The following is a 282,753-nucleotide window of genomic DNA, read 5'->3' as shown; positions in this document are numbered from 1 at the left end:
GCCTCTGCTAGCAACGTATCCTGAAGGGATATTGTCTCTATCGAGACGCCTTCATGCATATCCGAAATTTTGACTGAGGGTTTTCGGAAACCTCTGGGTTGCACCGCTGGTGCCTTGCCCTTGTCTTTCTGAGAGAATCTTTTACTCATGGTAGTCTGCAATTGGGTTTTTGGAAAAGGATTATATTTGGAATAAATAAAAACTTCTTTTGAAATTCTTCTGTCAATGTCTTTCTGTGATATTCTTTTGAAATATTTTAAAACAAGAAAAGCATTTATAAAATAAACAATATTTATAAAACAAACATTTCTTTGGACACTTTCGTGCTCTTGCTGAGTAGCAACGGTATTAGAGTAGTGATGATGGAATCTGTCAGGATAAGTGATATTCAGAGTATTTCTAAAAGCTAGTATGATTCTATCCATGCATATATTACTATATATCTCTTCGTAAAGTCTTTCATTAATAGGACAATCTATTAGGGGATTAATTTTTTCTATAGGGAGATTAAATCTGTCATTATTCAAGAGATTATTACAATTAATATTAATGTTTAATAAAGAAGAGTCTGTCAAAGATTCTTTTATTAAAATATCTGTTATATGAATATTTAAAAATGCTATAAAGGGTGTACATTTGTCATTTAGTACTTCTATCAGTCTATCAGTATGTCTGTCATTATTATTAAAAGAAATAATAATTTTACCATCTATATTCTGTGTGGGGGCAATAGTCTCAAATTGCCATCTGTCAGTCCATATACTATTAGTCCATGCATATTGATTACAAAAGACTATATTCATATCTCCGTCTTTTATGAATTCTTCTGTAGATTGGACTTTATGTAAGAAAGCAATAGAAAAATAAGAACATATCTCTGTCTCTTTGTCTTGCTTATCTTTCTTTTTGTCATTTTCTATCAATTGATTAACAAGTAGCATTTCTGTCTTTAAAGATGACAAACTTCTTTTAGTTCTATAGATTCCTCTTTCATTGATATCTGTTAAATTAGTAACCTCTTTTGAAGAGTGTATTTCTTTCAGGACAGGTGGCACAATGAATTTAAAGAATATATCTTTTCCTAACACATTAGTTTTAATTTCTTTATCTGTCATTAAAAAAGGATAAATTAAAGCCATAAAAGGAGTTCCTAAAATAATTTTAGAAGGAAAGTCTTTAATTAAAACAAAAGCTGTCTCAAAATATATTCTGTCATGGCATATATGGTCATGAGGTATCTTATAATTGATTATCAGTTTTTCTCTATTGGCCTGAATTAATCTTTCTTGTATACAATTCATATCAACACCTAAATCTGTCAAAGCAATTTCTGTCAAAGAAAACTGTTTAGTAATTTCTATATGCCATTTCTGGAGAATTACTCTGTCAATTAAACTTAAGAAATTATGTCTATCAAATTTATAACTATTGTTTGAAACATTAGTATCTGTAACTTCTTTATCTGTAGGAGGATCAAAGGGGTCTATCATGGAAGTAGAAAATTCTTTTACAATATTATGTTCATTTATGTCTGTCAGATTTTCTTCTTTAATTTCTTTAATTTCCTTTTTTACCATTTCGTCTTCTGTCAGTAGAGCTATTTTTATCTCTACACCATCTTGTTTTAATTTCATTTTTACCTTTTCTTTCTTGTCTTTTTCTTTCTTTCTACAATCCGTAACATGGTGACCATATTTCCTGCACCTAATGCAAGCAATAGGTATTTCTATAGAGTCTTTTAATTTTAATAAATATTCTTTTTTCTCTTTATGGTGATTTGGTAGATTGTCTATTAGTTTTATTATTATGTCTTTTTGTTTTCTCTTTCTTTTATTAATTTTAAGTGGGTTGGTTGATTTTAACTCTTTCTTTACTTGGTCTATTTCTTTTTGACTAACATTAAATATTTCCGTTAATTCTTTTATAATATCTTTCTCAAATTCTAATTTACTAATTTGTTTAATAATTCTATTATGTTTGTCACATTGTTTTTTAGTATGTCCATATTTTTTGCATTTATGACAAATAGTATTATTAACCTGTCTGTCAGTTTTCTCATTATCTGATAACTCTGTAGTATTTAAAACTTTTATGTCTCTTAATCTGTCTGTTTCTAAAGGTAAACTTAAAAGTTCTATCTTTTTAGCCAATTCTATTAAACTGTGGTTTTCAGTTCTGTCAATTATTTTAAGTCTCTCGTCAATTTCTTCTTTAAAACTATTACTCTTTTTGTCTTTTACTTCCATCTTTACTTTCCCTACACTATCACTATTGCCATAATTATTTTGCCTACTATTGTGGACTTTGACTTTTTCTCTTTCATGTCTCATCTTTTCTTCTATTTCTATCTTCCTACGTAGGGATTCTTCACTACTATTTGTTTTTGGTTTTTGCATGTCCTTTACTTTCCCTACATCTTTCCTATTTTGTTTTTCATGCAATTCTTTCAAACTATCATCATTATTTCTAAAACTATCATCTATCACTATTTCTTTTTCTAGCTTTCTACGTATAACACCTTCATCTTTATGTCTTTCAATTCTTCTTCTATCATTTGTCTTTATCACTTTCTCTACATCTTCACTATTCTGTCTTTCAAATATTTCTTTCATCTCTTTTACCATTCCTTTTTTTATTATTTCTTTCTCATTATCTATCAACTTGTCTGTCTCTATTAGGCTTCTTTGTCTATCTATGTCTAGTACTGAACTAGAAATTTCTTTTAGTCTGTCATTTTCTATAGTACTTCTATCTTTTATACGTGTTACTCTTTCCTTAATAGGGCCAATGTCTAATCTGTCAGTTGCTTTTAATGTCTGTAAATTCTTATCAACTTCTTTTGAATTACTATTTATATACCTATTATCTGTCATAGTTTCTGTAAAAGATGATCTTTGATGGGGTCCAAATTCTACTTCTTTTTTAAAATGTGAATTTAAAACTTTCATTCTTTCATAGAGGTCCAAAAAGCTATCATTTTTCTTTTCAACTTTAGTATATATAGCAAATCTATCAATATTTTCCAAGGATTCCAATTTTCTATTAATTCTGTCCAAAAAACTATTATTGTGGTTATTAGTCTGTCGGTTGATTTTATCTTTTGTGAAATTACTCCAATTATTTGTGTTACTATTATAATTATAGTCATCCATATCACTGTCAGAATCAGAATCAGTTTCAAAATCCATATCACTATTAGACCAATTTTCATCTATATCTGTCATGCTATAACCTTCATCATAAACTATATCATCATAGTCCATGTTTCAAATTAGTGTGTGCCTAGCCTAAGTGTGAACAAGCAAACAGATGATGAACTGATAAATGTATTTATTCTCTTTCTAAGCAATTAATAATTACTGGCGGAACTATTACTAACCACTGGTATCCTTGCTATCGGGACCACCTCCTCGGGAAACTCCATTGCGGGACCACCCAAACAACGCCTGTCCGTCGGCTACAACAAAGGGGCTGACCAACGCGAAACTATGGTTTGCCAACGAGTCTCTAGGCTGACCAACGCTAACAAGGAGCAAGTAGTGGCTATGTAGTAATATGAGTTCCTAGTAACTTCTTAATTGCAAAGAAATAAAACTCATACACCTACCATCCATGGCTCTGATACCATTGACTACCCAGGAGTGAGCACAGCAGTAATATAGAAGCATAAACAATGATAAAATAGTTGATAAAGAAGATAATAGCAAAATAGATATAGTCAAAAATAGATTAAAACAGAGTATGGAATATGAAAACTGAAACAAATAAAATCTTACTTGAAAATACTTCTGTCTTTGATTATACTTGAAAACAAACTGTCTTTCTTACAAGCTTTGAAAATAAGAGCTGTCTGAAGAGTTACAAGATTACAAAGTAAAATCTGTAAAGGGTTACAAGATTGTCTGTCTGGAAAGGTAAGGTTACAAGATTACAAAAGAAAATAAAGTACAAAAGTCTTTCAAAGGGAGAGTACAAAAGTCTTTCGGGGAAAGGGAAAGAAAAGCTAAAAGTCTTTCTGAAGATTGGACCTTGGAAATGGACCTTTAAAATTTGGACCTGGAATTTGAACCTTAATTCTGGACCTTTAATTTTGGACCTTGGAATTGGACCTGTAATTTGAACCTGTCTTCTGTCTTCGAAGTCTGTCTATTTATAGATAAAGTGAACCATGGTAAGTCTTCAAAAGTAACCTGAGTTAGGTGAAGTGAACTCAAGTTAATCTGTCGGCAGAATCTTGAACAGTAAAAGTCTGTCTGCATGTGAATAATATTCTGTCAAAATATCTTTGAAAATATCTTTCTGGATCTGTCTGCACCTGTCTGGACTGTAATGGATCTGTCTGGAAGCTATTCATGCATGTCGATGAATAGTGATCTGTCGCTGGTGAATAGTGATCTGTCGCTGTTGTCTGTCGGAAGAGTATTCTGTCTGGAAGAGTATTCTGTCTGTCTGTGCCTTCTATCTATCTGTCTGTCAATCTGTATCCGCGTAGTTATCATAATCTAGCGGATCAGTGTTATCCTCATATTGCTCATGCTCGTGGAGCACTCCATAATCATTACATAGGGCACAGTATGAAATAGGAACGAAAACAGGAACATGATCCTTGGCTGTCATCAATCTGGGGTCTTTAACAATCCTTCTTTTCCCAATGATCCTTCCTGCTGAAGGTTTTGGGCCATACACAGCTATTCTGTCGGTGTAGCCATATAAATGAAAACCTCTATCTAATTCTTTCTGTTCTTCATAAATCTTATTACTCATGAAATTAGACCATTCTTGAGCCAAAGCACCTGGATCATCCAGTGATAAGTAAGTATCTCCTGTATACCAGTTATATTCAAGGATACCACACCAATCATGGATAAGGACTAAAATGTGTGCTGGCTGAGCTTCCATATAATAGCTAGTGTCCTAAACTGGAAGAGTACTCCAGATTTCTATCTTCATATAATTAAGTCCTCCAATCTGTGCTGCTGCTTCTTGGATGACTCTGGGAAATAAACTAATCTGATTTGCCGAAGTAATGGTCAATTTTCTGATAAACCCTGCTTCAAGCATTTCAGATAACCATAAGGGATCACAGATTACTGGATCTTCTGTTTCTGTGTTGATAAGTAATCCCGGGTAGGGATCAAATCTGTCTCCTGTTCTTTCATAAACTCTGTCTGAATTTCCAAAACTGTCATACCATTTAGCCTTATGAGATAACCACATATCACCTGTCATGTCTTCTGTTTTGATAAATGCTGTAGAGACTAATACTTTAAAAAGATGCATCCATCTGTCATAAGAACTTGTTATAGCTTTATGAGTTAAAATATTCTGTTGAATTTCAGGGGGTAAGGTTCTAATAGCAAGTCTCGTTTTTTGCTGAATCTTAGGGTGGAGCTTTGAAAAGCTTGTTCCCATAAGATAGCTTTTTAGAGACTGTAGTTCTGTCTTTGTGGAGCTTGAATCTCCATCCTCCTTGCCAGGGAGTTGACAACCGAGTGCTTCAATAAATGCCCCGGTGCTAACAAGATGTAATTCCAAAGCCTGAAGGGTCATTTGGAATAAGGGTTTCTGTCTGAGGGTGAATGCTGCCTGTAAATTATCAAGAAGTAGTTTAATATGAAGAGGAAGGTCTGTAAATTCTCCATCTTGAAACATAAGATTACTGTCAAGTACTTTTTGCAAAACTACACTTTTATTACCACATGAATACATTGCCTCTGCTAGCAACGTATCCTGAAGGGATATTGTCTCTATCGAGACGCCTTCATGCATATCCGAAATTTTGACTGAGGGCTTTCGGAAACCTCTGGGTTGCACCGCTGGTGCCTTGCCCTTGTCTGTCTGAGAGAATCTTTTACTCATGGTGGTCTGCAATTGGGTTTTTGGAAAAGGATTATATTTGGAATAAATAAAAATTTCTTTTGAAATTATTCTGTCAATGTCTTTCTGTGAAATTCTTTTGAAATATTTTATAAGAAAAGTAATAAAAGCATTTACAAAACAAACAACATTTATAAAACAAACTTTTCTTTGTACACTTTTGTGCTCTTGCTGAGTAGCAATAATATTAGAGTAGTAATGATGGGATCTATCAGGATAAGTGATTTTCAGAATATTTTTAATAGCTAGTATGCATGTACTACTATATATCCCTTCGTAAAGTCTTTCATTACTAGGACAATCTATCAGGGGATTAATTCTGTCTATGGAGAGATTAAATCTGTCATTATTCAAGAGATTACCACAATTAATATTTTCTTTAATGATCAATAAAGAAGAGTCTGTCAAAGCTTCTTTTATTAAAATATCTGTTATATGAATTTTTAAAAATGCTATAAAGGGTGTACATCTGTCATTTAGTACTTCTATCAGTCTATCAATATGTCTGTCATTATTATTAAAAGAAATAATAATTTTACCATCTATATTCTGTGTGGGGGCAATAGTCTCAAATTGCCATCTGTCAGTCCATATACTATTAGTCCATGCATATTGATTACAAAAGACTATATTCATATTTTCGTCTTTTATGCATTCTTCTGTAGATTGGACTTTTTGTAAGAAGGGAGAATAAAAACATATCTCTGTCTCTTTGTCTTGTTTATCTTTCTTTTTGTCATTTTCTATCAATTGATTAACAAATAGCATTTCTGCCAAACTTCTTTCAGTTCTATAGATTTCTCTAACGTTGATATCTGTTAAAATAGTAACCTTTTTGGAAGAGTGTATTTCTGTCAAGACAAGTGGTACAATGAATTTAAAGAATATATCTTTTTCTAACACATTAGTTTTAATTCCTTTATCTGTCATTAAAAAGGGATAAATAAAATTCATAAAAGGAGTTCCTAAAATGATTTTAGAAGGAAAGTCTTTAATTAAAACAAAGGTTGTCTCAAAATATACTCTGTCATGGCATATATGATCATTAGTTATTTTATAATTAATTATCAGTTTTTCTCTATTGGCCTGAATTAATCTTTCAGATGATTTATCATAATACTTTAAGGGTATTAATCTTTCTTGTATATAATTTATATCAACACCTGAATCTGTCAAAGCAATTTCTGTCAAAGAAGACTGTTTAATAATTTCTATATACCATATCTGGAGAATTACTCTGTCAATTAAACTTAAGAAATTCTGTCTATCAAATTTATTACTATTGTTTGAAACATTAATATCTGTAACTTCTTTATCTGTAGGAGGAACAAGGGGGTCTATCATGGAATTAGAAAATTCTTTTACAATATCATGTTTATTTATGTCTGTCAAATTTTCTTCTTTAATTTCTTTAATTTCCTTTTTTACCATTTCTTCTTCTGTCAGTAGAGCTATTGGTTTTATCTCTACACCATCTTGTTTTAATTTTATTTTTACCTTTTCTTTCTTGTCTTTTTCTTTCTTGGCTTTTTCTTCCTTTCTACAATCTGTAACATGGTGACCATATTTCCTGCACCTAATGCAAGCAATAGGTATTTCTATAGAGTCTTTCAATTTTAATAAATATTCTTTCTTGTCTTTATGGTGATTTGGTAGATTTTCTATCAGGTTTATTACTATGTCTTTTTGTTTTCTTTTCCTTTTATTAATCTTAAGTGGGTTGGTTGATTTTAACTCTTTCTTAACTTGATCTATTTCTTTTTGACTAACATTAAATATTTCCATTATTTCATTTATTATATCTTTCTCAAATTCTAATTTACTAATTTGTTTAATAATTCTATTATGTCTGTCACATTGTTTTTTAGTATGTCCATATTTTTTGCATTTATGACAAATAGTATTATTAACATGTCTGTCAGTTTTCTCATTATCTGATAATTCTGTAGTATTTAAAACTGTTATGTCTCTTAATCTGTCTGTTTCTAAAGGTAAACTTAAAAGTTCTATCTTTTTAGCCAATTCTATTAAACTGTGGTTTTCAGTTCTGTCAATTATTTTAAGTCTCTCATCAATTTCTTCTTTAAAGCTATTACTCTTTTTGTCTTTTACTTCCATCTTTACTTTTACTACACTATCATAATTATTTTGCCTACTATTGTTGACTTTTTCTTTTTGTCCTTCATGTCTCATCTTTTCCTCTATTTCTATCTTCCTACGTAGTGTTTCCTTACTACTATTTTCTTTTGGCATGTCTTTCTCTACATCTTTACTATTTTGTCTTTCATGTAATTCTTTCAAACTATCATCATAACTTCTAAAACTATCATCTTTTAAACTATCATCTTTTCTCTCTTTCATTGTCATGTTTCTTTGTTTTACTATGTCTATCACTTTTCCTGCATCTTCTCTATTCTGTCGTTCAAACCTTTCTTTCATCTTTTTTACTATTCCTTTTTTTATTATTTCTTTATTATTATCTATTAGCTTCTCATGTAAAGATTCTTTCTTGTTTGTCTCTATTAGGCTCTTTTGTCTATCTGTGTCTAGTACCGAACTAGAAATTTCTTTTAGTCTGTCATTTTCTATAGTACTTCTATCTTTTATACGTGTTACTCTTTCCTTAATAGGGCCAATTTCTAATCTGTCAGTTGCTTTTAATGTCTGTAAATTCTTATCTATAACTTCTTTTGAATTACTATTATTAAACCAATTATCTGTCATAGTTTCTATAAAAGATGATCTATGATGGGGTCCAAATACTATTTCTTTTTCAAAATGTGAATTTAAAACTTTCATTCTTTCATAGAGGTCCAAAAAGCTATCATTTTTCTTTTCAATTTTAGTATATATAGCAAATCTGTCAATATTTTCCAAGGACTCCAATTTTCTATTAACTCTGTCTAAAAAACTATTATTGTGGTTATTAGTCTGTCGGTTGATTTTATCTCCTGTTAAATTACTCCAATTATTTGTGTTACCATTATAATAATTATCCATTTCACTGTCAGAATCAGTTTCATAATCCATATCACTATTTGACCAATTATCATCTATATCTGTCATGCTATAGCCTTCATCATAAACTATATCATCATAGTCCATGTTTCAATTAGTGTGTGCCTAGCCTAAGTGTGAACAAGCAAACAGATGATGAGCTGATAAATGTATTTATTCTCTTTCTAAGCAATTAATAATTACTGGCGGAACTATTACTAACCACTGGTATCCTTGCTATCGGGACCACCTCCTCGGGAAACTCCATTGCGGGACCACCCAAACACACGCCTGTCCGTCGGCTACAACAAAGGGGCTGACCAACGCGAAACTATGGTTTGCCAACGAGTCTCTAGGCTGACCAACGCTAACAAGGAGCAAGTAGTGGCTGTGTAGTAATATAAGTTCCTAGTAACTTCTTAATTGCAAAGAAAAAAGCTCCCCCTAAAAATATAATATATCTAGTGCTGCCGCTGCATTAATCCTAAGTCATAAGGTAAAAAGTAATATACTAATGACATTGACATATTTCACACACTTTTCTCCTAACTTATTAGTTGACAAGTTCTAATTGATGGAATCAAAAATCACCACTATTTTCATATTTAATCAACCAATTTTTTCTCAAAAAAAAAAAAAATCAACCAATTATAATTTAATTAGCACCACGTTTAAAAGAGTTGATGTAAAAACATTAAGTATGATGAATCATGAACGTAAAACAAATCTGACACGTTTGATTAAGCTCGAGAGAGGCGTGTTTTTTGTGAGGCAAAAAAAAAGTGTTGTGATATGCTTACCAAACGAGGATGCCATTGCCAACAATCTAAATACTTTGTAACCTATCTTGTTCCTACTTCCTACTACTGAGGTTGTAATTTTGTTAAGTTTAAGCTGTTGGGTTACTTGGGTCCTACTCTGTGGTTATATATATATATATATATGATACCTCATTTCTCATTTATGTACGAATAAAAGAAATCTTTAGTTAACGCTAAAAAAACATAAAGGAAAAAAACTAGTAGATTGAACTCATCACTTTCACATGAATTATCTACGCATAATATTTGTAGCTGAGTGATGGACAATGACTCTTACATGAAGTCATCACTTTTTTTTTCTTTATTAGTTAAAACTTATAATAATATAATACTTGAGAGATAGATTTGGTGCACCATGCAATATTGAATCTTGGGTGAGATTGAAAGTTAAAATTCTTTTTTATTGTGGCCCCTTATATAAGAGAATTTTTTAACCTCCAACAGTTTATTTTGTTATATGTCAAATTTTTTACATTTTACCATAGTTGTCAATATCGTATGATACGCGATACTTATCGTACAATACGTATTGTATCGTGTGTAAAAAGTTCTGTATTGTATTAGCGTATCGTAAATGCTCATAAATTGTACGATACAGTGTGCGTATTGTATGAATCGTATCGTATTGTAAAATCGTATGATACATAGACAAATGCTTTAAAATGAGATTTTTTGTTAAAATTTGTACTTTTATTTGAATCTAACAAATTGTTAAACTTGTTTTTAACACAAAATTATTAGTTTACTTAATTTAGCTTACTAAAATAACATATTCATAAGTTTTTTTTTCACTCTCTCCTGCAATTGGACTACACAGTACACACTTACCTTTCACTTTAATATTTAAAATTTTTATTTTTATCGTTATTGTTATAAGTCCAAAAAACTAGAATGCTAAAAAAAAATATAAATAAAATTATTAAAATAAAAACAACAAGAAGAGATAGTAAATGTTAATGACTACCCAGGAGTGAGCACAGCAGTAATATAGAAGCATAAACAATGATAAAATAGTTGATAAAGAAGAAAATAGCAAAATAGATATAGTCAAAATAGATTAAAACAGGGTATGGAATATAAAACTGAAACAAATAAAATCTTACTTGAAAATACTTCTGTCTTTGATTAAACTTGAAAACAAACTGTCTTTCTTACAAGCTTTGAAAATAAGAGCTGTCTGAAGAGTTACAAGATTACAAAATAAAATCTGTAAAGGTTACAAATTGTCTGTTCTGGAAATAAGGTTACAAGATTACAAAAGAAAGTAAAGTACAAAGGTCTTTCTAAGGAGAGTACAAAAAGTCTTTCGGGGGAAAGGGAAAGGAAACTAAGTCTTTCTGGAAGATTGGACCTTGGAATAAGATGAAAACTGACTTAAAACTTGAACCTATTTTGGACCTTGAATGGGCCTTAATTCTTGAACCTGAAATTTGAACCTGTCTTCTGTCTTCGAAGTCTGTCTATTTATAGATAAAGTGAACCATGGTAAGTCTTCAAAAGTAACCTGAGTTAAGTGAAGTGAACTCAAGTTAATCTGTCGGTAGAATCTTGAACAGTAAAAGTCAAAAGTCTATCTTGAATAGTAATAGTCTGTCTGCATGTGAATAATATTCTGTCAAAATATCTTTCAAAATATCTTTCTGGATCTTTCTGTATCTGTCTAGACTGTAATGAATCTTCCTGGAAGCTATTCATGCATGTCGGTGAATAGTGATCTGTCGTTGGTGAATAGTGATCTGTCGCCGGTGAATAGTAATCTGTCGCCGTTGTCTATCGGAAGAGTATTCTGTCTGTCTGTGCCTTCTGTCTATCAATCTGTATCTGCGTAGTTATCATAATCTAGCAGATCGGAGTTGTCCTCATCATGCTCGTGGTACACTCCATAACTATTACATAGGGCACAATATGAAATAAGACGGTAAATAGGACCACGATCCTTTGCTGTCATCAATCTGGGATCTTTAACAATCTTTCTTTGCCCAATAAGCTTTCTTGCTGAAGGTCTTGGACCATATACAGCTATCCTGTTGGTATAGCCATATAAGTGGAAGCCTTCTCTGTCTAATTCTTTCTGTACATCATTAATCTTGTTACTCATGAAATTGGACCATTCTTGAGCCAGAGTACCTGAATCATCAAGTGATAAATAAGTATCTCCTGTATACCAATTATGTTCAGGGATACAACCCTAATCATGGATAAGAACTAAAATGTGGGTTGGTTGAACTTCCATATAATAGCTATTATTCCAGGCTGGAAGAGTACTCCAGATTAGTAATTTCATATAATTAAGTCCTCCAATCTGCATGGCTGCTTTTCGGATGACATTAGGAAATAAACTGATCTGATCTGCAGAAGTTATGGTTAATTTGCTGATAAACCCAGCTTCTAGCATTTCAGATAGCCAAAAAGGATCACAAATTACTGGATCTTCTGTCTCTGTATTGATAAGTAATCCCGGGTAAGGATTGTATCTGTCTCCTAGTCCTTCATAAACTCTGTCTGCATTTCCAAAACTTTCATACCATGTAGCTTTATGAGATAGCCATGTATCGTCTGTCATATCGTCTGTCCTGATAATTGCTGTAGAAACTAATACTGTGAAAAGATGAATCCATCTGTCATAAGAACTTGTTAGGGCTTTATGAGTCAATATTTTCTGTTGAATTTCAGGAAGTAAAGCTGTGATGGCAAGTCTCGTATTTTGCTAAATCTTAGGGTGGAGCCTTGAAAAGCTTGTTCCCATAAGATAGCTTTTTAGAGACTGTGATTCTGTCATTGTGGAGCTTGAATCTCCATCCTCCTTGCCAGGGAGTTGACAACTAAGTGCTTCAATAACTGCACCAGTGTTAACAAGATGTAATTCCAAAGCCTGAAGGGTCATTTGGAATAAGGGTTTCTGTCTGAGGGTAAAGGCTGCCTGTAAATTATCAAGAAGTAGTTTAATATGAAAATGAAGGTCTGTAAATTCTCCGTCTTGAAACATAAATTCACTGTCGGGCACTTTTTGCAAAATTACACTTTTATCACCACATGAATACATTGCCTTTGTTAGCAGTGTATCCTGAAGGGATATTGTCTCTTTCGAGACGCCTTCATGCATTTCCGAAATTTTTACTGAAGGTTTTCGGGTACCTTTGGGTTGCACCGCTGGTGCTTTGCCCTTGTCTTTCTGAGAGAATCTTTTACTCATGGTAGTCTGCAATTGGGTTTTTGGAAAAGGATTATATTTGGAACAAATAAAAACTTCTTTCGAAATTCTTCTGTCAATGTCTTTCTGTGAAATTCTTTTGAAATATTCTATAAGGAAAACAATAAAAACATTTATAAAACAAATAAAATTTATAAAACAAACTTTTCGTTGTTCACTTTTGTGCTCTTTCTGAGTAGCAATAATATTAGAGTAGTCATGATGGGATCTGTCAAGGTAAATGGGATTTAGAATATTCCTTAAATCTAGTATGATTCTGTCCATGCATGTACTACTATATATTTCTTCGTAATGTCTTTCATTAATAGGACAATCTATCAGGGGATTAATTCTGTCTGTTAGGAAATTGAATCTGTCATTATTCAAGAAATTATCACAAATAATATTTTCTTTAATGATTAATAAAGAAGAGTCTGTCAAAGATTCTTTTATTAAAATATCTGTTATATGAATATTTAAAAATGCTATAAAGGGTGTACATTTGTCATTTAGTACTTCTATCAATCTATCAGTATGTCTGTCATTATTATTAAAAGAAATAATAATTTTACCATCTATATTCTGTGTGGGGGCAATAGTCTCAAATTGCCATCTGTCAGTCCATATACTATTAGTCCATGCATATTGATTACAAAAGACTATATTCATATCTTCGTCTTTTATGCATTCGTCTGTAGATTGGACTTTTTGTAAGAAAGGAGAATGAAAACATATCTCTGTCTCTTTGTCTTTCTTTTTGTCATTTTCTGTCAATTGATTAACAAGTAGCATTTCTGTCTGTAAAGATGACAAACTTCTTTCAATTCTATAGATTCCTCTATCGTTGATATCTGTTAAAATAGTAACCTTTTTGGAAAAGTGCATTTCTTTCAATACGTTAGTTTTAATTCCTTTATCTGTCACTAAAAAGGGATAAATTAAATTCATAAAAGAAGTTCCTAGAATAATTTTAGAAGGAAAGTCTTTAATTAAAACAAAAGCTGTCTCAAAATATATTCTGTCACGGCATATATGATCATGAGGTATCTTATAATTGATTATCAGTTTTTCTCTATTGGCCTGAATTAATCTTTCTTGTATACAATTCATATGAACACCTAAATCTGTCAAAGCAATTTCTGTCAAAGAAAATTGTTTAGTAATTTCTATATGCCATTTTTGGAGAATTACTCTGTCAATTAAACTTAAAAAATTCTGTCTATCAAATTTATTACTATTGTTTGAAACATTAATATCTGTAACTTCTTTATCTGTAGGAGGATCAAAGGGGTCTATCATGGAAGTAGAAAATTCTTTTACAATTTTATGTTCGTTTATGTCTGTCAGATTTTCTTCTTTAATTTCTTTAATTTCCTTTTTTACCATTTCGTCTTCTGTCAGTAGAGCTATTTTTATCTTTACACCATCTTGTTTTAATTTCATTTTTACCTTTTCTTTCTTGTCTTTTTCTTTCTTTCTACAATCCGTAACATGGTGACCATATTTCCTGCACCTAATGCAAGCAATAGGTATTTCTATAGAGTCTTTTAATTTTAATAAATATTCTTTTTTCTCTTTATGGTGATTTGGTAGATTGTCTATTAGTTTTATTATTATGTCTTTTTGTTTTCTCTTTCTTTTATTAATTTTAAGTGGGTTGGTTGATTTTAACTCTTTCTTTACTTGGTCTATTTCTTTTTGACTAACATTAAATATTTCCGTTAATTCTTTTATAATATCTTTCTCAAATTCTAATTTACTAATTTGTTTAATAATTCTATTATGTCTGTCACATTGTTTTTTAGTATGTCCATATTTTTTGCATTTATGACAAATAGTATTATTAACCTGTCTGTCAGTTTTCTCATTATCTGATAACTCTGTAGTATTTAAAACTGTTATGTCTCTTAATCTGTCTGTTTCTAAAGGTAAACTTAAAAGTTCTATCTTTTTAGCCAATTCTATTAAACTGTGGTTTTCAGTTCTGTCAATTATTTTAAGTCTCTCATCAATTTCTTCTTTAAAGCTATTACTCTTTTTGTCTTTTACTTCCATCTTTACTTTTACTACACTATCATAATTATTTTGCCTACTATTGTTGACTTTTTCTTTTTGTCCTTCATGTCTCATCTTTTCCTCTATTTCTATCTTCCTACGTAGTGTTTCCTTACTACTATTTTCTTTTGGCATGTCTTTCTCTACATCTTTACTGTTTTGTCTTTCATGTAATTCTTTCAAACTATCATCATAACTTCTAAAACTATCATCTTTTAAACTATCATCTTTCATTGTCATGTTTCTTTGTTTTACTATGTCTATCACTTTTCCTGCATCTTCTCTATTCTGTCGTTCAAACCTTTCTTTCATCTTTTTTACTATTCCTTTTTTTATTATTTCTTTATTATTATCTATTAGCTTCTCATGTATAGATTCTTTCTTGTCTGTCTCTATTAGGCTCTTTTGTCTATCTGTGTCTAGTACCGAACTAGAAATTTCTTTTAGTCTGTCATTTTCTATAGTACTTCTATCTTTTATACGTGTTACTCTTTCCTTAATAGGGCCAATTTCTAATCTGTCAGTTGCTTTTAATGTCTGTAAATTCTTATCTATAACTTCTTTTGAATTACTATTATTAAACCAATTATCTGTCATAGTTTCTATAAAAGATGATCTATGATGGGGTCCAAATTCTATTCTTTTTTAAAATGTGAATTTAAAACTTTCATTCTTTCATAGAGGTCCAAAAAGCTATCATTTTTCTTTTCAACTTTAGTATATATAGCAAATCTGTCAATATTTTCCAAGGACTCCAATTTTCTATTAATTCTGTCTAAAAAACTATTATTGTGTTTATTAGTCTGTCGGTTGATTTTATCTCCTGTTAAATTACTCCAATTATTTGTGTTACCATTATAATTATAATTATCCATTTCACTGTCAGAATCAGTTTCATAATCCATATCACTATTTGACCAATTATCATCTATATCTGTCATGCTATAACCTTCATCATAAACTATATCATCATAGTCCATGTTTCAAATTAGTGTGTGCCTAGCCTAAGTGTGAACAAGCAAACAGATGATGAACTGATAAATGTATTTATTCTCTTTCTAAGCAATTAATAATTACTGGCGGAACTATTACTAACCACTGGTATCCTTGCTATCGGGACCACCTCCTCGGGAAACTCCATTGCGGGACCACCCAAACACACGCCTGTCCGTCGGCTACAACAAAGGGGCTGACCAACGCGAAACTATGGTTTGCCAACGAGTCTCTAGGCTGACCAACGCTAACAAGGAGCAAGTAGTGGCTGTGTAGTAATATAAGTTCCTAGTAACTTCTTAATTGCAAAGAAAAAAGCTCCCCCTAAAAATATAATATATCTAGTGCTGCCGCTGCATTAATCCTAAGTCATAAGGTAAAAAGTAATATACTAATGACATTGACATATTTCACACACTTTTCTCCTAACTTATTAGTTGACAAGTTCTAATTGATGGAATCAAAAATCACCACTATTTTCATATTTAATCAACCAATTTTTTCTCAAAAAAAAAAAAAATCAACCAATTATAATTTAATTAGCACCACGTTTAAAAGAGTTGATGTAAAAACATTAAGTATGATGAATCATGAACGTAAAACAAATCTGACACGTTTGATTAAGCTCGAGAGAGGCGTGTTTTTTGTGAGGCAAAAAAAAAGTGTTGTGATATGCTTACCAAACGAGGATGCCATTGCCAACAATCTAAATACTTTGTAACCTATCTTGTTCCTACTTCCTACTACTGAGGTTGTAATTTTGTTAAGTTTAAGCTGTTGGGTTACTTGGGTCCTACTCTGTGGTTATATATATATATATATATGATACCTCATTTCTCATTTATGTACGAATAAAAGAAATCTTTAGTTAACGCTAAAAAAACATAAAGGAAAAAAACTAGTAGATTGAACTCATCACTTTCACATGAATTATCTACGCATAATATTTGTAGCTGAGTGATGGACAATGACTCTTACATGAAGTCATCACTTTTTTTTTCTTTATTAGTTAAAACTTATAATAATATAATACTTGAGAGATAGATTTGGTGCACCATGCAATATTGAATCTTGGGTGAGATTGAAAGTTAAAATTCTTTTTTATTGTGGCCCCTTATATAAGAGAATTTTTTAACCTCCAACAGTTTATTTTGTTATATGTCAAATTTTTTACATTTTACCATAGTTGTCAATATCGTATGATACGCGATACTTATCGTACAATACGTATTGTATCGTGTGTAAAAAGTTCTGTATTGTATTAGCGTATCGTAAATGCTCATAAATTGTACGATACAGTGTGCGTATTGTATGAATCGTATCGTATTGTAAAATCGTATGATACATAGACAAATGCTTTAAAATGAGATTTTTTGTTAAAATTTGTACTTTTATTTGAATCTAACAAATTGTTAAACTTGTTTTTAACACAAAATTATTAGTTTACTTAATTTAGCTTACTAAAATAACATATTCATAAGTTTTTTTTTCACTCTCTCCTGCAATTGGACTACACAGTACACACTTACCTTTCACTTTAATATTTAAAATTTTTATTTTTATCGTTATTGTTATAAGTCCAAAAAACTAGAATGCTAAAAAAAAATATAAATAAAATTATTAAAATAAAAACAACAAGAAGAGATAGTAAATGTTAATGACTACCCAGGAGTGAGCACAGCAGTAATATAGAAGCATAAACAATGATAAAATAGTTGATAAAGAAGAAAATAGCAAAATAGATATAGTCAAAATAGATTAAAACAGGGTATGGAATATAAAACTGAAACAAATAAAATCTTACTTGAAAATACTTCTGTCTTTGATTAAACTTGAAAACAAACTGTCTTTCTTACAAGCTTTGAAAATAAGAGCTGTCTGAAGAGTTACAAGATTACAAAATAAAATCTGTAAAGGGTTACAAGATTGTCTGTCTGGAAAGGTAAGGTTACAAGATTACAAAAGAAAGTAAAGTACAAAAGTCTTTCTAAAGGGAGAGTACAAAAGTCTTTCGGGGAAAGGGAAAGGAAAGCTAAAGTCTTTCTGAAGATTGGACCTTGGAAATAAGATGGAAAACTTGGACTTAAAACTTGGACCTGTAATTTTGGACCTTGGAATTGGGCCTTAATTCTGGACCTGGAATTTGAACCTGTCTTCTGTCTTCGAAGTCTGTCTATTTATAGATGAAGTGAACCATGGTAAGTCTTCAAAAGTAACCTGAGTTAAGTGAAGTGAACTCAAGTTAATCTGTCGGTAGAATCTTGAACAGTAAAAGTCAAAAGTCTATCTTGAATAGTAATAGTCTGTCTGCATGTGAATAATATTCTGTCAAAATATCTTTCAAAATATCTTTCTGGATCTTTCTGTATCTGTCTAGACTGTAATGAATCTTCCTGGAAGCTATTCATGCATGTCGGTGAATAGTGATCTGTCGTTGGTGAATAGTGATCTGTCGCCGGTGAATAGTAATCTGTCGCCGTTGTCTATCGGAAGAGTATTCTGTCTGTCTGTGCCTTCTGTCTATCAATCTGTATCTGCGTAGTTATCATAATCTAGCAGATCGGAGTTGTCCTCATCATGCTCGTGGTACACTCCATAACTATTACATAGGGCACAATATGAAATAAGACGGTAAATAGGACCACGATCCTTTGCTGTCATCAATCTGGGATCTTTAACAATCTTTCTTTGCCCAATAAGCTTTCTTGCTGAAGGTCTTGGACCATATACAGCTATCCTGTTGGTATAGCCATATAAGTGGAAGCCTTCTCTGTCTAATTCTTTCTGTACATCATTAATCTTGTTACTCATGAAATTGGACCATTCTTGAGCCAGAGTACCTGGATCATCAAGTGATAAATAAGTATCTCCTGTATACCAATTATGTTCAGGGATACAACCCTAATCATGGATAAGAACTAAAATGTGGGTTGGTTGAACTTCCATATAATAGCTATTATTCCAGGCTGGAAGAGTACTCCAGATTAGTAATTTCATATAATTAAGTCCTCCAATCTGCATGGCTGCTTTTCGGATGACATTAGGAAATAAACTGATCTGATCTGCAGAAGTTATGGTTAATTTGCTGATAAACCCAGCTTCTAGCATTTCAGATAGCCAAAAAGGATCACAAATTACTGGATCTTCTGTCTCTGTATTGATAAGTAATCCCGGGTAAGGATTGTATCTGTCTCCTAGTCCTTCATAAACTCTGTCTGCATTTCCAAAACTTTCATACCATGTAGCTTTATGAGATAGCCATGTATCGTCTGTCATATCGTCTGTCCTGATAATTGCTGTAGAAACTAATACTGTGAAAAGATGAATCCATCTGTCATAAGAACTTGTTAGGGCTTTATGAGTCAATATTTTCTGTTGAATTTCAGGAAGTAAAGCTGTGATGGCAAGTCTCGTATTTTGCTAAATCTTAGGGTGGAGCCTTGAAAAGCTTGTTCCCATAAGATAGCTTTTTAGAGACTGTGATTCTGTCATTGTGGAGCTTGAATCTCCATCCTCCTTGCCAGGGAGTTGACAACTAAGTGCTTCAATAACTGCACCAGTGTTAACAAGATGTAATTCCAAAGCCTGAAGGGTCATTTGGAATAAGGGTTTCTGTCTGAGGGTAAAGGCTGCCTGTAAATTATCAAGAAGTAGTTTAATATGAAAATGAAGGTCTGTAAATTCTCCGTCTTGAAACATAAATTCACTGTCGGGCACTTTTTGCAAAATTACACTTTTATCACCACATGAATACATTGCCTTTGTTAGCAGTGTATCCTGAAGGGATATTGTCTCTTTCGAGACGCCTTCATGCATTTCCGAAATTTTTACTGAAGGTTTTCGGGTACCTTTGGGTTGCACCGCTGGTGCTTTGCCCTTGTCTTTCTGAGAGAATCTTTTACTCATGGTAGTCTGCAATTGGGTTTTTGGAAAAGGATTATATTTGGAACAAATAAAAACTTCTTTCGAAATTCTTCTGTCAATGTCTTTCTGTGAAATTCTTTTGAAATATTCTATAAGGAAAACAATAAAAACATTTATAAAACAAATAAAATTTATAAAACAAACTTTTCGTTGTTCACTTTTGTGCTCTTTCTGAGTAGCAATAATATTAGAGTAGTCATGATGGGATCTGTCAAGGTAAATGGGATTTAGAATATTCCTTAAATCTAGTATGATTCTGTCCATGCATGTACTACTATATATTTCTTCGTAATGTCTTTCATTAATAGGACAATCTATCAGGGGATTAATTCTGTCTGTTAGGAAATTGAATCTGTCATTATTCAAGAAATTATCACAAATAATATTTTCTTTAATGATTAATAAAGAAGAGTCTGTCAAAGATTCTTTTATTAAAATATCTGTTATATGAATATTTAAAAATGCTATAAAGGGTGTACATTTGTCATTTAGTACTTCTATCAATCTATCAGTATGTCTGTCATTATTATTAAAAGAAATAATAATTTTACCATCTATATTCTGTGTGGGGGCAATAGTCTCAAATTGCCATCTGTCAGTCCATATACTATTAGTCCATGCATATTGATTACAAAAGACTATATTCATATCTTCGTCTTTTATGCATTCGTCTGTAGATTGGACTTTTTGTAAGAAAGGAGAATGAAAACATATCTCTGTCTCTTTGTCTTTCTTTTTGTCATTTTCTGTCAATTGATTAACAAGTAGCATTTCTGTCTGTAAAGATGACAAACTTCTTTCAATTCTATAGATTCCTCTATCGTTGATATCTGTTAAAATAGTAACCTTTTTGGAAAAGTGCATTTCTTTCAATACGTTAGTTTTAATTCCTTTATCTGTCACTAAAAAGGGATAAATTAAATTCATAAAAGAAGTTCCTAGAATAATTTTAGAAGGAAAGTCTTTAATTAAAACAAAAGCTGTCTCAAAATATATTCTGTCACGGCATATATGATCATGAGGTATCTTATAATTGATTATCAGTTTTTCTCTATTGGCCTGAATTAATCTTTCTTGTATACAATTCATATGAACACCTAAATCTGTCAAAGCAATTTCTGTCAAAGAAAATTGTTTAGTAATTTCTATATGCCATTTTTGGAGAATTACTCTGTCAATTAAACTTAAAAAATTCTGTCTATCAAATTTATTACTATTGTTTGAAACATTAATATCTGTAACTTCTTTATCTGTAGGAGGATCAAAGGGGTCTATCATGGAAGTAGAAAATTCTTTTACAATTTTATGTTCGTTTATGTCTGTCAGATTTTCTTCTTTAATTTCTTTAATTTCCTTTTTTACCATTTCGTCTTCTGTCAGTAGAGCTATTTTTATCTTTACACCATCTTGTTTTAATTTCATTTTTACCTTTTCTTTCTTGTCTTTTTCTTTCTTTCTACAATCCGTAACATGGTGACCATATTTCCTGCACCTAATGCAAGCAATAGGTATTTCTATAGAGTCTTTTAATTTTAATAAATATTCTTTTTTCTCTTTATGGTGATTTGGTAGATTGTCTATTAGTTTTATTATTATGTCTTTTTGTTTTCTCTTTCTTTTATTAATTTTAAGTGGGTTGGTTGATTTTAACTCTTTCTTTACTTGGTCTATTTCTTTTTGACTAACATTAAATATTTCCGTTAATTCTTTTATAATATCTTTCTCAAATTCTAATTTACTAATTTGTTTAATAATTCTATTATGTCTGTCACATTGTTTTTTAGTATGTCCATATTTTTTGCATTTATGACAAATAGTATTATTAACCTGTCTGTCAGTTTTCTCATTATCTGATAACTCTGTAGTATTTAAAACTGTTATGTCTCTTAATCTGTCTGTTTCTAAAGGTAAACTTAAAAGTTCTATCTTTTTAGCCAATTCTATTAAACTGTGGTTTTCAGTTCTGTCAATTATTTTAAGTCTCTCATCAATTTCTTCTTTAAAGCTATTACTCTTTTTGTCTTTTACTTCCATCTTTACTTTTACTACACTATCATAATTATTTTGCCTACTATTGTTGACTTTTTCTTTTTGTCCTTCATGTCTCATCTTTTCCTCTATTTCTATCTTCCTACGTAGTGTTTCCTTACTACTATTTTCTTTTGGCATGTCTTTCTCTACATCTTTACTATTTTGTCTTTCATGTAATTCTTTCAAACTATCATCATAACTTCTAAAACTATCATCTTTTAAACTATCATCTTTTCTCTCTTTCATTGTCATGTTTCTTTGTTTTACTATGTCTATCACTTTTCCTGCATCTTCTCTATTCTGTCGTTCAAACCTTTCTTTCATCTTTTTTACTATTCCTTTTTTTATTATTTCTTTATTATTATCTATTAGCTTCTCATGTAAAGATTCTTTCTTGTTTGTCTCTATTAGGCTCTTTTGTCTATCTGTGTCTAGTACCGAACTAGAAATTTCTTTTAGTCTGTCATTTTCTATAGTACTTCTATCTTTTATACGTGTTACTCTTTCCTTAATAGGGCCAATTTCTAATCTGTCAGTTGCTTTTAATGTCTGTAAATTCTTATCTATAACTTCTTTTGAATTACTATTATTAAACCAATTATCTGTCATAGTTTCTATAAAAGATGATCTATGATGGGGTCCAAATACTATTTCTTTTTCAAAATGTGAATTTAAAACTTTCATTCTTTCATAGAGGTCCAAAAAGCTATCATTTTTCTTTTCAATTTTAGTATATATAGCAAATCTGTCAATATTTTCCAAGGACTCCAATTTTCTATTAACTCTGTCTAAAAAACTATTATTGTGGTTATTAGTCTGTCGGTTGATTTTATCTCCTGTTAAATTACTCCAATTATTTGTGTTACCATTATAATAATTATCCATTTCACTGTCAGAATCAGTTTCATAATCCATATCACTATTTGACCAATTATCATCTATATCTGTCATGCTATAGCCTTCATCATAAACTATATCATCATAGTCCATGTTTCAAATTAGTGTGTGCCTAGCCTAAGTGTGAACAAGCAAACAGATGATGAACTGATAAATGTATTTATTCTCTTTCTAAGCAATTAATAATTACTGGCGGAACTATTACTAACCACTGGTATCCTTGCTATCGGGACCACCTCCTCGGGAAACTCCATTGCGGGACCACCCAAACACACGCCTGTCCGTCGGCTACAACAAAGGGGCTGACCAACGCGAAACTATGGTTTGCCAACGAGTCTCTAGGCTGACCAACGCTAACAAGGAGCAAGTAGTGGCTGTGTAGTAATATAAGTTCCTAGTAACTTCTTAATTGCAAAGAAAAAAGCTCCCCCTAAAAATATAATATATCTAGTGCTGCCGCTGCATTAATCCTAAGTCATAAGGTAAAAAGTAATATACTAATGACATTGACATATTTCACACACTTTTCTCCTAACTTATTAGTTGACAAGTTCTAATTGATGGAATCAAAAATCACCACTATTTTCATATTTAATCAACCAATTTTTTCTCAAAAAAAAAAAAAATCAACCAATTATAATTTAATTAGCACCACGTTTAAAAGAGTTGATGTAAAAACATTAAGTATGATGAATCATGAACGTAAAACAAATCTGACACGTTTGATTAAGCTCGAGAGAGGCGTGTTTTTTGTGAGGCAAAAAAAAAGTGTTGTGATATGCTTACCAAACGAGGATGCCATTGCCAACAATCTAAATACTTTGTAACCTATCTTGTTCCTACTTCCTACTACTGAGGTTGTAATTTTGTTAAGTTTAAGCTGTTGGGTTACTTGGGTCCTACTCTGTGGTTATATATATATATATATATGATACCTCATTTCTCATTTATGTACGAATAAAAGAAATCTTTAGTTAACGCTAAAAAAACATAAAGGAAAAAAACTAGTAGATTGAACTCATCACTTTCACATGAATTATCTACGCATAATATTTGTAGCTGAGTGATGGACAATGACTCTTACATGAAGTCATCACTTTTTTTTTCTTTATTAGTTAAAACTTATAATAATATAATACTTGAGAGATAGATTTGGTGCACCATGCAATATTGAATCTTGGGTGAGATTGAAAGTTAAAATTCTTTTTTATTGTGGCCCCTTATATAAGAGAATTTTTTAACCTCCAACAGTTTATTTTGTTATATGTCAAATTTTTTACATTTTACCATAGTTGTCAATATCGTATGATACGCGATACTTATCGTACAATACGTATTGTATCGTGTGTAAAAAGTTCTGTATTGTATTAGCGTATCGTAAATGCTCATAAATTGTACGATACAGTGTGCGTATTGTATGAATCGTATCGTATTGTAAAATCGTATGATACATAGACAAATGCTTTAAAATGAGATTTTTTGTTAAAATTTGTACTTTTATTTGAATCTAACAAATTGTTAAACTTGTTTTTAACACAAAATTATTAGTTTACTTAATTTAGCTTACTAAAATAACATATTCATAAGTTTTTTTTTCACTCTCTCCTACAATTGGACTACACAGTACACACTTACCTTTCACTTTAATATTTAAAATTTTTATTTTTATCGTTATTGTTATAAGTCCAAAAAACTAGAATGCTAAAAAAAAATATAAATAAAATTATTAAAATAAAAACAACAAGAAGAGATAGTAAATGTTAATGACAAATGACATTGAAGAAAATTTTAATGAAGAAATAAATTTGCAAAATTATAAACATGATGATAGCTGTAAGGACACAATTCTCTGGCGGCCCAATAAGGATGTTGGGCTCGCGCACGGAAGATCCCTCACAATATAATTTGTAGAGAGTGGGCTTGAAAAGCTAGCCGCTGGTCACGGGGCGATGCCGATCCTGGCTTTATAGGAACTCAGGTAGAAAAAGGAGTTGGGCCTGAACATTTAAGCCCTAAGACGTCGCACCCTATGGGATGGGACTCCTCGGAGTTGATCCGAGGACCATTGAGGTCTTACCCCGGTTATTCAACGACGGACTTCTTCAGTGAAGTCCGGTGTTGTTGAGATGTTCTCCCCCCTGTCATCTTTCTTTTTCTTGTGGTGGGATGGGATCCCCTCTAGATTTATTTACTTTCTTCTTTTATACTCGTCTGTGTTCATTGTCCTTCGTCCACGTGTAGGGTCAATCTTTACAAGACTGATATTTGTCCCATCAGTCTAATCCCAGAATTGTTGGGTATGGTTGATAAGGCTGCAGAGTACGGCTCTGTCACGTGTTGGGTCTTATCCGGAAGGGTAGTAAGGATAACTTTCCCAAGATATTTTGGATCTCCTTACAAATTCGTCCCTGTACCAGTTTTATCCCTTCATTTCGGTGGGATTCAGGATCTGCCGAGGACCAAACTGTCCTCGGCTGCCTTCCAAAATTGTTTTGTGCTCTGTACTGTAGAGCTTGGGCCACAGCTCTCCTCGGATTGGGCCTTCGGATTTTCCAGGAGCAATTGGGCTTGGTCCTTAAATTATTGGGCCCCACAATAGCGTTGACTTAGATGGGGTTGATTAGGCAATTTGATGAATATGATGAAAATAAATTATTATTTTTGGGTCATTTGTAATATATTATCACTTTTGAATTTAAGTAATTTGAATGTGTATGTTATGAATACATATTAGTTTGATTTATTTAATTAGCTTGTTAAATATTATTACATAAATAATGAATAAATTAAGTCATTAGTTGAATATATTCAAAATTTATAAGGAATATACCCTTTATATATATATATATATGTAAATTTATAATTTTTTACAAATTTTATTAAGTATTTGTGTATCTTACGATACATAATATAATACGATACATGATATGAAAAAATTAAAAATCGATTCATGATACGATTCACATTTTGACAACTATGCATTTTACAAGTTCGTAAGACTGCACCATACAATTATGAGTAATGTAACATTCATAAAATTTTTTCAACAAATTCTATGTGACAAGTTATTACTAGTTCTAATTTGAGCCTACTATTTATATAATTTTTTTTACCCATCAATAATAATTTACCATTTAAAATTTATTATGAAATTATCATAAAATTGTTGTCAACGTAACATTACTCTACCATTATTATAGGCATCCATATCTATCTACTTTGGACAAAAGTAATGTTATAAAAAAATGTATCCCTATACTTTCTATTTGGTCTGAATATGTGTAAGATGAGTTCACCTTCAAACAATAATGAATACTAATGTTACACACTTTCACACATAGTTTACCATGATAATTATTAGATACTTCCGGAGTACCATAAATGCGTACTTCCTCTTTTTACATAATTATGGGTCTCACTAATTAAATTTATGGTGAGATCCACAATTCACTTGAAAGAGAGACTATGCATTTATAATATTTCCGAAATATTCAATAATTTTTCCGGTTTACCATAACTGTTCTATTATATAAATTCATTATTTTTCCTTACTAATCATAAACATAACATTACTCTACCATTATTATAGGGATCCATATCAATCCCAAAAGTAATGGCATAAAAAACTGCATCCCTATACTTTCTATATGGTCTGATTATGTGCATGATAAGTTCACCTTCAAACAATAATTAATGCAAATGTTACACACTTTCACACACAATTTACCATAACTGTTCTATTACATAAACTCATTATTTTTCTTTATTAATTACAGTCTACCGCCACTGTTACTAAAATTTGCACTAAAGGGTGGGAAAGTGTACCATACCCATCTTGCAAATCCACCTGGCTTAAACTTTGATAAAGCAGTAGAAAGGAAAAAAACTAGTTGAGTTTAGGTTTCTGACCAACTTACGAGAATTAGGGTATTAGGCTGTGAGCCTAGTTTGAGTAGTGAGTACTAATAGTACACACAGAAGTAATTATAAAAGCAAATCCCACTGAAATTCCATTCTCCCGGCCACAAAACCAAACCCTAGTTTTAAAAATTTTTGTTTACCCTTCTTAGCGCCACTAATTTAAAAAAAAATTCCACCCACTGTTTTCCCTTCCCCCCAGTAAACCACTTCTCTTCCCACCCACTATATATACTGAGTTTTTCCCTCACTTTGCTTTTACTCTTCGAAACCCAAACCCCACTTCAATCTATTTTTACTTCCACTACTTCCTGTTTTAATGTTTTTAATTTCTCCGTGTTTGAAATTTTGAAATCCCTCTCTTTTTTACTTTTGCTGTCTCTGATCGATTTCTCTGTGTGTGTGAGTGATGGCGCGTGGTAGAAAGCGTGTTGCTGAGAATGAGAAAGGGGTTGAGCCTGTGAAGAAGAAGCGCGGTAGAGCGAGAAAGGTTGATGATCAGAAAGAGGAAGAGAGAGTGGAAAATCATGGAGTTTTGGCTGATGATGATGATGAGCTGAACAACAAGAAGGGAAACGACGGAGACGATGACGTTTCGGATGTCAGAGAGGGAGAGAAGAAAGGAGAAGGAGAGGCTGTTGTGAATGCGAAACGGCGTCGCGGAAGGAAGCCTAAGGCTGTGGTGGAGGGAGAGGTTTTGGAAAAAGGAAGTCATTCTGTTTTGGCCGATCGGCAGAAGGAGTCGAACGGCGGCGTTTCGTACGGTGCCGGAGAGGAAAGAAAGGAGGAGGAGAAACGGCGTCGCGGTAGGAAACCTAAAGAGGTGGTGGAGAACGGAAAGCCGGATTCCGCCGAGGAAAAGGAAAATCATCCTGTTTTGGCCGATCAGCAGAAGGAAGGAAACGAAGATGAAAAGAAGGAAGAGGTTGTGAATGCAAAACGGCGTCGCGGAAGGAAGCCTAAGGTTGTGGATGAAGGAAAGGAAGAAGTTTTGAAAAATCATGAGGAGCAAAATGGCGAGGAAGAGAAGAAAGAAGAGGTCTTGAATGGTTCTGTTGAGGAGGAGGAAGGGATTGAGGGAGTGAAGAGTAGGTTGAGAAATGGCGGGATTAAGAAGGTTAGTTATGCAGTCGATAATGATGATTCTCCAGTGAAGAGTAAGCGAGGAAGGAAGAAGAAGAAGCGAATGAATGCTAATAAGACTGAAAAAACTGCTGAGGAAAACGATGGGTTGGAAAAGCCGAAGAGGAAGCGTGGCGCGAGGAAAGATTTGGCTGAGGAAGAAGAGAAGGGGAATGAAGAATCTGCTGAATGGAGTGCTGGCTATTCGTTGAGAGCAAAGAGAACTCAAAATCAAAACTCAGAAACTTTTGAAAAGATCAATAAGCATGATCCAAAGGTAACATTCTTTAGTAGTAGTGATTGTTTGATTTGGGTTTGTTTTATTGTGTATTACTGATTTGATTTGTGGTTGTTGTTGAGCAGTGGATTGAAGAGGTGTCTTTGATGTGCCATCAATGTCAGAGGAATGATAAAGGCAGGGTTGTTCGGTGCAAGAAGTGTAAGAGGAAGCGTTATTGTAAACCTTGCTTAGATAATTGGTATGGGTTTCTTTTATTTTCCTTTTGTGTTAAGTTAGTTTCTTTCTATGCCAAGTTGTATTTGACATTTAGTTTTCTGATGACATACTTAGTTTCTTTCTGTTATTTAATTGGTGTTTGTGAAATTATATTGGGAGAATTTCATCACTTAGTCATTACTCTTAACAAATCTAAAAGTGTATTAATGTCAATTCATTAAAAATTTTAATTAACATGACACCCTGTGTACTGTCAAATTCGAAAAATAGAGTCTTAACTCTGAAATGAAGAGAATAAGGTCACTTTCTTTTTAATGATAGATTTCTATAGTTGTAGGATGCCGGTTGCCAATGAGCTCTAGCTCAAATGGTATCTTCTCCTTTGCAAGAGCTAGTTGGAGGATTATGTTGTGGGTTGAACACCTGCTGGGTGTTTGTAACTTGCCCTCCAAATATGGTTGCTGGATGTGAGTTTCTTTCATCCCTTGTGAGTGACATGTTTTTTTGGCTCAATTGAGGCCTAAAAATGCAATTAATAATTGATCTGAAAAGTAAAAGAATATCCGTGGAGTGTGTTGCATAAACTGAGTTGCATGATTTTCACAAACTAGTTGGTCCATAATTCATGGCATGGGCTGTCCATGAAAATAGTGTACTGGTTTTCAAGACTGTTAAAAGATACGGTAGTAAATACCCCCATGAAATGAAAGGCATGCTGTTTAAAAGTACATCAAGATCCAATCAATGGCATTAAGTTGAAAAAATTGATTTTGTCACTGACAAGTGTCTGTGTGTTGTGATGATCAGACTTGTATATTGAGTTAAAACTCCCAAGAATTCTTCTGTAAATCTTAATTACTGCCAAATGAATAACTACCCATGGATGAAGACCTTAGTGAAGTTGGTTTATATAACTCACTGACGTTGTCATTTTAGATTGAATGTCATGACATTCATTTGGTGCTTCTGGAAATTTAATTGGTGGATAGATTGAACCCCCTTGTATAAATTTGTGCTCTCCATAACGTTTGTTTCATGTGTCTTCCCCTGTTACCAGAGTCCAAGTTACGAGAAAAACAATATAAGATTGTTTTGTTTTAATTCTTCTGTTTCTTTGGTTGTCAATTTTTATATAACAAAAGGCCCAATTATAAATTACACCCTCTTAACTTTGATTTATTTTCATTTCAGTTTCTTAAGTTTCGTTTTCCCCCATTTGAATTTTTTCAACAGATTAACTTCCATTTTGTTCTAACGTAGGTCTTCTTTCTGCTTCCATTCATTTTGTCCTGTTAAATTTACAACCATTTTGGAGATTTAAAAAACTATAATTAACGGTGTCTCGGTGAGATTGGATGGAGCTAGATAAAATGACCAAATTGAAAATATTTTATTTTAAAGGGTGTAATTTGTAATGTAGCCAAAAATAAATATTTATTATATGGAAGCTTTGTTATGGAACTATGTTGGAAATAAATATTTATTGGTGCAGTTACTTATGTTTGACTTGGCACTTTGAATTAAAGTGATCTTGATGTATAATTCTCTGCTAGAAAATTTTGCTTTTAATCTTGAAATTAGCTAAACCATTGTAAATTACATGATTTCATGAGGGTTAAATTACAAAATATTAATTTTGAATCTTATATTAACTATAGCGTACATGATTTTCTGAATACTTAAAAGGATGCATCATTACAAGAAAAAACTAATCTAGCATTGCTGTTGAAGAATCCTTATTTATGTTTTTAATAGGTATCATCCAAACTGGTACAAATGTTTTTTTTGATGGATTGCAACCTCGGCCTTTAAGGCTTAAAATATGAGTTAAGGAACATTGCAAAATACTTGAAGCTGTAAAATGAATGTTTAAGCATAGGAGCTTTTGCTTGTTTTATTGCATTTATTGGTTTGGCAAGTTATTTGAAGTATTTGTGTTGTGCTGTGTAGGTATCCTAATATTGAGGAGGATTACATTGCGGAAGCTTGTCCAGTATGCCGTGGAAATTGCAATTGCAAAGCATGCTTGCGTTTGGATGTACCTGTAAAAGTCAGTTTCTCCTTTTCCTACATCTCATGAATAATTGGTATTCCCTTTAACGGCTTTAGATTAGGTATGAGAAGTTTGACAAATTATTTATGCCTTGTTGCAGAATTTGAAGAACTTAGACTTGCATATCAGTGAAGATGAGGAGTTTGAGCACTATAAGTATATGCTACAAGTACTTCTTCCACTTTTGCAACGGATTAGTGAAGAGCAAATGGTTGAGAAGAATTTAGAGGCTAAAAGACAGGGTATTTTCTTTTACTCTGTCAAATGAGCTTAGGAACTCATCTGTGTTTCATCTTTTATTATTTAGTCTTTGACGTGGCAGATTTCTGTATTTAAGTGGATTGGAAGATGTCTCATAATTGCAAAAGGCTAAAAAAATGTTAATTTTACTGCCTGATGTAGTTTTGACTTGTGCAATTGCTGACTGTTATAACCTACAGTTTCCTTTCTTTAAGTCTCCTAAATTTGATTATTTCTCATCGTTACTTCCTAGTTCTCTTAATTTAAAAATATTGTTCAGATGTACTCTTTTGATTTGGTTGTATGGATGTTCATTTGATAGGGTTATTGCTTCCAGACTTAAAGATTGAAAAAGCAGATTGCCCTATTGATGAGCGTGTGTACTGGTAAGGTCTTCTCCTGAAAACACTGTTTCTAATGGTAACATTGTTTCATGAAGGTTTTTATGTTATCTCTTGCTTTTGCAGTGATATCTGCAGAACTTCTATTTTTGATTTTCACCGAAGCTGTCCTAAATGTTCGTTTGATCTATGTCTTACCTGTTGCCGGGAGATTCGTGATGGACATCTGCAGGGAGGTGAGGAGGAAGTGGTTATTGAGTATATTGACCGTGGATTTGACTATTTGCATGGTGGAAAGGGGGAAAAAGTGAAATTACCTACTGAGACTAGCTCAATGGATAATATAAAGTCAAAATCTGAGTGGAAAGCCAATGAAGATTCTACCATACCTTGCCCCCCTGAAGACATGGGTGGTTGCGGTCTTGGTATTCTTGAGTTGAAATGTATGTTCTCACACTCATCAACAGAAAAGAAGAAGAAACCAACAGAAAAGAAGAAGAAGAAACGTGTTTTCTCAGAAATTCCGGTTTCAGAGTTGGTGAGAAGAGCTGAAGAAATTGCCAAAACTTACAACTTAATGGATGTGGCTGCTGCTCATTCACAATTTTGTCCGTGTTTCAATTCAGCAGGTGAAGTGGACTTAAGCAATGATAAGTTACGGAAAGCAGCTTCTCGAGAAGGTTCTGATGACAACTATTTGTATTGCTTGGGGGCCCAAGATATACAACATGAGGATTTGAAGCATTTCCAGTGGCATTGGAGTAGATCTGAGCCTGTGATTGTGAGTGATGTACTTGAATCTGCATCTGGTTTAAGCTGGGAGCCGTTTGTCATGTGGCGTGCAGTCCGTCAATTGAAACATATCAAACATGATAGATTGTTGGAAGTTAAGGCCATTGATTGCTTGGATTGTTGTGAGGTTAGTTTATTTTATCCTTTTCTATTCATGTTAATTATCATTTCCTTTTGGCGTTTAATTGTTAAGCATTAATGTATTGATGTTTGTGCTTAATTTATTCTACTTTATTATTTTTAATGAGATTGTCTTTGAAAATTCTCTAAATGAAAGGTTTTCTTTCTAGGAATTCTCCAATTCTTTTGTTATTTGGAAGATTTATTTTAGTTTTGCACATGGTAATTTGATTTCCAACCTTTTGGTATGTACTAATAATACTTTTTTGATACGGAAGAACCAGTATAGAGTTTAGTATGATTATCTTACTCAATCCAAGTTAGTTAAAAAAGGCAGATACTGCCTTGCAACTTTCCCTTCTAGTTTTTAAGTGTTTTTGGATTTGTTTGTTAAAATTCTCACTTGTCTACTCTGCATAATAGAATGATATGGAAATGGTCCTTGATGATTTTGCTCTGTGATACTAACTATTGTGATGAAATGCAGACTGATGTCAATATCCATGAGTTCTTCACTGGGTATACAGAGGGACGGTATGACCGTTATTCGTGGCCTGTGATACTGAAACTAAAAGATTGGCCTCCATCTACATTATTTGAGGAACGCTTGCCACGTCATGGTGCTGAGTTTATCTGTTGCTTGCCTTTTAAGGAATATACACATCCACGCAAGGGTGTTCTAAACATTGCTGTCCGGTTGCCTGATGAATCTCTCAAGCCCGATATGGGTCCCAAGACGTATATTGCGTACGGAGCTGCACAGGAGCTTGGCCGTGGGGACTCTGTCACCAAACTTCATTGTGACATGTCTGATGCGGTATGTATGGTCTTGTTGTGACTCCTGCTAATCACTTTTTTTTTTTTGCCAATGGAAAAACTTCTGCTTGGTTGAGGTACTGTATGAAAATGCCTATTTGAGTTTGTATAGGTTAAAGTGTGAGGGCCAGATGAGTTGGGTAAGGATTGGAATGTTGTAAACACTGCGTGTCTGTCAATAGCTGCTAATCACACATTTTACAGATTTGAGTCCGACGTCATAATTGACCAAATTTTATGTTGCAAATCATTTAGTCTCTTGATCAAATTTGTTATATAAATTCCAACGAATTTTTCAAGGTTGATTGTGTCAAGTGTTGGATTTTATCTTAGATGTGTATGTCTATGTGTGGTTTAGTTGGAATCTACATCAAGTCCATACCCATTTTAGATAAGCATGATGTTGTCACACCTGGTTTTATTTTCACTCTTTTTGTTACTCTTACTTGAAATGAATAAAAATAATTGCTTTTGGTGCTTTGATTCATCTTGGTCCAATTGTCATAATGCAATTGTCACAAATGAGGGTTCCTGATTTTGAGGGCACGGACTGTCTGTTTTCATTAAAAGTTGATTTAATTTTCTTGGATCATTTAGTCATGTCTTCTACCTGCTCCCTATCCTACTCATCTTGCAATGGTATTGACTAATGTTGAAGTAAAAGGAGAAAATGATAATCTTGCAGCAGTGTGGGGATGATATTCTGTGATCATATTTTGTCTGTCTGATTGCTCTTGTATTTATATTTAACACTTCTCTTGGGATTTTTTTTTTCCTGCAATTTCTTTCCTTTTTTGTCAAATAATTAACTGCTTACGTATATTAATCCACAAATATAGCTGACACTTAACTTCTGTTTGATGATCTAATTTTCTTTATTTTTAATTCACTGAATTAGGTAAATATTTTGACACATACTGCTGAAGTGCCACTTAAAGAGGATAGCCTTGAGAGTATAGAAAAATTGAAAAAGAGGCACTTTGAGCAAGACCAAAGGGAATTATTTGGAGATTTTCAAGCTGTGGATGAAAAGGTTGAGACTAATGTATCTGTTGTTGAGTCTTGCAAAGTTAGTGCTGATGATAAAAATATTAGTAGTGGATCTGGGGATCAAAACACTGGTATAACTGTTGAACGTGCTGATCCTATTGTTGAACTTAATGGTGATTGTGGTGAGTCATGGTTGAATGGGAAGGACTTTTCAAGTGGATCAGAGCTGGAAAAGAATGAAGGGGCAAAAGTGGACCAAGAAAACAGTGGTGGGAGTGATACTACAATTTCTGGAAATAAGTTGGACAGGTTAGAAGCTTCTCAGGGTGGTGCCATCTGGGACATTTTCCGGAGACAAGATGTTCCGAAGCTGCAGGAATATCTTAATAAGCACTTCCGGGAATTTAGGCACATCCATTGTTGTCCATTGCAGCAGGTAATTGTCTCTCAATTTCAATTGGATACTAAATTTTTCTCTTTGTTGCTTAACTATTATCATTATACTTTCTGTTTATAATGGTGGTGATAAATTACTTAAAGAGTACTATATTCTTTTGGTCAATCAATGTGACACTGCTCAATGGAATTGCTAAGTGTCTGGCAAAGTTGTTTTAGCACTTAAGATGCAATGGTTAAGATTTAAACCTAGTCATCTTGAAATGCCTACTGCTCTCCTTTTCAAAACACATATTTATCTTTGCTTTATTCCTAAAAAATCTTTAAAATTTTAAAATTGCTGTAAACTTGTTGTAGAAGAGAACCATGGGAAATCCAAATTGGGTAACAAAATGCAGGATAGAGGCCTGACTGGCTTTGTACCAGCTGGGCAAAGCAAGGTGAATGAAGTAGTCCTTGATTGGAAATGTAGCATATTGAATTCATTAACTGTGGTTTATAATCTGCATAATTGCTGGTGTGTGTTTAATTATATTTTTTTACTCTTGTTAATACTTGGCACATTTCTGTTGTGTTTATCATATCTTTTGGTTGTATAGGTTGTTCACCCTATACACGATCAAACATTTTATCTGACTTTGGAGCACAAAAGAAAGCTCAAGGAGGAATATGGTCAGTTTCTTATATATTAACGGTGATAGTTGGATTGAATGCTGTATTCCTTTTTGTCATAAGTCGACTAACTGTTCTTGGGCATACTTTTATGGTTCTATGCTATAATATAGGAATTGAACCGTGGACATTTGTCCAAAATCTTGGAGATGCTGTCTTCATTCCTGCTGGCTGTCCTCATCAAGTACGAAATTTAAAGGTAAAGTAAATTGCATTTGGTGTTTATTTCACTCCCCCCATGGTTTAGCATATAAAAAAGGGATAGTTTACATATTGGACCAGTGATTTGTTATTCACCTTTCATGAATTCCAAGCTGGCAACAAAGGGTGTATGTTTTCTTAAATACGAGAATTTTTGGAAACAGGTTGGTTTATCAATCATTCTAGTCTTTAGAGGTCCACCCTTCTGCTTTTACGGTTTGACTAGGACGTGGGCAATTAATATTTCACTTATCATTGACATTGTGGCCTTTAAGTACTAGAATGATATCTCCATGTCATGGTTTTATTCATGTCATTTATAAGTTATCCTGTCCTGTAGAGTGTCATTAGTTCATTGGTTATGTGATTATTGAATAGCATATCATTTTTTCTGTTTGGTGGGATAAAAAATATTTAGGTTTCCCTCGTGTGTTTGGTTGGGAGGTTGGAAAAGTGGGGGATGGAAAATTATTTTGTTTGGTTTTGAAAAAAAATGAGAGGATAGAAAATGGAGTTTGCATAAAGTTACTCTCATACCCTTAATTACATAAAAAAATAATTTAATAGTTTATAAGCCAAAAAAAAACCTAATGTTTAGAAAATAAATACTAAACATTAGATTGAAACTGAAAGAAAAAACTAATGTGGAGGGAGGAGAGGAGCAGATGGGTAAATTGCCATCTAAGCCCCTCTCCCTCCCCCATTTTCTCTCCATGTTAGGGAGACAAGAAAACATCCCAAAAATCACCCTGCACCCCCTTCCAGGTCCCAACCAAGCAACCTTACTATTTGAATTACCCCCTCTCTCTATTTTCCATCTCCTCACAAATCACCCCAACCAAACACACACTTAGATCTCTAATTGATGAGCTTATGTGCCTCATGAATTCCATTTTAAATTTGGTGTTGATTGTAATATATGAAATTGATTTCTATTTATAGATTTGTTTCTCTATACATATAAATAATTATATATTTTTAATGAATTTTTTTTTTCTTTTCCATTCAGTCATGCATAAAGGTTGCACTCGATTTTGTCTCACCTGAAAATGTTGGTGAGTGCATCCGTTTGACTGATGAATTCCGTACACTTCCCCAGAATCATAGGGCAAAGGAAGACAAGTTAGAGGTATATAATTGAATTTATCTGTTTGATATGACCATAAATGTTTATAAGATTTTTTTCCCCATGTTAGTAGGATGTTTCCACTTTTGCTTCTTGTACAATGGTTCCAGTGGTGGTTGAGCAGCTCATGAGTAATGCTGTGAACTATGTTGCTGTTCCTTATTATAGTTCTTATTTGTTACGCTTTATACCTTTTCATGCCTGCACCTCAGTGATTTGCTGGTGTCAATGTGATTTTTCTTTGTAGTGGTATTGTCATGGAGCCTGTCATAAATACATGTTTTTAATAAAATATCAAATATGTTTTTGGTAAGTGTTATTTAAAAACATAATTAATATGATTACTGTTGCCAGATCCCTATTGATGCCATTGCAATTTCCCCCTCTTTGCCCAAGCAAAACTTTGCTACCTATATTGGATTCTGCTTTCCCTCATTGTGATCTAACCATTGGTGTATTGCACCAGGAAAACCCACCTTTTGCACTCCACTGCTATTGATTCTACCCGAACTGGTTTACATACAAATGTTTTATGTGCTCAATTCACCGGCACCTACCATATTGCTTTTCTCTTGTGCCCCATGAATATAAATTGTAGGAGAATTGCATGTGTTCAATGCCTAGGACATTGTGGTATGCATGTGGTAATTATAAAATGTGAAATAGTTTTTTTAGACACTGAAGTATAAATCTTGTGTATTGTGGTTTTTGATTGTTGTCTTGCTTGAAGCAGGTGAAGAAAATGACTATTTATGCTATGAGACACGTTGTAGGATGTTTGGAGAAGAAACTAAGGTTAGTCATTCACCATAAATTCTTATATAGTATATAAAAGCAGCGTTTGGATACCGCGTTTCATGCTTTTTCAATATTTGCATTTTCTCCTTCTCCTTTTTTTAATTTTAATTTTTTTTGAATCACGTGGATTCCACTGTGCAGAGACATTGTGCACTGTTTACATACTGTTCATAGGACCTATAATCACTTTATTCAGAAAAAAATATTAAAAATAGGTCTTACGGTATTATTTACACATTTAAAAATTATTTTGCTACAATGTTTTTAGTTTTCAGTAAAATAAGGTCCTGAAATGTCTTTTAGTGGACATCTCTTAAGTTACTGTGTTTGTGAGCCTAATTTTCTTTACGCTTCAACCTATAGCCATCTTCTTTTAACTAACTCTTCTGGTTTCTATCAGCATTACTGACCAGCCATGATTTCATTAATGTGGCCGTACATAGCAATCTTATATACTGCTTTCCATTAATTATTTTTAGCCATTTCTATCATGTTTCTTGGTTTAGTTATGCTCCATTTCAATTCTTCTTATATACTGCTTTCCACTAATTATTTTTAGCATAATTTGTCCTGTGTTTTTAATGCATCTCTCCTTATTTAGGAGCCTATCAATCTCTTTGGGATTTTTTTTTGGATTCATATGTAGTTGGCATTTGGTATCAGACAATTTATCTGCAAATAAATTTGTATTCTAAATTCTTATTTATGCCTCTGTAATACCTTTGTTATCTATTATGACCTTTCTGTATTTCATTCTTGTTCTTCTATCCTTGACGTACAAATAAATATATTTGCATGACATGATATTGTGTCTTACAATAGCTGGGATCATCTTCTTGGTTGATCAACAAATTTTACTGATGAAAACAAGCTTGTCAACTTTCTTCATCTATTTGTATTTGACAAAGAAAGACAAGCTTTTAAATTGTTTTTTCTATAATTAGAACATTATTGCAAAAATGAAGTGAAATGCCACATGTCAATTGTGTTGAAATGGTGCTTGAAAGTATTTCATCATGCCTGTTTTTGGATATCTACTGAAATAGCCAATTGTGTTAATATTTGATTTTCAGGCCCGAGACGACGTCAGTTTCTGTTTCTGAAGATTCAAAGTAGGTTCAACTTCGTTGGTGTATATTTTTGGCTGGTGAAACCGAAGTGTATTGGTGGTTTGTAAATACAGCTGGGTTATCTGTAACACTTTCCAGTATATATTATTTACGTGCTTTTTGTCAAGGCCTCTTGTCCTCTGCACTCCATACCCTAGTTCTTGGAAGGTTATGGAGAATTTTGTTCTAGTCCTACCATCTTTTGGGAATGTGAAGCACGGGAGATTAGTATGTACATGCAAGAACCAGGTGGATACTGACTGCAGGTATTACTCATTATGAATTGTTGTATGAATTATATTATATGGTAAGTATATCATGTTAGTTGGCGGCATGTGTGTTTGAATTTCACTCTCTCTCTCTCTCTCTCTCGTAATTTTGCTTGTTTTTATTTCTAGACTTCTCGAACTGACAGTACCTTAGTAAAAAAAAAGAAACAAAACAAGAAGCCTAATTAATGATACATTTGCCTGACATGAACATGACATAACAGTTACTTTTTAAGTGCTTAAAGCAAATTATTCTAACAATACTTCGTTATTTAATACCCATATCGTAAAAAACCTATATCCTGCTTGCAGTTGGTTATAAATTAGTGCTCTGCAAATGTGGTATAAGATAGCATCAAACTTCAATCTTGAATTTTTGCTTTGTTTGTTTCCCCATCATTTTTAAGCGAGTCAAAACTGTACTTCCAACTCTTATAGTAAGATTGTCAAACGCCATTTGAAGATAGATTTCATTTTATGTGCGTACTCTTATGGGCTTTTGAATTCATGGAACTCGTTATCAAATCATGGATGTTATTTCTTGACTCCGTCTCCACTTGTGGTTTTCCTTTTTTTTCCTTTAGATACCACGTATTAGTTTGAATATTGGAGGCTCATTAATTGAAGTTTACGGTCTGCACAAACAAGGAGAGAGATAGATCCTTTTATCTTGATATAAGTAGAATTTGATTTCAAGTTTCCTATATGCGTCCGGAGAACCGTATTTGTAAACGACACTAACACAGCTATGAGCTATGATTAAATAACTATCATGATGATGAAGTATGCATAATGGCATATATTAGGTGGAATGTCATGATATTGTAGAACTGTCGTTTACTGTAGATATGGGAGGTTGTAACTGAAATAACTATAACCAAGTTGGAGAATCAGATTCTATGATATCATTGGACTGTCTCTAACCTCACCCTAACATTAATTACAACCTTTGGGCATCTTCTCCTAATAATTAATTGATTGTCTTTTTATACTTTGATCAACCAATTTGGTGGAGTTAACAGAAAAACGGAGCCCCATAACCAACACCCAACCACATTATAGAAACTCTCATCCTCTTTTAAAAATAGGGTTTTAACATGGGCATCTTCTTATTTTTCTTCTTCAATTGAGGGCTTTGTCGCATTTTGTGGTGTTGGTTCCATACTTCCATGTATTGATTCTCTCTCTCTCTCCGACTAAATAATATATAGGATCTAACTTAATGATTATGGTTTTCTAATAATGTTAAACAAGGGAAGTTGATGCATGTGACTGTGTACGAGCTGATTAAACCTTCATAAGACATGGAGGACATATGTAAGAATTTAAGTATTATTGTCCATTATAATACATTAACTAACTAACACGTATAAATTGATGGATACATTGTACCTTGAAGAGGAGGGAGAAAAAGAAGGATGTCTGCCTTGTATTCAACCCTTTTCTTATATATTGTAGAACATGCATGCACCTTCTACTGTCTCTAAAAACTTCCGTATGTTAGCTTTCAGGTCTAAAATATGGAAAGGTAATATTCATTGTCTCGACCCTGAGAAAGATAGAACCATTGTAGATTTATTTTTTTTAATAAAATGGCAACAGAGGTTATATGCCCCGGATCGCTTTTTTATAATCAAATTTGGACTTGGAACAAATTACAATAAATTTTACAAATCTCAAATCTCTATTCTTTGCACGAGGATTGCATTTTTAGAAAGAATGGCAGCTTTTTGCAAAAGATTTATCGTAAGTATGTTATACATGTGATAGGGTTATACAACTTAATATATAAAATGAAAGGAATGGATGTATGTGTATCCTTTTGTAAGATGTAAAGCATTTTCCTTTTTTTAATAATTTGATAGTTGGGAAAGGTGAGTTTGAATCTGATGTCTTTGTTGAAAACGTTAGAAAGTGGCAATCAATTGAGTTATAAGGCTCTTGTCATGAGATGTAGAGCATTAAAGTCCAAAAAATGTCTTCTCCCCCCCCCCCCCAATTTTTAACTCTAACAAGACAAGGTTTCAATTAGCTATGTGAGAGAAACATTACATATGCTTGAATATGTAGTACTTTAAAAATCTTACGGATGCTGTACTTGTCAAACTCAATTAGATGTTTTATCAGTTATCACATACAATGTCTTGTCTAAATCCCTATCTTAGAACATGGAGATTAAATGAACCGAAGTTGATGGCACATGGCATAATAATTGGTGCATGACTAAACGAAAACTCAATTTGTGAATGACCATTAGACTGGTCTATTCTCCATTGGTCTTGCTCCAAGGTCGAGAACAAAAATCTATATATATCAAAGAAGTATCCAATGTTTTGGATACATGTAACATCACACTTATAACATGTGAGTTTCATAAGTTCTAACGATTTTATTGGTGAAAAATCTTAGGGGTTAAGTGTCCGTTTGGTTTGCGCGTCCACGTTTACATATTTGGCGGTTTTTTTATTTTTTACTACCAGCACTTAATATTCCCATGAATAGTGTATTTAGGCAGTGTTGAACAGTAGTGAATAGTAATAAACAATAACCAGAAATTATTTTTTTATTGTTTTTAGTTTTCAGCAAAATAAGCAGTATCCAAACGCATACTAAATGTTCGCTCTTATAAAAGCAAAGTGGAAAAATTGTCTATTTCATAACATTTAAAGGGGCAAAAAAAGAACCTTAATTTGTTGGTGGATGTTTTCTATAGTATCAAGTAATGATCCAACGTGGGATATTCCACAATTGGTAGCCCTAATCATGAGTGGCTTGTGCAACACATAAAATGCACTAAGATATACACATATAGTGCTTAAAGTATGCTTATTTAAATATTTAGAACTATCATGTCACAGGATGCTTGGCACAATGACTAATGTTCAGTTCCTTTGAACTGTAATTCGAAAGAGAGAGTTGTTCACAGTCTATGATAACCCACTTCCATAATGAGTTGTGCTCTTAACTTTGACAAAACAAACATGGTTTCGGGTGGAATTTCATTTTTCAAATTTCTAACATTGAAAGACTAGAACAATTGAAATTGTAAGTGGTATCTAGTACTAATTAAGTGTTTCTTTCTAAAAAAAAAAAAAAAAACACTTGGGAGTTTGATTTTGATTTTACATTAAACATGTAAGACTCTAAATTTTCAATTTTAATACCCCAAGTAATGACAAGCTACTTAAGTGCCACTCAGTGACCAATTTGGCATTGAAAGGCGTTCATATAGCCGTATTTTAGTGAAGATAACATCTTAATTAGAGTGTATTTATTTATTAGATTTTAAGATTAAAAAAATGCATGATTATTGAGTTAGCCATTTTTTATACTTTCGCAGTCAAGATATTAGTACTAACTGTTTATGTATAAGGATTTATTTATTTTTTGAGTAAAATGTATAAGGATTTATTTATAGATAGATAGGAATCAAACATAAGTCCCACCCATTTTAAGTTGATTGTTTTTTTTTTTTCATCAGACTAGGACACCAATTTGTTCTTAAAAATAATTCTAATAATTTGCATAAATTTAAGTTATTTTTAATTATCAAAGACTCATAAAGGATTCATATTGTAAACATATGAGACTACAAAGCAAATGAATGTAATTAGAACTTCATAATTAAATTTAAAATTAATGTCAATCTCAAAGTTTATTAGAAATTAAAGATTTTTACAAATATTATCCTTTGTAGTTTGACATGAGTGTCAATTTGGTACTTGGGTTGTTTTATTTGAAAAATGAATCCCTAAATAATAGGTTTGTGACAAATTAGGTTTTTTTTTTAATTTTTAGAATATAATATATCACATGATTTATAAATGGTATATGTCATATCGTCAATAGACTCAATAATTTTGAAATCCCTTTATCATAATATGCACATCATGTGACAAAATATCTTAGGCTTTATCGAAAAATGTTAGCAGTAGATAGGTTGATAATTTGATTTGTAATAAAATCAATGTCCAAGGGTTAATTATTCAAATCGGTAGTCTAAGGACCAAATTGGCACTCATGTCAACATCTAAAAAACAATATTTGTCAAAAAACCTTAACAGTTAACAGTTCATTTGGGAGGAAAAAATGAATGGAATATGACTTCTCCGCGTTATAATTCATACCGACAAGATGCAAATATACATTGCTCATGGGGGTGCTTGCTAGCAAGGCACACAAAATCCTTGACCTAAGAACCTTGCTAAAGTGACTCATAGAGCATGAGAGTGGTGGAGAGAGAGATTTCTTCATTTTACATTAGTTACACAAATAGGGTTTTAATTACATCCCTTTTGTAGCCCACTCCCAATAAGTGATATGGTTGGCCAAGCTTCACCCACATTCTAACAAAAGATAATGTGATTGTGAAATTTAATAATCAATTAGACAACATAGTATTATTTGCAAGATTTTTTTTTTAATTGATAATTTAATTGTTGTGAGGAGAGGGATTTAAACCTTAGGCAGTTTTGTTGGAAATACTAAGATATGCCAATTGAGCGGTAAAATTCTTAGTATTTACAAGATTTATTATATTTGGAGCATTCGCATCAACTTGTGCAAATATTTTTTTGTTTATTTTAGCATAAAACATATTTTTTCTATTTTACATACTCACATTTCAAAATACCTTACATTATACTATATTTCATTAAAACATCAAAATTTTTAATTATTTATCTTTCCTCACATACAACAATCATTTATTTCTTCCTTCATACTTGAGATTTGTAAAAAAAAAAAAAAACATATATATTTACTTACATAATGTGAGTAATTTTTTGGAAGAAAAAAAGAAGAAAAAGTAAACTTATCACATTTTTTATCATACACCTTAACACATTTCATAGTTTCGAGTAAAAAGTAAAAAAAATCTCATAATTTAGGATGATATTCTTATGTGACCATATTGGCATTATGCTGTTGAGTCAAAGTCCAAAGGTGAAATTAACGCAGGACCCACCCAATGGTCACAGCTCTATCTCTCCCTGATTACTAGGGAAAGGACAGGTTCATAATTTTCCTTTGTGCCTCCATTATTGTATTGATGATTGATGAATAGTTCAGCAACTTGGAAGGTGAATGCATTATTGATTTGCTGAATTTTATTACAAAGAACAAAAAGAAGGACGATGATATACAGTGGTTAATTCAGTACTATAGTAATTTTTTTTATTTTCAGACTTCTGTTAAGACTCATAAATGAATTTGAATTATTAACTTGGTGTAAGCGACAATGTTGCGCCTGTGTTGACCACGTGGCAGACAGCATCCGCATCCCTCCAAACGTGGGTCCCAGCCCAAAGTATGAAGCCTTCATATTGGCCCATCCACATGGGTCCACCATCCCCCATTTTATTACCCAATGAATAAATCCTAAGCTTTGACAAAACATTTTTATGTTTATAACTTTATTATATATATATATATATATATATATTTAAACCCAAGTTTTGATTGAGAAGGTTCTAGCTTTATTTAATTTCACTTACAACAAAATATAAAATACAAAATGTACAAGTCGGCTGCATGTGCTGTAACTTTCGGTTTAGTTTCTTTCATATTTATTTTTTGTCACAACTTATATAATCAAGATTATGGTTGATTAATAAATGTTTTCCTATTTCTTGATCTAGTTATTTTTTCACTCAAAGGGTTATCCAAACACTGTTTCTAGTTCATTAAATGTACATACGATTATCGATTGAACCATACTTCATATATAGCCTTTAGTTAGGCATTGTAATGTGTTTATTTGTTAATTTTTGAAGCACGTTTATGGAGTGTATATAGTTAAGTTTAAATCAAAAGCACATGAAAGAGGTACTTGTTTCTTACTTTTAGAAACAAGAAATCTTAAAACCATCCAAAGGAGGAGAAATACAATATGGGTGTTGGAGCACTATCTTGCCAATATTAATATAAGAAAGTTGGATGTATTATATATGCCAACAAAATAGTAGGGAAAAAGAAAAAGAAATTAATCCGGGTACAATCAATCTGAGTATAATCTATTTGATTATTCTCATGCATAAGGACTAAGGAGGTTGGTACAAATATAAAGCCATATAATGTGATTCATTGACTTTGTTAAAAAAAAAAAAATGAAGAAGAGGAGATGCTTCAATCTAGTGCATCGAAATATTAGACGAGACATGTGACTAATACGTGATTAATTTTAGACATAAGTTGTGTTCGTGTCATGTCCAATACTCAAATGCATTGATCAAAAGTCATAGTGCCAAACCCATTAAAAAGAAGAGATTAGGTTAAACCTGGATCATTTTATTGGTATTTTCCCTTTGTTTTGTTTTATTTATTTTATTTTCTAAAGATACTTTTATCCCTATGTATTCAACTAGTGTACGTTTCTTGGTTCACTCTATCCAAGTTCTTAGAATTTATTGGTGAAGGATTAATTGGGATCATCTTCACTGCAGTACTCTTCAAGCCGAATCCTATGTGCTCAGAATATTATTCCCATTACGAAGAAGCTCATCTTTCCCAATTCCTATGTATTCTTTAAGAGTATCCTATGCCCTCCAAATACTATTGCTCTTATCACAAACTAGGTTTTTTTTTTTTTAACTGAATCATTACAAAGTAGTAGTTAATATTGTAGATATAATGATCAACATGTCTATTTAAATGTTCTGTCTCTTTACTATCTAACAATCTCACAATATGGTAATATACCATGCACCTAATTCTCATTCCATCTCAACCAATAAACCAATGCTCATCTAAAACATCGAACACTGCATTTTGGTGAAAATAATGTAACTTCTGTAGATTTACTTGCACTAAAAAAATTAGTAATTTAATGAGGTAGAGGAATTAGGTGAATGATTAGAAACGTAGAATGAAAGTCATCACCAAGTCACTGCTTGCGTACATTGTAGCTATAGCCGACTAGCCGTTGCTTCTTTTAGCTGTTGTCTTCTTTATATATTAGTCTAATATATCTTATTGCTCTCACACACACAGTGCCCAATACAAACGCGGCTAAATATTAAAGCCCTTTGTCTGCGGCCATCGAATCTTTGGAACCACCCTACCCATCTTCTATTCTCTGTATTTTCTTTGATTTTTTAAATATTTGTGTTTATTTGTTTAAATTTTCTTAAACATGTAAATGTAATGCCCACTTTGGTCAACCTGACACCTTGCATGCATCTCTCTTTTCTCTCTCCCACCACTGTTGGGTCAACCTAACACCATTCTTTAATGGAAGAAAATTTCCTGCAACCTGTGTATAGCAGAATATCTTACTACACAGTTGCGTGGCAATTGATTGTTTGCCCACTTCTGTGGTTGCCTGTCCTCTCTTTAGGAAAGCAATAATACTTGAAAATATATGCTCTGGGCTATTTCTGTTAATAACATTTATAACAGTTGTTCTCAGCCAAAAAAAAAAAAAAAAAAAAAAAACATTTCTAACAGTTGTACTGTGATTAAATTATTATTGAGAATTAAAAGAATTTACCACACCGAATAATTAAAAAAGAAAAAGCAAAGTTGGAAGAATTCTATAGGGTGGTAATGTTCACTGAGTGGCATAGCTAGTTAAGTATAATGAAGTCTCATATTAAATACTAATAATTTAAGTTTTTGGATCAAATTCATTAGTTTAAGCTTTTGGATCAAGTGGGTGCCTCTAAATATTATATTGTGCGTTAATCAAGGTTGTGTTAGGGTTTCTACCCCAACAAATAGAATAATCTCTCTTTATTATTCTCATGAATGGAAACTAATTCTAAAAATTAAAGTAAAAATGGTATGATAAATTTAATCACTTCTGTTGTTATATAGTTACTTATATGTTAAACTTGAAGTTATAAATGAGTAGGCTCTAATGTAGTAGGTTTTTTTTAATCCTTAGATCATATATCTTTGTTAGAATTGTTAATGAGATTGATAAAGGGAATGGAGAAAGGAGAGAACAGCGAAAGTTTCTCCTAAGCAGTTAGGACTTTACTATAATGAATACTATGTTACAATAAATGCATTATGAGGTTTTCCTAAATGGATTAATCTTAGGTTAGCCATAGAAGAAGTCCTTTTTTTTTTTTTTTTTTTTTTTTTTTTTTTTTTTTGTGGTTGAGAAACAGGCCTGAGTAGCCAAATTTATTTAATAGCTAAAAAATTAGAAACAAACACCTTATAAATGTTAGTAGGAATAGACTCCATTCAGATTAAAATAGGAAAACAAAATCTTGTTACTCTCTGGGCTAAAACATGTACCAAAACATTGTCTTGCCAAAGTATATGGGAGAAATAATAGTTTTGAAGAGAACTAGTTGAAGACAAAATGTCTTTTATCAGATGGTCACAAGCAGGATGGGAGAAACATCGGTCCCAAATGGTAGAAATGGAGATCTCTGAATCACCCTTGAACATTGAACCATTCAAACCCAATTTCTGAACAAACTGAACAGCCCTTCTTGCCGCAATGGTTTCAAGAGCGACCATAAAAGAGGAGATAGGGATAATCTCATTAGATAAAGCTGCCACCACTTCTCCTAAATAATTACGAACCATGACCCCGATGCTCGTTGCATTTAAATCTTCAAAAACTGCACCAAGTCTAGGTGTGTATAGGTTAGAATGTGCAGGATTAATCTTAGGTTAGCCATAGAAGAAGTCTAGGTGTGTACGGGTTAGAATGTGCAGTTGAAGCGCAAATAATACAAGTTGGACATATTACATTAAATTTGGACTCATTTCTAACCAAGTGAATGCATCCTCTAACAGTAGATTAAGACTATGATAGAAGCTACTGGCCTACAAGCTAGAATGCTCTAAAAAACTCAAATTAATAGAAACATTATTGTGCCGTAAAAAGTCTTCTAAATTTTTATTTTTATTTTTTTTTATAAATGTGCCGTAAATTATAAGTAAAGCAGAACCATTGAAATAAATTAGAGAGAAGAAAGGGTAAATAGGTGTAATAGTTCAGTTTCAGTCGGGTTGAATTGTTTTTTTTTTTTTTTTTTTAATTAATTAGTTAATTAATTTTATTATTTTTTATTTTTTTTTTGCTGAACTGAAATTTTCGGTTTTGCCAAATTTAGCAGCCACATCGAATTGTAGGAGAGGAACACCGAACCGAACTGATTGGATTTCAATTGGTTTAGTTTGGTCGGCTTTAGTTTTTTCTAATTTCTTAGAAACCAAAAAGAACAAAGAAAAGAAAATCTATTTCCCTTTGTTTTTCCACATTTTCTTAGCACCCAAACTCCAAGCACCAAGCAAGTACAACAAAAATATATCATAAAAGAAAATCTATTTCCCTTTGTTTTTCCACATTTTCTTAGCACCCAAACTCCAAGCACCAAGCAAGTACAACAAAAATATATCATGTATTTCAGCAAACAAACAACACAAAAATCAGACAAACATATGTCCTTTATTCAACGGATGCTATGGTAACATGTTACAAGTAGTGACTTGGACAAACAATAATTTGGACATTTATCAGCTTTATTGTCTATTCATTTTTAAAACTAATGCATCATTATATGCTTAAATAGCAAGATATTTGTTACCATTTTCATGTTAATCAACCTTAAATACATATTTCCATAAATGAGTAATAATACTCCTTAAATTGCACTTGTCATTTCAACCATTTTTTATTTGGCTAAAAATATGTGCTTATTAGTTATACACACAAACTACATCCTTAATCCCCCTTAATATATATATATATATATATATATATATATAAAAGGTTGGTTGTAACCTAAGATTATAACCTCACTCAATATTTTTTTATTGGAGGTAAATTATGATAAATTTACCATTAGATTATATTTTCTTATATCCTCTATGCTTGCAAAATTTCTAGAAAATTAAATATCAATAACTATGTTATCAATAAATTTTTTAAATTGCAAGTTTTTGTAGTTTAAAATTATGCACAAAATATAAGCTTATAGATCATATAGTAAATAATATCCGATTGACATAAAATTTGACATTTTTTTTTTTGAGAAAGAAAATTTGACATATGTATTAAGAGCGTAAAGAACATACAATTCAACGGTTAGATTTTCAAAATATGTAATAATGCTAATTTTATTGAGTAAGTTACAACAAATTTTGTAACTAAACTTTGTCCCATCCTTAAATACATTAATTCTTGTTTCTCAAAAAAAAAAAAAAATTTAAATACATTAATTTATTTCCATTTAAAACAATTATTTAATGCATTTTCAACAAAAAAAAAAAAATATATATATATATATATATATCCTTGTATAATTATATATTCTTTGGTCCGTTAACCGTTATAATGCTTTATAAGATGAGACAAACATCATAAACCAAAATTTTATTATCCGTTTGGGGATTTTAAAAGTTTTCCTCTTCCAGAACTCGTCCTTCCATGTTCTATAAAAAGCAAGAAAACAAACTTCTCTCTCTTTTCCAAGCCTTCCAATGAGCAATCTTTCAAGTAAGCCATGATCTCCTTGAAACCACTGGAAAAATAATTTCAAAGGAAATACTATTCAAAGGATGATACTAAAAAAAAAAAAAAAATTGTTTTTAGATAGCCGTGTTTGGAAATACTATTCAAAATGCACCTAATACCAATTTTTGGAAAACCATAAATTTAGATTAATTTATGTCAAAAGAATAAGTAGTCTTTATTTACTAATTACCAATATTAATTTCTTTTATACATACATAATTCGTATGTGGATTCGTTTAGATGACGATGATGGTATTGTGGTTAATATATTTACCCAACAAATTAGTTGCTTTATTAATTTATATAAAAGCAGAGAAAAATTGTATTTGATGTATATAAGATGTTTGATAAAATTGTTGAATTGTTTTTATTCTTTATTTATTCTAGAAATCCGATTACATGAAGAGTGTGATTAGGAGGAAGAGAGATGAGAAGGGTAATGTTGCTGGTGATAGAGTAAGCACAAAAGGAAGACATCAAATTAATCAGCAATTCAAGTTAGATTTAACAAGAAAGAAAGCAAGTCTCCAAGTGATCACATGATATGTGGTTTTCAAGCCCAAGAAAAATTAAAATGCTTCTATAGTTGTTTGGAATAAAAGAATATCAATGTATCTTTTGGGAGATATTTTTGTAATAACTGATTGAGTTGATTCTTTTAACATTCATTTGGTGACCATCAAACTATAAATTATTAATTTTTTTAGAACTCAAAAGTAGAGAAAAAATTGTATGCAACTTATTGCATAGAAAATGATATTTGGATATCCTTCAAAAGTAGTGAAATTGAATTAAGCATGTTTACTAGACTTTGTTTGTTGTTTGATCAAGGACATAAAAGGTGGTAGAGTTGGGAGCGTACGCCAACTCTAAAAATATATAATAGTCATTACTTTGGTTTATATAGATTTTTATAATTTTGGTAGTGTGTATATATATATTTCTCACATCTCGTTTTTTTGTTACATCCATTTGTGATCATGATTGTTAATGATTTCTTTGCAATACATAGTCTTATTAATTTAGTTTTCACTTTAACATTGGTGTGGCGGACAAAACTGGTCCCCAAGGAATCCCACAGATTACAATTGAAATGCCCTAATACACAATCAATTTATAGTTGAACAAGAGGGACTAAACACTCCACATTCAGAAGCTCAAATAGTTGATTTCATTGATAACATACACTACAACTTTTCCTCAAGGATTACCCCTTAGAAATTCTACTATCCCCATGGTATTTAGCATTCCCTTTTTTTTTTCTCTCTCTCTTAGATTGCTCACCCTTACTTTTTTCCTCGAAAAGAAGCTGTCCCTCGCTCTTTGTTTCTCCTCCTCCCTTTATAGGTCTCTTCCTTGCCCTTATTTATACAGCTGTCTTGTTGCCAGCTAAACTCTTAGGGATATTTTTCTTTATTTTATCGATTTCCTCCCCTCCCTTATCCTTGAACTCTAACTCTTGGGGGATGTCTGTATTACTCAGGCTGTCTTATATGTATTTAATATGGCAGAGGTTAGGTAGGAACCTCTTCTTTAATGCGGAGGAAAAAATCTTCAAACTTCTACGTGTTCAAACTTCTTACGTGGTCCTGGGTATCTTCTGGAAACTATACGTGGATCATCCATGCACCTTGCTTCAAATAAGGTTAATTTCTTACATTTTCCATGGGATCCATTTTCCTGTATTGTTTTCCCCGTTTAAGCATGTGAGATGGTTCAGCTTCTTTTCTCTCACAACCCATTGCCCACTGGGTCTTTCTTCTAACATATGAGTTGGACCCAGTTTGTTTCCCGTGGCCCAATTTCCTTTTAGGCATAAGGCCCTAGCCGGGGACTCTTCCACTCCTCACAATTGGTAATTCAAAAATTTATTAAGAAAAATTTTCAAATGATGAAGGATTAAAATCTTTTAAGTTTGAAGACTTGCATTTCTTAATTTTTGGAGAGAGAGAGAGAGATTTCTCCAATATTTGTTCTTAAAAAAAAACTAAAGTTCCATTAATTTCACACACATAAGTAAAGTTTCTTGCATGCATATATTTATTATGAATTCCATTACTCATAAAATACAACTTACTTTGGATATGCATGTGATCAAAGCATATAAAATGCTAATCCATTTTATATATAAATTTTCATATGAAATATTGGAGGAAATTAAAAATATACAAATTAAAGATTATTAATTTTTTGTATATCTCTTCTGCTAAATATATTAGTATACCTCCCTACTCTCTTGCTTCTGTTTGCAGTGTTTGAAAATACTGTCACTGTTAGCGTTAATGTCGTTTTGAATCTGGGAGCTACTAACTCGTAATAGTACTTGCCACGTAAGTAGAGAGCGAAGTGAGGGAAGCACGACAATAGAATGCGAGAGCGTTCATCTTTACCCTGAAGTGTTGCTTCACTCGGTGGTGGTGGTGGGCTGTCTGCCCAAATCCTATAACATGAAATAAAAAATGGAACTATTAGCATGATGTTCAAATGAAACACATATAAATAACATGGAAAAAATTGTATAATACGAAAGATATATATATCTCAGAGAAAGAGAGACCCTACACAAGAAGGAATATTAAATTATATATCACATAATATCAAAGAGATAGTACCCATTGGAGGAGCATCAACCGCACCTCGTGGGATGGTAATTTCCATAGCAACAACAAAATTCAATCATGATTTTTTTATTTTATTTTTTATAGAAGGGTCATGAGATCTCCTAACACCAAGAAGACACAAAAAATAATGATATTCTTAATTTCAAATACAAAATATGAATAAGTGCACTTAAACGATTGTAATGAGAATAATATAGCTAATATTTGTAATCCATTATAAATATTATTACAAGATCATTTTAAGATACATGTTAGATTTTATTTTTTATTTTTTGTTTTGGTAATAGAAAATATTATAAACATAGAAACAGAAAACTATACAGCCTTATGGCCAGGCTCATTGCATAGTCTATTACATCCGAGACCAGTAAAGGTCACCATACGTATCAGTTTCATATCTACAAAATTACTAGAGGGAGGCAAATTCTGAATATATTATGAATTGGACAAAATTTAGTTACAAAATTTATTGTAGTCAACTTTATTCAATATTTTTTTATTGGAGGTGAATTTTGACAAATCCACCATTTTATTGCATCTTCTTCTTATATCCTCCATACTTGCAAAATCTATAGAAAATTAAAATACAATATGTTTGTCATTAGTAAATTGTTTAAATTATAAATTTTTGTAGTTTAAAATTATACATAAAATATAGGTTATAGATCATATAGTAAATAATATTTAATTGACACAAAATTTGACGTGTATTAAAAAACATATAATTCATTCAAAATATGTAATATAATTATAATTAATTTTGTATCTAAACTTTATCTTTACTAGTAATGGCAAGAATATTATAAATTTTAAATATTAAAACATAATGAATATGAGCCCCCACAATTGGAAAATTGATTTAGGAGTAAACACTGCACACATGACACAACCATGTTCCAGCAAGCTCTTCCTACTCCATCTCGCACCAAACTTTTCTTTCCTTTCTTTAATCACACTTTGACCCCACCCACCTACCTCTCTCACCCTTCAAACTCTTCCTTATAAACACTACATCCAAGCCCTCTCTAACCCCTCCTAATAGTCTCAAGGCTCCCGATAATAATACCATCCATCAATAATGGACGAAGACAACTCTCTATTCCCTTCAGACACAGATCTCGACTTCAGCTTCAACAGCTCCACCACCACCACCACAACAACCACCACCTCCTCCTCCGCCCGCACCAGCTTAGCTCGTTCGAGCCTCACTCTCAGCTTCAACGAGTCTCACCTCTCAACCACAACCCTCCTCCCCCACCCTCACCACACCTCAGACCCACATTGGTCCGCCATCAAAACCATCACCAACCTCTCCTCCGACCACAAGCTCCACCTCAAACACCTCAAACTCCTCAGCCACCTCGGCACGGGAAACCTCGGACGCGTCTTCCTCTGCAGCCTTAAACACTTCGAACACCTCAAGTTCGCTCTCAAAGTCATCGACAAGGACTTCTTAACCCCCAAAAAGCTCTCGCAAGTCCAAATCGAATCCCACATTCTCTCCCTCCTCGACCACCCTTTCCTCCCTACTCTCTATTCCCACTTCGACGTCTCTCACTACACTTGTTTCCTCATCGATTACTGTCCCAACGGCGACCTCCACTCTTTCCTACGTAGACAAACCCATTACCGGCTACCGCTCCAGTCGGTCAAGTTCTTCGCCGCCGAAATCCTTATCGCTTTGGAATATTTGCACGCGCTCGGAATCGTGTACCGCGATCTGAAACCGGAGAACGTTTTGCTACGCGAAGATGGCCACGTCATGCTCTCTGACTTTGACCTTTGCTTCAGAGCCCACGTGGCACCCACTTTCGACGAGTCCGAGTTTGTCGCCGAGCCAACGACGGCGTTTTCGAAGTCGTGTGTTGGGACGCACGAGTACTTGGCGCCCGAGTTAGTCTCCGGTTACGGTCACGGTAACGGGGTAGACTGGTGGGCTTTCGGTATTTTCGTCTACGAGTTGTTGTACGGAACGACGCCGTTTAAGGGAAGGAACAAGGAGAGCACTCTGCGTAACATAGCTTCGTCGAATAAGGAAGTGAGGTTCTTCCACGTGGCGGATAGAGAAAACGAGGAAGGGATTGAGGAGGCGAGGGATTTGATAGAGAGACTGTTGGTGAAGGATCCTAGAAGAAGGCTCGGGTGTACCAAAGGTGCCACTGAGATTAAACGACACCCGTTTTTCGATGGGATTAAGTGGTCGTTGATCAGAAACTATAGGGCACCACTGCCACATCAGCAGGTGGTGAGGAAAGGAAAGTCACCGCACGTGACGCATGTGAAGAGGCAAGGTGGGTTGTGGCGGTGGTGTAAGAGATTTGGGTGCTTGTTGAAAAATAATAGTAAGAGTAAAATTAATAGTAATAGTAAAAGGAATTATTACTACAATTACGTAGATAGTAAAAGTTATAGTAAGGTTAGGAAATGTTCGTAGATTTATTAAGGCCTTTTTTTTTTTTTTTTTTTTTTTTTTTTTATGTTTGATAGGAGTCATGTTTGAGATTGAGCTTGGGATTTTGTAAAAATAGATAGTGAGATAACAAAGTTTACCAATTTTGTTAGAGTTGTTAATTTCAGATTTTTGTTTTTGAAAAGAGTTGATTTCAGTTTTTGAGTTTCACTAATTATGAAATTAATTAACCACTATTATTTAAATTAAATATAAGTGATACGTCGCGCCTTCTATATGACTATATGAGTAATGTTAAGATCACAATTTTTATTATAATTTTGTTACAATTTATTCATGTGACGAATTATGAGTGGTAGAGTTGTGGATCCATATTGATCCTTCACTTTTACTTCACTATTCATAACTTGTTACGTGGATAAGTTGTAGCAAAAATTATAATCTTAACATTTTTCTTTTCATATACCAATTTAACCGTTACATTTAATAATTTTTTAATAAAGAGGTTTTGAATATGCTTGGCTAAATTTTAGACCCAATGGGGTAAAGTTTGAGGGAAGTTTACAGTTCTCATCGGTAGGACTACAATTACACTTTTACGCCACTTGTACTTGAGCGCATAGGACTTATAGTCTTAGCTAATTGCTTTTTAAAAAAAAAAAAATTCAGTCTAAGCTAATTATCATGAAAAAAAGAGTCCCAGCTAGTAAGAGCCCAACTTAATTCAGCTCAGCCCATTATTTGACACATGGGGATAATTGGAGAGAGTAGTGGGCGATGGGTTAGTGGCCCTTTTTTGGGCCATTGGCATCTCAAGCTCCACTAGTGCTGTTGCCCAGTTGTGGATCCTTTGTGATGGAGCGAATTGGAATTCTCACCTTGTGTTCAGATTTTTTTCTACAGAGGGGGCTGGTTAGAATGAAAAAAAGGGCGTCTGAATGGAAATGACTGAACCATCTTAAACGACCCTCCCTCATCTTTTCTTCAATAAGGGCTACTCCTATCTTTAAGTAAATATCTAAGTCCTCAGAATTGTTGCTTACACAGATTGGATTGGCACATATTATTGTTCAATTGCTTGGAGCCTTTTTTTTTTTTTTGTTAAGTGATGATTCTTCCTAAGGATTAAAAAAAGCCCTTATCAATATTTCGTTATTCATTTACAAACACTTCAAGGGTGTGAGGTTCGATCTCAAAAAAAGAAAAGAAAAGGGATTTCTCAATATTGGGGAGAATGGGTCCGAAATACCTCCTGAGATTTTGCTTTTGTGACTGAAATCCAGTTTGTGGGTTTTGAGCAATAGCATTGTTTGAGAGTGAGTGACAATAATGGTGATTGTGGCAAAATTGACTTTTGCTTAAAAGAAATCCTTAATATTTTGCTTGGATTAGATCTATACATCCATTGGTTGTATAATTTAATTTCTGAAAACTTTATTTCCATTTTTTTTTATCCTGATGGAGATTGTCTTAATATTAAGACAATCTCCATCATGCTACCAATATAGATCTAACCCTAAATGCACAAGTATGTTAAAATTTCTCCATGCCAAATTGCCAGTCAATTGGACTACTCTGTATATGACATAATGAACTTAACGGCTAGCAGATTTTTATCCTATCTGGTATGCCAATTCTCCAAAGGAACATTGCTAGACAATACATGTGTTCACCCCAAAGGTGGTTGAAGTTAGAATATTTGAATCTGCAAAACTGACTGATCATAGTAGCAGTGCACATATCATAGTAGGTGGGCATGTATCGCAACAGAGCAAGTCTCCCCCATTATCACAGATCACATATTCAAAGTAATACTACAATGTAGAGACAAAATTATGCAGAGCAAAGGGCCAAAATAGAAGTTACAATTCAAGACATAGAATACTATAAAGTGACATAAATAACATAGCCCTAAATGACAAAACAAGGAAGTCAATAACTTCAAGAAACTATTTTAAGAATTGTTGGCATTTGTCCCGGTGAGAGTCCAAGAATTTCATTGCCAAAAGACAACTCAAATAGACCTGGTCATTGGAAACCTTCAACAACCATAAGTGGAGTTACCAATAGCAATTCATCTGGCCCCATAAAAGAAAAGTGGAAAAGGAATGTAAGGATGATGAATGATGATACACTTCTGCAATAAAATGCAAACTTGTTATAACAGTTGACACAATTAACTACAATAAAAAAGGCTACTCTTTTCTAGATTACAGGTGCTACGCATATGGGTGGAGAATCAACAGAAACTGTAAGGAGCCTAAAGTCTCGGTATGTTTATCATTTGGAGGGACACAACTTAAAAGTCAAAGAAAGGGAGTAATTGCAGCTCTACTCTAAAAAGTCATATTATATTTTACCAAGAATGCAAGGGAAACAAAGGCAAGCAACTTCCATGAGGAAGTTCAGAAAAATCTACTATAGAATTATAAGAGGTTAATAGGCAGAAACCCATATCAAATCCTATCCAAAGCTCAGAAAAAGAAAATCAAATGATAAATACCATATAGCTCTTGACATATAAATTATACTTCGACAACAGCAACAACAACAACATTGATGCCTTAATTTGGCAGCAGAGTAATCCTTTACAAACTACCACACAATTCTACTTCGTAATTAAAAGGAAAATGACCACTATCATGTCATTAATTTCAAGAGTGCAGTTATTAGCCTACAGAGTACGATTTTTTTGGGACTAAAATCAGCAGCTATAAATTCATTTATGCTGATCATACTAACACTATAACCAAGCCACAATGTATATGCTATAGTCGAAACAAAGATTCAACTTGTGGTATTAATTAGATACCCAAAATGAAGATTCAACTTAATGTTGTCTTCTTTTTCCACTTTGGGATATAAGGCTTTACTCAAAAACTAACCAGAGCACAACAATTTATATAAGCAAATACATCAAATACTGATATAGTCCATTAACCCCATAAAATCAATACTAAAAGAAAAACGAAACCTAAAACAATCAAATAGGAAACAATGAAATTAGCATAACCAAACAAATGAATTAAAAAAAAAAAAAATTATGTAAATACATGAATCAACTAGTGCAGGCAAGTAGGAGCAGAGAAATTAAAGAGACAAATGGGTTAGAAGGACTGTGAGAGTGTATATAAGGATTGTGTGTAAGTATGGGCACCAATTTAGTGTAAAGCCCATCTACACCTGATCCTAGACCTTGTAGGATCTATATATATTATACCCTATTGGCATTTTTCGAATAGCAATCTTTGTCTTTGTAACCTTCTTTCAATTCTTGCTTTTCTGTTCTTTCCGGTTACTCTGGTTCGGCCTTCGCATCTCTGTACATTTTCTCTACAATATTCTTCTTCTTTAGATTTGAACACCTCTTCAATGCCATGCAGTGCCTCCAAGAGCTTGCTGCAATCATAAGCAGAAGCAGAAGCAATAGCAGTCCCTTCTTGGTTGGAAGCGATATTTATGGCATCAGATGAAGATGAAGAGGAAGATGCAACATTGAGGGCCTTTGAAAGTTCTCTAAAGTCAAAACAGGAAGCAGTTTGTTTGAGCTTAAAACTGCTGGAATTAATACCATGGTGGGAGTGAGTTTTGGAAAGTCTATTTGGATCTGACTTCATTGTTTATGAATTATGTTCTCCCACCTAAATGACCCAACGAATTTTTAGTACCATATATTGACTTTCTAAATCATTATCATCTTATAAACAAAGCGAAGTAAATATATTCTTCATAGAGTGTCTATTATTATAATTTTATTAAATGCATATATATCAAAATAGAATGATGACATCTAATCTAACCCATCACCCAAGAAACAAAAAAAACTCCAAATTTTTAGAATGACAATAATTTTCAATGCTTTCCAAATGTAATATTCTGAATTTAGTTACAGATATCCATTCAAAAGTATTGAGAAATAGAGATCACCCAAGAACGCTTATTTGTTCAAATTTAGTGACAAAAAGATAAGGTGCTCAAACTGGGGCCGTGGTCTACTACCTGGTACTCAAAACCGTGCAACGAAAATTGGAGAAATTTGAGGATTTAATAAATGTGAGATATGAGTGGTGATTAGAATTTAACTTTCTAAAAAAGCATAGTGACTTGTCTATAAGAGAGAGAGACAGAGAAGAGAGAAATACCTGAGAGGGGAGCAGCAGCAGCAGCGAGGTACCGGTGGCTGGGCGAGCAGTCCGAGCACGACGAACGCACCAGTTGCTCTGGGAGATGTATGTCTATGTTTTTGACTTTTTGTATGAGAAGTGAAAACCCTTCCTGAATTTAGGGTCCGGTTAACATGATTTATTTTTAGAAATATTTAAGGGGAATTGAAAAAGTTGTAAACAAAACTCATTTAAGGCTGCGTTTGTTTCATTAGTAAACTAAAACCTGAAAACATTTTACATCAGGCTGTGTGTTTGGCACCGCTTGAAAATATAGTCAAACTGAAAAAAGAATTCAGTTAGACTGTAAAATAAACTTCCCAAGCCGTAAATTCATTTTAGTTTCCATTTTACCTTCAAATGATTTCCGCACAGGTGGCCGCGCAGCCAAGCTCTGGCAAGCCCTAATCGTGCCACCCCCACCGCCCAGTTCATGTTGCCCCATTGCCCAAATCATGCGCCGGCGAAGCTTCCTCTTTTTTCTCTCTTCTTCCTTAACTCTTCTTCTCCCTCTTGCTTAATGTCGTCGATCTGGTTGCCACCTACCACCAGCCCACTCCACTCCACCCCTAAACCCACCCTATCTGGCCGCCGCTGTCCTTCATCCACTCCAATCCTCTTTTTCCCGATCTATCTCTCTTTCCTTCAATCTCTCGCTCTTTCTTCCTCCTCTCACCGATCTATCATGTAAATGTTTTTATTTTGATTTTTGGTTGTGTTAAGTGTATATTTTGAAATTTTCTGTTATAAAATTTGTTTGGATGCTGAGAAAATAGTTTGAGAAAATGTGAAAAATTTGTAAGAAAATAGCATTTGTAGAATGTTACCAAACACCAGAAAACATTTTCCATTGTAGAACCAAACACCAGGATTTTATTTTCCTTACGGGAATTCATTTTCCCCTGCATTCATTTTACACTCAGAATTCGATTACATAGAGCCAAACGCAGCCTAAAATTATAGGTTTTTCCTTCTCTTCTCAATTTCACTTTTACAGTTTTACCACTTTTTTTTTTATTAAACTTTAAAAAAAAAAAAATTAAAAAACCCATGTTTTTTCCTAATTATTTTTTTTGAAAGAGTTTTAACCTATGACGTTCGCTCTTAATGACTCTTTATCATAAGATTAAGACACTAAACGGTTTTTGATGTAGATGGGAATTAAATCTCAAATTTCTTATTCAACCATTAGAGACTTTATCAGTTGAGTTAATTGAAACCCACCTGTTTTATCCTAATCTAATACCCACCTTTTCTATATATATATATATATATATATATATCCTTAATCTTTTTCTTCGCAATACTGATTAGTTTTTAGTTAGAAGATGTAACAGCGGAAAAAAGCAATTAGTCAACAAATGGAAATAAATTAGGGTTTTACCGCTTGCTATCACAATAAATTTGTTTAGAAATGGGAAGTCAAATATGATTATGATATCTAGTGCGCGAACTCATAATGTTAAAGTCATAGAATTGAATAAGAAAGGGTGCCTCTTTTATTAATTCACAATCTAAGAACTGGTTAAGAAAAAATACAAGTGTTGGACCTCGGGTTTAGTTCAAGGTTGGGTTTACAAATGGATAGATTCTTTTTATTTTTTATTTTTTTATTCTCCCCCTGCATCTGGATCTTCCTCTTGCTTTTATATCCAGCTACAACTTATTTGGATCTTACTCTTGGAGGGCTGAGATTGCCCTCCCAGAACTCTGATCCCATCTAGAACATACTAGCAAGCTTTACCCTATAATCTTAACTGTGCCACCACTATTCATGGTCATTTCCTCATTAATGTGGCCAGAGGAGTGGTTGTTTCGTATTTAATGTGGAGGGGATGGCTTCTATACCCTTCTTTCTTCATCTTTCTCGTATTCCGTGCCAAGTCTACTTTCATTTCTTTTTGATGTTTTAACTTTATGCGCCTCATGTAACTAGTGCTTGTCGCCGAGTTCTGAGGTGCATTCTTGGAAATAACCTTGACTGCCTATTTAAATTAGATTTGGGATCCTCGTCCCCACAATAGCTCCCTAGGACCTTATTTTTTGTTTACGACCTAGAAAAGTGAGGTTTTGGCTAATAAAAGTTGTTGACAATGGCACACTCACAAATAGGCTCCCACGTGAGCTCGTCTTTTCAATTGACTGTGACCCGTTCTTGACGCTTCAAAATCCCCAACTCCACAATAAATGCAACAGATGGTCTACTATTTCCCACGTTCTATGGTGAGATCATGATCGAACGGCTCTAAATTCGTCATTAGAAGGGGCGGGAAGATTACTGCTCCTTTTTTCCCAGCCTATATATAGAGAGATGTGAGGTTCTTATCTTCATTTCGCCTCCCTAGAAGCAGAAAAGAACATAAATATGCTCCTCACACTCAATAACCTCGTCCAAGGAGTCATTCTTCCCTGAATTTGTAAGTGTGCATTTTTGTTAACAAGAGTTCTTCCCTTATTCTTTCATACTAGTAGATTTTTTTTTCTCAAATGGGTAGGTTTTTTAGTTTGGTTAACAATCCCGAACACCGAGAGGAGTTTAAGAGATACTATAGGATTCCTAGCAATGTGTCAATATAGCATTGCAACCCAAGTAAGTGGCACGAGAAAAGGCCTACAGGAGCCATTGCAATTCCCATGATTGCTTTCATTGAAGGCGGTATGAGGATTCCTATGGGTAGAGTCACTAGAGATTTTTAAAGTCTTTTTAAATTGTGCCTTACCCAATGTGTTCCAAACATGTTTAGAATATTAGGTAGTGTAGATGCACTGAATGAAAAGTTGGGTATACATCTTACCCATCACGACATAAACTGGGTGTGCTGTTGTTAGAAAGGCGTTGATGGGGGGTATTACTTAAAAACTAGGGCTCCTGCAGTTAGGCTAATCTCTTGTCTTCTCAAGACGAACAAAGGCATGGACGAGGACTTTCTCATCGTTTCAGGGGAGTGGCACGACGGACTCCATTGTCCTACCCAGGATGGAACTCCAGGCGGGATGGCTTAGGGACACTTAAAAAGTCTATGTTAGCTTAGGGAATTCTATAAACAGTTCATTTACATATCCGCATCATCATTGTTTTAATTTTGTGTACATATATTTTTTGTCTTACTTGCTAAAATTTGAGCTTGTCCGGCCCACAAACTAACATGAATTCTTAATTGATCTTCCTCAGATAAAAAAGCCACTACCAAGAGATGAAGCTTGGTGAACTTCGATCCACTGAACCGAGTTCTGAGGTCCAAGATCTTCCTACATCGGGATAGTCAGCTCTGCGCAGTTCACGTGACTCTAGGTTTTAAACCCATCTCCAATCGCTTCCAAGTGTCCAAGCACGTAATCAAGGCCTGAGACTCTTGTCTTGCCCTAGTTGACGTGGCTATTGAAGGATTCATACGTAAGCCTCCTCTAGAGGGAATGCAATTAGTCGAGCTTCCTACATTCAGGGATCCTCAACCCATCGTAGAGGAAATTACATCCTTGTATGAAGAAATTGAGAAAAAATTAAAGGATAATACTTTAGAGGAGGACACTAAAAATCTTGTCCAAGACGACGATTTTGAGATTTTTTACCATACAAATGAGTCCAAGGAGGAAGGACTCAGCCCACATCTAGCTGTAGCCCTAGTTAGTAAGGACCAAAAGCCTATCGAAGTGCCTGAAGGGATGGTGATAAAGAAGAGATTGCCAGATCTACTCTCCCTACTAGAATCCCACACTGGGACCACAGTTCCTGAGGTCCCAATAATTCCCAGGCCTCCAACTCTAATTCCTCCAACCCTTACACAAACCGAACTAGCTGATAAAAAAGCCACTACCAAGAGACGAAGCTTGGTGAACTTCGATCCACTGAACCGAGTTCTGAGGTCCGAGATCTTCCTACATCAGGATAGTTAGCTCTGTGCAGTTCACATGACTCTGGGTTTTAAACCCATCTCCAATCACTTCCAAGTGTCCAAGCATGTAATCAAGGCCCGAGGCTCTTGTCTTGTCCTAGTTGACGTGGCTATTGAAGGATTTATACATAAGCCTCCTCTAGAGGGAACGCAATTAGTCGATCTTCCTACCTTCAGGGATCCTCAACCCATCATAGAGGAAATTACATCCTTGTACGAAGAAACTGAGACAGAATTAAAGGATAATACTTTAGAGGAGGACACTAAAAATCTCGTCCGAGACGACGATTTTGAGGTTTTTTACCATACAAACGAGTCCAAGGAGGAAGGACTCAGCCCACATCTAGCTATAGCCCTAGTTAGTAAAGACCAAGAGCCTATTGAAGTGCCTGAAGGGATGGTGATAAAGAAGAGATTGCCAGATCTACTCTCCCTACTAGAATCCCACACTGGGACCACAGTTCCTAAGGTCCCAATAATTCCCAGGCCTCCAACTCCAATTCCTCCAGCCCTTACACAAACGGAACTAGTTGATCAAAACGAAAAAGGGACAAGAAAGGATGTAAAGGCCCCATTGAAGAGGGTGAAGAAAGCACTTCTTAAGCTTACCAAGGTGGCAAAGATGACCTGAGCCCAATAAAGAAGGGGAGGGGAAAGCTCAGATGCTGTCTCTGAGCGACGAGCTCGGGTTCCAAACTGGAATCCTACGCTTGAATTGGACGGCTTGCCTCTTAGTAAAGATGCTTCAATCTGTAACTTTGACGGTGGAAGAGCGGGCTATGTGGCCAATGCTGTGGAACAAGCGCTTCTTCTCCCAAATGATATAGATGAACTTTAGAACCTGAAGAAGCATGAGCTCTTGCTATTCGTAAAGAGGGACCTTACTTTGGTAAGATTTCCTTATACTTATTTTTCTACCTCCAAAACTTCATTATTACTGTCTCGTCTATTATATGCATACTTTCCTACTAATTTCTATCTCAGCTATTCACGCATAGGCCACCTAAGCAGCACATGTAGTAGAGGAGTGGGTCAACTAGGCATTCCATGATCTGAAGGAAGAGGAGTCCAAGCGCTATGCCGCGCAGAAATCTTCGTCCTTGACAGATAAAAAGTTGAAGGAGACTTTCCTCAAGTTGGCAGAAAGCGACAAGGCTAGAAAGAGTGTTGAAGCCTCGATAGAGAGCACGGAGAGGCAAGCTTGGGAGTAGCTCTTACAATTAAGGGAGGTAGAGAGCCAGCTCGTAATTGCTTAGACAATCATCTCTGAGTTGAAGAAGGAGCTAAGTTAGAAGGATGAGGAGATGAACAAGGTCGAGTAGACTGCATATGACCAAGGGCAGAAGGAGATTAAGGCCCACCTTAAATCTCAACTCCCTGTCATATGTTGTAGCTTTTGCCTTCAAACCTAAATTGAGGCCTTCAGTACTTCTGAGATAAGGAATCCAGAGAGAGCCTTCTACCTTCTAGGTATTAGGGTGCGTCTAGCCATTCAGCCTCCTGTCAATACTTCTTGCCCGGCTCTAGTGAGCTCCACCAAGAACCCCCCACCAAAGTCCAGTGCTACTGCTCCTGCCTAACCTAAACCAACTGAACAACAGTAGAGCACCACTGTCCTTGCTAAAGCCAAGCAAACCGAGCCACCTGTCTCCAAGCCAGTGCAGCGGCTCCACAAAGCACCAAGGTGGTAGCCAAGATGCTTCAAACAGAAGAAGGCTCCTCCATAGTTGTCTTAACAACTAAAGTGGCTCCCCTTACTCCAACTCCGACTGTTGAGGCGCAACCTATCACGAGAACAGGGAAACAAAAGGCTCCCCAGGCTTAGGGAATTTAATAGTGGGATTATTTTGCTACTTTTTTTTTTTTTTTTTTTGGCAGAAGGCATTTTGTCTTTACTTACCTTCTTTTTTATGTGTACCCAATTGAACTTCATTTAATGAAAGACTTTTGTTGGAACCTTGTCTTCCTAATCTGTATTGATATCTTTATGATTTACTATTTGTTTACCATGCCCATAAATAATTAAGTATTTGTACCTAGGTGTTAATTTCCCGAGGTAGGTGATATGAGAAATTGAACCTAACCAAGGTCAGATTGAACACAACAAACATAGCTTAAGTATTACTTTACCCAAGGCAGGTGACCCGAGGAATTGAACCTAGTCGAGATTCTGTTTAACATAAAAAGAATCTAAGTGTTAATTTACCCAAGGTAGGTGACTCGAGGAGTCGAACTTGGTCAAGGTTCTGTTTAACATAAAAATAATCTAGATGTTAATTTACCCAAGGTAGGTGACCTGAGAAGTCAAACCTGGCCGAGGTTCTGTTCAACATGAGAATAATCTAAATGTTAATTTACCGAAGGCAGATGACCCGAGGAATCAAACCTGGCTGAGATTTTGTTTAGTATAAAAATAATCTAAGTGTTAATTTATCCAAGGCAGGTGACCCAAGGAGTCAAATCTGGTTGAGGTTGTTTTAACATGAAAATAATCTAAGTGTTAATTTACCCAAGGCAGGTGACCCGAGGAGTCAAACCTGGCTGAGGTTCTGTTTAACATAAAAATAATCTAAGTGTTAATTTACCCAAGGCAGGTGACCTGAGGAGTCGAACTTGGCCAAGGTTCTATTTAACATGAAAATAATCTAAGTGGTAATTTACCCAAGGCATGTGACCCGAGGAGTCGAACTTGGCCGAGGTTCTGTTTAACATGAAAATAATCTAAGTGAGAAAACAAGTATCTTAAAAACACATTTGATTGCATAAAAAAAAAAATTAAAAAAAAAAAAACCTTACAATACTTCTGGATTAGAAATAATACTTTTGTAAATTGTTTACATTCCATGGACGAGGTACAACTAGTCCATCCAAATCCTTTAACCTATAAGCCCCCATTCCAGCTGCTGAAGTTACTCGATATGGCCCTTCCCAATTAGGACCTAATTTTCCCCAAGAAGGGTTTCTTGCACTCCCAACAACCTTTTGCAGGACCAAATCCCCTGGAATAAAAGCTCTAACCTTTACCTTTTTTTTTGAACCCTTGCCTAAGCTTTTGCTGATATTGCGCCAACCTAACTGCGGCTACCTCCCTCAGTTCCTTAGCCAAGTCAAGGCTATGAGCAAGGAATTGCTCATTGCCATCACCAAGGGGTTGGTCGGACCTTAGAGTTGGGAACCTTGTTTCTGCAGGGATAACTGGCTCAACTCCATAGGTTATGGAAAAAGGGGTCTCACCTGTGGATCTTCTTGGTGTAGTGCTTGCTTACTCTCAAGTGCAGGAGATCATAGCAATATAATTCTTGGAGTACCGATGTCAAACCACAAGGAGCAAGATAAATTCAAAGACAATATAATTAAATAACAATTTGGGTGAAGAAGAAAAATACTTTTGCTTGGAGATCGTTAACAAGAATAATAATAAAAGACGATTAAAATCAATAATGTGAATACCATGGCATCGGGGTGTTTCCCTATATCGATATGAAATTCTTTGTGATCTAAGAAATTATATATTTCATAATTGATTGTTCTTATACAATTAAATACTTATGATTGAATGCATGATAACCTAGATTAATAATGCGATTAGAAAAGTTTTCAAAAAAACCCATTCACTTTAAAACTTGATTTCTATTTGAAACTATTAGAAATTCATCTAAACAATAAGAAAAACATGATTGAACTTATTGAAAGCATGGAAGAACTAATACATTAAAAGAAATCTAATTGAACAATCAAATATATTGTTGATAAAATCCTAGAAAGAATCACATTGAATATTCATATCGTATAGAAGAAACACAACCCCTAGCCCTAGCAAAGAGTTTAGGCAGCCATTAGAGAAATAAAAATACAAGGTTTTCTCTCCAAAATTCGTTCTACACAGCCTCCCTTCCAAAACCCCAACGTCTAAGTGTCCAAAGAAAATAAAACTTTTACTATTTTAATTTCCGTCCAGGTTTACAGCAGTAAATTGTGAGTTAATTTCGGCCCTCAAAAATTGAGAATTTCACAAAACTCAAAACTGGAAAGTTGTAGATATTTAAGTTACGGTTCCAACCCATCTAGCCTTGTGTCAATTGGATTTTTGAGGAGAGAGATACGCCTAAAATACTGATCAGTGCTCAAATCAGATTTTTTTCATTTTCAGATTCTGCTTCTTTGATTTCTTTCCTTATTTGAAGCTTCCAATCATGGTAGGCGATCCAAGCACTCCAGCTGCACCTCCTTAGACATTTAAGCATGGTACTTTAACTCCACTTTAATTCTAGTTTGGCCTCCATTCTTTCACAAATTCCTGTAAACTCATCTTTCTTACATGATTTCCTGAAAGTAGAAAATTACACACAATGAATAGCATCTTATTCAAGAAATTATGTAAAGATAAATAATAGGGACTAATGCAAATCATGGCTTAATTATACAAATTAAGCATAGTAATATGGAGATAACGCCCACATAAATATATAACAAGAATACATTTTAAGGCGTTATCATGTAGCTCATCCACCCATCTTCCCTTTGCATCTTCCAATTTCTTCTTCAAATTGTCCGGTATAACCTTGTTTGTGGGCTTAACTTGCCCATTACTTTGAGGATATGACGGAGTAGAGTATCTGTTCTTTCGTCCCAATTTGCAGCAGTATTTTTGGAAAGCCTTGCTGTCAAATTGAAGTCCATTATCTGAAACAAGTATGCCTGGGACCCCAAATCTTGTGACGATATTCTGCCATACAAACCTTTTTACATCTTGATCTCGGATATTTGCTAGTGGTTCAACCTTTACTCATTTAGTGAAATAGTTAGTAGCCACCAGGAGAGACCTCCGATTCCCTGTGGCTCTAGGGAAAGGTCCTACAATGTCCAATCCCTATTGGGCAAAAGGCCAAGGGCTACTCAGTGGGTTCAGCAGTCCTCCTGGCTGATGTATGTTAGGAGCATACCTCTAACACTGATCACATTTCTTAACATACTCTTGTGAGTCTTTTTGCATGTTCGGCCACCAATACCCCTGTGTCAAAACTCTATGAGCAAGAGACCTGCCCCTTGTATGGCTACCACAAATCCCTTCATGTAATTCTTCTAATAACATTTCAACTGCCCTGGGATGAACACATATGGCTACCACAAATCCCTTCATGTAATTCTTCTAATAACATTTCAACTGCCCTGGGATGAACACATAACAAGTATAGTCCCTAGTATGAGCGTTTGTACAATTTTTGGTCCTCAAAAAGCCAAAACCTTGGAGCCTTTTTACGAACCTTCTCCGCCTCGACCTAGTCCTTGGGTAAAATTCCGTCCTTCAAAAATGCAACCATTGGGTCTTGCCAGCTATGGCCTACCTTCATAGAATTAATCTCTACTGGAAACGGCTCATTATAAACGGGTGACACATAAATCTCTATGAGCAAGATCTGAGGTAAATCCACCTTACTAACCGGGGCCAAAGTTGCTAGTGAATCAGTATGGGAATTCTTGCCTCGAGGAACTTGCTCAAGCGTAAAAGAATGAAAGTCCCTTGACAATCTCTTTACCCGACTTAAATACCAAAGCATCCTTGGATCCTTCGCTTCATACTCCCCTTGGACTTGTCCAACTACAAGTCTTAAATCACAATATGCTTTTATAATCTTGCCACCAAGCTTTTGCACAGCCTTCATACCTGCTGGCAAAACTTCATACTCTGCTTCATTATTTGTTGCTATAAATCCGAGCCTAAGTGACTTCTCCAAAGTAATGCCATTTGGTGAAACCATCACTATCCCTATTCCTGATCCCTTTTTGTTTGCTGCACCATCCACAAATAACTGCCAGGTACATTCAGCTACTACCGTTTCCACATGCACAGACCCTTCGAGTCTTTCCCCCACCTCCGAGTTTCCTAGTTCCTAGTAAATTCTGCCACCAAATCTACTAGAACCTGACCCTTCACAGTTGTTCGAGGCATATACTTGACATTGAATGCTCCGAGCATGGCCCCCACTTGGCCCCCACAGTATGCGCCTGAAAATAATGAGGCAGCTTCTTGGTGGCATGGATGATGGCAAGAATTGCTTTTTCCAAATAAAGATACCTAACCTCAGCCTCTTGTAGGGATTTGTTAATGTAATACATTGGTTTCTGAACTCCTTTGTCCACATGTATTAAGACCAAACTCATAGCATGCTGAGCTACATCCACATAAACATATAAAACTTCCTCATTTTCCAGTTTGGACAAGATTGGGGGATGGGCCAGATATGCCTTCAACTCCGTAAAAGCTTTGTCACATTCTTCAGACCATGTAAAGTCCTTCCACTTATGCAATAGCTGGAAAAATGGTCTACACCGTTTTACAAAATTTGATATAAACCTATTCAGAGCTGCCATCATTCCGGTTAGGCATTGAATTTCCTTCGGGTTCCGAGGAGGATGCAAATCATGTATGGCCTTAATTTGGTTGGGGTTAACCTTAATCCCATGATGAGTTATCATGTATCCCAGAAACTTTCATAATCCGACTCCAAAGGAACATTTTGAAGCATTCAAACACAGCTTATGTTTCTTTAAGATTGCAAAAATGTCACCGAGGTCTGACAAATGCTCGATCTCTTCTTTACACTTCACTACCATATCATCAATATAAGCCTCTATGTTTCTTCCCAACCGACTCTCAAACATTCTCGTCACCATTCTCTGATATGTCGACCTAGCATTTTTTAGTTCGAATGGCGTTACCCTATAATGGAATTTTCTCGTTAGAGAGAGGAAGACAGTTTTCTCTTGGTTCGACAATGCCAGAGGAATCTGGTGGTAACCTTGGAAAGCATATATGAAGCTCATCCTTGGATGTCCAAATGTTGCATCCACCAATTGATCAATTCTAGGAATCGGAAATGGGTCTTTCAGACAGGCCTTGTTGAGGTTCGTGAAATATACACATACTCTCCACTTTCCCGACTTCTTCTTTACCACCACCGTATTGGCTAACCACTCAGGGTAGAAAACCTCTTTAATTACTCTAGTCTATTTAAGCTTATGGACCTCGTCCTTAACAACTTCGGCATGTTCTTTTGAGGACCGTCGAGGTATTTGCTTCTTCAGAGTAACACTTAGGTTAACATTCAAATGATGACAAACAAACTCAGGGTCGACCCTAGGGGCTTCATACACACTCCATGCAAAGATGTCAAGATTGTCTTTCAAAAATTCCACCAACTGCACCTTATCCTTTGTTGGAGTAGAGATCCAACCTGAATGTATTGATTTTCATCATCCCCAATAGTGACCCTTTCCAACTCCTCACATGATATTGAACTATTCGAGGACGCTGGCCACCTTAGCTATGATTGCTACATCGTCGGGACAGCCTCCAAAGAACTCAACTCAGTAACAGGATGATTAACTATTGCCAGCATGCATTGCCTAACTGTTGACTGATATCCCACCAATTCATCCACCCTTCCATTAGTGGGATACTTCACCTTGACGTGCAACGAAGATGCAACTGCCCCCATAGCATGCAACCATGGTCTGGCCAAAATGGCAATGTACGGTGAAAAGGCATCAACTACTATAAAATCCATGCTTACCATCCTATCCCCAGTTAAAACGGGTAATCAGATCCTTCCCTTGGGGATAGTGACACTCCCATCGAACCCAATTAACGGGGAATCATACCGTTCCAAATCCTCGGGTTTGAGCCCCAAACCTTTAAACAAGTTCGGGTACATTATCTCAGCCTCACTGCCTTGGTCAATCATCATCCTCTTGACATCATACCCCCTATCTACACGGTCACCACCAAAGCATCGTTATGTGGCTGAATAGTTCCCAACTTGTCATCCACGAAAAATCCTATGATTGGTTGATTCGAGACTTTGAATCTTTTACTCGAGGCCTCTCCTTCAGGGTCTCCCTCCTACGTCGACATCAACATTACCCTTCTAGCTTGGTGTGGCTTCTCTTTCATGGTTGCAAAAATAACACTTATTGTCCCTAAAGATGCTTGAGGGACGCCACCATTTTGTGATTCACTCCTAGGTTGGTCTGCCTGATTATTTGACTATTGCAGAAATTGTTTCAATTTGCCCGCTTTCACTAGTTGGTCCAAAAAGGCTTGTAAGGTCTTGCAATCCTTGGTTGTATGATCCCAATCTTGGTGATATTGACAATACAGGATTTGATTTCTTTTATTGGGGTCACCCCCCATCTTGTTTGGCCTAATTGTAAATGATATTTTCTTTGGGGCTTTTAAATAATAACCTCCAATGTTTCTTGAATAATATTTACCATGGGTTTTAATAGAGGCAATATGCATGGGTTTCAAATAAAATATGGTAACAACCACTATAATGGAATAATGTGATATTCTCATGACTTTTTCTTTAGATAATCATAATAGGCTTGTAGGACGAATAATTACCATGAGTTTTGGTAATGAATGTTGGGATATGAGATAAATAGTGAACATGGGTTCTTATTATATAAATTTCATGGGTTTATAATATGGTATGAAATAAATACATGTCATAGGTTTAAGATAAATAATCACAACTTTCCATGGGTTTTTATATTAGTAACACAAATTCATAATTCTTGATGGGCTATATACATGTTTGCCATGGGTTTTGGAATATTGAATAGTGTTACGTAACATAAATAGTAACCATGGGTTTATAATATGTAAGGTTGAATTTTAATCAACCACCTTGTTGGCTTTATTTCGTGTCAAATTTGCTTGTAATTTAGCAATTAGTAACCTTGTATTTAGGTGTGAATCATGTAAGGGTAGTGTGTGAGAGAGTGTGAAGAAATGCTCAAGACTGTGCATTGAAGCAGGAACTTGCGGCTGGATCTCGCGGGTGGCTCGCGGCTTACAAGCTGCTAGAAGATGCACATGAGTGAAGCATGCAGAGAAGCTGAACCATTATGCTAGTTGTAGCACTATAGGACAAAAAGTCCAGACTAGTCATGTAGTTAGCTTGTGACTTAGACTCGTGACTCAGTCAAGTCGTGAGGCCAAGTCGCCAATCCACTCTGTTATGGAAAATCTGACTCTTCGCATTCCTTTCTCACTCCAGTATAAATACCCCTTATACCCATGAAATATTAAGAGCTTCCAGAGAGAATTTTGAGAGAGAAACCCTAGAGAAAAACAACATTGACTCATCCACAATTTTCACATAGTGACTCTTCAAATTCCTTAAGTCTCACCCTCTCCATTGTTACATCCTTGAGAGGTTCTTTAACCAAATCCTTTTCTCTCCTTAACCATATCTGTGAGAAGGCTTTTTGGTAATTTGGGTAGCAGTTTGGAAGGAACCAATTCATATTGGTTGATACTATGGGTTATAGCGAAATCTGGTAAGTTAAAGAAGAAACAGGTTCGGCGTAACCTCGTTGGAGTAGAAGCTTGGAGGGCTTAGGTACACTGGGTAGATTAGACTTGGAGGGTCTTCTGCTATTCATGTATCCCAACTACATTCTTTAGTGGATTATTTACTGCTTGGAGGACGGGGGAGAGGTTTTACGCTGAGAGCTTCGGTTTCCTTTTTGATAACACATCGTTATATTATCCTTGTGTTTACATTTCTCTTCTCTTAATCTTTGCCATTTAATTTCTGCTGTGGATGTGATTTTATTTGGTTTAGGTTGTTTATCAATTCTGTTATATGCTTATGTTCATATTCCGCACATTAATTGTTTGATAATAAGCTTGAATTGATAATTTGAAAATTAGGGGTCTAAACGTTCAAGGGTGTTTTACACACATTTTGAACATTCATAATATGGTATGAAATAAATAAATGTCATGGATTTAAGATAAATAATCATAACTTTTCATGGGCTTTTATATTAGTAACACAAATTCATAATTCTCCATGGGATTGATATATGTTTGCCATGGGTTTTGGAAAAATGAATGATGTTATGTAACATAAATAGTCACCATGAGGGTTTTATAAAATAGATTCCATGAACTTGTAATATTATAGTAATAGGTTTAAGAACTTAAAGCATTGTTCATTATTGGACTTATGATATAGTATCTTGCCAAGTATAGATATCTTTGGGTTTTTTTACTAAATAGTGCTAAGTAGCTAGCTTGAGCTTTTAATAGTGCCAACGTAAATTGGGCTTTTGAAATATTGCGAAGCATAAGTAGTCTTGGGCTTTAAAAAGAATGGGATGTGTGCATTGGGCTCGTAGGACCGGTTTTGGGCTTAGTTAAATAATGATAATGAAATTGGAAAAAAATATGAGTTTTTGGACTTTTTGTTTAATTTATATCATGGTTCAATTTAGATAATGAGATATGAAATATTTGTGGGCCAATGGGATGAGAAATATTCATGGAGGTGAAATTTTGGTATTTTTGGTGAATAAGTAAATGTGATTAATTATGATTGTGGCACATGGCATGAATAAAAATTTTTACCTCAACAGTGTTCAATTGACATTTTTGGTATTTCTAAAGGAGATGATCAATGTTTTAAATTTTAATCCTTCTTTCCCCATTTATCAAATTATTACAAAAAAACAAACAAAGAAGAAGAAGAAGAAGTGATTATTATTATTTTCACTAATTAATTAATTAAGACAAAATGGATGAAAGGTATTATGGGCTCGAGTCTTAAACCAATCTCAAAATGAATAGTTTCAAATTGTAACGATTGTGGACATGGTAAAGTTATCTTTTTGGAGTTGGCCTTGAGTTTTTGTATAGATGTTTAGGCTTCTTTTTCCTTAATGTTCAAATAAAAAAAATGTCGGGAATTTTTAATGAAGGAAGTTTTCTACGGGCAAATCTAAACTTAAATCTACTTTTCAGGGGTGGGATTGGATTACAATTAGGCCCACTTGCACTTGAGCACATATGAATCTTAGCTAGCAAAAACCGAACCTAAATTCATCTTAGCCCAATAATGGACGCCTAGGGCCATCAAGAGGGGGAGTGGGTATTTGGAGCTAGAGATACAATCATAGATATGGGTAAAGGGTTAGTGGCATTTTTGGGGCCATCGGTATCAAATCCAGATTTGGTGCAGTAGGTAGGATTATTTCACTATGCAATATTGAATCAATGGGTGAGATTGAAAGATAAAAGTTCACTTTTACGCTCCATTTATTTTAATGCAAAATATTTATAGGTATTTGGTATGACACGTAAATTTTTTTAAGCAAATTGCTAAAATAGGTGGCTTAGCCACCAAAGCCACTGGTGTTGAAGGTTTGGTGATTGGACCGATGAAACCGGTAACCAAAGAGGTGGCTTTGGCGACCGGACTGCTGATAGCCATCTTTGCACAGTGTCTTCATCCATTGAATCGCTAGTAATGGTGGCTGGAATGAGGTCTTTAGTTTTCGGACCTCTGGCACCGGTCATTGAAATAGCAACTTCAGCCACCGGATTGTTAGCATCGATTGTCGGAGTAGCGACTCCGGTCACTAGATTGTCGACACTTGCTACCCAACCCATCAGACCATTGACCTAGCCACTAAATAGGGTGAGTGGAAGCTATTGTGTGTTTTTAAAAAAAAAAAAATTTTATCAAACTTTTAAAGGTAATATGTTTTACTACTTATTATAAAATATTTTACTATCAACAAAAAATATTTTACAAATTTGACTATATTTTACATGCAAGAAAATAGTTGAAAATGGGAAAAAAAAATTCAGAAAAAATTTTAATTAAAAAAAAAAAAGGAGTGTTATGGCCTATTTGGAAGTTTAGAGAGAGAGGAGAGTAGAGGGGAGGAGAGTAGTGGAGAGGAGAGTAGAGGGGAATGGTTATTCTCCACCTTATTTGGATGTTTTTAAAATTAGTAAGGGGAAAGGGGATAATTAGCCCTTCCTCTTGTTTGGATATTTTAAAAATTAGGATGGAAATGAGAGAAAATAATTTAAATAGACAAATTTACCCCTATTTGAAAATGGACTTACAAGTCTATTATTAATTTGTTAGATTAAATAATTATCTAATCAATATTTTCATTCCATCAAATACCACTAATAAAATTATAAAACTACTATTAACTATTATAAAATAATATTATAAAATAATTTTTATTACCTCAAAAAAAAAATATTATAATAAGCATTCTGATTAATTAGCTAGGCCGAGAAAGTGAAAATTTCATAATTGACGTTAATAGAAACGTGAATAAAAGTTAAGTTCTTTTTCCCTCTCTTTCTCAGCTAATTTTCTCGAGAACCAAATGCAATATCAAAAAAATATACAAAGAAACGGAACTTGTATATGATTGAGAAACAATCTCGCAGAGTTAAGCTAGATCCAAAATCCAACAAATATTATCGAGAACCGATCTCGCAGAGTTAAGCGAAATTCCACGTGGCGGGGACGATGATGGGGGCGGTGGATCTGTCGTTTAGCTTGTCGGCGAGCCTTGAGCTATTCAAGCTCAATTTCCAGTTTGACGATCATGAGATGCTGCTTGTTGGAGAGACGCCAAGTTTCGAGCGGTTCAACAGGATTACGTGGGGGAAGCCTATTGCTGGTGCAGAAAAGTTCTCACTCGGTCTCGTTGCCGGTGGTTTGGTCGATGGGACTATTGATATCTGGAACCCTCTCGCTTTGATCCAGTAATTTTTGGACTGGTTTGGTGAATTGTGTGAATTGAATTGAGCTGAGTTGGTTGTATTGTTTGAAAATTTGTGAAATTTTCTCAGGAAACAAACAAAGATTATTTATATAATTGGTTTGTAATTTTGTTAATTTAGAAATGGTAAATTGGGGAATTCATTTGATTAATAATTTATCTACTCTACTCTTCCTCAAAATCTCTCCAATTTGGGGGAATTAAAAATGAGGGGTTAGAGATAGTTGAAACCCCTTTAAACCCTCCCCCTCCTTCTTTAAAAAACTTCCAAATAAAGTAATTTAATTACTCCCCCCTCTTTACTTTACTCTCCCTCTTTTTTTAAACTTCCAAACAGGCGATTAATATCAGCTTTATATTTGAAAAATTTTAACCTTTCAAAATCTACTTTTATATCTCCCAACTCTATTATAATTGCATGAGATCCAAATCGGTTGATGCCAAGTTCAAGTTATGAAGTGATGCGAAGTAATCCTTGGCTATAGATTTTGGGATTGTCAACCTATTAGTTGAAATGGTCGCTAATTAGCTTGTTTTCTCATTAATTGCCAAACAAATTCTAAGGTTAAATTGTCCGGACAGTGGAAGCACCTCGAAAGATAATATATTAATTACTCATTGTTTGATACCCCTATAGAAAACGATACAATATTATGCAATCGTGGTATCCAAAGATCACCCATCGACCACTGCGAGCTTTTTGTGTTGAACATTTACCTTTTATTTGTTGACGGGAAAACCATGTGGTAAGTTGAAGGAATTTAAAGGACTAGATTTTAATTTAATTATTAAAAAAATCAAATCATTTTAAATATGCTCATAAAATATGAGGAAAGACAATTTGTCATTTGAGAGTTGAGATATAAAATTGGAAGAAAAAAATATTATTGTATTTCAATTAAATCAAGTTGTTTATATATAAAAATAATTTTATTTAAATTATAACAAATATTATTCTTATAATTTTAGCTAATTTCTATTTCAAATGAGAAATATTTAACCAAATGAATGATATAATTTTATAACAAAAAACCATTATTCTATGTTAAAATGAGGTCAATTTTTAAATTAAAAATTTATTATTCTACGATAAAAATGAGGTAAGTTCTAAAGTAGATTAACCCGCTACATTTTTTAAAATAAACTTATCTTGGTGCTTTGACCTAAGGCTCCTAGGTTCCTAGCATAGTTTCTCTTCTATGCAATATAAGGGCCCGTTTGGTGAATGTGTTTAAAAACTGAAAATTGTTATTTAAAAACATGTGTGGAAATACATATGAGTGAAAAAGTTTATAAAAATACGTGTAATATTGTTTAAAAACTAAAAATTGTTATTTGAAAACACAAATCAAACACCCCCTAAATCTTGGTCTGTTGCACGTCCCTTGAATTTTTTTCTAAATAATAATAAATATTAAAAAATTTAGTTAATTGTCACGTTTCAAAACAATGTTGAAAACTAGCATCTCGAGTGTCTAAAACTCGAGTTCCAAGATAAAAATCGAGTTTTTAAGTCTCGATTTGTAAGTGGATTAGTTTAAAGTGGAAAAAAATTAAGCTAAAAATCGAGTTTTAAAGACTCGATTTCTATAAATTGAATAAAAACACCGCTATAGGTTTATAAAACGTCACTATAGGGCTTAAAAACGCCACTATAGGACTCCATAAATCTGTACTTAAGAAATTTTTTTTTTCCAGGAAAACGCCGCTATAGGGTTTAAAACGCCACTGAAAGGCTTAAAAACGCCACTATAGGTGAAATTTTTTTCGCATGAAACTCGAGTCTTAAAGACTCGAGATTTATGTCGCCTTTTTCTAATATGGATCTCGAGTTTCTAAAACTCGAGATGCTACTTTCCTTTTATTGTTTCAAACGTTGCCTAACTAACTATATACAATTCTTTTGCATTGCTGTTTTGCACATTACCTCCACGTCCCTTTGGTTCATATCTCACTTTTGCCCCATTTCCTTCAATCATTTGAGTTTCGTGACAATGGCAAATGAGGTGGTTCTACTAGATTTTTGGCCTAGCATGTATGGGATGAGGGTCAAGATTGCGCTGGCCGAGAAGGGGATTAACTATGAGTACAAGGAGCAGAACCTGGGTAAGCACAAGAGCCTTCTGCTTCTACAGATGAACCCTGTTCATAAGAAGATCCCGGTTCTCATCCACAATGGAAAGCAGGTGTGTGAGTCTCTTGTCATCGTTTAGTACATAGACGAGGTCTGGAAGGACAAGTCTCCATTGCTGCCCTCTGATCCATGCCAGAGAGCTTATGCTAGGTTCTGGGCTGATTTTCTTAATAAAAAATGTAGGCTTTGTGTGATAATTAGAACATATTAGAAATAAGTGCCAAAACTTACTGTATATTATGTTTCTCAATTTATTTTTTAGGGTAAATTTCATTAACTACCTCTAAGGTTTGGATAAATACCAAATAAGTCCAAAACTTTTTAAAACTATCAAATTGGATCGCTTAGTGTAGTCCTAAACGGTGTCAACAAGGACGTTACTCTTAACTCTCTTTTCTCTCTCCTCTCTTATCTGTCATCCCTTTCTCATGGATCTTAGACTAGAAATTAAAACCCACAAAATCATCCCTAAGCCCCTTCACATACTCCACCATTAGATCACAAATTTGTTCAGCCAAGTCATCCATCAAGTCCTCCACACCACTCTCCACCGAGACTAACTCCATGTCAATGTTCTTGAAGGCGATTAAGTGGAGCTTGAGGGCGATGCTCTCTGCGAGGTCTCCGCAATGGACGTCGGTGATGGTCTCGGCAAGGTTGTTGCGGCGAGAGTTGCTTGCAAGTTACCACAACGATCTGCTTTGAATCTTGGTTTCTCTACTCTATGGTTGAGGATTGGCTTAGGTATTTGTTGGGTTTGGTTGCTGTGTTTGATATGGTATTTCTCTATGGGTTGGTTTTCTTTTTTCTTTTTGAAATGGTGGCGGTAGTCTTCTGTTTGGGGGTCTTGTTGATGATGGGTTTAGGTTTGAGAAGAGCTGCGTTTTGACGAAATCTCTGGTGTTTCTAGGTGTGGGCTTATGAACGGTGTGTGTGTTGTTTGGGTGCTGTGTATTTCCTGTTTATGTGAACAATTCTTTGTGGGTATGAATTCAAACTTGGACTCTCTTTTGTTTGGATGCTGTTTGTGTTTGAATTTGGTGGGTGTCCTTTCAGATCTGCATGGCTGGAATTCGTTTAGTGTGGTTTGGTTTGGCCGTGGATTTTGAGATTGGTTTGATTTGGGTGGCTGTGAGCGTGGCTTTGTAGCGATGGTGGTGAGGTACTGAGGTGGTGGTTGTGGTCTACTGGTCTCAACTAGCAGGTCTGTGGGTTGTGGGTATTTTTTTTTTTTGGTCTGAGATAGAATGAGGGTGAAAATGGGTAATTACCCATAAAAAACAAACCATATAGTTAATAGGGTCGGTTTACAAACTATATGCATTTTTAGCAACTCGAGCCTTAAAGGCTCGATTTTGGGCCCCTAAATCGAGCCTCTAATGCTCGATTTTCATGGATTGTTCGCCTTTGATGTGGTACTTTTTTCAGGTGGCGTCTACATGGAAATCGAGTTCCTAAGACTCGATTTACATTTAAAAAGAAAACAAAAAAAAACCACAAGGGCAGCAGGAAAAGAAAACCACAACAACGTGTTCATCAGAGAAGAAAGAAAAAAAAAAAAAAAAACCCAGAAACAGTCGCGCGGTGACCTGGGTCGCCGTCCTGGATCTGTCGTGCGCGGCCTGTGTCGCCGGCCTGGATCTGGCGCGGCTTGGGTCGGCTTGAGCTGATCTCCATTTCTTCTTCTTCTCCTCTTTCTTTTTTTTTTTTCTTTCTTTTTGCGTTTTTTTCCGCTGTTTCTGCATTTTGGGTTGCATTTTGGGTCATTAATATTTTATTTTTGGTTAGAAATCGAGTCTTAGAGACTCGATTTTCATGTAGACGCCACCTGAAAAAAGTGTCAGATCAGACACGAACAACCCATGAAAATCGAGCCTTGGAGGCTTGATTTAGGGGCCCAAAATCGACCCTTTAAGGCTCGAGTTGCTAAAACTGCATATAGTTTCTAAACATGCCCTATTAACTATATAGTTTGTTTTTTATGGGTAATTACCCATTTTCGCCCGTAAGAAAGGGGCAAGAGAAGCAACAAAGGAGAAAGAGTCAAGAATAGTTAACCATCTTGAAGCCGTTTAGGACCAAATAGTGGCCACGGACTAAGTTGGTTAGTTTTAAAAAGTTTTGGATTTGTTTGGTATTTGCCCAAACTTCAGGGATAGTTAATGAAATTTACCTTTTTTTAAAAAAAAAAAATTAAAAATGTAAATAGTGGGAGAGGGAGATAAGATTCTAATCATAATACCACTGCACATCTTTGGTGCGATGGTCACTCTATAAATATAAGTACTTGTAATGTGTGGGAGGGGGTAAGGGTTGGAGTTCAAGTCTCTAGGAAGGAGTTTCACACATATATACACAAAAGATGGGGTCTCGCTCGGATTAGGCTAAAGTAGAATTTCTATTTTGTATAAAAAATTAAAAAAAAAAAATATTAACCATAATTATAGAGTACCACAAAAGATGGGGTTTTGCTTGGGAGTGAGTAAGGTGCTATTATGTTCACACTCAGGTAGAGAAGCCACATTGGTCGTCCCCTCTCACCCCATCTTTTTTAAACCAAAAAAAAAAAAAAAAAAATTATTGAGCTATTACTTGAATCCACGGTAGGTTTCTCAAATAAATTCAAACACATGAAAGGTTTGACCAATTTAGCACAAACTTTGTTGTCATTCTAAGATCAATTAAGTTTAATGCAATCAATTAATGTTTCTCCAGATTTTCGAGTCTCTGAGTTGATTGACTCCAATAATTCTTGTTGGAATTCGGGCTTAATTAAAAAACTCTTGCTGCCTTGTGAGGTGGATTCTATTAAGAGTATCCCGTTGAGCATGCGTATGCCTGCTGATAAATTGATATGGGCAGAGACTAATAATGGGCTGTTCACTGTCAAAAGCGCTTATAAGGTGGCTGTTGATATCTTGGCTGCTTCTCCTTTGGGTTCTTTAGGTTCTAGCTCGGATGAGAGCAATATGAGATGTTTTTGGAAGCGTGTTTGGAAATTAGATGTGCCTCATAAGGTTCGACATTTCGTGTGGAGGGCATGTCGTGACAAATTACCTACAAAAAGGAATTTAAGACACCGACAGGTTCTAGCCGAGGATATGTGTGATGAGTGCAAGTTGGATTCAGAAACTACAGGACGTGTTTTGGTCTTGTCCTAGAGCTCAAAAAATTTGGAACTACTCTGGGATTTTCCAACCTGGTTTTGTTGGTTTATTCCTTTCTTTTCTTGACTTGTTATGGAAAATGATGATGGTAGATGATTGAGAGGAAAATATTATAGCTTTAGTGGTCACCATAGCTTGGAGCATTTGGGCTAATCGCAATGAAGTTTGAAATGGAGGAAAGAAGAAAGGAGAACTAGAGCTACTGCAATGGTCATGGCATTATTTGCAGGAGTATGTTGTTGCCAAAAAGGTTTCAATTAAGCCTGATCAGAATTAGAATGAGTATTGGTGTCCACCTTTGGAGAATTTGTATTAAGTGAAAGTAGATGGGGCAGTTTTCTCGACAAAGAAGGAATTAGGGTTTGGGATTGTTGTTCGGGACAGTCAAGGATTGGTGATGGCTGCTATGTCTATGAAAGTTAAAGCTCCGCTGGGTCCTTTGGAAGTTGAGGCAAAAGCCTTTGAGGCTGGTTTGTAGTTTGCAAAGGATTTGGGATTACAGGACTTCATTTTAGAGCGTGATTCTCTTAATGTTTATAGGGCTCTTACTGGTTTATCTCATGCAGTAGCCGTGGTTGCTCCTATAGTATATGGGATTATTGATTCTTGTCATGAAGTTTGTAATTTTAGGTTTCCTCATGTGAGACGCAAAGGGAATACACCTACTCACCTTTTAACTAAGCATGCTTGTGGCATTGTTGATTTTCTAGTTTGGATGGAAGAGAATCCTTGTTTCTTAGAACAAGCTCTTAATCATGATATAATTTCTTTTTTTAAGTAATGAAAGTTTCTAGTTTCCTATAGAAAAAAAAAAAAAAATTGAATTTAATTGAGGTACAATACACAAGGAGCTATAACTAAATTTTGTATTAGAAATTATTATTTTATAGATTGAAGTAAAAATGAGTTGAACCCATGTTTTAAGAGATTACTAATATGTCATTGGACAAAAAAATGAAGGAAAAATTAAACTTTTCCACTCTAAATTATTACCCCCAGTTACACTTAACTCTCTGTATTATTGTAACACATGATTAATCTCCCAAGTTTTAACTCTACTTCAATGTCCCCCTTTCTATTTGTTTGGATGTTAAGTATGATGAAATTAATTATTGAAAAAAAAATTTCCCTCCAAAACATAATGGAGAGAGGTAAATTGGTCTTTAAATGCTAAATTTCATTAGTCTTAACAACTAAATAAACTACATGGGGTTAAGTGTGACATATATTTTAATTTGGGGGGATGAAGGTTGATAGTGTGTTGATAGTTTAGGGGTTTAAGTGTAATCGGGTGATAGTTTAAGTTGAAAAAGTGTAATTTGTCCAAAAAAGAAAGATAGAACAAAATAAGAGGTAAAAATATAAATTGGTGGTTCCTATTTTCCTTTCATATTGACCATGTTGAATTTTTGGCATTGAATCTAAACCTAATTTCTACACACTCTTGACATTAGTCACATTATCTTTTCAAGAAGGCCTAGTAGTCTATCAATTATTTTTGGGAAATTATTATTTCACGCTTCAACTATACACATAGTGTACACATGGTGTAAAATGTGGAAACCAGATGTCTACATTTTTAAAAATATCCACATTTTATACATGATGTGAAAGGAGTGTGTATACACAGAGTATGAAACAAAAACAATCCTTTACTTTTTAGGAGAGTTGGGCAGTAACTCTCTCTCTCTCTCTCTCAAGCAAGCATAGCTTATATGCTCCATCTCTTACTCTCTAACTTGCTAATGTTTAAAGAAATTTTACTAGTAGATTTATTTTTTGGTTGAATACTATTAGCATATATAGTTGTTAGTATTGTATAATACATGAAAAATATAACATCAAGTGAAAAAAAAATTTCATCATAAATACATATTAACCATGCTTATGAATCATACAATACATAGATGTCTATCGTATGACTCATTTCGTATAATGTGAATTGTATTTATTGGACAATACATAGACATTTGGGTTTACTGATTTTTTTTGGGTGAAAATTTGTTGTTTGATTTGAGTCCAAAAAGTTTCTAGACTTGTTTTTAATACAAAATATTTGCTACTTTATTGAGCCCAATAAAATAATATGTCCATGAGTTTTTTAATTTTCTTTTTTCTCTTCTATGAAATTTGTACTACATACATGATACTTTGCTTTTACATTTGTAAATGACAATAAGAAAGATAAAGAAAAAGTTACTGAAATATAGAAGAACAAATTACTAAAATATAGAAGAACAAGAAGAGATAGAAAATGTTGATAACGATGAAGAAAATGTTAATGAAAAAAATAATTTTATAAGATGATGAAAATGAAGATAATATTGGCTTAGATGAAATTAATTCGCAAGATGATTGAGAAATAAATTGGCTTATATATCATGTATAATGTATTGTCACTTTTGAGTTTTTTTTTTTTTTTTTTTTTTGGGACCAATTTTAATGTGAATGTTATAAATATATTTTGATTTGATATATTTTGTTAGCTTTGTTAAATATTATTATATAAGTGAAGAATTAAATTAGTCATAATTTGAATATATTCCGATTTTTTTAATGCCTTATATATTATTATTATTATTATTATTATTATTATTATTATTATTATTATTATTATTATTATTATTAATAAGTATCTATGCATTTTACAATACATATAAAAATAAAAAAATCAATTTACGATATGCTTTACGATTTCACTATGTCTACTAGTAGACTTGATTTAATTTGAAAATAAATATTTTAGCATTAATTGATCATTCTTTTTGGAAAAGTGATAATACAATGTTGGTGTAAATGTAGGTTTACGATGTTCAAAATAGGATATGTACCACAAAAGGAGAAGAACACGACATGGTAAAGAAGGAATTTATTGAAAATTTTAAGATATTGGAGGCAGAGCTGGGTGACAAGCCTTACTTTGGGGACGAAACATTTGGGTTTGTAGATCTTGTTCTGATCACTACCTACAGTCGGTTCTATGCCTCTGAGATGTTTGGCAAATTCAGTATAGGAGAAGAGTGCCCCAAAATTATTGCATGGGCAGAGAGGTGCATGCAAAAGGATAGTGTTGCCAAGAGTCTTCTTGAACAAAAGAAGATTTATGAGTTTTTTGTGCAATTGAGGAAGAAGCTTGGCCTGGACTAGAGTAATTAGGCCCGAGTGTGAAAGTGTTAGCATACACTTGTCAATAAGTGCAAGGACACACCTAATTAATGTGTCAAGTTGTGTTTAGTGCATAAAAAAAGTAGTATCAATAGTTAACTTGTACAGGAGAAGAGTGCCCCAAAATTATTGCATGGGCAGAGAGGTGCATGCAAAAGGATAGTGTTGCCAAGAGTCTTCTTGAACAAAAGAAGATTTATGAGTTTTTTGTGCAATTGAGGAAGAAGCTTGGCCTGGACTAGAGTAATTAGGCCCGAGTGTGAAAGTGTTAGCATACACTTGTCAATAAGTGCAAGGACACACCTAATTAATGTGTCAAGTTGTGTTTAGTGCATAAAAAAAGTAGTATCAATAGTTAACTTGTATAAAAGTTACTTTTATCATAAGTTGCCAACTTAATAAGGTGTGAAACCGAGTGTGTCCATATATAAAATTGTTGTATTGGCATGGCTTTTGACCGTCATGCAATATATTGTATAAATTTTTTAGCTTGGGCTTGTATCATTGGAGTAGGTATGCTTTTTGAATTTTGGATCTTTGCATTTCGTACTGCTAAATAAACAATTATGTAATGTGATAAAAAAAAAAAAAAAATTGAACATCTCTTTAATTTTTTTCCTTTACAGCCACCAAACATGATATTTCCCACCAAGCCATGGGCTGCCCACCATGTCCCCAAATTCACAATAAATTCCCCATCTTCGATTAAAGCTGATACCAACTCCGACTCATTAGGTAGGTCATCGTCTTCTATGAGTGTGCTACATACATAACAAAATCTCCTAAAATCACAATCAAGTTACATCTCCAATTAAAATCCTTATTGGGTTCTACTCATCAAAAAAACTCATCCTCATGTATAAGTGCACGTCAAACTGCATTTGTGAGAACTGCGACCAAAGTGAGTTGCAACATAAAACAATTATTGATTTTTTTTTTCTCAATTATATGTATCACTTACAAAAAATTTTCTAGTTTTCTTCTATATTTTAATTGATTTTTTCAAGAAAAAAATTAAATATTGGAATTACTATTATCAATTATAGAAGAGATATTAATAATGTAAATACATAAATTTAATTAGTAGTTTTGTATCTAAAAGAACAACAAGAAAAAGTTTGCAATAAAAAATTATAATAAAAAATTTGAAATAAATATATTTATTTGATATTAAAAAAAAAAAAGAATTCACATAACAATATTATTTTTAGGGTATTTGTTAATGCAAAACCCTTACACACAATTTATTTTTTGAACTAAAATTTGTGTACAATATGTGTAATATAAATACTACCACTTGCATGGGTTCCAGTTAGCTAAATTGGTAAAGTCTCTGATGGTTGAATAAGAGATTTAGAATTCAATTTTGCCTACATTAAAAATCGATTGGTGTCTTGGTCTGATGATAAAGAGTTATTATCAGAAGTGTAAAAAACCATTAATTATGTGGTTTATGATTAAACTCGAGTTCCACGAAAGTCTGTTTGAAGACTTGTTGAGTGAAAATTATTTTTGGAAAATTAGTCCCCTTATCTTTTCAAGAACGCCAAGTAATCAGTAATTTTATTTTTGGAAAATATTATTTCACGCTTCAACTAAACACACATCATACACATGGTGTAAAATGTGAAAATCAAATGTCTACATTTTTAAGAATGACCACATTTTATACATGATATGAAAGAAGTGTGTATACCCAGAGTATGAAACAATCACGACCCTTTACTTTTTAGGAGAGTCGTGTAGTAAGTCTCTCTCTCTCTCAAGCAAGCATAGCTAACATGCTCCCTCTCTCACTCTTTAACTTACTATTGTTTTAGGGTATGTTTGGTTGGGTGGATTTTAGAGAGGATGGAAAAAAAAAATGGAAAATAGAAGAGAAAATGAGTGGAAAAGGTGTTTGGTTGAGAGGGGGAGGGAGAGAGAAAAGTGGTGGGGCCTAACTGTTTTCTCTCTAGGCGCACCAAAATTCAATATCTCTAAACTAGAGAGAAAAGGAATAAGATGTGTGTTGGACAAAATTGCCCTTCTCCATCCAATAGCCAACTTTTTGTCTTTTTCTACTTTTTGCCTTTCCCCCCTTCTTCTTCCTTTTTTTTTTTTTTTTTTTTTTTTTACATATCCTTTTAGCATTTGCTTATTTTATAAATAAATAAAAATAAAAATTAAAGTGTTCATACATTTTTTTTTAATAATAAATGTGTTACTTTTTGTTTATATATTTAGTAAGATATAATGATAAATTTATATCAACTTTATTTTTCATCCTTTCATTTTTTATCTCAACCAAACAAAAAAGTGTTCCATCTTTTTACTTTTCTACCCCTCAAACCAAACACAAATGAGGGAATAAATTTTTTCTATACTTTTATTTTTCTATTTTTCCACAATTTTTTATTTTTCTACTTTACCATCTTTTCAAACCAACGGACTCTTAAAAAAATTCTACTAATTCTTTTTGGTCGAATACTACTAGCATAATGGTTAGTATTGTATAATACACGAAGTTCCCGATAGACATGTCTTCCTTTAAAAAAAAAAAAAAAAAAAAAAAAAAACCATTAATTGATTATCTGGTTGATTATACCTGAGTTCCACGAAAGTCTGTCCGAAGACTTGTTGAGTGAAAGACCCGGCTTCCATGAAACTGCAAACACTTCCAACCGAACGCGTTTCTGAACTATGAATATAGTCTCCAACTCTCAACTCTCAACAATATAGCATATTTGTCTTTCTCTTTTATGTTGAATAACTTTTTCTTCTGTTCCGTATGGATCACGCTTTCCAAGCTTTAGTTGCCTGCACATTAGTCGTCTTCTTTCTAACCGGGATCATTACTTTCTGGGTGTTCCGGTGTCGAAAACCCAAGATAACCCAACTCGTATCCACAACAACCCAGCTACCCTCCATCACCACCGTCGATCAGAGCGCTTGCTTCGACCCCAACCTCAAATTCTCCATGGCTGAGCTGAGGGCGGCCACCAAAAACTTCTCCCCAGAGTTTATCATCGGCGGAGGCAGCTTCGGAACCGTCTACAAGGCCCAGCTCTCCAACGGCGTCACCGTGGCCATCAAGAGACTCAACCCAGACGCTTTCAAAGGCTTTAGGGAGTTTTGGGCGGAGATGGTGATTGGTGACACTGGGTATGCTCCACCACCCAAATATCGCTAAGATCTTCGGCTATTGCATGAGCGGCTCCGATAGGCTCCTCATATACGAGTTTTTTCAGAACGGCAGTTTGGACCGTTGGTTGCACTTGGAGCCCACGTTAACGTTATCTTGGGGGACCCGGATTCAGATTGTCAAGGGTGTGGCTAATGGCCTCTCTTTTATGCATAGTTTGGACAAGCCCATTGCTCATCAGAATATTAAGTCCCGCAATGTGTTCTTGGACTCCGATTTTCAGGCCCATATTACTGATTTCGGTCTAGCAAGGGGGATTGACAACTCCACTTCTTATGCATCCACACAATCTGCGGATACAATGGGTTACTGTTACATGCCACCTGAGTACAAGGAAGGCCTCAATTCAGCTACACTTGAGGCTGATGTTTACAGTTTTGGGATCTTAATGTTCGAGATTGCTACTGGACAGCGCCCCAATTTGCCAACCCTTTTGGACGGGAAAGAGGTTGGGATAGTCGAATGGGCCAGGAAAATGCTGGCCCAAGATAAGCATATGCAAATGGTGGATACTATTTTGAGGGATGATGGCCTAATAGAGGCCCATGTGAAAGAGTATTTTGAAATTGCAAAAATGTGTGCTAGCGAGGTACGAAGAGAAAGGCCAACTATGGCTATGGTTTATCAATTGCTAAATCCAATTCCTGCGTGAATTTGCATTGCATTTTCTAGATTGTTTTTTTTTTTAAAGAATATTTTAAATGTTCTAGACTGTTTGTTGAAGAATAAATTAAATAGATTGTATGCGCACATACCTTGGTAGAACGAATCATAAACTTGCCGAATCTCACTCTTTGCTTGCTTTACAAATTCTTTCTTACAATCTCTTTACCTTTTAGAATAACTTCAAGTCACCAAAGAGGCTACTAGGGTCTCTCCATATATTCCATACTCTAAATCCTAGGGCACTGTAGATGGTATCCCTAGAGAGAGACAATCTATTTAAGAGAGCATTGATAAAAACTATACATATGTTGTTTCTCCTAATCTACTGTAATCTGATTGTTATAGGAATATTTAAATACAAATAGGGATAAAACTACTATAAGATGAGTGGTCCTTAAAAACGCTTAACTACTCATCCTAAATCACTCCACAACAGATCACTAATCTTGACAACTTATCTTAGGATCAGTTTAAATTTGAACTCATCAAATTAAGCCCACATATTCAATAACCCATGTGGACAATACATGGGCCATAGGTTATAGGTTTAGTCAAATCCAATCCAATTAATAACATCTCTTACTTGTCCACATTGGGTACTATAGTCAAAATTGGCTCCTTTTAATCTTTTGTCCAATCCTCTCTTTATATAGAAAACAGAGTGTGCAACTTGACAAGAAGGTGTAGGGTAGGAGTACTAAATTAAGTCACCATCTAAACTAACATAGTACATCACTCATAATATCTCATCTATGCCTAATATTATTTGATCACACTCACACCCAATCAAGTTTCTTTGATCCCTCGTGAGTTCAAAACTCAAAGCAACACTTGATCCCATACCATATAATTTACTCATGATTATATCGAAAAACAAATTCTTCATAATTTCATGAGCTATGAGCTATAAAATGAATGGTATGTTTTAAATAATAAACTCATGTCAATTCATTCACACTCGACCGCTTTCCTAGACATGCTCCGTGAGATTATATTATATTATGGCCCTAAGGCAACAGTGTGGACACCCCAAAAAAGGCTTTAGGTTTGTCACATATTGGGTCCTTGGCGACGTGGCTCTTTGTGTGCATGTGTTTCTTAGGTGAGGTGTGTTTGTAAGTCTCTTTCTCTTATTTTATTTTTAGGAGTCGCTACTAACCATTGGTTTTGTATTAGGTGTGATTGGTCACCTATTTGTCTAATTCTTTTTTAGTTACCTAATTAACTAAAAACCAATTCAAGGGTAATTAACTAATTAAGGTCAACCAAATATATAATGTGTTGGAATGGGTAATTTAGAGAATTGGGTTTTTCAAGAATGTTGGCATGAATTCTAATTTTAGGTTTCGGCTCTTAGGTTTTAATTTTCTGGGTTTTAAATTTTGTTTTCATGTTTCATGTTTAATTTGATGTGGATTTATAGTTGTGGGGCCCAAATGATTTACGGGCCAGGCCCATCTACCTGGGGAAAATCCGAAGGCCTAAGCCGAGGAAGGCTATGGCTCGAGTTCGGCGAAATAGCCTGTGGATATCGCCGAGGACGGCTCAGTCCTCGGCAGACCCAAAGTTTCCCCCCCTGAAGGAAGGGTAAAAATGGTATAAGACCGAAACCAGGACGAAAGATCTAAAATATCCAGGGAAAGCTGCTCTTACTATCATTCAATACTCTGAACCTGACAGAGCCGCAGTCTTTGACTTTTACAACCACCCCCAACGACTTTGAATATGGGCTGATGGGACAAGTATCAATTTTGGAAAGGTTGACCCTATACGTGGACGAAGGACAATGAACGTAGGCGAATATAAAAGGAAAAAGAAGGAACCTAAAAGAGGGGGTTGGGAAAAATGGCCAAAAACCAGAGCCTCCCAGCCCACCTCCAGGAGAAAGACTCCAGGGGTGTAAGAAAACTTAAACTTGCACGAACACCGCGAAAAACCCACCGCCTCTCGATCAAGGCCTAGCCTTCCAAACCCACGCTCTACAAATGATATTGTTAGGGGCCTTTTCACGTGCGAACCCGACACTATTACGGTCCGCCACGAATCGCGTCCTTACAATTGGCGCCGTCTGTGGGGAAGGCTTGTGTGTTGGTATAGGAAGTGGGTCGATAGAGTTTCTTCGTTATATTTAACCGTTGGTTATAGAGTTCTAGTATAAAGTCCTGTTAGGGACTGCGTTTCTTGACTAGGGGCTTGGTTGAGGAGCTAACTCCCCTAAAGCCAAGACCCTGCACAAAGAGAAAACTAGGTTTTGAACAGAATTAAGGCATTGCATGGTCCACCGGACTCAAGCCTCTGGGGAAACCAACTACCTGGATGTGGAAAACTAGGTTTTGGACAGAACCAAGGCATTGCATGGTCCACCGTACTCAAGTCTCTGGGGAAACCAACTACCTGGATGTGGAAAACTAGGTTTTGGATAGAACCAAGGCATTGCATAGTCCTCGGACTCAAGCCTCTGGGGAAACCAACTACCTGGATGTGGAAAACTAGGTTTTGGACAGAACCAAGGCATTGCATAGTCCTCGGACTCAAGCCTTTACCTGGATGTGGAAACAGAACCAAGGCATTGCAGGTCCTCAAGCCTCTGGGGAAACCAACTACCTGGATGTGGAAAACTAGGTTTTGGACAGAACCAAGGCATTGCATGGTCCACCGGACTCAAGCCTCTGGGGAAACCAACTACCTGGATGTGGAAAACTAGGTTTTGGACAGAACCAAGGCATTGCATGGTCCTCGGACTCAAGCCTCTGGGGAAACCAACTACCTGGATGTGGAAAACTAGGTTTTGGACAGAACCAAGGCATTGCATGGTCCTCGGACTCAAGCCTCTGGGGAAACCAACTACCTGGATGTGGAAAACTAGGTTTTGGACAGAACCAAGGCATTGCATAGTCCTCGGACTCAAGCCTCTGGGGAAACCAACTACCTGGATGTGGAAAACTAGGTTTTGGACAGAACCAAGGCATTGCATAGTCCTCGGACTCAAGCCTCTGGGGAAACCAACTACCTGGATGTGGAAAACTAGGTTTTGGACAGAACCAAGGCATTGCATAGTCCTCGGACTCAAGCCTCTGGGGAAACCAACTACCTGGATGTGGAAAACTAGGTTTTGGACAGAACCAAGGCATTGCGGTCCTCGGACTCAAGCCTCTGGGGAAACCAACTACCTGGATGTGGAAAAAAAACCAAATAGTCCTCGGACTCAAGCCTCTGGGGAAAACTACCTGGCCAACTATCTTAAAAAAAAAAAAAAAAAAACTATGGCACATAAACCTCAAAACCCATCCGAAGAGAGCTCCGCGTTAACAGATGGGTTAATACCTTGATTGCGTGGATTCCTCGGTCTACCCTCTGATCCCCCAATATCAAAGGGGTTGATGCGATACGGCGCAACATATTATCCAAAAGCACAACCAAAGCCCCTCGCTACTCGGCTACCCTCTCGGACGAATTACTTAGAGTTTATCGTACTCGGACATCGCTCTAACACGCATCGCGCAGCACTTAGCCGTTATCCCGGTTAGTTCCAGGAGTCTAATTTATTGATGATTAATCTTGTTATGCTTGATAATATTTGTAAGTCTAAACTAGTAGGAATCTGTGTTAAGGCGTTTCTCTGCCTAGAATATCATTAAGGGCAAGCTCATATTTAATATTCATGCATAAAGTAGTGGTTACGGAGAAGAAAGATATGTATAGAGAAATAGACCCATATTTTATTAAGACAAAGGAACAGTACAGTGTACAATGGAAAGCTGAAACAAAACCTACATCGAAGCCAACTACGTAAGTAACGAAGAATACAAGAGAGTGAAGATAAAGCCGAGGAGGCAGTTCAGAGGAGAGGTTGGCTACTGCCTCGAGACCTTATTCCTCCTCCATGCTTTTGCACGCCCATAACTCAGGCAGCAAAAGAACCCAACTTGGGGCCTGCACCGATGAAGAAAAGGTGCAGGGAACCTGACCTCAAGCTAACACCATCTACAGAAAAGGTGCAGGGAGCCGGAAGCTGGGAAGCCCCCGCATAAATTTGCCTGCTACAAGGCAGACGGCGCTGATGGCGGAAATTCCTTTTTCTGACATACCAAAAATCTGGCATGACCAGAACCTGCTTCGGATTTTGACCAAAAGAAGGAGGAATACCATTTTCCTCCTGTCAAGACGGAGGACTGGCTTGAACCTGTGCCATCCTTGTCCATACCATATCACCTTGAGGATTCGGTGCCTCTGAAGCGTGCGGAGACCTTTCATCCCTATCCAAGCCTCAAACATCTTGCTTTGAGGCAGTGGCACTAGAAAGAGAGATCGCGGATATGGAAGAAATATGGTTCTGAAGGGAACGGGAGAGTTCATGTGCAAGTAAAGTGATCCCCTATCCCATTTATACCCAGAAGTAAACCGGTGGCATTTAATTCGCGCAGCGTCCCAAGGAACGCTACAGACAAAACGTCTCTGGCTCGATTTCCAACGTCGTCTGCAACCCTGAGGTTAAAGGAGTCTCGAGAAGGTGCACCTCGAACACTGGGACACCAAAAGGTACCGCGTGATCAAAGGTTATGAAAATACCTCTTAATTTGTGGGCCCAGTGAATTCGCGGCCCAGGCCCGTTCAGCATATGGGCCCAGGGACAGAACCAAGGCTTTGTACGGTCCTCGGACTCAAGCCTATGGGGAAACCAAGTACCAAAAAAAAAAAAAAAAATTATTATAAAAATTACAAGTTTTGGACAGAACCAAGACCTTGTATGGTCCTCGGACTCAAGCCTATGGGGAAACCAAGTACCAAAAAATTATAAAAATTACAAGTTTGGGACAGAACCAAGGCTTTGTATGGTCCTCGGACCCAAGCCAATGGGGAAACCAAATACTTGGATAAGAAAAGGTTTGAATCTCGTAAGATGGGTTACTTGATAAAAATGTCTGGTCACTTCATCCACGGCTTAAACACCATAAAACGCTAAGGCCAATAAAGGTGAAAGGAAGGGGGTGGAGCGCCCCAACACTTAGACATATAAGAAGGCCGCTCATTTGGTGGGTGCTATATCTTCAAATGGTTATTCCTTACATGACATCAAGCCTTCGTTTTTCTCCTCGGCTAGCATGGGGTAAGTATTACTCTTCACTGATCGGCCTTATTATGCCAAGCATTTCTATTAAAGTTATGGCGACGTCTTTTTATTATCAAATCTTTTGGTCTTAGCCGTCATTGATTTAGATGCTATATTATTGTGCCGAGCAGCATTTGTAGATCCAACAAAAAAAAAAAGAAGGCATAGAGACAAAACATGCGAAATAAAATAACAACGATTTTTATTAATACGAAAAATTATTACAATGTACAAAGAAGGGCTCGAACGAGCCTATACAAAATGTGAACTTCCTAAGCGATAGTTACATCCGTAGTACAGATAAGTAAACTGCTAGGCGTTTTTTAAACTCGTCTTCAAAGTCTCTCCAATCTTTGCATCAATACTGCTCATATTATGATAAAAACCTTCTTGGGGAAGAAATGGCGGAGGAGGAAATAGTAAGGAAGAAATCAATGAAGGAGATGGAGGAGATGAATGAAGAAGATGGAGGACATGAGTAAAGAAGGAGGAGAAGAAGAGAGAAGAGATGAAAAGAAAGAAAAAGGAGCAAAAGAGGGAGAAGTGAAAGCACCAGGATGGAACTGGTGCTGGGAAGACTAAGAAGGGGAGACGGAGAATAGCCCCAGTGAAGGAAGAGAGGAAGAAGTAGAGACACTTAGTCCCTGCCTTGGTCCTGACTCCCAACACACTGGAGCCATACTAGGTATGCTCATAGGAGAGCGGTTGATACTGATGATGGGTGTTCTCGACTCAGTCACGCCGAAAGTTTGACGTGACGAGTCCCTGCTTCGGATTTTGACTGAAAGAAGGGTGAGGTTGATTTTGAGTCTTCGCCACCCCTGTCCCGATCGAGCCATAATGAGCATTATTGGAACATGGTATTTATGGGAGGGGTTTTGGCTCATGCATCACTCGTTATTATGATAAAGCGTATCACGATTTAGTTTGTGAACCAGTGGGTAAAATGAACCCTAGGGGAGACCAAATATTTCAAATCTCAGAAAGATGAGAAGGAATTCTTTACAAAAACAATAACCTCCGCTTTTCCTTCTTATACTGAGGGTGGAGCGGGAGACATTTAATAGGTTCAGATATCTAAAGGGATCTGCCAACACAAACATGCCGATTCCGTTTCTCCACCCCATCAAAACAAACCGCCGAATTAAAGCAGTCTCGTAAATAGTGGTCATTAAAAGCACGTTTTGGGATACCCAAACGATAAGAGCGCATCAAGCGCAAAATCAAAAAGCTGCCTCATAGACCGACGCATTTCTTGGACAGATGAGGAGCCGCCAGCATTATTAAAAGGCCAAACTGATTGGGCCGTAGGAAGAGGTTTGGCATCACCAAAACCCCCCTTTCCAACCAGGAGGTTGGACAGCCGGGTTTTGAGGGGCTATTGTGGGGCTCAAATGATTTACGGGCCAGGCCCATCTACTTGGGGAAAATCCGAAGGCCCAAGCCGAGGAAGGCTATGGCCCGAGTTCGGCGAAATAGCCTGTGGATATCGCCGAGGACGGCTCAGTCCTCGGCAGACCCAAAGTTTCCCCCCCTGAAGGAAGGGTAAAAACGGTATAAGACCGAAACCAGGACGAAAGATCTAAAATATCCAGGGAAAGCTGCTCTTACTATCATTCAATGCTCTGAACCTGACAGAGCCGCAGTCTTTGGCTTTTACAACCACCCCCAACGACTTTGAATATGGGCTGATGGGACAAGTATCAATTTTGGAAAGGTTGATCCTATACGTGAACGAAGGACAATGAACGTAGGCGAATATAAAAGGAAAAAGAAGGAACCTAAAAGAGGGGGTTGGGAAAAATGGCCAAAAACCAGAGCCTCCCAGCCCACCTCCAGGAGAAAGACTCCAGGGGTGTAAGAAAACTTAAACTTGTACGAACACCGCGAAAAACCCACCGCCTGTCGATCAAGGCCTAGCCTTCCAAACCCACGCTCTACAAATGATATTGTTAGGGGCCTTTTCACGTGCGAACCCGACACTGTTACGGTCCGCCACGAATCGCGTCCTTACAATAGTTTAATTTTGTGTTATTATTTTCTGGGTTTTTGATTTTTGGATTTTAATTTTGTGTTCTTAGATCTAGGTTTTTGTTCTTATTCAAGACACATTTAGATCTCAATTCATGTGATTTTTAGTTTTTAATTTTTTTTGTGCGAGCCAAAGATGAGGTTATTGGGCTGAACCTCAATTGGGCTCACAACTTATTTGTATAGTGGGTTTGGGTATCCTACTTTGGGTCGTTCTAGACTTTGAGACTCAATGAGATCACTTCTCTCTCTCTCTCTCTCTCTCTCTCTCTCTCTCTGTTTCTTTCCTTTTCTAGGCTCTCTTTCTCTCTCTATTTCTCTCCCCAAAATTCCATCCCCTTCCCATTCTTTAGCTCCTCCTATTTATAGCCAATCATTAGTGGGGGGATTATTTTTACTTTTGAAACTAGTGTAATGAGAGGTCCAATGTCGTTAATTGTAAGTGGGTGTTTAGGTGTGAGTGACTTTGGAAATGGTTCCCACTGCAGCAATTGTGCTTGGCGGCGAAGTTTCCTAAGGCACTGCTGGGCACACACAGGGCGGTGTGACCAAACATCTGCATATTGCTTGGGGGCGACTTGCCGAGCAATATGCGAGCTGGAATCGGCTGCCTACTTCTCAAACATTTGAACAACACCTAGTTTGGGCTCGTGGCTTTTGTGAGCTCGAGTCGGGATCCTGAGCAGAGCAGAGGTTGGGCCCCTGGGTCATACTATTGATTCATGGCCCAAGGCCCAAATGGACTTGGATGTATGGGGTTATACATTTTTATTTAGTTAAAATTAATAAATTAATTTTTTTAATTTAGATGCTGACGTGACTTTTTTTTTTAATGCCAAATAACATTTTTTATTATTATTTTAATGGTCACGTCAACTTTTAGTGTGTCAACAGTACACTCCGTTTATCACCTGTGCAATTTCTATCTCTGACGTAACGGCAGAGACAAAAACGAGACGCGTTTTCTAGAATAGATACTAAAAGTTGTGGAAAAAAAAGTTAGGGAGTAAAGTGGAATCGCGTGAAAATCTAAGGACAAAAATGTGATTTTGGCCAAAAATCTAAAATAAAATATGTAAATAACATTTGGTTTTGCTCTGCATTAAGTACAGTTTTCTCCTATTCTATCTCAAATTTGAACTCATCAAATTAAAGTTGTTTCCTCATCGATTACTGTCCCAAAGGCGACCTCCATTCTTTCCTACGTAAACAACCCCATTACCAGCTACCGCTCCAGTCGGTCAAGTTCTTTGCCGCCGAAATCCTGATCGCTTTGGAATATCTACACGCGCTTGAAATCGTTTACTGTGATCTGAAACCGGAAAACGTTTTGCTACGCGAAGATGGCCACGTCATGCTTTCTGACTTTGGCTTGTGCTTCAGAGCCCATGTGGCACTCACTTTCGACGAGTCCGAGTTTGTCGCCGAGCCAACGACAGCGTTTTCGAAGTCGTGTGTTGGAATGCACGAGTACTTAGCGCCCGAGTTGGTCTCCGGTTACGGTCACAAAGAGAGCACTTTGCGTAACATAGCTTCGTCGAGTAAGGAAGTGAGGTTCTTCCACGTGGCGGAGAGAGAAAACGAGGAAGGGATGGAAGAGGCGAGGGATTTGATAGAAAGACTGTTGGTGAAGGATCCTAGAAGAAGGCTTGGGTGCACCAAAGGTGCCACTGAGATTAAACGACACCCGTTTTTCAATGGGATTAAGTTGTCGTTGATCAGAAACTATAGGGCGCCACTGCCACATCAGCGGGTGATGAGGAAAGGAAAGTCACCGCATGTGACGCACGTGAAGAGGCAATGTGGGTTGTGGAGGTGGTGTAAGAGATTTGGGTGCTTGTTGAAAAATAATAGTAAAAGTAATAGTAAAAGGAATTACTACCATTACGTAGATAGTAAAAGTTATAGTAAGGTTAGGAAATGTTCATAGATTTCAAGGTTCTTTTTTTTTTGGTATTTTTTTTTTTGTTTTGTTTTGTTGTTTGTTTGTTTGTTCTTTTTTTTTTTTTGGTTTTGTATGTTATTATTATTATTATTATTTTTGTGTATGTTTGATAGGGGTGAGGTTTGAGATTGGGCATGGATTTTGTAAAAATAGATTGTGAGAGAACAAATTTACCAATTTTGTTAAGAGTTGTTGATTTCAGATTTTTGTTTTTGAAAAGAGTTGATTTCAGTTTTTGAGTTTCACTAATTATTAAATTAATTAACCACTATTATTGAATAATGAATATATGCATAAATATAATCGATGTGTCGCGTCTTTCATATGAGTAATGCTAAGATTACAACTTTTACTGCAACTCTGTCACAATTTATTTATGTGACGAGTTGTGAGTGGTGGAGTTGTAAACCTATATGGACCCTTCATTTTTACTCTACCATTCATAACTTGTTACGTAGACAAATTGTAGGATAAATTATGGTTCTATCATTTTTTCTTCCATATACCAATTTAACTGTTACATTTAATAATTTTTTAATAAAGAGATTTTGAATATTCTTGACTAAAGTTTAGACCCAATGGGGTAAAGTTTGAGGGAAGTTTAAGTCTGGAACGAGATTGTCTTTCTTGTGCATGGTACAACTTCCTTTTCAAATCGTCTATCTCTCATTGCATGGACTGCCTATCGTTTTGTTTCTGAGACATATGGCTCCTAACTTCCTTCTGCTGTGGGGCCTGGCTGTTATTTCGTCTCTGAAGCACCTGGCTGTCCGTACGAGAGTGGCTACTGCTGGTTTGGGTGGTGTTTACGCTTCCCTCTCGAAACCTTCCGTTCTCTTCATTTTGGTCGCGCTCGAGGTTGGGGGAGTTACCCTGTTGTTGGGATTTGGCTGGTTCGAGCTGATGGAAGCCTGCTTGATGAAGGCCTGACCCTACCATGCCGGATCGTTGTCCTTACTAAGACACAAGTTCTTCCCATAGACGGTGCCAATTGTAGGGTGTTGGTTTTGAGCGCTCCTCTTATTGGATGAAAGGTCTCAAGCTCAACTGGCCCAATACAATGAATTTTTAGAGAGTGGGCCTAAGAACTAGGAGTTAGTCCAAACCACAATCACTATACATAGTTGGGCATGGACGAACCAATGAGGAAATGGATTCAAGCCTGAAATGTTGTTCCCGGGTGTTTCGTCCGAGGAGCTTGATATTCTTTTTCTTCTACTTTTAGTGCTAGGTTCCTGTGGTTCCTTAAGACCGCGCAGATTGCTGTAGTTTTTTTCCTTTTTCTCTCTTCCTTTCCCTTTTTCGCGATCCCCCATTCTTTGGGGGTCTCTACCATTATATATTTCTTTCTAGTCGATCTTGACCCTCCATCTGTTGATTGTGCAGGCCATTACTCGAGTGCTCGTCCCATCAGCCACCTTTCCAAATCCTTTGTGAGTTGCGGCAATCAAGACCATACTATTCAGGGGTCCTTTCATCATTAATACGACAAGGACGTTAGTTGGGCGCATTAAGAAGGTGACAGTTTTTCCTTAAACTGCCCCTACACCATTCCTCCGTGTGTGTCCTACTGTACTTGTCCTTTCTTCGGGGAACACCCTGGGAGATTGCCTTTGATGGCATACTGTTCTCTCCTACTGGAGTCTGGAATGCCGAGGACAGAATCGTTCTCGGCAACATCTCTAGACCATCTGGATTTTCATCGCATGTCCTCGAACATTTCTCTCCTCAGCAGGGGCCTTGGGCCCAGCATAAAATGGGCCGGGGTCACCAAGTTCTTTGGCCCTACAATAGCCTTCTTTCAATTCTTACTTTTCTGTTCTTTCCGGTTACTCTGGTTTGAACTTCAGATCTCTGTACATTTTCTCTACAATATTCTTCTTCTTTAGATTTGAACACCTCTTGAATGCCATGCAGTGCCTCCAAGAGCTTGCTGCAATCATAAGCAGAAGCAATAGCAGTCCCTTCTTGGTTGGAAGCGATATTTATGGCATCAGATGAAGATGAAGAGGAAGATGCAACATTCAGGTCCTTTGAAAGTTCTCAAAAGTCAAAACAGGAAGTAGTTTGTTTGAGCTTAAAACGGCTGGAATTAATACCATGGTGGGAGTGAGTTTTGGAAAGTCTATTTGAATCTGTCTTCATTGTTTGTGAATTATGATCTCCCACCTACATGACCCAATACATTTTTAGTATCGTATATTGACTCTCTAAATCATTATCATCTTATAATCAAAGCAAAGTATATACATTGTTCATATAATGACTATTATTATAATTTTATTAAATGCATATAAATATATATATATATATATATATACATATATATATATATATCAAAATAGAATGATGACATCTAATCTAACCCATCACCAAAGAAACAAAAAAACTCCAAATTTTTAGAATGACAATAATTTTCAATGCTTTCCAAATTTAATATTTTGAATTTAGTTACAGTAGTGTTTGGTGCCTTTTGTTTTTGTTGGTTTATGATTGTATTTTAATATATTAAGAAACAATGATTTTTGGGTATTTGTTTTGGTTGATAGTTTATTAATACTATATGGATGCATATTTAATTTTTTTTTTTTTTTGCTTATTTCTGACCCCCCAACTTGAAATCTTGGGTCCGTCCCTGGTGTAAAACAAGGTGTGTCCATATATGAAATTGTTGTATTGGCATGGCTTTTGACCATCATGCAATATATTTTTTGTTGCATTCTGTATATATTTTTAGCTTGGGCTTGTATCATTGGAGTCCGTTGCCTTGTTAAGCAATTTGGTATGCTTTCTAAATTTTGGATCTTTGCATTTTGCATTGCTAAATAGACAATTATGTCTATTAACTATATAAAAAGCGGCTATGCTGCTACAGTGTTTCAACACTGTTCACTCAACACAATTCACTGTTTATCTACAATGATATTTTGGTGAGCCAACTTTTTTTTTTTTTTTTTTTTTTTTTTTTTTTAGCCTTTCATTTGTATTTTTTTCTTTTATATATATTGTTATATTGATACAACAAATTTCACAATATTTTCACAATTATTAAAGTGTCAATTTCTTATAAGTCAAAGTAAAATAATAAAATATGAAACTGTGATCAACCACAACTAAAAATAAATGTGTTGTGAAAATGTTGTGACACTTTCTTTTATACATATTGTTATACTTGCACAACAAATTTTACAATATTTTCGCATTTATTAAGGTGTCAATTTCTTATAAGTCAAAATAAAATAATAAAATATGAAACTGTGACCAACCACAACTGAAAATAAATGTTTTGTAAAAATATTAACTATATAAAAAACGGCTATGCCGCTACAGTGTTTCGACATTGTTCATTCAACGTATTTCACTGTTCATCTACAGTACCACAACTAAAAATAAATATTTTGTGATATATATTGAGGTGTCAATTTTTTAAAGGTTAAAATAAAATAATAAAATAAGAGACTGAGAACAATCACAACTAAAAATAAATGTATTATGAAAATTTTATAACATCTTCTTCTTGTTACAATATTTTTACAATTGCGAGATCTCAATTCCTTATAGATCAAAATAAAAAGAAATGATATGTTCACAAAATTTTTACAATAATTTCGTAACAAATTTTATGTAGTAAGGTATTTTTGAAGGATAAAAAAGTGATATTAGTAGTGGGTTCAATTTAAAACCAATAACAACTTGTCATTTATAATTTGTTCTAAAAATGTTATGGGTGTAGCATTTCTCTGAAATAAAATAAAAATATATCTATTCGGATCCTAAAAATAAAAGTATTGTGAAATTTTTTTAATATTTTGTTATATTCTTAGACTTCTTTTTTAGTATATATAGTCAAATTGGGTAAACAAAATCCACCGTAAGGTTCACGTACAATTTTCTTGTATTGTCTTTTTGCTTTTTTTTTTTTTAATGCATAATTTTAAAGCCAGTAATAATTTTTTACCTAAGATTCGTTGTGAAAATGTTGTGGACGTAAAAATTAAATAATAAAATATCGAATTGAGACCTGCCACAGCTAGAAATAAAAAATATTACAAAAATGTTGTGACATTTTGTTATATTCCTAAACTTCTTTTTTGTGTGACATTTTGTTGTGTTCCTAAACTTCTTTTTTTGTTTAGTCAAATTTAGTAAGCCAAAACTCATTGTTTTAGGCACAATTTTCTTCAATTGGCTTTTTATTTTATTTTCAAATACACAGTTAAAAGTGGTTAGCCCAATTTAAAACCAGTAGCAATTTATTACCTAAGATTTGTTATCAAACTATTGTAGACGTAACATTACTCTAAAATAAAATAATAAAATATTAGACTAGGACCCACCATAGCTAAAAATAAAGGTATTGTAAAAATATCGTGACTTGTTGTTGTGTTTCTAGACTTCTTTTTTTGGTTTATTCAATTTGTTGAACTAAAAATCATTGTTTAATGCATAATTTTTTTAGGTTAATTTTTTTTTACACATCGTTTCATTTTTTTTTTAAAATAAAAATAAAAACACACACACACACACACACACACACACACATATTTTTTTACACACACACAAATTGATGAAGTAACACTTTCGTCCTTTATGTTCGGGGTAGTTGCATTCCCCCCTAAAGTAAAGTTGAATAATTTCATCATTTATATTTTGTAAATGAGCATATACCCCTATTGTTTCCCTCTTATTTAAACCCTAACAAAATCTTATAATTCATAAAATATTCCATTGTGCTATGTCTAATATACTCCTACTAAACTTTAATGTCCCAAAAAATTTCTTTGTGTATTTTGAATTTTATGTAGTAGATCGGTAGTCATGCTTAGAAAGTTAGAATGATGATATATGGTGTTCTATTTGTTACCTAGAGAACACTAATTTATTAGGTTTAAATCTTCTACACTTATAATTTTATCTAATAAAAACTTTGATGACATATGTCTTTTTTTATTTTATTCTTATTTTAATTTATTTTCCTACTTAAAAGGGTATAATTATTCATTAAAAATAAGTAAGTTAAACACCGTAGTTAGACTCATAAAATAAGATAATAAAGAATGAAATATGAATAACAAAATCTTCATTGTAGATGATTGCAAATATTTAATTTAATGAAGATCTTCAAAAAAATCATAGCATATATTATCATTCATTTCGAAAATTTAAATATTGTAAAAAGATGATGACATTCATTATCATTCTTTGTAACATTTTTTGGTGAGTATATATTACATTTAGTAAATAAGTTCTAAGAAATTGTCATATTACAAAGATATTCAAATAGCTATTTTAAATTTAAGTACATGACTTCATACTTTTTCAACAAAAAAAATCTATATTAATTCTCTCACTAAAGGGCCAGCACGTGCCTTGCACGTGCAACCCATACTAGTAATATATAAAAAGTGGCTATGCCGCTACAGTGCTTCGGCATTGTGCACCTAACGTATTTCATTGTGTAGCATTGTAGCTGCAACATTACTTTGGTTTTGTGAGTCTTTTTTTTTTTCTTTCAACCCTTTTGTTTAAATTTTGCACAGTAGCTATGGTGCTAAGCAGCACTGTAGCTACAATAGTTGCATTTTTTTAGTCTTCCATTTGTATTTTTTTTTTTATATATATTATTATTGTAGTTGCACGATTTTCCTGGCCCAAATTCTATTGATCAGGCCTTGGCCCAAAGCGCAACCCACAATATGTTATTTGTAGAGGATGGGTCAAAGAACTTGGCCTCAGTGAGCCTATTCGGTCTGTTGCATGGACAGTATGGTTGCAGAAAATAAAGACACAAGAATGGATCTCTCACGTTTGATTCTATTTCTTTTAGTTTCTGATACCGTTTTTCGTCCCCTTCTTTGAGGGATTCTACTACATTATATAGTCCTCCTCCTCTCATCACAACCTTACACTTGTTGATCATCTAAACATCTACTTGAGCACCTGTCCCATCAGCCGCCCTCATCACTCTTTTTGTGAGTTGCAGAGGCCAAGGTGGTACTGTTCAGGGGTCCTTTCCTCATTAATGCGGCCAAGTGGGTGGTTGGGGCGCATTTAATGTGGTGGTAGCTTCCCGTGAGATATTTTGGATTTTATTCATTTTATATGTTGGGAGGGAGAACTGAGTTGGCTGGGGAGAGTTCCTCGTCTGGACTTCGTGACGTTCGAGGAGGAGTTACTCCTCGGACAGGTTACCTTGCCGTTATTGGGATTGAATAATGCTTCATATGTGGTTTCTCTTCGGACAGGACGCTCCTCGGACGGGCCTGAATTTGGAATAGCCCATTATTTCTGGGCCGGGCCCCACAATTATATTGACATAACAAATTTTACAATATTTTCACAATTATTGAGGTGTCAATTTCTTATAAGTCAAAATAAAATAATAAAATATGAAACTGTGACCAACCACAACTGAAAATAAATATTTTGTGAAAATGTTATGACACTTGTTAGTACAATATTTTTGCATTGTAGCTACAGTACCAAGCGGCACTGTAGCTACAGTGCCTAATTTTTTTTTTTTAGTAATTTGTTTTTTTTTTTAAATTTTAAATTTTAAATATTTATGTAAGCTAGTATATATATTATCATACTGACATAACAAATTTTACAATATTTTCACAATTATTGACGTATCAATTTCTTACAAATTGAAATAAAATAATAAAATATGAGACTGTGACCAACCACAAATAAAAATAAATGTTTATAATAAAAGTGCGAATGTGCACACAGTGTCTTGGCGCTGCACATCCAGTGTTTTTGCACTGTGCAGCACTATAGCTACAACAGTGCTTTAGTTTAGTTAGTCAAATTTTTTTTTTTTCCAGTAATTGGTTTGTGTGTTTTTTTTCTTTTAAATATTGATGCAAGCTGACATTTATATTGCTATACGGACATAACAAATTTCATAATATTTTCACAATTGTTGATATGTCAATTTCTTACAAGTCGAAATAAAATAATAAAATATGAGGCTATAGCCAACCACAACTGAAAATAAATATTTAAAAAAAATGTTACAACACTTATTGTTATCACAGTTTCACAATTGTTGAAATCTCAATTTCTTATATATCAAATAAAAAAAATGCTAAATCCACAATATTTTAACATTAATTTCACAACAAATCATAGGTAAGCTATTATTGATGGATAGCATTGGAGCTACAATGCTTTTATTTTATTCAACTGGCACTATAGCTACAATGCCTAAAGTTTTCATTGACCAACCACAACTGAAAATAAATCTTTTGAGAATAACAATAACAATGTTATCAGTTTAAAACCAATAATAACTTGTCATTTAGAATTTGTTCTAAAAATGTTATGAATGTAGCATTTCTCTCAAATAAAAAAAAATTTTTATGCAAATCCTAAAAATGAAGATATTGTGAAAATATTGTGATATTTTGTTGTATTCTTAAACTTCTTTTTTAATATAATCAAATTAGGTGAGCTAAAATTCATGATTTCACACAAAAAATTTATATTAATTTTCTCACTACTGGGGCAACATGTGCCTTGCACGTGCAGCCAATGCTAGTAATGTAAAAAATCCCTATCGAGTTCTACTCATCAAAAACTCATCCTCATTTATAAGTGCACGTCAAATTGCATCTGTGAGAACCACGACGAAAGTGAGTTGCAACATAAAACAATTATTGATTTTTATTTTCTCAATTATATGTATCACTTACAAAATATTTTTTAGTTTTCTTCTATATTTTAATTGATTTTTTTCAAGAAAAAATTAAATGGAATAACTACTATCAATTATAAAAGAGATATTAATAATGTAAATACATAAATTGAATTAGTAGTTTTGTATCTAAAAGAACAACAAGAGAAAAAGTTTGAAATAAAAAATTACAATAAAAAAAATTTGAAACCAATATATTTATTTGATATTTTATAAAAGAAAAAAGAATTCTTATAACAATATTATTTTTAGGGTAATTGTTAATGCAAAACCCATACACACAATTTAATTTTTGAACTAAAACTTGTGTACAATATGTGTAATATAAACACGGCCACTTGCATTTAACCTTATTAATAATATAGAAATGAAAAGAAAGAGCTCTTTCATTAGAATTTTATATTAAAAGGTAGATTTATATATCATGCCAAGTTGATAGACTGACTTCCTTTTCCAAAAAAAAAAAAAAAAACAATTAACTGATTATGTGGTTTTTTTTTTTTTTTTTTTTTTGGAGAACCGATTATGTGGTTGATTATACCCTATGAAGTATGGGTGCGTTTCAGGACTCGGGTGCGGGTGTAGGACTCAGTAATTTTTGAAAAAGTAGCGTGTGGGTGCAGCGGGACTCTGCAATTAATAAATTATAAAAAATATTTTTATTTATATTTTCTATATATATTTACTATTAAAATATTCTTAAAAAATACATTACTATGCCTTGATTCACAAAACAAAGAAAGAAGAAGGCAAGAAACACATTACTATGCCTCTGAGGTGGGAATTTAAATACGATATCTCTAATTATTTAATAATTTGTTTTTATTAAAAATCACTTAGAAACTTATATTTTCTCAAAAAAAAAAAAAAAAAAAAACAATTTGATACCCCTCTACCTTTTTCATATTCGAGCTTTTGTACCGTTACTTTACACAATAAGAAAACAAAAACAAAAAAAATAAAAAATAAACCAAAAAAATGGCCATGGCTGGGTTGTGTCGGCGACCACTTCCTTCTCCACCTGCAATTGATTTCGCTTCTTCTGAAGGTCGATTTTGGCCTGTTTCGGTCCATTTCGGCCGTTTTGGTTGCCGGCCGATACGACCTGATATGGCCCGATTCTAATAGAATCAGGCCGGTTCGGCGCAAATCGAAGCCGAGTCGGTGCGAATTGAGCCGAGTATACACTAATCCGAGAATAAAGAAAAAAAAAGCTCAAACACGGCGCTGATGCGTGGGCAACCACGTCGGACGCTGTGTCCCGCGTCGGACTCGGGTGCGGCACCCTCCCAGCTGTTGGGAAAAATTCTCTGTAACTGTGAATAAATTTCAGCAAGCACAACAGAAGCACAACCACACAAAAATACAAAGATTTATGTGGAAACCCTTTTTCCTTAAAGGGAAAAATCATGAGATAAACTCCAAATAATTTTACTATATTAAATAGAGATTACAACATTTAGAGATACAACTTAAGCAAAAAAAACTCTCGTTTTCTTTTCAATCATTGTTCTCTTTCTCATTGTATATTTCTCACAATTTTCTTTTACTCTCTCTATTTTTTCTTCTCTTTTGCTTGCTCAGTCACTCACTCACGTAGTTTTGCTAGACTACACTTAGTCCTCAGTCTCACTTGCTGGGACTTCTCTTTTCTCTGGGACTTCACTTCTTCTCTTTGCCCCAAATGACCGAATAGCCTTTCCCTTTTATTTCTTTCACATTTTCTTTTTTTCTTCCTTCCACACTCTTTTCATCAAGTCACAATAAATGCTAGCCACTTACTTTGACTTCAACCAAAATCTTTTTCTTCATCTCCTTAGGCCGAATGGCCTTTGTATCTTTCTTTTCCTTTTTCTTTAGCGTGTCGAACACGCCTAAGCCAACCAACCCAATATCTCATGCTGACTTTTGTACATGATGAAGAAAAGGTAAAAAACATTAAAGACAAGCTCATTAAATGAGCATGTCTATTACAAGTGGGCTGAACTCATGGTGCAATGCAACCAACACCAGCCGCGTCCGTGCTTTCTAGATTATACCTGAGTTCCACGAAAGTCTGTCCGAAGACTTGTTGAGTGAGAGACCCAGCTTCCACGAAACTGCAAATACCTTTTCCCCCCAATTCGAACCGAACACGTTTCTGAACTATGAATATGGTTTCCAACTCTCAACTCTCAGCAGAATACCATATTTGTCTTTCTCTTTTATGTGGAATATCTTTTTCTTCAGTTTCGTATGGATTACGTTCCCCTAGTAGTAGTCTGCGCACACTTCTTCTTCTTCTTATTTCTAACTGGGATCATTACTTTCTGGGTGCTCCGGTGTTGAAAACCCGTGTCCACAGCAACAACAACAACAACAACCGAGCTATCCTCCATCAAAGTCGTCGATCAGAGCGCTTCCTTCGATCCCAACCTCGAATTCTCCATGACTAAGCTGAGGGTGGCTACCAAAAACTTCTCCCCAAAGTTTATCATTGGCGGTGGCAACTTCGGAATAGTCTACAAGGCCAAGCTCTCCAACGGCGTCACCGTGGCCATCAAGAGACTCAACCCAGACGCTTTCAAAGGCTTTAATGAGTTTTGGGCGGAGATGGTGACACTGGGTATGCTCCATCACCCAAATATCGCTAAGATTTTTGGCTATTCCATGAGCGGCTCCGATAGGCTCCTCATCTATGTAGCATGGGTGCGTTTCGGGACTCGGGTGCGGGTGCGGGTGTGGGACTCGGCAATTTTTGAAAAAGGTGGGTGCGGGTGCGACGGGACTCGGCGATTAAAAAATTATTAAAAATATTTTTATTTATATTTTTAATATATTGCTAAGCATACTTTTTTACATTATACAAATATATACCAAATTTAAGAGCAATAGACAATAGTAGATAATAACTAAAACATGATGTTCATAAATTAAACACAACCCACAAGATTGAAATTAAAATATTCATGATGTTCAGAAATTAGAATACAACTTGCAAATTTGAAACTAAAACAAAATAAAAGATAATCAACAAGACAATCAAATACTAGCATCATCATCAACATCAACATCAATAGCTTCACTTCGAACTTCCCTTTCACTAGTAGTAACACTAGTGTTAGCATTTCCAATAACCATAGCCTCCAACTCTGGCTCATCAAGTGTAAGGGCTGCATTCTCAAGAATGCCAGCTCCTCCATGTATGTCGCTTTCATTCCAAGTGTCTCCTGCAATATCCCACATCTTTGTTGATGTATTTACGTACTCCTCATTGCGCCTTGACAAGAGTCAAAGATTAGAATGCACATAGACCAAATCTTCAGCGCGTGCAGGAGCCATTTTGTTTCTTTTTAAGGAATGAATGAATTTGTATGTGCTCCAATTCCTCTTAGCACATGAGGATGAACAAGGTTGTCCAAGAAGTTTAAAGGCAAGGGATTGAAGAGTTGGAAATGCGGAGCCATGGTATTGCCACCAAACCAAAGGTAGTAAGTCCCACCTATCTGTCAAGGCATCTGGTGAAGGAAACCTCCCTCCTGAAAATGAAGCAAACTCACACTTCACTGTCTTTAATTCACTCTCATCTTCAAAGTATCGATCCAAACACTTGCTCCTTTCCATAGAAATTTCATGATCCCGATGTGGCGAGATGCGTTTTGGATTCTCCGAAAGCCATTCAATGGAGTAATACTTAGTTAAAGAGTAAAAAACAAATATAGATGAAACGTATGTTTTACTAGAAGAGGGAACTAAGGAAAATAGAAAATAAATGTACTTACTTAGGATTTAAGGAATGAGCCAAGCAATGTAGTGGTGTACAATTTTTAGTCCATCGATCAATGAGTATATCATACACCACACTCCAAAATGAACTATACTCATCATCTTCCAAGCCTTCGTGCCGATATATTGCTGTCTTCACCTTCTCTATCATTGAATCCCACATCTCATACACAAGATGAAGACAAGGCTTATCTGTGTCGGCTACTCGTAGCATATCATTAATAGGTGCTGTGAATTCAAGGATATAGTCAACTTTATCCCACCAAAGATCACTTAGAATCATATCTTTCACCTTTACAGCTTTTCCAACATCATCCTCCCTATAAGAAGCCCATTGCTCACTAATAGCCATGGCTTGAAGGCATCTTTTTATCAACTTCAACCTTTTCAGCATTATAACAATTGAAGCAAATCTAGTATTAGCAACTTGGAGCAATTTTAATGGACTAAATTCATTAAACATTGCCAACCTCATTGAATGGTTCATAATAAAAACACGTATGAAAGATGCATCTTCAGCAATACGTGTAATCCAACTACATTCCTCATATGTAACTTCATTCTTTTCAGTGTTTTTTGCTGCACAAATATTCTTCAAAGCTAGATTGAGAGTGTGGACAACACAAGGTGTCCAAAATATTTTAGGATACTCACCTTCAATAAGAGCTCCAGCAGATTTCATCACATTAGCATTATCAGTGATGACTTGGACAACTTTTTCATGTCCAATCTCTTTTATAGCATCCTTCAACACCCCAGCAATATAATGCTTGTCTTTGAACTCACCCGACCCATCAATTGCCTTTACAAACACCGGACCCCCATCTGATACAGCCATAATATTAATAAGAGGCCTTCTTTGTGGATCTGACCATCCATCAGAAACTATGCTTACACCATTTTCAAGCCAAGAATCCTTAATTGGTTTCAAGAGCCTTTCAATATGAGCTTTTTCTTTTCGCAAAAGTGTTGTTCTCAAGGCATTGTATCCAGGAGGAACATAACCTGGGATGTTATGGGTAGCAGCATATGCATAGGAATTACGATAATGTGGGTTCCTTGCAAAGTTAAATGGAAGCCCACAAGTGTAAAACATCCTAGCAATTCTACTATCCAATTCATATCTAGTAGTATTCTGGAATGCTTTCTCAATAGGAGAAATCCCAGCCACCTTCCTCCTTTTACCATCAACCGGATTTGTACTATCACTCCCTTCCTGTCTCCGAAATGGGGAAATAGGTATAGGCCCACAGCCTGGGATAGGTGGGGGTAAGGGAATTCGACTTCTTTGTTCACTCTCTAACTTATCCTTCTCAACTTGATCATGCATTCGCTGCATTTCCAACCTATGGCTTGGTGTCACATTAGGACATGCTTTAATACCTTTATTAGCAATTTTTAATAAATGAGCCTTAACCCTAGAATAGGATCCCAAATAAACCACACCACAATAATTGCACTTAAAGTATGTGTTTCCCCCTTTTTTAACAGTAGCACCCGGTGGTTTTTCTATTTTAGTCACATATTGCCAAAGAGGACATTCAGCATTTGGCACTTCTTAAGATGAAGTTTCTGTGCTAATAACTTCATCCATTGCAAACTCAATAGATTCAATTTAACCTACAAATAATAACTATTAAGTATTAAGTATTAACTAAATAAATTAATAATAAATCAAACCCAAGTTCTCAAATTCACAAAACAGATTCACAATGAGTAATAAGTACTAACTTAACTATTAAGTATTAACTAAATAAAACTAAGATTGAAAACTAAGAGTCTAAGATTCACAAATCAGTCTCACAAATTCACAAATCACAAATCATTGAAATCAAAGATCAAACTAAGATTGAAAGGTACCTGAGTTAAGAATGCGTGAGAGAGAGTTGAAGAAAGAATGAGCTGAAGAACAGAGTCACAGCAAAAAGCCAAGCAGAGATAGAGGCAGAGTCGCAGAGATCAGAGCAAGAGAGAGTGAGACGGAATGAGAGAGAGGCAGAGATGAGAGAACTAATGAGAGTGAGGCAGAGAGCTAATGAGAGTGAGAGACGAGTGAGTAGGGTTTAGTATTTTTCTTTAAACGGTGCGTTCTGTGCGTTTTTTTTTTTTTTTTTTTTTTTTTTTTTTTTTTTTTTAAATTTCGGCCGTTTCGGCCGATATCTGCCGATACGGCTGATACGGCCCGAGTCGGCCCGATTCAGCCCGAATCAGCCTGAGTTGGAGCCGCATCAGCGCGCGTCGGCGCGAGTCGGCTAAAAACTCGAGACTGCCACATGGCATGACTCGGTCGGACGCGGCCGGACGTGCGGGCAACGGCGTCCCTCGCGCGTCACCGCGTCCGACGCCGGTGCGGCACCTCCGGTGCCACGTCCGTGCTTCATAGCTCCTCATATACGAGTTTTTTCAGAATGGCAGTTTGGACCGTTGGTTGCACTTGGAGCAGGAGCAGGACGTGGCTGCGTTGACATTATCTTGGGGTACCCGGATTCAAATTGTCAAGGGTGTGGCTAATGGCCTCCTTTTTTTGCATAGTTTGGACAAGCCCATTGCTCATCAGGATATTAAGTCCCGCAATGTGTTCTTGGACTCCGATTTTCAAGCCCATATTTGTGATTTCGGCCATGCAAAAAGGATCGACACCTCCACTTCTTATGCGTCCACTCAATCTGTGGGGACAATACACTACAAGAAAAAAGGGCTATTGCGGCGGTCCAAAACCGCCGCTAAAGCCCCAAAAACCGCCGCTAAAGGTACACGCAACATATAGCGGCGGGTGCTATTGCGGCGGTCCTTCCCGTCGGTGCTACAGTGCCGCTATAGGTAGATTGCGGCGGTCGCTACAAGCGCCGCTATAGATACACCTTTTAGCGGCGGGTTAATGTTTATTGCGGCGGGCATAAAACCGCCGCAATACGTCCTTAGAATTCGCTGGATTGACTTTTAGCGGCGGGATAATGCCCGCCGCTATTGGTGTCTATCTTTAGCGACGGGCAAAAAGCGCTGCTATTGACAGTCATTCAAAACAACATATTGTACTTGTAGCGGCGGGCCACGCCCGCCGATATTGGTCCCTACCTTTAGCGGCGAGCAAACAGCGCCGCTATAGGTATTTATTTAAAACATAAAATGTGACCCTTTAGCGGCGCTTTTTGACCGCCGCTATAGGTTTTTTTTTTTTTTCCTAGTGGGTTTTAAAACTGCTATTTGCTAGTAAATAAATAGTTCACAAACTTGTTACAAAAGACCTGTAATAGTTTTAACTCTACTAACACAATACCACAAATGTAATTAATTAACAACACCACAAATGTCTTGAAACTAACATAATATTAACATAGAAATATATTATCAAATACATAACATTGTCTATAACCAGCATCTTTAAATTAACAAAAAAAAGATGTGGTCATTTGAATAAAACAACCGTTGAAATTAATCTAATACTATAATCAAAATTCTAAAGTGTTTAAAAATATCTTTTAACACTTGCAAGAAATGCGGTTGTTCTTCCATAGATCCGGAATAAATGACATAGATGGTAAGTTTAAAAAATCTCACTTGTAGATAGGAAGGATTTTTTCAAGAAGGGAGAGGAGAGAGAAGTTCTTCTCAACACCCTTTGCAGGTTTAGACAGCAACAAGTAGGACACAGGGCCAACAAGGACTGGAACAGTATCTACTCCAAGCTGCATGAGACACAAAGGGAGTGGAACTCAATATACAGCATATATTAATAAATTGATTTATAGGTAAAGAAAATTGAAAGGAATAACTTGTAATTATGATCAGGGCCCTGTACTATTAGTATAGAAGGAGGATTTATGATAAGAAACCATCATGATGCTTGCATTGCTAGGTTTAACTTCTAGTTTCTATACATGTATGTCATATCAATTTCAAACCATTATCAACATTTTTTTATTATTATTAGTAAGCTACACACACACAAACCAAATGGGTTTCGAACCCATAACCTCAGCATCCACCCACACATGTGAGAATTGGATGAGCAATTTGGGTTCAGTGCTTTATATTTTTTCTCATCACTACTAGACAATTCTCCTGTACACATTAGGAGAAAGAAATAAGAAAAAACCAACTTCGAACTCAGATGCAGTTTTTATTAGACCATATTGACATAAATTCATAGGAGCAAACTTCAGTCAGTTAAGCATAAAAATCTTTTTTTTTTTTTAAATAAAAATATTGTGACGAAACATCAAAAACAAAGGTTTGTTTCCACAAACTAATTCAAGAGGATTTCCAGGCTACAAGAAGGTGTAATGTCAAGTTGTAAATAAATTCTTTAGTACAAACTACTCTTCCAGCACTTCTTTTATTTCTCCTCCTCACCCACCCCAACCCCAAAGAACATGCCAGTAGAGGTAGGCAATTGATATCTTTGATTTTAATTGTTAACAGTTTATACTTGTTGCTGCAGCATACGAACCTGTAAGCTAGAACCAGTAGCAGTTGCTAAAGCGGTTGATTGCTCCCCCTTACTCCACCTAAAAAAATATTTCTTCACAAATTACTTAAATTGCCAAGGCACATAAGAAAATAACCAATGCTATACCAAGAAATTATTTTTTGTAAGTAGCTGACCAGTTCTTATGGTTTTGCTTGTATTCTCTTCTTTGGCTATCCTTTCCACCTATTCTTTCTTGAGAACTTTCTGAAATAAAAGAATATTGGTTAAGTCTCTGTATAATGCTGAAAAGTAATAATATAGAACTCCATCTTAAAAGATCTTAATAGCAATTCTGCATTAAACCCTTTGACAATAACATTGTCATTATAAAGGATATCAAGTTAGACAGGAAGCAGAAAAACATTAACAAGATGAAAGGGTGAGGAAAAGAAGGTGGGGGGGGGTGATGTCCTTTTCTATGAATTTTGCACAAACACTAAAAATGTCAAATCAGCTCATCACGAGCCTTGTAGCTATATGGTATTGTCCAGTTCTCTCCACAGGAAGAAACTGGGTTCAAATATCCACACTCCCTACTTGTTGGAAGCAAACCAATTCTATAGTTTCTCCCACATTTGAAGATTAAGGCATCACAATCAGATATTCATGTTGGGGTTTTAATCTCTCTGTCCCAATCATTTCTTCTACCATACAAAAATAGGACCAATATTCAATTAAATAAAAAAGGGTTCAGATATCCTATTGGAATTTTATTTGTTCCATTTTTTGTCTGTAGCATTTGGAAGAGCAAAAAATTACTCAACAATTTCTTCATGAAAGAATAAGAAAAACAAGTTGCTTTTAGTTTTCAAAATCATATAATTAATCAATGAGTTACGAGGAAACAAAAAAAAAGTTTATAACAAAAAACATGTCAAATCAAACTTCAAATAACCAAAAGTGATTGTGCTGTGTAGTGTGTTCACTGCATTTCCTTGCTTCACTGGTGCCTGTAAATACTCCCAGATAAACTATACTAAACTGAAAAAAGAGTACATACAAAATTACCAAAATTCCAATAACAAAAAACCAAAACAATCTTCTACATCTTATTCCAAAGACCCATATAAACTTCAAATAATTTTTCCCCAGAAAACTAAACCCAATTTCTTTACAAAAAAAAAAAAAAAAAAAAAAAAAAAAAAAAAAAAAAAAAAAAAAAAAAAAAAACCAAATCATCAAACATGTCAGCTACAGAAGAAAACAAATTAATAACAACCAAATAACTGAACAAACAACAAAGATTCTGTAATCTTCTACTTAGAGCATTAGCAGAAAACCATACACACTAACAGGAAAAAAAAAAAAAAAAAAACCCTATAAATTATAAGCTCTAACTTCCCCCAGTTTAGTAAAAGAGAATGCTTGTTCCACTAAATGAGTCCTTATAAACTCTCATGATTGAAGTCAGTCCAGAAACCTTACAGCTACAATACTCTCTAAATATGCTCAAATTACTCCAAAAGGCATACTTTAAAATTATCCAAGAAATTCCTCATCATCTAATAATTCTATTGCTAATACTTTCGGGTTCAGATGTAAAGCTGGCTGCTTTTACATTATCATTCATGTAGATATTTCATGCCATATTTTTACAATACAAACATGAAACCAACACATATATTAGAAGTATTAAAGTATTACTTAGCCTAGGTGGAGCCTAGCAAAAATTATTTGATAAAATAATGAACATTAACCATGGGTCATAGTGTCAGTGGAGCCCAGAAGTATTCAAGAAAAACTTAGCCTCGAGGTCTAAGTCTTACTTTTATCATGACAAATATGGACCTAACATGAACTAGAAATTTTGGAGGTTTTCAATTATCTTAAAGATGCAAGGATATTGGTTGATTTACTGAATTGGCGTCTAAACCAGCCACAACTTAGGAACATTCATCATTAATAATGGTCAAGTGACTGAGTTTAACTGAAATTTTGGTCATTAAGAACTATGACAATAAGCTTATACTTCTCAAAATTGTAGTTCACAAGGCTAACTGGCTTATGAAACACTCTAGAATTTAAGTTGACAGGAACCTTAAAATTTTAAGAACCAAAGATCAAATCAAAACTAAGGCCAAAAAACAGAGCACCCATGTTCACTTTTTGTTAGCTTTTACACAACTGTGTTGACAATCTTATGACAAAATCAAACTCATTATATGCTACACTAGTATTTTGAGCATTCAAATGCAATGGACAACCCCACATACTTATACCAAGTAATGCTACCATTGTAGCCATGAGTCTCACAGTAATAGCCATTGTCCCCAACAGAAAATTTTACTGACTCCCTGAAAACCAAAGATTTAATCTTCAGCCCCGCTAAAAAGAATTGTGAAAACATAATTGTGAAAACCAAAGATTGCATATTTCAAAAAAATGTTAATTAAGTTTGTTAAGAAATATTTTGCTTCATGTGAAGAATAATAGTACTTAAAAAAAGATAAAAGTTTAAAAATTAGTTCTCAAGGGTCCAATAACCTTTTTCCTTCTTTTTTTTTTTTGGAACAATGCTTGTTTATTATTATTTTTCCCACAAATCAGTAAAATAATTTTAAAATCTTGGTTTTATTTTAGTATCTTGAGAACCATGTATAATATTTTAAATCTAATAGAGTTTAGTCAACTTAATAATTGGTAGACCGAAATTATTAGTAGTTTTTTAGAAGGTTTGTGGCCTGTGTTTTGACAAAAGTCGTCTTAACTTGTGAAATTTACAAAGCAAATAACTTGTAACTAGAGGAAAATGGGGATTATAAAAAATTATATATTAGCTGAAAGATGATAAATTTTGAATGCAAGAGGATTTTGCCATTTTAGGTGTATGTGTGACAGACAGTGTGAGGAAATTGATTGCAAACTCAAAAAAAAAAAGCGATGATAATCCAATCAGACTATTTTACTGCAATAATATTTTACATACATACATACATTATATTCATAGATGGCGTTGGGTACTTCCAACCATGCGTAAATAAGCTAAATTCTATTCTCGAAATTTATTAGTAAACAAAAAAACAAACTGACACACATTCTTCTTTTTTTTTTTTTTTTGCTAAACTTCAATATCATTCATACGAAAAAGAGGATACTATAGCTTGGGAGTCTACCACAGAAGCAAAAAGGATAACCTCAGGTAGATTCTCCTTGTTAAAACACAAAGGTAATGCAGAATTCAAAGCTAACTTTGCAGCATTATGTGCTGCAATATTACAAGACCTACGGACCCAAACAAAAGAGCAACTGAGGAAAACTGAAACAGAGTTGTACTGACACACATTCTAGATGCAATAGCTCTGGGCTCGGCTATATATATATTTTAGTACCTTCCATATAAGAGTCAACAAATACCAATTGCACCTGATGCAATTGGTATGGATGGTCAAGATTTAATGATGAAAATAAGAAGTAAAATTGATGGCAAGAAAAAAAAATAAAAAATAAAAGAAAAAAAAGAAACAAATAAATGTGAGGGACTTGGGTGTTCTCCACGGTACAATTGCATTTAGCAATTCGACCTGATCCAAACTCGTCACAAAGGCTCCTACTATAAGGAAAATAAGTGGTGAGAAAAGAACAATGAGAGCAGTCCAGCCTGGAGAATTGGTTATGATTATCAATGAACTAAAATAGCAGTAATAGAGGAATAGAGAGAATCCGGCTAAAGTCCAACCAACAAACTCGCTTGGTGGAAAGAGTACAACCATTACTGCCATTGAGGACAAAAATATCATGGAATTAGAAATCATGAACAACCAAAAAGGGTATGTTTGCTTAAAAATGGCTAACCCTGCTCCATGTGGTGCTGTGATATTCAATTTGTACAGATCATCTGGGTTACTGATTTCAGTCTGACAACATGAAACTAGTGGGTTCAACCCATGACTAATTATATTGCATCTTTAATCATCACATTTCTAAAGGTAATGCATGCTGTGCCTTTCTCATTTCAACTCAAGATTTCCTTGAAGAAAAACATTAAGTATCATAGCCATCAGAGTTGTAAAATATTAACTTAAAAAGCATCTATGCTTCTAAGGAAATAGCACAAAGCATAAAAGGCAATATTCAAAAGCATACCGATGGCAGATCTCACAAGTTATATCTCCTTTCTCATTACACCAATGCTGGGCGCACTTTCTATGCGCATAATGAGGAAAAAAAATTTAAGTCATTAATATACCAGTAAACCAAAATAGCAAAGAGAACTAATAACAAATTCACTTCAAATAAATAAGAAAAGAAAAACAAAACATTAGAAAAAAAAGAATGAGCATTGTTATTCTCACAGCAATGTTGAAAATTAAAAATAAATAAACAAAGAAAAAGCTAAGTTCAATATCTATCCTGTAGCCCCATAGGAAACTGCACAAACATCAACTTGGAGTAAAAGTTTCAGTAATCATGCATGATTGTGACAATGCACCAAAAGAATTTTGAACTTATCATACTTTATTTAAAGAGCCAAGCTGTACAACTCCATGCGGGCAACAGAAACAACAACGATAGTCTACAGGACAAAACAAGAACAATATTGTTAAAAGGATATGAAAGTGGATTAGTGAAAACCAGAAACCATAAAAACAGAGAAAAACAAGATACATCAATGGAAATGTTGGACCACCTAAAACCATATCTCCTACCATGTAGCCATCAACTTATCACAATACAACTATTAATAAGTCATCTGTTTATTCATCTCTGTTGTCCAAATGTTAATAAATTGCACCTCAGGTTATGATAAGTCAGTAACATACGTAGCAAATTAGGAGTTGAATGAATACCTTACTCTAATTGATATTCTACAAGGTAAGGTTTGTTTAATCTGAGTAGCCTATCAGAGTGGCATGCACCACTACTGTTAGTCCAAGCAGAATAAAAGCATGCATTGGTCCAATGGTTGGAACACATTCAGACACTTAGGTGTGGCACATGGACAAACAAATAGTATCTTGTGATTCACAGTAATATATATATCAACATGCTTTAAGTAAACAAACTTCAGTAAATTAACTGGTTGTTCCATTATCAATCTCACAAGCCAATTAAATACTAACGCAACAAATGAACATCAGGTCCATTGTATTTCTCATAGATAATGCCACCGTCACCACCACCACCACCCACAACCCCAACCACCAAACCCACAACTGTATCACCACTACCAGTCGGGAAAATAAAAACAAAAACACCACCCCCCGTTGAAATCAAAAAGCCATTAAAATGCACACAACCATGCTTAGCCCATTGTATACACTGTTTGACTCAAAATTGAAACAAAGCTGATATAAGATCAGTCATTATCATCAACATAAGAATTTCCAAAGAAACCCAACTAAGTTCTATGTCTATAACTTTGAAGAAATGGTAAAATGCAGATACCCAGAAACCAAAACATCTAAAAAAAGCAATCTTTAACACAAATTGAAGCGATAAATGTACAAACAAAAATAAAAACAAAAAGCCATACCTGGAACTTTGCGAACCAAGTTGGACAAAACTGAGTGGTCGAATTCAAAGCTCAAAGGAATGTTTATCGGAAAGGTCGATCAAGGTCTAGAGGGAGAGAGAGAGAGCTCGAACCTAGATTAGAGAGATCTCGGTAAGGGTTTTTGATGAGGAGCAAGCCGCCTCTACTGATGGCGGTGCCAGTTTGAGGTGATGAGATCAGGTTGCTCAAGCCATGGGTTTCTGTTAAGAGGGAAGGTTCTAGATTAGGGGCATGAACCGTTAGGGTTAGAAAGGATAAGAGAAATGGGTCGGGCTAGACCTGACCCATTTCTTTTTGGACCTAACTAGGCTCGATTTTTGGGTGGTGGTGGTGGTTTTGGTTGGGGGTTGGGAGGTGGTGGCTGTGGCTATGGGTTTGTGGACAGTGGTAGAGATGAGACAGTGAGGAGATTTTCGGTGTCTGAGAGAAAGAGAGAGAGTGTGGGAGACTAGCTAAAAACGAAAAGGCGCTCAAATGAACAGGGAAAAAAAAAACAGAGGGAAAATTTAGGTTCGGGTGGGGGAAATGTAAGGGCCTATTGCGGCGGGTCAATGACCCGCTGCTATATCTAACCTTTGGGCTGCTGAAACACGTTTATTACGGCGGGACATTGGGCCGCCGCTGTAGCGCGCCACAATAGCTATAACTATTGCGGCGGGCTTTTGACCCGCCGCAATAGATCTCCTGTACAGCAGCTGGCCCAATTTGCGCCGCAATAAGGCGACCTATAGCGGCTGTTTTGGCACCCGCCGCAATAGGTCCGCCGCAACTGCTTGATTTTCTTGTAGTGATAGGTTACTGTTACATGCCCCCTGAGTACAAGGCAGGCCTCACTACAGCTACACTTGAGGCTGATGTTTTCAGTTTCGGAATCTTAATGTTTGAGATTGCTACTGGAAAGTGTCCCAATTTGCCTATCCTTTTGGACGGGAAAGAGGTTGGGATAGTTGAATGGGCTAGGAAAATGCTGGCCCAAAATAAGCATATGAAAATGGTGGATGCTAATATTTCGTGGGAGGGTGGCCTAATAGAGGCCCATGTGAAAGAGTATTTTGAAATTGCAGGGATGTGTACTAGTGAGACACAAAAGGAAAGGCCAACTATGGCTAAGGTTTTTCAATTGCTAAATCCAATTCCCATGTGAATTTGTATTTCATTTTCTAGATTGTTTGTTGCATAGTAAATTAAATGGGTTATATGTTTTCTAGACTTTTTGTTGAAGGATATATTAAATAGATTGTATGTGTATTAAATAAATTGTATGTGCACATACCTTGGTAGAACGAATCATACACTTGCCGAATTTTGCTCTTTGCTTTTTTTACAAATTCTTCCTTATGATCTCTTCACCTTTTGGAACACCTTCAAGTCACCAAAGGGGCTACTAGGTCTTTCCGTATATTCCATTCTCCAAATCCTAGGGCATTGTAGTTGGTATCCCTAGAGAGAGACAATCTATCTGAGAGAGTACTTACAAAAACTATCCATATGTTTTTTCTCCTAGTCTATAGTAATATGACTGTTATAGGAGTATTTAAATCCAAATAGGGATAAAGCTACTATCAGATGAGTGGTCCTTAAAAATGCTCAACCACTCATCTTAAATCACTTCATTACTCATCGCTAATCTTGACAACTTATCTCAGGATCAGTTTAAATTTGAACTCATCAAATTAAGTCCATGTATTCGATAACCCATGTGGATAATACATGGGCCAGAGGTTATAGGTTAGGTCAAATCTGACCCAATTACTAACATCTCTCACTTGTCCACAATGGGTACTACAGTACAAACTGGCTTCTCTTAATCTTTTGTCCATTCCTCTCTTTATATAGAAAATAGAGTGTGCAACCCAATGAGAAGGTTGAGGGTAGGAGTACTAAATTAAGTCATCATCTAAACTAACATTATACATTGCTCATAATATCTCATTTATGCCCCATATTATTTGATCACACCCAATCAAGTTTCTTTAATCCTTCATGAGCTCAAAACTCAAAGCAACACTTGATCCCACACCATAAAATTTACTCATGATTATGTTGAAAAACAGATTCTTCATAATTGCACGAGCTATGAGGCATCAAATGAATGGTGTGTTTTAAATAATAAACTCATGTCAATCCATTCACACTTGATCGCTTTCCCAGACATGCTCCGCGAGATTATATTATATTATGACCCTAAGTTGACATTGTGGACGCCCCAAAAAAAGGCTTTGGTTTGTCGCACATTGGGTCCTTGGCAACGTGGCTCTTTGTGTGCATGTGTTTCTTAGGTGAGGTGTGTTTATAAGTCTCTTTTTCTTATTTTATTTTTAGGAGTTGCTACTAACCATTGGTTTTGTATTAGGTATGATTGGTCACCTATTTGTCTAATTCTTTTTTAGTTAGCTAATTAACTAAAAACCAATTCAAGAGTAATTAATTAATTAAGGTAAACCAAAGTCTCGAACCAAAAATCTTGTACTCGGAAGTTCTGTTACGAGTGGGGAAGGTGTTAGGCACCCCATACCACCTATCCAAAGGATATTACCCCATTTTAATTTTAATTCCAACTTTAAAGTTTTAGAAAAAAAAATTAGATACTTGGCATTTGATTTTTTGGAAAAGATTTTGTACAATCAAAAAAAAAAAAAAAAATATATATATATATATATATGAGTATTTATTTACATATAATATATCATGTGAATATTTATGGCAAAGAATTATTTACAAGCAAACATGTGAAATAAAAAATAAAAGAGACTCACACACAGGAAATGTGAGAGTTTACTATGTCACAAAGTAATATATAGTTAGCATGTGAGTATTTATTTAGTATGTATTTAACATGTGAATATGTACATAAAAAAAAAAAAAGAGACTAATAATAGCTTAAAAGTGTAATATTATTTTAGTTTTGGTAGGCATTATTACATCTATTTTGTGTTTATTCCCATACTTACATGTACGTATGAGAGTTTGCAAGTTTGTCTAAAATATAGTATTATGTGTATTTTTCTCTTGTAGGAGGTTAAAATTAATGAACTAAGCATGTAGACATGAAGCCAAGAGAATCCAAGGGTGAAGATCGATTGAAAAGTGTCTTTTGAAGAATTTAATGAGTGAAAAATGTGTGGAAACATAAAAAGAAAAAGAGAAATTCATTTAAGCCAAAGATGGAAAAAATCCTAGCATGAAAATATTATGACTAATTTTGGTATTTTGGCCATATATTTTTACTCTAATGTCGGATTGACTTGATTTTTGTGGCCACAAAAGAGGACTTGATGATCTAAAACTTTATAGTTTACCAAAATTTCAGAATATAACATTTTAAAGGCCAAAACAGATCTAGAAGTTGACCTACTGTTGAAAAACATGAATTGACATTTTTTATTTTCCTTTTTAGGGAGCATTTGTTTTAGGGTTTTAAATGTTATAAAAATTAAAGAGATACAAGGGCAACCATGCTTTTTGGCTATTGGAAAACCTTATTTTTCATCAATTTTTGAGGTTTTTTTTTTTTTAATTTATTTTCTATAGAAGCTTAAGAACCTAAGCTAGGGTTAGGGTGAATCTTCAAGGTTGTAAGTTGTCCACTATTCAATCCAAGCATATTTTTCATGTTTTGATTATTGAAATCAATAGTTCTCTTTTCATAATTTTTTTGTTAGATTAATATTAACTTTCTTATTCTTTTATAAGTCTATTATTGAATCTTCTAATTATTAGAATAGGGTTTTATAATCTCTCTTGTAAAATGTAATAATCTTGTTAGATATTACTTTTGTCATAGTATAGCCTCTAGGGTATGCGATATTTTTGAGTTTTTCTAGCAAAGTTATTATTTTTTAGATTAAATTATTGGCATAATTGATAAATGTAATCAATCAAAGAGAGTTTTATTGATAAAGCTTATTTCAAAATCTTCCAATCAGATAGTTTATGTGCTTACTTACTCGATTGTGTGTTAAATTGGATTGATAATGAATGCTTAATAATATTGGTGGACAAACCCTAACTTCCTAGTGATTTTAATTATTGAATTTTACTAAACTTTCTTTGTCCTAGTTTCAATCATATTTTTCTATATATTATTTTGACAGGTTCTTATTTTCCTTTTCTTGGTGAAACGATAAACTTTGCTACACTAAAATTTGTTATTAAATTCAAGGTTTTCAGACCCAGACCATCCATTGAACCGTAAAAGGGAGAGGTTCAAGGTTTTTGAGATCAAACCGAGGTCGAACCAGGGTCGAACCGTGATGATGTCATAATTAATTTAATAATTAATTAAAGCCTAAATATAGATATTAAATTTATAAAACTAGAAAAATTGACAATATATCTATAAATGTGGGGAAATTTAACGATTTTCAAGCATATATTTAATAATTAAATAAGAAAATTAATAAAATAAAATAATAGCCATGAAAACATTAAAATTTATGATTAATTTTTGAAGTAAAGTTGAATATCTTTGAAGGATTTTAATTATAATTTTTTTTATTCCTTGTAAGAGATGGATAATTTAATTAAGTAGAATAAAATTGTGTTAAGTTGTTGTTGTTGTTGTTGTTGTTGTTGTTGTTTTTTTTTTTTTTTTTTTTTTTTTTTTTTTTTTTTTTTAAAATTTGCTAAGGGGTTGGACCGCACAGTTCTCACCGGTTCGTGCGGTCCAACCCTGGTTTTAACGGTTCATGGAATTAACAAAAAATCCGGTTATTTATACTTAAAAAACAGATTTTCATCCCGATTTTCGATTTTCACGGTCCGACCTCCCGGTCCGGTTCGGTTCTGAAAACTATGATTAAATTGGCCGACATCAGAGACTCACACACTGGGACAATTGGAACAAGACGGGGCCACATTATCTTGGGGGACGTGAATTCAGATTGTTAGGAGTGTGGCTAATGGTCTCTCTTTTTTGCATAGTTTGGACAAGCACATTATTGCTCATCAGGATTTGAAGTCCCACAATGTGTTCTTGGACTCTGATTTTTAGGCCCATATTACTGATTTCAGTCTAGTAAGGCGGATTGACACCTCCACTTCTCATGCGTCCACACAATTTGTGGAGACAATGGGTTACTATTACATGCCCTCCTGAGTACAAGGCAGGCTTCATTGAAGCTACACTTGAGGCTAATGTTTACAGTTTGTGGAGACAATGGGTTAATGTTCGAGATTGCTACTAGAAAGTGCCCCAATTTGCCTACCCTTTTGGACGGGGAAGAGGTTGGGATAGTTGAATGGGTTAGGAAAATGCTGGCCCAAAATAAGCATATGCAAATGGTGGATACTAGCATTTCAAGGGAGGGTGGCCTAATGGAGGCCCATGTGAAAGAGTATTTTGAAATTGCAGGAATGTGTACTAGTGAGATACGAAGAGAAAGGCCAACTATGGCTAAGGTTTGTCAGTTCCTAAATCGAATTCCTACATGAATTTGCATTGCATTTTCTAGATTGTTTGTTGAAGAATAAATTAGATAGGTTGTTATAGGAGTATAGTTTTCTCCTACTCTACCTTAATTTGAATGTTATATGAGTATTTAAATACACGCAGGTATAAACCTGTTATTAGATGAGTGGTCCTTAAAAACGCTTAACCGCTTATCTTAAATAACTCTACTACTAATCACTGATCTTGACAACTCAATTCAGGACCTGTTTAAATTTGAACTCATCAAAACTTATATGATAACCCTTGTGGATGATACTTGGGCTGTAGGTTATACGTTGGGTCAAATACGGCCTAATTACTAACATCTTCCACTCATCCTTTACTGGTTACTGCAGTTAGATCTGACACCTCTTAATCTTTTGCTCAATCCTCTATTCATTGATAAAATAGAGTGTGTGACTTGATGAGAAGGTATATGGTAGGAGTACTAAATTAAGTTACCATCTTAACTAACATGGTACATCACTCATAATATTTTGTCTATGCCCTAGATTATTTGGTCATACCCAAATGAGTTTCTTTAATCCCTTAGGAGTTAAAAACTCAAAGCAACACTTGATCTCTTACCAAATGCTCATGATTGTGTTGAAAAATAGATTCTTCATAATTGCATGGGCTATGATCCATAAAATAATCATTTCCAATCACTTATGCCAATTCATTCACACTTGACTACATTCTTAGACATGAAACATGAGATAGTATTATATATATCATGGCCCTAAAATGACATGCTAAAGTAGCAACATTAGACATTCACTTCGTGACATAATTCTAGGTTCAAAAGGGTACAAAATGGACTATATTATTGTTAACTAGGGCTCACATAGTGATGGAGCAGGGATCTATCCGATCATTCCGATAGTTAGTTGGTTGTAGCATATTTGGAGAACTTGTGAATCTTCTAAATTCAAACAAAGTTTGAGCTTTGATAGTTGCTTGGATACTTGTAAAAATTGGTTTCATTAGAGAATTTTTTTCATTTTGTATTATTTTTTAATAGTGTGTTTTTACTATGTTATTGAGTTGTTCTAGCTTTCTAGCTCTTGCTAGTACTAAAAAAAAAAGAATGAATAGGTTATTGTTTAATTAAATGAATACCCCTCTTTTCTTTTTCGCATTACACAACATGCTCTTGATTAAATAAAGTCCACTAGGTTTCATCTTAAAAAAAAAAAAAAAGTAGAATGAAGGAATGAAAACAATGAGAACTCAATCATATCATATACTATATACTAAAAGTAGGACTTAGAAGCCTTGTAAATGTGGTACCCAAACCTGTTAGTGTTGCCTTTTAGGACAAAGGATTTGGGCTCCCAATTTATTTATTTGTGGGTTTCCTCACAGTCCTATATGTAGTTGCTTCAAACTCTGCCTAGATAGTCCAATTTTTGTTACCTTTGTGATTTCAAGCTCAACACTTCCCTACCCTCTGGTTTTTCTTATTCCTTTCACTTAACTTTCCTCCCTTTTTCCTTTTTTCTCTCTTTTTTTAACCCCCTTCATTGTTTGCCCTCACTTCGCTTATATAGTCTCTCCTTAGTGGGATTCAAATCATTACTTTTTCACTAGTTCCCATGTAATCCCACTTTCACCTAGAATTCCTAGAAACAATCATGTCTTCTGAAGATTCTCTTGAAACTTGTTTCTGATTCCAAATGGTGTTTGGCAGCAAACTCCCCAAAGGCACTAATAGTACTCGAGGACCAACTTGAATTTAACCATTTCCTCGTCGATCTCCCACTATCTTATTGGACGGTAGTAGGCCTAGCCCGTCCTGAACACTGTGGGATTCCCCGAACGATACTCCCTAGATCCTAACATACTTATTGTTAGGCTGGGCCTGTTCCTTCAAGGTTTAGGCCAACTTCAATCTTCTGGACTAGCCTTGGCTACTCAGGCTGGTCTTGGGTCTAAGTTAAGTGGCTGGCATTGATTACCCAGGCCTGAGCCCCCCACAGTAAAATTATTTTTGGATAAAACATTTTATTTCTTATTATCAAATTTTCTTCTTATATACTTTATCAATTATTTATTTATTATTTTTTAAATGAAGAATAATCTGTAATTGAAGTTGATTATAATTATTTTTCTTTCTTTCACTCTTCTTCTTTTCATTTATTTATTTTTTATTTTTAAATTTTGATTACTGTATTACGGTTTTTTGAGAGAGTTTCAACTTATAGTATTCACTCTTGATAATAGCTTTTTATCATTAGACCAAGACATCAATTGGTTTTTGGTGTAAGCAGGAATTGAACCCTAGATTTCTTATTCAACTATCAGAGACTTTCCCAATTAAGGTTATTGTATTACGTTGAAAAGTGAGTTTCCACTTTTCATATCTATATGTATATATATATATATATATATATATATAAAGGGGGAAGGGGACGCACTGCTGATGGGAAGAGAAGGAAGCACATAAATATTGTAAAGAAAATAATGTAAGTAACTTAAAAGTAAATAGCTTGAATGTAAGAACAATAATAAGGCGGTAGAACCAGCCAAGCAGTACATATCAAAATAATTCAAAGTAAATGAAAACAATTTAGAACCGTCCGGTATGGCGGTAATCCGTCCAAGGTGACGGTAGCAACAAGTAAAATAATGAACATAAAACTGAAAATACTTGTTATTGAAAGTAGGATAAACACTTAGAGTAGTAGTAATGAATACAAGATCTCAACAGTTATAGGTTAACAGTTACAAAGCTTGAACTAGTCCTAGTTATAAGGTTTGTAGGATTACAAGGCTTGTAGTGAACAAAGGTGAACAAGGTAGTAGTAGTAGTAGAAATAAGGAATTCTCTTTCTAAGAAGGCTTCCTAAGAGGAGGAATTCTAAGGAGAGAATTCTGAGCTAAAACTTGACTTCCCCAAAACTCCCAAGGGACATCCCCCCTTAAATAGGCAAAGTTTTGAGTAAACAGTACTCGTAAATAGTAAAAGTTAACAGTAAAAGATAATAGTAATAAATTGCTGAAAGCAATCCTGGTGTGACTAAAAGTTACGGGAAACATGAAGAATCATCTTTTCAGAACATTATCATCAGGAATGGAAATTAACAGTGAAAGTTCACTAGTAAATAGTGTAGCATTTGGCCTTTATGCAGGCTAGACAAATAAGCTCAATCTTCTTGAAGATCTAGAGTGTTATCTTCATCATGTCCAAACAGCTCCTGATCATATGGGAAATAGGGGTTGTGAGCAACAGATTCTTCTGAGGAGGCTTTGGATTCTTCTTGATGAGCAACAGCTTCTTCTGTCCATTTGAGTAAAGCTAGAAGAGCATCAGGATTTTTTCTCAAATTGTCAATAGAGGAGCTTTTATTCTGTGCTGGAGACTGAACATTTTTACTGAAAGAAGAAAAGGGAGCACCAGCAGGAGCAGGGGTTTGAACAAGGGAATGATCTTTTGCCATGGGCAAAGCAGCAGTAGATGAAGATTCTCTGGAAATAGAGGTAACAGCAGCAATAATACGTTGAGTGTGAGGGAATTTGCCCCACCATTTTACATTCCAATGCCTAGAGAGAACTTCACTGTCTTTCTCATATTGCCATTTCAATATCCAAGGTATTTTATATTTTTTAACAAAATGAAGCAAAGCAGGAAATTTGGCTCCATAAGCATCACACCTATAACATTTCTTGAAACAGTCGAAAGCATCAAGCAATGGTGCAGGAAATAATTCAGTAATAGGACCAAATTGGGCCCACCAGCGGTTGAACCAAAGAGGCAAATCACCAGTGAAATTTTTGTCAAAGTTAACAAACCAGGAATGAGACATGTTTTCATTCTGGTGCAGCATGAATCTTGACCAAGCCATGATATGATCGTAATATGAATAGGGAATGGGGGAACTTGGCATTGTTCTGGTAGATGTAAGAGAAGAGCCCCATTTTTCTTCAGAAATAAAATTGACCAAGTAAACACTGTGGTAAATAATTTTGGAAGTATCTTTATTATCAAAAATTGTGTTAATAATTATAGATCCTTCATGGCCCAGAAGATCAGAATAATAATTTAAAATCTTTTCTCTATGCTCCGGAATCCAATGAAACTTCGGAGGGAAATAACTCTTAGCAAGTCTGAGAAGATCAGAAATAGAGGCTCTGTTGGGTTCAATATAAAACAGATGTTGGAAATATTTTTTTTTGATGTATTGAGGGAAATTTTTTGGAAAAACAGTTTTAATGGGCCGGTTAACAGAGGTTATGGCATAAGGGTCATAAGATGAAGCAAGAACAGTGGAGTAATTAATCCTAGGGATGGTTCCTAGGGTGGTGAAACAGTTGGTTATGTCAAGGGGAGAAGCAGGTTCTTGTTTAACAATTTGTTTAGAAGTTTCAGCAGGATGATTATCTTTTGGTCTTCTATTTGCCATTGTGACACTGCAAAAATTCACGGGTAAGGAAATCAGGGATAGAATTTTGAAATCCTTTAATATATTCAATATCAAAATCAAAGACGCTTAAAATAGCTTGCCATCTAGCAAAAATATGTTTTGAAGCAATATTTTCAACATTTTTTTCAATAACATATTTAGCACTTTTGCAATCAATACGTAACAAAAATTTTTGGTTTAACAAATCACTTTGAAATTTTGAAATACATAGTACTATAGATAGAATTTCCTTTTTAATAGTACTATAATTTAACTGTGCATTATTCCAAATACCAGAATAGAAACGAAAAATTTGTTCAGATGACTCAGGAGAAATTCTTTATTTTAGAATACCACCATAACCAACATCAGAGGCATCGGTTTCAACAATTTTGAAAGCACCAACAGTAGGAATACCAAGACAAGGCAATGTCTTAACATGAGATTTGATTTGTTTAACAATAGAAGTATGAACATCAGACCAAGGAGGAGGGTTACTTTTTAACCGATCAAACAGAGGTTTGCATTGTTTCCTCATATCTTTGTAAAAATCCGCAACATAGTTTAATGACCCAAGAAATCTTTGGAGCTGTGTTTTGTCAATGATAACATCAGGAAACTTATCAGCAAATTGGATGGCTCTATCTATAGGACGAATCTATCCTTCAGAGATATCATAGCCAAGAAAGCGAACCTTGGTTTGAAATAGTTTAACCTTCTTGGCTGAGACAACAAGACCATTTCTTTTGATAGTGTCAAGAAACGAATTCAAATGTTTCCAGTGTTCGTCAATAGAGCTAGAGTAAACAAGAACATCATCAATATAAACAATGGTGAAATGACTGAAGGGGTCGAAAATATCATTCATGATATTTTGAAACTCGCTTGGGGCATTTTTAAGGCCAAATGGCATAACATTCCACTCATAATGCCCAAAAGGAGTGGTAAAAGCAGTTTTGTACCTATCATTCTCACTAATCTAAATTTGTCAGAACCCAGATTTCATGTCAAACTTGGAGAACACAACAGCTTCACTCAGCCTATGGACAAGGTCATTCTTATTGGGAATAGGATACCGAATCCATTCTAAGACCTTATTCAAGGGTTTGTAGTTAATGACTAATCTTGGGGTTCCTCTTTCAATCTCAGCATTTTTTTGGGCATAGAAAGCAGAACAAGACAAGGGGGACTTGCTATTCCTAATCAATTTTTTCTGCAACGAATCATTGGTTTCTTTTTTGCAAAAGTCAACAGTTTCAACATTCATTTGGATAGGACGAGCTTTAGTGGGAATATTTTTCTCATCAAAATCTTTAACATATGGCAAATCAACAATATGTTTCTTCCTATGCCAGAAAGCATTAGGAACATCGGAACAAACATGATCAATCAACATTTTCTGAAAATTATCAATTTTGGATTGCAACAATTTATCAGAAATTTGTTCAGCAATTTTCTTGTATCTAACCTCTTGCTGAAGGAATTTAAGATGTTTAATTTTAGCATGAATCATGTTTGAAGCAGTATTAGTATTAATATCAATCTTCGAAGCAAATTTGAACTTTACTTTTTGTCCAAAAGGATCAGTAGTAATTCCATCATGTTCAACTAGAAAAGGATATAAAGCATTTATAAAAGGCAAACCAAGAATCACTTTATCAGTCATATTTTTAACAAGAACAGAAGGAATCTTGAAACAGACATTAGCATGGCATACATGAGCATTATTCAATTCATACTTTATTTTCATCTGAGAACCATTAGCAGAAACTAATCTTTCAGTAGATTTTTCAAAGTATTTTGAAGGAATCAGTCGTTCTTGGATACAGTTCATATCCGCACCTGAATCTATCATAGCAATAACAGTGAAATGATAGTCAAGAGAAACAACAATTTTTACTTCTGTAAACCATTTTGGAGGAATTATTTTATTAACAAGAGCAAGTTGAGAATTAGTGACACCATCAGGAATACCTTTCCCAGAAAGAAGAGCTTGTTGACAAGATTCATCTCCATCTTTATGCTCACGTCCTTGTTTAAGATTATTGTTATCACTTTTAATATCTTTAAAATCATGTTTTAATTCGCTTATCTCTTGTTTAACAATATTAATTTCATGTTGTAAATCATTAACAGTTAGTTCTTTAGATTTCTTTTTATTAATTCTTTCCAAAGTTTTATCCTCTTTACCCTTGGTGAGAACATTGGTTTTAATAACACTGCAGCAAGAAACTCTACTACCATTTTTAATATCAGAAGAATTATCAATATTTAGTATGTTAAATTTGTTTTTTAAATTACCGGGTTTTTTTTTTTTTACAGTTTTTACTAAAGTGTCCAGATTTTCCACAGTTAAAACATCTACCTTTACCTGACGTTTGTTTAACATATTTTTTTGAAAGATTTTTCTTCTTAGCATAAAAATTATTAGGTTTAACAAAGTTATTTCTGTACTTTTTATATTTTTTATGTTTCTTATCGTATTTTATACCTTTTTGCCTGGAAGGAGCAATAGGAGGCAAAGCATATTGGACACAGAAATTTCGCATTTCATATTTAGCTTTTCTTTTGTCCTTTAATTGGTGTTTTAACAATTTTTTATCATTACACATATTGATAGCAAGTTTTTTAATAGTACTGAAAATATCACCATAGGTTAAATTATCATAATCAATAGAATCATTTTTACCCATTAATTCTTATTTTACCTTATGAGCAAGACCGTCAATAAACTTTTCTTTCCAATAAGGCGTATGACAATCTTTCTGGAGCATTACTCTGGAAGTAAAAACATCTTGATACCATCTGTATTCAGACATAGTTGGACAACTCAAATTATTTAAATAATCATGAGATGAAATATTGGATGGAGTACCAACAAAGTGTTTGAGAATAGTATAGATCAAGGTATTGACACCATTAGGAATACCACGACCAATACTTTCATCAAAAGTAGGCAAATCATTCTTTTTAACAGCATGTTTAATAGACTCTCTGGATTCTTCAGTGATATAAGAATCCCACCATCCACAAAGAGTACCGGAAAAACCAGTAACAAGCAAGTTAACAATATCAGGTTGATCAAGATCATGGTTATTTTGATAAGCAATACCAACCATAGACATGTGAATCGTTTTAGTAACAATTTTCTGTTCAGACAAACCATCAATATTCCATTCATAAAGCTTATCAGTGGAAATAGAAAACTGTGTTTGAAAAGATCTTTCTTCAAATGGCATATCAGGAGGAGTAGGCTTTGAATACCAATTTTTAGTAAAAGACATGGGTTTAGGGTTCCCAACAAATCTTTTAATTTCTGGGAAATCATCATCAAAGATTCTTTTTGCAGAAACAGAAGAAACAGTATCAGAATTTGTATTTTCTTCAGAAAAAATTTCTTTTTTGGAAATAGTTCGAGCAGTTGGAGTACTTGTAGAAGTACCCTCGGTTTTAACCTTTAAGTCAGAAAACATTTTTTCAACAATTTCAAGAGTCTTGGACTAAGAAGTTTTAAACATAACTTTTTCTCTTTGACTGGGTAAATCAATCAAAGATTTTTCAGTTTTAACAGGAACCGATTTTTCAGAAACAGAAACAGATTTTTCAACAATTTTTTCTTCAATACGGTCAAGCTGTTGACCAATTATATGCAAAGATTGATTAGTAAAATTGTTTTGTTCAATAAGGCTAACAATGGGAGTTTGATCATCAGTAATTTTGAAAGGAGAGGCCTTCACTTCCTCTTTTGTCACTTCATCTTTCTTAGTAGTTATCAAAATTGAATCAAGAGGAGGATGACTAGACTTAATAATGGTTTTATCTGTCTTAACAAAATTTGATTTCTTTATCACATTTAAATGTTGTTTTGAAACCTCATCTTCTGAAACATAATGGTTTTCAAGAAAATCAAAAAACAAAATATGTGTTTTTAATTGATTCATCTTTTCCAACCATTTTCTTTTAACACGATCTTTTTCAGACTGAGCAAAATTATTTTGGAAATATTTTCTTTTGGTTATGGTTTTTGCAAGCATAAACTCATTGTACAGAGAATACCAATCAATCTCAAAATCATCATTTAAAACAGTCAAAACTCTTAATTGATTTTGGTAAACAGGAGGATTTTCAATAGGGGGAGAATCAAAGTCAGATGGAGTAACAGAAACAGTGTCTTCCTCATCTTCATTAGCAGTTTTACTAAATGGAGTGGAAGTTTCAGGTTTAGTAGAATAGTAAACAGAGCTAACTTGAGATTTATCACTTGAAATACCTTTTAGCTTTAAATTAGAGGATGTTTCCAAATTCTTTTTGATCTCTCGATCTCTTTTTGAAATACTTTTAGATCCAGCAAAGGAATGTCTTCCTTCGTTGATCCTCAAAAGTGGATTGTTTTGAAAACTTATTTTAACAATACCATCAAGATATTGTTGAATATGGGTGAGATCAAGTTCATCAAAAATGGGTTTAGCAGGAGGGGTTTCTTGTTCTAACAACCAATCATTAGGAAGTTTAACTTCTTGCCATTGAATCATTTTTGGAACTTGAATTTTAGCATCAGGAGTTGAACATTGAATTAACATGGTTTTACCCGAAGGTTCTCTAGGAATCATAGCACAAGGATTCATTTGAGTACCCATTAGTTTATAATAAATGCGATAGATCAAAGTAAAAGGCTTACTACCCTCTTCCATGTGATAACTAGATGAAGCAATATTCAATGTCAAAGCTTTAACAATATTAGGATCATCCAAAGCAAGAGTAAGATCAGGATAACAGTTAAAATAAACAGGACCATCATACATAGAAGCAGTAATCATACCAAGAATGCTATCTTTGAAAATCTTGAATCTAGCATCTCTTAAACACATGAGAACAGAAGCATTAATACCTTTTCGGGTAAGCGGTTTAATAGCAACTTGAACCATACCAATATGAAAATAACTGAATTTTTTAGCAGCAAAGAAGTCATTAATATTCTTTTTAGTGAACAAACAGCATTTTTCATGAACTCTCAAAATAGAGAAAATTTGTTCAACAGTTCTAGCTTTATAAGCAAAATGAAAAAGTACTTTCAACAAAACTAGTTTTATAGATAGTTTTAGTATCAACTTTAGGAATAGTCCATTTACGAAAATCAGGGATCAACTCATTATCATCAATAGTGTGATCTTCTTCATTTACAATATCAGGAGGACAACTAGTCCTGGAGTTGATAGAGGAGTTGGATCTCCATAACTTATCCATACTATCCTAGGTTCAACACTCAGTTATCATGTTTTTCTCACAACCGTTGCATTTCGTAACACATACCCTAACCAACCTTATACCTCTCATGCCCTACATGCCCTCTCTTGGCTTAAATGGGCCTTACAGTTAGGTTCTAGGAATTCACTTTACGACTAGGGTGGCGCCAACGACGGTAAGAAGGGAACACAACAATGGAATATTAAGCATTCGGGTAGACATGGACAAGAAACAAAGAACACAACAACACTAACACCGGCCAGAAAAGAGTGGCTCTAATACCATAAAGGGGGAAGGGGACACACTGTTGAAGAGATGAGACGGAAGCACAGTGATATTGTAAAGAAAATAATTTAAGTAACTAGAAAGTAAATAACTTGAATGTAAGAATAATAATAAGGCGGTAGAACCAGCCAAGCAGTATATATCAAAATAATGAAAACAATAGTTCAAAATAAATGAAAGCAATTTAGAACCGTCCGGTATGGCGGTAATCGGTCCAAGGTGGCGGTAGCAACAAGTAGAATAATGAACATAAAACTGAAAATACTTATTATTGAAATTAGGATAAACACTTACAGTAGTAGTAGTAAATACAAGATCTCAACAGTACAAGTTAACAGTTACAAAACTTGAACTAGTCCTAGTTACAAGGTTTGTAGGATTACAAAGTTTGTAGTGAACAAGGATGAACCAGGTAGTAGTAGTAGAAGTAGGGTGGGTTCTCTCTCTAAGAAGGCTAGTTCTAAGGGAAGAGAAATTAGAAGTAAAACTTGACTTGAAAAACCCCTTAAACATAAGGTACAACCCCCATTAAATAGGCAAAATTCGGAGTGAATAGTGTCATGAACAGTAACAGATGAACAGTGACAGTGAATAGTGACGGTGAATAGTGACTGAATAGTAAAATATAAATTTTCTTCTCTTTTTGACCTAGGATTGTGGGGAATCTTCAAGATTTCATGAGTCCACCGTAGAGCTCAGCAATAGACTTATAAGTTTAGGGACAAGTCCTCATTATTGGTGTCCTTTAGTGACAAAAGAAACCAATAGGAAAGAAACCAATAAAAAGGACTAATAAGCATGCCTTTCAATTGTCTTCACATGAACACTAGTCTTTGGGAACCTTTGAAAACATCATATTGGTGGGAAACAAGCTTCCAACAGTAGTAAATATTGAAGCATTGGCCATTGTGCAGGCCAGACAAATACAGGAATCAAAATCTTCCGCAAAATCCGGAGTATCTTGGAACAGTTCCAGATTTTTATATCCATCATGGGCAATGAAATATTTTGGCTTTTGTGCAAGCCAAAAAAATAAAGTAGTATCAGTCTTGCAATAGTAGTGACCTCATCAATCAGTAGAGGGAGCATCGGATGGATAACCATCAAAAGGATCAAAAGGACCTTGTGGAGAATCACATACATGCTCATGGTAAATAGCATACTTATTACAGAATCCGCAATATAAAATTGGCTCAAACTTTGGAGTTTTCCCTGAAATGAAAAGACTTTTTAGATTAGGATGATCTTCTGTTTGTAGGTGAACAAGGGCATTAGCATAGGGTTTGGGCCCAAAAACAGCAATTCTATCTGCGCTTCCTATGAAATGATAGTTTTTCCATAGATTATGAGCAACTTCACAAATTTGATTATTAAAATAATTTCTCCAACAATTTGCAAGATCAAAAGGATCTTTAAAGGATAATTGAGAATTTCCCTCAAACCATGGCCCTTGGTGAGTGTAACCATTAATAAGAATGAGATGCTTTGAGAATTTAACATTCATCCAGTTATTTCTTTCCCATTTTGGCAGAGTGCTCCAGCATCTAATAGTGACAAAAGATCTAGTGGAAGAGCTTTCAAACCCTTTAATAGCATTCTGAATGCTCTGTGGAAGTTGACTGGCCTGTTTATGGCTTGTTAACTTTACGAACCTAATAAAGCCATATTCAAACATTTGGGAAAGCCAACTAGGATTAGGATCATCATCATCACTATCATCTGAATCTTCATCAGTGAAATATGAACCATCATCAAAATCAATAAGGAGACCAGGAAATGGATGTTTCTTTTCATATACTCTGAGACTACTCCCAAAGTGATCTTCCCATTCAAGCTGAATAAAGACATTATCACCTTCGTCCAATTCATTAGGGTTAGGAATAATGGCAGTAACAAGTTTCCTGAAATACTTGGACCATAGGTCAAAAGACCTAAACATAGCCTTGCTATCCAGAATACGAGAATGTAAATCTGAAGGCAAGTTGGCAACAACACTTCTTAACATAGATTGGGTCTTAAGACTCAATCTAGCATAATCAATGCCCATTATAGTCTCTTTATCCATTGAATGGATTTCCTCTTTGCCAAAGAGTTGACTAGTGTAGGCTTTAAGACGGCTCACAAGAGCCTCATTTTTTGAAACAGGGTTATTTTTTGGAACAAAGTCAATATGTGAAGCAAGGTCATTTTCTGGAATAAGGTTACCATAATGGCTCATATAAACCTCATTTTGAGTAGCAAGGTTAACAAGGTGGATTTCAAGGGCTCTGAGGGTTTTTTGAAAACATTACGGTGGTTTTTGGTAAAAGCAAATTGAAGGTTGTCAAGAATGAATTTAATAGAATCTGGTAATTCTGAATAGGTTCCATTGTGGAATTGTAAATTTTTTGACAAAACTTCCTGTAAAGCAATTAATATATCACCATTAGAGTATGTCACCTTTGCCGGGACATCTCCTTGAAAGGATGTTGATCCATTGGATTTTACCCCAGAAGATGCGCCTTCGTGCATTTTAAAAGGCCGTCCCGTTGGGAACCCTTTGTTTTGAGAATAGTTTGCAGGAGCTTTTCCCTTGTTTTTCTTTTCCATAATAATCCACTTACTAGTGGTATAAATGTGAATATTCTTATTATCCCACTTATTAGTGGTATTTATCCATGCATCATTGTCTGATTCCTGCAAAGAATCATTGATAATGTTAGGATAATGGATAGTATTTAACATTTTGGTATTAAGAAAATTACCTTTAAAATCATCAGTGAAATATTGGTAAGAATTTATCACTAGTTCTTGAACAAGTTCATTCATGGGAGAATCTTTCTTATAAGATAGATTATCAATATCAATTTCAAACTTTGAAGCAAATTTGAATTTTACTTTCTGTCCAAATGGATCAGCAGTAATTCCATCATGTTCAACAAGAAAGGGATACAAAGCATTAATAAATGGCAGACCAAGAATCACTTTATCAGTCATATTTTTGACAAGAACAGAAGGAATCTTGAAAAAAACATTATCATGGCACATATGAGCATTATTCAATTAGTACTTAATTTTCATTTGAGAACCATTAGTAGAAACCAATCTTTCAGTAGATTTCTCGAAATATTTTGAAGGAATTAATCCTTCTTGATGGAATTTGATTTATTAGCCTTTTAAGATCACACTATTGATAATAATGAGTTGATCCCTGATTTTCGTAAATGGACTATTCCTAAAGTTGATAATAAAACTGTCTATAAAACTAGTTTTGTTGAAAGTACTTTTCATTCTGCTTATAAAGCTAGAACTGTTGAACAAATTTTCTCTATTTTGAGAGTTCATGAAAAATGCTGTTTGTTTACTAAAAAGAATATTAATGACTTCCTTGCTGCTAAAAAATTTAGTTATTTGCATATCGGTATGGTTCAAGTTGCTATTAAACCGCTTACCCGAAAGGGTATTAATGCTTCTGTTCTCATGTGTTTAAGAGATGCTAGATTCAAGATTTTCAAAGATAGCATTCTTGGTATGATTACTGCTTCTATGTATGATGGTCCTGTTTATTTTAACTGTTATTCTGATCTTACTCTTACTTTGACATTGAATATTGCTTCATCTGGTTATCACATGGAAGAGGGTAGTAAGCCTTTTGCTTTGATCTATCGCATTTATTATAAACTAATGGGTACTCAAATGAATCCTTGTGCTATGATTCCTAGAGAACCTTCGGGTAAAACCATGTTAATTCAATGTTCAACTCTTGATGCTAAAATTCAAGTTCCAAAAATGATTCAATGGCAAGATGTTAAACTTCTTAATGATTGGTTGTTAGAACAAGAAACCCCTCCTGCTAAACCCATTTTTGATGAACTTGATCTCACCCATATTCAACAATATCTTGATGGTACTGTTAAAATAAGTTTTCAAAACAATCCACCTTTGAGAATCAACAAAGGAAGACATTCCTTTGCTGGATCTGAAAGTATTTCAAAAAGAGATTGAGAGATCAATGAATTTTTGAAAAAGAATTTGGAAACATCCTCTGATTTAAAGCTAAAAGATATTTCAAGTGATAAATCTCAAGCTAGCTCTGTTTACTATTCTACTAAACCTGAAACTTCCACTCCATTTAGTAAAACTGCTAATGAAGATGAGGAAGACACTGTTTCTGTTACTCCATCTGACTTTGATTCTCCCCCTATTGAAAATCCTCCTGTTTACCAAAATCAATTAAGAGTTTTGACTGTTTTAACTGATGATTTTGAGATTGATTGGTATTCTTTGTACAATGAGTTTATGCTTGCAAAAAATATAACCAAAAGAAAATATTTCCAAAATAATTTTGCTTAGTCTGAAAAAGACCGTGTTAAAGGAAAATGGTTGGAAATGATGAATCAATTGAAAAAACATATTTTGTTTTTTGATTTTCTTGAAAACCGTTATGTTTCAGAAGATGAGGTTTCAAAACAATATTTAAATGTGATAAACAAATCAAATTTTGATAACTACTAAAAAAGATGAAGTGACAAAAGAGGAAGTGAAGGCCTCTCATTTCAAAATTGCTGATGATCAAACTCCTATTGTTAGCCTTATTGAACAAAACAATTTTACTAATCAATCTTTGCATATATATATATATATATATATATCTCTGTTAAGGTTAATCTATTGTTGAAGTTTATCAAATTTTCTACTTATTTTCAAAACACGCGACCAATTGAGTCCTAACCCAACTGTAATTCTCTCATCTATATATAACATAAAACCAAAGCCTTTAAAGGTGAAAAAGATGGAAAAGAAAAGAAGAAAAAGAGGGTAATTATTTGTGCAATTCTCTCTCTAGACACATCACTTTTTTTCCCATGGTGTTGTTATAAACTTATAATGGTTTTCTAAGGTCTCCTCTTTTTTTATTTCAACCTTTTTATTTATTTGTTTTTTATACTTTTTCTTCTTATCCTCTTCATCACACCCAATTATTGGCTTCAAGATTTGCAGCACATTACATAATCGTATTAGTTACTCTACAAATTCATCTGACCTAAAAAATGCTTCAGAACTACATTTTTATGCTTCAGACCATCCCAATATTTTTTTTATTATAGTTTGTTTGGTTGAAATTTTTTTCTTAGCTCTATTTGATTACTATTCTTAGTTGAAAAAAAAAAGTTGATGGGCTGATATGTTGGATATTCTGTTTGTTTGTTTGTTTTTTATTTTTATTTTTTTAATGTTATGGTAAGGGACCTTTAATTAACTTCTTCCTCAAACAGAACAAAAGGTCTTAATCTATGCATATCAAATTTGCTTCATTATTAGAGTAGGTTGCAGAGCTTCTTAAAAGTTCCCAGGCTCAATTTTTGATCATTAGAGTAGGCTTGATTTTATTTTACTCATGGGTTATGCAATGCCCTAAGCATTTCACTTTTGATAACGTAGTTGTTGTTTTGTTATGTTTATACTTGTTCTTGGTTCTGTTGTATTGTAAAATAATTTTGTTACTATGTGGAATTTTAATTCTTTTTCTTTGGTTGTAGTTCATAATTTTATGTGATATATTGGACTACATATTTCTCTTTCTGTCATTCAATTTATTACAAATTGTTCTTTTAACATTGCAACATTAGTGTTTTTTTTTTTTTGCTAAATATTTGGTTTTTGAAAATTATTTTTTTAATAGCCTCTATTGCAACTTATTTAGTTATGTAATGGAACTCAATTTTCTCAAAATCGAGTTCAAAGTTAAACTCAATTTTTCTAAAGTTGAGTTCTATGCAATTAAGTGATATATATGTGGCAAATGTGGAGCTTGATTTTCTTGAACTTGAATTTTAGAAAATCAAGTTCCAAAAAGATGTTATATAATTGTATAAGTTGTGATAGAGCCTTGCAACATCTATTGGATAGTATATTATTTTGTGTTTCAATTTATTAATATTTTTTTATTTAATTATCGTTATTGAATAGTATATTGGATAGTTATGAGGTACATTGTTTAAGAGAAGGGAGTAAGACTGCATGGAAGATAATTGGAATCCTAATTTTTATTTAAATATTTGTTTAATTGCATATTTTGGATTGAGATTAGAGATTTTTTAGATTGAAATTTTAATGTGAAATCAAAGAAAAATAAGCGAAGAATTGTTTAAATATTTTTACAAAAAAATTATCAAAGTTATGTTTGCAAAATATTCATATCTATTGTAGAAAAATAAAAAATAAAAACTTGCAAAACATTGTGCTGTTCATTCCCAAAAGAGTTACAATATTTGTTGGATGATATTCGATTTTACCAATTGAGTTAACTGAAATCCACGATTGATTTATTATGTTTGTTCAATTTTATTTTAGATTTCATCTTTCAAAATCGCTACAATTGGAATATTATTAATGTTATGTCATGTTTCTAAGTAGGCCATGCATTTATACAAACTAAATTTTCCTGTTAAATTATAATGATATGATGATTGTAGTAAATTAAACTAAGATTAAATCATATCTCATACTTAATAGCTTTTCTGTACATCGAATGAGTTAGCTACTAGTATTTAATTGTTTATGACTCTTAAAAGTTAAAACGCCAAAATCCCATTTACATCTCATATAAGGAAAGATAAAAATGAAGCCCCAACGAAAGAGACTCCTTCCCCTTTTTTTTGTTAGTCACTTCTCTCTCTTTCTTAGAACATTTCAAATTTTCAATGCATGAGGATAAAAGAAGAAAGAGAAAAAGGCCGTGAGAAGTGATACATGTAGGATAAAAGCCATGGCATTGCCGGCCTGACTAAGCTAGAAAGATAATGATCATAGTTTGATACCCCCTGAAAAACGACACTTATGCAATATTAATATTGATATCCAAAGAGCACCACCAACTGTGAGCTTTTGCTTAATATTTGTGTTTTAGGACAATGATATGTTTACGTTTATTGTTAAAACAATGATGTGTTTTATATTTAATGTTCATATAAAGTATATACACTCATTCGCATGAATAGTTTACAATTGGTTACACTAAGTGAATATAAAAACATAATTTTCCTGTGAATCATTAACTTCAACTTACCAGCAGTTCTTTCTATAAAATAAAAAAAACAAAAAAAACTTACCAACAGTTTATCTCGTCAACAAATAAAATATAGAAAAATTATGGTTTTACTTTTACTTTTACATTTATTGTTCTACATAAAATTGAGCTATAAATCTGGCTCTTTTTTTACGTCCTTTGCTTTATATCTCACTTTCCCCATCTGCGTCAAAATTGTGAGTTGCGTGACAATGGCAGACGAGGTGGTTCTACTGAATTTCTGGCCCAGCCTGTTTGGGATGAGGGTCAGGATTGCACTGGCCTAGAAGGGGATTAACTATGAGAACAAGGAGCAGGACTAGTGGCACAAGAGCCCTTTGCTTCTGCAGATGAATCCGGTTCACAAGATGATCCCCATTGAAAGCGATAAAATATTAATTACTCGTTCTTTGATACCCCCATTGAAAACGATACAATATATGTTCACCCACCGACCGCCTCAAGCCTTTTTTGTCGAACATTTACCTTTTATTTGTTGACGGGAAAACTGTGGTTATAAGTTGAAGGAATTTGAGGGACTAGATTTTAATTTAATTATTAAAAAAATTCAAATAATTTTAAATATGCTTATAAAATATGAGGAAAGACAATTTGTCATTTTGAAAGTTGAGATATAAAATTGGAAGAAAAAAAATTCTTGTATTTCACTTAAATCAAGTAGTGTATATATAAATATAATTTTATTTAAATTATATGAAATATTATTCTTATAATTTTAGCTAATTTCTATTTTGTATGAGAAATATTTAACCAAATGAATGATATAATTTTATAACAAAAAACCATTATATATTTCTGTGTTAAAAATGAGGTCAATTTTTAAATTAAAATTTTATTATTCTACGATAAAAATGAGGTAAGTTCTAAAGTACATTAACCCGCCACATTTTTTAAAATAAACTTATCTTGGTGCTTTGACGTAAGGCTCCTAGGTTCCTAGCATAGTTTCTCTTCTATGCAATATAAATCTCGGTCTGTTGCACGTCCCTTTGGTTTATAGCTCACTTTTGCCCCATTTGCTTCAATCATTTGAGTTTCGTGACAATGGCAGACGAGGTAGTTTTACTAGATTTCTGGCCTAGCATGTATGGGATGAGGGTCAAGATTGCGCTGGCCGAGAAGGGGATTAACTATGAGTACAAGGAGCGGAACCTGGGGAAGCACAAGAGCCCTCTGCTTCTGCAGATGAACTCCGTTCATAAGAAGATCTCGGTTCTCATCCACAATGGGAAGCCGGTGTGTGAGTCTCTCGTTATCGTTCAGTACTAGACAAGAAGGACAAGTCTCCATTGCCGCCCTCTGATCCATGCCAGAGAGCTCACGCTGGGTTCTGGGCTGATTTTGTTGATAAAAAAGTACGTTTTTGCTTTTTATTTTTTTAAAGTTATATTTTTTCTTGTGTCATATAAATATTAGCGCAAAACTTACTTTACATTATGATTCTTATTTATTTTTTAAATAAGTAATTAGTTGAGAAAGAGATAAGATTCTTACCACAAATATAGAGCATTATAAAAGATAACATAATTATTGAGCTATTACTTCTGATCCATTAGGTTTCTTAAATAAATTCAAACACATGAAAGCATTGACCAATTTGACACAAACTTTGTTATATTTTCCAAGAACAATTATGTTTAATGCAATCAATTATATATTTGAATTTAATTGAGGTACTAATGTACAATACACAAGGAACCATAACTAAATTTTGTATTAGAAATTATTATTTTATGGATTGAAATGAAAATGAGTTGAACCCATGTTTTAAGAGATTACTAACATGTCATTGGACAAAAAAGAAGAAGGAAAAATTAAACTTTTCCACCCTAAATTATTACCCTAGTTACACATAACTCTCTGAAATATTGAAACACATGATTAATACCCAAAGTTTTAACTCTATTTCAATGTCCCCTTTGCTATTTGTTTGGATGTTAAGTATGATGAAATTTACTATTTAAAAACTATTTTCCCCTCTCCAAAACATAATGGAAAGAGATAAATTAGTCTTTTAATGCTGAATTTCATTAGTCTTAACAACTAAATAAACTACATGGGGTTAGGTGTAACATATATTTAAATTTGGGGGGATGAAGGTTGATAGTTTAGGGGGTTTAAGTGTAATCGGGTGATAGTTTAAGTGGAAAAATTGTAATTTGTCCAAGAAAGAAAAAAGATGAACTAAATAGGAGGCAAAATATAAATTGATTGTTTCTATTTTCCTTTCATAATGACCATGTTGAATTTTTGGCACCGAATCTAAACCTAGTTTCTGCCTACTCTTGACATTAGTCACCTTATCTTTTCAAGAAGGCCTGGTAGCCTGTTATTTATTTATTTTTTTTGGAAAATTATTATTTCATGCTTTAGCTATACACATATTGTACACACTTGTGTGAAATGCGGAAACCAAATGTCTACATTTTAAAGAAAGTCCACATTTTATACATGATGTGAAAGGAATGTGTATACACAGAGTATGAAACAAACACGGTCCTTTAATTTTTAGGAGAGTTGGGTAGTATGTCTCTCTTTTTATCTCTCACTCACAAGCAAGAATAACTTATATGCTCCATCTCTTGCTCTCTAACTTTCTAATGTTTAAAGACATTCTACTAGTAGATTTTTTTTTGGTTGAATACTATTAGCATATATAGTTTTTGGTATCGTATAATATACGATACATACATCAAGTGAAAAAAAAATTTCATCATAAATATGTACAAACCATGCTTATGAATCATACAATACATAGATGTGTATTGTATGAATCATTTCGTATCGTGTGAATTGTATGTATTGGACAATACATAGAGATTTGGGTTTATTGTTTTTTTTTTGGTGAAAATTTGTGGTCTGATTTGAGTCCAAAAAGTTTCTAGACTTGTTTTTAATACAAAATATTGGGCTACTTGATTGAGCCCAGTAAAAAAATATGTCCATGAGTTTTTTTTTTTTTTTTTTTTTTTTTTTTCCTTTACAAAATTTGTACTACATACATGATACTTTGCTTTCACATTTGTAAATGACAATAAGAAAGATAAAGAAAAAGTAATTGAAACATAGAAGAACAAGAAGAGATAATTTTTTTTTTTTTTTTTTTTTTGATAATGATGAAGAAAATGCTAATGAAAAAAAAATAATTTTATAAGATGATGAAAATGAAGATAACATTTACTTAGATGAAATTAATTCGCAAGATGATGAGAAATAAATTGGCTTATATATTATGTATGTAGGGACTGGGTTTGAGCACTTCTTCTATTAGATGAGTGGACTTAGGCCCAGCTAGCTCAATACAATAAATTTATAGAGAATAGGTTTAAGAACTAGGCCTTAGTGAGGGTTACAACAACTAGGCATGGTTATGAGTGGGTTGAATAACAAGGAAGTGGACTAAAGTGTGAAATTCTGTCCTCGGCTCTCATCCAAGGAGCTTATTGTTCTTATTATATCTTCAGTACTTGGTTAAAAAGGTTTCAAAGATCATACAAATTGCTACCGTATTCTCTCTTTCTAACTCCCCCTCCATCTTTTCCTAGAGGATTTCTTACATTATATATTCCCTTTCAGTTGATCTTGGCCCTCCATTTGTTGATCATGCAGGTCACTACTCGAGTGCTTGTCCCATCAGCCGCCTTCCCAAACCTTTTGTGAGTTGCATCAATCAAGGCAGAATTGTTCAGGGGTCATTTCCTCATTAATGCGGCCAGAACGTTAGTTGTGGGCATTTAATGTGGAGGTGACAGTTTCTCTTTGAATTGCTCCTCCACCATGCTCCTATGACTGACCTACTGTACTTGTCCTTTTTCTTGGGATGCTTTGAAAGGCTACCTTTGATGGCGTGCCGCTCTTCCCTTCTACGATTTCGGTTGGCCAAGAACAGGATTGTCCTCGGCGATGTTTCTTGGCAATTTGGACTTTCTTCGTTCGTCCTTGGGCATTTCTTCCTCCTCGGTGTAGGCCCTGGGCTTAGTATAAAGTGGGCCGGGGTTGCCAAATTCTTTGACTCTACAATAGCCCCTTAAAATCCTGCTATATGGCTCCTCAGATAAAGAGGAGGATTTTGATGTCCTCAGGCCTTTGTCATGGCTTGTCAGGTCTTGTCCTCCGTTAGTGCCAGAATCTTTTCACCTGTCCAAGGCACGTTCCCAGTGCTTCTGTATACGAAGCGCGCCCTCATTAAATTCTGGCAGCTCTATGCTCCCCACATTCAATGATGTGATGGTAATCTAACAGTGGAGATTTCTTTAACTTTATGGGCGGGAAACACTACAAGAAATCTGGATTTAGGTGGCATTTTTTTTAGTGACGTTTTTAAATTCACCACTATAAGTAGTATGTTGTGATGTTTTTAAAAAACGCCACTAAAGAGTGATCCTTTCTCGACGTTTTTCTAAAAACGTTGTTGTAACCCAAAACAATAGCAGTGTTTCTTAAAACGCGCCGCAAAAAGTATAGTTTTAGTGGCATATTTTTTGTTTATAGCGACATTTTTAACCCAGCATATAGTCCAAAAAATTTTGGGGAAACAAGTAGTGACTTTTTGGATAAACATATACGTTTCCCCAAAATTTGTCATTTTCCCATTCAAAATTTCACTGAGTGGGAAAGTTCCCACTGTTTTATCCCTTTTTTTTTGGTCTCCTTTCCTTACACATTTTTTCATTCCTTTTTCTTTCTTATCATTCTTTTTTTTTTTTCCTCAAACAAACTTCCCTTCCCACTTCCATATCCCCCCCCCCCCCACCCTTATTACTTCTTCACACTTAGTCACTACCGCCGCCGCCCTTGCCACTACCGACCCATTGATGTATGAGCTCTTCCCTCTCTAGCCACCACCTGCTGCCACCACCCACTGCCACCACTATTCTTTTTTCCCTCTTTTTTGGTGTTCAAGTTTCTTTAAAGTGTTTTTGTGTTTTAGCTTATGGGTTTGCTTTGATTTGGTTTTTCTTTAATGGGTCATGGAGTCTTTGTATTTTGACTTATGAATTTGCTTTGATTTAGTTTTTTTTTTAATAGGTCATGGAACTTTTGTGCTAATTTTTGTTGTTTGCTTGTTTTTGTTGGCGTTTGGTATAGAAAACTCTTATTCAAATTTGGATTTTTGAGCAAAAAGACCTGAGCATCAAAGGCTGAATTATTGTAAGTTTATGTACAAGTTTGTAAATCTTGTTTTTTTTTTTTTTCTACAGTTTTTTTGTAGTGTGTAGATTTTGAATTTTTTTGTTATTAGTTTTGAGGTTTAGCTAGCTTGAAATTAATTTTTTTTAAAAGCTCACTACCCACTAATGTGTAAATAATCTCAACTAAATGCTCTTTATATGTGTGTCTATATATATATATATATATATATACATATCTATATATTGTTACTAAATTTTCATGCACCATGACTCATTAACATTGGACATTTGATATTGTGGAATAATGATGATAGGTCTATTTGATCTATTACAAGCTTATGGCAAGCATATGTTAGTTATTGTTGAATTTTCAGTAGGTTTATATAGCATTTTTAATATTTTAAAAGAAAAATAATGAGTAGGTTTTGTGACGTTTTAAAAATGTAACTAAAAAGCAAAAGGACAAATGCTTTTGCGACGTTTTTGAAACGTTGCTATTGGTGTGATTATTTGTGGCATTTTATAAACGTCGCTAAATGTATTTTCCTACATCATGTACGAAAATGTTATATTATTTAGTGATGTTTTATAAAACGTCACTAAAAGTTTCTAATTAAAGAGTAATATATAGTGACGTTTTTTCGAAACGTCGCAATAGACCTATAGCGACCGCACTATTGTGACGTTTTCGAACGTAAAAAAAAAAAAAAAAAAAAAAAAAAAAAAAAAAAAAAAAAAAAAAAAACCATCGCTGTAAACCATTTGTGTCTATAACGATATTTTTTAGGTTTTTAGTGACGTTTTACAAATGTCGCCTAAACCCAGATTTATTGTAGTGAAAATCTGCACGGTTACTTTTAATTGGAGGTATAAATACCCATTTGAACCGATTTGCCTCTTTACTTTTACACTTAAGAGTTCTTGTGCACATATTCTGAGTTCGGTCAAATCTCCAGCCAAACTCATGTCTCTTTTCAGTATAAAAAGCCTGTCCAAGGAGCTTTTCCTCATTTCTGTAAGTTTTCTTCTCTCTCTAACTCATGTTTTCTCTCTTCTAAGTTTCTTTTCCTCTTATTCCTCTCTTTCTTTCGTCCTTCCCTGAGTCTTTTAGCCGTTTCTAGGGATGGGTAAGTTTAAAAAGTTGGTTGAGTCTGAAAAGGCAACAGAGAAATTCGTTGCCGATTATAGGATACCTAGTAATGTAGGTTTGAGATACTGTGAAGAAGGGGAGTGGCATTTTAGGAGGCAAGAGGGTGAAGTAGTGATTCCCATAATCGCCTTCATAAAAGGTGGTATGAGAATCCCTATGGGGCTGGTGATGAGGAACTACCTTAGGCATTTCCAATTAGCTCCCACCCAGTGCGCTACCAATGTGTTTAGGATCCTAAGTTGCGTGGACGCCTTAAACAAGAAAATGGGGTTGAGATTAACCCATCACGATGAAAACTGATGCTACAACCTCCAACACCTAAAGGGTAAATCCTATTATATGAAATCGAGGGATGATAAGGTTCGGCTTATTCAGTGCCTCCCCGAGTCCAGCAAAGGGTTAAATAAGGACTTTCTCATCGTGTCTGGGGAGTGGCACGACGACCTTCATTGTTCGACAGAGGAGGGGGCACTAGGTGGGGTATTTAGAGGGAGAGGGTTAATCTTTTGTGTTATCATAGTTTGCATTGTTCGGTTGCTAATATGAATATGTTTTCTTTTTTTGCAAATCCACAAGCCTTTGAACGACATTTTCACTTAGTCAACCGGGAAGATTTGGAAACCATCCTTAAGGCGGAGGTCTTTGTGAATGAAGCTGACAACCAAGTCAAAGCCGCTCACAAGATCCTCAGGTACGATCCCATCCAGAAATTAGTCTCGGCTCCGAAGTACATGATCAGAGCTAAAGATCCTCGGCTTCACAGCATCATCATAGCAGAACACGGGTTCTTGCTTCTCGAAGGATCTCTTGTCCCAAAAGGTGTTCCGTTGGCAGGCCTTTCTTCATCCCATCAAGCTGTAAAGGCCGAGGGAGGAAGAGTAGAAAGCGAAGAAAAGGTCGCTGATTTAGGTCCGTCTGAGGACGAATTTGGTGTATTCGACCAAGTTAATCTATCTGAGGATCCCTCTGGTGACTTGGGCAAACCTAATTTGACTGAAGCGGATCTCTTATCAGTAGGGACTTCTTCTCAGGCTGAAATAGGTTTTAAGAGAAAACCTCCAACCAACTTTTTCGACCTACTTAAGGGCCAACTGGGGAAGGACGTGCCAGGGAAGCCACAATCTAAGCTTCCTCCTCCTCCACCCAAGCTTCAGCCTGTTCAGACCAGGTCATCTTCCACCCAATCAAAGTCATTATCTCCACAGTCCAAACTTCCTCCTCCTCCTTAGCCGACTTTGCCTCCTCAGCCAGAGCCTGCTGATCCAAAAAGGAAGAGGGCTTCCAAAGGCAAAAAACCCATGATGGAGGGAAATCTCGCTCATCTTAGGAGGAAAATGAAGCCCGATGAGCTTCAAAACAACTAAAAATCGGGCACTAGGGCCAAGAAGAAGAAGTCACCACACAGTCCGAGCCCCAGGCTGTCTCTCTGCCCCAATGCTCCATGGGGAGCCTTTGATGGACAACGCCTCCCTCAGGGACTTCTGAGGGGGTGAAGGCACCTATGTGGCCGATGCGCTGGAGAGGTCCCTGCTACTTCCTGTCGATATGGCCGAGTTGGGGAATTTGAGGAGGCAGGAGGTCTTCCTCAACCTCAAAAGGTACTTGGGCATGTTAAGACTTCTAACACTTATGACTCCGTTGAATTTTGTTCTTTGGTTTCTAACTTATCGTCTACTTGTTTCAATTGGCAGGCCATCTAGGCCACCTATAGATTGGAAGAGGTAGCCAACAACCAGAGCAGGGCCTTGGAGCTCGAGCATGACAGATGCCTGGATGCTACACGGACCCTTAAAAACTCTGAGGCCGATCTCTTGAAAGCAAGGGAGGATCTAAAGGAAATGACAAGGGCCAGAGATAGCACTGAATCAGGCCTAGCTGGCACTTAAAAATAGCCCGAAGACCAGACGAAGGCTTACTCGAAACTGAGGATCAGCTGAAGATTGCTAAGGAGCAAATCACTGATCTAAAGAAGAAGCTGATTGAGGCAAAGGGGGCTAAGAATGTCATGGAGTGGGCTAGGGATGAAGCCTTGAGGGCTAAGATAGAGGCGGAGTTCGCCAGGACAAAGGCTGAGAGCTCTAAGGAGAAAGCTAAGGAGGAGGCTTTTGCCTTGGGAGTGGCTAAGACCCAGGCCACTCTTAAAGCTCAAGTACTTGTGGTATGCAGGCTCTATTGTTCCCAGGTTTGGAATGAAGCCTTGAAACGAGCTAAGGTCGAGGCATCATCAGATCCGTGGAAGGTGGAGAATGTATACTACCCTTCTACCATAAGGGAAACTGCCCCCTCTAGCTTCGAGGTTGAGGTTGCTCCTGAGGAGGCTGAGACTACTTGATCTAAAGCTGCTCTAGCTATAACCGCTCCTGATGAGCCAACCAATGAGAGTGAGCTTTCTGGGGCAACAGAAACAAATGAAGGCCTGAACCCTGAAGTGCCCCGAAAGGCAGCAGAGTCTATAGCTGATGCACAAGCCCCTCATGCTAAGGATTCAGCTCTCCTAGTTGAGCCCCTTCAGACTATTCCCCCAAGTGAGGGCTCTAAGGATCCTGAGACCGTCTCTACTCAGCTTTCCAAGGAAGGAATCAAGATAAAGTTGAAGAAATAGGCCATCTTGGCTGGCTTTTGTTTTAGTTTTGCCCCTTTTTTTTTCTTTTTTTTTAACATTGGAATTATTTTAATGAGACCTTTAGATTAAATGTACGAAATTCCTTTTTTTTTTTACATTATGTTTTTATTGTTATTATTATTATTATTATTTATTATTATTTTTTTTTATATAGACCATTTGATAAGGGTAGGCTGCAGTGGCAAGATTCGGGCTGAGTAGATGATCCGAGGTACTGAGCGTATACCTAGGCTATATTTGCAATTTGCACGAATGCTTGATCTTGTTAATTTCTTCAAAGGTTGTGGTCCGAGGATTCGCCCAACATTTGGATTCTACTTACCACCTAAGCTGTTGCTGGAAGTAGCTAGTTTCCCTATAGGTTTGAGTCCGAGGACCATGCAAGACCTTAGTTCTATCTAGTACTTAGATTTTTCTAGAAGTAACTAGTTTCCCCATAGGTTTGAGTCTGAGAGCCATGCAAGACCTTGGTTTTGTCTAGTACTTATATTTTTCTGGAAGTGACTAGTTTCTCCATAGGTTTGAGTCTGAGGACCATGCAAGACCTTGGTTCTGTCTAATACTTAGATTTTTCTGGAAGTAATTAGTTTCCCCATAGGTTTGAGTCCGAGGACCATGCAAGACCTTGGTTCTGTCTAGTACTTAGATGGTTGCCAAAATACAAGACATATAATCATAATAGACTTAAAATTTGAATTAGAGAAATGCTCTTATTAATAATAATACCTTATCAGGTTATTTACATTCCATGGACGAGGTATAGCTTTTTCATCTAAGTCTTTTAAGTAGTATGCACCTATTCCTGCTACTGAAGTAATTCAGTACGGTCCTTTTTAATTGGGTTCCAGCTTTCCTCAGGATGGGTTATTGGCAGCACCTACAGCTTTCCTCAACACTAAGTCTCCTGGTGCTAGTGGTTTCAGCTTCACATTGGCATCATATCCCTGCTTGAGCTTTTGGTGGTAATAGGCCGACTGGATCACTGTCTTTTCTCTTCGTTCATCGATCAGATTTAGGCTCTTCCCTAGTAGTTCATCATTATTGTTGGGAGTGAAGGAGCTCGTCCTCAGCGTTGGGAAGCTTGCCTCTAGAGGGATAACAGCCTCGGCCCCATAGGTCATAGCAAAAGGTGTCTCCCCTGTTGACCATCGTGGTGTAGTCCGGTAAGTCCATAAGACGTGTGACAGCTTTTCTACCTATCTTCCCTTGGCATCATCTAGTCTCTTCTTAAGCCCATTGACTATGACCTTGTTGAAAGCCTTGGCCTGTCCATTTCCCTGAGGATAAGTTGGAGTTGAGTACCTGTTTGTGATCCCCAGTTCGTAACAATATCTTTTGAAGGCTTTACTGTCAAATTGGAGTCCATTATCTGAAATGAGGGTACGAGGGACCCCGAATAATAATATTTCTCCAGATGAATTTCTTAGCATCCACATCTCTGATGCTGGCCAATGGCTTAGCTTCGACCCATTTGGTGAAGTAATCTGTGCTGACCAATAGATATCTCTTATTTCCTGTTGCCTTGGGGAAAGGGCCTACAATATCCAAGCCCCATTGGGTAAACGGCCATGGACTAGACAAAGGGTTGAGGACCCCTCTTGGCTGATGAATATTTGGGGCAATCCTTTGACACTGGTCACATTTCTTAACATATTCTGGGGCTTTCTTTTGCATCCCTGGCCACCAATATCCTTGGGTAATGGCTCGGTGTGACAGAGATCTTCCTCCTATGTGACTCCCACAGATCCTTTCGTGCAGCTCTTCAAGCAGTAATTCTAATGTTTCAGGGTGAATACACAGTAAATATGGCCCAGAATAAGTGCGCTTATACAGTTTGTGGTTCTCAGACAACCAAAATCATGGAGCGTTTCTTCGTATTTTTTTCAGCCTCTAACTTCTCCTCGGGCAGGATATCATCTTTGAGGAATCTCACTATAGGGTCCATCCAGCTAGGACCCACTCTAACTTGATGGATATGAACCATGCCTTTTGCAACATCATTCGCTCTATCTAGATGCTCGACAAGAATAATTCGAGGCAGACCCTTACCTAGAAGGTAGCAAGCATGGCCAATGAATTATGCATGGGTGTTTCCACTTCTGGAGGCGTGTGACAAGTTGAAAAGATAGAAGTCTGACTGCAAGCATTTGACCTGGCTTAAGTACTCTTGGATCCTCGCATCTTTGGCTTTCAACTCTCCCTTTACCTATCCCACTACCAATCTCGAGTCCAAGAACATCTCTACTGCTTTTCCTTCCATTTTCTGCACCATGGCCATTCCTTAACAAGGTCTTATACTCAGCTTTGTTATTCATGGCCGAGAACCCAAGTCTTAGGGATTTCTCTATGATAGTCTTCTTAGGAAATACTAGGACTAGCCCCATTTTGGACCCCCTTTGATTTGTTGCGCCATCAACGAACACCTTCCAACATGAGGGTCCTGGTATAGAGATTACCCCAACCGATTTTCTATCCATGTTTCGCTCCTCTGCTACTATTTCTACTAGTGATTCAGCAAATTTGGCCACCAAGTCAGCTAGGACCTAGCCTTTTATAGAGGTCCGAGGCATGTACTTGATGTCAAAAGCTCCCAGAATTATGCTCCATATGGCAATCCTTTCAGTGTAATCGGTAGTCTGAAGTACGGGCTTCAAAGGTAGTTGGGTTAGAACAACCACTGTGTGGGCTTGGAAATAATGGGGAAGCTTTCACGTAGCATAGACCATAGCTAGTATGGCTTTCTCCAAGGGTAAGTATCTGACCTCAGCTTCATGTAGCAACTTTCTCATGTAATAGATTGGCTTTCGAAGGCCATTGTCATCCCGTATTAGCACCAAGCTCACAACATGAGGGACCACAACAATATATGTGTATAGGACTTCATCGGCCTCAAGACTGGACATGATAGGAGGCCGGGATAGGTGCTCCTTGAGTTGCTGGAAGGCCACCGTACAGTCCTTGGACCACTCAAATCCTTTCCACTTGTTGATCAAGAGATAGAATGGTCTACATCTATCCACCGACCTGAAAATGAATCGATTCAGGGCTGTGATCATTCCAGTAAGATTTTGGACCTCCTTGGCATTTTGTGGTGGTTTTAAATCATTAATAGCCTTGATCTGGTCAGGGTTAACCTCAATTCTCCTATGAGTAACCATGTAGCCTAAAAACTTGCCTGATCCTATGTCAAATGAGCATTTGGAAGCATTTAGGTGCAACTTGTGCTTCCTTATGACATAAAAGGTGTTGTCAAGGTCTCCTAAATGCTCGGACACCACTTTACTCTTTACCACCATATCATCAACATAGATTTCGATGCTCTTGCCCAACTGCGATTCAAACATTCTCTTCATTATCCTTTGATAAGTGGACTCTACATTCTTCAGACCAAACGACATTACCTTGTAATGGTAGTTCCCAATAGGTGTCATAAAGGCTGTCTTCTCCTGATCCTCTAGGGCTAGTGGTATTTGATGATAGCCTTGAAAGGCATCTAAGAAGCTCATCTGAGAATGGCTCGCTATTGCATCCACCAGTTGGTCTATCCGAGGCATGGGGAAAGGGTCTTTTGGGCATGCTTTATTTAAGTCCGTGAAGTCTACACAAACCTGCCATTTTTCACTTTTCTTCTTGACCACCATGGTGTTGGCCAACCATTCGGGGTAAAAAACCTCTTTGATAGCCCCTGCACGCTTAAGTTTCACCACTTCGTCCCTAATTGCATCGGCGTGCTCTCTTAATGGGCACCGGGGTGGCTGCTTCTTAGGAGTGATGGATGGGTTGACATTGAGATGGTGACAGATGATGGCTGGATCAATCCCTAGAGCATCGTAGGCATCCCATGCAAATACGTCAATATTTTTTTTGAAAAATTCAATTAACTCCTCCTTCTCCTGAAGAGGCAGTTGAGCCCCTACCTAAAAGAACTTCTCCGGGTCACCACCAATGACCACCTTCTCTAAATCTTTGCATTTTGCCTCCTCGGTAGCTATATCAAGAGGCGACACCGAGGCCTTTGATTGCTATAAGTTCTTTTCAGCAGAGGCCGAGGACTCCGCATCAAGCCAATGTGAGATGGCAGCCACCACACACTGCATTGCCATGGATTAGCAACCATGGATTTTGAGAACTTGGTCCCCTGACGGGAATTTCACCTTCTGATGCAAGGAGGAGGCAACAGCCCCCATGGTATGGAGCTAGGGCCTACCGATAATGGCTGTATAGGGAGAGTAGGTGTCCATCACGATAAAATTCACCTCCACTATCTCTGGGCTAGTTTGGATGGGTAGCCTAATCATGCCCTTTGGAATAACAAGCTTCCCATCGAAGCTCATCAAAGGAGAGTTATAGGGCATTAAATCTTCCAGTTTTAACCTCAGCCTCTTGTAAAGGTCAAGGTACATAACCTCAGCCCCACTGCCACTATCCATCATCACTCTTTTCACATTGTAGTCCCCGATTCTGAGAGTGATCAACAGCGCATCGTCATGGGGCTGGGTGGTTCCAATCTTGTCTTCTTCTAAAAAACTCAAGATTGGGTGAAAATTCATTCTGGACTTCTTCGGCTCTGGCTGGGACTCTTCGGTAGGCCGCTGAGCCACAGATAACACTTATGAAGGGCGCGTGCCTCTTCTTCCTAGTGCGGCCAAGATTACATTGATCGTCCCTACGGGTGGCCTTAGGGCAGTATCTCTCTAGGGTTCTTGATGGGTCTTACCCTGATGACCATTGGAATAATGCAGAAGGTGCTTCAGCTTTCCTTCTAGGACTAGTTGGTCCAGATAGTTCAAGTGGTTCCTGCAGTTCTCCATGGTATGTCCGTAGTCTTAGTGGTATTGGTAAAAAAAAGTTCTGATTGTGCCTCGTGGACTCTCCCGCCATCTTATTCGGCCACTTAAAGTATGGATCATTCTTGATTTTCTCCAACATTCGATGTACTGGTTCTCGGAATGCAGTATTGACAGTCTATGTGTTGGTTACTCCGGATTACCCTGTGAAATCTCTCCTCGGGTGGTTGTTGTTATATCGGTCCGATCTGAAATCCTTCCTCTCCTAAGGGATAACCTTTTCTTTTCCCTTACCTTGCAGCTAGTCTTCCTCTACTTGTTTATACTTGTTGATCTAATCCATCAGTTGGCGCACACTGGTGGCAGGCTTGACAGTTAGAGACTTCCTCAAGCCGTGCTCAGCTGGGAGACTATTTTTAAAGGTGCTGATGGCAACATGCATGGATAACGACAATAACACACTCAAAAGCTGAAGAGCTCTGCTATTTGTAATGAAACGAGAGCTAAAGGCTTGGGTTAACTGCCTATATGAATCTATGGAATTTGTCTTTAAGCCGTTGAACCACCTCATTGCCACTGGTCCCAAGCTAGATGGGAAAACCTTGCACATCAGTGCCTCGTTTTTAGAATGGACAGTCATCCTTTGGTTAAATTGGCTTACATGCTCCACGGGGTCTGTTTTGCCATTATAAATGGTGAAGGTTGGCTGTTGGAATCGTCGAGGAAGTGTAGCCCCTTCTATGTGGCGTGTGAAAGGTGATTTGGAGAGTTGATCCAGTACCCTGCTCATGGCATCATTTCCTAAGCCCTTAGGAGATGGGCTTTTATGTTTACGCCTTCGGTAGTGCTCTTCTTCGTGAGAGAAGGTCTCAGTTGGAGGAGTTCTCGATCTTTGCCTATAGTCATCATCGCTTTCATCATCAGAGGGCATGTCGGGGCTAGAATAAGATTGTCTTCATTGTGCATGGCGTAGCTTTCTCTTCAAGAAGTCTATCTCTCACTACATGGCATGCTTATCATTCTGTCTCTGGGATACGTGACTCCTAACTTCTTCTAGGTGCATGGCCCGGTTGGTATTTTGTCTCTGGAGCACGTGACTGCTCACACAAGACTGGCTTCTACTAGTTTGAGTGGTGTGCACACTTCCCTCTCGAAACCTTCCATTCTTTTCATTTTGATCACGCTCAGGGTTAGGAAAGTTACCCTGTTATTAGGATCTAGCCAGTTCAGGCTGATGGAAGCCTGCCTGATGAGGGCCTGATCCTGCCATGCTTGATTGTTGCCCTTACTAAGCACAAATTCTTCCCATATACGGCGCCAATTATAGGGATTGGGTTTGAGCACTTCTTCTATCAGATGAGTGGACTCAGGCTCAACTAGCCCAATACAATAAATTTATAGAGAATGGGTTTAAGAACTAGGCCTTAGTGAGGGTTACAACAACTAGGCATGGTTATGAGAGGGTTGAATAACAAGGACATGGACTAAAGTGTGAAATTCTGTCCTCGACCCTCATCCAAGGAGCTTATTGTTCTTATTATTTCTTCAGGTCTTGGTGATGACTTGCATAATTGAGTGTAATTTATCACTCCTCAACTTTAAACTTTAGTCTAATTTTATTTATTTATTTATTTTTTTGTTGATTTTAGACTTCATTATTGTTATTTAAATTTTATTTCAGATTTGAAGAAAATGAAGATTTACTCAAATAAAGAGACATGAAGCAGCTGAAAAAGGTTTTGAGTTGAACACTTAGGCTGAAAAAGGGCAATACGAAGTGGCTAAAGGCAGAAAGAACGCTGGAGGAAAAAAGAAGGCAGCCGAAACAGGAAAAAAAGAAAAAAAAAAAAAGAAAGGCAGCTGCTGAACAGTAAAGAAGAAAGGTGTGCTGAAGCAGAAAGAGAGGGCTGGAACAGAGAATTTTTCAGCATTTATTTTCTGTCCAATCTTCTCAAAAAAAATTATGGTGAACTCGTTTGTGTTGGATTTAATTTTTAGCATGAACTAAAATTTCTTTATTCTAGGAAAACGATGTAATCTAGTTTCGAACTAGGCTTGTTTTTCTATGTTAATTTGAACAAATTATCTTCATGTTTGTCTGATTTATTCTAAGCTTATTGCTTCTAATTAACTGGCCATTAATTAGATGATTTTAATCTTGTGATTTGCTGTCGAAAGAGGGGATTATAAGATAGATCTTGAATATTTCAGCATAGGTAAATATAGAGATCGAAAGACTTGTATGAACCTATGTAGTATTAAAATCATTGGTTTTAATGCTTTCTTACTTTATTAAATTGCATACTCTTGTGTAAATTGATGAACAAGATTGTTTCCAATTGACTATCGAAAGAGGCTTTTGGATGAGTTTGGAGATTGCTAACAAACAGAAAGAATTAAATTCAATTAGCTAGATGAGTAAAGCATAGTGAGGGATTAGGTGAAATCGATTTCCTAGAAGTTTCTTTCTCATTAAGTTGATTTTCAAGCAACATCTTTCTTTTCCTTTGCATATCTTTTATTTAAATTAATTTTATTTTGAATTCCAATTACTAAAACCTTAGTGACTTCTCTAGATAAAATCAAGATTAGAATAATTTTGGTATTTGTCAAAAGTAAGTTACCTATCCCTGAGGACGATACTCTTCTCATCACTTTACTATAAAACTACGATACTGTGCACTTGCAGTTTTGCACCGTTCACTTGGTTATAAAGGTTTCAAAGATCATACAAATTGCTACCGTATTCTCTCTTTCTAACTCCCCCTCCCTCTTTTCTTGGAGGATTTCTTACATTATATATCCCCTTTCAATTGATCTTGGCTCTCCATTTATTGATCATGTAGGTCACTACTCGAGTGCTTATCCCATTAGCCGCCTTCCCAAGTCTTCTGTGAGTTGCAGCAACCAAGATAGCACTGTTCAGGGGTCATTTCCATATTAATGCGACCAGAACGTTAGTTGTGAGCATTTAATGCGGAGGTGACAGTTTCTCCTCGAATTGATCCTCCACCATGCTTTCATGGCTGACCTACTATACTTGTCCTTTTTCTTAGGATGCTTTGGGAGGCTGCCTTTGATAGCGTGCCGCTCTTCCCTTCTATGATCTCGATTGGCCGAGAACCGGATTGTCCTTGGCGATGTTTCTTGGCAATTTGGACTTTCTTTGTTCGTTCTCGGGTATTTCTTCCTCCTCGGCGTAGGCCCTGGGCTTAGTATAAAGTGGGCCGGGGTTGCCAAATTCTTTGACCCCACAATGTATAATGTATTATTACTTTTGATTTTTTTGATCAATTTGAATGTGTATGTTATGAATATATTTTGATTTGATATATTTGGTTAGTTTTATTAAATATTATTATATACGTGATGAATTAAATTAGTCATTACTTGAATATATTCCGATTTTTTAATAAATCTCATATATAAATTATTAAGTATCTATGTATTTTTACAATAGATATTGTGAGGGCAGGTAAACCAAGCACCTTTTTTGGTTAAGGGCCATGCTCGAGGATAAGTTGGTACCCGAGGATGGTTAAAGGGTCCATGCAAACCTAAGCCAGAAGGTTGAAGAGAAAAGATAAAACTAACAAAGCAACTGAGGTTCCTGAGGATTAAAACTAGCTCAGGAGTGCTTTAGGAAGTCAACCCTTTTGGAAAGATGAGCTTTAGGGGAAGTAGCAGAGCTGTACCAACAATAGAAGTAGGAAATATCTGGGAAGGAGATTGCCACCATCATATTAAATGTACTGCACCAACTGATCTGGCCGTATTTATGGAGAAATGACACCTGAACAGTGTCATCCTAGCTCACAGCCCTTCTTATTACCTCTAAAAGGGCCTTGATGGGACAAGCATCCAAAGGATTTCCTAGAAATTGAACAGGTAGAAGGTTGAGATGTATTAAGAATGGACTATATAAGGAAATGGCTTCCATAAAAAGGGGGTGGTAATCTAAAAGAGAAAAAGAACAGAGAGAAGAACACCTTGTAACCAGAGAAACTTGACCAAATATAAGACTATTACATCCTTAGACTAAATCGAGGAGTGATATTTTGGACCATTTGTGTGTTAAATCCTATTGTCTTAAACCCAATCTAGTTAAACCCAATCGAGGAGTGATATTTTGGACCATTTGTAGGATCTACTCTCTAACAAATTTATTGTTTTGGGCTTGTTGGGCTAACTTCCACTGTTCTTGGTGGGCCAAGGTTCCAAATCCAGTCCTTATAGATATAAAAATAAAAAATCAATTTATGCTATGATTTACATTTTCACTATGACTACTAGTAGACTTGATTTGAAAATAAATATTTCAGCATTAATTGTTCATTCATTTTGGAAAAGTGATGATACAATGTTGGTGTAAATGTAGGTGTACGATGTTCAAAATAGGATATGTACCACAAAAGGAGAACGGCAAGACATAGTAAAGAAGGAATTTATTGCAAATTTTTAGATATTAGAGTGAGAGCTGGGTGACAAGCCTTACTTTGGAGGTGAAACATTTGGGTTTGTAGATCTTGTTTTGATTACTACCTCTAGTTGTGCCTCTGAAATGTTTGGCAAATTTAGTATAGGAGAAGAGTGCCCCAAGATTATTGCATGGGCATAGAGGTGCAAGCAAAAGGATAGTGTTGCCAAGAGTCTTCCTGACCAAAAGAAGATTTATGAATTTTTTGTGTAGTTGAGGAAGACGCTTGGCTCGAACTAGAGTAATTAGGCTCGAGTGTGAAAGTGTTAGCATACACTCATCAATAAGTGTAGGGACACACCTAACTATTGTGTCAAGTTGTGTTTAGTGCATAAAAAAAGTAGTATCATCGATAAACCTATATAAAAGTGATATTACTTTTATCACAAGTTGCCAACTTAATAAAGTGTGAAACTGGGTGTCCATAAAATTGTTGTATTGGCATGGCTTTTGACCATCATGCAATATATTGTTTGTTGCATTTTGTATATATTTTTAGCTTGGGCTTTTATCATTGGAGTTTGTTGCCTTGTTAGAGCATCCACATTGGTGGTGTTAAATAGCTATATTACTATTTTCAGCACCACCCATGGTTGTCAAAATTGCGATTTGGATTGTAGGATCGCATGATTTTACGATTCTACCTGACCAAAATGTTTAGGATCGCACTAGGATCGTAAAAATGGTAGGATCGTATGGGATCTTACCGATCCTATTAAAAACATAAATTTTTGGTTTTTTTTAAAAAAATTTTTTTTATGGGATAAATTTTTTGTTTCGATGAAGCTCTTAAGGATTTATATATATATATATATATTTATTTTTTTTTTCATATTGTGATGGTATGACTTTTTATTTTATAAAATTATGTTAACCTATGCAAATGTTCTCTAGTTTCTAGTTCACTTGTAATCAAAATGAAAGAATGCTTCATCATTTCTAAATGAAGAATTTGATGTTGGCTTTGCTGCCTTTTAAGATATAATGTTGTTAAATATATTTGATCAATATACTAATTTGTGTTCTAATATTACTAAAATATTTTATATATATAATTTTATCAATTATGCTTGTATTTGTATATTGATTGATTGATTTTTTTGAGTATACTCTTTAATTGTTATTGAGTGATATAATTTGAATAGTTGAGTGTGAAATTGTATTTTGATGTCTTTTGTACCTCTAGTATACAACTATATAATATCTATATAGATGATGAAATGGATGATGATGATTAGGAATTTAAGACGATAGTTATAAGAACCTTAGAATAAGAATAATTAAGTGTTCACTTCACCTCAATATTCATCTTGTTTTTAGATTTCATATTGTAGTTAGCTAGTTTCCATTTACTAACTTATTTTGGATTTCAAACTTAGAACTTAGAACTTGGAAAATATTTTCCATTTGTTTTGATAAATATTTTTGGTATTTGGTTTCTAATTAAACATGTATTGAACTTTTTAGATACATTGGGTCAAAACTTAAATATATTTGTTTTTTTAGTCGAGACTTAGCAATGTATGACATACAAATTACATCATATGATGCAAATCTAAGTTTTTTTTATAGATGAATTTATAATTTACGTGATTATTCAACATATATAGCCATTATCAATGTGTTTTTTACGTAAAATCGTTGAAGGTAGGATCAGATCGTGAATCGTAAGATCCTACATATTTTCATATTTAAAATAAAAAACACATTGATAATGGCTTTGTATGTTGAATAATCATGTAAATCATAAATTCATCTATAAAAAAAACTTAGATTTGCATCATATGATGTAATTTGTGTGTCATACATTGCTAAGTCTCTACTAACAAAACAAATATATTTAAGTTTTGACCCAATGTATTTAAAAAGTTCAATACATGTTTAATTAGAAACCAAATACCAAAATATTTATCAAAACAAAAGGAAAATATTTTCCAAGTTCTAAGTTCCAAGTTTGAAATCCAAAACAAATGCAAATCATACATTGCATGTCATACATATAAAATCGTGATTATTCAACATTGTAGATCATAAATTTACAGGTGAGTTATCTCTATCTTACTCATCATGTAATGCTTAGGTTTTTTGATTTGGGGTTTTTGCTTCTAGTCTGCTAGAATTGGAAAGATAAATTTTTTGTTTTTGCTCCTCACTGATTTTGGTTTGTTGATGATAAATGTCATGTTAGAAATTGTTTTAGGAATTTTATAAATGTAGGGAAGGCTACATTTTTTTTGGTTTCTAATTTATTGCAGTATAAATTTGCAGGGAATTGGAATGATAAATTTTCTGTTTTTGCTCTTGCCGATTTTTTGTTTGTTGATTCTAATTTATTACAATAAATGTCATGTTGGAAATTGTTTTGGGAATTTCTTGGTTGTAGGGAAGTTTATGTTTTTTGTCTCTAATGTATTGATGTAAATTTTAGTTTGGGAATTTTTTGGTTGTAGGGAAGTTATGTTTTTTGTTTCTAATGTATTGATGTAAATGTTAGTTTGGGAATTTTCTGTGTAGAGAAGTTTACATTTTTTTTTTCCTAATTTATTACAATATTGGTCTTTACTTTCAGTTTGCTTAGAAGTATATATTGTTGTTTCTAATTTATGGAGTCACAAGGAGACCTACCATATTACACGGGTATCATAAACAGGGATATTATTATTGACTCACCACTTTTGGGAATATCTCGAAATAATCCTATATCAGTTTCTGATTCTCTACCCCAAGTTGAGAATGCCTCTTCTACGAAAGGAAAACGAGGTACTAACTTTAGTGTAGAGGAAGATCAAGTCCTAGTGCCGGCATAGCTCAATACTACTGTTGATGTCATACATAGTAATGAACAAACACATAATACATTTTGTCAAAAAGTTTGGGAGTGCTTCACGTAGTACAATACATCTGGTACCACACGTACTGCTATCTTCCTAATAAGTCGTTGGGCAAGGAGACAAATAAGTTTTGTGGGTGCATGACTAAAGTTAACGCACATCATCAAAGTGGTATAACTGAACAAGATATGGAATAAATTATATTGCTTGCAATAGGGTTAACATGCCCAATGAGAAGGCTTTGTATAAGAGACCTTCAAGAAACCCTTTCATCTTGAACATTGTTGGCTTATGTTGAAGGACCAACCAAAGTGGGCTAATTCTAATGAAAGATTGAGAGCATCCATGCCTCCAACTCTGGATTTAACATCTATTGGCGAGGGGGATTGTGAGTCCAGACTTGGTGACACTTCCAATTTTGAGAGACCAATTGGTAGGAAGGCTGAAAAGGCCAACTAAAAGAACAAAGCTACTAAAAAAGTTGTAGAGGAATATTCAATCAAGAAAGTGAAATTTATTGAGGAATCACAAGAACAAGAAAGAAGAGAGTATTTGTATCAAAGTGGAGAAGTTGCGCTTAGGAGTTTTGAAGGATAAGGAGAGAACTCGATTGGAAGTGGAAAATTTTTTTATTGAGAGGGAAAAACTTAGGATTGAGAAAGAAAGAGGTGAAGAAAAACTTAGAATTAAGAAAGAGTCATGATTGAGAGGGAAAAACTTGAGATGCACCATATGTTAAAGGAGGAGAGAATCATGAAGAAAGATACAAGTGGATTGACCGGAGTACAAAAACTTTTCTATGAACAACTCCAAGAGAGAATTATGGCAAGATGAAGTTCATGTAACTAATGGGTTTGATTGCATTTTGGATGTAGCTTAGGCTTTCACGTATTTTGTAATGTTAGAAAAAGGTTGGCACATTAAATGATGCTTTGGTATAACCTTTTTTATTTTTTTATTTTTTATGTAGCTTATGATAGGCCTTCATGTATTTTGGTAGTATCTTATGAGAGACCTTCATGTATTTTAGTAGTAGCTTGTGTCACTTAACTTTAATCTTAAACTAGATGTTTGTGTAAATCCTTAAATTTATTGTTCATCTTGCTTGAGTTGTAACTTGTGCATGTGTGCTTGTGGGCGTAATGATTGCTTATGACAATAAAAGCATGGATTGCTTATGTTTCTTGCATCTATACTAATAATTGCTTTCCAATTGTCTTGAAGGTTGCATCCATGGGTTGCTCTTTGTTTCACAAGTTACTCTTTGTTTCGCAAGTTGCTTCTTGATGACTTAGATGAGGATGAGATAATCAAAGAAGTTGTCATGGAAGCATCACAACATAAACATCGTTGCCATATCTGACGTAATCATTTGGCAGGTTTCTTGACTACTTTGCTCCCACTCCGATATATCTGCCCGCTTTATTTCGTAGGAGATTTCAGATGAGGCATTCTCTTTTTCTCCATATTGTGGAAAGGTCAATATTGTGGTTATGTTCGTGAGCCTATTATTGTTTTGGAGGCAATAGCATCATATGATCTTTGGATATGGCATGCATTTTTTGGATTACTTGGGTCAAATAATGACTTTAATGTGTTAGAGCGGTCGCATGTATTTTTTGATCTTGTTGAAGGACGTGCTCTTGCAGTACATTACTTAATCAATGGTCATGACTACACAATGAGATATTACATTACTGATGGCATATATCCAAAGTGGGCAACATTTGTCAAAACAATCCCAACTCCATAAGGACAAAAGCGAAAATTATTTGCAGTAGCTCAAGAGGTGTATAGGAAGGATGTTGAGCGTGCATTTGGAGTGCTTTAAGCACGTTTCACAATTGTTCGTGGACTTGCACGATTTTTCCATCTTGAAACACTCTAAAAGATCATGAAAGCATGCATAATTTTCCATAACATGATTATTGAAGATGAGCAAGATGATAATGAAGTGATGGACTTGGATTATGAACAAATTGATGGAGTGGATAATCCTCCTATACAAGTGTCACGTGAACAAAGTGATGGATTAATGGCATACATTCAGAGTTATGGACGCATTAAAGACCAAAAAATTCATTCTCAACTCTAGTTGGACCTCGTTGAACATTTGTGGTAATTGCAAGGCGAGTCGTATGAACTTTTTTATTTTTATTTTATATGTTGAGAAGCATGAGTCATAGGAACTTGTACGAATGTGTGAGTTTTATTATAATTCGAGTTATGTATATGAGTGATTTGTGGACTACATTATTCCAGCTATAATGTGTATTCCATTTTATATGTTTTCTTATAAGGTTCCTCCATTTCATAGTTCACATTATTCCAAGATTGCTTCCGAACAGTTGTTTAGTAAAAAAAAAAAAAATTGTATATATATAATTTGGGGTTAAAAAAAATAATGTTGTTACACTTGACGATATTTTGCTATCATGACAATTGAAAAATTTTTTTAGTAAAAAAAAAAAAAGTAGTATATATATATATATATATATAATTTGGGGTTAAAACAAAATATTATTGTTACACTAAATGATTATTTGCTATCATAACGATTAAGAAATTATTTTAGTTAAAAAAAATTGTATTAGTATAATTTGGGTTTAAAAAAATACTTGATACACTAGATGATTATTTGCTATCATGTGGCGGTGACGGTGGTAGTGGTAGTGGCAGTAGTGGTGGCGGTTGCGATTATGGTGGTTATGATTATTGTTTATTGTAGTGGATAAATTATATATTATTTTATTATGATATTTATATTATTTTATTGTATTGAAAGTTAAAATAAATTTATTGACCATTGCGCACTTTTGGTGTAGTGGTCACTTTACAAGTATAAATGCTTGTGGGGTGTTAGGGATAAGGGTCGAATTTCAAGTCTTTAGGAGAGAGTTTCACACTCATATACATTTAGATTAAGTTACAGTTGTAATTCTATCTTGTATAAAAATAAAAATAAAATAAAAAATAAAATTTGCTATATTGGATATTTTGTAAAATTAGTAAATAAAATAGATAAAATTGTTTTTGGTGTTAACAAATATTTTAAAAAATAACTCCACGTAGCTCTTAAACAATTCGGTGTGCAGGAAAAGGTGGAAAGTATGACAGCCCGTGACCCATTGCAGAAAGAACTGGCGACAAAGAAGAAAGAGGAGAGGAAAACTCAAGCTGAATTGGAGAAGCAGCAGGCAAGACAGCACAATGCTGAAGCCAAACAAAGGGAGAGCACTCCAGCTGGAAGGCATGCTGGGTATACTGCTACCACGGGTGTTCGTGGGACCACAACTGGAGCACACCATATGTCAACAACGCCGGGACAAGGGACTGGACAGGGACAGCTGGGTCAAGTGACTCATGAGCGTGTGGTGGAGGAGTCTCATCCTATTGGGCCCAGGAGGACCACAACCCATAATACCAGTGTGGAAGGGAATAATCCCCCAGGATCATATGGGTCTGGGTATGGGACTGCTCCTGGTGGTAACTACAGTTAAAAATGTCAATGTTTGTTTTAATAAGGTTGTGGTTTCTTGGTTTTCTAGGCTTGTTTCTGTTTGGACGTGTGTATTTGCTAGTGGCTTTTCAATTTGAATAAGAATAAGAATACCATAAAAAAAAAAACAACAACAACAATTTGGCGTGCTTTCTGAATTTTTTTTTTTTGGTTAAGAGGAAATGACAAACAGACAAAAGCTATCCCACACTAGAAGTGAGACTAGCATTAACAGTCCTATTACAACACATTCCAGCCAAGTCTGAAATAACTAAACACAAAACACCAGTACTTGACGGGTGATTAAATACAACAAAAGTATCATCCATTAAACATCCCCATCTTGCAAGTGCATCAGCATAGCAATTTCCTTCCCTATAAACGTGCTTCACTTGAACCTGAGAAAACCTTTGCAGCAAGCACCTGCAGTCACACAGTAAAGGAGAATATGACTTAACAAAATCCACATCTGAGCTAATGAGATCAACCACCACTCTTGCATCTAGCTCCACAATCAAATTTTGAATTCCTTCACTCGGCCAATTTCAACCCATCCCTTAACGCCCAAAATTCTGCCGTAACACTGGTGGCAAAACCAATGGATCTCGTGAAACCCTTGACCCAATGTCCACTGCTATCCCTAATTAATCCCCCACCCCCTGCCTTGCCTGGATTCCCATCTGAAGCACCGTCCGTATTAAGCTTGAACCACCCTTCAGGCGGTTTGGACCAGCTCACCCTTCAGGCGATCTGAATTTTGGATCTTTGCATTTCGTACTGCTAAATAAACAATTATGTAATGTGATAAAAAAAAAAAAAAAAAAATGAACATCTCTTTAAATTTTTTCCTGTACAGCCACAATACATGATAATTCCCACCAAGCCATGGGCTGCCACCATGTCCCTAAATTCACAATATATTTCCCATCGTCGGTTAAAGCTAATGATGGGAATGACGATGCTGCATCCCTAGACGAAGATAACGCTAGTGACGGAGGAAGCATCCTTGACGAAGTCATCAGGAACAACAAAGAAAGCTATCGTCACTGACGAAGACAGGGAGTCACTCAATGCAGTCAATCAATGACCTGAGCGGTTACGAAATCAACTCAGCAGACCGTTGGGAACCTCTTAAAAGTCTCATTATTGGACCAGGGGCGTTACTTGAGAAAGCATTAACCATCCCAACGGCTAGCCCCTAAGGTTGCAGGTATAAAGCTCCCACACAGTCAGTAGGAAGGTACGAAATATAAGAACACAGATCCACATCTTGATTTTTCTACTATTTTTATCATTCTAACTTTGGCATCGGAGACGTTGTGGCAGGCACCACACCGGTGACCATCGTTGAGCACATTCTCTCGCACCACGAAGGATTCCATCCGCTCATCGTTACTGACGATCCTGTGCATCATCAACTAATACCAACTCCGACTCAATAGGTAGGTCATCGTCTTCTATGAGTGTGCTACATACAGTACAGAACCTCTTAAAATCACAATCAAGTTACATCTCCAGTTAAATCCTTATCGGGTTCTACTCATCAAAAAAGTAATTCTCATGTATAAGTGCACGTCAAACTACTTCACCTGTGAGAACTGCGGCCCAAGTGAGTTGCAACATAAAAATAATAATCAAAGTTATCATAATAAAACTCAAACATGTAATACAACAATTATTGATTATATAAAACAACTAGTTTTTTTTTTTTTTTTCTCTAAATATATGTATCACTTACAAAATTTCTCACAAAATTTTCTCTAGTTTTATTCTATATAAAAAAAACTTTCAAAATTAAAATGGATAAAATCATATTTTTAATTGATTTTGTCACAAGAAGATTGAATGGAATAACTATATATTATCAATTATAAATGAGATATTAAAAGGCCTGTTTTCAAAAAAAAAGAAAAAAAAAATTATATATCATGCTACTAATTAAGTACTTGATAGAATTCTAGAGATTCTAGCATTTTATCCCATTTTAAAAAAAAAATTAGCAATATGCCCCTGTTTCCAAACTATATAGGGGCGTGCCCCTATTTCGATACTTGATTATCTTAAAATCGAGTTTCAATTAAATACTCAATTTGTTGGAAAATCGAGTTATGCCCGATCAAACTTAAAAAAAAAAAAAAAAAAAAAAAAAAAAAAATGCATGGAACTCAAGTTGCTGGAAATCGAGTTCCATGCAAAAAATTTTTTAGTGTAATCGTTCCATACAAGGTTTAGGGAGCCTTATAGTGGCGTTTTAAAGTCTTGTAGTGGCATTTTTAAGCCTTATAGCAGCGTTTTCTGCAAATTTTTTTAATAAGTGTGATTACCCCATACCAAGTTCAAGGAGCCTTATAGTGGCGTTTTTAAGTCCTATAGTGACGTTTTAAATCCCTATAGCGGCATTTTCTTGCAAATTTTTTTTCTAAGTGTGATTGTCTTATGGCAAGTTAAGGGAGCCCTATAGTAGCATTTTTAGCCCTATAGTGACGTTTTAAAGCCCTATAGCGGCGTTTTCTTGCAAATTTTTTTCTTAAGTGTGATTGTCCCATGGCAGGTTAAGAGAGCCCTATAGTGCATTTTTTTTAACCCTATAATGGCGTTTTAAAGCCCTATAGTGACGTTTTGGAACTCGATCTTCCTAAAATCGAGTTCTATGCAATTTTTTTTTTTTATTTTTATTTTTTAAGTTTGATAGGGCATAACTCGATTTTAAGGTAACCGAGATTTTTAAGTAACTCGATTTTAGTATCATGGAGTACCGAAACAGGGACATTCCCCTATATAATTTACAAACAAAGACATATTACCAAATACTTTACCAAACAAGGCAAAAGGCTAGATTCTCCTAGAATTGTTTTAAACAACCATTAATTGATTATCCACGAAAGTCTCTGTCCGAAGACTTGTTGAGTGAAAAACCCAACTTCCATGAAACTGCAAACACATTTTCCACCCAATTCCAAACGAACGCGTTTCTGAACAATGAATATAGTCTCCAACTCTCAACTCTCAACAATAGCATACTTGTCTTTCTCTTTTATGTTGAATATCCTTTTCTTCTGTTCCGTATGGATCGCGTTCTCCAAGCAGTAGTCTGGGTGTTCCGGTGTCGAAAACCCAAGAAAACCCCACAAGCCCAAAAACCCGTGTCCACAACAAAAACCGGGCTATCCTCCATCACTGTCGTCGATCAGATCGCTTCCTTCGACCCCAACCTCGAATTCTCCATGACTGAGCTGAGGGTGGCTACCAAAGACTTCTCCCCAGAGTTTATCATCGGCGGTGGCAGCTTCGGAACCGTCTACAAGGCCCAGCTCTCCAACGGCGTCACCGTGGCCTTCAAGAGACTCAACCCAGACGCTTTCAAAGGCTTTAGGGAGTTTTGGACGGAGATGGTGACACTGGGTATGCTACACCACCCAAATATCGTTAAGATTTTGGGCTATTGCATGACCAGCTCCGATAGGCTCCTTATATGCGAGTATTTTCAGAATGGCAGTTTGGACCAGTGCTTGCACTTGGAGCAGAAGCAGGATGTGGCCGCGTTATCTTGGGGGACCCGGATTCAGATTATCAAGGGTGTGGCTAATGGCCTCTCTTTTTTGCATAGTTTGGACAAGCCCATTGCTCATCAGAATATTAAGTCCCGCAATGTGTTCTTGGACTCCGATTTTCAGGCCCATATTACTGATTTCGGTCTAGCAAGGGGGGTTGACAACTCCACTTCTTATGCGTCCACACAATCTGCGGATACAATGGGTTACTGTTACATGCCACCTGAGTACAAGGAAGGCCTCACTTCAGCTACACTCGAGGCTGATGTTTACAGTTTTGGGATTTTAATGTTCGAGATTGCTACTGGAAAGCGCCCCAATTTGCCAACCCTTTTGGACGGGAAAGAGGTTGGGATAGTCGAATGGGCCAGAAAAATGCTGGCCCAAAAACAGCATATGGAAATGGTGGATACCAGTAGTTTGAGGGAGGATGGCCTAATAGAGGCCCATGTGAAGCAGTATTTTGAAATTGCAGCAAACTGTACTGGTGAGACACGAAGAGAAAGGCCAACTATGGCTATGGTTTTTCAATGGCTAAATCCAATTCCTACGTGAATTTGTATTGCATTTTCTAGATTTTTTGGCTGCAGCAGGCAAGACCGCACAATGCTGCAGCCACTCCAGCTGGAGGGCATACTGGGTATACTGCTACCACGGGTGTTCGTGGGACGACAACTAGGGCACACCATATGTCAGCAATGCCGGGACAAGGGACTGGACAGGGACAGCTGGGTCAAGTGACTCATGAGCGTGTGGTAGAGTCTCATCCTATTGGGCCCAGGAGGACCACAACCCATAATACCAGGGTGGAAAGGAATAATCCCCCAGGATCATATGGGTCTGGGTATGGGACTGCTCCTGGTGGTAACTACAGTTAAAAATGTCAATGTTTGTTTTAATGAGGTTGTGGTTTCTTTGTTTTCTAGACTTGTTTCTGTTTGGACGTGTGTATTTGCAAGTGGCTTTTCAATTTGAATAAGAATAAGAACACCATTGAAAAAAAAATTCGGTGTGCTTTCTGGATTTTGGATCTTTGCATTTCGTACTGTTAAATAAACAATTATGTAATGTGAAAAAAAAAAATAAAAAAAAAATGAACATCTCTTTAATTTTTTTCCTGTACAGCCACCATACATGATAATTCCCACCAAGCCATGGGCTGCCCACCATGTCCCCAAATTCACAATATATTCCCCATCTTCGGTTAAAGCTAATACCAACTCCGATTCAATAGGTAGGTCAGCGTCTTCTATAAGTGTGCTACATACAATACAAAACCTCCTAAAATCACAATCAAATTACATCTCCAGTTAAATCCTTATCAGGTTCTACTCATCAAAAAAGTTATCCTCATGTATAAGTGCACGTCAAACTACTGCACCTGTGAGAACTGCGACCCAAGTGAGTTGCAATATAAACATAATAATCAAAGTAATCATAATAAAATTCAAACATGTAATACAACAATTATTGATTATATAAAACAACTAGGTTTTTTTTTTTTTTTTTTTTTCAAACATATGTATCACTTACAAAATTTCTCACAAAATTTTTTCTAGTATTATTCTATATATATATATATATATATATAAACTTTCAAAATTAAAATGGATAAAATCATATTTTTAATTGATTTTGCCACAAGAAGATTAAATGGAATAACTATATATTATCAACTAGTCGCTAACCCGTGCAATGCACGGGAAGCTATTAATAACTTCTCTAATATAAAAAAATTTAAAAATAAATAAAATAAAAATTCAATATCATGATATAAATTATATACCAAACCAATAAAATCTATCACTTACAAAGTAATAAAATTTATTACATACAATGAGATATCATGATAACCAAGAGCTTGAGATCATATTTAGAAAATATATAACTGATATAAGTACACTCCAATATAATTAATTACAAAAATATAGTTAATTCCATACTCATTCAATCAAGTATCTTTCATAAATTACATTAATCATTCTTGATGTATCTAAATTCTAACATTGCCAGTAAACAAAGATGCTAGACCTCAATGGGATTGAAAAAGCAACATAATGCCAATTTACACAATTTCTGATATCATTATTTCCACTATTGAGAGAGAGAGAGAGAGAGAGAGAGGCGGCTGTTGTGTTGCATCTCTTAAGAAGAATATACCTTGTACATTTTTTGATATGTAATCAACAAATAACAAAATAGATGTACCACATTTAGAGTATGCACATTTGAAAGATTAAAAGTAAAGTAAAATGAGAAAATGAACCCACCTAAAGTTTTTTGCTCTCCCTCTTGATGTTGACTTTTCTAACATCTTCCAAAATCAAATTTATGTACTCCTCAAAGCCATGTAAGACATAAAAATTAACATGTGACCAAATTTACATGTATTCATTTAAAATTGTGAAAGATGCTAAAAATTAGGTTGATATAAACCTTTTAACCAAAATTCAACATTTTAATGATTGCACATCAATCGGCAATTTTGCCATTGTTACTTGCAACATATATCTTTTTACTCAAATATGGTGCAATTTTGGCCATCAAATTTTGCTCAGAAGCCAAGATTAGACAACCTCCATCCTGCATTACTCTAAGAAATCTATAGAATTACCCTAAAATCAAAAAGAACATGCCACAGCCATATGGATAGGAGGCAAAAAAAAAAAAAAAAAAAATGTACATGTTCACAAAGATTTCAAAGTAAAAAATATACATTATGTAAACAGAACTTTTTCCACCACTTCTACACCTTCTAAAACACCAAAATAACCAAACCTTCTAAATTGAAGTCATTTAATGCAATCTTTTTTAAATTAAGTCATTAAAATAGCAGCATATGACTAATAGCAGGATTCTTTTGAAAACCAATTCTACATAGTTCAAGGCTTCCAAAATTTGAGACTTTCAAGTTTCTTCTAGATTAGATAACTTTAAGTTGGGCTAATTGTGCTCTTTCGGTAGTATTGCCTAGCAAATCTACTATACAAACATTACAATGGTTCCAAATCAACCCTTCAATATTCTATCATCAACGTGGAATTTAGCTAGTAGCTTCAAAAAGAATTTGATTTGCAAAATTCAGCCAGTAACATTATTCGGGTGTCTTTCAAAGACAGAAATCGGTCAAGTGCATTTATAAATATAATAAGTTTAGAGAATAATTCAGTGATATAACAATAGGGGAAGTGGCAGCATAAATAAAATCTAAATGCATCTTATAGGGGGTAACAATTAGCATAGCTGCTCCTTTTGGAATTTGGATAAAAAATATCTTTACAGCTCTCCATAACATTTTAAATCACAATCATATCATTGAAAAAATTATAACACTATAAGAAGAAACTATACAATGTATAAAAAGAATTGAAATGGAATAGAGCTGATATTGTACAAAATTACAATAGAAATTGCTATGATAAGCCTGAAGATTGAGCTAACCTACACTTTGCTCTTACAAGGAGATGATGTGTGATTTGCTAGAGCTCATTGGTGCACTGAGAACTAACATACAAGCAGGTTTAGAACACAAAGAGCCTCCATAAAGCTAATCAAGCTTGCTCTCCAGAATTCTTCACAGGTTTGATACCCAATAAATTAAATCGAAACCAACCAACCAAAATACAGAAAACTAAATCCTATGAAATGCAAAATTAAAAATATTTTTGTTAGTGTTCATATATTTTGATGAAGATTAAATCTTTCAAACATGGAAGACTCATAGCTTGTCTACAATTATATGGATAACAACAAATAGAACCCAAAATATATTTAAAACCTTATTCAGAAGCTTTGAATTAAAAAAAAAAAAAAACACACACACACACACACACAAATTAGTAAACCAAAGTGCTAAATTGGACCCAAAAACCACAATTTCACTCCTACTAACAAATAAATAAAGAGAATAGGTTAGGGAGGAAATCCTAAATTAAATTAAAAACATCACTAACCATTCCTCAAAACGCCAAGAGACAAAGCCTAGGTAGAATTTGATCTTCTATGGTGTTCCCCTGGGAAAAACAAAAAAGAACAAAGAGGAAACATATTAGCAATTGAAATCTATTATTGCAGCAAACCCTAATTAGGAACCCTAAAATCCCAAAACTAATAAAAACCCCAAATCAATCCTTCAGCCTCAAAGTCATCTTGATTTCGTCCTAATTCAAGAATGTTCAGAAACTATGGAAACAAAAACCACAAATTAATTATAAGCAAATAGATTAGGACAACAGCAACAAAAAAGGAAGAAGATAAGGAAGATTGAGGATTCAAGGTGATCTTACCAAGGAGTTCTTGAGAAATTGAAACGGGAGATATTGGGGCGGTTAGTTCTTGAAGAGGTTTTAGGGTTTTATTGGGTTTGATTGAAAAACAAATCAGAGAATACTGGAAGGGTAGAGAAGAGAGATGAGGGAGAGAAATAGAGAACAAAAAATTTGGGGAAGGAGAACAAAAAATTTGGATATCAGGTTTGATATTGCCGTGGAAAATAGAAATAGGTTTTTTTTAGTTGATTTTTTTTATAATAATTATGATGATTTAAAAATAATGATGCTGTGGATTGAGAAATAGAAATAATTTTTTTAATTATTTTTAAAATTTAAAAATAATGATGACGTGAAAAATTGTGGGAAATTCAAAAGTTTCGGTTATATATATATATATATATAAATGAGATATTAAAAGGTCTGTTTTCAATTATTTATTTATTATTTATTTTTTTATTTATCACGCTACTAATTAAGTACTGTACTTGATAGAATTCTTTTAAAAAACCATTAAAAGCCTGGTTGGTCAACTATTTTTTATCACTTAATTTCCATCACTCATCACTCAATTTCCATCACTCATCACTCATAACTCATAACTCATCACTCATCACTCAATTTTTCACACCTGTTTGGCATCATCACCCAATTTCCATCACTTAATATTTTTCACACTATTTGTGGGCTCATACTTGTCAGCCAGTGTAGCTTCTTTTTCTTTTTTTTTTCCCGTACCCAAATTCACCGAAGCTAAAAAAAAAGAAAAAAAAAATAGAATTGGAGATCGAACAAGTGAAAAAAAAAGAAGTCAAAATGTGATCAAAAGTTGCGGCTGTGGGTCCCTCCATGTGTGTTTATTTACAAAAATACCATTGAGTTATGAGTTATGGAAATAGACTTATTGTTTGGCCAAGGCTGTTTTCAGTTTCCATAACTCATAACTCAAAAATCAGAGAATTGAGTGATGGAAACAGAGTTATCGTTTGGCCAAACAACTTTTTTGCTATAGATCCCATCACTTTTAAGTTATGAGTTATGAAAACTGAGAATTGAGTTATCAAATTTGGTCGGCCAAACAGCCTCTAATTGATTACCCACGAAAGTCTCTGTCCGAAGACTTGTTGAGAGAAAGACCCAGCTTCTTCCATGAAACCGCAAATGCCCTTATCCCTCCAATTCCAACCGAACGCGTTTCTGAACAATGAATCTGGTGTTAATAAGTCTCAAACTCTCAAACAGTAACATATTTTGTCTTTCTCTTTTATGTTGAATATCTTTTTCTTCTGATCCGTATGGATCACGTTTTCCTCGCAACAGCCTACGGTTTACTCTTCTTCTTATCTCTAACCGGGATCATTACTTTCTGGGTGTTCCGGTGTCGAAAACCCAAGATAACCCAACTCGTATCCACAACAACCCAGCTACCCTCCATCACCACCGTCGATCAGAGCGCTTCCTTCGACCCCAACCTCAAATTCTCCATGACTAAGCTGAGGGCGGCTACCAAAAACTTCTCCCCAGAGTTTATCATCGGCGGTGGCAGCTTCGGAACCGTCTACAAGGCCCAGCTCTCCAACGGCGTCACCGTGGCCATCAAGAGACTCAACCCAGACGCTTTCAAAGGTTTTAGGGAGTTTTGGGCGGAAATGGTGACACTGGGTATGCTCCACCACCCAAATATCGCTAAGATTTTCGGCTATTGTTTCAGCGGCTCCGATAGGCTCCTCATATACGAGTTTTTTCAGAATGGCAGTTTGGACCGTTGGTTGCACTTGGAGCAGGAGCAGGAGCAGGAGCAGGAACAGGACGTGGACACGTTAACGTTATCTTGGGGCACCCGGATTCAAATTGTCAAGGGTGTGGCTAGTGGCCTCTTTTTTTTGCATAGTTTGGACAAGCCAATTGCTCATCAGGATATTGAGTCCCGCATTGTGTTCTTGGACTCCGATTTTCAAGCCCATATTTGTGATTTCGGCCATGCAAGAAGGATCGACACTTCCACTTCTTATGCGTCCACACAATCTGCGGGGACACTGGGTTACTGTTACATGCCCCCTGAGTACAAGGCAGGCCTCACTACAGCTACACTCGAGGCTGATGTTTACAGTTTTGGGATCTTGATGTTCGAGATTGCTACTGGAAAGCGTCCCAATTTGCCTACACTTTTGGACGGGGAAGAGGTTGGGATAGTTGAATGGGCTAGGAAAATGCTGGCCCAAGATAAGCATATGCAAATGGTGGATGCTAGTATTTTGACGGAGGGTGGCCTAATAGAGGCCCATGTGAAAGAGTATTTTGAAATTGCAGAAATGTGTACTAGTGAGATAAAAAGAGAAAGGCCAACTATGGCTAAGGTTTTTCGATTGCTAAATCCAATTCCTATGTGAATTTGTATTGCATTTTCTAGATTGTTTGTTGAAGAATAAATTAAATGTGTAATATGTTTTCTAGACTGTTTGTTGAAGAATAAATTAGATAGATTGTATGTGCACGTACTTTGGTAGAATGAATCATACATTTGCCGAATCTTGCTCTTTGCTAACTTTACAAATTCTTCCTTACGATCTCTTCACCTTTTGGTACACCTTCAAGTCACTAAAGGGGCTACAATGGTCCTAGGCTGGCTTTTCCACTACATCAATTAGGCTATTGTCTAAAGCCCCCTAGTGGAAGGGGGCCCCAAAATTTTGAAAAAGAATGGGCAGTAGAAAAAAAAAATAGTTTCAGATGAAATTCCAAATAATTTGATACATGCTTGTGACTAAAGAACAAAAAGTCTAGAACATCCTTGTAAACATTGATACCCCATTTTTTTTTTTTAAACAAAATCAATTATCCCAAAAATATCATCCTTAACCTCTAGAAAAATCAAAATTCAACTGGATAAAGATCAATTTCAGTCTAAAAAATTACCCACAAAACAATCTCAAATCAAAACAAATAAAAAATCTCAAATCCCTAAAATTTACTCATACATTTTTCTCTCTCACTCTTTCTCTCCGCCTCTCTCTCTCAGCTCTTGCTCTCTGCCTCTCTCATTCTTTCTCTCCACTGGTTCAACAAAATACAACACAAAATTAGTCAATTTGCATCTCAAAAGGCAAGAAAAATAGATATTAACTAAAATATATTATAATATACAAATATTAAATAAATATTAATTTAATTAATACATAAATATAAAAGGCCCCATTTTAGTTCTCGTCTAAGGCTCCAAAATGAATAAATTTTTTATTAGTAATAAACAAAATACAACACAAAATTTAGATGAAAATAGATTTTAAATAAAATATATTATAATATAAAAATATTAAATAAATATTAATTTAATTAATACATAAAAATAAAAAAAGACCCCATTTTAGTTCTTGCCTAAGGCCCCAAAATGTCTAGGGCCGACCCTGCTAAGGTCTTTCTGTATATTCCATTCTCCAAATCTTAAGGCATTGTAGTTGGTATCCCTAGAGAGAGACAGTCTATTTGAGAGAGTACTTACAAAAACTATATGTATGTTTTTTCTCCTAGTCTATAGTAATATGACTGTTGTAGGAGTATTTAAATACAAATAAGGATAAAACTACTATCAGATGAGCGGTCCTTAAAAATGCTCAACTACTCATCTTAAATCACTTCACTATTGATCACTAATCTTGACAACTTATCTTAGGATTAGTTTAAATTTGAACTCATCAAATTAAGTCCATGTATTCGATAACCCATGTCGACAATACATGGGCCATAGGTTATAGGTTTGGTCAAATCTTGCCCAATTACTGACATCTCTCACTTGTTCACAATGGGTACTAGAGTTAAAATTGACTTCTCTTAATCTTTTGTCCAATCCTCTCTTTATATAGAAAATAGAGTGTGCAACCCAACGAGAAGGTTTAGGGTAGAAGTACTAAATTAAGTCATCATCTAAACTAACATAATACATTGCTCATAATATCACCTTTATGCCCCATATTATTTGATCACACCCAATTAAGTTTCTTTAACCCCTCATGAGCTCAAAACTCAAGCAACACTTGATCCCATACAATATAATTTACTCATGATTATGTCGAAAAATAGATTCTTCATCATTGCACGAGCTATGAGGCATAAAATGAATGGTGTGTTTTAAATAATAAACTCATGTCAATTCATTCACACTCGACCACTTTCCTAGACATGCTCCACGAGATTATATTATATTATGACCCTAAGGTGACATTGTGGACACCCCAAAAAAGGCTTTAGGTTTGTCGCACATTGGGTCCTTAGTGATGTGGCTCCTTGTGTGCATGTGTTTCTTAGGTGAGGTGTGTTCGTAAGTCACTTTTTCTTATTTTATTTTTAGGAGTCATTACTAACCATTGGTTTTGTATTAGGTGTGGTTGGTCACCTATTTGTCTAATTCTTTTTTAGTTACCTAATTAACTAAAAACTAATTCAAGAGTAATTAATTAATTAAGGTAAACTAAAGTCTCAAACCAAAAATCTTGGACTCGGAAGTTCAGTTACGAGTAGGGAAGGTGTTAGGCACCCCACACTACCTATCCAAAGGACAGTATCCCATATTAATTTTAATTCCAATGTGAGAGACCTTGAAAGTTGCCTCTTAAAAAAAAGAGATTTTTGGAGTGCTTTTTAGGGAACCTCTCTTTTTGGGTAAGTGGTATGGAGTCGCCACTTATTTTTTATTCAAAAAGATAAGAAAAAACTAAATACATGACTGAATTATTCTCTTCATTGATTGAATAAAAAATTACATATTTGAAAAATTGAAAAATTACATGGCTTTGGGTCCTAGTTACAAACTACCAAATAATTACATGGCATTTTGTCCTAGTTACATTCTACCCAAAATAAAATAAAGACAAGGTTAGATCTACTTATCCAAAGACCTAAATCTGGAGGATAGGTTACGAAATGGGAAGGTGCTAGGCACCCATTTTGCCCAGACAGAGTCTGGTCTTCTAGACTCTTGTGACAAATGTACCTTTTTATACATGTCATGAATGATATGTTGAACATGTGAAACAAAAATTAAATCACACTAATTTATTTATGAATGAAGTCTCTTCTTTTGAAAATAATCAGATCTATTTTGGTTGGTAAAAAAAATTGATTTTGATTTGTCAAAATACCAAATCCATTTTGTAGTATGTAGAAAAAAGTAGTTTCTGGAGATAAAAAATTCAGATCTGTGTAAAATAAAGTCTTTTGATTTGAAAAATATCAGATCTGTTTTTAAGAACTAAAAAAAAGGGTTTTTTGGTTCATAAAAGATTAGATCTGTTTTGTATATGTTTTAAAAAATATGGAAAAGATTGTTTAAGAAGAGAGCTTCACCCATAATTTAAATTTATGCAACATGAATTAAATCAAACAAACACAAACACAATCATGTTTAATCCTTTTCTTTATTTCAAAAATCTGCATATGTTAAAGAAAAATCAAATCTGTTTCTAAGAAAGATACAAATCAGTTTTTAACCTAAAAAAAAATTCAGATCTGCATCTAATAAAGATATGGATCTATTTTTGTTTGAAGAAAAACTTAGATCTACATCTAATAATGATGTAGATCTGTTTTTTATTAAGAAAAATTTTGATCTACATCCAATAAAGATGCAGATTTGTTTTTATTTTAAGGAAAAGAATTGTTCACATGCAGATTATTGACATTTAAGAAAGAAATTTTAAAAATTGCATAAAAAAAACAATCATGCTTTAAACAAAACAATGATGAACCATTCATGTTATGGATAAAAACATTCATCAACATAAAAAGAAGTATAAAAAAGATAGGGTGATTGAAAACAACCTCTTGCATGAGCACTCCTTGTTCTTGAGAGGATGTTTTAGGGTTCAAAGAAACTTATTCAATTATCTTTGAAACCTAAAATCCCTAATTTTTGTAGCAAATCTTAGAGAGAATTAGCAAATATCAGCAATTTGAGAGCCTCAAAATGTATGCCTCTCAAAGCGTAAAAAAAGGTGCTTAATTATGAGACCCAACCTTTATTTATAGAGGCCAGAAGACTCTAAAAAATAGCTCCAATGTGTAGAACACGAATTAGGACTCATCCTTTTATGAAAAGATCGAAAAGGGTGTGCCTTATCATCACCCGAAGGGCATTGGGCCAAAGCCCAAAAGGGGGAAATTTGGCCCTTTTAAAGTGTCGTTTGACACTCCAAAAGTGTTGAATGGGTTCTTGGACATCGAACATTCTTCTGTGTTCGAGAGTGTTTTAGACTCTCCTTTTAGGGTTTTTTGATCCGGTCCCTGCACCTTGACGTGTTTTCATCCTTAGTCTATGTTTTTATTTTATTTTTTTAATCTCTTTTCTGAATAATTCAGGCTTTCCCAAGAACAATTATCTTGTAGATAAATACCCTAAAATAAATCTTGATAAAGTTCAGATTATCCACAATTTTATTGTTATCTAATCGTCCTTTTTATTCCTATGCATGCATCCCTATTTTAAACACTAATTATCAACCAATCACAAAATTATTTAATTAATTTAAATTGATCATGTGTGGTAGACTCTACCTAGACACAATGTATGTTGACTGTGCAACTTGATCATGCGATATCTTTCGATCTGATGGTCTGATTTGGAAACCGGACACACCATTATGACCGTTAGAATCTCAAGATCATTTTTATGATATGCAATGAATGAATTAATGCATGCAATGCAAAGACAAATTGATGCATGTAATGCAATCATGATTTTTGGGGTACATGGATGGTCCTTCAAGTCATTCTCCTTAATTAAATCATGGGTGCAAAATTAAGTGTCTACAGAATGCCCCTCATTGACAGAGCTTGAAAAGCGAATGTCAATGTAAAACAAAGACACTGATTTTAGCAACCATGATTTAATTCAAGTTGAATTTTCAAAGATTACCTAGCCCTCGAACCTAAAACTTTGGAACATAGAACTAAGGCCTTATCTTTTGAAAAAAATGAAAATACTTGACTTAGCTGGTAGTTGATGACTCTAGAAATGATTCTTGACAATTGGGGTGACCAAGAGACTTTTCAATCTTGATCTTGATAATGGAGTTGTTTGTGACCCAAGGGCTTATCTACTTCGATCTTGATGAAAGGAAACTAAAGGGCAAAAGGGCTTCTCTACCTTGAAACTAGAGTTGTCTATGACCCAAGGGCTTCTAGTGTCGATCAAAGGTCTTCTCTTCTTCAATCTAGAGTTGTTGAAATGATGATCAAAGGTCTTCTATACTTCAATCTGGAGTTGTAGAAATGGCCATCAAAGGTCTTCTCTACTCCAATTTGGAGGTGTTTTAATGGCAATCAAAGGTCTTCCCTACTTCAGTCTAGACTGTTGAAATGGTGATCAAAGGTCTTCTCTACTTCAATCTAGACTGCTGAAATGGTGATCAAATGTCTTCTCTACTTTAGTCTAGAATTGTTGAAATGGCGATCAAAGGTCATCTTTACTTCGATCCGAACTGTTAAAATGTCGATCAAAGGTCTTCTCTACTTCAATCGGAGTTTGTTGAAATGTCAATACAGGGTTTCTCTACTTCGATTTGGAGTTTGTTGAAATGTCGATCAAAGGTCTTCTTTACTTCGATCCGAATTGCTGAAATGTCGATCAAAGGTCTTCTTTACTTCAATATGGAGTTTGTTGAAATGTCAATCCAGGGTTTCTCTACTTCGATCTTGAGTTTGTTGAAATGTTGATCAAAGGTCTTCTCTACTTCAATATGGAGTTTGTTGAAATGTCGATCCAGGGCTTCTCTACTTCGTTCTGGAGTTTGTTGAAATGTCAATCCATGGCTTCTCTACTTCGATCTGGAGTGTTGCCTGCAAAAAGTCAAAATTTGGGGGCTAGATTTTTAAATTATGAGAGCTTTTAGATCCCACTGTTTTTTGAGATGTGTGATTTTCATTTGTTCCTTTTTTTGAGAAACATTTGATTTTTTGAAACTTGGAAGTTTTGAAATTGACATTTAATATTTTGAGACTTTGGAACTTGGAGATTTTGACTTGAAATTTGGAACTTAAAATCTGAAATTTTGAAACTTAGAATTTTGAAAATTAAGGCTTGAAATTTTGATCATGAAATCTGAGGTTTAGATTTTTTTGAAAACTAAAGATTTGAGTTTAAAATTTGGGCAGTGAGAATGTGGAATTGAAAATTTGGGAATGAAAATTTTGAATTGAAAATTTGGAGTTTGAAAGATACTTGAAAACTTTGAAAAAGATTTTTTTTTGGGTTGATTGAGTCAACTCAACTTTTGGCTGAGTTTTAAGTGTGGAGGCTGAAATTTTGGCCCCCCATTTCTTTGTTTCTTCCTTTTTCCTTTTTGCTTCATCTTTTATCAACTTCGCATCCTCCATTGAGACTATTCACCTTCTTCTTCCACTTGATTTTTCTTCTTCATCTCACCATTTCTTCTCACAAAAAACACTTTTCTAAGCTTCTTAACCTTCCCTCATCCATCTCTATCAATATTTCTTTAGATCCTTGTGTTTTGAGCATTTTCATCACACACCCATTTTTGGTGAAACCCATTTTCTTTGCATCAAGATGGCTTCTTCCTCCAAGGGATCTTCTTTTCTTGCTTTTCATAGTAAGAAATATGATCCAACATTTGATTGGCATGATGATGATGGGCTTCTTCAAGACCCTAGGACCTATGCTCCATATTGTCATGTAGAAACCAAGGTTAGGTTTTTTTTTTTTTTTTTTTTCTTAGAAAAAATGTTGTTTCATATTTCATTGAAAGTTTCATGGTGAGATATTGTCATTTGGTTATTTTGAAATTGATAGGCCAAGAATGTATTAACCCCTTGTGATAGATTAACCAATTAATTAGCCAAGTTGATTAATTAATCAGATTAACATACAATATGCATGGCAGCACAAAAAAATCACCAATTAATCTAAATGCAGCGGAAATTAAATTGAAAATGGTGATTTGTTTTCGAATGGGGAAAATTTACACCGCAAAAACCCCACCGGGTGATTTTAAGGTCACCACTTCCGAGAATTCACTATTATCAAAACAAGCGGTTACAAGTAAAGGAATTCCAGTATCTTATACCAACCTACAGTTGAACCCTTACCCCAATACCCAATTGGACTTGTTCTATAGTGACAGTCTCTTTTTTTCAATGCACGGCTCCTAGTATGTGACTAACCAATAGTTGCGCGAATCCTAGTACGCGATTTAATCACCAACTTGAGAAGGATGTTGGCTGTAAAGTTCTTCAGTTTATCACACGATGAAGATCAATAAGCTCCTTGGTCACAAAACCCTACAGTGTACAAACATAGCAACTTTTTCAAGAGAAAGATGAACTAGGGCAAATTCTGTCTCCGGTCACAATTTGCTTGAACAAAACCTTGCTTCACACTCGTGCAACTTGTGTAACCTCTAACGACCCTCAAAATAATCCTTATATATGTTTATGGTTGTGAGAAAAGAAAGCCTAAACACATTACTCACGCATTGGATGAAAATCCACTCTGAAAAACTGAGTTTCATAAACCTCGACAGATAGCCATCTATCGAGCTAGCTATTGAGCCACGGGTTGAAACAACTTTTAAACCTTGATAGATGCTAGTTGTCGAGCTTTAAAATTCAGCACTTTTTCACTTGTTTCTTGGACAAACTTGCATGGCTTTAACACTTGAACTTGAAATCTCGTTCCTTGAAGTATTAAACACATCCTAGATCTACCAAATTACAAGTAAAGTGCGTGTTGTCAAAGGATTAGCCAATTACATAAAATATTGACATATATTCCTAACATTGAATCACATATGTCCTAACAGAAATTTTTGGGGCATTGCATGATTGGTTATGTTGGAGAATGTTGGCTTTGGAGCATTCTCGAAGTATTGTTTTTTCTTTAATCATGGTGCAATTTGGACAATGTTGGTGGTTATGGAATTTTGACAATGTAGGTAGATGGTGATGTTGTTGGAAGAATTTTGGTTTGGATTTTGGGAGTATTGGCATTGTGAAAAATTTGTGTTAGTCTTATATGAATATGTACATGATGTATGTGGGAAAAACTTGTTGGCATGTGTAAACTTTGTTTTATGGACATGACAAAATTTTGTGGGTAAATTTATGAATATGGAAAATTTTGATTATGGTAAAATTTTGACTGTGAAAAATTTTGTTGGGTATGTGATTTTGGTTCATGGAAAATTTTTGTGGCTATGATTTTGGCTATGTAAGAATTTATTTGTGCATGGGCATGAACTTGTGGGAATTTTTTTGCATGGCTATGGAAAAAAATTGGTAGTTGTGTATGGATGTGTGGAAAATTTTGATTGTGGTGAAATTTTGGTGGGGCATTGGTTGTGAGAATATATATATATATATATATATATATATATTTTTATGGAAATTTTTGGTCATGTGGGTTTTGGAAAGTTATTTTGGCTATGTGGTAATGGTGTTGTGAATTTTTTAGGTCTGGATGTAAGAGTACTTTGGAGTTGGTCCTGAAATCCAGGAAGAAGTTGCTGGCATTTTTCCTAGATTTCTGCTTTGGTTGCCCAAACATCGTTTGTCTACACCTTCTAGGCATTCTTTGGAAATTTGGCGCTTGGTGATTGATAATTTGACTATTGATGATGTGAGTTCTCCCTCCTCTTTCTTTTGAAATCTTTGGCACTTGGCTATGGTTTAGTCTCTTCTCATTTTGAGTTCCTTTATGACTTTTTAGATGGATTTAAATCCTTGGGTTGGATGTGAGGGGTATGTAGAGTGTGAGCAAGCTCTAGAATTGAATGGCCGCCAAGTGTTGCTTAAGTGTGGACATGGAAGGTATTAGTATCTTGGTGATTGGGTGTTGCCCCAAGTTGAACATGAGTATCCTTCTACCACAATTCCAACTCCTTCTTGTCACACTGTCTGGTTGGTTGACTTTATGGCTAATGAAAAGATTGCTCAGGCCCGTGATGGCTATATTGTTGCAGGAGTAGAAGGGAATTATTCTGAATTCATCTGACTTCATTTGCAAGGTTGCTTAGTTGGCAGACGATATTTTTTTCCCTTCTAAAGTCAAATTTCTTGATCTTGCAAATTCCTTTTCATATTTCTGCTTGGTAACAATACTTGCATGTTGTATTTTCAACCTCCATCTTCTGAAGGAGAGGAAGGGAGAGAGGAAGATGAAGAAATTCCCTCTCCCCACCATGTTGGTAGTTCTTCTAGTTCCTTCATGGAGACTTATCCTCATTTTCTAGCATGGCAATATGATGTGATGAATCCTGATGGAATGTATAGTTTTATGCCTTTGACTAGGCCACGTACCAATTGTTCCTTGGCCCGATTCGGTATGTTCTTGAATGTTCCATTCTTTGTCTTTATTTCTTCTTAGCTTGATGAGTGGCTCTTAATCTGATGACTCTTGATTTGGCAAATTTGTGCTTCAGGTTGATGTGGATCTTGTTGAGGAGAGCATGCAGATGATTGGAGGCTTGCAATCCTTGGCTCGCACTCAGTCCTCCCAATATGTGCTCAATGATGCGAGCTGGGTATGCCATATTGCTTTCTGAGTGTCTTTGGCTTGAACTGTGCTTGATAGTGGAATTAACACTTGATTTTGCCGACTTTTCAAGCACATTGAATGGAAACTGCTGACACTACCAGGAGCCTTGAACTTGAAAATTGTCAGTACGATCCTTGCTTTTTCGCAAGTTAGGAAGGAAATGCTGAGGGTGGCTCTTCTAGAGGTGGATCAAGGAGATCCTCACGTAGGTGGACTCGGAGTCCTAATGATGTATAACTTGTATTTTTATTTTTCCTACAAAAGAAAAGGAAGTGTTCCTTAGAAAATCTTGTATTATTTTCCATGTTTAGCTCTTTGCCCCTTGGATCATGTAGAGACTTTAACTAAGACAAGTTTAGAATTCATCTGATGATGTCTTGTAATGCTAATTTAGACTTATCCAGCTTGGCTCTGCTAGAATCTGCACCTACTTGAATGAGGTGGAGCCGAATGCCCCTAGTTTAAAATGAATGCATGACTTTTGGAAATCTTGGTTATGATGATTTAAAAAAAAAAAAAAATGATGAGGATTTCTTTGATTATTTGAAAATGAATGAGACATGGACAAATGCCCCTAGTTTGGAACATTAAACTATGAGTCTTAAAAAAAAACTTGATTTGATCAACTTTTGAAAACAATGATGCAAGTGATTAGACATGTCAAAATGCCTTAGTTTGACCAAAAAAATCTTTTTGAATGTTAAACGATCTTAAAAAAAAAAATGTCTGAGAGGACGAAATTGCATGGAGTTGCATGAGTGTATGATGGAGGGGTTGCGTGCCACGTGGCACATAAGGAGTGCCATTTGGCACTTTTGGAGTGCCGTTTGGCACTTTGAAAGTGCTAATTGGCACTTTTAGAGTGCCGAATGGCACCTGGCCACGCCACGACTGTGATCATGATACACTCCCCTAGTTAGCTACAAACTCTCTATTTCAAACTTGATTAGGAATTGATGCAACTTATTTAAATGAATTCTCCTACGACAAATCTCTGCTTAAAGGTTAGTAAAACACAATAAAAAGTCACCCATGGCTAGCAATCATAATTTTTCTTATTCAACAATTCATCATATCAACATATGGGTTCGTAGCTTTGATTTCATTACCAAAACCAATTTTACAGCCTTCAAACTAGAGGGAACTAAGGCTTTGAGGAATGTCAAAATCAAATGGGACTTCCTTCATGCTGCTGTGAAATTCTAGGATCCCGAAGATCATGTTTTTTGGTTTAATACTGCTGAAATCTGTCTGACAATTGAAGAATTCTTTGCTATCATGGGTTATGATCCCAGCAGAAAATCTATAGCGGTTTCTTGTGATCCTAGGCATAAGGAATCTTTGTTTGATGTTCTTGGTCTTCCTACATCCATTACTAATAGTATGATGAAGGTTATGGTGAATCTTCGAGCCATTATCTCTCGATTGATTGACAGATGCACCTATGGAGTGACTGACAAAATGCAGAAAAACTTCGGTTTGGCTTTATGCGTGGTGGAAAAACTTTTTCTTTGTTCTAGAAGACGCGGCTTTGTGAATGCCCGAGCCATAAGTGTTGTGAATCAAATTAAAGATGGTGATAACCCTGTTTCTTTGATCTTGGCAAAAACTCTTCTAAGACTAGATGTTGTATTTCATGGTAGGGAAACTCAGATCTTCTTAGGGAGTCCTTTGACTTTGCAAATATGGCTGATGGAGTGACTTGACATGATTGCTAAGCCTATAACCGGTAATTATAGGCCTAGCAGTTTTCTTAGGAGGGTTGTACTCAAAACTGAGTGCCAACTGAGAGTGACTGGGTAAAATTCTTGGATAAGAAATCTAGTACCTCCATTCAATGGGAATGTTATTGGTAGAAGTGCCTACCCCCTTTATTGAGGTCTCCAAGATCAGACCACATCTTCCTTGTTGGGTTGCGGAGGGCAACTTTCTACAAGGGAGATAGACTCTTGAGGCAATTCAAATATAAGCAAGGAATGCCTAGTGGCAATAAAAGAAGACCTTTCACTCCTGTGGACACTAATTCTACTTTTGTGAAGAACATGCTATTGGGTTTGGAGATGGCTGACCGAGTGGACCAATCTTTTGTCAAGGTTCACTTTCACAAGATGACTGCAAAATACTCTAATTGGTTGATAGACAAGATTGTTGACAAGGAGGCTGAAAGGGTTGTTATGAGAGAATAGTTTCTTAGAGACAACTGGGAAAGACTTGATGAAGACAAATATGAATTCAAAAGAAGGGACAGGGATGATGAAGCTCCTAACATAGAAGAAATCGATGATCAACCAAAAAGGAAAAGACTGAAGACAAAGTGACCTTCTTATTTATTGGCTTTGAACATTTTTATTTAGAAGTTGATGTAAAAACTCTTATTTCTTGGAATTATTTAGGATTTGATGGTTAAGGGTTCTGTTTAAGGTGTAGGCTTTTGGGATTTGGTTTTTATGGTTTGGGTTTCTTGTGGGTTTTTTTTTTTTTTTTTTTTTTTTTTTTTTTTTTTAAATGGTTTAGGTGTGGGTTTCTAGATTTGTGTAGAGACATAGTTTAATGGAATGGTTGAATTTTTGGTTAAATTTTTGTTAATGGGCAAATGGTGGGTTTTGGGAAATTGTGACCAAACCAATGCATGGTTGTCTACGTACCCCCTTGATAGAAGGATCAGGTCATCACATAGTTCACTGGTGATGATTTTTTTATTTGCCTTAATTTTTACCTAGGTGGCCCTTACGGGTTTTCAACCTAGCAGGCTCTCTCACTTTTTTTTTTTCAAACCTACAAAGGGAAACAACATAATTTACAACCACTTCAGACATGGTACGTCTTCAGTTGGTCCATGTTGGTTGGCTTAGTGAAAGGGTTTACATTTAAGTCCATCAATCTTACTACTCCCCCAAAGTATATATGCTTGATAATATATGGGCCTGCCCAATTTTTCTTGAAATTCTCGTTTGCATCTTGAACTGGGGCTCGGATTTCTTTCAACACTAAGTCCCCTAACTTCAAATCTCTGGTTCTCACTTTCTTGTCAAAAGCTTTCCTAAGCCTCCTCTGGTAACCTTGAATATGATACAAGGCCTTGAGTCTCTTCTCATCTAGCATGCATAACTGATCGTATCTGCTTTGCAACCAATCTGCTTTAGGGATTTCACTCTCCAGTACTGTCCTTAGTGAACAGAAACCCATCTCAATAGGAAGGACTGCTTCCATCCCATACATCAATAAGTAAGGGGTGGCTCTTGTGAAAGATCGAATTGATGTTCTATACCCCCAGAGTGCATAGGGCAACTGTAGGTGCCAGTCCTTGTAGTTCTTTATGCTCTTCTTCAAGATTTGCCCTATGTTTTTATTAGCAACCTCAACTGCTCCATTAGTTTGAGGACGGTATGGTGAAGACTTGTGGTGTTGATTATTGAACTATCGTAGTAGCTTCTCTGTTTCTCCTTTAAAGTGCAACCCATTGTCTGAGATAATTTCATGCGGTACCCCGTATCTACAGATGATATTGGTCTGAATGAACTGAGCAACTTTCTTTAAATTCAGGACTTTGAATGAAGCAGCTTCTACCCACTTAGTAAAGTAGTTAATGGCTACAACTATGAATTCATGGCCATTGGTTGCTGTTGGGTGAATCTTCCCAATAATGTCTATTCCCTATGTAGAGAACAGCTATGGTGATGTAATGGTATGTAGTGGTATGGGTGGCATGTGCTTTAGAACTCCATGGACTTGGCATTGATGGAATTTTCGAACATGAGCCACACAGTTGGCTTCCATAGTAGTCTAGTAATAGCCTTGTCTCATTATCTTCCTTGATAACATGTGTGCATTCATATGTGGCTCATAACTTGACTCATGAACCTCTTTAATTATTTGTTGTGCTTCCTTGGTGGTTACACAAAGGAGATGAATTTCATCATATGATCTTCTGTAAAGCCTTTCACCACAAATAATGTAATTAGTGGACAACTTCCAGATGGTTAATTGGTCGTTCTTGTCTGCAAATAGTGGGTATGTCCCATCCTTGAGATATTGTAGGATGTTCAAATACCATTCACCTTCCCCACTATTTTCCTCATTTTCTTCTATTGTCATACAGTAGACTGGTTCTTCTTTTTGTTCCAACACTATTGGTCTAGCTCCATCTTCTTCTGGCCTCTCCATCATGGATGCCATGGTTGCTAAAGCATCTGCAATTTGATTTTGCATCCTCAACCCATACTAATATTGGATCTTGTTGAACTTTGATGCCCACTTTTGGAGACATTGATGATAAGACATCAGCCTTTCTTCTTTGATTTTCCATTTATTCTGAATCTGAGAGATTATTAAGGTTGAGTCTCCATACACTTCCAACTCTTTCACTCCTAGGCCTAAGATTGCTTGTAGGCCCATAATGCAAGCTTCATATTCTGTGGCATTGTTGGTGGCAGGGAAATTGAGTCTGCCAGAAAATGGAATGTGTGCCCTTTTTGGAGAAATTAAGAGAACTCCAATTCCATTTCCGTTTTGATTTGTTGCTTCATCAAAATACATCTTTCATGATTCTACTTCAATCCCCATAATGTCTTCATCTGGAAAGTCTCTTTGGATCTCTTCAGCTTCTTCTGGTGAACAATGGGCTAGGTGATCGGTAATTGCTCTCCCCTTCACAGATTTTTGAGTCATATACTTAATATCAAATTTTGATAGAAGCAAAACCCATTTAGCTGTCTTTCCATCTTGCACAAGTTTTTCCATTAAGTACTTCAAAGGATCCATTCTTGCAATCAACAAAACCTTGTAAGTGAGCATATAATGTCTATGTTTACGGGTTGCCCATACAAGTGCTACACATGTCTTCTCCAATGGTGAATACTTCTCTTCATAAGGCAACATCTTCTTGTTGATGTAGTAAATTGCATTCTCCTTTCTAGTCTCCTCTAGGTATTGAGCAAGTAAAGCCCCCATTGTTGTATCCGTAGTGGTAAGATACAACAACAATGGCTTTTCAGGAATTGGTGGGATAAGTATTGGTGGCTTCGTCAGATAGTTCTTGATCTTCTCAAAGGCTTCTTGGTATTGTTCATTCCACACTGTTAGGACCTCCTTCTTGAGTAATCAGAAGATTGGTTCACATGTCATAATGAGTTGGGCTATGAACCTACTGATGTACTATATCCTCCCCAGAAATCCTCGGATCTCCTTTTCAGTTCTTGGAGGCTTCATCTCTACAATTGCCCTGATTTTCTTAGGATTAACTTCTATTCCCCTCTGGCTTACCATAAACCCTAATAGTTTATCGGATGTGACTCTGAAAGCACACTTCTTTGGATTTAACCTAACTTGTAGAACCGGATTCTCTCAAAGAACTTCCTCAAAGTTGGTATGTGCCCTTCATGGTCTTTAGACTTCACTATCATATCATTGACATAAACCTCTACTTCTTTGTGGATTAAATCATGCAACAAAGTAGTGGCTGCACATTGGTAAGTTGCACCAACATTTTTAAGGTCAAATGGCATGACCTTATAGCAGTATGTCCCCTATGGTGTGATAAAGGAAGTTTTCTCTATATCTTCTAAAGCCATCTTAATATGATTGTATCCTAAAAACCCATCCATAAATGATAGCAAAGTATGATCTGCTGTATTGTCAACTAGTACGTCAATGTGAGGCAAAGGAAAGTCATCTTTTGGATTGGCCTTATTCAAATCTTGAAAATCTACACACATTCTGACCTTCCCATCCTTCTTTGGTACCGGAACCACATTGGCTAACCACTTTGGATAGTTGACCACTCTCAAGAATCCTGCGTTGTACTATTTTTCTACTTCTTCTTTGATCTTGAGAGTCCACTCTAACTTCATTCTTCTCAACTTCTGCTTCACTGACTTTATGGTTGGGTCTATTCGAATGCAATGCTGTACTATATTTGTATCAATCCCAAGCATGTCTTCATATGACCAGGCAAAGACCTCTTTGAACTCTATCAGCAATGCCACTAATGCATCTTTCTCTGAAGTGGTTAGGGTATTGCCCACTTGGATCATTTTGGGCTCATCATCAATTCCCAGGTTAATGGGTTGGGTTTCTTCTTTTATAAGTTCTAGGTATCCATGTTTTAATTCCTTATTATTGAGAGTTTCTTTACCAATTTCAGAAATAAAAACATTCAAAGTCAACAAATAAGCAAAATCAGAAATCATATTAAAAGGGAAAAGGGTTTTTAACAAACAGATTTAACAGGAATAGAAAAATTAGTAGAAATAGACTCAATAGGAACAGAAACAATGTTCTTGGCAGGAGTGATTGGCTCGGTGGTATTGATCTTTTTGGCAAAAGTAACTGACTTGGCGGACTTGATCTTCCTCACAGAATCCTCCATGGGGTGGGCGGCTCCCTCCCATGCCTAGTTCTTCAACTCGGTCATGGCTTCCACAATGGAAAGTGGCTCCCAGTAAGCTTCTTCTTCCCTTAGCATCAGTGTAGGGGGATCTACATCCATAAAATATGTATCTTCTTCTTCAACCTCCATGTCTATAGGATTGTCAGTCACAAAAGCATCTAGGCGCTCTATGCTATCCATCCATTCATCAAATAGGTCATGCTTGCCTCTGTTACCCAAGTAGGTGGGTTGAGGGAGATGCTTTGACTCACTTTCTTCCATTCTCTCCTCATTACATTTAGCATTCTCAAGTGTCATGATTCTAAGGCCGTGGCCCATCAGTTTTTGGTCCAAACTGGCTAGCTTGGCATCTATGTCATCCTCCTCTTCAGTATGTGGGGTTGGTGAACTTGGTTCTAAATCATAATACAACCCCAATTCTGGTACCTCTCTTCCATGCTTGTCATACCTAGGACCAGACCTTGAACTAACATTAGTTATATCACTTCAATCTGAAAAATGCCCATAGGGATATTCATCATGATACATTTGATTGGCTTGTGCATTCTCCTCCCTTGCATTCTTTAACACATTTATTAGTCTTTATTGATCACTATTAGTGTTGCTCCACCTATTAGCTTCAGCATCATCTTCAATATCTTGACCGTAGTAGTCCACTTCATCATCATATTCTTCATAGAATAGATCTGCATCTTCGTCTTCTCTATCACTAGGGGGTTTAGCCCAATCTTCACCATTGTACGGGCTATCATAACATGAAGACACTTATGCAATGTTGGTTCTTCACACACAACACGTAATATGTGAGTCAAGTTAAGAACATATGTCATTTAAAGTTGGCTAATCCTTTGACAAAACGCACTTTACTTGTAATTGAGTAAATCTAGGATGGTTTAAGTCTTTAAGAAACATGTTGTTCAAGTCAAGAGTTAAAGCCATGCAAATCTATCCAATAAACAAGTGAAGAAGTGTTGTATTTTAAATCTCGACAGCTTGCTCGACAGATTGTATCTATCGAGGTTTAAAAGGTAAATGTAGCCCGATGCTCAACGGCTACTCGACAAATACCCTATCTATCAAGATTTACGAAAATCAGTTTTTTAGATCTTATTTCACGCATATCCATATGTATGTGTTTAGGCTTTCTTTTCGCACAACCCTAAACATATATAAAGATTATTTCAAAGGCCGTCATGAGGTTGTTGCACTTGTTGTTGCAAGCATATTGTGACCAACGACATTTTGCCCTAGTTCAACTTTCTCTTAAAGAAACTGTTGTGTTTGTATGCCGTAGGGTTTTGTGACCAAGGAGCTTCATGATCTTCATCATGTGGATGACTGAAGAACTTTGCAACCAACATCTTTCTCAAGTTGGTGTGTTAGTCATGTACTTAGATCCATGCATCGATTGGTTAGTCATGTACTGGGAGCTGTGCATTAAAAGGAGAGATTATCACTACAGAACAAGTCCAATTGGGTATTGGGGTAAATGTTCAACTGTAGGTTGGTATAAGGTACTGAGATTTCTTTACTTGTAATCACTTGTTGTGACAATAGTGGATTCTCAGGAGTGGTGGCCTTAAATTCACCTGATGGGGGTTTTTGCTTTGGAGGTTTTCCCCATTCATAAACAAATCACCATGTCAACTTTATTTTCTACTGCATTTAACTTAGTTGGTGATTTGTTTGTGCTACCATGCATATTGCATGTTAATTAACTTAATTAATTCACTTGGCTAGTTAATTGGTTAATTTATCACAAGGGGTCAATACATTCTTGAGTATTTATTTAGTACGTATTTAACATGTGAATATGCACATAAAAAAAATAAAAGAGACTAATAATAGCTTAAAAGTGTAATATTATCTTAGTTTTGGTAGACATTATTACATCTATTTTGTGTTTATTCCCATACTTACATGTACATATGAGACTTTGCAAGTTTCTCTAAAATATAGTCATTATGTGTATTTTTCTCTTGTAGGAGGTTAAAACTAATGAACTAAGCATGTAGACATGAAGCCAAAAGAATCCAAGGGTGAAGATCAATTGCGAAGAGTCTTTTGAAGAATTTAATGAGTGAAAAATGTGTGGAAACATAAAAAGAAAGAGAGAAATTTGTTTAAGCCAAAGATGGAAAAAATCATGGCATGGAAATATTATGACCAGTTTTGGTATTTTGGCCATATATTTTTACTCTAACGTTGGGTTGACTTGATTCTTGCAGCCATGAAAAGAGCACTTGAAGATGTAAAACTTTGTAATTTACCAAAACTTCAGAATATACCATTTTAAAGGCCAAAACAGACCTAGAAGTTGCCCCACTGTTGAAAAACATGAATTGCCATTTTTTATTTTCTTTCTTGGGGAGCATTTGTTTTAGGGTTTTAAATGTTATAAAAATTAAAGGGATACAAGGGCAACCGTGTTTTTTGGCCATTTGAAAACCTTATTTTTTTTATTATCAATTTTTGAGATTTTTTATTTTCTATAGAAGTTTAAGAACCTAAGCTAGGGTTAGGGGTGAATGTTCAAGGTTGTAAGTTGTCCACTATTCAATCCAAGCATATTTTTCACATTTTGATTATTGAAATCAATTGTTCTCTTTTTAGAATTGTTTTGTTAGATTGATATTTAATTTCTAATTTTTTTAGAAGTCTATTCTTGAATCTTCTAATTGTTAGAATAGGGTTTTGTAATCTCTCTAGTAAAACATAATAATCATGTTAGATATTACTTTTGTCATAGTATAGCCTCTAGGGTATGCGGCATTCTTGAGTTTTTCTAGCAAATTTGTTTTTTTCTAGATTAAATTATTGGAATAATTGACAAATATAATCAACCGAAGAGAGTTTTATTAATAAAATTTACTTCAAAATCTTCCAATCGGATAGTTTATGTGCTTACTTACCCGATTGTGTGCTAAATTGGACTGGCAGTGGATGCTTAATAATATTGATGGACAAACCCTAACTCCCTAGTGATTTTAATTATTGAATTTCACTAAACTCTTTTTTGTCCTAGTTTCAATCATATTTTTCTATATATTATTTTGATGTGTTCTTGTTTACCTTTTCTAGATGGAACAACAACCTTAACTACACTACAATTTCCATTATAAAATTGGACTACATCAGAGACTCACACACTGGACGTGGTTGCAATTGGAATAGGACATGGCCACATTATCTTGGGGGACTTGAATTCATTGTTAGGGGTGTGGCTAATGGTCTCTCTTTTTTGCATAGTTCGGACAAGCCCATTATTGCTCATCAGGATATGAAGTCCCGCAATGTGTTCTTGGACTTTGATTTTCAGCCGATATTATTAATTTCGGTTAGTAAGGCGGATTGACACCTCCACTTCTTATGCTTCCACACAATTTGTGGAGACAATGGGTTACTGTTACATGCCCCCCTAAGTACAAGGCAGACCTCATTGCAGCTACACTTGATGCTAATGTATACAGCTTTTGGATCTTAATGTACAAGACTGCTACTGGAAAGTGCCCCAATTTGCCTACCCTTTTGGATGGGGAAGAGGTTGGGATCATGGATGTCAATACCGTACCGTACCGGCCGGAATATACCGTACCGGCCAGCAATCCAGTATACTCGACCCCCCTGTTTCGTACCAGAAAAAATACCGGCCGTACCGGCCAATTTCGGGCAATACCGGCCGATACCGGGCGTACTGGCCGGTACAGAAAAAAGTTTTTTTTTTTTTTTAAGTTTTGTAATTTTTGAATTTTTGTTAGGACAAAATGGTAACTTATTTGTATTAATTTATTAGTATTATTTGTTTTCTTAGTATGCAATGGTAACTTTTAAGCTTTTTATTTTATTTTTTTATTTTTTTCCCTTTTAATTGATACTAAAGTCTAAAACCATGAATAACTAGTTCTAAATTGAGGAAATGTTTTATGGTAAACTTTTATATTTATTATAATATATATATACACAAACACATACATACATATATATATATATATTTATATTTATATTTATAAATATAAAAAATAGCGGTAAACCCGAAACGGTACACCGGTATTGACCGGTATCCGAAATATATCGTACCGATGGCCAAACCGGTACGGCCTCTGGTACGGTATTGACATCCTTGGTTGGGATAGTCAAATGGGCTAGGAAAATGATGGCCCAAAATAAGCATATACAAATGGTGGATGCTAGTATTTCAAAGGGAGGGTGGCCTAATAGAGGCCCATATGAGAGAGTTTTTTTTTTTTTTTTTTTTTTTTTTTTTTGCGAAAATATGAAAGAGTATTTTGAAATTGCAGGAATGTGTAATAGTGAGATACGAAGAGAAAGGCCAACTATGGCTAAGGTTTTTCGGTTCCTAAATCGAATTCCTACGTGAATTTGCATTGCATTTTCTAGATTTTTTGTTGAAGAATAAATTAGATAGGTTGTTATAGGAGTACAGTCTTCTCCTACTCTACCTTAATTTGAATGTTATATGAGTATTTAAATACACGCAGGTATAAACCTGTTATTAGATGAGTGGTCCCTAAAAACGCTTAACTATTTATCTTAAATCACTCCACTACTAATCATTGATCTTGACAACTCAATTCAGGAACAGTTTAAATTTGAACTCATCAAATTAAAGTTCACTTATTTTATAATCCTTGTGGATGATACTTGGGCCATAGGTTATACATTGGGTCAATATGGCCTAATTACTAACATCTTCTACTCATCCCACACTGGGTACTACAGTTAGAGCTGACACCTCTTAATCTTTTGCACAATCCTGTTGGAAAAATAGTAGCGTGAAGTGAATAAAAAATTGATGTGTTCTATATTCATTTGAAGATGTTATTATAAGTAGTGAAAATCCTTGAGTCCCACATTGGAAATAATAGAAAATATGAGCTTTCGGCTGGATATTGGGTTGGGCTTTAGGCATGTGTGGACTAGGCCCATTTATCTAATTAATAATAATATTTTATTTTATTTTTTATTTTTATTATTGAATCAGAGTCTGTGCATAGCAGTTATCTCTGAAACAGTGTTTCAATTTCAAGTTACGTATAGTCTCATTGTCCCTCATTCATGAAATAGAACTTTTCAGAGAAAACTCTCCTAGTGAGAAATTTTTGGTTCATTAATTTTTTGTGTCAAAGAGAGAGAAAGAGGCATTGAGTAGTTCGTAGAGCACGATCCTGAGTGTTTCATCTTCGTGCTGTTTGATCATTTTATCTTGGGAGACAGACATCCAAGAGTCTCAAAGCAGCACAGAGAAAGTGTGAGGGGCGAAATCTGCTTTAAGGAGATTGTGTAAAACACAAAACTTGATCTTATTGTTCATCCTTTCAAGCATCTGGTTTGTGAGTCTTCAATTATTTGCAGATTTCTTATTATTTATATTCAGTATTTGTTTATTACTTTTGTCTATTATATCAATTTGTGTTATTATTTAATTTTAAATATGTATATTGTCTCTTTTGATTTATCACATCAATAAATTGTTGATATTTATCTAACAGTCTTAAAGTAGATTCGTATATCTTTTAATTTACTCTTGTGGTTTACGGTGAAAGAAAGTCTGTGTTGGTTGAAATAGTTAATCGGAAATTGTTTATATACTAGGCAAAACTTGGAAAACTGGGTTTGTGTTGATCGGCGTGAATAGATACTTGCTATATTATAAATTAATTTGTGATCTCCGAAAGATGATTACGTGTTTAACTGTGCTACTCTATTGGTGATATCGCTTATTCAATGTCTACCATCTTCTTTAATTATATTTTATAGTATTAGGATTTTTGTCTCTTTTGAATTCGTGGTTGACTGTGCATAGTGTAGATCCATGCGTAGACTGTAAGATTAGTGCTGCTCTGTTTCTAGCCTTCACGTGTATCTATGATCTCCTTTTTCGTGCTTGACACCGTTGGTGGGTTTGATTATATAAATAAATAATAGGCTAATTTGTCTTACTTGAATAATTGTTTGCTTGGGGTTTGTTTTCTTTGTTCAGTCATTGTACTGTTTATGCCTGCAATTTGGTATTTTAAATATTGGTTGGATAAAATATTATATATGTTTATGACTCTCTTTTCTGTGTTGGCTATGTACTGTCTAGTCTACAAAAGTAATTGTCAGTGGTTGATTTGTTTTTAGTGCAGATTTATGTTCTGGAATTTTGATTGTATTTCTTTGGTACCTGTGTAGAATACCTTTACTATCAATATCCTTCGTATATTCTGACATTACACAGTAGCTAGATGGCTTATTATATGTTATATGATTTTTGCTTGAAAGCAATACTTGAATGCTGTGCCGTGTCAATTTTTTCTAGACGGTTGTGTAATATAAAACAATGCTTCGGGTGGATTTTGAGAATTCAATCTAATGGAGTTTTGTTTTGACAGAAAATGTCGAATGAAACTGTGCCTGTTGCTACCTCTATTATTGTTCCTGTTAATCATGGAGAAAAGCCAGAGAAATTCAATGGTATTGAGTTTAAGAGATGGCAACAAAAAATACTGTTCTATCTCACAACTTTGAATTTGGCAAAATTCTTTAATGAGAATGCTCCAAAACTCAAGGAAAATGAGACAGATAGGCAAGTGGTTGCTGTTGTGGAAGCATGGAAACATGTTGACTTCCTTTGCAAAAACTATATTTTGAATGAGTTGGATAACACATTGTACCGTGTTTATAGTTCAATCAAGACAGTAAAAGAGTTGTGGGACTCCTTGGAAAAGAAATACAAGACAGAAGATGCTGGAACTAAAAAGTTCATTGTGGGCAAACTTCTGGATTACAAAATGGTGGATTCCAAAACTGTGCTTAGTCAAGTGCAAGAGTTACAGGTAATCTTACATGAAATACATGCTGAGGGTATGTCTGTAAGTGAGTCTTTTCAAGTGGCTGCTATCATTGAGAAATTGCCTCCATCTTGGAAAGATTTCAAAAATTACCTGAAGCATAAGCGTAAGGAGATGCGGCTAGAAGACTTGATTGTAAGATTGAGAATTGAGGAAGACAATCGTTCTTCAAAAAGAGCCGTAGGGAATCACTACATGGAATCTAAAGCAAACATTGTGGAGCATAATAAGAATAAGAGAAAGTACTCTGGTGAAAGCTCAAAGCAAGGAACTAGTGGGGTAATTTTACAAAGTTCAGCGGAAAATGCTTTGTGTGTGGTAAGATAGGACATCGTGCTAAGGATTGCCATAAGCGTCAAGATCAAGGGACCAAGAAAGGCTCTCAAGCCAACATTACTGAAGTGGAAAATCTTTCTAAAGATGTGGATGATATTGACCTTTCTGCAGTGATTTCTGAAGTGAACTTGGTAGGAGATATACCAAGGAATGGTGGATGGACACTGGGTCTACTATGTATAGATCAGAATCTGTTTTCTTCTTACCATCCTGCGAACAATGGAGAAGAGATATTCATGAGGAATTCCTCAACCTCTAAGGTTGTAGGAAAAGGAAAGGTAATATTGAAGATGACTTCAGGCAAGAAACTTACTCTGAATGAAGTGCTACATGTGTTAGATATTCGTAAGAATCTTGTTTCTTGCTCACTGTTGAGTAAGAATGGTTTCAAATTGGTCTTTGAATCTGACAAGTTTGTGCTCACAAAGAATGGCGTGTACGTGGGAAAGGGTTATATGAGCAACGGGCTATTCAAAATTAATATAGAGTGAATCTGGATTATTGCAAGTGTGGATTTGGTTTGTAATATTTTAAGTAGATGTGTGATATAGAGATGACTTTTTATAGGATTTGATTAATGTGTGTCTTTATGGAACACATTAATTTCTATTTTTAAAAAAAAAAATTTTAAAAATTAAAAAAATTGTTTTCGAAAAAATATTTCTAAAAATAAAAAATTTAATATATACCCTTATGATACACATTAACCGGATCCTTTGTATACATATAGCTTGTAATTTATGTACTTTTGTGTTGTAAAAGTATATTTAATATACTTCAGGAGGCTTATATGCAATTTATGTAAATATCTAGAATAACTTATTATTATTTCGGCTTCTCTTTAGCTGTGTATATGATTCTTTACACTTTTCCTTTGACTGCCTTTTGATAAAGTTGCTTGGCATATTACCAATGGAAAAGAAAATTAAATGGTCCAGAAATCCAAGTGGACAAGCTAGACTTGTCAGATCATGTAATATACTCTAGTAAGCCATGTGAACTTGTAATATAATTCAAAGCTAATATATTACTTTAACCCTTTATGGACGTGATGAATTGGATTGGCCATCATATGTATTCACTGTTTTGTGAAATTGTCTCTTTGCAATAACTATTTGTTGACCCAATGTTATATCATGCGTTTAATGAACATATGTGATTATGATCATTGATAACATTGAGTGGAATTTAAATGGTTCAGCAAAAACGGTGATGTGTAAAGCAAATGGTGCAATCCATTTGGATGAAACACAGAGGAATGAAAGAAAATATGTAAAGACGCTATGAATTATGGAAAAGTAAAATAATTTTTTATAATTCTTTAAATGTGGGGGTGTCTTCTTAAAAAGAAGGTGGCTTATTTAAAGAGGAGTTTTGATTGAGATACAAAACAATGACATGAGAAATATGCTACTTATTTCTGAATGTGTAATTACCAATTAAGTGTCTTGGTAGTGAGAAATATGCTACCTATTTCTGAATGTGTAATTACCAATTAAGTGTCTTGGTAGTACACATAGTGATGGTAGGTCTTGACATATTAGTCAAAAACATATTACCATGAGGTAATTGCTCTCTAATGGAAGTACTTCCAGATTATAAAACGGATCCGTAAGCAATTGATTGAGTAGAGAGCTAGTAAACTGCTCATCGAGGGGAATGGGGTTAAAGCCTATCATTTAAAAGTCTCTGGGATGGCAACCCAACCTAGCTGACTGGAGATCCCAAGATCTAGGTTCAAAGGGACAACCGAATCGTGGAGACTAATTTTTATCACTACGGAGATTATATCTCCCACCCATTCTTATGATGAAATAGTGATGCCTATAAGTGATGTTCAGGGTAAGATTTGCTTTTAATGATTCTTATATCTTGGAATTCCGAGTGGGGTATAGCAGGATACTCTTAATAAGAATCACCTATATGAGTGTGAGGTGGGCTTGCTTCCATGAGAGTTTTTAAGGCTAAATTCTCTAGAGCACTTCATGAATTTACCAGGATATGTTCAGGGCCGAAATGAACACAACTATAAGAATCGAAAAATGTTCGAAAAGGAGCTGTGTGAATTCCATTGTCTTAGTATACATAAACGGTTGAACAGTTCAAGACATCATGTTCACTGGTTAGCTAGTATATCCAATAGTCTTTCACAAAGGAAAGTTCAAAGCCACAAGCTACTTCTCCCGATACAGTAACTTTTCTTCTACTCTCTCTGTGTCTGCATTGTCATTTGCATTGTGCTTTATCAATTTCTATTCATGTGGGGGATTGTTGGAAAAATAGTAGCATGAAGTGAATAAGAAATTGATGTGTTCTATATTCACTTGAAGATGTTATTATAAGTAGTGAAAATCCTTGAATCCCACATTGGAAATAATAGAAAATATGAGCTTTGGGCTGGATACTGGGTTGGGCTTTAGGCATGTGTGGACTAGGTCCATTTATCCAATTAATAATAATATTTTATTTTATTTTTTATTATTGAGTCAGAGTCTGTGCACAGCAATTATCTTTGAAACAGTGTTTCAGTTTCAAGTTACATATAGTCGCATTATCCCTCATTCATAAAATAAAACTTTTTAGAGAAACTCTCCTAGTGAGAAATTTTTGTTTCATTCATTTTTTGTGTCAAAGAGAGAGAAAGAGGCATTGAGTAGTTCGTAGAGCATGACCCTGAGTGCTTCATCTTCATGCTGTTTGATCATTTTATCCTGGAAGGCAGACGTCCAAGAGTCTCAAAGCAGCACAGAGAAAGTGTGAGGGGCGAAATCTGCTTTAAAGAGTTTGTGTAAAACACAAGACTTGATCTCATTGTTCATCATTTCAAGCATCTAGTCTGTGAGTCTTCAATTGTTTGCAGATTTCTTATTATTTATATTCAGTATTTGTTTATTACTTTTGCCTATTATATCAATTTGTGTTATTATTTAATTTTAAATCTGTGTATTGTCTCTTTTGATTTATCACATCAGTAAATTGTTGATATATATCCAACAAATCCTCTATTCATTCATAAGATAGAGTGTGTGACCTGACGAGATGGTGTGTGGTAGGAGTACTAAATTAAGTTACCATCTTAACTAACATAGTACATCACTTATAATATTTTGTCTATACCCCAGATTATTTGATCACACCCAAACGAGTTTCTTTATCCCTTATGAGTTAAAAACTCGAAGCAACACTTGATCTCATACCATATGCTCATGATTATGTCGAAAAATAGATTCTTCTTAATTTCATGGGCTATGATCCACAAAATGAATTGTGTGTTCTAAATAATCATTTCTAAACACTTATGCCAATTCATTCACACTTGACTGCATTCTTAGACATGCTCCATGAGATCGTATTATATAAATATATATATATATATATATATATCATGGCCTTAAAATGACATGCTAAAGTAGTGACATCAGACATTCACTTCGTGACATAATTCTAGGTTGAAAAAGGCACAAAATGGACCATATAATTGTCAACCAGGGCTCACATAGTGATGGAGCAAGGATCTATCCAACCACTCCCATAGTTAGTTGGCTATAGCATATTCGGAGAACTTGTGGATCATCTAAATTCAAACAAAGTTTGAGCTTTGAAAGTTGCTTGGATACTTGTAAAAATTGGTTTCGTTAGAGAATATTTTCATTTTGTATCATTTGTTAATAGTGTGTTTTTACTACGTTATTGAGTTGTTCTAGCCTTCTAGCTCTTCCTAGTACTAAAAAAAAAGAGAATGAATAGGTCATTTCTTGGTTAAACAAATACCCCTCTTTATTTTTATTTTTAAATTAAGAATAATCTATAATTGAAGTTTATTATTATTATTTTTCTTTCTTTCACCTTTTTTTTTTAAATATATTTATTTCGGTTACTGTATTATGTTGAAATGTGACAGTTTTCACTTTTCATATATATATATATATATATCTTTTAAGGTGTTAGGAAATTAAGACCCCGGTTGATAGAATTAATAAGTTTTAAACCCAAGTTGTTAATTAGATTTATTATGAATAAAACTTATTAAAACAAACAAACATCAATATCATGTCAAAATCATGCAGTGGAAAAGTAAATAAGACAAAATATGATAACTCAGGAAAATCAATGAAACAAACTAGTTTCACAGTAAAAAAAACCTGGGAGGAAACCTTTCCAAAAAGCAATTCACTATAGTAAAGAGAAGTTTCAGATCTAGTATAAAACCTTTGTCTCTAGACTCTACAATCCCCGTAAATGAACTTACGGCAAAAACCTTCTACTGCTTTAGAACCTCTGAACTCTTCAATATATGAATGCCACCCTTTTTGCATGGATCCTAATACGTGACTAACCAATGATGCACGACTCCCAATACGTGACTAACTCACTAACTTGAAGAAAATGTTGGCTACAAAGTTCTTCACTTTATCAACAATGAAGATCAAGAAACACTTGGTTACAAAACCCTAAGACACAAAAGATGCAGTAACTTCTTTCAAAGAGAAGAAGGCACTCGGTCACTCCTTGTATTCTCTTATGTGACAGCCTCTAAAATAAGCCTTATATATGTCTAGGGTTGTGAGAAAAGAAACCCTACACAAATACATAAGCATGGGCCGGAAATAATATCTGGAAATTTGAATTTCATAATTCTCAATAGATACCTTGATAGATAGCTACCTGTCGAAACTTGTTGCAAGCTATCGAGAGGTGTCGAGAAGCTATTGAGCCTATCTGTTGTGAGCTATCGAGGAGCTATCGAGGGGACATAAAGTTGCTCAATCGATTGACCTAGCTATCGAGAGGTATCGAGATTGCGATAAAAAGAAGCTGAAGAGCTTGATAAATAGCCTAACTGTTAAGAGGTGTCGAGCAGTTATCGAATTTTAAAAAATCAAAACTTTTTCATTTGTTTCTTGGACAGATTTGCATGGCTTCAATACTAAACTTGAACTCTTATTCCTTGAAGTATTAAATACATCCTAGATCTACCTAATTACAAGTAAAGTGCGTTTTGTCAAAGAATTAGCCAATTACATAAAATAGTGACATATGTTTCTAACATTGAATCTCATATGTCCTAACATAAGGTTAATCTATTATTGAAGTTTATCAAATTTTCTACTTAGTATTTTTTAAAACACGTGACCAATTGAGTCCTAACCCAACTGTAATTCTCTCCTCTATATATAATATAAAACCAAATCCTTTAAAAGTGAAAAAGATGGAAAAGAAAAAGAAGAAAAATAGGGTAATTATTTGTGTAATTCTCTCTCCAGACACAGTGAAAGAAGCTCTAAACACTGTGCTCTCTTTGTCCTTAAATCAAACGGTGACCACCACTTTCGTTTTCCCATGGTGTTGTTATAAGCTTATAATGGCTTTCTGAGGTCTCCTCTTTTTTTATTTCAACCTTTTCATTTATTTATTTATTTATTATACTTGTTCTTCTTATCCTCTTCATCACACCCAATTATTGGCTTCAAGATTTGCAGCATACAACATACGCATGGTAGTTACTCTACAAATTCATCTGACCTAAAAAATGCTTCAGAACTACTTTTTTATGCTTCAGACCATCTCAATATTTTTTTATTATCGTTTGTTTGGTTGAAAGTTTTTTCTTAGCTCTATTTGATTACTATTCTTAGTTGAAAAAAAAGGTTGATGGGCTGATATGTTGGATTTCTGTTTGTTTGTTTTTTTTTTTTTTTTTAATAATTATTATTATTTTTTTATGTTATGGTAAGGGTCCTTTAATTAACTACTTTCTCAAACAGAACAAAAGGTCTTAATATATACATATCAAATTTGCATCATTATTAGAGTAGGTTGCAGAGCTTCTTAAAAGTTCCCAAGCTCAATTTTTGATCATTAGAGTAGGCTTGATTTCATTTTACTCGTAGGTTATGCAATGCCCTAAGCATTTCACTTTTTGATAATGTAGTTGTTGTTTTGTTATATTTTCTCAAAAAAAAAAAAAAAAATCTTTCACATAAATTATAATTGATACAATTTTTATTGTGTATCATTTTAAAATATTACTTTATTATTTTTAAAAAAAATTGGAGGTTCAAGTGATAATCCAATGATAATGAAATTATTTATAGTAGCTCATGTATGTGATTTGAATCTTAACTTTCACTATCTCATTATTTACTGATCATAAATAAATAAATATTTTTTTATTTTTTAAAAATTGTATTACTAAATTTTGACACAACTCAATAGCTTTTGGGAAATTTTTTTGAGGAAAAGCTTTTGTGAAATTAGGTCCAAAGAATAGCAATAATTCTGTATATTTAATTTAAAAAATGCTTCAATGCCCACTATCAAATCAACGAGAGGCCTTCTCAAAAAAAAAAAAAAAAAAAAAACAATGAGAGGCTCCATTTACATCCCTAGCTATCCAATTGAAAATTCAAATTATTAGAATCTAATTTCATAATTTCTTCTATAATTAGGGCAATTTCAAATTATACTCTAAAATTTTAGAAAGTTTCAAATAAAATCTTGAATTTTTAAAATCATTTCAACTTACCCACTCAATGCGTTATTATCAACAAAAATCAATGGAAATTCATATAGCTTGCATTTAGATTTGAGTATTTAAAGTTGATGGATTTAAAAAAAATGGTTGATATAAATTAAAAAAAAAAAAAAACGATTATTTGAATTCTAAAATGTTGCTAAAATGAAAACACATGTAATCTTATGGATTTGAAATGATTGTTTAAATTAAATTATTTGAAATTTACATGTCAATAAAATTTAAATCCATTCATAATTTTTGTTAATAAAAATTTGGGTAAATTACGTATTTGGTCCTTATCTTTTAGATCATATTTCAATTTGGTTCATACCCTTCAAATGTGTCAATTTGGTCCATACCCTTTCAAATGTGTCAATTTGGTCCCTAACTTTTCAGTGTTATGTTAATTTAGTCACTGCTGTTATCTTTTTGATAAAAACTACTGATGTGGCAAATAGCCAAGATAAAATATTAGTTTATTACCGCATCAACGAAAACTAATTTTTTATTTTGGCCGTTTGCCAAGTCAGCTTTTATATTCAAGAGATAATGGTAGTGACTAAATTGACAAAGCACTGAAAGTGAAGGGACCAAATTGACACAACTGAAAAGTTAGGGACCAAATTGAAATATGGTGTAAAGGATAAGACCAAATAAGTAATTTACCCTAACAAATTTCTATTCATTTACTACTCAAGTCAATTATACTAAAAATTTAAAATTTAATCCTTCTCTATAAATATTTCTATCCAAACAAACCAATAAATTATATAGTACTAGCCTCTGAGCACGCGTTCAGGCGCGTGCTTAGAGGTTCTTTTTTTTTTTTTTTTTGAGTAAAGGTTAATAATTTACATCTATAATTTAGAAATATTTTTATTTTTAAAACAAATAAAAATGATAAACTTTAGAAATAAGCAATAACTGTAATTTCATTCTTAAATGTTAAACAAAAAAAAAAAAAAACCTAAATTTTAGGAGTTCTTTTTTTGAATTCAAAATGAAATTTGTTATTTGACATTTATAACCTTATTTCTAAATGAAGTTACCATTCATTAATGAGAGTATTTTTGAACCACATAAAAGTCCAGTTGAAATATGGGAATCCTCTTGTATATAGTATAGATATTTAGACTCCAAAAATGCTTGCATATGAATCACATATAACATATTAGCACAAAATAGGTACAAAATCACTTTAAGAATCCTAACAAATAAATAGGATTTAATGAAGATATGATAGTTTTGAAAGTGATTTTTTCCCAATAAAATTACACTTGATCTTTTAGTGCCTATATAGATAAAAGTTTTTATGTGCAATTTACTTGATAGTTGTTACTTTTATATATTTACCAATAGCTTTCTGAAAAGATAATTTGAAATAGTTTATTTATTATTGAGAATTCAATAATTACATAAGGAAAAAGTGGATTTAGACTCTAGAGTCTAAACATCTATATTAGAAACTAATCTCATCACATATGCTTTGCGCGTCTGATAAAGCTCCTTTTTTTTTTTTTAGTCTAGTATACGTGAGATTAGGAATTAAGGAAACCAAAAATTCAAAAAATAAAATAAAATAAAAAACTAGTGAGTCTTGATAAAGTTATATATATATATATATATGGGGGGTAAAAGACCAGTAGGCCCATGTCAATGTCTATATTGGGCCAAAAGCCCAGCCCAAGGGAAAAATCCCTCCTCGGTCGCGAGGAGGAAAAGCCCTTCTTCGGCCACATGGAGAGCCCTCTTCGGCCACATGGAGAGCCCTCCTCGGCACAATGTAGCCAAGGATGGAGGGGGTAACCTACCACCGGTAGTGGCATTCCCTATCATCCCACGAAGCGGGAAAAGTACTAAAGCAGAAAAGGACAACAAAAGTGTTTAAAAGGAAAGGCTGCCATTATTGCATTCAGTACCTTGTGCCTGACACGGCCATACTTCTCTGTCCTTACAACCACTCTCAACAACTGGAGGGAGGGGCTGATGGGACAAGTACCTACCCTAGGGACCCCATTCAGGAAAAAGGAAATTACTATAAAAAGGGAGTAAAGAGAGATAGAGAGGGTGGGGCGAAGACCCCCCAACACACCAGAGGCATCAAAAAAGACTTCCTAGACCGTGACGAGGACCAATCCTCTTTGATGAAGCCAGTCCGTCTCAACCTGATCGTAAAGAGCACCATGATGACCGTTGTTCATACGCTAAAATCTAGCTCTTTGGCCTATTCTCTACAAATTCATTGTACTGGACTCACAGGTCTAAGGTCCCATTCATTTTGGCCTTGGCCCGAAAAACGTGACCCTTCAATTGGTGCCATCTGTAGGGAGAGCTTATGCGTTGGCGAATATGACAGTTAGTCACGGTCAAGCTCCTATCAACAAGAGTCCCTCGGGAGGACCATTTTGGCAATGGTGCAAGCTGCGCGAAAGCCCCCCATCATTTACAGGAACACACCGCCATTATCATAGCTTAGCCTCCATTTTGGGTCATGCTTCGAAATGTTCATTACGAGGGGAGGATCGCTAGACAGCATAGTTCAATGGGCTTCGAACGTCAGATATGCGCCCCCATGCACTTGTCAAGGGGCTAACTCTTGAGACCCCTAATATTCCGATTCGTTGAATTCCCCACGGACAAGGAAGCCGAGGGCTAAACCGAAATCTTTTGAAGTACTAGACAGAACCAAGGTCTTGCATGGTCCTCGAACTCAAACTTATGGGGAAACTAGACACTCTAAAAGCCTAAGTGCTAAACAGAACCAAGGTCTTGCATGGTCCTCAGACTTAAACCTATGGGGAAACTAGACACTCTAAAAGTTTGTGCTAGACAGAACCAAGGTCTTGCATGGTCCTCGGACTCAAACCTATAGGGAAACTAGACACTTTAAAAGCTTGTGCTAGACAGAACCAAGGTCTTGCATGGTCCTCAGACTCAAACCTATGGGGAAACTAGACACTCTAAGAGCCTAAGTGCTAGACAGAACCAAGGTCTTGCATGGTCCTCGGACTCAAACCTATGGGGAAACTAGACACTCTACATGCCTAAGTGTTAAACAGAACCAAGGTCTTGCATGGTCCTCGGACTCAAACCTATGGGGAAACTAGACACTCTAAAAGCCTAAGTGCTAGACAGAATCAAGGTCTTGCATGGTCCTCGGACTCAAATCTATGGGGAAACTAGACACTCTAAAAGCTTATGCTAGACAAAACCAAGGTCTTGCATGGTCCTCGAACTCAAACCTATAGGGAAACTAGACACTCTAAAAGTCTAAGTGCTAGACAGAACTAAGGTCTTGCATGGTCCTCGGACTCAAACTTATGGGGGAAACTAGACACTCTAAAAGCCTAAGTGCTAGACAGAACCAAGGTCTTGCATGATCCTCGGACTCAAACCTATGAGGAAACTAGACACTCTAAGAGCCTAAGTGCTAGACAGAACCAAAGTCTTGCATGGTCCTCAGACTCAAACTTATGGGGAAACTAGACACTCTAAAAGCCTAAGTTCTAGACAGAACCAAGGTCTTGCATGGTCCTCAGACTCAAATCTATGGGGAAACTAGACACTTTACATGCCTAATTGCTAGACAGAACCAAGGTCTTACATGGTCCTCGAACTCAAACCTATGGGGAAACTAGACACTCTAAAAGCCTAAGTGTTAGACAGAACCAAGGTCTTGCATGGTTCTCGGACTCAAACCTATAGAGAAACTAGCAACTTCAATAAACGCCTAAGACCTAGGCGGAATGGAGGTCTTGTATGGTCCTTGGCCCCCTAGCCTTATGGAAGCTAACACATAATGATGCCTTTCTAAATGTTTAGACCAGGTATAGTCATGCCTCGGTCCTCAGACTAGACACTTAAAACAAGTTAAAACTACGAATATCATAGGGAAAAAAAAAAAAAAAAAAAAAAAAAAAAAAAAAAAAAAAAAAAAACCCTAGTACGCAGCGATCTCCTCGGACAGTTTATTTTAGGTTACACAGCCTTAGGCAGTCACCTTGTTCACAATACAGAACTTACGACTGTTATCCCGGTTAGTCTTATATAGTTAACCTATGTAAAGTCAACATTGTTGTGCCCGTGAGTTTCGGTAAGTTTAAAGTAATAACTCTTTACCGACAAGGGCATCGGTTCTAAGTACGGTTCGAAAGAAAAGACACCAGCACATCCATTCACAAAATAATTATTGTAGAAAAGAAAGGATACATAAAATGCGATAAAATCATCTTTTATTAGAAAAAAAAGATAGTACAATATACATAAAAGGGCTTAGACAAGCCTATATCATAAGCTAACTATAAAAAAAGAAAAAAGGGGAATACATGGGGACGATAGATCTTTCATTCTTGCTCTAGCAACGACTAGGCAAGTCTGGATGGCACCAGTGATGGAAGAGAAGAAGAAGCAGAGGCACCTAGTTCACAACCTTGCTCTAGTAGCGACTAGGCAAGTTTGGATGGCACCAGTGATGGAAGAGAGGAAGAAGCGGGGATGCCAAATCCCTATACCTGCTCTAGCAGCAATCGAGCAAGCACGGATGGTACCGGCGATGGGAAGTCCAAGCCCTCACATGCATAGCACACGACACCGGATGGAGGTCCCAGTGCTGTCGCACCAAAAATCTGATGCGACCTCCACCTGCTTTAGATTTTGGCTAAAGGAAGAAGAGGCTCCTTTCTTACCTTATCAAGGAGAAGAAATGTCTTGACCCTTTGTATCCCTTACCCTGACCGGGTTATTCTGAATCTCGAAGATACACAAGGCTTCTGAAGAGGGCGTGGTTCCTTCACCCTCACCCTAGCCTTGACCATTTCACCTCCTAAGGCTTAGTCACACTGGTAACGGGGACTTTGGGAACAATTGGAGAGTTAGGAACCTGAAAAGCTCAAAGGGTCTGCAAATAAAGGGGAATGACCTCCTACCGTGCTTCTTATATAGGAGGCAAACCTGGTGGCAATCAATTCACCCAAATCTCCAAAAAGGAATAGTAAGCGAAATAAATCTCGCTCAATTTCCAAAGTGGTCTTCAACCGTTGAGTTTATGTCGCCTCGTGGAGGGACCCTCATTAAAGCTCGCCTCGTATACCGAAGCGACCTTGGATAGATTAAGAGAATGTCTCACAGCCAGGAACGCACCTTGGGCAAATGAAGAGGCTCTGGCCTTTAGTGGAGGGCCTGACATGGCAAACAGAGACAGAGGCCCGATATCAACAAAACCCTCCTCTCCACCCGAGGAGCCGGATAGCGGGATTTTGAGGGGCTATTGTAGGGGGTAAAAGACCAGTAGGCCCATGTCGATGTCTATATTGGGCCGAAGGCCTATCCCAAGGGAAAAATCCCTCCTCGGTCGCGGGGAGGAAAAGCCCCTCCTCGGCCACGTAGAGAGCCCTCCTCGGCACAATGTAGCTGAGGATGGAGGGGGTAACCTGCCACCGGTAGTGAATTCCCTATCATCCCATGAAGCGGGAAAAGTACTAAAGCAGAAAAGGACAACGAAAGTGTTTAAAAGAAAAGGCTGCCATTATTGCATTCAGTGCCTTGTGCCTGACACGGCCATGCTTCTCTGTCCTTACAACCACTTCCAACAACTGGAGGGAGGGGCTGATGGGACAAGTACCTACCCTAGGGACCCCATTTAGGAAAAAAGAAACTACTATAAAAAGGGAGTAAAGAGAGACAGAGAGGGTGGGGCGGAGACCCCCCAACACACCAGAGGCATCAAAAAAGACTCCCCAAACCGTGATAAGGACCAATCCTCTCTGATAAAGCCAGTTTGTTTCAACCTGATCGTAAAGAGCACCATGATGACCGTTGTTCATACAATAAAGCCTAGCTCTTTGGCCCATTATCTACAAATTCATTGTACTAGGCTCATAAGTCTAAGGTCCCATTCATTTTAGGCTTGGCCCGAAAAACGTGACCCTACAATATCATATACTATATAATAAAAGTTGGACTTAGATACCGTGGTTGCGCCAAGTAGCTTCACCAAATTGTAGATTTTTTTTTTTTTTTTTTTTTAGATTTTTAGATTTAAAAAATATATATAATTTTTCTTCTCTTATAATCTCAAAATTGATAAAAAACTTAATTTGATTATAATCCAAATTCTTCATATAATCCATCTAATCCTTGTTTAATCTTAATTTGATTACAATCCAAATTCTTCATCTAATCCTTATTTTTTAAGTGTAGTGTATTTTTAAAAAAAAAAAAAAAGCAATAACTTTGGAATGTGATGGTCTTAAGGGAAATATCAAAGTGGACTAACAAGTTTATTTATTTATTTTTAATTTTAATTTTTAGATAAGTTTGTTTTGAAGACATGAATTAGTAGGAAAATGTCATATTTTGTAGGCATTTTACGTTGTGTTGGAGATATATTTTTACTAAGTTGTCCTCAAATTTTGTCCCTATTAAACGTAAGTTTTAGGGGTATTTTTGAACCACATAAAAGTCCAGTCCAAAGAGAGGAATCTTCTTATAAATAGTATAGATATAGATATGAGAATGTACCAAATGAACTAAAGCTCTTTACAAAACAATTTAAATAATTGATGATTTTAATGAAAGAATTTTAAATATAGGATTTAATTTATAATGGCAATCCTTTTAAAAATCTTTTTAGCTTTTTGAAAAGATAATTTGAAATAGTTTATTTATTTTGTATTCTTGATTATATAATTTACCTGCAGGCTTAGCCTTGAACCAGTCTTCACCAACACATCCATACATAACTTGAAATCACTTTCAAGCTCATACTACAAATACTCCTGATTAGCTACCTCAACAACCCAATAGGATGACTCAAAATTAGTCCTATTTTGATATAGTTCATAAAGTAATGTAAAAGCAATACTAAAAAGCATTCAAAACCAAACAAGAAAAAGGAAAACATCAAACTAAGAAAACCCAAAAACAGTCAAAGAATCAATACACACCCAACAATGCCAAAGTGATAATTTACAAGCTAAAGCAATGACATTGTCTGGATATCCGAAGGATGTAGAAATCCTAACGAATATTTGATAGGCCAAAAACAAATTGACCCCTGTGAGAGTGCCTTTTTCGTGACACTCAGGCCCAAGGATCCTGCGCCTGAATGAAAAGGAAGGATTTGGTGGATCGGGCCTTGACTCACCGTAGCTAACGAGCTGTTTAAGAATCAAGTGAATGTAGAGAATACTCCTGACAATATAAAAAAAAATGACAAACAAGGATATCGAAGAGTGCCAAAAATTAACAACGTAAGTTCAGAAGGAAAGAAACAGGATTAGCAAGACGATAAAAAAGAAATAGTGCTGTGGGGATCCTAGGAATTATGAAGCAGTGTTTCATTAATACATTATCTTTTTGATTATAGAAAGCTCACTAGGACGTGATACAAGGTCCAATCAAGCTCAAAAATTGCAGTCTTGAATGGCTATTTCAGCCTTCAAAACTTGCAAAGTTTGATTCTCGTTGAATCCGAGTATGTGCAATAGTGGCCTTTACAGGATACCGGGAAGCAATATTTGTTTTTCCCTTAGTATTTTTCTTTCTGCACAGGTTTTTCTGATAGTTTTTCCTAGAGAATTTCTTCTTTCTTGTGTTTCTTTCTTTTTTTTTCTCGCTGCCTTCTTCACAACCCATCCCTTCCTTTTATAATGGAGTTTTCTGGGCTTCCCGGGGAACCGTTGGTTCCCCTATTTTGTTCTTTTGCAAACAGAGCATGTCCTGTCCCCATCGTCTCGGTAAGTCCCTTTTCCGTTTTCTCTCATTCTTTCCTTCTCTTGGTTCTGATTCTTTCGAAAGCTTCTGGTTAGCCATCCTCTTCGGGACGTGCTGAGGTATGCCCTTCTCGGCATCCCCATTTCTGGTGTCTTCCTCTTTTCCCTTTCTTTCCTATTTGGGCGGAATCCTGTTCTGCCATTTTTGAAAGTCGTTTGTTATCATTCTTCTTCCCTGTCCTGGTTCCCCGAGGCCTTTTCTGTCTGTGCCATGAGAGGTCGCTCGCGTTTTTTGCTTTTATTTCTTGTTTTCTTCTTCTGTCTTCTTTCTATCGATCTGTCCCAGTCTTCCTTTTTCTTTGTGCCTGAAAGGATCCATGCCTATTGATGGTTCCTGAGGATCCTTGCTTCTTTATACTTTGCCGTGGTCTCTTCTTTTTGGATGCTTCTTTCTTTTCTGGGCTTCAGGATCCTCTGGGCCTTTCTTTTATTCCCCCATGGGTCTTCCGTATCTATTACTTTGGGCTTAGCCTGAATTTTTCCTTTTGGGCTTGACTTGTTCTTTTCTTTTCTTTTTTGGCTTATTTCATTATGACCCTTTTTTAGACCTCAACAACCCCTTATAATAAATTAATTTATTAATTAACCAAGTTTATTAATTAATCAAATTAACATGCAAAGCGCGTGGTAGCACAAACAAATCACCAAATAACTAAATATGCAGCGGAAAATAAAAGACACGGTGATTTGTTTACGAAAGGGGAAAACCTAACGGCAAAAACCTCATCGGGTGATTTTCAAGTCACCACTCCCGAAACTCCACTATTATCACAACAAGCGGTTACAAGTAAAGGAATCCCAAGCACCTTACCAACCTACAGTTGAACCCTTACCCCCAATGCCCAATTGGACTTGTTTTGTAATGACAGTTCCCCTTTTTGATGCACAGCTCCTAAGTACGTAACTAACCAATTACGCAGATCCCAGTACGCGACTTCAATCACCAACTAAGAAGGTTGTTGGCTGCAAAATTTTTCAGTTCCTCCACATGATGAAGATCAAGAAGATGCTTGGTCACAAAACCCTACGGTGCACATACACAACAACTTCTTCAAGAGAAAAAGATGAACCAGGGCAAGAACTTCGTCTCCGGTCACAATTTGCTTGAAGAGAGTTTGCTCAATGCTTGTGCAACTTGTGAACTCTTTGACAGCCCTTAAAATAATCATTTTATATGTTTAGGGTTAGAAGGAAAGAAGACCTAAACACATAATCACGGATTCCAAGAAATCGGATCAGAATTCTGAATTTCTTAAATCTCGAAAGATAAGTTGTCGAGTAGGTATTGAGCCATAGGCTAAATAGCTTCCTTAAACCTCGATAGATGCAGCCCTCGATAGATGCAGCTGTCGAGACAGCTGTCGAGCTTTAATGATTTTGCACTTCTCAGCTTGTTTCTTGGACAGACTTGATGACTTCAACACTTGATCTTGAAACTTTGTTTCTTGAAGTATTTGAACACATTTTAGAACTACCCAATTACAAGTAAAGTGCGTTTTATCAAGGGATTAACATGTAAAGTGTTCTTAACATGTGAACCACATATGTCTTAACAATCTCCCCCTTTGGCAATTCGTGACAAAACCACAACAAACAAATGAACATATGAGAAAAGTCATAAATCACTCAACTTATTTTCACTTGTTGAATACAATAAAATCTATCCTAACACAAACTCTTGAAAAACTTTGCAAGAAGAGAGTTTATGACAAGTAGACTTTGACAATCTGTATTTATGAAACATTTTAAACAAAACTCATCAAGGCATCTTAGTGTTAAACAAAAATAATAGATGGCATACAAGTAATATGAAGCATGTGTATAAAGGGAGAAAAGAAACAGCACATGAAGAGGTAGGTGAAAGATAAACATATATCAACATAAATAAGGAGATAAGTACAATGTATGTCTATAAATGGTAACAAGACCTTATGTACAAGAATAATGTATCTGAAAAGGAATGAAAAGAAACAAAAAGATACATAATATCCTCACTACATCCTTTAGAACTCAACAACACTCCCCCTCACAAAAAGACCTATACTAACTCTTATAACCAAAATTACTCCCCCTTTTTGTCACGAATGACAAAGGGTAAGAGTGGTAGGTAGACATCTCATCGGTAGAGCTAGCATCTCCATCATCATCATCTGAAGCATCATCATCATCACCATCATCAGCATCCTCAGAATCAGAAGCCACGGGAGAAGGTGGGGAAGGAGTAGCCTCAGGAGTAAAACCGCCCATGGTCGCCTGCCGTCTAGCAATGCGGCCAACACGGACATTCACCTGATACAATTCTGTGGAGAGTGTATCGAGGTGAGCATCCATACGCTGAAGCTACTCCATGATGTCTCCAAGAGTCACATTGCTCGAAGAAGAAGGAGGAGCGGATGTGGGTCAAGCAGAACAAGATGGAGTCGATCGAGAGGGAGGTGCAGAATCCTGTTGTCGCGACCTAAACTGCGCTTCACTATGTTTTATGGTAGCGACGTCTATGGCACACATGTAAGTGAAGGGGTCAGATGCGGGAAAAGGGACGGAGAAGTGGCGTAAAATTCTCGTGATAGCAGAAAGAAAGATGAGCTTATCACGGGACGTCGAATCCTGAAATACATCTATCAAAGACAAAATAAAGTGGGAGGGGAAGTCAATGGTAAGATGCTCAAGAAGGGATAACAAGAAACGAGCACGAGACTCCGTAATAGAGTTGTAGTGCGAGAGAGGATAAAGAACAAAGGTCATCATCATGTTCAAAAACCGTAGGCCTTTTGCAAAGGCTGAACAGTAAGTGAACTGGCGCTCACCCCACTCTGAAGGACGCTCACAGAAAGCGAACATGAGCTCATCCTTGGACACAGTCCTCAGACGCTCACAGGAAGGATAGTTGGGAAACTCTATCCTAGGAACCCTAAGCACATCCGCAACAAGTTGCAGTGTGACAGGAATAGAAATACCTCTAACACGAGTAACGAAATGAGGTTCAAAATGGTCAATCCTGTGCATGTTGGAGTAGAACTCCTGAATCAGCATGAGAGGACAAGTGACGAGCTCAAAGAGACTTCCATTCCCAACTGTGAATGACAATGGGAAGGTTAGTGTCAGCAAAATGACCCAAAATGACTCGGCGTTCCGAATGAATGCCTCATCGGGAAAAGTTCTCCGAAAATGCCTTGTGGGCATCATCATCACGGAACCGAAGAGAAAGAGATGTATGATCAGAAGATGAAGAAGCATTGGAACGAAGAGGGCTCCGAGCTGGAGTAGATTTACGTTTACGTGCCATAGACATGACTAACGTAAACAGAATAAGAGGAAGAGAGTGAAAAAGACAATCAGAAAAGTCCCAACACAGTTCACAATAAGAAGAATATGTGAAAAGAAGTACATGTGCATGGAGAACGCATGAGCATGTGACGTGCAAAGTAAATACATCATGGGCTCAGCCCAATCCAATCCTATCAGCACATAAAGAGATTGCACACATCTAAATCATGATAATATTGTTATAATGCAAATGTAATGCAATGCATGAAGTTTTTAAGATCAAATCTTCAAAAACTAACCCAAAATTTCAACAAAATCTCATCAATTTTGAAAAACCCAAATTTTTTTTAAAAAAAAAATCCCAAAACTTAGGTTTCAAAAACATGAATGCATGAAATGGAAGAGAATAGAAGCTTACCACATGAAGAAAACTTGGTGAAGCTTGAAGAAACCTTATAGAACAAATTTGAGGGAAAGAAGAGATTGTTTGGAAGAGAAAACAGAGATCAATCGAGAGAGATATCGAGAAAATGACAGACGGATCGCACGAGGAGCTTAAATAAAACCTCCAGTAAATCTCGACAGATAAGGTGTCGATGAGGTGTCGAGGAATTTGTCGAGTAGGTGTCGAGAAAAACAACGTCGACAGATAATGTGTCGAGAAGCTATCGAGGAATACAAACACTAGAAGCAAGAGAGGAAGCTTGATCGATCGACCAGGTGTCGAGAAGCTATCGAGGGGACATAAACTTTCTCTATTGATCCATAAGGTGTCGAAGTGCTGGCGAGATTGTGATACGAAAAAGCTTAGGAAGCTCGACAGATAGCTAGCTATCGAGGAGGTGTCGAGCTAGCTTTTCAAAACAGTTTTTCGAGAGGAGAAAAACACAGACATGAATGCAATCAAGCATGCAACTCAACCAATGATCCAAATAGCATATTATGCTTTCAAAAACATCTCTCAACAAAGATTTTTAAGCACGTGGATCTCAAAAACACACACACATACACTAAACATGTCTAACCAATTTTATATTCCAAAAACAAGTCAAGACAGGTTAGTGAGCATACATTAACACATGTAAAACCTTGTGATGGCCAAATCACATTGTACCTGCACATGTATCAAGAGTAGCAAAGAATATTTCTTATTGTGTGTGAAAAACTTCGCAAGATTGCATAAGTTTATACATGTTATGACGATTTGAGATATGAGAAAATCACTTTAACTCACACACAATCATAATTGCTTGATGGGGACTATCATCTTCGAGGTACATCCTATAACTCCCACATCTCCTAGAATACACGCTTGCAACCATTTTTAAAGCATTTTTGATCATTTTTCTTTTGATTTTTTTTTTTTTTTTTGCATATTTTTCTTTTAAGCATATCATGCATGGGCATATAAGAGAGAGAAAAGAAATACCCAATGATATTTGACATTCTAATTTTACTATGCTGAAGCACACAAATGTCATTGACACTGCACTTTTGCTATGCCGAAGCATACAGGCGTCATATTATGATTGGCGGATAACAGTGGTGAGATGGTTATTTATGCCTTTCTCTTAGGATTTTCTAGTCCTTCCTGTCAAAAAGAGTGATATGAGTGTTAAATATAAGAGACAAATTAATCTTACTCATCACAAACACGAGCCATAAAGCTCACTTGCTTAGTTGTGCATAGAGTTACTTATCTAAGCTACAAGAGATACAAAATTTAGAAAACTTTATTTCAATGGCCATCCAAGGTACACAAGTACCAATGTACACAAAGCACACACTGTTTTTGTATTTTTCTGATTTTTCATTTTTTTTATATAAAAATAAAACAAAGCAAAACTGAAAAATAACCAAACAAAAACATGTTAAACAACCAAAGCATAAAAACTAGATTGACTTAAAACTTGAAAGCAAAACACATGAGTAACTCGTATCAATTTTGTACGAAAATGCCCCTAGGTCAGACTGGTCTAGAATTTTTACCTTAATCCAATATTGGTGTTTTTGCATGCAAACATGTAGATAGCATATATAGAGGTCTAAGAAAAAAATGGAAAATATTTTAGAAAAAAAAAAAAAAAAAAAAAAACTCGAGCAATATTTGTACAAAAATGCCCCTAGGTCAGACTGGTCAAGAATTTTTACCTGAATCATACACAAAAACAAGAAAAGAGAGAGAAAAGTGACAGAATCACTTGGAGCCCTTTTCCTTTCACACCCTGGAAGAACCTTTCCTTTGATTAAACCCTTGAACCGGTAGTGAGGGGGAAGAATTAAAACCGTTCAAGTTCAAAAGGAACATGAGGGCTTTGAGAAAATCTCCAAAAGGAGCAAGAGAGGATTGAAGCTAGCTCTGGTTCCCAGATGCTATCATACCGTTGCTCTGTTGAGTGGCTAGCCACTAATTTGGTCGAGTATGACCGGTAACTCCACAATGATGATAGAAATGCTGCTTCTTCTGTTTAGGCTTTTGAGAGTTAGTCTTTTTAGCCCTAGGGTTTTTAACATCTTTCTTCTCAAGCTTAGGGGGTCCTTCTAAGATAGATTTACCTTTGTCTAAGTTCTCACTAGCTAATTTAGTTTTAATCTCATTGTTCTCAATTTTAACATTATTAGCAGGAAGAACAAAAACAGTAGTACTAGTAGAAGCTCCTCATGGTCAAGTTCCACATCACTGAGCTTTTTGGTGCTCAGCCTATACAGTTTCTCATGCTTCTCAGAAAGCTTGTACAAGTTTTCATAGGCTGTATGAATGTCATCTTCATCATCTATCTTCTCAAACTTAGATTCCACCAATTCCTCTTCTTCAACCACATCTTCAACAATCCCATCAGTAGGATTAACAGTGGCCGTGAAGGCATTTAAGATTCCGTCATCCTCATTGTTGGAATCATCCTTAGGTTTGGTATCACTCAAGGTAACAGTAAGTGCCTTGCTCTTCCCAATGCTCTTGAGATATGTAGGACACTCATGTTTCATGCAAAGATGTCAATACCTTACCGGAGGCTGTACCGGTTTGGTCATTGGTACGATATATTTCGGGTACTGGTCAATACCGGTGTACCGTTTTGGGTTTACCGCTAATTTATTATATCCTTTTACATAAATTGAAATTCCTCTAAGTATATATATATAGATAAATATATAAAAATATTTACTTTTAAATTTATTTATTTTTTAATATGTTGGTTGGTCAAAATCTATATAATTTGTAAGTTTATACTTATTCTTTTTTTTTTTTTAAGAAGATATGATTGTACTTCTCTAAAGTCTAACAAAAATGGTAGTAGAATTTATCTAATAAGAAAAAAAAAAAAAAAAAAAAAAAAAAAAGGAAAAAGAGTGATTGTAAAAAATATTAAATTACCATTTGTACTTATCAAAAGTTATTGTGAATTACAAACTTCATTTATTTGTTTACAGTTGGATGGTAGTACATCCCATAAAAAAAAAAAAATAAAAAAAAAAAGGTTGGATGGCAGTACAAAATTTGAGTCTAACGTGTAGCAGGAGTGTTAGTGTGTGCTATCAGTGGGAGTATTAGTGTGTTGTCATTCAAGGGCACACTTAACAAAATTGAAAGGAGCTTTTGGTTACGAAATGAAAAAGTAAAATAAGTATTCATAAAAAAAAAAAAAAAAAAAGTAAAATAAGTAAAGGCTAGAGAGAGCCAGAGGCAGAGAGCGTTTGGTAGACTGGTCCAAGCTTTGAGCGGAGAAAAAGTCTTTGAGCGAAGAAGAAGAAGATGATGATGAAGAAAAGGAAGAGATCTGAGGTGATGGATTATCGGCAGAATAAAATTTATTACCGGAATTAGCATAAATAGCGGTGATGTGATTTTCCTTTTAACTGCTAATTTTTTTTAAGATTTTTTTTTCCGGCCAGTTTTCATTTTCCAGCCAAAAACTGGTATATATCCCGGTACGACTGAAACGGCCCCGGTACAACCGATATATAAACCGGTACGAAACAGCTGCGTTTCTGTACGGGTCTAAGCATCGAAACGGTACGGTATCAACTCCATTTGTTTCATGTGACCGAAGCCTTGACACCCAAAGCACTTAGGTCCTGCGGGAACAGTGTACTGACCATCTTCCTTAGCATCCTTCTTCCCTTTGTCTTGGCCTTTAAACTGAGAAGAACTGGATTGCCTGCGGTCCTTGTCGAAACCTTTTCCATTTGCGTTCTTCATAAACTTCTTGAACTGCCTGGTGATGTAGGACTTCATCTTGGAATCTTCATCATCAGAAGACTCATCTGTCTCACTGCTCTTGGCCTTCAGTGCCATGCTCTTACCTTTACCCGTCTTGCCAATCCTTGTCAATCCTAACTCATAGGTCTGCAGGTTTCCAACCAGCTCAATTAAAGGAATCTTATCAATATCCTTTGATTCCTTAATTGCCGCGATCTTGGCATGGAATCTCTCGAGTAGAGATCTGAGCACCTTTCTTACAATCTTGGGTTCAGGAATGGTTTCCCCAAGATTGAAGGCTGAGTTCACTATGTCCTTTAACTTGACATAGAACTCATCGAATGACTCATCCTCCTTCATTTTTATCTCTTCAAAGCTTGTAGTGAGCCTCTGAAGTTTTGAATCTTTGACAGCCTTTGTACCCTCATAGGTTGTCTGGAGGATGGTCCAAGCCACCTTGGCAGTTTCAATTGAAGATATCTTCTTGAACTCCTTATTGATGACTGTACTGAACAACGCATTCAATACTTTGCTATTGAAGTTTGCTGCCTTAATCTTGACATCATCCCAGTCGGCTGGCGCTTCTATAGGCTTAGTCCAGCCAATCTCCATAGCTTGCCACACTTTCTCATCTAAAGACTACAAGATAGCTCTCATGCGTACTTTCTAGTATGCATAGTTAGTGTCATAAAATAAAGGAGGTATGATTAATGACTGTCCTCTATCCATGACAAACAGGGGTCAATGGATCAACACAGCAAAGATTAAACCTTAATTAGAGTATGCCTGCTCTGATACCAATTGATAGGCCAAAAACGAATTGACCCCTTGTGATGAATTAATTTATTAATTAACCAAGTTTATTAATTAATCAAATTAACATGCAAAGCGCGTGGTAGCACAAACAAATCACCAAATAACTAAATATGCAGCGAAAAATAAAAGACACGGTGATTTGTTTACAAATGGGGAAAACCTAACGGCAAAAACCCCACTGGGTGATTTTCAGGTCACCACTCCCGAAACTCCACTATTATCACAACAAGCGGTTATAAGTAAAAGAATCCCAAGTACCTTACTAACCTACAGTTGAATCCTTACCCCAATATCCAGTTGGACTTGTTCTGTAGTGACAATTCCCTTTTCTGATGCACAGCTCCTAAGTACGTGACTAATCAATTGCACGGATCCCAGTACACGGCTTCAATCACCAACTAAGAAGGTTGTTGGCTGTAAAGTTCCTCAGTTCATCCACACGATGAAGATCAAGAAGATGCTAGGTCACAAAACCCTACAGTGCACATACATAGCAACTTCTTCAAGAGAAAGAGATGAACTAGGGTAAGAACTTCGTCTCCGGTCACAATTTGCTTGAACGGAGTTTGCACAATGCTTGTGCAATTCGTGAACTCTTTGACGACCCTTAAAATAATCTTTTTATATATTTAGGGTTAGAAGAAAAGAAGACCTGAACACATAATCACGGATTCCAAGAAATCAAATAAGAATTCTGAATTTCTTAAATCTCGACAGATAAGCTGTTGAGCCACAGGCTAAACAACTTCCTTAAATCTTGATAAATGCAGTTGTCAAGACAGCTATCGAGTTTTAATGATTTCACACTTCTCAGCTTGTTTCTTGGACAAACTTGATGACTTCAACACTTGATCTTAAAACTTTGTTTCTTGAAGTATTTGAATACGTCCTAGAACTACCCAATTACAAGTAAAATGCGTTTTGTCAAAGGATTAGCCGATTACATAAAATCATGACATATGTTCTTAACATGTGAACCCCATATGTCCTAACAATATTGATTATTTGGTGCTCTTTGGAGTTGAGTTACTCAAAAGTCCTTACCAATAATTGTGAGCTACTTTTGGAATAGAGTAGATTTGGAGTTTTAGACCATTCGGTTATCAAAATCAATCAAAAAAAAAAAATACAAACTATTCTTTTTTTTTTTTTTTGGACTGAAGAAGGTAGAATACAAATTATTCTTAGAAGGGGTGAGAGGGAGCAATTGTCCCTACTCCTAAAAAGAATCCTTTGAATGCTATATGATGAAAGGTTACTCAAGTGACTTCCAAACTTAAAAAAAGGAAAAGAAAAAAAGAAGCGTGCTTTGTCCATGCCTTAAACTAACTGAGTTTATGGACTCCAAATCAAGCCAACAAATTCTCCCCTCGTCGAATCTAATCTAACCATTGTGGTTCTTGTTGTCTTTAGCATGAGAATAATATCTTAAAGATTAAATTGCAATTTTAGCTTGCTAATATATATATATATATATATAGGCAAAGCTCAGAGAAAGTTCAATTAAAATTTGAAATTAGAATCCAATTTTACACGATGTGTCTAAATTTATGTGAGAATCACACTATAATTATCCACTTAAATTTTTTTGATCTTTGTGTCAAGTGAGTTAATAAGTACAAAATACTAAGTATCTAATATTAATGAACTATAAATTAAAAAAAAAAAAAAAACTAATCACATATACCCAATAAAAATCACTACATAACAAAGATCACCACACATTCTATCTTATTAAAAATTATTAAAAAAAAATGATCATAAGTAGTACTAAATTTGGGTAAGAATTTTAATATGTGACTAATTACGTTTACATTAAAAATAATAATTTGACTAATTATTTATATTTTTATGTGGGGACTACATCATAATTATTCACTTAAATTTCTTAATCTTTGTACCAACTGAGTTAATGAGTGCAAAATCTTAAGAATCTAACATTAATGAACTACAAAATTAAAAAAAAAAAAAATTACATATATTCAATAAAAAGCACTACATAACAATGATCACCACACATTCTATCTTATTAAAAATAAGAAAAAAAAAATGATCATTAGTATTAAATTTGGACAAGAATTTTAATATGTAACTAATTACGTGTACTTTTAAAAAAAAAATTGACCAATTATTCATATTTTTATGATAAAAATTATGTTTAATTTTAAATGTATCCATAAGTATGCATGTGTTACATGCTATTTTTTTTTAATTAATATGGCTAATTATTTATATTTTTATAATAAAAATTGTGTTTAATTTTAAATACATTCATACGTTTGCATGGATTACATGCAAATACTTATAAAGAAGGGAGCTTAGTTGTATTTATTTCAAAATTCCATTTACTCTTATGAGTAGTAAAAGAATGTATAGTTATCTTCAAAATGTGATTTGCAAAACTTCTTTTTTTTTTTTTTCATTTTTTCTAAAAAAATGCTAAGTATCCAAATTTTTTTCCCAAAATAGTGTATGAGTAGGAATGAATAAAAATAAGGTAACATCCTATAATGGATGTTATGAGATGCTTAACACTTTCTCCACACATCACAAAGCTTTTGTCCATATTTTTGGTTCCAAACATTTTTCTTTGTTTCCTAAATTGGTACAAAAGTTATTATAGTAATTTAAGGTGTTAGCTGTGTACATCCAATGGTAAAAAATAAGAATAATGCTAGAGATACAAGTTGTTTTACAAATTGCTGATGTGGTGAGTAATTATTGGTAAATGAAAATGTGATATTAATGGTGGGTCTAGATGAAAACTAATAAGAGGTTGGTCACATCAACATTTTGTAAAAATATTATAAAATAGTTTGTGTCTGTAGCATTTTTCAAAAAATAAAATAAAAACTTAATGTAACAAGCTTTTAAATGTAATGTACATTTAATGTAGGAGTGTTTTAAGGAGACTTTTTTGCATTTATTTGGAATTGCGTGTGTATGTATATGTGTACTTGGACTTCTAAAAATGACATTAGATAATAATTTCCTTCATCATGGGATCCATAATTTGATTTACGGTTAATTGTATAGATCTACCATAATCTATGAAAGTGTTTTTTGCAATTTGTATCCTAATCTATTAGAACTTTCATTCACCACAAAATTTTAATAAGGATTGCAAATTGCACCTTGGAGTAGGATTGACTATTTAATTTAGAGGGAAATTATTGTGTATTCTTAGAGTACCATAAATATGTACTCTCTCCTCTCACATGAATGATGGGTCCCACTAATTAAATTCATGGTGGGACCCATCATTCATGTGAGAGGAGGGAGTACGCATTTATGATACTCCGGGAGTACCTAATAATTTTCCTAATTTAGAGAAATGTTATATTAAAACATTATTACAACAAATCCTAAGTGGCAGTTGTTACAGGCTGTTATTGGTATGTTAGGTTCTAAAGTTTAGAACTTTATGTATTTAGAACTCTAATTTGTATTGTTAGCAAACCATGATCAAAACAATGTGTTTAGAAGTGTTTAAAGCTAGCTCAAAGTTGTATGTCAATGTAAAGTTGGAATTGAGTTTAAAGCAGGAAGCACTGTGGCTTTCGGCCTGGCTCGATCGATCGAAGCTTGGGCAGATCGCATTTCTGCAGAATTTTCCAACTCAGCCCTAGTTGTTTTAAAATGTTTTTAGGGTTTTTTATTTGTCCTAAGTATAAAAGGCAAACCCTAACCACGTTTTAGTATTGCTTATATTGCGGTTTGTGTAAATCTCTTGTGAGATCTAGAAGAGTTTTCCTTTACACAAACTTAGGGTTTTCAAGGAAGAGATATTTTCTACATCTTGATAATCAAAACAGTTGCTGCCATTAAAGTTTAAAGAATACACAAGCGGGGGTGCTTGTAGCTGGTGGGAATCCAAGAAAGAAGGAGTCCGTGGATTCGGAGATTGCACGTGATCGTGTCAGTAAGTTCTACTAGTTGGTAGCATTAGGAAGTCAAGCGGGGGTGCTTGTAAGTCCTTTTGTATGAACTTCGATTCTTTCAAGATAATGGATTCAGGTTTACCTTGAGGATAGCTAGGTCAAATCCTCCCCAGGTTTTTACCGGTTTGGTTTCCTGGGTGATCATATCGTGTGTTATTTATTTTCCGCTGCTTTGCATGATTTGATCTTTATTATTGTGATAACCTAGATTTGTTTAATTGGACTAAGTAACAATTTGGCTAATTACCTAGGTTTAATCAATTGTTTAAGGGGTCTAAAAACTGTCAAGTGGTATCAGAGCGGGTAGCTCTTTTGTTTTGATCCTTTGATCTCTGAGCTGATCCTTGACCCCTGTTGTCATGAAACATGGACACTCTCTAGTTATTTCTTCTCACTTTGATGAGAATAATTATGCTTACTGGAAAGTAAGGATGAAAACTTTCCTGAAATCCATTGATGAGAGGGTGTGGAACTCCGTTGAATACGGATGGGAAAAGCCCACTACTCCTGTTAGTGAGTGGCAAACTTCTCAGAAAGAAGCAGCTTCGTTTAATAGCAAGGTTATGAATGCGATTTTTAATGCTGTTTCTATGGAGGAATTTAAGAGAATCTCGAATGTTGAGATCGCTCATACTGCTTGGAATATCCTCCAGACTGTGCATGAAGGCACAAAGGCTGTCAAAATAAATAAATTGCAGCAATTGACTTCTAAATTTGAAAGCATTAGAATGTCTGATGATGAATCTTTTGATGAATTCTATGCTAAACTGAATGATATTGTTAATTCTGCTTTTAACTTGGGTGAAATCTATGATTAACCTAAAATTGTTAGGAAGATTCTTAGATCTTTGACTGAGGACTTTAGACCCAAGCTGACTGCCATTACTGAAAGCAATGATGTGAACTCCATCCCTGTTGATGAACTTGTAGGATCTCTTCAATCCTATGAGTTGGATCTACCCAAAACTACCAAATCCAAATCAATGGCTCTTAAGTCAGTTGATGATGTTGATAGTGGTGGATTTGATGATGAGTTCTCTGCTACAGAGATTGCCTATCTTGCCAAGAACTTTAGAAACTTTCTCAAGAATAACAATAGAAAGGCAAGAGGCACAAACATTGCTGAACCTAGAAATTTTAGGAAGCATGATCCCACTAAGGTTAAAACAATGATAAACCTAGAGAAAAAGTAGGTCAATCTTCCAATAATTCTTTGGGCTCTCAATGTTTTGGATGTCAAGGGTATGGACACATGAAATTTGAATGTCCAACCTATTTGAAGTCTATGGGTAAGGCTATAGTTGTAACCCTTAATGATGGTGAAGTTTCTGATCATGAGTTTGATTGTGATGAGGACGGAAACTTCATTACTTTCACTGCTACTGCTGTAGTTGATGACAGCATATCTGTTGAAGAGAACCCTTATGATGGGGAACTCTCTGAAGATGCAGATCTTCAAGAGGCCTATAAAAAACTTTGCAAAGTTGCTGCAAAGGATGCTATGAATGTTGAACTTGGCCTAAAGAAAATTGAATCTCTTGAGTTTGAAAAGAAAAATTTGCTTGTTAAATTGTGTGATGCTAATGATCTTTTGAACAATATGAAAATTGAAAACATGCTTTTGCTTAATAAAGTTAAATCTTTGGAACATGATTTATCTGTTGCTAAATCTGCTAGTTCTAAACTTGATCAAATGCTGAGTGTTCAAAAGTCATCTTTTGACAAAACTGGTTTAGGTTATGTTGACAAAACTCATTTTAGTCATCTAACTTTATTTTTGTTCAATTGAGTGTTCTAAATTTCAAATTAATTTAATTTAGGCCTTTCATCCAATTTCATTAAAAATATATTTTTCTCAAATGTAAAAAAAAAAAAATATATATATATATATATATTCAATTAATAAAAATATATATATATATATTTTTTTTTTTTTTTTCAAATTTTGTCAAACAATTAATATGGCTGCAAATAATGTGAAGTTGGGACTATCTTCTTCACTTAAGTTCAAGTATTTGGAGGGGGAAATTATATTCTTGATCAGCTCACTAGTAGATAAAATTCTCAGCATGCTTAAGATTGATTGGCTAATTTGAGTGACTCCAGCAAATGATTGAGAAAAGGAAATTGTGGGGCCAGAGAACTTGGCGACCCCGGCTCGCTCTATGCTGAGCCTAAGGCCTGCCGCCGAGGAGAGAAATGTTCGAGGACATGCGCTAAGAATCCAAATGGTCTAGAGATGTTGCCGAGGACGATTCTGTCCTCGGTGTTCCAGACTCTAGTGGGAAAGAATGGCACACCATCAAAGGCAGCCTCCTAGAGCGTTCTCCAAAGAAAGGACGAGTACAGTAAGACGCACACAGGAGTATGGAGTGGGAGCAGTTTAAGAAAAAACTATCACCTCCGCATTTAATGCGCCCAACTAACGTCCTGGCCGCATTAATGGTGAAAGGACCCCTAAACAGTATGGCCTTGGTTGTCGCAACTCACAGAGGGTCTAGGAAGGTGGCTGATGGGACGAGCACTCGAGTAATGGCCTACACAATCAACAGATGGAGGGTCAGGATCGACTGGAAAGAAGTATATAATGGGAAAGACCCCCTAAGAATGAGGGATCGCGAAAAAGAAAGAAGAAGAGAGAAAAAGGAGAAAGCGGCAGCAGTTTGCATTGTCTTGAAAAACCATGGGAACCTAGTACTGGAAGTAGAAGAAGAAGAGCATCAAGCTCCTCGGACGAGACACTTGGGGACCACATTCCAGACTCGTACCCATTTCCTCAATGATTCGTCCACACCCAACTATGTATTGTGATTGTGGTTCAGACCAACACCTAGTTCTTAGGCCCACTCTCTAAAAATTCATTGTATTGGGCCAGTTGGGCTTGAGACCTTTCGTCCAATAGGAAGAGATGTCAGAACCGACTCCCTATAATTGGCGCCGTCTGTGAGAAGAACTTGTGTGTTAGTAAGGACAACGATCTGGCATGGTAAGGTCAGGCCCTCATCAAGCAGGCTCCCATCAGCTCGAACCAGCCAAATCCCAACAACAGGGTAACTTCCCCAACCCCGAGTGTGACCGAAACGAAGAGAATGGAAGGTTTCGAGAGGGAAGCGTAAGCACCACCCAAACCAGTAGGAACCACTCTCGTGCGGGCAGCCACGTGCTTCAGAGACGAAATAACAGCCGGGCCCCGCAACAGGAGGAAGTTAGGAGCCATATGTCTCAGAAATAGAACGATAGGTAGTCCATGCAATGAGAGATAGACGATTTGAAAAGAAAGCTGTACCATGCACAGCAAAGGCAATCTCGTTCCAGACTTGATGCGCCCTCCAATGATGAAAATGACGACGACTATAGATAGAGATCGAGGACACCCCCAAGCGAGACCTTCTCCCACGAAGAAGAACGTTATCGGAGGCGCAGGCACAGAAGCCCATCTTCTAGGGGCTTGGGAAACGACGCCACGAGCAAGACACTGGATCAACTCTCTAAGTCGCCTTTCACGCACCACATAGAAGGGGCCGTACTCCCTCGACGGTTCCAGCAGCCAACCTTCGACGTTTACAACGGTAGAACAGACCCGGTGGAGCATGTGAGCTAGTTCAACCAAAGGATGGCTGTCCATTCTAGGAACGAGGCGCTGATGAGTAAGGTCTTCCCGTCTAGCTTGGGACCAGTGGCGATGAGGTGGTTTAATGGTCTGAAGATGAACTCCATCAACTCGTATAGGCAGCTGACCCAAGTTTTTGGCTCCCGCTTCATTACGAACCGCAGAGTCCCTCGGCCTTTGAGCACTTTGTTGTCGTTATCCATGCATGACGGAGAAACCTTAAAGGCCTACTTTGATAGATATTGGGAGACGTACAATGAAATGGAAGACAACTTTGACGACGTCACCATTATCACTTTTAAAAACAGTCTCCCAACCGATCACGGCCTGCGAAAGTCTCTGATTGGTAAGCCCACCACCAGTATACGTCAACTGATGGATCGGATCGACAGGTACAAGTGAGTGGAGGAAGACCAGTTACAGGGGAGAGGAAAAGAGAAGGTTATCCCTCAGGAGAGGAGGGATTTCAGGTCGGACCAGTATGGTAGCAACCACCCGAAGAGGGACTTTGTAGGGCAACCCGGAACAACCAATGCACGATCTGTCAATGCCGTGTTCTGAGAGCCAGTGCATAGAGTCTTAGAGAAAATCAAGAACGAGCCATACTTTAGGTGGCCGAATAAGATGGCGGGAGAGCCCTCGAAGCGTGATCAGAACTTTTATTGTCAATACCACCAGGACCATGGCCACACTATAGAGAACTGCAAGAACCTCTGGAACCACCTAGACCAGCTAATCCAAGAGGGGAGGCTAAAGCACCTTCTGCATCATTCCAGTGGTCACCAAGGCCATCAAGAGGCCAGGAGGGATGCTGTCCTAAGGCCACCCGTAGGAACGATCAGCGTAACCGTGGCCGCGCTAGGAAGAGCAGGCACGTGCCCTGCACGAGTGTTATCGGTGACTCAACTGCTTGCCGAGGAATTCCAACCAGGGCCGAAGAGGGCCAGGATGAGTTTTCGTCCCGCTATAAGCTTTTCAGAGGAAGATAAGATCGGGACCATCCAGCCCCACGACGATGCACTGCTGATCGCTCTCCGAATCGGGGACTACGACGTAAAAAGAGTAATGGTGGATGGCGGCAGCGCGGCTGAGGTTATGTACCCCGACCTATACAAGGGGCTAGGGTTAAAGCCGGAGGACTTGATGCCTTACAACTCCCCTCTGATGAGCTTCGACGGGAAGCTTGTCATTCCAAAGGGCATGATTAGGCTGCCCATCCAAACCGGCACGGAAATAGTGGAGGTGAACTTCATCGTGGTGGACACCTACTCTCCCTATACAGCCATTGTCGGTAGGCCCTGACTCCATATCCTAGGGGCTGTCGCTTCCTCGTTGCACCAAAAGGTGAAATTCCCGTTAGGGGACCAAGTCTTGGAAATTCGTGGTTGCCAACCCACAGCGAGGCAATGCATGGTAGCGGCCGTCTCACATCGGCTTAACGCGGGCTCCTCGGCCTCCGCTGAAGAGAATTTATAACAACTAAAGACCCTGATTTTGCCCCCTAACACAACCGCCGGGGAGGCGAAATGCGAGGACCTGGAAGAGGTGGTCATTGACGACGACCTGGAGAAGTTCTTCCGAGTAGGGGCTTGGCTACCCCTTCAGGAGAGAGAAAAATTGATTGAGTTCCTGAAAAGAAATATTAACGTATTTGCATGGGATGCCTGCGACGCCCCCGGGATCGTCCCAGCCTTCATCTGCCACCACCTCAATGTCAACCCTGCCATCGTTCCCAAGAAGCAACCGCCCCGTCGCCCGTCAAAAGAGCATGCCAATGCGATTAGAGACGAAGTGGCGAAGCTTAAACGTGTCGGGGCTATCAAAGAAGTGTTTTACCCCGAATGGCTAGCCAATACGGTGGTGGTCAAGAAGAAAAGTGGAAAATGGCGGGTCTGTGTGGACTTCACAGACCTAAATAAGGTGTGCCCCAAGGACCCGCTCCCAATGCCTCGGATAGACCAGCTAGTGGACGCAACAGCAGCCCATCCTCGGATGAGCTTCTTAGACGCCTTTCAAGGGTACCACCAAATACCACTAGCATTGAGGGATCAAGAGAAAACGGCCTTCGTAACACCAATCGGAAATTACCATTACAAGGTAATGCCATTTAGCCTGAAGAATGCGGGATCAACTTATCAAAGGATGATGACAAAAATGTTCAAACCACAACTGGGCAAGAACATCGAAATTTACGTTGATGACATGGTGGTGAAGAGTAAAGTGATGTCCGAACATTTAAGGGACCACAGCAGCACCTTTGGTGCCTTGAGGAAACATAAGTTGCGCCTGAATGCTTCCAAGTGCTCATTGGGCGTGGGGTCAGGCAAGTTCTTGGGCTATATGGTTACCCATAAGGGAATCGAGGTTAACCCTGACCAGATCAAGGCCATAAACGACCTGAAACCACCACAAAATGCAAAGGAGGTCCAAAAGCTTACAGGGATGATCGCAGCCCTCAATTGATTCATTTCAAGATCGGCATATAGATGTAGGCCATTCTATCTCCTGATTGACAAGTGGAAGGGGTTTGAGTGGTCCGAGGACTGCGTAGTGGCTTTCCAGCAACTCAAAATTACCTATCTCGGCCACCTATTATGTCCAGTCCCCAGGATGATGAAGTTCTGTATGCATACATTGTTGTAGCTCCCCATGCTGTGAGCTTGGTGCTAATACGGGACGACAATGGCATCCAAAAGCCGATCTATTACGTGAGTAAGACGCTGCATGAAGCCGAGGTCAAATACCTACCCCTGGAGAAAGCAATACTGGCTGTGGTCCACACCACACGAAAGCTTCCCCACTATTTCCAAGCCCACACAGTGGTCGTCCTAACCCAACTACCCTTGAAGTCCGTACTGCGAACTGGTGACTACACTGGAAAGATTGCCATATGGAGCACAATTCTGGGAGCTTTTGACATCAAATACATGCCTCGGACCTCTATAAAGGGCCAGGTCCTAGCAGACTTAGTAGCCGAATTCGCTGAGCTCCAGTAGAAACAATGGTAGAGGAGCAAAACGTGGGGGGAAAATCGATTCTCTACATTAGGACCCCTATGCTGGAAGGTGTACGTTGATGGCGCAGCAAATCAGAGAGGATCTAGGGTGGGGCTAGTCCTAATATCTCTCAAGGAAGCTATTGTAGAGAAGTCTCTAAGACTTGGGTTCTCAGCTACGAACAACGAAGCCGAGTATGAAGCTTTGCTACAAGGAATTGCCATGGTGTAGAAAATGGAAGGAAAGGCAGTGGAGATGTTTTCGGACTCGAGACTGGTAGTAGGCCAAGTAAAGGGAGAATTAGAGGCAAGAGATGCAAGGATACAAGAGTACTTAAGCCGGGTCAAATGCTTACAGCCGGGTTTCGACTTTTTCAACTTGTCGCATGTCCCCTGAAGTGGAAACACTCATGCAGATTCGCTGGCCACGCTTGCCACCTCCTTAGCAAGGGATTTGCCTCGAATTATTCTCGTCGAACACCTAGACAGAGCAAGTGAAGTGGCTAAAGGCGTGGTCCATGTTCATGAGGTCAAGGTGGGCCCTAGCTGGATAGATCCTATTGTGAAGTTCCTCAAAGATGACATCCTGCTTAAGGAGAAGTCGGAGGCGGAGAAAATCCGAAGAAAAGCTCCTCGGTTCTAGTTGTCCGAGGACCACAAATTATGCAAACGCTCATATTCCAGACCATACTTACTGTGCGTCCACCCAGAGGCATTAGAACCGTTGCTTGAAGAACTGCACGAAGGGATCTACGGGAGTCACACAGGAGGAAGATCTTTGTGACACCGAGCCATTACCCAGGGATACTGGTGGCCAAGGATGCAGAAGGAATCCCTGGAGTGTGTTAAAAAGTGCGATCAGTGCCAAAGATTCGCCCCGAATATTCATCAACCTGGCGGGATCCTCAACCCTCTGTCCAGTCTGTGGCCCTTCGCCCAATGGGGCCTGGATATCGTAGGACCCTTCCCAAAGGCAGCAGGAAATAAGAGGTACCTACTGGTCGGCACAGATTACTTCACCAAGTGGGTCGAAGCCGAGCCTCTGGCCAACATCAAAGATGTGGATGCTAAGAAATTCATCTGAAGAAACATTGTCACACGATTTGGGGTCCCACGCACCCTCATCTCAGACAATGGACTACAATTTTATAGCAAGGCCTTCAAAAAGTACTGCTGCGAGTTGGGGATCACTAACAGGTACTCAACCCCAACCTATCCTTAGGGAAACGGACAAGTCGAGGCTGTCAACAAGGTCATAGTCAACGGACTTAAGAGAAGACTGGATGACGCTAAAGGAAGATGGGTGGAAGAGCTGCTGCACATCCTATGGACCTATCAAACTACACCACAACGGTTGACAGGGGAAATGTCTTTTGCCATGACTTATGGGGTCGAGGCTGTTATCCCCATAGAGGCAAATTTCCCAACTCTGAGGACGAGTTCATTCACCTCAAATAGTAATGACGATCTACTGAGAAAGAACCTAGATCTAATCGATGAACGAAGAGAAAAGGCAATGGTCCAATTGGCCTATTACCATCAGAAGCTCAAATAGGGATATGATGCCAACATGAAACTTAGACCACTAGCACCGAGGGACTTAGTGTTGAGAAAAGTTGTGGGTGCTGCCAAAAACCCATCATGGGGAAAGCTTGGACCCAACTAGGAAGGGTCATACCGGATTACTTCAGTCGCGGGGATAGGAGCATACTATTTAGAAGACTTAGATGAAAAAGCTGTACCTCATCCATGGAATGTAAATAACTTGAGAAGGTATTACTATTAATAAAAGTGTTTGTCTAGTTCAAATTTTGAGTCCGTCTTGATTACCCGTCTTGCATCCTGGCAAAAGTCAAAGTGCTAGACAGAACCAAAGTCTTGCATGGTCCTCGGACTCAAACCTATGGGGAAACTAGACACTCCAAGAGCCTAAGTGCTGGACAGAACCAAGGCCTTGCATGGTCCTCAAACTCAAGCCTATGGGGAAACTAGCTACTTCAAGTTTTGTAAAAGATGTGGATACGAACTAAATGTACGCTTGGCACCTCAGATTATACACTTAACGCCTTGAAAATATGGGTGGACGCAAACTAAGCGCCCCCTTGATACCGGTAAGACAGTATTGAGGGATTTAACTTCAAACATATTACGTACACGACCATTCACACCCATTAGGATAATTAATTCACAAGCCATGGGATTTGCAGTAATAGTAATATCAGTAAAGGCAATAAACACATGATTCAAAAGGGAAAAGAAAAAAGGGATTTCATATATATAGTCGAAAATTCAATTACAAACGAATTCCTAGACTCCTAAAACTGAAACAAATTAACTAAAAAAAAAAAAAACCCAAACTAAAAAGAAAACCAACACAAAAGGTGGCTGGAGTCTTTACTTCTTCAACTTTATTTTGGCCCCTTCCTTGGGAAATTGAGCATGATTGGCATGAAGACCTTGTGAGACATCCCCTTCCTTGGGTAGCTGGGCAAGATTGGCCTCGAGGCCCTAAGTGACATTAACTGGAGACAAAGACTGAAGGGGCTGAATCAGGAGAGGTGGCTCCTTGGCGTGAGGGCCCTGAGCGCTAACTATGGAACCGGCCGCCTCCTGTGACGCCTCAGGGTTAGAACTCCCCCTCTGTTTTTGTCACCTTAGGAAGCTTGCCCCCCTTGGCTGGCTCGTTAGTAGGGGACACGTTCAAGGCAGCTTCAGGCTAAGCAACCTCAGTCTCCTCCGGAGCACTCACCGTCTCAGAGTTGGTCTCACGAATGGCCGGAGGATAGTACACCTTTTTCGACTTTCACAGATCGGACGAAGCCTCCACCCCAGCTTGTTTAAGAGTTTCATTCCAGACCTAGAAGCAGTAATACCCCAGGGATTTGAGCTTTAAGGACGACCTGGGTATCAGCCACCCCCGCGGCACAGGCCTTCTCCTCAACTTTGTCTTTGGAGGTCTTGGCTTCCGTCTTGGCAAATTCAGCCTCTGTTTTAGCCCTTAGAGCTTCATCCCTGGCCCATTCGGTAATGCCCCTAGCCATCTCTGCCTCGGACGACTTCTTCTTTAAATCATCAATCTGCTCCTTTACAATTCTTAACTATTCTTCGGCTTGAAGTAGGCACTTCGTCTAGACCTTGGCCTACTTTTGGGCACCAGACAGGCTTGCTTCCATGCTGACCCTCTGCATCTCCTTTAAGTCCTTCCTGGCCTTAGTGAGGTCAGCCTCAGAGTTCTTAAGGGTATGAGCAGCATCCAGGCACTTATTGCGCTCAGTCTCCAAGGACTTACTCTGCTCCTTAGAGTCATCCTCCAGCCTATAAGTGGCTTGGACGGCCTGCCAATTGGAGCAAACACACCATGAAAGGGAAATTATGGAACAAAAACTTTGACAGAGTCCCAAGTATTAGAAGTCTTACCATGGCCAGGTACCTCTTCATGCTGAGGAAGACCTCCTGCCTCCTCATCTTCTTCAACTCCTTCACGTCGGCGGGGAGGAGTAGAGACCTCTCCAAAGCGTCGGCCACATAAGCGCCTTTGCCGCCTCGAAAGTCCCTTAGAGAGGCATCTTCCATCAACGGTTCCCCGTGGAGCATTAGGGCCGGAAGCCAAGCCTCAGGCGCAGAATGAGCATCGGTCTCCTTGCCTTGGCCTTGAGACCCAATCTTTAGCTGCTTTTGAGCTCGTGGGGCTTCGCCCTCCTTTTGAGGCGTGTGAGACTCCCCCTCATCCATCGGCTCCTTTCCTTTAGAACTCCTCTTCCTCTTTGAGTCAGTGGGCTCAGGCCGATGAGGTAAAGTCGATTGGGGGGAAGCAAGGTGTTTGGGCCGGGGAGACGGTGTTTGCGAATGAGCAGGGGAAGACTTGGTTTGAACAAGTTGAGGCTGTGGTGGAGGAGGTGGAAGCTTGGGCTACGACTTTCCGGGTGCCTCCTTCCTCGACTGGCCCTCAATTAGGTCGAATAGGCTTGTCGGGGGTCTCCTTTTAAGACCCATCTCCGCCTGAGAGGCTATACCCGCTAACAAGAAATCCGCCTCGGAAAGGTCAAGATCACCTAAGTCACCAACGGGATCCGCGGATGACCTAGCCTGGTCAAACGCACTAAATCCTTCTTCAGGAAAACCTGAATCACTCTCGGCTTCCGTTGCTTGGTGGGATGATGAAGAGCCGGCCAACGGGATGCCCTCCGGGACAGGAGACCCTACGGGAATCAGAAACCCGTGCTCAACTACGGTGATTCTCTGAAGCCTGAGATCGTTTGCCCTGATCACATACTTCAGGTCGACGAATGACCTCTGGATAGGATCGTACACCAAGATATTGTGAGCGGCCCTGACTTGGTTGTCCGCCTCATTTACGAAAACCGCCGCCCTGAGAATAGTTTCTAAATCTTCCTTGTTGACTAGATGAAAGTGTCACTGAAAGGCATGCGGATCTGCAAAAAGAAGGCATGTTCATATCAGTAACCAAACTGTGCAAAACGTGACCACAAAAAGAAGAGGGTTGTCCCTCTCCCACTCTAGATTCCCCACCTGGCTCCCCCTCCACCGTGGGGCAAGGAAGGCCATCGTGCCACTCCCCAGACACGATGAGGAAATCCTTGTTTAACCCTTTGCTAGACTCGGGGAGGTACTAAATAAGCCAAACCCTATCGTCCATCGTCTTCAAATAGTAGGACTTGCCTTTCAGGAGTTGGAGGTTGTAGCACCAGTTCACGTCGTGGTGGGTTGACCTTAGCCCCATTTTCTCGTTTAAGGCATCCACACAACCCAAAATCCTAAACACATTAGCAGCACACTAGGTGGGGGCTAATCAGAAGTGCCTAAGGTAATTCTTATTCACTGGCCCCATGGGGATTCTCACGCCCCCCTCTATAAAGGCAAGAATGGGAATCACCACCTCACCCGTTTTTCTCCTAAAGTGCCACTCCCCTTCCTTACAGTACCTTAGACCCACATTGGGGGGTATCCTATAGTCGGCGATGAATTTTTCCATCGCCTCTTCGGTCTCAACCAACTTTTTTAATTTAACCATTTCTAGAAACCGCCAAGGAGACCCAGGGAATGACGAAAGAAAGAGAGGAGCAAGAGAAAGATAAACTTAGAAGAAGGAAAGCACGAGTTGAAGAGTGAAGAAAACTTACAGAAATGAGGAAAAGCTCCTTGGACAGGCTCTTTATACTGGAAAGAAACTTGAGTTTGGCTGGAAGTTTGACTAAACTCAATTTTTATGCGCAAGAATTCTTAAGTGCAAAAGTAAAGAGACAAGTCCGTTCAAATGAGAATTTATACCTCCCATTAAAAATAATTGTGTTGGTTTTCCCGTCCATAAAGGTGAGGAAATCTCAACTGTCGAAATCACCATCGCACCCTTGAATATGGGAAGCACAAAGCCGCCAGCATTCATTGAAGACACGCTTCATATACCAAGGCCACAGAAATGCGTCTCGGGCATACGAAAAGACCCTAGCATTAATGAAGGACAGGACGTGACAAGCCACGACAGAAGCCTGATGTTACCAAAACCCTCATTTCCGCCCGAGAATCCGGATAGCAGGATTTTGAGGGGCTATTGTGGGGCCAGAGAACTTGGTGACCCCGGCCCGCTCTATGCTGAAATCAAGGCTCGAGTAGAGGAGAGAAATGTCCGAAGACATGCGCTGAGAATTCAAATGGTCTAGAGATGTTGCCGAGGACGATTCTGTCCTCGACATTCCAGACTTTAATGGGAAAGAACGGCACACCATCAAAGACAATCTTTCAGAGCATTCTCCGAAAAAAGGACGAGTACAGCAAGACGCACACAGGGGTATGAAGTGGGAGCAGTTTAAAGAAAAATTGTCACCTCCGAATTTAATGCGCCCAACTAACGTCCTGGCCGCATTAATGGTGAAAGTACCCCTGAACAGTATGGTCTTGGTTGCCACAACTCACAGAGGGTCTAAGAAGGTGGCTGATAGGACGAGCACTCGAATGGCCTACACAATCAACAGATGGAGGGTCAGGATCGACTAGAAAGAAGTATATAATGAGAAAGACCCCCCAAGAATGAGGGATTGTGAAGAAGAGAGAAAAATGAGAAAGCGGCAGCAGTTTGCATGGTCTTGAAAAACCACGGGAACCTAGTACTAGAAATAGAAGAAGAAGAACATTAAGCTCCTCGGATGGGACACTCGGGGACCACATTCCAGACTCGAACCCATTTCCTCATTGGTCCGTCCACACCCAACCATGTATTGTGATTGTGGTTCAGACCAACACCTAGTTCTTAGGCCCACTCTCTAAAAATTCATTGTATTGGGTTAGTTGAGCTTAAGACGTTTTGTCCAATAGGAAGAGTACTCAAAACCGACTCCCTACAAAAATCTTGTAAGAGATGCTCCAGTGCTTAAGCTTTTTTTTTTTTTTTTGAAAAGGAATACATGTAAACTTTATTACTCAAAAGACGGAAAATCTGACAAAACAAAAGAGTTTATTTTTGGAGTAACAGACTCCATCTAGACTATAATAGAAAAAGAAAGCCTTGGTCTTTGGGCTAAGGTATGGGCAACAGAGTTGCCTTGTCTACTCACATGAGAGAAGGAAAAGCTCTAAAGAGAGCTTACATAAGGCAATGTGTCTTTTAAAAGATGACCAAGAGAGGAATGGAGCAGCTTTCCGTGTCTTACAGAATTTATCACAAACTCAGAATCTCCCTGGAAAGAGGATTGTTGGATGTGTTGGGTGCATTGCACCATGAGTTCAGCCCACTTGTAATAGACATGCTCATTTAATGAGCTTGTCTTTAATGTTTTTTTATCTTTTCTTCATCATGTACAAAAGTCAGCATGAGTTATTGGGTTGTTTGGCTTAGGCAACACGTTGAAGAAAAAGGAAAAGAAAGATACAAAGGCCATTCAGCCTAAGGAGCTGAAGAAAAAAGATTTTGGTTGAAGTAAAGTCAAAGTAAGTGACTTGCATTTATTGTGATATGATGAGAAGAGTGTGGAAGGAAAGAAAGAAGAAAATGAGAAATAAATAAAAGGGAAAGGCTATTCGACCATTTGGAGCAGAGAGAAGAAGTGAAGTCCTAGAGAAAAAAGAAGTCCCAGCAAGTGAGACTGAGGACTAAGTGCAGTCTGGCAGAACTGTGTGAGTGAGTGAGCAAGCAAAAAAGAAGAGAAAAATATAGAGAATAAGAGAAAATTGTGAGAAATATACATGAGAAAGAGAACAGTGAGTGAAAATAAAAAGAGAGTTTTTATTTTGTTCAAGTTGTATGTATAAGTGTTGTAATCTCTATTTAATATAGTGAAATTATTCAGAGTTTGTCCCGTAATTTTTCGCTTCAAGACAATGGCGAGGCCACGTTAAGCTTTTTTATTTGTTTACCCTTTAAAAAAAATTAGGAACACCCTTAAAAAAAATTAAAAACATCCTCAAATAAAAATAAAAAAATTATTTGTTCTATTTTCAAGGAAAAAAAAAAAACCAGAAAAATTTTGAACTAAAATCTGAAAAAAAAAATTAGTAACAGAGCAAATCCACAAAAAGCCCAACAATATTATTGGCACTTTAAAAGGCCATAAAAAGAATTTATGAATCAAATCTATAAAAGAAAATTTAGCAAGCCCAAAAAATTTAGACAACAACATAAATCACAAAAATAGTAAAGCTAAAGAAAATTTAACCCAATCAACCAAATTTTATCAAAAACAAATAGCCCGGCCTTTCAAAATTTTAAAACAAAACTAATCTGTCATTCCATCAAAGATTTAAAAAAAAAAAAAAAAAAAAAAAACACAAACAAACAAATAAAACCCTAAGCCTAACCAAGAGACTTACCGGTTGATGGTTGAAGTAAAGTAATGAAGGGAGAGGCAGCAGCAGCATGGTAGCAGCAGAGCCGCCCCTAGCCCAAACTCACCAGATCTGGTATCTCTCTCATGAGCAAGTGAGCAACGAGCGAAAAAAAAAAAAAAATAATTCTTAAACTGTCTGATAAAGACAAAGAGTGAGAGAGTATTGAGTTGAATTTGGTGTATTGAGAGAGTCTAGTGGTGGATTGATATAAGTCTAGGGGCGGGGCTGGTGAGTTCAAGATATAAGTCTAGGGGCGAGGCTAGTGAGTTTAAGTCATTGTTTAAGTCTCTGGTGAGTTTGAGCACAACACGTGGTAGAAGTGCCTAGAGTCTAGTGGTGGATTGATATCCTCCATTCCTCCCACGTGTTGTGCTCTATGAGTTGAATTTTGTCTTCTTCTTTTCTTTTTCTTTTTTTTTTCTTTTTTTTTTTTTGTCTTTTTGTGCTTATATGGACGGCAGATTTTTTAATGGTAAATAGTTATGTTTGTCTGTTAGTGTCTTTTTTTCTTTTTTTTTTTAAGTAAAAATTGAGTTTGTTTGAAACTTTGAAATTAATTGGGAGTTGAGATATAATAAAGTTAGTGAATTGTAGTGTTGTGTTGTGTACATAGTGCAACACTGAATTTTTTTTTTCTTGTATGTGCATTTATTTTTTTGTTCAATCCTTATTGACGGTTTATTACAACTTATTTAATTAAAATTGAAAACTTTTTATTGGAGACATGAGACTTGTCTGTTGAGTGGGGTGGGGTGGATGGGCATATGGGGCCAGTGGAATATTTAAATTAGGGGAAGTAAATGCATATAGGATGTGTATTAGTGCAACTAATAAACAATAATTTAATTAACCAATAATTAATTAAAGGAAGTAACTAATAAACAATAATTAATAATTTAATTAGCCAATATATTATAAAAGAAAAACAAATTAAATTATGTTAGGCTAAACAACAATTAATAATTTTATAATTAATTAAACAACAATATAACAAATTATTAGATTGTGTAATTTATGCTTCTTAAGGAACACCCTGAAAAAAATTCCTGGAGTTGCCACTGCTTTAAGGAGAAAGGGTTTCCATGTAAATCTTTATGTTCTTGTGTAGTTGTGCTTTCGCTGTGCTTGTTGAAATTTATTCACAGTTATATAGAATTTTTCCCAACAGGATGCCACATTCATGGGCAAAGAGGGTTGCCCTTCTGGCAGCTAGCATCTCTAAGGCCACAACAGATTGCGGTTTTTGAATTTTTTCTGAAAGTGTCACCATGACTTCTCCCTTACAGTTTTCGATAACAACACCAATCCCTACTTCACTCAACTCATTGAACATCGCCCCAACAAAGTTGGTTTTGTAAGAATTCAGTGGTGGAGGACTCCATTTTTTTTCTTACTCCCCTCTATGTCCCTAGATGACTACATTCTAGACTCTTCAGATTTCGGACATAGTCTTTTGCATGAGTAGCAATTTTGTCCAACGGCATCGAGTATTCCTGCAACCAAGACTTGTTTCTTGTTTCTATTCCTACAATCGAGACTCGTTTCGAGTATTCCCAAAATCAATTCTGTCCAGTTCTTCAGTTTGTTTGTTGCACAACGCATGGAGAATGTTAGGTTGAGGCTATCTATTATTCAATAATTTCAAATTATTGTAATAGCAATTTGAGTTGGTGGGATATAATATTTTATAAAAATTTTGTAACGACAAAACTGTGAACATGTTTATTTATTTTGTAATAAAATACACCTGCAAAAATGTATTTTTCAAAAATAATTTATTGTGCCTTTTATTTTGTATTTTAACCATTGTTTATATTCTATTTTATTAATATAAAAAGGAAAACTAGCTTCATTTTTTATGTCTTAATTTAGTTAGGATTCTTTTGAATTTACTATATTTTCTTATTCTTTAATGAATAATTTTGTTTTTCCCCATGTGTTGGCCTCCTAAAGACAATTTTTTGTTACATCCCTGCTAAACTTAGTAATATTTAAATGTAATCCCGGGCTTTGGTTAGTTCAGTCCCTTAATATATATATCCCCCTAGGTCCTAGACCAATGATCATTTTTATTATATAAAAAAAGTACCAATGATCATTTTTTTTTTTTTTTTTTTGAGAAGAGACCAATGGTCATTGGAAAAGAGTAATTAGCCATTATAGTCATGGAAGGACACATCTTGGTATCAAATCCAGGTTTATCTGTTTAAAAAATACGTAATAAATAAATGCAGAGAAATGTTAACCAATGAGCTTTGGACATTAGTTTAGAAGTTATTTTTAAAGATATTTTATTGAGAGAATAATAAAATAATAAATATTATTGATAATTTTTTATATTTTTTTATATAAATGGTGTTAAAACTTTCCTCTTATATAACTTATTAACAATTGGCTGGAAGTATCATCACAAACTTTTGGTGTGACGGTAATTCTATAATTATAAGTATTTGTGGAGTATAAGAAGTAAAAATCAAGATTTAAATCTTCAAGAAAGAACTTTACGTACATATACTATATTAAATTAAATTAGATTAAAGTATAATTCTATTTTGTAAAAAAAAGAAAAAAAAATACAATGGGCTGAAAGCATTGGTTTACCTGACTCATAAGTATGTCCCATCAGCGTTATGACGAGGCGTACCAATGACACTTATTTATTTATTAATTAATTATTAAGAAAAGCCTGACCAATTCCATGGCAAATTGACTATAAATTATTATTTTCTTGTGAGTGTCTTTGCATTGAATCTCACTTTCCTTTTTCTCTTTGCTTCAATATATCTTGAGTTCTGTAAAAATGGCAGACGAGGTGGTTCTGCTGGATTTCTGGGCCAGCATGTTTGGAATGAGGGTCAGGATTGCGTTGGCCGAGAAGGGTATCAAGTATGAGTACAAGGAGCAGGACGTGTTTAACAAGGGCCCTCAGCTTTTGCAGACGAACCCCGTTCATAAGAAGGTCCCAGTTCTCATCCACAACGGGAAACCTGTGTGTGAGTCCCTCATCATTGTTCAGTACATAGATGAGGTCTGGAAGGACAAGTCTCCGTTGCTGCCCTCTGATCCTTACCAGAGAGCTCATGCCAAGTTCTGGGCTGATTTTGTTGATAAGAAGGTACATACTTTTTGTGTAATTTCTCTTGATTCTCCTTCCTTTTGTATTGTTTTGTTTTGTTTGGTTTGGTTTTATGATTTTGTTTGTTTTTTGTTTTTTCTGGCATGTGTTTTGGGTAAGTATCAGGTGAAAAATATAAATATATAGATTAGGATTACTAGGTCAGATTCGCTAGATTTATCTAAAAAGAGAGAGTAATTTGATACAAAAAATTTGAAAATAATTTTGAGTGTGTTTGTTTGTAACATTGCTAATCGAAAAAACTATTATGTTTGTAATGTTTAGATCCTATTAGAATTTAAAATTTTGTAAGTCTTGTCAAGGCAATTATCTTTGATAAATTCAATTAGACATGATTCTTGGTACATATTTGACCAAACTTTATTAGTGTAATAGCTGTACCTCTGTCATGTCTGAACTCGATATATTGAATACTGTTGATGTGTTGCGCGCTTGTGTGTTGAGTTTTGTATTGGAATTCAATAGATAGATCTAGGCCATATAAGTCATTACCGCAACAAATGGTATCAAAGCCAACCTTTGATTTATCAAGGATTATATATATTTGAATTAATTTGCTTCAATCAATCGTCTCAGCCCATGTTTCTCATTTGAGTCTTTCTTCCTAGATTCTCAGAAAGAATTAAGAAATTTAACAGACAACTAATATTCAGTCTTTTACATCTACTCTTGGCTTCGAAATAGAACCTTCTTTGAGATTCATTACCATCATTTTTCATCATGTTATATAATTTGTGAAAAAGTTGTAATACAATGTGTGTGAAAAATGCAGGTTTATGAAGTTTCGAAGAGGGTGTGGACCTCAACAAAAGGAGAAGAGCGGGAGGCAGCAAAGAAGGATTACTTTGAAACCTTTAAGATATTGGAAGGGGAACTTGGTGACAAGCCTTACTTTGGGGGAGAAACATTTGGGTTTGTGGACCTTTCTCTTATCCCCTTCTACAGCTGGTTCTATGCAATTGAGACCTTTGGAGAATTCAACTTAGAGGCAGAGTGCCCCAAGATTATTGCATGGGCTAAGAGGTGCCTGCATAAGGAGATAGTTGCCAAGACTCTTCAAGATGAGAAGAAGGTTTATGAGTTTGTTGGACAACTGAGGAAAATGCAAGGCTTGGAGTAGAGTAATGGTTAGGCTCGAATCTGGAAGTGTCTAAGTTAAGTTTGTTTCATCACTGTCCTTTGAGCTTTTAAGACACGGCGTGTTTTCTAAGCTTTAAATCTAAAGGGCATGTATTGTATGTATTGTGAATAAGAAAGACACTTTGTTGTGTATGTGTGCTAAATTTTATATCACTCTATACCCGTAGTATGCAAATATTTCGTTGTGTATGTTGACTGTTGGACATTTTGACAATAATTATTATGTACTTTTTTTTTTTTTGAAAATAAACTTATAATTTATTTAAGAAGCAATATGCGCTAAATCAAAGTATGAAGATTCCAGAGTGGAGGAGGAGAGTCGTTAATCCAGATAACATCATTAGAGATATGCCTAGCAAACCTAGCCGAGGAGTGAGCTACACAATTACCCTCTTTATGAATAAAAGAGACAGAAAATGAAGAAAGACCAGCAAGGGAGGAATGAATGTCCAAGAAGATATGGGCCAAACGAGAAGAGAAAGTCCCAAAATTAGTGATGTTACACGTAAGAGTGACGTTATCTCCTTCAAAAATTAACTCTCTGAAACCCAAGCCAAGGGCAAACTCAACGCATGATGAATGACTTATTACATTTAATTTTTTTTCAAATTTATTTATTAATAAACATAATTGGAAAAAAAATGAAAACAATTTTAAACTTTAGATGGTTAAAGTGTACTTTAGTTTAAATTTTATTATTAAAAACTTGCTATTTCATTGTCTATTCAAGTCATTTAAACTAAAAATTCATTATGACCATCCAAAAGAGCCAATTAATTTTACAAAGATTCCCCCCTATAAATCAAATACCACAATATGTTTATTTGAGGGCTTTTTTTTTTGTTTTTTTTATTTTTATTTTTAGTCACGGATGAAGATAAATTTGAAATTTGAAAATAAATTTAGTTTCCAATTGGATGATAAATAGCAACAAGAGACAGCAACACCAATTGAGCATGCAGTATGTTAATTTTAATTGTATTTAAAGAAGAATAGTTTCTTCTTTTAGGATTGGTTCAGATGGGTATTAGCTTATCCTTTGCTATTTATGTACTGGGATGAATGAATGAAAGGCTAAGCGGAATTTATCCCAAAAACTCTATTTCATTGTCTTCTAGTCATCTTTGATTTGACTACACAACACTTTCATTATTACTTTAAAAAAAAAAAAAAAAAAAAAAACATAACATTTAAAAATTCATAGCATGGGTACCACCTATTTATTTTCAAACACCACTAATAAGTTATTGGGGTTTTCCCAAATATTTTTTGCTCTATTATTATGTTAATCACAAATGTTTCATATTTCATTATTTAAATTGGGTTATGATATAAATTATCACAAAAAGCCCAAAAACTCATATTTTATCCAATTTTATTATCATATTCTATTTAAATCCCAAGAATACTTATGCTTGGCAATTTTTAAGAAGCCCTTGATTTAAGTCCATGGCAAAACAATTTTATCAATGGAATTCAAATCCATGATCAAAGCCCATGATTTAAATACATGGCAATTTATTTATCCAAAGTCCAATTTTCATTGGCAACATTAAAGCCCAATTTTCATTGGCAACATTAAAACTCAATTCTCATTGGCAATATCAAAAGCCCAACTTATGTTGGCATTATTTAAAGCCCAATTTTCATTGGCAATATCAAAATTCAATTCTCATTGACAACATCAAAAGCCCAACTTACGTTGGCACTATTTAAAGCCCATTTCTCATTGGTATATCAAAACTCAATTCTCATTGGCAATATCAAAAACCCAACTTACGTTGACACTATTAAAAGTCCAAGCTAACTACTTGGCACTATTCTATCAAGAGCCCAAGGTTATTAAATACTCGGCAAAATATTATATCATAATTATTCTTAAACACATTACTACAATATTACAAGCTCATGGAATTTATGAATTATCTATTCTCAAAATCATGGCAATCATCTTGTAAAAGCCCATGGAAAGTTATAATTGTTAGACCCATGACATATATTTATTGTTATAAACCCATGAAATACATAGACATCATTTGCATCGCGACATCCATAATATACGCCTTCGACACTCATGGTAAACATTCAAACCCACAAGCTCATCAATTAAGTTATAATGCGATTATTAGAAACTATGAACATTATTGCAACATGGAATTCATCAAAGTAAATAGTATTTACAAAAGTATTTTGAAACTTATCCTATTGTTTCAAACATTACAACCAATTGCTCAAAAGCTCATTGCAAGTATTTATGAAAAACTCAAAAATATTTACTAATAAAATCCATGAGGAATGAAAGCCCATGGCAATATGTGCACACAACCCAGCCCATGTGAGCAAGCCCAAGCAAAAAACACAAGCAACTAACCAAAAGGCAACTAGAGACTCATACAAGGGAACCCAGCCTTTGAGAATGGACTAAGGGCTAGGTATCCCATCAATTTTCTGCCACCCTCTACCTGATGTGAACAGTACCCAAGGGCTGTCATATCAACTGAAGTCAAAAGGATGAAAAGACTCCATAAACGTCCCATAACTAATCAAAGGACAGCGACCCTCTCTAAAATTTTGGGTTTGTTTGCTATCTTGCTCGTGGTTTAGCCTCCCTCAAGCTCACCACTCATCATCCTTAGCCCACACTCATCTAATCTCAGATGTTCTCTCCCCCTTTTCACACAAACACAACCCATAAATGTCTCTCAACTAGTCTTAAACAGACCACCCACAAAAAATCCTTGATCTTAGTGTTAATCCCATCTCACTCACTCAAAATAGCTCACATTCACCTCATTCATGCCTTATGAACACACACTTACCAAAATCTTAGCTTAATACTTGCTGCAATGAACTGAGGATCTCTCTCTCCCTTCATTCCATCCTATTTTTCCTCTTTTATTTGTAACAATGGATCCTTTAATCCTTGTTTATTATTATTATGATGATGAAGGATAAAATGTATTTGTAACAATTGAATTTTTCCCTCACATTGATGTAATGATGGCTGAAAGTACTATAAGTTCCCCTAACCGAGACACACAAGGACCCCCAGGACTGAACATTTTCCTAAATTTATTTAATCATTGACTGCTGGACTCTAAGTATAATTTCACCCCTATCGTTGGAGATAATACAGTACCGCTAGAAGACTGATTTGAACCATGACGCAGTAAAAAGACTAATAATATAACAAACTAACAACACTAACGTGTTTATTATGCTTTATTGTTGTCTTCTTGTTAGGGTGCAGCCTCTATCTCTTGCTTGGGCGGACTTACACCACACTGATAGCCTTTGGGCTTTATTTCAAGGGCTCAACGTTGAGTTTCGGATTGGCTACCTCATATTTTATTTGGGAACATCAGAAATTTTCCCTTCAACAATGATCCATGGAGTTACCAATATTCAAAGGTGGGGATCCTTGTTGTTCCTCAATTGGAAGGAGAGGAGCGCGCAGTGGCGGAGCCCAAAAAGTTTCCTAAGAGGGGCCAAGTTAGTTATGCCTAAATTGTGTCAATGGGTTACGCCTACGTTAGTTCAGCTTACATTGGCTCAAAATGCAAAAGACTCAAGTTAATTTGGTCCAAATTGTGATAAGAAATAAAATACTTTGGGTCTGTTTGGATACAGCTGAAAACTGAAAACTGAAACTGAAAAATACTGTAGCAAAATAATTTTTAAATGTGTGAATAGTACCGTGGGACCCATTTTTAATGAAAAATTTGCTGAAAAGTGAAATTTGTGGGTCCGTGAACAGTACATGATGTGCTCTTATTGGCTAAAAAAGTTTGAAAAGTCAAAATTTGCGGTTACTATTCATTGAACAGTACATGAACAGTAACCGCAAGTCTGAAAAACGCGTGAAAAAAAAAGGGGGGGAGGGGGGGATGACGCAAACGCGCTGATTTTCAGGGCAATCCAAATGTAGCTTTTATTTCATAAACTAACTTTAAGTAAGTAAATTTGTGCCTACATTTTTTTCATTATACTAAATTATATGTACTTGGGTTCGAACAATGGTAGAGCCACATGAGGACCGAAGGGAGCCTTGACCCCTCCAAAAATTTTGAAAAAAATTAAAGAATTTTTTATTTTAGGAATTATACTAAATAATTTGAAAATTTTTAAGGAACCTTATCATTTTGGCCCCCATACTTGATAAAATACAAATATATTTTAAAAAATCTAAAAATAAACATAACTTTTATTTAAATAGAATACAATCCATAAATATATATGTTAAAAAATAGCTTACCAGTCACCAAAATGGCACAGTTAACCCTCCCTATCATACCAGATTTTATTCTGGCCTGTTTCGGCATGTACTGGCCTTTTCCGACTGTTTCGGATATTTTCAGTCGGTAAATGTGAACCGGACTGGTACACATCTCACCTCATTGTATTCTCTCTCGTCTGTCACTACAGTGTCTTGTTCGTTGACCATGGTTGTTTCTTCTTGGTCGGCCTTTATTGTGTCTTCTTGGTCAACCACTACTGTTGTTTCTTTGTTAATTGCAAATCGTCTTCTTCATGATATGCTAGTGTTGCTGCTTCTTCTTCTTTTTTGTTTTGATGAAAACTTTTTGTAAAAATAGTTTTTCGTATATTTTAGTGTTTGATAGCATAAAAAAAGATGAGAAGGAGGAAAACTATTTTTGGTCAATATAAAAAGTATGGCTTATTTTTAGAGATTGTTTTTCACTGAATTGTTTTGGAAAACAACTCTATCTCACTGCAAATTAAATAAGGGAAGTTAAAAGATTATTTTTCAACTCATTTAAAGTTACTACTAAATATTATAAAATGAGATATTTTTATAAAAAATGCTTCTTGAAAAATGATTCATTTTCTAAAAAACATTATTGCTAAAATAAACACAGTGTAACTGTGAAGAGTTTTTCTAGTACAATTTTTACTTTTTAACTCGTCTTTTTATGGTTCTAGAGTGTACACCAGTACGTCTAATATTTTATTCTTTAATGCATGTTTATTTTGGTGATGTTTTTAAACTCTATCCATTATTATTTTTAGGCTAAAATGTAAAATCTACCTTCTAAATTTCACAATTTTTTATTTCAGTCCTCTAAATTTACATTTTATCATTTCAATCCTCTAATTTTCATATTTTCTCAATTCAATCATCCGTTTACTCAACATCCATATTTGTACGACGTTATTTTGGCCATTATTTAATATTTATTTTATTATTTATTTCTTAATTAAAAAAACGTTAATTTAAAAAAAAAACCAGAAATTAAAATAAGCAAACGTGTTGTCCCTACTATTATTAAACAATTATTTGTCCTCGTACTATTATCAGATATAAATAAATATTCTAATATAAATCACAGTATTATATATTATATTATTATTCTTTTTTTTAGAGAAAATATTATATTATTATTCTTATTTGTAGTGTACTGTGTAAAGAACATTAAATTAACAGAACAAAAGTAATATATCTTATTATAAAAAAAATAAAGGAAGAGAAAAGCATTATATATGAAATGTTGTATGGTTGTACAACACTTTATTACTAAGTGTGCGTTTGACATTAGCTTAAAAAGACAGATTTTTTTTACTATTTAACTTTTTTTTTCTACTATTCAATTTATTTTTTCTGCTATTCATGGGTCTCATTGCATTTTTTAGTATTATTCATAGGTTCTACTGCACTATTTCAACAACCTTTTAGCTTTATCTACAGTACTTTCAGGAAAAAAAAAATTTTGATTTTATCTAAATAAGTTGTTCCTAAACAGACACTAAGTCTAGAAGTTTACAAATTGTTCAAAGTGAACTACTTCACACTTCACAGCAGTGTTGAGCAGTTATTAACAAATATAACAGCAGTGTTGAGAAAACAAACGAGAGAGTGGCAAGAAAGAAAGAGGTGTACCAGTGGTGCTGCTGAGGAATGGCGTTACAGACTCCTAGTAAGAACACTAGCGGCGTGGTTAACTGGCCATGGCAAGCAGCGCAATTGGGACAATACATAGTAACCTACTTTTTTGAGTTTATATATGTTGCAAATTTGGAATTTATTAAACGTGAATGAGGGGTTTTGTAGGAACATAAGCTGATTATTGGGCCAGATGGTGGATTTTGTTTGTTTGTTTATTTTTTATTTTTACCAAATTTAATTTTTTGAGTTTTTTTCCTTTTGCCAAATTAAAATTTTGGGTTAAATTTTTACTGGATTAGGATTAGCTTAAAATTTGAGTAGCCCATTCTAAATTTTGAAAGAGCAAATTTTCAGGGTGGGCCCTGTGAATACATTTTTGTGTAATTTTTTTAGATTTATTACCGAATGTCAAAGAAGATTAATGGAAAAATTCAAAAGCTATGGGGCACCATTATGGCCCCCTGGCCCTCCTAGCTTAGCCTTTGGGTATGCAAATGGTTTCAAACCGTGAAGGCATTGGGACTATATAATAGATGGGTAGAGGTCGTGCATGTTAGGAACCTGGTGGTTCCTGAATGGGGACGGATAAGAATTATAGGGGAATTGATAAGAATTATAGGAAAATTGATTTAATTTGAGGTAGTCACCTTCTATAGAGAAATATTGAGAGAGAGAGAGAGAGAGAGAGAGAGGAAATCTACTACGCAATGAGTTGGGTTATACTTCAATGATGGAAATGTGATTACAAATAGGTATTTATAAAATCATAAAACTATTCTATTGCCCCACATGGTTTTATCCTAATGGTCCTATTATTTCTCATGTGCATTAATATTTCTAACATGTGTTAAATGTGATTAACATGCTTGGAATTGTAACTAACTAACTAACCTACTAAATCCCAATAGAAAAATTATTATCTTTATGCTTATAGCATTCCTAACATTTCCCTTATCTTCAAAACGCCTTGCCCACAAGGTATTATTATTGAGCGACACCTTCATGAGGGGGAACCGGCCACTAATCCTGTTAGCTTCTAAAAGTTTAGAACAATTGGCAAACCGTGAACATAAACTTGTCTAGATATAGATCTTAGAGTCTATGAAGTCATATTTGATAATGCTCAAAATGCTACAAGTCAAAATTCAAAGAACATACAAGCTGCAGGTTCAAAAAGTCAAAATCAAACTGGTTCGATCAATCAGGAAAATTTTTCGATCGATTGAGAGAATTTTTTGATCGATCAAGAGAATTTTCAATTGATCGGAAGTCGTAGATAAAAAAAAAAAAAATCAACAAATTTAAAAACCCATAACTTGTTCGTTTGAAGCCCAAATCGCGATCCCCTTTTTTGCAGTATTTAAAGGACATTATAAGCTAACTCTAAAGGAGTTTTTTTTTTAGAGGTTTTGAGAGAGAGAAGAGTGCATCTTGTGCCTATAATTGTAGGTCTAGGGTTTTTGTACCCAAAGCTCTCTAAAGTCTTCTACCAGCAATATTCCTTGAAAAATCTCAAGATTCGGTGTTATAGAAGTCATTGCTACAAAGACCAACAACTGAAGGTGATCTGAAACCTTTGAGTAGGATCTCAAAGTCACAAGCGTGGGTGCTTATGTAGCAGTAAGTCCAAGAAAAGAAAGAGTCCATGGATTCGGAGCTTGCCCGTGGTCGTGTTAGTAAGTTACTACTTGAGGTAGCAATAGATTTGGGGTTAAATCTTATTATAAAAACTTCGATTCTCTTATAGTGGATTTGTTTTACCTTGACATTATAGCTAGGTCAAATCCTCATCAAGTTTTTACCTTGACACGGTTCGTTTCATTGATTTTCCTAGGTCATCATATCGTGGTGTTATTTACTTTCCGCTGCTTTGCATGATATGATTTATTATTATTTAACCTAGATTTGAATATTTAACCTAAGTAATCACTTGTCTAATATATTAGGTTAAACAATTTGCTTTAAAGGGTCTAAACAAACAAACAAACAAATCCAATACACCAAAGCATCTTGATCGTCGAACACATCAAATATTTCCAAGCATTTACTCACAGGCTATAACTTGTGCAAGCTATAGCCTATGGGTAAATGTTTGGAAATATTTGATGCGATGATGGTTAAGTTGCTTTGGTGTATTGGATTAGTGGCCGGTTCCCCTCAAGAAGGTGTCACCCAATAACAACACCTTGTGGGCAAGGTGTTTTGAAGAGGAGGAAAATGTTAGGAATGCTATAAGCATATGGATAATAATTGTTCTATTGAGATTTAGTTAGTTAGTTAGTTAGTTATAATTCCAAGCATGTTAATCACATTTAACACATGTTAGAAATATTAATGCAAATAATAGGACCATTAAGAGAAAGGCCATATGGGCCAATAGAATAGTTTTATAGTTTTATAGATACTTATTTGTAATCATATTTCCATCATTGAAGAATAACCTAACTCATTGCTTAGTGCATTCTCTCTCTCTCTCTCTCTCTCTCTCTCTCTCTCTCTCTCTCTCTCTCTCTCTCTCTCTCTCTCTCTCTCTCTCTCTATGGAGGGTGATTACCTCGAATTAAGTCAATTTTTCTACAATTTCTATCAATTCCTTTATAATTTCTGTCTGTCCCCAGTAGGAACTACCGGGTTCCTAACAAGTGGTACCAATTGTTAAGAGTGTGGCAATTTTGGATTGGAAGTAGAGAAAATGGGTATGGAAGAGAAATATCAATTACTTTGAGGGTAACCACCTCCTTAGCAAAGAAAAGACTTAAAGAGGGAAAGAAAAGGGACTCAGAGAAAAATAGAAAGAACAAAGTTGGTTAATTCTCTGGATGATCCTCATTCCACATCTGAAATCTCTTTTATACAATTCAATCCCATTTCCTGCCTAAACTATCTAACCAATGCAACTAACTAACTGACTAACATAAATAAATTAACTAATTGAATACAACTCAGCACAACAACTACTCAATTAACAATGCTAATGATACAATGCTCATATGATAATTACATACATTAAGTAGCTAGTTTCCTAATAATTACTCAATGCACAATGGAGCTCCTGGACTATGGTGATTCGGTTCTCCCTTCTATCAAATTTAGATGGGACTCAACCATAAATGTAAAAAGATAGAGCATCATGTTACCTTACTCTAAAAGAGAGGATGAAAAAAAAAAAAGAGAGAAAATGAGGAGAAATTTTTTTTGGAGAGTGTTTGGTTGGAAGGGAGAGAAGGGAAAATGATAGTGAGGCCCCAGTGTTTTCTCCCCAGGCCCACCAAAAAATTTTCTCTCCAAAATGGGGAGAAAACTGGGTGGGTGGAGTTTGATAGGTAAATAATGAAAATGCCCATGTGCACTTGCACATGGGCTTGTCCAGCATGTTGCTCTTCTTTTTTTCTTTTTTCTTGGACGTTACCTTTTTCTTTTCTTTTTTTGGACGTTGCCTCTTCCTTTTTATATTTAATTTTTTTTAATCTTTTGATCTCCTGGGCAGGCTTCGTCCAATACAACGAATATGTTGCTTTTCTTCCTTTTTTTATTTATTTATTTTTTTTTGGACATGATTTTTTTTAATAGTAAATTTGGGTGATTGCTTATTTTTTGTTATTGTTTCTCACTTTTTGGTAGTTTGAAAGGGTGTCTATTTGAAAGGAATCAAGCAAGATGCCAATTTATTTTAGTTTCAACTATCTCTATAAACAATTAAAACCAAATTTCCTAAAATCTTCATATACATCTTAAGTAAAACATTCAATCAATTTCAAAAATCAATTATTCTAAGTGGTGCTATTAGGCTTAGCCAAGCCACTTTCTATGGAAAAAATTTAAAACGCAGTAATGTTCATTTAAATAGAGACAATGCAATAATGTATTAATAGCCATTTCTGTGAGCAAGAACATTAAAAATATATATATGATGCACTTGCTTGAAATCATTTAAGTACATGCCATTAATGAAGCTGCTTGAAATCATTTTAAGTACATACTATCAATGAAGCTACAAATAATTACCATCCTATTGGGTTATAAATTGTTTCCAGACTTCTCAACTTAGTCTAAAAGAAAGACATTAAAAATGGATATCATAGAACATGCAAGTGTTGCAACCAAACCGATATGCATTCATAAGTATGTTTCTTGACTAGATTTTAACTCAAGCATTTAGTCAAACACATAAGTAGCCACTTTTGTGTGGACCAAACTAATTCAAATTCCTAAATGAAAACCAATCTGTTTAGCGACCACAATACCAAAATCTAATCATATTTCCAAATTCAAATAATTTGAAAATTGTGAGACCTCCAAGCTGACATGGCAGCCTCAAAGAAGGTAAATAAAAAGTCAAAAAAATGACGTGGATTTTTTCTTTTGCTAATTTTAATTGGGGATAATTACAGTAAACCCACCTGTGGTTAGGCCCGTTTTCACTGTGCCTACCCGTGGTTCAAAACTTATCATTTTGCCCACCTGAGGTGCCTTCCGTTAGGGATCTGTTACCCACCTCTCCGTTTGCCATTAGAAAAACACATTTTTAGAGAAAAACAAACATAACAAAGATAAAAAAGTAGGGTTTTTTATTTCTTAAGAACTTCTATAAGAACAAAACACAGGAATAGCACAGATCAAATGCTCAATGAAATCACTTTTAATCAGGAGGATGATGCAGAGGTGGGAGTATAGGACAATTCCTTCAATAAAGACTTCATCAAATAGTTCCTAACAATCCAATTACATGCTCCACACTTGGAAAACCCATTGAAACGTGGATTAGGAAGCAATTACAGAACCCAAAAAAGAATTCACAAAAGGGTTTATAAATTCTGAAACATTTCAAGTAAGCAAACGATATTAGTCCAATTTCACACTTTTTGATTCAACAATCAGCTCAAACTTCTGGGTTTGTTCAAATTTAAATTTAAAATTAAATAAATACAAAATAAAAAACAAAAAATAAAAAAACAAACAAACATACAGATCCAAAAACAAGAATCCTAGGTTTTACTCCGAACCCTCAAGAAACTAAAACGAAAAACCAATGTTTCAGATTAAAGGCCAAAACTTTACGTAAACCCACATATGAATAATAACAAAAAACAAAGGAAAAAAAAAAAAAAAAAACGCTTGCCTGAGATCGCCATGTCAGCAGGTTGAGATCGGAAGAGGGAGAAGATGAAGAAGAAGGAGGATGAGGATGTGATTTTTTGTGAGACCCCATTACTAGCACATACCGGACTCGCAGGAATCCACAATCTCCAACAACTATATTTATATGTATAAATTTTTTTGTGATTGGTTGCAGAGAATGGAGGACAAGGATCAACAGCAAAATATATTTCTGGTAATTTGTTTTCTGGGATTTGGAATTTTTTTTTTTTGGGTTTGGTTTGGTTTGAATAAAATTTGGAGAGATCTATAAAAAAAACAAAAATAAAAAAACAAATGCTCAATGAAATCACTTTTAATCAGGAATAGCATTTGATCTGTGCTATTCCTGTGTTTTGTTCTCAAAGAAGTTCTTAAGCAATAAAAAGTCCTAACTTTTTGATCTTTGTTATGTTTGTTTTTCTTTAAAAATGTGTTTTTCTAACGGCAAACAGAGAGGTGGGTAACAGATCCCTAACGGAAGGCACCTCAGGTGGGCAAAGTGATAAGTTTTGAACCACGGATAGACACAGTGAAAACGAGTCTAACCACAGGTGGGTTTACTGTAATTATCCCTTTTAATTGTATGGATGAAAGACCTTCCATCATAGTTTTACTATGTACTGATGTGGATTATGAAGCTTTTAATCTTTACTGATTTTGATTTCAGTTAGACATTTTGTCAAACACTTAGGCGATGGGGTTGGCCTATCTTTATAAAAAAAAAAACAGTTTTTTTCTCTTCTCCTTTACCCACCTAGAGAGTGCTGGTCTCAATGCGGTACTTGAGGACACTAATAGTGAGAAGAGCGAGTTGTGAGGAAGGAGATCGATAGTGAGAAGAGAGAGGATGTGAGTTTTGGGTTTTGTTTTGGGGGGAAGGAGATTGGTAGCATTTGCAAGAAATGAGATGAGAGAGTTTTAAATTTGGAGTAAAAAAAAAAAAAAAAAAACTACTTGATTCCCTATGAAAAGGAATTATACTTCTTCTCAATATTCCAATCCTGTAGTCCACTTTAATTTGGAAGATTATAAATATAAAAGTCAAAGTTGGTTCAGTAAGATATCTTTTGCAGAGAAGGAATTGGAGTTGAATACAAATTGACTAAGTCAAAGCTGATTAAATTGGTATTCAAATGCCTAGCTAAAAACTTCAACTATTCGAACTGGTTAACGTATCCTTTGTTTAAGAGTTTTATCGGGTTTGGTTTTGGGGAAGAAAGGGAGGTTTTTTAATTAGTTTTTTTTTTTTTTTTTTTTAATAATATTGTTGATGTGTAAATTTGTGAATGTTTCAAAGATTTCGGTTATATATATATACACACTAGTCGCTAATCTATGCGATACACGAGAAAAGCTATTGAATGACATTCAAGGGAAAAAAAAAAAAAAACCATTATTTTTGAGTTGGAGTAACAAGCAAAAATGCATGAAATATTTTTTAAAAAATGATATTGAAAGAAATTGCACAAAATTTTATTAGTTAGGTAGAAGAAAGCAATATAGTTTTATTTATTAGTTTTTGGTGGGACGAAATAAAAGACATAATGTTGTGTCTTTGGTTTAGTTTGTGTTGTATATATAGGTATATATAAAATATGTTGTAATATATATGCCAAAAAATGCAAATTGAAAGGTTATAACCCTTCAAATTTGATATATAAAAAAGTTTCTATTGGCCGAAAATGCATCTATTAGCCGAAAATGTGCCTATTGGAAAATGAAAAGACATAATTGTTCAGTGTTTTTAAATGTATACATAGCAGTAATTCATGTACCCATGTGGTGCAATAAGGAGCAGTTAACAATAAGTCAAAGTGTGTCTATTGGCTGTCAATGTGTCTATTAAGTGAAAATGTGTCTATTGAATAAAAAAAAAAAGAATGAAAAGTCACAACTATTCAGTGTTTTTAAATGTATACATGGCATTAATTTATGTAGCCACATGGCACACTGAGAAGTGGTCAACAAAAAGTCAAATGTTTTAGTTTTAAATTATACTGGTCGCTAACTTATGCGATACACAAAATAGTTGAATAAAAGTTTTAAATTTTCACTTTCCTTAAAGTTATGAAGTTTCAAACTTTCACTTTACTTAAAGTTATGATGACTTGAATATAAAAGTGGGGAAAAAAAATACTAATAACAATGATAAATCCAACACTAATAATAATTTGGTATTTCTTTGCTATCAATAATAGTTTGTTATCCCTTAATTTTATGCTAAAGATGACATTAATTACTAAATATTCCCAATACCTAGAAATCATACACAATAAGAACAATATTTTTTAAAACAGATTAAAGAAATTGTTAACAGACATAGAGTAGCAGTAATTAAGTTTGCAGCTCTTTATCTAAAAGATGAAAGTAAAACCTCCAATGAAAGTAGGATATGCAAAATTAGTATTTTATAAGTTATTAAAATGTAAAGGGAATAATGTAGATAATCTAATATGACTCAACCTATTTTATAATATATATATATATATATATATAAAATAAAAAATAAAAATAAAAATCAATCGTTGAGTACCGGAAGAGAAAGTGACATGGTGTGGGAAATTATTTTATAAAAAGAAGTTATAAATTCCTAAATTGCCCAAGTTCAATCCGGTTTTTCCTTTCCACCATTTTTTTTTAATTCTCTCATCTATATCTTTTTGTTTTTGTTTTTGTTTTTTGTTTTTGTTTTTTTTAAAAACTCTTATCTTGAATGGTTGTCATCTACACATTTAAACTTCTTTTACTTTCCCAATGCCTTAACTTATACCTTCCTAGTTGCCAATGTTACTAATCTACGTACACGTTCAGACGTTCTCTTTTTTTTTTTCTTGCAAATCTTTCCCTCTCCGCCCTTCTCAGTCTCTCCGTTCTTTTCCTCACAAATCTCTTCCCCTCTCTCCTTCTCAGCCTCAGTTACGGGCAATAAAAATGCAAGATTTTTTTGAGAGAAACATTGCGTCGTCATCGTGCTCCGAAAGCAATGCTCTCCATTCTTACATGAAGTTTTTATGAGAATACCCCTCATGGTACTTCTGAAGCAATGCTCTTGCCTCTCATATGAGGGGTGGTCCCAATGCAAGATTTTTTTGAGAGAAACATTGCATCATCATCGTGCTCCGAAAGCAATGCTCTCCATTCTCACATGAAGTACCCATGGGACTTCCGGAGCAATGCTCCCCCTCTCACATGAGGGACGGTCCTGAAAGTTACCAACAACTTCACTGTTTGTGGATGAGAGGGAGGAGCATTGCTCTGAATGTCCCAACATCTTCCCTTGTTTGTGGATGTCTTAAACGAGGTTCGGAGTCTTTGGACTTGGAATCGTATAAGAAAGTTGAAAATATAGCTTTCTTTCTTCGGAAGCTTTTAAGAAAGTTCACACTATGGTTTGTTGTTGACCATGTTATGACGTGGCGTCTATGCAAGCTTATTACGCGGTGTCGATCTCAGAGGGTTGTGAGAGATGCAGTGGTCTATAAAAAGGTTGGGTATGTAGCTTGCTTTGTTGATCTCGTGAGTAGTGAGCACCCACAAATGGCTGTGCAATTCGTAATCACGATTAGTTTCTTACTTCTGCTCACATATGGATTTGCAGAAGCGGCACCTATTTCTCAACCGGGCTGTAAAACTCGCTGTGGAAAAGTTAGTATTCCATACCCGTTTGGAATCGGACCCGGTTGTTACATGGACGACTGGTTCCAAATTGTTTGCAATGGAACTGGAGCCTTCCTAAAAAAAAATTAACGTGGAAGTGCTTGAAATCATTATTAATGATGCTTATTGGCCAAACTATAGGGTTCGCGTCAAAAGTTCAATAATCTCTTCGGATCCCAGTTGTCCGAGTAATGAATACGTTCATATCGGTTGGTTGCAACATGGCAACAATAGTGGGAGCAGAGCCGATGGTGTTTGGGTGCAGCTCACACTGTAACAGTAGCTCGATGAACAGAGAGCGTAATTCATGCTCAGGCTTGAGGTGCTGCAAGTCCACAATCCCTTCAGGTATTCAGTATCTCATGTAGATTTTAAACCTATAGATGATAAAAATTTCCAAAAGGGATGCAAGTATGCTTTCTTAGTAGAAGCAGACTGGTTCTCCTCACATATAACCCATTTCCCCTCACATATAAACCATTCCTTTTCCGTGGAGAAAATAGATTTCATTCCCGTGCTGCTGGACTGGGGGATATATAAATGGATGAAAAATTCCCATGAGATGCTTGAGTCCTTCAACAATGGACAGGATTTCTATTGTGACTTTTACAATAACGACATATACATTCACACGATGGATATATTCGCGCCTAACTTAATATCGAACTTTTCAAGCTTTTCTTGTGCCTGCATAGCCGGATACAAAGGAAATCCCTATCTTTTGACCGGATGTGAAGGTAAACTTCTATTACTTAATTTACTTGGTTTCACATGGAACCAACACATGTGAAATTGTAAACAGAAATCTATTATGAAAAAAGGCAGCTGTTAGTTTCTTATTGGTACAGTGTTAAAGCAGTTAATTAGTGGAGTTAGTTATTAATATTGATTAGTGGAGTTAGTTAATCCGTTTTGTTAGTTTGCTTTTTCTCTGTTTTGTATTTGCTCTGCTATAGTATTTAAGCACAGAGTAGAAATTTATTTAGCACGCTCTCTCATTTGTCATTTGATTCAATAAGAAAATATCTTTCTATTTAGAGAGCTCTTCAATTCTAATACAAAGTTAGGTTAGCTTGAAGATTCTTGACATTGTTGTGTCCATGATTGGAAGATGGGACAGGATCCCAAGCTTGTTTTGTGTAATAATACAAGATACACAAAGGAAAAAAATGTACCCATAACCATAAACAAGAACATACTAAGAAAATAGACATAAACACAAACTATCAAACTCAAACTCAAAAATTATCAAAACACATAAAAAGAAAATAAAACAAACTCCCCCTAAATAAATACATCAAAATTTTTTATTTTCTCCCCCTTTAAAATAAGTTTTTATCTCCTCCTAAATAAAAACAATCAGAAATATTTTCAACATGATTCCCACTCAAAGGTTTAAATCATCAATAATAGTTGATCTTATATGCAGCAACGTATCTCCACCGATTCATGCAATGTCAATCTAATCTCCAATAGATGCTCGTTGAGTTAGAAGGTTACAGAACCTCTCAAATCTTGCAGGACTAACTCACAAGTCTTCTGAAACGTAAATTAAGGTTTTTCTTTTATACCTAATAGTGTTGGACTCAAGCCCTAAACGTTTCGCATGCGGGCTCTTTGGCCTTCTTTAAAACCTGCAGAAATCGAAGTTCGATCGATTGAAGGTCTCTCTCAATTGGTCAAGCCCTGCAGTTTCTGAATTCTTCTTTTTGTAATTTGACTGTTCTTGAATCTTGACTTGAATCAACTTGAGCAATGTCTAACACTGTTCTAAGACATAAATATCTTATACTACACATGTTTTTGTACTTGGTTTGCCAACATACATAAAATTAGAACCTAAACATTTAATCTTAAAAATTTAGAACCTAACAGCTACAAATAATTACCATCCTATTGGGTTATAAATTGTTTGCAGACTTCTCAACCTAGTCTAAAAGGAAGACATTAAAAATGGATATCATAGAACATGCAAGTGTTACAACCAAACAGATATGCATTCGTAAGTATGTTTCCTAACCAGATTTTAACTCAAGCATTTAGTCAAACACATTAGTAGCCACTTTTTTGTGGACCAAAGTAATTCAAATTCCTAAATGAAAACCAATCCAATCAGTGACAACAATACCAAAATCTAAATCATATTTCCAAATTTAAAAAATTGGAAAATTGTGAGGCCTCCAAGCTGACATGGCAACCTCAGAGAAGGTCAATAAAAAGTCAATAAAATAATGTGGATTTTTTTTTTTCTAATTTTAATTGAATAGATGGAGGACCTTTTATCATAGTTTTATATCATAGTTTTACTCTGTACTGATGTGGATTAAAAAGCTTTTAATCTTTATTAATTCTAATTTCAGTTAGACATTTTTTTGAACACTTAGGTGATGAGGTTGTCCTATCATTATTAAATAAAAAAAAAAAACAGTTTTTTTCTCGTCTCCTTTACCCACTTGGAGAGTGCAGGTCTCGCTGCTGTACTTGAGGACATTGGTAGTGAGAAGAGTGAGTTGGGAGGAAGGTGATCAATAGTGAGAAGAGAGAGGATCTGAGTTTTGGGTTTTGTTTTGGGGGGAAGGAAATCGGTAGCTTTTGCAAGATATGAGAGAGTTTTTTTATTTTTTTTATTGGTAGTGAGAAGAGAGAGTTGGGTGAGGTATCGGTTTTTTTTTTTTTGGGAGAGAAAGAGTTTATTTTATTTATTTTTTTTAAATGTCCTCGACATGGAAAATTGTGAGTGCTCCAAATTCTGTGGCAAGTACTCAAAAAGTCAAAAATTGGTAAAAAACACGTTAGAGGTTTCGGTTTTATAAAATATACAAAATAGTTTTCTTTTTTAAGTGAGGTTTATAGTCATTGCTTGGTTAAAACTATAATCAGTCCGGTTTGAATGCCTGCACTTAAGGCTGTCCAAACTTGACTAAAGCCTGAAAACCTAACCAAACCACCTGCCGTCGACCCGGCTCTAGCCGAACTGAAGCTCCTATTAGTCGACGGTGGGTATTTGTTTTCAAGAACCAACACCGGTGGGTCAAGTGGCAAGTTTCCTTCTCCAAAGCCTGATCCACCCGATTGACTGGAGCTATATAAGAAATCTAGCAATATCAAGCTAGATTTGGCCAGATCTCGACTATATCTAGTAGGATTTAGCCAACTTCGGCCAATTCACAGCAAATTTCAACAAAGTTTGGTTGATTTCTTTTTGTAGTTTCTAGTGACTATTTACAGATATTAGTGAGCTTCACCACCGACCAAACTAACTTGAGCACCACCCAAACTTGAAACCAACTCAATCGATTGATGTCGGTGGTTGGTTTTGTGTCCTTTCGCCTTGCACCTGACGCCGACAGGTCGGATCTGAATTGGGTCCAAGACCCGAACTGACCCGACCCATAAATAGGCCTGCCTACATTGTGAATGCTCCAAGTCTAAAGCTAGTCCAGTGCTGGCTCAAGGCCTAGGCCTAAGGCCCCACAACAAATAAAAAATTTTCCTACTAAAAAAAGGGCCCAAAATTTATAAAAATATAACATTTTTTAAATAATTGGTACTTTTTTTTAAGAGTGATGCTAAAAATACTACAAATTTTATTATAAATTTAACTGACATATCACCAATCACATAAAAAAGTAATTCAAACACAAATAAATTAAGTTATTGAAATTCATCAATTACAGTCAGAATCATATTTATTGTGAACATTTTGTAGTATTTTTAGTATTTTTCTTTTTCATTTCTAACAAAGCTTTTAAAATAGGAGACCAATAAAAATTTAACCCAATTGAAACCCTAAGATGTTTCAAATAAAATGCTGCAAATGTGATAAATCACCAATGATGACTAATCTCCTACTAAGCCATGCACCAAATAATATCTATCTATCTCTTTATCTTAAAAAGAATACATAAAATTAAAATTTAGATTACAACTGTACTTAACTATGCATAGTCATATATCTAAGTTAAAGTAAGTTTCTTTTGATTCAACTATAATATTCAATCTTTTATTTGAAATTAACCTTAGTTTAGCTAGTATTATTTATCAATTTCTGTATTTACATCAAATTAGTTTTAGTTTAATTAGTATTATATAATTTTATTTAATTAATGTTTACATATAAAAAGATCTCATATAAAATTTTTGCCCTAGACTCTAAATTTTGTTGGGCCGGCTATGAGCTAGTCATGGGTCACGATGTAAAATGGTTAGTGACATCGTAGTTTCTTGGGACGTAATTTCTTTGAACACAAACTGGAATATCATTGCCAAAAGAAAAGGGAGCACAACAAAGCACAAGAAAAGAAGCTCAACACTGTACAATCTAAGTACAATCTGTCTGGACAACGTGAGACACCATAGGAGGAGACCCCCTTCAGACATGAGAAACTTCATTCTGCCTTGCATACTGCACAAGGTCATGATCTGCTCTGTTTTATTCTCTTTTCACATGGGATGTAATTTCTGCGTTGATAGGATGGCCATGCGTGATTCACATGTGCTTAGTCTAAAACTAGTCGTGGGTCGCGATGTAAAATGGTGAGTGACATCGTAGTTTCCTGGGACGTAATTTCTTTGAACACAAACTGGAATATCATTGCCAAAAGAAAAGGGAGTACAACAAAGCACAAGAAAAGAAGCTCAACACAGTACAATCTAAGTACAATCTGTCTGGACAACGTGAGACACCATAGGAGGAGACCCCCTTCAGACATGAGAAACTCCATTCTGCCTTGCATACTGCACAAGGTCATGATCTGCTCTGTTGTATTCTCTTTTCACATGGGATGTAATTTTTGCGTTGATAGGATGGCCATGCGTGATTCACATGTGCTTTGATGTGAACTGCTCACTTTTCTTTATTAAAGACTTCATTAAATTATTCAGCAAAAAAGTCAAAGACTTCATTAAATAAACGCCAACGGATTACAGCACACGGGTGAGACAAAACTTTCATCAAAATTGCATGAACGTATCTAACCAAACGATTTTGAGGGCCGTGTTTTAAATTTTGGATTTTAAAAATTAAAAATTATTATTTGAAAATAGTTATGAAAATACATATAGTAGAAAAAATATATGAAAATACATATAATATTATTTAAAAGTTGAAAATAATTGTTTGAAAATATAAACCAAATACACATTTTAAGTCTTAAAGGTGTTGCTTTTTTCTCAGGAAAAATAAAAAGGTGTTGTTTTTTCTGACTTACTTTCACTTTAATTTTACTTAATCTAAAATAATAATTATTTTTTGTCACGAGTGGATTTAGATACCGCTTATTTTGTTAAAAATTAAAAATTGAAAGTAATAAAAAAATATTTTTCGGTTTCTATTCATTAATGAAATCACTGTAGATTAGGTTTTGGATTTAAAAAAAATAAAAAAATAAAAAATAATTCCTATCCAAACATATACTTAGTTAGCCATATGGACCAATTGGATCTAACCCATTACCAGGTCATATAAGTTAATTCTTTCATGATGCTGATGTTTATATTTATTTATTAATTTCATAATTTGATAGCTACGCTATGACCGAGAAAAATTCCAATAGAAACATCAAGAGTTGCAATTTATGTAGAAGGCTCTATAAAAATTTGATATTTCTAATTGAACTATTTATAACTAATATGCTTACTATTTGTCCACAATGGTTTGACAATATTATAATTGAACAACTTGAATGAATAAAAAATACATGATTTTTTGTTGTTGATATAAATCAGTAGTTACAACAAGGGAGAGGTTTTGAGCCCTAAATATTTATATTGGAACACTAAGAGGTATCAAATAATTGAGCTACAAGAATTTTGACAAATAAATAAATGATTGGATGTTGGAATAGCATAACTAATTATAAGAAAAGAGCAATACAAGAACATTTAGGGTATTACACCATTGTTAGAATTTTCCTTTTAAATCACAAGAGTTCACGCTTTTCGGAATTCATATTGGTAAAAATTCTTCAAATTCTGAATTGTTCTAGTAGCTTATTTGCATAGCATTTATTAAAAGATAAATAGTTTTTAGTAACTATTATATTAAATATGCACAAAAAGCTAAAAGATAGATTTTATAAAAAATTCAAAAATTAGATTATTTGCAGAACAACTGAGGCAAAAAACAAAGACAAAAAAACAAAATGCAAAAACCAAAAAGCTTTTATCTCTTTGCTAAACGCACAGAGTACCACAAATTTAATGGTTCAAATTAAGTCACAAATGGACTAATACATTTTGAGCTACACTCGGTTGACACTTTATCTTTTTCTTTGGAAGCGTGTTTTAATAATGTCAAACATCTTGTCCTCTAACTATCACATTATATATATATAGAGAGATATATATATATATATATATATATATAAATATATATATATGAGTGTTATTGCAAGCGTACTTAACTACTCAAAGCACTTTTATTTTTTAAATGTCAAAAATTGTCATTCATCCCAATTCAAGGTTCGTGTGGTTATCTATGAGATTTATGTGTTTGCCGATTATCGAAATAGTAAGGAGCTTGATGAGACCTAAAACCAAAAAATGAACATCAAAATAACATTGAAGTCATCATTTGTTGTGTAGATGTGAGTCTATTCTAGAAAGTTTTAACATTAAAGCAACATTAGGAGTTTTATTAAATAAATTTTTTTAAAAATTAGTAGTAATTTAAAAGTAAGATGAGGATAATTTCTTAATTTTTAGCAACTTTCTCTTAATATCTATGTGGAATTTAAGTTTGATGTAAATGATTTAAAATTTGAAAAGATGTCTAAAATTGCAATAGTCAAACTTAGTTTTAAGTTTGAATTTTAGGTTTCAACATGGGTATATGGGTTTATGTCAAGAGTCTTCTAACTTAATTGATTTGCCCTCTTTATTGGTATTTTAAACGGAGACATCTAGACTTTAAATTGCTTCTTCCTCCATTATAGTTATTAAATTATCAAACAAACATCGGTTTATTATTTTCCACTCTTTCTTTTTAATAATTTGTTAAATGCTTTTTTGTTTTCAAATTGAGATTTTGAGAAATAAATTTGAACTAAGCAAAAGTAAAGAGATAAATGATCATATGGTTCTATTAAGGTGACTATGTAAACTAAGAATATTTCCCTTCTCAAATAGAGAAAGGCATACATAGAAGATAGATATAAAGATAGAAATTAGCGTTTGCCTTACTTGTGGGAAATTTATTCAATACTCCCGGAGCAATGCTCTCTCCCCTTTGATCACATGAGGAGTGGGCTCAATTGTGGAACCCATATATAAGACTCATGTGAATGGAAGGAGCAATTATAAGAGCATTCGCACTGACACTTGGATATGCCAAATGTAAGCTTTAATTTACAATTTAGCCCAAAAGTAGCCCACAGTCGGATTGATAAACATGGGATATGCCAATTTTTTTTTTGGCATAGTGCTATAGTGCCATCACAAATATAGGATGGCACTATAACAACTTTTCTATATCACAAATTATTATTTTAATGGTACTGTAGCTATTTTTAAAAATATATGATAGTACTGTAGCAACATCATATTTTTTTAATGTGTAAATATATTATTTTAATGAGTAGAATAGGAAAATAAAAATTAGAATGTTGGACATATTATAAAATTGAATGGGATAATTGATAAAATAATTTTTTGGGATGGTAAAATAAAATAGCCTAGAAATACCAAATGTGAATGCTCTAAAAAAATTACCCAATAACTTCCCTAGCTTGTGAATGTGTTACAGGTTCGGTGCCTTTGGACTTCGAACCTTATAAGAAAGTTGAAAATATAGCTTTCTTTCCTGGGAAGCTTTTAAGAGAGTTCACACTGTGGTTTGTTGTTGACCGAATATTATGACGCGGTGTCGATCTCAGAGGGTTGTGAGAGATGCAGTGGTCTATAAAAAGGTTGGGTATGTAGCTTGCTTTGTTGATCTCGTGAGTAGTGAGCACCCACAAATGGCTGTGCAATTGGTAACCACGATTAGTTTCTTACTTCTGCTGACATATGGATTAGCAGAAGCAGCACCTATTCCACAACCGGGTTGTAAAACTCGCTGTGGAAAAGTTAGTATTCCATACCCGTTTGGAATTGGACGGGGTTGTTACATGGACGACTGGTTCCAAATTGTTTGCAATGGAACTGGAGCCTTCCTAAAAAAAATTAACATGGAAGTGCTTGAAATCATTGTTAATGATACCAACCAGTGGGCAATCAATATGGTTCGCGTCAAAAGTTCAATAATCTCTTCGGATCCCAGTTGTCTGAATAAGAGCAGTGGTGGAGGGGTGAACATTAAAGATAGTCCTTTTGTCTTCTCTGACAAAGGGAACACGTTCATATCGGTTGGTTGCAACAACTTGGCAACAATAGTCGGAGCAGAGCCGATGGTGTTTGGGTGCAGATCACACTGTAACAGTAGCTCGATGAACGGAGAGTACGATTCATGCTCAGGCTTGAACTGCTGCAAGTCCACAATCCCTTCAGGTATTCAAGCATCTCATGTAGATTTTAAACCTATAGATGATAAAAATTTCCATGAGGGATGCAAGTATGCTTTCTTAGTAGAAGCAGACTGGTTCACCTCACATATAACCCATTTCCCCTCAAATATAAACCATTCCTTTTCCGTGGAGAAAATAGATTCCATTCCCGTGCTGCTGGACTGGGGGATATATAAATGGGTGAAAAATTCCCATGAGATGCTTGAGTCCTTCAACAATAGACAGGATTTCTATTGTGACTTTTACAATAACGACATATACATTCACACGATGGATAGAGCCAAGCCTAACATCCCATCGAACTTTTCACTCTATTCTTGTGCCTGCATAGCCGGATACAAAGGAAATCCCTATCTTTTGACCGGATGTGAAGGTAAACTTCTATTACTTAATTTACTTGTATAGCTTTAGTTTCGCATAGTCATGATTCATCCATTAAAATCTGACTTTCATGCTTTTCTTTTTTTGGCTGAAAATCTTTAGTTTTTATTTAGTTTGATTCAATTGTAGCTATAATTCTAGAATGCAGCCTCTAGGTGGAAGTCCACCCCTTCCAGTCTCCACTAGTACTCCATCTTCCTTATGAATTTGAAAAGATAAAATTTAAGAAAAAGGAAAAAAGAAAAGGAAACGCCAAGAAAGTTGACATTTCTATCTAGCGTATTAGCAACGGTTAAACAAACACAGCTATAGGTTAAGAAAGTACACCCCTATATTAATACAGTACATTTTATTGATTTTCTTATATAAAACTAGTCTTATATTATAAAGGATTTTGTTAATGTGTGTCCTAAGAGCACACAATAATTAACTATTTTTGGAAAAAATTTCTCAGGAATTGAAAAAATATTGAAAGTTTTTTCAATTTTCAAGAAAATGTTTCCAAAAATAGATAGCTTAATATGTGCTCTTAAGGCACACATTATAAAATATGTTATTTGGCTGAAATTAGGATTAAGACATATTGGCTTAGATATGAATTTGCAATTTGCATTTGTGCTGATACTTAAAGTATATATATATATATATATATATATATTAATTGGCCTTTTACCAAATAATTAAATTTATGAACATATAAATAATGTATATATTATAAATATATTTAAAGAAATATTGTATTTATATTTGCTTAGAATGTGAATATACATTTGAAAGATAAATCTCTATATTTAATTGAACTATTCTAGTTAATTTTTCTATTTAACTAATTTGGTATGTTTATTTATATTTGAAATAATTATTAAATCAATTATGATGTTATCATGGCTCAATTTCAAATCAATTTTAAACACTTTGAACTTCTTTGTTTTACGGTTCATTGAACGGTTCAGGTCTCAAAATCATACACCAAATTTTAGTGGATAAAATTTAAAATTTGAAATTTTAAAGTGTAAAATCTAAACATCCACAAACTTTTGGAGTGTAATTTGCAATTTAACCTAGAAAAAAAAAAAAAAAAGATAAAGTAATCATTTGATAGTGATTATTTCTTCAATAAGTTAAATCCCATTAAGAGTGAGAATGTGTATGTACGTATAAGTGTTTAAATTATTTCGAAAGCTAAGAGTACCCATTTTAAGATTGGCTTGTGATTAAGGATTTAGACCCTAGGAAATTATTGCATGGTGCAATTATCAATTTATCATGGTATTGTGATCAGATGTTAAAGTTTAAAAGCTGAAAGTTAAAAGGATAAAAAATCGTCCAATGTAAGAGCTAGGGTCATTGCACCATATTATTAAAGCTTAGAAACCTTTTTTTTATAGAATCAAAAGCTTAGAAACCTCATGTACCCATTTCCTTCATTAAGCTATTTAACAAAAGACGGAAAAAAGATTGTGATTTATTTTTTGTTCAAATAATTACTATTTTTCATTACTAGGATCCAGGGACGGAGTTAGTAGTATTTATATTTTTCTGAGATTTTTGAATTTGTATCCAAGAAAACTCTCTTTGCTACCCCCCTAAAAAAAAGATCCTTTGCCCCTTTAAACAAAAGAATTAATCCAAACATCAATAGGAAAAAAAAAAAAAAAAAAGAAATCAACCAAAACAATTTGGACAAAGCCCAAACAAATTTTTTTTTTTTTAAAAAGAACTCTTAAAAAATTTCTCAGGTTTGATATACAGATGTATGATCTTAGCCCTATTAATTTTAAAAAAATAAATTATAAATTAATATGATCACAGCAGTCAACCTGCTTCACTCGTCCTTACCAGTGTTTGTCACTTTGTCTTCTCTGCCCAAGCACGAACCAAGCTTTTAGTTTTCACTGGAGAAATGCATTTACTCATTCTAATAATGACAGGATTTTTCTCCAAATTAGGTTGGAAAACAACTCTTCAAACTCATTCTACATCTTTTTACTTAATGTTAATTTTGAAAATCTATCGGTTAGATTTTATGTTAAGAACATGCATGTCAAGTTTTGTTTAAATTAGATAAACAAAGTTTAGTTACAAAATTAGTTTTAATTTAAGCTACAACTTTACTCAATAAAATAAAAATTACTAGATATTTTGAAAATCTAACCTTTAAATTACATATTTTTTACACTCTTAATACACATTTTATATTTTTTATCAATCGGATATTATTTATAATATGATCTAAAAAATTATATTTTATATATAATTTTAAAATACAAAAATTTGCAATTTAAACAATTTATTGATAACTTAGCTATTACACTTTAATTTTTTAAATATTTTGTAAGTATGAAAGATATAAGAAAAAGATATAATCTAATGATAAATTTGTCAAAATTCATTTCCAATATAAAGATACTGAGTAAAGTTATAACTTAAAACTAAAACAAATTTTTTAAGGGCAAAATTTGAATACAAATTTGGTTGTAACCTTAAGACTACAACTTCCCACAAAAAAATTAACTTAACTATATATTTTGAAAATCTAACTATTGAATTGCATGTTTTTTATATTCTTAACACATATGTCAAATTTTATGCCAATAAAATGTTATATACTATTTAATCCATAACTTATTTTTTATGCATAATTTAAAAATTTTTTTTTTTTGGCAAACACTTTGCATAATTTTAAACTATTTAATTTTGAAATTTAAACCTTTAATTGATAAGATAGTAATTGATTTTTAATCATTTGAAAAAAATTTGCAAAATATAGAAGATATAAGAAAAAAATGTAATCCAATGGTGAATTTGTCAAAATTCACATTTAATAAAAATATATTGAATTAAGTTGTAATCTTAGACTATAACCAAATTTGTTGTCAGACTTTGTCTATATATTTTTATGGTAAAAGATAATATTATTATACCTCTTAAACAAAGTATTCAATAGAACAATATATTATATATCAATGTCTACCTTCTTAGTGATATTAATAATCTAAGGCATATTGTAATAAAGGAAAAAAAAAAAGAAAAAAGAAGGAGACAAATGTAACACTGGGAGAATACAGCTCAGTTTTCTCAAAAATTCTATGGGTGTTTGTGGGTTTAAATAACAGTTTTTAATTTTTTTTGAAAATACACAAGTAAAAAAAGTGTATAAAAATGCTAATAATGTTTAAAAACTGAAAACTTGTTTTTAAAGCCAATCAGCCCTCTAATACCCATTAGCTACAAGATTTTTGGTCTCCCATTCATGGAGTTTTAGATCAAGTTCTCTTCTAAGACATAAGAAAACAAGAAAATCAAACTATCACAAGGCCGGGGGCAAAGTTATAGGATATCTATCAGGTACCTAAATATTTTTTTGGCGGTCCACCAGCCCCCTTAGTTCCGCCTCTAAGTGTGTGTTTGGGTTTCACCTCTGCTGCGTTGCGTTTCTGAAGCTGTGTTTTTGTTTTTTTTTTTTTTTTTCACTCGTTTTGGAGTAATGTTGTTACTGTTCATTAAACAGTAACAGCAAATATTAACTTTTCACAGTAAACAGTATATACGTGCACTGTTTACAGACCCACAAATTACACTTTTCAGCAACTTTTTCATTAAAAATGAATCACATAATACTATTCACATATTTAAAAATTATTTTGCTACAATGTTTTTAGTTTTCAGTTTTAGCAAAATAAGTTCTATCCAAACAGATCTAAGGCTACGTTTGGATAGGGCGTTTGCGTATGCGTTTTCCCTTTTTTTTTTTTTTTTTTTTTTTTTCACACGTTTTTGAGCTTTTTTTAGTGCTGCAGTTACTGTTCATGTACTGTTTAATGAACAGTAACAGCAAATTTTGACTTTTCCAATTTGTTTCCGTCAATCACAGCACATCGTGTACTGTTTATAGACCCACAAATTTCACTTTTCAACAACTTTTTCATTAAAAATGGATCCCACGATATTATTCACACATTTAAAAATTATTTTGTTACAGTGTTTTTCAATTTTCAACTGTATCTAAACAGACCCTAAGTGTGAATATCTAATTTCTAAACAATGTGAGTGTTTGCTTTGGACGTTTTGCTGCTGAAAAGACATGGAATCCATGCTACAGTAAACACGTTTTTTTGCTGTTCAGAGTAATTGACTACTGTTCAGTAGTATATGTTGACTTTTTACCCTGTAAACAGTGCATTTATGCACTGTTTATAAACCCACAAATTTCACTTTTTACAATTTTTTCATTAAAAATGGATCTCACGATACTATTCACACATTTAAAAAATATTTCACAACAATATTTTCAGTTTCAGTTTTTAATTTCAACAAAAATAAGTTCAATCCACGGAATCAATATCTCAGTTAGTTGACTAAAACATTACAATTTTTTTACAACCCCCTTTGGACTTAGCTTTGGTTCAGTGTAACTAGACACTGGACCAATCCTAATCCTTTCTACGATAGGTATTACACTTCCTCTCCTCACATAAAAAAAAAAAACATGTATTGTACTAAAATGGTCCAAATTAATTAAGTTTTGCTACACCTATACACCAAGAATCTATTAAGCGCCAAATTCTCCTCTTGTATATCACCAAATTCTACTCATGTGAAAAATGATTAATTATATCTCAAATATTTATAATTAACTATACTTTTTTTTTTTCAATTAATGTTAAAAATTAGATCATAGTTTGAAATATTACGAAAATACAAAACATATTATAATCAGGGAAGTCAGTTTCGTACCGTACCTTGGCCGGTACAGAACCAAGGTTGTTTAGTGCCGGAAAATATACCGGCCCATACCGGGTTATTTCGGCCATACCGGAGAAGATATCGGATTTCGGCCGGTAAATGCATACCGGACCGAAACAAACAAAAAAAGCGTTTCTTTCTCACTCTCACCTTCCACCGGCGACGATCTCTACATTCTCGACCTCAAGTCGGTGTCGTGGACTGATTTTGGCTGCTGCTACTTCATCTTCATCTTCGTCTTTTTCTCCTCTCTCTCTCTCTCTCTCTGTCCGTCTAACTTTCTCTTTCTCGGTTTTTCAAACCTTTTCAAATGATATTTAGCACGCCCAAGAAACAGACTTTACAGCTAGCATGTTTTAAAAACCTTTCAAACTATAACATTTACTGATACCTGTTACTTTACAGCTAGCATGCTGATATTTACTGAAATTTTAAAAGCCCCACGTGATGGCAGATTGTTTCTTATTTTTAATAAAATATAATATTAATTTGATTATTATTATTTTTTAATAAGTGTATCTATTACTTTTTATTGGGGTTGGATTAGAATTTCTTTTTGTTTTTTTTTTTTTTTAGCAAGTTGGATTAGAATTTCGGGTTATAAGAATTGAGTAACTGACGATATGGTTATATTTATGAGATTTAATCAATAAAACTTAAATTAATGAATATATATTTATTTATAGTAGTAATTTTGAAACAGTATATTAGTATTGACTGATATCAAAATATTTTGTTTCAATTGTCAAATCGAAACAGTTTTTGGTATGAAATTAACTCTCTCAATTATAATAATTAGTCCAAATTAGATAATTTAATTATGATATATTTTTTTTATTAGTGCTAGTATAGGTTTTATGTCACATACATGCATCACTTTGCTCTGCTTGAAAGTATATCTAAAGATTTTAGAAACATAAGTTGGAAGATACAACTAACTTACTTACGTACTTTCTTTTTTTTTTTTTTTTTTTGCTCACGATGTAATGAGTTGCTTTTCTTCTTAATAAAGGTTGCTATATTCTTTTATATATATATATATATATATAAAATAAAAAAATAAACTAATTTAGTTACTTAAGTTATTGTTCACTCTTCTAAAAAGAAAAGTTATTGTTCACTATAATGGTCATAAAATTATAATATAATTATATGGAATGGTGAGATGATTAGTTGTTTCCTAAAATTATTGGTCAAAACAATCATATGACGAAAGTCACGAAACAATACTAATTTCTGTGTTTGAACTAAGTTCTTGTCATCAAGTAGGAGATTTGAATTTGAATTCTTACTTTATCAATATTAATTGATATTTTAACTTATTAATAAAAAATAAGCATCATAACGTAGGCATCATCAATTCAAATTTTATTGTATTTATAGAAAAATAAAAACACTTCGTGCCCTGGCATGGGATTGAGATCCAAAATGCCTTTAAGAATTAATCAATTTATTAGTTTTTTTTTTTTTTGGTTATGCCTGTACTGTATCAGATATAAATGAATGTGCGGATCCAAATCACAATTCTTGTCCAATCAAGTGGGATTGTCAGAATACAGAAGGAAGTTACCATTGCAGCAAAACGAAGAACATCATTATAGGTACGTCAGTCTACTCATTAAATTTGGAAAGAAGATAGCTATGCTAAAATTAATTCATATTTATAATTTACATGAGAATCCTCATGATATGTCCTCTCTGTAACTTGTATTAATTAGTTACATCAATAAATTTTGATTTTATGATGCATTGGCTAATAGCATCCAGTAAAATGAAGAAAGTTTTTGTAATGCATTAAAAAGTAATGTTAACGGGTGTTTTTAGGATAATTATTAATAAACTATATTAAAAAAGTTTAAACATCATTTTTACAGAAAATATGAGAAATTGTCAACACAATTCATTATTTTATCATTTTCTAATAAAATATTTCTAAAAAATAGTTCGTAAACTAATGTTCTTATGATATTTGTTAACATTTTTCAATATTAAATAGCACAATAGTAGCACTATGAAATTATGAATTTAATAAAGTTACCCAGATGCAGAAGTTTTCAAAGCCAAACATAGAATGATTTATGTTAGTAACTTTTTAGCCTTAAATTAACTTTAATATACAAGATTGGCCTAGGGCCGTATGGATTGAGGGGGGATTGGTTTAGAATAACATTCTCTATTGGTTAAATATTGTCTTATAGTTAAATATAAATTAAGTAATATTTACTACATATTGCTAACATTTTTTTTTTCTCTTGATAATATGGTTAATCTAATTAATTTTTTTTATAAGAAACTTTTTTCTATAAAAGCCATTGACATATATTGTTAATAAATTATGAAAAATTATTGAATACTTCAGAAATACCATAAATTCATATTCTCTTATTTCACATGAATTGTGAGTTCCACTATGAATTTAATTAGTAGACTCCACCATTATTTTAGAGGAGACAGTATACATTTATGGTGCTTTGAGAGTATATTATAATTACCCATAAAATATTATTAGCAATACATGTATTCAGAAAGAGTTTAGTTCTTCCTATCAAAAAGAAAAAAAGAAAGAGTTTAGTTCTTCTATATAATTTAGTAAATTAACTAAATTTTTTTCTCTTAATAGTCAATCTTCTAAAATATTTAGTTTGAAAGATTAATATAAATCATCAACTTTAGAATAAAAATCATATTTCTAACAATATTTAAAATGTATAAAATATTTTGTAAATTATCATCATCTAGTGAGAGGATATATGTGTGTGTTTATTTCTTTAAAAAAAAAAACAAAGAAAAAAAGAATAGGTAATTGTCTCACATTGCTTAAGAGAGTGTGTTATGTGTAATATAATTTTCTCCACCCTCTCTTAAAAGTTACCATGACTTTTGATTAGAATTTATGGTGTGCCTTTGTGTTAGAAGTTAGAACTCATTTCCCTTTCCCTTGTGTTTGTGTTTGTTTCTTAAATAAATAAAAAATAAAAACCAATGAGAATATATATGACTAAAATTATTATGCTTTCTTACAGTTAGGAAAACTCAGGAAATTATCTACATGGCTTATTAAGAGAGTTTTTTTTTTTTTTTTTTGAGAAAAAAAAATGGAAAAAGAAAAAAAAGCTGACCTTGGTATTAGATATTGTTTTAGTGATGACCATTGATACACAAATAGAAATATTATGCATAAAATTTATGTACGGTAATGTGGTAGTATACTTCATTCTTCATAATAATAAAAAAAGAAAAAAGATACAAAAGTTTAGCGACTATGAGATTAAGTGTGACTGTACCTATGCATTGTGCATGTGTTGTTTTTAACTTGAAACTTCAAAATACGTTTGTGAAAATTTGGATTTTTTTTATTCAAATAACTTGTGTTTTTAGATTTTTTTGGCTTTAGTTATTTACTGTTTAGGACCCAAAGCTAAAATTTTGGGGTTTTTCTATTATTTATTTTTATATTTATTGATTAGTCAAGAGAATTTATTTAAAATGATGCCACATCGACTATAAAATTTTACTAGGTAAGCCTTATCAATTTTTTTATAAAAAATTTCTCAAAATTGTTTTTTTTTTTTTAAATAAATAAATAATTAAGAGATTTATTTATTATGTTGTTGATGTGACACTAATCACATTCATTGACATTTTAGAGTAAATTTGATAATAATTTGGTTATTTATTTATTAAATTTAATGTGGCATTAATCATGTTAACTGTCGAATTAGTTTGTAAGTTTCTAGTTAAATGAGAAGCATATAGCAGTTTTAGTATTTTTTTTTTTTTTGAGGGAATAGTATTTTCTTTGTTGATACTAATAAATGCAAGTTTGTATCCCCCCACCATAGTTAAAATCCTTCTCACATCCTGGTTTCTTCCCTAGGAATGTGACTGCAATCTTTCATGGTTTGGTTTCTTTCATTTTATTTTTCCCATACCAAAAAAAAAGAAAAAAGAAAAAAAAAGCAGGCCCTTATTTGGTGTTTAAGCACATGTAAGTTTGGGTACCCATGTTAAATATATTCGCATAATAACTAGGGAAATTTTTACTAAGTTAAGAGTAAACCCAAACTTGAAGCCTTGTCTGCTTGATTTGTTGTTCAGTCTTGTACCTTATCTCTGTGTTCTTAATCACAATCTTAAAGTCCTTGCATGGGGAGGTGAAACACAGAAGACCATCGCATGTGTTTGCTACTAGTTTCATGAAATAAAGGTTTCGAACTATATAACATATATAATTTCTTTTATAAAGAAACTAGGTGGTTTTGGATATTGTAAAAAAATTATTAATTTGGAAATATTGTAGTAGCAAATTTTAAAAGATATTGGATTTTTTTTGGGGTACAAAATCTATTTAACATTTATTAAGATTTTTGAATTGCATAACTTTAAATCACTAAAATATTTTGTTTTTATTTTCATAACTTGAGCAGGAATTAGTGCAAGCATTGGAGGGCTAGTTCTACTCATTATCATGTGGCGGCTTTACAAAATGAAAAAGAAAAGAAATGAAATCAAGTTGAAAAAACGATTCTTCAAAAGGAATGGTGGTTTATTGCTACAACAACAATTATCTTCAAGTGAACATAATATTCAACATACAAAATTATTCACTTCCCAAGAGTTGGAAAAGGCAACTGATCAATTTAACGAAAGTAGAATACTTGGAAAAGGTGGGCAAGGTATGGTCTATAAAGGAATGTTAACTGATGGAAGAATCACTGCAATTAAAAAGTGCAACATTGTGGATGAGGGTAATCTTGAACAATTCATTAATGAAATTATCATTCTTTCCCACATCAACCATAGAAATGTGGTTAAGTTAGTTGGGTGTTGTTTAGAGACAGAAATTCCTTTGCTAGTCTATGAGTTCATCCCAAATGGAACACTTTCTCAATATCTCCATGAAGAAAGTGAAGAGTTTCCACTGACTTGGGATATGCGCTTGAGGATCGCCAAAGAAGTTGCGGGAGCTTTATCTTATCTACACTCAGCAGCTTCACTACCTATTTACCATCGAGATATAAAATCTACAAACATACTCCTTGATGATAAGTACAGAGCAAAAGTAGCAGATTTTGGGACTTCAAGGTCAGTGACCATTGAGCAAACTCATCTAACAACGATTGTATATGGCACTTTTGGGTATTTAGACCCAGAATATTTCCAAACAAGCCAATTTACTGAAAAGAGTGATGTTTATAGTTTTGGTGTAGTCCTTGCTGAACTCTTAACTGGAGAAAAACCAGTCTCTTTAGTGAGAATACAACAAAATAGGAGTCTTGCAACATATTTCACTCTTTCAATGGAAGAGGGCTTTCTATTTGATATTCTCGATGCTAGAGTGAAGAAGGAAGGTGATATACAAGAGATCATGGTCGTTGCTGAGCTTGCAAAAAGATGCCTAGAATTGAATGGGAAGAGACGTCCTACAATGAGGGAGGTTACAAAAGAGTTGGAGGGAGTTCGAAAAACTTTTAATGGTCAAGAAAATTATGAAAAAGTTTGATATTGTTAGAATGGAAGAAACAAATCCTTGTGATGATGTTTCTACACCAACACAATCAATTTTAGAAGCTAGTGCAGCTGCAACATTCGACGCCCTACCACTATTATATTGACATCAGCGTGACTGATAAAATTGTTTTAAGTAATAATTTGCTTTCAATTTCATATTGTGAACTTGTTTAAGACCATTTTAATGTACTATTATCTTGTCTATTTTTTGGTATTTTATTTTAGTATTTCATTGTGTATTTTAGATTCGACACACGGACTTAACATGATAGTTTTGTAGCTATTCATATGAAGCACATTGAGTTTCTCACACAACATTTCATTAGGCAATTCATTCAATGACATGGCGACCTTAACCCCAAGGGGTTGACTTAGTGATTCCTAAGGCTTTATAATATTCTTAGGACTCTGAATTTGAAACATCTTGTCAGTATCTTGAGCCACGGGATTCTTTCTTATAATAAGTATGTGTGGGACAGGATGACTGCATATACTCAGAAAAATAATCAGATATTCAAAAGAAATCTAGATACCAATATTTGTCAAAAAAATGATATGACAACCTCGACCCAATTTTTCAATCCATTATATGAGAGTGGATCCAAGTAGTCAAATTAAGTTTGTTGAGAATTTCCATTCACGCCTTGTATCTTGGCAATATGGCACGTGCGTATGCCTAAGGAAAAAGCTACGTACACATGTGACCTAAAATATGTATTTTGTGCATTTACCCACTAGTGTGATTGCCCCTATCGATATTAGCCAAATATCGTGGTGTTATCGTGCATATGACATGCACCATGTGGGAAGCAATTGCACTTCAATTCCGTGCATTGTATGTAGAACATTGTTGGTGCACGTCATAGGCATTGATGTGAGTCTTTCCCAATGTGGCACAATAACCCTAATGTGAAACTCTTTCCGATTTTCTCCATGAAAATAAGGTGAAAAATTGCTAGATATTTGCCACTGAGAACATCAAGACCCAGTGAACCAACAATGGCAACAAGCTAGTGAGTGAGTGTGTGAGAGATCAAGATAAGATGTTGGTCCTTCTCCCTAATGGTGTGTGGATGTGTTGCTTGCATTATTGGCGCTCGTGATGCTCGTGTGGTGCTATTTGTGTATATAGTATTTGGAGTTGCCACTTGCCACCAACCATTGAGATTTTTTTAAGGTGTAATCAGTCACTTGTGTTTTGAAAAAGAGCTTTTCCTAAGTTTATAATTCCTCTAGACTTAAATTAGATAAAATTGTGTTAATAACAAAAAATAAATCCAAGTATCGATTTTTTTTTTTTTTTGAAAGAGTTTCAACTTATGGCATTCGTTCATGATGATAACTTTTTATCATCAGACCAAGACACCAATCAATTTTTGATGTAAGCGGTTGAAAGAGTTTCAACTTATGACATTCACTCGTAATGATAACTTTTTATCATCAAACCAAGACACCAATCAATTTTTGATGTAGGTGGAGATTGAATCTCAAATCTCTTATACAATCATCAGAGACTTTACCAGTTAAGCTAACTGGAATCCACCTGGTATCGATTAAGTGTAGGGAAGGTAATAGTTGTCAATACCAAATTTGTTTCTGCCTTCGATTTTTGTGCAAAAAATCCTGTTCAAGCCTTAAAAGGTTATCTGGTTAAAGTGAAATAGAGTAATAGACTATAGGGATTGGGTGAATTTTGGGCTAATTTGACTATTGAGCAACTTGGTCAAAGTGAGCTACTTTTGAGATTTTGGATTCCTAAAACATCAAATTGATTCATCCAATAACCGATTGGAAGAAACTTATTTATTTATTTTTTTAATGTAATTCCTTAAAATGCAATTTTTGAAATTTTTAATACTCAAAGTGAAATATTTGCATGTAAATCGACATTATTGGACAAAATTAAAATTGCAAATTATATTTCATATTTTCTTTAATATAAATCTCTTAGCCCAGGTAAAACAAAACTCTTTTCTTGAAAAATATGATAAATTTTCATATCTTTTTGTGAAATTTTAAGTTTGAATCAAGATATTTGGTACCGGTTTTCTATATGAATTAATATTACCCTTCTCAAAAAAATAAATAAATAAAATAAAATAAAATTGGAGCATTTAGTTAGAATTAATTCATTGAGTAATGTGTTAATTAAGGGAGTCAATACCATACCGGAGGCTGTACCGATTTGGCCAGCGGTACGATATATTTCGGATACCGATTAATACCGGTGTACCGTTTCGGGTTTACTGCTATTATATATATATATATATATGTATGTATGTGTGTGTGTGTATATATTATAATAAATATAAAAGTTTACTATAAAACATTTCGGGAAAAATGCTCATACACCCCTTAAACTTTTAACTACTGGTCAAAAGACCCCCTTAACTTTTTTATTGGCCAATTTACTCCTTAAACTATTCACAACTGCCAAATTAATACTTCAGTTAGTCACACATTAAAACACTAACGGAATAAACACATGCCACTCACGTGGCTTTTAAATACAAACTGAAAAACACCCAAACATCCAAAACCCAATGGAAGAGAAGAGAACCAGTCCAGGTCCGGCACAGAGAGAGAGAGAGAGAGAGAGAGAGAGAGAGAGAGAGAGAGAGAGAGAGAGAGAGAGAGAGAGAGAGAGAGAGAGAGAGCTCGCCGTTCATAGCCACTACCAAGCTTCTCCGCCGTCTCGCCGCCCTTGTCCCGGCGGCTCCTTGGTGGTTCCGCCGCACTGTTCAATCTGGGTATGTCTTCTTTTTTTTTTTTTTTTTTTTCTTCTTACGTCTTGCTATTTAAATCTTCTAAGAACTTTTATTTTTTTTTAATCTCCATGTGCGATTTTTTATTGTAGAAATTCTTGTTTTGGTTTAATTTCTGGGTTGGGTCTCTATGAAATTCTTGGTTTTTTACTTTCTCCATGTGCCTTTCACCAACTGTTGCATTTGAGTATGCCATAGAGCTGTTTGATTAAATGCCTGAGAGAGATATGGCTACTGCTAAGGGGGTTTGGTTGCTTGGTTATCCAATTTTCCAAATATGCTGGCCTTCCAAGTTTCCCTTGCAACCCATTTGCAACAAAAATATATCAAACACGATAATTGGTTCTGTAATGATCCAGAACCAATTATTGTATTTGGAATCAAGCACCTCCTTACTTGAGTTAACCTTGGGTCTGTACTTCCACATAAAGGTTGTCACAGATGTTTAATATCTTATTTCTGCTTAGGTTACTTAGGCCATTAAGTTCTGTATAATTGGATAGGCATAAGCAAAGAATGTAAATTTATATGTTCTTAAAAGATGTTTCATATAGACTCAGTCCGGTGTTTGGTTAGCAATTTATGCACATCATTTTATTTAAGGCCAGGCCTCCTTTATTAGATCATCTTTTGGTCAACAATCTTTTGGACTATGCAGCTGCTATTTGGTTTCCTTTGTGCGTGCCTGTATGTGTTACATGTTTTCATTAAGAATGTAGCAAATGATGGCTATAATTATGGATTTGTCTGCTATTACTTAAGCAAATCATGTTGATAATGGTGCTAGACATTTTAACCTTTTCATCTATAACCTTATCTATAACCTTTTAATCAATTATGTTTAGTATATTGCCAATATAATGGTGCTAGACATTTGTCCCATGTGTGATAATAGTTTATCAATTTGATGATTCTACTAACTTATTTGGAATCGAGGCCTTGTTACTAACCTAATTGGAATCAAGACTACTAAAAGCTTGTCTGTTTATATAGCACTTCAATTATTATTTCTTAATTTTCTCCTTCTTCATGTAGAAATCAACCCTAAATATTTCCCTTATTTGTTTCAGCAAATCAGAGAATGTAATTTACAAGCTCAAAGAGATGGGAAAGATTGGGGAGAAAGATATATTGCTGATCTGCGATTACTTCAGTAAGCTTGATCGCAACAACTTTGGGAAGATAACACTACCAAATCTTTAGGAACCTTGTGACTGCAAGAAATATGGAATCTGTTTCTATTCTTTAGATGGAAGAAATGTATAGTTATATTTTTTTTCTTCATCCATTGATACTTGTAAAGGTTTCAAGTCATATAGGAGCAATGAAAAATAGAAGCCAATGGGATATGTCCCCCTTCTGTTATAGGTTCTCTTATAGCCATTAAATTGAGAGGCTGCTATGGAGGGTTTGAGTTGTATGATGTAGATTTGACACTGTAATAATTCAAGTAGTCAACAAGGAAAGTAAACAATCTTGGGATGATCTTACTTCTTCTCTTTATTTTGATTCAAGTTGTATGAGTGATTTGGTTGATGCGTACTTCTTCTCTTTATGCAATAACCACCAAAAATGAATGTGTCCCAATCTGCCATGAATTGAACTTTATGCAATAACTCTAAGAAAATAAATCAATAATTACACTTTTCCAGCAATATTGAAAAACAAAAGTATACTGGCTCCATCAGTATTCTTAAAAGGATCTCAATATGCCATGAATTGAAATATCAAATAAGTGTTTACAAATGGTATATTGTTTGCCAAAAAAATAACACTCAATGAATCAATAATTACACTTTCCAAGCAATATTGAAAAACAAAAGTATACTGGCTCCATCAGTATTTTTAGAAGGCTGTGTATCACTAAACAAATTATTGAACTAAAAAATTATTTATCTTCTTGCTGCCACTAAACCTTAGCCTTTCCCTTATCCTTCTTGCTTCCACTAGTGTTGTCCTTTGTACGACTTTGACTTGACTGTTGAGTACCTATATTTGATTGCTGAGTACCCTATAAAAAGCCAAAAAAGTTGGAGAAGTTTAACAAAGTAGTACTTGAAATTTGGATGAAAAGTTCAACAAAGTAGTACTTGAAATTTACCAATAATTTTTTACTCCCTTTAGCTCCAGATGTAGATGATTGTCCTAATTGCCCTTTCTTTTTCTTTTTATAAGCCTTCTTGTTGGGGTTATCAGGAGCTTTACAAGTTCTTTGATTATGGCCCCACTGGAAGCAATTCCCACATTTCATGGCAGTTCCTTTCTTGCTCATCCTAAATGCATTAATAGGTTCTCCTGCCTCCCTCTTTCTTACCTTCTTACGCTTGCCTACTTTCTTTGTAAATTTTGGGGGCTTGATTGGGTCATAGGGTGTTTTTGGCCACTGTTCATGGCTTGGAAGTGGGCTTACCATCCATTAGTAACAACTTAGGAATGTCTCCTTAGTGTAAGCAATGTCTACATAAGTCTCAAGTTGCTCTCCATGCTCAATTATTGCAGCAGCAGCATGAAAACATGGGATTCCACTCAATCCCCATCTCCCACAACCACAAGTCCTCTCATTCAAGTCCACCACATATCTACCACCATAAATATACTCCACCTCATATTTGGACTCTCCATTCCAACGAGAAATGCAATGTCCGACCTTGCTTTTTATCCTCTCAAGCTTCTTATAGATTCTTGGACAAACCCTCCCTTCATACCTTCTCATATGATCTCTTTTGGTTTGCAACCTTTGCATCAACATCACTCTTATGATCTCCATCATTGTCAACACTGGTTTATCCCTAGCCTCCAAAATCCAAGCATTGAAAGACTCTGCTATATTGTTTACTAGAGTGTCACTCTTGCTTCTTGGATTAAAAGCATGTCTGCTCCATGTTCTCACATCTAACTTCACAAGCCACTCATATGCCTTCACATCTAGCTTCTTCAACTCATCCATGTGGAAGTCAAAAGAATTCTTTGTTGCTGCCCTAGCAGCACTCCACATTGCATCTTTGAGTACCTTCCTAGGAAAATCCTTCTTGAAATTTGCATGTAAATGCCTAACACAAAATCTGTGCTCTGCATTAGGCATCAAATCTTTAAAGGTCTCTACTAATCCCTGGCATAAAAAATACGCAAATATACATTAGTAATTCAAATTCAGGTTATAGATCATGATATTTTTAAAAAATAAATAAATAATTCACATGCACATTAATTGTTTCTTGCCTTCTGTCGGTTTGAGATAAAGACCCATCCATTCTCATCCACGTGTCCAATGTCATCCAACAGGCATTGTAGAAACCAGGTCCAAGAGCTTTTATTCTCAATTTCAACAATAGCAAAAGCGTTTAGGAAGATATTATCATTCCCATCCTTTCCAACAGCAACCAGCAACTGTCCACCTGTTGTCCCCTTCAAATGACAACCATCTATCCCAATAAGTGGTCTACAACCTGCTAAAAATCCCCTTTTGCAAGCATCAAGACAAATATACATTCTCTCAAACACATCATTCGCAGTTTGTATCTTCACTGTGCTACCCACATTCCACTTCCTAATAGCAGTTGCATAGTCCCAAAGTCTCTCATACTGCTTCTCCTTAGCACCATGTATCATCTTGAATGCCATTCTCTTAGCCTTATAACATTGGTCCAAAGTCACATCAACTTCATGGTCCCTAAACACTGCACCCTTCAATGCATTTGCTGTCCAAGTATGATCATCTCTAAAGAATGGCAAATATTTATTGGCTAGCCACCTTGAAGAAATCTTACTATTCTTATGATCCTTGCCACATGTATGAATGCTTTTAAAACTTTTGATTTGAAAGGCATCT

The 282,753-nt window shown here is 35.2% G+C and overlaps 11 protein-coding genes, 2 long non-coding RNA genes and 4 pseudogenes across 17 annotated transcripts in view; 13 read left to right on the top strand and 4 right to left on the bottom strand.

The window, feature by feature from the left end:
* The first annotated feature begins 26,713 nt into the window (after nt 1–26,713).
* On the top strand, nt 26,714–38,287 carry LOC115984353 (lysine-specific demethylase JMJ25-like). The gene is made up of 13 exons (XM_031107358.1): nt 26,714–28,102; nt 28,189–28,304; nt 30,233–30,332; nt 30,436–30,577; nt 30,898–30,961; nt 31,043–31,835; nt 32,316–32,645; nt 33,543–34,070; nt 34,630–34,702; nt 34,816–34,901; nt 35,913–36,032; nt 36,763–36,824; nt 37,901–38,287. The coding sequence occupies exons 1-13, from the start codon at nt 27,113–27,115 to the stop codon at nt 37,941–37,943; spliced, it is 3,447 nt and encodes a 1,148-aa protein (XP_030963218.1). The 5' UTR covers nt 26,714–27,112; the 3' UTR covers nt 37,944–38,287.
* Nucleotides 38,288–52,299: 14,012 nt separating this feature from the next.
* On the top strand, nt 52,300–53,790 carry LOC115987087 (serine/threonine-protein kinase WAG2-like). Its single transcript, XM_031110542.1, has one exon. The coding sequence runs from the start codon at nt 52,385–52,387 to the stop codon at nt 53,738–53,740; it is 1,356 nt and encodes a 451-aa protein (XP_030966402.1). The 5' UTR covers nt 52,300–52,384; the 3' UTR covers nt 53,741–53,790.
* A 2,935-nt stretch (nt 53,791–56,725) lies between these two features.
* Nucleotides 56,726–58,013, bottom strand: LOC115984081. The gene is made up of 2 exons (XR_004090356.1): nt 57,859–58,013; nt 56,726–57,357 (listed from the first exon to the last, which is right to left on the bottom strand). It is a non-coding gene; the product is annotated as an uncharacterized LOC115984081 (long non-coding RNA).
* Nucleotides 58,014–76,372: 18,359 nt separating this feature from the next.
* On the top strand, nt 76,373–82,826 carry LOC115987573 (annotated as a pseudogene).
* Nucleotides 82,827–85,284: 2,458 nt separating this feature from the next.
* LOC115986960 lies at nt 85,285–86,730 on the top strand (annotated as a pseudogene). The gene has a single exon (XR_004090947.1). The product of XR_004090947.1 is annotated as a probable serine/threonine-protein kinase PBL8 (transcript).
* An 8,459-nt stretch (nt 86,731–95,189) lies between these two features.
* LOC115985760 (probable serine/threonine-protein kinase PBL1) lies at nt 95,190–131,181 on the top strand. The gene is made up of 6 exons (XM_031108661.1): nt 95,190–95,637; nt 105,827–106,164; nt 109,646–109,928; nt 118,013–118,348; nt 130,695–130,720; nt 131,167–131,181. The coding sequence occupies exons 1-6, from the start codon at nt 95,190–95,192 to the stop codon at nt 131,179–131,181; spliced, it is 1,446 nt and encodes a 481-aa protein (XP_030964521.1).
* LOC115987665 lies at nt 110,674–117,813 on the bottom strand. Of its 4 annotated transcripts, none has more exons than XR_004091174.1 (6): nt 117,192–117,813; nt 116,173–116,231; nt 112,614–112,668; nt 111,853–111,922; nt 111,698–111,755; nt 110,674–110,933 (listed from the first exon to the last, which is right to left on the bottom strand). It is a non-coding gene; the product is annotated as an uncharacterized LOC115987665 (long non-coding RNA). The 4 variants fall into 4 exon arrangements; XR_004091173.1 differs by lacking the exon at nt 112,614–112,668 and adding an exon at nt 115,802–115,861 and having other exon boundaries at nt 117,192–117,804; XR_004091176.1 differs by lacking the exon at nt 116,173–116,231 and having other exon boundaries at nt 117,192–117,805.
* A 9,510-nt stretch (nt 131,182–140,691) lies between the features above and the next one.
* On the top strand, nt 140,692–158,056 carry LOC115983389 (annotated as a pseudogene).
* Nucleotides 158,057–163,757: 5,701 nt separating this feature from the next.
* Nucleotides 163,758–164,147, top strand: LOC115985759 (18 kDa seed maturation protein-like). Its single transcript, XM_031108660.1, has one exon. It carries the CDS (start codon nt 163,758–163,760, stop codon nt 164,145–164,147), a length of 390 nt encoding a protein of 129 aa, XP_030964520.1.
* Nucleotides 164,148–166,983: 2,836 nt separating this feature from the next.
* Nucleotides 166,984–168,386, top strand: LOC115983852 (probable serine/threonine-protein kinase PBL1). Its single transcript, XM_031106686.1, has one exon. It carries the CDS (start codon nt 167,212–167,214, stop codon nt 168,250–168,252), a length of 1,041 nt encoding a protein of 346 aa, XP_030962546.1. The 5' UTR covers nt 166,984–167,211; the 3' UTR covers nt 168,253–168,386.
* A 4,673-nt stretch (nt 168,387–173,059) lies between these two features.
* Nucleotides 173,060–174,418, top strand: LOC115987012 (leucine-rich repeat receptor protein kinase EMS1-like). The gene has a single exon (XM_031110451.1). It carries the CDS (start codon nt 173,261–173,263, stop codon nt 174,353–174,355), a length of 1,095 nt encoding a protein of 364 aa, XP_030966311.1. The 5' UTR covers nt 173,060–173,260; the 3' UTR covers nt 174,356–174,418.
* A 21,875-nt stretch (nt 174,419–196,293) lies between these two features.
* Nucleotides 196,294–197,576, top strand: LOC115985758. Its single transcript, XM_031108659.1, has 2 exons — nt 196,294–197,028; nt 197,073–197,576. Exons 1-2 carry the CDS (start codon nt 196,294–196,296, stop codon nt 197,574–197,576), a joined length of 1,239 nt encoding a protein of 412 aa, XP_030964519.1.
* A 30,254-nt stretch (nt 197,577–227,830) lies between these two features.
* Nucleotides 227,831–228,508, top strand: LOC115985757. The gene has a single exon (XM_031108658.1). The coding sequence runs from the start codon at nt 227,831–227,833 to the stop codon at nt 228,506–228,508; it is 678 nt and encodes a 225-aa protein (XP_030964518.1).
* A 12,208-nt stretch (nt 228,509–240,716) lies between these two features.
* Nucleotides 240,717–242,493, top strand: LOC115983312 (probable glutathione S-transferase). Its single transcript, XM_031105961.1, has 2 exons — nt 240,717–241,155; nt 241,949–242,493. The coding sequence occupies exons 1-2, from the start codon at nt 240,841–240,843 to the stop codon at nt 242,294–242,296; spliced, it is 663 nt and encodes a 220-aa protein (XP_030961821.1). The 5' UTR covers nt 240,717–240,840; the 3' UTR covers nt 242,297–242,493.
* A 22,377-nt stretch (nt 242,494–264,870) lies between these two features.
* On the top strand, nt 264,871–276,265 carry LOC115985756 (annotated as a pseudogene).
* Nucleotides 276,266–280,707: 4,442 nt separating this feature from the next.
* On the bottom strand, nt 280,708–281,488 carry LOC115983824. The gene is made up of 2 exons (XM_031106648.1): nt 281,026–281,488; nt 280,708–280,935 (listed from the first exon to the last, which is right to left on the bottom strand). The coding sequence occupies exons 1-2, from the start codon at nt 281,335–281,337 to the stop codon at nt 280,834–280,836; spliced, it is 414 nt and encodes a 137-aa protein (XP_030962508.1). The 5' UTR covers nt 281,338–281,488; the 3' UTR covers nt 280,708–280,833.
* LOC115985755 overlaps nt 281,341–282,753 on the bottom strand; it is a 1,982-nt gene continuing 569 nt past the window's right edge. The window contains exons 1-2 of the mRNA XM_031108656.1: nt 282,144–282,753; nt 281,341–282,033 (exon numbers count right to left, since the gene is read on the bottom strand). The exon at nt 282,144–282,753 is cut by the window's right edge and continues 569 nt beyond it. Coding sequence (XP_030964516.1) covers nt 281,341–282,033; nt 282,144–282,753 — 1,303 coding nt within the window. The remainder of the gene's footprint in view (nt 282,034–282,143) is intronic.

Source organism: Quercus lobata, chromosome 4 (assembly GCF_001633185.2).
Source record: "Quercus lobata isolate SW786 chromosome 4, ValleyOak3.0 Primary Assembly, whole genome shotgun sequence".
NCBI classification, from domain to species: Eukaryota; Viridiplantae; Streptophyta; class Magnoliopsida; order Fagales; family Fagaceae; genus Quercus; species Quercus lobata.
This window is presented reverse-complemented; position numbering and strand designations above follow the sequence as displayed.

Coding starts and splice junctions, on each gene's coding strand:
- LOC115985759 (XM_031108660.1), top strand. CDS start 163,758: ATGACAGCCCGTGACCCATTGCAGAAAGAACTGGCGACAAAGAAGAAA.
- LOC115985757 (XM_031108658.1), top strand. CDS start 227,831: ATGGCGGGAGAGCCCTCGAAGCGTGATCAGAACTTTTATTGTCAATAC.
- LOC115985758 (XM_031108659.1), top strand. CDS start 196,294: ATGTCGAATGAAACTGTGCCTGTTGCTACCTCTATTATTGTTCCTGTT. Junction 197,029..197,072: donor CAAAGCAAGGAACTAGTGGG/GTAATTTTACAA, acceptor GTGTGTGGTAAG/ATAGGACATCGTGCTAAGGA.
- LOC115985760 (XM_031108661.1), top strand. CDS start 95,190: ATGCTTTCTGACTTTGGCTTGTGCTTCAGAGCCCATGTGGCACTCACT. Junction 106,165..109,645: donor ATAGGCTCCTCATCTATGTA/GCATGGGTGCGT, acceptor CTCATATACGAG/TTTTTTCAGAATGGCAGTTT. Junction 109,929..118,012: donor TCAATCTGTGGGGACAATAC/ACTACAAGAAAA, acceptor TGATAGGTTACT/GTTACATGCCCCCTGAGTAC.
- LOC115983312 (XM_031105961.1), top strand. CDS start 240,841: ATGGCAGACGAGGTGGTTCTGCTGGATTTCTGGGCCAGCATGTTTGGA. Junction 241,156..241,948: donor CTGATTTTGTTGATAAGAAG/GTACATACTTTT, acceptor TGAAAAATGCAG/GTTTATGAAGTTTCGAAGAG.
- LOC115987012 (XM_031110451.1), top strand. CDS start 173,261: ATGGATCACGTTTTCCTCGCAACAGCCTACGGTTTACTCTTCTTCTTA.
- LOC115983824 (XM_031106648.1), bottom strand. CDS start 281,337: ATGGTAAGCCCACTTCCAAGCCATGAACAGTGGCCAAAAACACCCTAT. Junction 280,936..281,025: donor AAGGGAGTAAAAAATTATTG/GTAAATTTCAAG, acceptor GGCTTTTTATAG/GGTACTCAGCAATCAAATAT.
- LOC115987087 (XM_031110542.1), top strand. CDS start 52,385: ATGGACGAAGACAACTCTCTATTCCCTTCAGACACAGATCTCGACTTC.
- LOC115984353 (XM_031107358.1), top strand. CDS start 27,113: ATGGCGCGTGGTAGAAAGCGTGTTGCTGAGAATGAGAAAGGGGTTGAG. Junction 30,333..30,435: donor GTTTGGATGTACCTGTAAAA/GTCAGTTTCTCC, acceptor GCCTTGTTGCAG/AATTTGAAGAACTTAGACTT. Junction 31,836..32,315: donor ATTGCTTGGATTGTTGTGAG/GTTAGTTTATTT, acceptor GATGAAATGCAG/ACTGATGTCAATATCCATGA.
- LOC115983852 (XM_031106686.1), top strand. CDS start 167,212: ATGGATCGCGTTCTCCAAGCAGTAGTCTGGGTGTTCCGGTGTCGAAAA.